The sequence below is a fragment of the Mauremys reevesii genome, linkage group 1 (assembly GCF_016161935.1).
Source record: "Mauremys reevesii isolate NIE-2019 linkage group 1, ASM1616193v1, whole genome shotgun sequence".
NCBI lineage: Eukaryota > Metazoa > Chordata > Testudines > Geoemydidae > Mauremys > Mauremys reevesii.
In genome coordinates, this window is record NC_052623.1 from 123616647 (window position 1) to 123905004 (window position 288358).

Genomic DNA, 288358 nt, shown 5'->3' on the forward strand with positions numbered 1-288358 from the left:
GGGAGAACCCTTTAGCCTTTAATTAGTGTCTTAATTTAAATTAAGAATCAGTGTAATCATTTTGTCTTGTTTCCAGTGCTTTTATTTCAGTCATCTTTACATGGATTTTAAGATTAATTCCCTTTCAGCTATTGTAATAGCTCTCTGGTTGCAGAACATAAACTAACTAAAAGTTAACCATATCTACAAAAGCAAATAGTATAAAAAGAAGACAGAAATTTCACAAACCCCCAGTCCATTCAGAAAAATTTAGTTCATGTGGGGATAAAAGTGCTAGCGATAATTAGGGCTACTAGAAAATTTTCTGTTGGAAAAAGATCACCTGGTTTTCTGACTGTTTCAGGGCTGCTACCCCCCAGAGTGCCCCTTCATGGGCTGGGGAGACTCTGCAGAAGATCTGCCTCAGTTTCCCCTTCTCAGCCTGCTTGGGCAGCTGCAGTGACTTGCTGTTGTAACTCAGTGCAGTGATTTGACTCTCCGGCTAAGTCGTTAAATAAAAGTCCACCCCCTTCTGGAGTATCCAAGTCCAAAAATAAATTCAAAATAAAGGCTCTGACCCAGTTCCTCTTGAGCCCAACAGACTCTAGAGAGCATAGGCATGAGAATGACTGTGTAGCTGTAGCGCACTCACTTGGGAGGGAGGGTCCCAGGATCCAGCCCCCCTGCCAAGTGAGTGCACTACAGGCTACTCTGATCAAGTTGGTAAGAGCAAATGGGACAAATGCTCACTTTTGCCAAAAAAAGTTGGGATGGCCAGGACAGGGCTTAAAAAAGGGACTGCGCCTGCCAAAACAGGCTATATGGTTCCCCTACGTAGAGCACGCTCAGGAGAGGTGGCAGAGCCCTGTTGAAATCCTTTCCCCCACCAAGTAGAGGGGGAACTTGAATTGGGGGATCTCCCACATCCAAATGCCCTCAACAAAGCCCTCAAATTGATGGGGAATGTAATCCGAATTGGGCCAGGGTCACAGATCAACTGTATCACCTCTGAACTTGTGAAAAGGACCAGAGCAGTGGTTCTCGAAGCCAGTCTGCCGCTTGTTCAGGGAAAACCCCTGCCCTTCCCACAGCCCCCATTGGCCTGGAGCGGTGAACCGCGGCCAGTGGGAGCTGCCATCGGCCGAACCTGCGGATGCGGCAGGTAAACAAACCAGCCTGGCCTGCCAGGGGCTTTCCCTGAACAAGCAGTGGACTGGCTTTGAGAACCATTGGACCAGAGGACTACCAATAGCCACGGTCTTGGTTTTAGATCTGCATCAAAAATAGAGGCATTATGATCTTGGTGCATAGTTAAATACAAGTTAAATACACAGCTGAACCAAGTAATAATACTGGGGTATAATTTTGCTTCCATTTCAAGATTTTATACACCAGGTTTTGCCTCATAGTAAATATTTGCCAGAAATATAACATCTGAAATTGAGGCAGTAAGATGATAGAGTCCTTTGTTAATATTACTATACTTATATCTAGCTATTGAAAATCAATGTACAGGTCACTAGTATCTGTTTATACAGTGCCTAGCACAACAGGGCTCCAGTCTCGGTTGGTGCTACTACAACACAGTAACAATGACAGGGAGAGAAGCGGAAGGGCCACACGAGCTGCATTTACATGGATCCAGTGGCCCCAACACCCTGCATACCTGCCGTGGGGCATCTGGAGCTGTGCTGCAATCGCAGCCACAAGGGCCATACAGAGCCAGCTCCTGCCCTGGGCACAGATATTGTTGGGTCAGGGAGTGGATTTCATGGCCCCAGCCTCTCCAAACTCCACCCACTTGGTGTCTGACTATTCTGGCTTTATGTGGGTGGAGTGGATTTCACCCTGACATCCTGTTTTACAATTGAAGAAACCGTCTTGCATCCGACGAAGTGGGTGTTCACCCACGAAAGTTCATGCTGCAAAACGTCTGTTAGTCTATAAGGTGCCACAGGATTCTTTGCTGCTTTTACAGATACAGACTAACACGGCTACCCCTCTGATAATTGAAGAAATGTTTCTCCCAGACAGCAATATTTTCACACTGATATTGCTTTAAAAAGGCGAGCCATTACTTCCTTTGCCATTAACAAAAGAGATTGTAGCTCCACCTAGGAGAGTTCTTTGGACTGGCACATGCTGCATAGTGCATGTTAATTGTCTGCAAGATCAGTTGGACAAATGAATCCTTCCAACAGGATTCTATGGGGTGCACTTGGTGATCTAAGCATGTGTAGAAATCTATTGCCTGATTCCTAAGGTAAGCATATAGAATGTAGACGCATTACAACACTTTCGGCCAGTAAGAATCTATTAAAAAGAAGAGAGATTTCCTCTATTTTAGACCTAACACATTCTTTTTGGAGGTGAGGAAAAACTGATAACACCCTGCTTGAATCACAAGTCCTTCCGCAAGTCAATCTCATGTTTAATGAAAAGCTAGAATATGTGAGTGTTGTGGATACATTTAGCACATTCAATACCTACTTCATAATGAGGATAGAAATATTCTCATTCCAAAATGTAGTTTGGCTGTATGATTGTGTGTCACATTTTATCAGGGCAACATAAATAAAGGCTGATACTAACACTTTATTTATGTTGCTTTTACTTCTTCCCTTTGTTCAGGTTTCACATTTTGATAGGACCAATTCTGTCTGTGTTTGTGGGAAGAGACCAACATGGAAACCCTTTTAAAAATACCCAGAGAGGCTTAGAAACCAGTGTCTGGCAAATATTGGGGCTTAAGTTTGAGGGACTCCATGGGAGCCAATATGGCTGGGGATTTCCTGTCAACACACAGAGAATGAGCTGTGCAAGTTTTGAGCTTACACAACTAATAGTAAACAACAGGATGTTCTGAAAACTCAAGCTGCAAAGACAATACGTGACAACTATATCCTGTGTTAGTTTATGTGTGGAGATGGCACACGCTAGGTGATTATGGATGCAAACCCAAAACAGCCTCCCAAGGTAAAGATGGCCACTAATGACTTGGGCTTCAAGTCATTGGACTAGAAGTGAAAGAGGCTGTCATCTATAACAAAGGGCTCTCCCTGTATTCTTTAGCAAACTGGACCACTGAGAACGAAAATGATGCTTAAAATTGTTGATTGGCTCTAGTTTTCAAGATATGCTATTGGGTCAGTATATACGACCCTTGACTTGGGAATAGCGGAGGATAAGTGAGTTATAAAAGGGAAGGGATCTCAATTTAAACCAGAAATGACTAAAATATATCTTTGACTGGATCTATGAATAAATCTATGACTGGGTTTGGACAGTACTTGCTTTTTAGGCAAAACAATGAATGATGCAATCTGAAGCTGGTATTGCGTCATACATGATATGAATTACATCATGTTATTCCTAGAAGTCATGGATGATGCAATCATAATGAAGCTTACATCACTCTGCTGAACAAATTGCCCTATATCAGCTCTAGAAATCATACAGTGTCGTGCTCTCTTATTTGTCAGTGTTTGATTTTGCAAAGGGACATGTTTCTGTTTAGCCAAAGTGAGCAGAGATGCCTCGTACTTGTGTGAACAGTGCAGATAACTTCTGCTATGTTTGTGGTGAAGTGACTTTTGCATCACAAAAGTGCAGTATAACCACTATGGTTAAGAAAGCCTATCACCTTTATTTTGGCTGCAAAATTGGAGATCAGGACAAGAGGTGGGGCCCCACACATGTGCTGCAACACTTGTGCAACAAATCTTTGCCAGTGGTTGAACAGGAAAAGGAAATCTATGCCTTTTGCAGTGCCAATGATTTGGAGAGAGCCAACAGATCATACCAGCAATTGTTACTTCTGCATGGTGCCTCCAGTTGGGAAAGGTGTGTCAAAGAAGAAAAAGTGGACTGTGCATTATCCAAACATTCCATCAGCTATACGCCCAGTACCCCACGGAGAAGGACTGCCGGTTCCTGATGCGCCAGAATCATTCTCACTTGAGTCAGACGAGGAAGAGGAAGAGGATGAAACTTCTGGTCCTGAACCATCAATGTCACAGGACCCACGTTTTCTCCCATCCTCCTCCTCTGAACCACACCTCATAACACAAGGTGAACTAAATGACCTTGTCAGGGATTTGGAACTACCCAAGAGTAAGGCAGAGCTGTTGGGCTCCAGACTACAGCAGTGGAATCTCCTGGCAGGTGATGTTAGGGTTTCCACGTTCCGTGACCGTCAAAAGGATCTTGCCCCATTCTTCTTCATGGAAGATGATCTTGTAGCCTGCAACAACATCAATGATGTGATGGCAGCCCTCAACATCGTTCACGATCCAGATGAGTGGAGACTTTTCATTGATTCATCGAAGACGAGTCTTAAAGCTGTTTTACTGCATAATGGCAATGTTTTGCCATCAATTCCAGTTGGTCATGCAGTCCATATGAAGGAAAACTATGACAACATGAAACAACTTTTGAGGTGCATAAACTATGACCAACATCAGTGGCAGCTTTGTGGCGATTTGAAGGTTGTTGCTCTCTTGCTTGGTCTGCAGAGTGGATACACAAAGTACTGCTGTTTTCTCTGCGAATGGGATAGTCGTGCAAGAGATTCCCACTACATCAAGAAAGATTGGCCACTCCGACAGTCATTGGAGCCTGGGAGGAAAAGTGTTCAGCATCCACCACTTGTTGAATCAAGGAAGATTTTGTTACCACCCTTACACATCAAGCTGGGTCTGATGAATAACTTTGTCAAGGCCATTGACAAAACACAAGCAGCTTTCAAGTGCCTCCGTGGAAAATTTCCAAGGTTAAGTGAAGCTAAGATAAAGGAAGGTGTCTTTGTTGGTCCTCAGATTCGTGAACTTCTTCGAGATGATGCATTTGACCATGCACTGCGTGGCAAGGAAAAGATGGCATGGAAAGCCTTCCAGTTAGTGGCAATACATTTTCTCAGAAACAACAAGGCAGACAACTACAGGTTGTTGGTGGAAAACCTCCTCAAGGCATACAAAAGCCTTGGTTGCAACATGTCACTAAAGATACATTTTTTGCACTCTCATCTAGATTTTTTTCCACCGAACTGCGGAGCAGTGAGAAACAAGCACGGTGAGCGATTTCACCAGGACATTGCAACAATAGAGAAACGCTATCAGGGCAAATGGAGCCCATCAATGCTTGCAGACTATTGCTGGACAGTGACAAGAGATGCTCCATTTAATGAATACAAGAGACAAGCCAAGAAGTGCCGAGTAGACACTGAATAGGACTAAACTATGTACATAATAGTTTTTTGCCTTTTGTTTCATACTAAATTTTAGTTAGATAACCCTTTTGCTGATTTTTAAAGTGTTACATAAACAGGACAGGTGAAATATTATCATGTAAAGCAACCATAAACACAGGAAAGGACCTAGGTTTACAATTTATGATTAAAACTCTACTATCTACACAATATACATAGACATAAAAAGTAAAAACTTAAATATCTTAGAAACAGTAGCCAATCAGTTGTTTTAATTGTCATATTTGAATTCAGCACATCAAAATACATAATAAATATCACATTTTATCTCTGAAGCAGACGACGTCTCAAAAATTGTAAACCAGTGTTATCCAAACTGCTGGGATGTAGTGTTATCATTATGTTTTTTCCCCTCCATCATTGCTGAACCAACTATAATCATGTCTATAATTGCTCCTGAAATCCAAACCTTTTGGACAAGGTAGGTAGGTCTATTGCTTGCAATACTTGCCAGAATGAAAGAGAAGCAACTGAAAAAGAAACAACCTGCATTTTCTTATAAAATTAGATGAAAAAAATAAAGAGAGTGAACTGGAAAATTCAAGTGTATTTTCTTCTTTATATTATATTTAAAGCTCTTATTTCAATATATAGCACTTAAACATTTTTTAAATATTTTTTGTACCTTTGATTGCCCGCTTCATCTCTGGAAACAATTAGAGTAATTTCACTATACATCTGTGCAAATAGAAAATATATAAATGTACTCAAGGCCCATGTCATAAGAAGGTGGTTTCAAGAGTTTCACTTTTACAGCAATTAGTTGGGGTCCCTTTAAGTTGTTCCTGGAAGTCATTTGAATTCTTCCCTGTTAAGCCTTTGAAATCCTGATGCAAAGAAGATATGGAGCCAAGCACACACATGTTGTCCTGTGCTTCATTTTGTAAACGATGTGGTGACAGTTGTAAAACTCTCCCAAACCGACTGAACAGGGGAGTTGATGTGATCCAGTTCAATAAACTGAAGCCTGACTGGTCGACTGTTGTGTTCCATGGGAATGTTTCTTCTACAGACATTGACTCCATCTCTGAAGTGTTGTGAGTAATTTCGTGAAATCCCAGGGATTGTTCTTGATTGTTTGCCACTGAGGAGTGTTTATTTCCCCCACATAACAGAGATCCAGGAGGAGAAGCAGTAACACTCAATCCTGTTGTGTGTTCTGCCTTTGTATTTAATGGGAAAGCTGGGTCATTTCCATACTGAGATGATTGCGAAGAGGGGGTTTGGTTGCAGGCCTTAAAACAATCACTATCATTTGACTGAGGATTCTGTGGGGAATGTTCTGCACATGGGGGTTTCTGGGGAATGGTTTCCTTTTTGATATTCAACCTGTTCAGAATCTGGTTGCGAGTCTCTGGAGGCAATCTATTCAACTGGCGTCCAAGCTGAAGTTGAGTTGGGAAGATGGTTCCCTGAAGGGTTCTGTACAGAAATCTGAAGGAGGAAAAATGTACATATGAAAAGAAATCAAAGAAAGAGGATCTGCTTGAGATTTTATCAAGAGAAAAATGTCCACAGAACAGAATATAACAATTACTTTAACAGAAAGAGTTTATACAGGCAAGTACCACAGTTAATTCATTTTCCTTAGATTTGACATTTAAAATAAAAAGATTGCCCAAAGAGCTCTGAGTACCCTGACAATAATGTGACCTACAATAACTACCCACCAGCGATAATACCAATACACAAGTAATTGGACTCTGCTAGCCAGAAGCCTTAAATAATCATATGAAGCTAATAATATACTTCAGCTGACTGACAATAAAAAAGAAAAAAAAATTAGAAACGCCCCTCACCCAAATCATATTCAGGCACATCCCTTCACCTTTCCTCTCATTCCACCCCAAAGTAGACAGCCACTAACATATACACACACAAGGGGAAGATACTATACCTGGGCAGTAGTGCAACAACTGGTGATATAATACAAATCAAGTAAAACACAGGCTCTCCCATCAATTTTTCCATAGTCCAGTAGGGATTGGATGGAGGATAACATATTGGGCAAGAAACATTATAAACCAGAGCCACAATGAAAAATAAAAGGATACTGAAGATACAAGATGACCAGTGGAACAAAGTCTAGAAGAAACAGCAACAAAAACTGATTTTTAATTTTCTGGTACAAAATCCATGCACAGAATGTATTTACATCAGTGTAATTTCATAAATCCTCATTCTACAAACAGGATTACAAAGCTGCTCACTGCTCACAGTTTCAAACCATTTTCATGTTTGGTTGAAATGCTTGATAAAAATAGACAGTGCTGAGGGAGTAAAACACACTTTTCTTGATTTTAAATAGTGACACTGAGGAAATAGGTGAAATATACCCAAAGGCTCCTATATAATTTCCCTGTGCATGACTTACCCAAGTTTTGGTTTCAATAGCCAAATGTAATATAATGGTGAAAAGAGCTATCGTGGTGATGAGAGTTCCCCAGGAGAATAGATCCACCTCTGAGTCATAGTAAGTCTGAAAAGAAGGAAAGGGGCTTTAATCTGTATTTTCAGGTCTGCTCCTCACACTGCATGGAATAGGATGTCTGAATGGATAACTTACGAAAAAAGGGATGTAGAAACAAACTAGACTTTGATAGAGCGCATCAATCATGTTCATCCAAAACATGTGTGGTTGGTACTCCTGCGACACAAAAACATACAGTAAGAGTCTAACGAAGAAGCCATTTGTTAGTACTAGACAAAAATCTGAATTGAAATGTATTTCTTCCAGTGCTTGTGCAGACAACCTCATCACTCTTCTCCTTTCCGAGGCCAACAAACCCCACCCTCCTGATGGAGTGATTAGTTGGGATTTCCATGACCTGAATTTCTGCCTCTAAAGCATCCTCTTCTGTGAGTTTTTCCACAAGAGGGTATAATTTAGAACTAAGCTCCTGATCCAGCACTGACTTGTATACATGCCTAACTTTATGCATTATAATTAGTCCTATTGACTTCAGTGGAGTTACATACTTGTGGTATTCAAACTTCAACACATACTTACATCTTTGCAGGACTGGGGTTTAAGGGCCAGATTTTTAAATGTATTTTGGTGCCTGATTTCAGTGGGGAGTTAAGCACCTAAACACATTTAAAAATCTGGCCACAAGTCTTGTACATATAAAACGAAAAACTATATATTCAAGAAAGATTAAACGTGGAAGTATGCAGCTTACTTTGAAAGGAAAATCCACAACAATATTTAATTAATATTTACACAACAATATAATCAGTCCTTAAGAAACAGTACTGAATTTTACTAACCCATTAGTATAAATAATTTAACCATTTTTTACATTCACATGAATTATCATACAGAACAACTGGGTATAGAGGAAATTTTGTAAACATCAGATTGGTAAAATGCTCATTTATTTTACTAATGTTCTTATGCAGGTTACACATTTCCCATGATAATTTTTTAAAATTAATTCATTAAGCTCCTTTTTCCTCTAGTTCATGGTTTCCTAAGCCTAGAAATGAGACTATCATAAAACTCTTGTGTTCTTTGGTCTAATGAAACAACATGTAGACTGCGCCAATTAAAATCTTTTCCAAAGAGAAGAGTGAGGATATTACTGGCTACTGTGACAAAGTTCCTCCTCTACCTTGGTGGGTCCTGCGCTTATTTGGCAGATTTGCTCACTTCAGTGATCTTCCCCACAGTCTGGGTCAACTTCTCCTGTGTCTGATCAGGAGTTGGGAGGTTTGGGGGGAACCCAGGCCCGCCCTCTACTCCAGGTTCCAGCCCAGGGCCCTGTGGATTGCAGCTGTCTATAGTGCCTCCTATGACAGCTACAACTCCCTGGGCTACTTCTCCATGACCTCCTCCAAACACCTTCTTTATCCTCACCACAGGACCTTCCTCCTGGTGTCTGATAACGCTTGTACTCCTTAGTCCTCCAGCAGCACACCCTCTCAGCTCCTTGCACCTCTTGCTCCCAGCTCCTCTCACACACTTCCTCTCCTCTGGCTCCCCCCTCCCTGACTGGAGTGAGATCCTTTTTAAACCCAGGTGCTCTGATTAGCCTGCCTTGATTGGCTGCAGGTGATCTAATCAGCCTGTCTGCCTTAATTGGTTCTAGCAGGTTCCTGATTACTCTACTGCAGCCCCTGCTCTGGTCACTCAGTGAACAGAAAACTACTCATCCAGTGACCAGTATATTTGCCCTCTACCAGACTCCGGTACCTCACTGGCCTGGGTCTGTCACACTACCTACAAGCAGGAATGGTTTAGCAAAATTTTCTTTATAAGTCTTTTTAGACAGGTATTCAATGAAATTGCTTAATAGCATTCAAAGAACCTCAGAATGGACAATGGACTCAACTTTGAGAAGAAAGATTTCTCTTGTCAATCTGCTGACTGTTTTGCCAAACCAATCATCCTTTAGACTGGTTTGTCAATGAAGAAAACCAAACAAAACCTCCAAATCAGCTTAAACTAAATCAGTGACTAGCTATTTTTGTCATCTTTTAGTAGGGAAGTAAATAGGGGCATTGATTTTGTGGAACTTTAATTGCAATGTTCTGGAGCAGCATGCCAAAGGACGGAAATATAAAACCCAGAAACAACAGCTGATGAAAAAGAAGATAAAGACAAACACACTGTAAATGAGCAGTTCTGCAGTTCCCCACCTCTTCTTTCAAGTATAGCATCTAGAAATTACTACTAGAAATGTAATGCACCAAGCACTGGGTGCACTGTTGGTTGAGAGTCAATGGCTCCCTTCAGAGGCCAAGGTGCCAGTTGTCTTTGAGGAAGCTGTTGTAAGGCTTCTGATCAGGAAGATATCTCTTGACAATGAGATGTCTGCTAACCTGAGAAGCCACCCTCATGATAAATCTGCAGTTGCAATCAGCAAAAGTGGTCTAGCTTGATGGCCTTCTGCCCCTTTCCTTGCAGTTTACACAGAAATGGGCTGCAGCCAATGTGTTTTCCATAAAGGGTTTCTGACTCTCAGGGGCGGCTCCAGGCCCCAGCACGCCAAGCGCGTGCTTGGGGTGGCATGCCGCGGGGGGCGCTTTGCCGGTTGCCGGGAGGGCGGCAGCCAGGGTGCCTTCAGTCCCGCGGCTCCGGTGGACCTCCTGGTGGAGCCGCGGAACCGGCAACCGGCAGAGCGCCCCCCGCGGCACGCCGCTGTGCATGGGGCAGCGAAATGTCTAGAGCTGCCCCTGCTGACTCTGCAACTCACTTCACCACTCGGGCCACCAGAGCCCAGATTTGTTAACCCTCTGGGCCCACTTCCTGGTTCATCCTCCTCCGCCCCTTGTGGAAGGGCTGGGGATTGAGCAAGTTCTTATTTTTGGTGGGTAAACAGCATTATGTTATGGTAGGAACAGTCCATTTTACTCTGCTACACAATATATAAAATGACTTATTTTGTGTTTTTGTTTGAAATTTGTAACAGCACCTAGATCCTCAAAGGGTAGGTGCTCAGTATAAGTTGGAGGAAAAAACAAACCCACTAACAAACATAAATCCATATATTTTAAGATACTGTTTACAAAAAGGCTTTTTTCTGGCATATTTAGTTGCTGGCATTTAGATATTTTGTTAGGATTATTATAGGGTATGTCTACACTGCAATGAAACACCAAATCTCAAAGCTTGGGTCAGCTGACTAGGGCTTGTGGGGCTCTGGCTGAAGGCTACAAAATTGCAGTGTAGATGTTTGGGCTTGGACTGGGAGCCAGGCTTTGAGACCCTCCCTCCTCGTGGCCAGCTGTTGGGCTTTTATCCCAGTGCAGACTTACACCTAGAAATGCTAACAAGCAGGAAAAACAGTTTCTCAGACTCCCATTCTTTAGCTTTATTCGGTACCATTGTGTCCTTTGCCACCAAGATTGGTTTTCATTTAAACTCATGACCATCAGAAACAATCTTCTGAAAGGCAAAGTTTTTACCTCCATTTTCTGGCCACTTTTGTAGAGGTGAGGTACACCAATTAGCACTTCAGCTGGTATATCCTTATCCAGCACACCAGTGACCAGTTGTGGAAGAGAAGAGAATAATACATTAAAGAAGATCAAGTACCACTGATCAATCATTGAAGAGCCAGAGAACCCGCAATAGAACTGGTACCAGAAGAGAAGGGCCACAAACATCTGCAATCAAAACAGCAGTACAGGAAGCATGATCAGTCAGGAATTTAAAACAAGTAGAAAAAAACAAAATGTAAATCTCAGTACATCATCTCTCCGTGGCTCTGTGAAATCATGTTGACTTTGATTCTGCAAAGACTTGCACATGTGCTTAACCTTAAAGTCACGAGCAGTCCCCACTGAGGACATCTGATCTTCTGTTATTTATTATTCCCATTCCCTCTACTCATGCTTAAAGTTAAGCATGTGTATAAGTCTTAACAGGATTGTGGTCTTGGATATGACTGGGGCTTTGCCTCACATGACATTATTTTCAATCCAATGATAACTCTCGAATACAAAATGCAGCTAAACATAAATGAATAATGACACCATTTTTTGTGGTGTTCCACATATATTTCATGAATGTAGATCTCATTGTGTTGTTTATTACTGTCATAAGAAGGATCCTGTTTCTATTTCAATATCCTGTGTTGGTTTGAGAATTTTCTGGAGACTTAGCTAGCTCACAAAGGCAAAGCAGATAGCACGAGAATCACTGGGCTTTTCAGCTCTTTTCAAGACTGTAATGAGAAGAGCACAGCCAGGAGGATAGAACTATACATTGCAGTGAAGTTGTGTTTGATTTGACCACCACAATATCTTTGATTTTCAATGTCATCAGATTAACAGCAGGTGGAGATTTATCATTCTACAGTCCTCACTTTAAAATGAAAAGGTAAATCATTCACACTGAGGGAGTGAGATGACCCAGGTCTTGGGAATGCTGCCCCCAGCTTGGTTGGGGTCACCCAGGGATGGACAAAACACACAACCCACTTTTGCTACCATGTATGTGGGCTAGACAACCAGATCAGCAAGGCCGAAGTGTCCGTAGAACAGCTGGGGTTCATTTAAACTACCGAGCCCAGCTGTTAGTGATGTATCTACCTATAAATGGAGGTAAAGTGTGTCTGGAGATGAAGACATGCTTGTTTCAGCTTTGAGGGGAGACTGGATGCCACAACTTGCATCCTGGAAAAGGGAGGTGTAAACTGCTGGGCAGGTTTACAGCCAGGGAAGGAAATAAAGCTCCAAGCCTCAGTCCTTCTACGTCCCTCTTCTCCAGACTCGTTGATTATCCACCAAAGAATTACAAAAATTAAAAGCAAATCAACTGAAAATACTTGGCTGTCATTCCTGAAAGGTTTTCTCTGCTTTAACTAGCTAGGAGGGGAGAGGCTGTGCCCTCTCCCTTAGCTCCCATTTGACCCAGCTTTCTCTTCCTTTTATATGCCGCCTGAAGCAGCCATATGACCAGCTGGGACCTACCCTGCAGCACCTTTTAAAATCCTGCAGCGTGGTTTCTTCAGCAATCCGGGGCTTAAACTATGAGCTAGATAAATTCTACTGCAGAATGGAAATTGACACAATACAAGCAAATGTAAAAACCCGAGGAGATAGCGATCTAGCAGAGTGTATGCAGCACAGTTATCCTGATTCCCTGTGGACAAGGGAACAACTAACAAGATAAAATAGAAGGAATATAATCGAATGATTATAATATTAATTCCTAGAAGGAATATATTGATATGCTTATAAATAATTCTATATCGTTAGTTTGAATGTTGATTAGGATAGCTAATCTGCTATATTAGTATAAGAAAAAAAAGATTCAAAAAGGAAACAGGCCTGTTAGTTTAACATCTGTAGGTAACAAAGTCATGGAAAAAAAAAAAAAAGAGAGTGAAATGTGGAAAGATTAAAAGAGAGAGTGGTTATGGGAGCTGATGGATGATGGAAGGTAGATCGTGGATTCCCAAGCCAAACCCTTCCTGAACCTCTTCTGAAATTTTTTGATTTAGACAAGAGAAATCACGGTGGATTTAATATATCTGGATTTCAGTAAGGCGTTTGTATGAAATTTTATGAATTATTGAAATGAAAATAATTGAAAAAAAAAAAAGAAAAATGAAGAATTGAGAGGGTGTGGGAGAGGCTAGAAAAGGGGGCTTCAGAGGTAGTGAAGGGGAAGGTTGAAGGGGGAGTTGGAGGGTGGAGACAGGGGAGAGGTGGTTTTTGGTTTGTTTTTTTTTTTATTTATTTATTTATTTTTATAAGACCAGGAGAAAGTTTGGAAAGTTTGCGGATGACACCAAGTTGGGAGGGATTGCCAGAGTGGAAAGGATCGGAAGGGGGATGGGGAATGTAGGAGATTTGGGAAACTGTGTAAAGTGACTAGAAGTAGAAGATGAGAGGTGTAGAGAAGTGTATTAAATTTAGTTATGGATTTAGGTTAAGAATTTAGGGAAATATGGAAGTAGCGCAGTTGTAGGACAGGAGGGAGGAGGAGGGGGGGGAGAAGGACCTAGAGTGATGATAGGATGATGAGTATGCAATGTGATGATGTGGTTAAAAAAAAAAAAATGTATCTGGATGCATTAGATTAGAGGTATCTAGTAGGGTGGAGGAGGAGGTAGTAGTATCGTTATATAGAGACCTGTGAGACCTCATTTGGATTGGAGTTTTGTTTGGTGTTTTTTAAGAATTGAAGATGAAGGGGAATTCGAACACAAAGAAGGAGAAGAAACTAGAATGATCCGATGAGAGGAAGGAAGGGAATGAAAGGAGAGATGAGGAGAAGGAGTTTTTTGTTTTTTTTAAGAGGAGAAAAAGAGGAAGAGGAGGAGATATTTAATATATTAATATAATAAAGGAAGGATAGGAGAGAAGAAGAGGGAAGCTCAGTGCTAATGTGGACACGGGGACAACGGGATATAAATGTCAAATTGTCAATTCAGGCTTGAAATGCTTGAGGTTTCATAAGGATCAGGGAGTGCAATACTGGATACTGGAGGAGAACCTAACAGACCGGGAAACAAACCTCCACGAACTTTTAAGATTAGATAAGATTGATAAGGAGATGGGAGAGATGGTATGATAGGATAAGTGGCTTAGTCAAATTCAATCAAGGCCACACTGGTAAATAGTACAATGGGATAATATGATTATGATATATTTTTTTTTTAGAGGGTATGGCTGGCAGTGCATGCCATGGGGGTCGCTCAGCGCATATATGGGGGGGGTCGGATTTTTCCTCCAGGGAAAGATTGGCACTGGGCCTGTTTTTTTTTTCTCCCTCCCTTCGGGGGGGGGGGGGGCGCTTGCTAAAGGAGTGGGTGGATCGGCTTATGTGGCCTGCATCTAGCAGGAGGTCAGACTAGATGATCATAATGGTCCCTTCTGATCTTGAATTCTATGATTCTATGAATTCATCAAGAGTGGTCTGCCTGTGAATGAGTCCGGTACTTGCATCTTAGAGGAAGTTAGAATTCTCCTTCCCTGAGGGAAGCCACTATATGTCTGACTCATTCAGGTCTATACATTCTATTTCCCACTGTGGTTTCAGGGTTGGTAGCAACTAGGATTGCTCTTACGGGCTCTGAAGGCAGCAGAAGCAGAGCAACCACAAAGAGAGATTCTTAAGTTTCATTCAAGCCTGGGGGCAACAGCTTCAGAAAATGCCTGTAGTTGGATGTCTTACTAAATACAGCATGAAAAAATAACACTTGTAATTGGGGGCGGGTGGGGAAAGGGGTGTATTGGAATGTAAGATTTTACAAGTATTGAACAAAAATGCAAGAGTATAAACTTGAATCCTTGCATGCTGATCACTGGGATGTACTTACATATATTTCTTGAGAGTGTTTTGATTTAAAAATAAAATTGCTCTGAGTACACTTCTCTAAAAGTATAATATTCCACTTTCATTGATGAGGTTCAGTATTATCATGGTGATGGGCACAACAGAAATATATAGATAGGAAGGTGCAGATGCTCAGCACATCTCAGGATCAAGCCTAGAACCATGAGTCTGTGTACACCAGCATTTACCAATGGTAGCAGCACTAGCATAGGCCAACTATTCAAATTTGGCTTGCTTTTTAAGGCTTAGTGAGATCTTTGGAACTTCAGAATTTGGAAGTGTTTACTTTGATTATTTTTGAAAGCATGCAAGTATGACATTCTTGATCAGAACATGCTTAGAATATTTTTATCGTGCCCATGTTAACGCAAAGATAGTTCAACCAATGATTATTTTTATTATTTACCTAGCACACATGGTGTTCCTATCCTGGTCAGCAATTTGAGCAAAAATACAGTCCTGTCCCATGACTATTAAAAGTTACCTTTGGACTGAGACAGGGATCGGCAACCTTTGGCACATGGCTCGCCAGGGTAAGCCTCCTGGTGGGCCGGGCTGGTTTGTTTACCTGCCACGTCCGCAGGTTGGGCCGATCGTGGCTCCCACTGGCCGCGGTCTGCCGCTCCAGGCCAATGGGGGCTGCAGGAAGTGGTGCGGGCTGAGGGATGTGCTGGCCGCCACTTCCCACAGAGCCCATCGGCCTGGAGCAGCGAACCGTGGCCAGTGGGAGTCGCGATCGGCCGAACCTGCGGCTGCGGCAGGTAAACAAACTGGCCCAGCCCGCCATGGGGCTTACCCTGGCGAGCCATGTTCCAAAGGTTGCTGATCCCTGGACTGAGACCTGACATGGCATCTTTAGACCAAACGAAAATTATGAGCAGGGATTATACAAAAGTTGGAAATCAACCTTAACTAGATCGGGTGCTACTTGCCCTCTCAGTTACACACATGAGGCTATATTCTCACTCCCATTATGCTCTGGAGCATCAGGAATGCTGTGTCCGGCCTGGCCCTACCCCATCCCACTCCTTCATGATCCCTACTCTCAACAGAGTGTGCAGGCGATGCAAATCCACAGTATCTTCATGCCAGTCAATGATTCTTCTGTGCTAAAGGAATCCTCAGCTGCATCTTCGAATATTGTGGGAGTGATACAAAGGGACTCAGCCAGGGCTGAGGAGGTGGGTTTCTAATAGCCCCGTATCTAGTAATGGAGTTATTCATGACTGGCACTGGTCATAGTGTAACTGGGAGGAGATACAGGCCCATACTTGGATATGTATGGCAGTGTGCTCCTTTCACTGTGTATTTATTTGGCTGAAGGAAGTCAGGGAAAACAAAAACACTTCCAATATGCTTGGCTGATAAATATAGATGGCCCAAATTAGCTCAGATCACTGGGGACAAATTACAGTTTGCACAAGGATTAGGAAGAGAAAACCCATCCACTACTACTTCTGACCAGCACAGGGTGGACTTGGCATTAAAGGCTCCTATACCTAGCCAGCTAGATTTTTGCAAAAGGTACTGCTCTATAAAGAAACTTTTGTTAAGCAGCACTTCTTACTCATGTTACCTAATTTGCACATTCTGCAGCACACAGTCGCTGTCACAGAGTGGGGCCTGCTATTCCTGTGAATGGCAGCTAGTTGTCTTTCAACTCTGCAAGCTTCTTTGGAGCTTATTTATAAACCATTTGAAGGCTGACCTCATGCTCATTTCACACAAAATAAACCCTAGAAACATGCGGAGCCACAAAACTGTCAAGTCAAACACTTACTGCATTTTTGTAGAAGAAATACAGCACCATATTGGCAAGCCGGGAATAACACCAGTGCCCATGAACAAGCAAGAGCTTTTCCAAATGCCGAAATCTTGGGACTGCAAAGTCACTCGCCATCACTGCCTTCAATGAAAGAAGAGTTGAAATCATTATTGTAAAGTGTCACCTAAGACACACAGATAGTGCTTTGAGTATCCTGCAAACATCCACAAACGTAAAGCAAGAGTAACTCCATTAAAGTCCAATGGAGTTGGATTAGTTCCACCTTGGTGTAAGTGAAAGAAGAGTCTGGCCCATTGTTTCCTCAATGCTTTCACAAATCGTTATAATTTTATAGTGCCCAAAAGCAAACCACGTGCTTCAGAAAATACACAAAATGACAGTGTCCTTGCTCCTAGAAGATTATGATCTACACTACTACAGATGGTGACACAAGTGACAAACCGTAGGAAGGAAGTGGAGTGAGGAAGGACCAAGAGTTATAGTTGTGTGATTGCACAGATGCTCATAGATGATGGCTGTGAGCTTTTCTCTTTTTAAGAAATACAAAGAAGATAGTATTATTTTGTGCAGAAGAAGGGAATTTTCAGGAGGGATTCAAATGACTGAGATATATAATAATATGCTACATTACAATTAGTGGAGTTAAAAAGGCAAAACACCCAAATAATTTATTTTAATTAATGATAATGATCTTGACTTGCAAAGATTTGCCCAACCCACATTCCCCTGAGATCTCAGTATTCTGAGGAAATTTATTTTAACTATATTCAAGTTCCCTAAATTGTGAGAAATCATTACAGAAGAGGTTCCCCTGAAATTTTAGAACCTGCCAAATCACATCTATGGTATGAATCACCACCATTTCTTTCTATATCATAGCTACTTTTGACTGGCTAAATTTCAAGGTAAAGTATACTTAAGATTTAAGACCTCACCAGATCTCTCCAGGTCATTGAGTTGGCCACAGATTCCACCTACAGTTGTAGTGCTTTTTAAATTTACATTTTGTTTATTGTCTTATTCATTCACAAGGATGCCTACATCTGTTTCCTTCTCCCCTTCCCATTTTCTAATTCTATTATGGAATGATGAGGTAAAATTGTTTCCTTTTCTTTATTTTATGTTTCCACCAAATTATTCCAAATCACATTCTAAGAGTTTTTAAAGGTCTATTTTTTATATGAGGGAGGAACGGAAAGATAGTTTTATCCAATTACACTTGCATATTTATCTTATCTCAAAATATCAATTTGGATTTGACATTTTCATTCTCCTCCATCCCCCAGGTTTTGCATAGGAAAGCGTGGTTCATGCTCCATGCTGCTCCTTCCATAGGATTTGAAAGAAAAATGAATCAGCCAATTTGCTGTCTGAGAGATCCAGATGCTTGACTCCTTTGAAGTACCTGCATGTATACAATTTTGACAGCTGCTTATTGTACAAAGGCATGCATGATTTCCTACGGAACCCTGGGATCAAAGGCAGGGAATCCATAAGCCTTCCCACTATGTGTGAACATTCATTAAAAAATAAACATAAAAAGAGAAATAATCCAGGTAGTTTAATGGAATAACAAGCGAAATGACAAGCTTTCAGAGCAGAATGCACCGAAATGGCTAGGGACACTGAAAGACCAGATGTCTCCGGGCTGGTCTACACTAAGGGGGAAAATCGATATAAGATACGCAACTTCAGCTACGTGAATAACGTAGCTGAAGTCGAAGTATCTTATATCGATCACTTACCCGTCCTCACGGCGCGGGATCGATGTCCGGGGCTCTCCATGTCGACTCCGCCACCGCCGTTCGCGGTGGTGGAGTTCCGGAATCGATAGGAGCACGTTCGGGGATCGATATATCGCGTCTAGATGAGACGCGATATATCGATCCCTGAAAAATCGATCGCTACCCGCCGATACGGCGGGTAGTGAAGACGTAGCCTCCGAATTACAAGATCAACTGAAATGAGGAATTGGAAGGAGGAAAAAGAAGAGACAGAGAGAGGGAGAGACGTGGAGTATTATATCTGGGAACTAAAATGATGTTCATGAGAAATCAGGAGTTTGAGTTCATGCAGAGATGCCAGGAGCCGATTCAAAGTGCAATGAAGTCAATGGAAAGACTCCCACTGACTTCAGTAGGCCTTGGAATGGGCCCTGTTACAACAGCCTGCTCAGGATTCCACACTTGTTAGGCTCTATTCAACCCAAATGTTCTCCCATGCTTGTAAAGCCTGGGGAAGCTGTGTGAGGCTCCCAGGCTCAGCATCTGCTGAGTTTACTCCTTACTCTGATCCTGATTACAGCAGAAAGCCCTGTTAAAAAAAAACCTATTTCAATCTTAGCCCAAGCTTTCATCTTTTACTGCCCAACTGCCCTGCCATATATAGCAATCAGGCTGTCTGGAGTGATGGCCAGAGACACAGGCATACGGAGTGAATCCCCCAAAAATCTAAGCAGGGGCAGCTTCTTCCCAGCTGATTGACAGACAAACAGGGAAAAGGTTTTACATGGACTGCATGATAATGGGGTCCCCTCCCCACCCAAACTAGCAATCCCTTAACTCTCGCTGCAGCTACTCACATTACAAGGGCTGTAGAGTAAAACTCATATCTGACCTGCATGTCCCTGCAGGGAGAGGAGAGCAGGCCTCTTAGGCATATTGTCTCAATAGGCTGGTCTGGAGCACAAGTGGGATATGCAGCCTTCTGAGGCTTATACACTTCAGTGCCACCTATCTTAGCTGCATTCGGTAAATAGATTTGTCCAGCCACACCACAGGATAATTTTATAGGACCAGTGCAGGAGATAAGAAGAATAAAAGCCAGAGGAGGAAAATGAAGGAGGGGGAAGTCAATTTAATCTTTATTTATTATAGAAATAGGACATTGCTGAGGGCTTTTTAAAATTAATAACTGATTTCTTTAAGAAGTAAATGTGCCGAAAGACCTCCTGGAATTTGAGTTTTATGAGGTGAATGTAAAATGTTTAGGCTCACCACAGATTGGATAAGAAACATATGCTCGAACTCAAGCATAAGTGATTTTTACAAATCCCAACTGGTACACCTCAGGGCAGCTTGCAACTTGCTCGTTTACTTTTGCTGTCTGTCAAGAGGTAACTTGCTCTCACTGACTGGGAGGCAAGATGCAAGCAGACATACGGAAAACGTTTGGTCCAACTTTTTGCTGGGGAAACTTTTCAATAAAAAACCCACATTACCTGCATGCCCTCTGGACCAGAGATCCCCACACCCACGTCTGCTACCTGGATCATGCTGACGTCATTAGCTCCATCACCTAGTAACAACAGGATACAACATTGTTTGATATTAATAAAGCAGTGATGATTAATGGCAGAAAAACAAAGGAAAAAATAGGTGACTGTAAAGCATCAGGGACCTGTTTGAAACACCTGTACTTCATGGAACTACAGTTTCAAAGCCTTGGAAGGGACCACCACGCCCTTAACGTCTATCTATCTAGGTTTTTGCTATACCATGCCAAGGAAACATAAACTGAGTACTTCTGTATGAGTGGGTCTCTTTAATGGGACCTGGAATATAGAGATCATGTCTGTGTTGCATGGATACTAAGAAGTCCATGTGCAACAGGGGAACAAACTCCTGAAAACATTCCTGCTGCAAACTAACTGACTGGAAGTATGAAGGGACCCTACAATTGGGCATGAGGCTGGGCACAATGGGATAAACTCTATGACATTAGACTCAGAGTGGGGACAGGAGGGTTCTGTGAGGAATAAGGAGAGCTTTCTCAATTTAAAGTGGGGGAACCTTGTGGGTGCTGCAAGATTCTCAACTGGACGACTGACAAAGAGTCCCCACTATCAACCACATGTTGGAAAATGGTTGTGAAGAACTATGTTAGCTGACATGATGCTGATCACAACTTTACAATCACCGTAGCCCTGGACAACTGGTGTTCAGACCCATCACCTACTCATGATCAAAAATTGAGGGCCTTGGGTTTAATCATGAGTAGCTGAAATGATGCTGAACACAGATTTGTCCTGATCTATATTGCAAAGTGAAGGTCAAAGGTGTCAGCTCACTCAATTCTTTACAAAACGTTGCTCTATTCAAGCACCATTGTGGAGTAGATCAGCTCCATTTGGCCGGCTTCTGCAGGAAGTAATCCCAGATGCCACCTTAGAAACTCTATTTTTGTTTGGAATAAATGTTCGTAAGCTCACAGAAACATTTTCAAACTAAAATTGAAGGTTTTAGGCTTCTAAAGTGTCCAGAAGAGAAGGGAAATTCAGAAGGGGTGTGTGCATGTAAATACAGGCTCATTTAAATGGAGATACTTGCCTATTGCCAAGGTCATTGCTTTGAGTTTATCTCTGACTAGTTTTACTACCATGCTTTTTTGCAGTGGGGTAGAGCGAGAACACAGAACTGAGTGACATCTCCTGGCTAGTGAAAGAAATTTGTCTTCTAGTGTTTTATCCAGTGCATAAGCCAGAGTCTTTCCATCAATCACTAAGCCCAAGCTGGAATGCACTGAAGATGAAGGTGGAGAGAGAGGGCAAAACCCAACTGTCGTGTTTCCAGCAGTCTTGTCTATTTTCTTGTTTGAAAACTTAGACTCTATATATTGCAGACAGTGGTCCAGCAAAGCAGCACTTGTCTCCTGAAATACAATACAAAAATAAATATGTTTAAGTGAAAGTTGCTGCTGTGGGATCATGTAATCAACTTACTGTGCTCGTTATAAATTTAGAAATGGGGAACATTAGAGTCTGCACTATTGATTCCACTTTCACAATTTTTATTTCTATTATTCTTTCCTTCTTCTTTACCCTATCTAAAAACACTTAATTTTTGTTGCAGAAGATACTGCCAGCAATGGATAAATAAAGGGCTTAAAAGCGATTCTGTTTACTTTTTAACCCGCAGTGGTGGCTTTTAAACTGATTTCTTTCAGCTTGTCCTCAGAATAGCAGAATTGACATGTGATATAATGAGAATCCAGTGCTGAGCTAACTATGGTGATGAGCATCACAGAATGCCTATTAATCAAATCATTGATCAGGTATTTGTAAATGCCAATTAAAGGTTACTTAACTAATTTTAAAATCGATATCCTAACCAAACTTAATTAACAGAATGTATTACTAACATATGAACATTTAAGATAAAATGCTACCAGTCTTGTAGCAAAATATTTTTCAAGTTATCAGAAGTAAAGAAGTGAAATAATAGGAAATCAATTTACCAGCTAACTTGCTACACTAAGAATGGACCATAGTTATCTTTTCCTTCCTTTAGAAAGGAATTGTAGTTGGATAGTGCTAGTCTACCTCCAGTTCTGGATTTGAAAACTGATTTAATCACCACATTCAATTACTTTGGTGCTATCAACCTGGTCCCTTCTGTTTGACCATATCAGCAAACCCCTTGCTATTGTGTATTTAAGACAAGCTGAGCAATGCCTGACTGCAGCTCGGGTTATCAGTCCATCATGAAATTCAAACATTTTCCTTACCATCAAATGAAAAAAATCAATGTAGGAGAGTCTGACTTATCTAATATTACTGTCCATTGGTTTTTAAATTATTATTTTGTATTTTTAGAGGCTGCCAATAAGAAATAAGTGAATACTATGTCCCAGCATGTACCTTACTATGGTATGCCCCAGTGGCTCTCAACTAGGGGTCTGGGCCCCCTGTCGGGGGCACGAGCAGGTTCCAGGGGGCCTGCCAAGCAGGGTGGCATTAGACTTGCTAGAGCCCAGGGCAGAAAGCCAAAGCCCCACCATATGGGAGTATAAATAATTAATAAATAAATATCCACATACAAATCCTATCCCCAAAATATAGATTGCACAGGAAGAAGAAAGATAAAAAAGAAGAAGAAAGCAATCAACCTTTTAACTGCAGCTGCCAAAATCAAAGCAAAACTAGTTCACATTTGGACCTCAACCTAACATTTAACCATCTGATAAGGATCTGTTTACCAGTGACTCAGCATTCAAGGTGATGATTTCCTCATCATGATCTAGTAGCTTGCATGCATAAGCTATATTAATGGCTGTTTCTTGCTTGTCTCCAGTGAGAATCCAAATTTGCAGCCCAGCTTTGCGTAAGTTTGCAATGGTTTCTGGGACACCATCTTGTAACCGGTCTTCAATACCAGTTGCACCTGAACACATGAACAAAGCAAATAAATCAGTGTTCAATAAATACTTGGTTACTCAAACTGTTATGTCATGAGTTCATCTTAAAATCTGGTTTTGGAAACACCACCAGTCACCTTCATTGGCAGATAACTCCTCTAATCTAACAAATGTAAATGAAATTCTGATCACCATGATCAATAATGATGACAGGTTTTTTGCAGGCAGCAGAGGGACTGTGAGGAGAGGGGAAGGATGAGGTTGGGGAAAATAACAAATCAGTCAACAGACAACATCATCTAGAGTTAAAAACCTAAAAATCAGTCTGCTGACATCACCTGTACCAACAGCATTCAAATGTATGGGGAACCTCTGTAGTACTCTCGCTGGGCCTCTGCCTGCTCTGTTGCCTCCATTACATCTTCTGGCTGTTGCTAGGGAAGATACTGTTGCTCCCAGGGGCTAGCTGCACCCCAGAAGGTCTTGTTCTGCTTCCCTCAGGCTACATGGCTAGCAGGGTCACAGAGTCTTGTACCCTTTAAGGGGATCTCCAAGAGGGGATTTCATCAATTACTGGCTGGATGCATGGTAACAGAGCAGGAGGCCTAGACTGGGCCTCTCCCTGCTCCACTGCTGGTTCTGGCTGCCACAGTATGACACTGGGTCCCAAATGAGATGTGGCAGAGGATAAATCATAGAATCACAGAAATACGGGGCTGGAAGGGACTTCCAGAGGTCATCTAGGCCAGCCCCCTACACTGAGGCAGGACCAGAATATGCCTATTATTTCTAGTCTACCTTCAGTGGACAAAGAGAACAATTGATCACCTTCCTCTTTATAACAGCCCTTAACAACCGCCTTTGTCTTCTTTTTTCAAGAGAAAACATATAGTTTTCTTATCTTTTCATCATTTTGTTGCTCTCCTGTGGATTCTCTCCAATTTGGCCACATCTTTCCTAAAGTGTGGATCTTAGAACAGGAGACAGTACTTCATCTGAGGCCTCACTAGTGCTGAGTAGAGGGCAATAATTACACCCCGAGACTTATGACATTCCTGTTAATACACCCCAGAATGATATTAGCCTTTTTTACAACTGCATCATATAGCTGACTCATATTCATTTTGTGATCCACTATAACCCCTAGATTCTTGCCAGCAGTACTAGTAGCCAGCCAGTTATTCCCCATTTTGTAGTTGTGCATTTTATTTTCCTTCCTAAGTATAATATTTTGCAATTGTCCTTATTGAATTTCATCTTGTTGCTTTCAGACCAATTCTCCAATATGTCAAGGTTGTTTTGAATTCTAATTCTGTCCTCCAAAGTGCTAGCAACCCCATCCAGTGTGGTGTCATCTGCAAATTTTATAAGCATACTCTCCACTCCATTATCCAAGTCATTAATGAAAATATTGAATAGCACTGGCCCCAGGACAGATCCCTGAGGGACTGACTAGATGTGTCCCCCCAGTTTGATAATAAACCATTGATAACTACTCTTTGAGTATGATCTTTCAACTAGTTTTGCATCCACTTTACAGTAATTTAATCTAGACCACGTTTCCCTAGTTGTTATGAGAATGTCATGTTGGATTATGCTAAAATCCTTACTAAAATGAAGGTATATCATGACTACTCTTTCCCCCTATCCACTACGCCAGTAGGTTGGTCAAAAAAAGGAAATTAGATTGGTTTGGCATGATTTGTTCTTGACAAATCTCTGCTGGTTATTCCTTAAAACCCTATTATCCTCCAGGTGCTTACAAATTGTTTAATAATGTGGTCGAATATCTTTCCAGGAATTGAAGTTAGGTTGAGTAGTCTATAGTTATCTAGGTTCTCTTTGTTCCCCTTTTAAAACATAGATATTATGTTTGTTCTTCTCCAAACATCTAGGACCTCACTCCTCCTCCATGAATTTGCAAAGATTATTGCTAATGGTTCCAGAATTTCTTTAGCTAGTTCCTTAATTACCCTAGGATGAATTTCATTAGGCCCTGCTGTTTTGAATATGTCTAACTTATCTAAATATTCTTAAACCTGTTCTTTCTCTATTTTGTGTTCCTTCCCCCTTGTTGTTAATATGAATTGTGATAACCATATGGTCACAATTTACCATTTTAGTGAAGATTGAAGCAAAATAGGCATTACATACCTTCTTGATATCATCTATTATTACCTCTCTTTCCCTGCTATGTAGTGCTCCTATACTTTCCTTCATCTTTCTCTTGCTTTTATTGCATTTATAGAGCTTCCTCTTATTGCCTTTTATGTCCCTTGCTAGGCGTATCTCATTTTGTGCTTTAGCATTTCTGATTTTGTCCTTACATGCTTGTGTTATAACTAGTAAATCTGACTGGGCTGCATTGTGAAGTGTTGGTTTATAACAGACTGGCAACATTCCTTCCACTTTAAAACGCCAACTGAGAGAGACAAGGCTTTTTGTAACAAAAGTAGTTTGGAACTAAGTTAAGTGTCATCACAGATACATCATGGTTTCACCACATTCCAGAAAGACTCTACTGTGAGGCAATAAAAGTCTTGACTAGTGGAGGATATAGAGATGAAAGGTGTGCAAATTAACTCAAACAGCAAGGAAAGCAAAGTAAACTTCTCCCAGCTATTTATATGTTCAAAGACATAACAATAGTAACACACTACCAGCCACAGGTGTCTGTCCTATAGTCTGGTCACATAGGTTAAAACTCAGAAAAGAAGCACTGAGTTCAGCTGTGGCTTAATGCTATTGACCAAAACATGGGCGATAGGAAGGCACAGAACCTGGCCATGGCCCGAGCCAATGTCTTGGACCTAGTCCAATGCCTGTTAAAATCAGTGAGGGTCTTTCCATTGACTTTTATGTGGTACCATTTTATACCAATATAATTCTGTTGACGTCATCAGAGTTTAACTGATTTACACCAGTGTAAGCTAGAAGAAAATCAGGCTGATTGTGCCTCAGTTAGGTACAATGTCTCTGGGAGATGAGGGGGAGTTTTACTTCTGCAGCACCTGTTCATAGGGTACAGCACATCTGCTGGTTTCCTGGCTGGTGCTGAGGTCCTGTTGCCTCTCTGAGTACTCTAGGGAGACTAGTTCCAAGAGAGGTGCTAGCCTGGAGCAGTCCATGCGGTTACAAGGAATGCTATTGCCTATGCACAGCTGCAAGGGGAGAGATGTATCTCTCCCAACCTCACTGGTGCAATCCTGCAGTGCTCGCCATAGTGCACCAGTATGTGATTAGACTCAAAGTCTCTTCTACCACAGTTTGAGGTTGTCAGAGGATAACTGGCAGAACAGATTGTTTATTTCTGGCTGGAGTCTATTTGTACTTATCCAGCTGTGGTAAACTATGTTTTTATTTATTATTAAGATGTGCCTGTACAGGCAGAGTCAATAGAAGCATCCCAGTCACATTTGCTTGAAATGATTAAAAACATCAGCACTGTTCCAGTTATCTTTGCCAGAGAAAGAAACTAATTGTCTGAAGAAATAATAGATATTTATAATTTATTGAGCTTTTGACATTTTAGTTAAGTAAATAAATAGAAATACTTAGCACTTGTACAGTCCTTTACATCTACAAATTTTAATGACATCAAGAGATCCCTAGGAAGTAACTGTTGTTATCCTCTTTCTTCAGAGCACGCAGGGCCTGATCGTCCAAACACACAAGTACTTAACTTTATGTAGATGGTGTCAGGAATCAGGGCCTGCAGCAGAGCTAATCTCCAGGCAGACTCAAAACTACAGCTGGCTTGCAGCAGGTTGCCTGATTGGCCACATCACCTGATTGACTGGGGGGACCAGCAGGCTGCTCTTAAGCCAGCAGCAACAGCAGCTCGCTGGATGCTCAATGCTCATGCCCACTACTGTGCCTGTTCCCAGCCAAAGGGGGCTGCGGGAAGTGGTGGCCTGGCCCGCACCACTTCCCGCAGCTCCCATTGGCCCGAAACAGTGAACTGCAGCCACTGGGAGCTGCAAGTGGCCGTACCTGCGGACGCACAGGTAAACAAAGTGTCTCGCGGCCCGCCGGGGCTTACCCTGAACAAGCCATGAACTAAGTTTGGGAACCCCTGGTTAAGTTGGTATTACATCAGGGATAAAATTGTTACCTAAGCAAGGCAAACAGGATGTGTCTTATATTAATTATTATCTCATTCTTTTGCGATGATGCAAGAGACACTCGTGAGGAAGTCTAGTAATAACCAATTTCTGTATGCATAGAAATCATTGAAAAGATAGAGCAGAGTTTTAAAATCGAACTTTGAAAATGTTTAACACATTTTAATTTCATGTCCAGCTCTCATGTAGTTACCGAGTAGATGCAGATTTGTCTCTATACGAAGTGCAGATTGAAACAGCAGCTCTTCGCGGTTTTCAATAGAAGATTCTGCTTCTAAATGACTTTTTAACCAACTAGCATATTCCTCTTTGCTTAGAACCTATTTAAAAGGAGAAGGTAAGAGTACATCCAAAAAGATGCATAAGCATTCATGCATTACTGAGTAAAATGAAAAAAAAATTCCTAATAAATGTTCTTGCTAATGGACCGCAACAAAAAGATTTGTCAATACTCTCCTTAAAAGCAAACTAAGAGCTTGCATATACTTACTCTTTTGGCAATACACAAGGTCCGCAGCCCATCTACAGCATACAGATTAAGGTAATTCTGAGTTTTGCTTTGGATTTTTTTTTGATGATTGCCTCTAGGGTCATCTAGTTAAAAATAAAGGAGAAAACTAATGAATGAAAAATAATAGCAATTAAATGGCCTTAGAGAATATAATTGTTTCTTCAGCACTTACTGTACAAAAGCTTAAGAAGCGATACTTTTAAAGAGCTCCTGATGTCTCATGGGAAACTTTGAAAAGCTTTCTATTTAGAAACAATTCTCTTTACATACTATCTATTTTTTTAATTCCCTGTTTAAAAGTCATCAAGAACAACTGTATAACAATAAGATCTTTCCTTATTAAGCATTCATCTGCTCCTCAAGTATTTTCTGACATCACGATAATCTCCACAGCAACCATGTATGTCATGAACAGAGGTATGATTTCAAATTAGCAATAAACAGAAGCAGATGGTCTATGTATCAAAAATCTTATTATTAACCAAATATTTTTAAATACATGTGGGTAGAAAAGATAATTATATTTAGAAATAATACTAAGTTCTCAAAATGAGGTTGTCAAGAGTTGGAAAGGGATGATATTTTCATCCTCCAGGATCAAGACAGACTCAAGTACAATGTATGATTGCAGCAATAACCAATAATAAGAATTAATTGTAATAGTGATAAAGTGAACATAGAAACAGACAAGAGAAAGCATTTTAGGTTGAAACAATGGAGGGAGTACACGTGAGAATGCTTGAGGCAGCAATTTTTCTATAAACCAAAATAGTTTCTGAAAGTCTACAAGTTTTCTAGGTTTATAAGTCTTGTGACTTCAGAGGGATAGCCCTATGCAGTGTTCCTCAGGCAATATTGGTGCTATTGGTACTTCTTGCTTTACATGGTTCACAGTTGTGATTGAAACTGGAGATAAGGGGTTGGGAATGCACAGTTTGGTGGATATAGCATTAGCAGTTCTTGGTAAGTTTGCTCTCACCCAGCAAGGATATTAGCAGCGGGTCTGGAGAATAGATAACTTTCTAATATCAGATCAAATGAGGATAGTGATGATTGATATATTTATCCAGGGTATGGACATGTGATGTCTGTCTTATCTATCTTGGAGTTTTATACTGGCACTCAACACCCTAGTATCTGAGCACCTGACAGATAAAATCAACAGCAGCAGCAAAGTCCCTAGTGAACTTCATGGAGTCTCTGGCCCTTTTTCCTTTTCATGGTAAATAACTCTGCTTTTCTTTTTGATCTTATTAATTTCCTTTTTTATTTTTATTTTCTGGTAGTTGATTTTTTTGGGGGTAGACAAGGGTATTATTTTCTTTCAGCGTTTCCTTGTTTCAGGGCAGCAGGTCCCTGACCTGAGTTTCCTAAGCAATGGCAGTGCATATTACTAACAATGGCTTAGCAGACTTACAGTAGAAATGTTTTTTTGTCATTGTTTGCCCAACCTTGCTTAAATCTGGTTTGGCTTCACAACTTCAAGTTTCACGTTTCTTTTAGGAAACAGTTTTGAGGGAATACATATGAATACCAACAACGGAGAAAGTAACTTATCAAAAGATATGTGCTGATACTCAAGTAACTTAAGACAGGTTTCTTTGCCGGCATTCTTGGATTTGGTGTGTATGCAACTCTTCTACAACAACTGGAAAGATAATTCTTTCAAGGATGTCCAGCCTTTAAATCTGGTGTCACTCTTCTGGTAGTGTTCCAATTCTCTTATCTGAAAAATCTGTGATAATAATCTTCAACAATTATATAATCTACGTTGTTGCACATAAACAGATGGTCTTGTTGGCATTTCAGTAGCATCCTTGTTTGTTTTGTTTCTTAATATGACTCATACACTGAACCTTTCAAGTGTTACTGACATCATTAATGATACTGTTCAATTTGCTGACATATACATGGCTAAAAAAGAACATCTTGGGCTTTGTTTACATTTTCCCATGTCCATGAACCCACACAATATTGTGTATTACCACAATGTACGTTCATGTTAGCTGTTTTATATATATCTATTTTCTCACCTTTAAAGATTGTGCCATCCAAAAGCACATGTCTGTAGTTCCATTAATCTATAATGTTGGGAGTACAACTTTTCTACTGTCTGGCCATTAATTCAGTATTACTGGCTTCAGAACCTTTATTTGTTCATTTTCAGTTCCATCTTCAATTTCTGTCATTTTCTGGAGTACCATCTGTAGCTGCATGCCCATTCATTCACTAGTGTTGTGGATATTTTCTTGACAGAGTACCTGCAATAGATTTTACCTTTGCCTGGAAGATGAGCAATTTCAGTATTGTATTTATGCAATTGGAGAGCCATTCCTGGGTGGTTTTGCCAGAGACAGAGATTTCTTCAGGAATTATTCAAACAGTTCACAAGCTGATTCAGCTGTAACACAGGGCTGGAGCACACATTTACTTAACTTGCAGCCAACTACAATTACATAGTTTCTTTTATACATGTACATGATTATTCTCTCTAGTGTATGAGACTTGCAAAGATATGGCCTTCTGGGAGCAGTCCTGAAACAAGTCCATTTTTATATGAATCTAGTTTTAGAGAGTCAGCATTTTTTTAAAGGAACAAAACATGGAAGCACCGAACCTATTTCATTGTGATAAGGTATTTCGTATTCTAGAAAGCAATATTGTTTGCTTGCTTATTCCAGAGGAAGTATCTCACTGTAGAAGCCATCACAGTGATGCAGTGACTTTGGATAAGTTTGGTGCAATCATGGACAGGTGGTTAAAACACATGAAGAACTGTTTCTGTCACTATAAGCTTAAGTGGCATTAACTGGATCTGGTTTAATACCACCAGCATTAAGAACAGGTTGGAAAATAGAAAATGATTTTCTATGGATGGAGACATATACCTTTTTCATGTGATCTCTCATGTACAGCATGGAGGATTGCATCACATTCCTTATTTTATTGAACAAATAATAGGGAATCAACAATGATGGCTGCAGTTCCTTTTAATCCTTCATATGCCTCATCAGTCTTGCACTGAAATTCACCTTCTGGTCAGATGTAAGTAAGTAAATGAGTAAATAAAAAGGCAGAGAAAAGGAATCTGCTAAAGATATGTGCTGATAATCAAGTACCCTAAGACATGTTTCTTTGCCAGCATTCTTGGATTTGGTCTATATGCAATTGTTTTACAACAACTGGCAATTATAATTCCTTCAAGGATGTCCAGCACATGTAGCCAAAGGAATCAGCCAAAATCTATTTTGAAAGTTGATAGTTGTGATGTCTTTGCAGTTGTTCAGTACTTTGACCTTGCATTCACCCACTCAAACAGTGCACACTCGTAAATGTGTATGTGATGTCTTCAACAACTGGCACAGGATGACATAGTTCTTTAATTATTCAGAACCAAAGAGAGAGTCAAGTTTGCTTGTTTGGGCTTTTTCCATGACCACAAGTGAGTTAATCAAACTTGTCATTGCTTTAGTAATGAGACCTGTATGTAATCTAATTCCTGCTCAAGTTGATTACTCAGTTTAAAAAGTAACTTTCCTCTTTATGGACTGTAGAGGTCCATGTCTGGCAAGGTGAAAGGAATATTCTCCTGGGAATAATCCAAGTGCTTTGAAAAATTCTGCATATTGTGTGAGAACACCAGCTTTCATAGTTAAAACAAATAGCTCCAATGTAATCAATTCAGAAATGTTACAAGTTTTCAAGCTCATTGGTGGTTTCTGATTATTTACAAGATAACACTCAAGCTATAGCATGGCATTTTTGCATCTGCTTTCTGGCTTGCATGTACATCATACTTTAAAATGTCCTCCTGCGTAGCCAGATAGTTTGTTCCAATAATGGAACCTGACATTTGGCTATTGTAGTGGTCCCTTGGTCTCAGGCTTGGAGGGAGGCCACTCTGTCTTGCTGCATCAGGCACCAAACAACAGTAAATTAGCCATCAATGGCTCTGGCCCTCTGGGTGGGACAGAGAAGTAAGCAGTCTCTAGTCCCAGCTTCCTGGCTAGGGCAGACAACAATCATAGTCTAAGGCTCTGACCCACTGGGAGGGCCAGAGCAATAAGCATGGTCACAGGCCTTTGGGCCTAGGGACTATTGAAGATCAGGTCCCTGCAGGATGGATCCTCGAGTACAATTCCATGAATGAAGCTGAACAACCAAGATAGCGTTTGTACCCATGGATAGATTAACTGATACTTAAGGTCACTCAGAGCAGTTTACTAAAGACAACCTACTTATGGCAGCTGATCATAGTGCTGGGAAGGAAGGTAAGAGCAATTACTACACTTTGCTATATTTATGAATCCAAACGTTATAAAACATCATGACTCAATTCTCGATAAGAGTCTTTATAAAAAAAAATATCCAAAATTCTAAAACGAGGGTCAGTTTAGACATCTCCAAGTGCTGTGGTTCAGAGTTGTTCTATTTCCGTGTGCCCATTGGTAAAATTTAATTTACCCCTTCCAAACAGGAATTTTCAAAGCTCTCCCCTTATCCTTTTCTGACCAATACCAGAATATTTGTTTTACATTAACAGCAGATTTTTTTTGCAACTGCCTATGTCTGAAAAAAAAAGCACTGTTTTTCTCCTAACTTTAATCTCATGGTGAGTTCTATTAAACTTTCCCAGCACTACAAATTCTTTATTAACATTTTGGAGCCCATGTAAGGGGTGGGGTGATCTCTGGTAAGCATATTAGCAGGTAGCAAGGTTCCTTTATTGTTTTTAATATGTTTTCTCTATAATGCTTTTTACCTTAAGAACAAAGTAGGCTTTCTTAGAAAGAGCTGTGTGGTAACTTATAACCGTGGGCAGTCACACTGCTAACACTCTCTGAAGAGGACGCAAGCACATGGGCTTGGCCAGCCTGTCCAAGCACATGTGACAGTTGTTCTGAACTGTGACACTAAATTAACATTTCCTGTAGCTCTTTAATGAAAATCACACAGTATGATCCTTTCACTGGTATTTACTGCAGCTGCCGTCAGTAATGTGAAAGTAACCATAAAGTCATCACACTAGTGAGATACAGGAAATCTCTAATACATTAGATTTCTGTCCAGTCACACTGGGTTAACATTTGAATGTTGTACATAATTAAATGTTGAACACAGTAAATCAGACATCACACATATTGAAAAACCTAGGTCTCAAATAAGTGCATAAGAGCCGACCAGGTCATCTTTAAATCCAATTGGTTATAATAAGGAGGCATTACAATTGCTTCTGGTTCACAGCATGTTCACATATTTGAGACTTTGTAACTGAAAAAACACCTTCCAAAAGATAAGCTGCCAGTTCACAGTTAGAAGTCTATTCATCACTAATCATCTGCATCTTTAAAACTAAGACCACTCTTAGTAATTACCCAAACAACATTTCTCTTAATACAAAAACATCTGAGTAAGCAAGCAATGTTGGGAAAATGTACTCAATGAAAGGTAAATTGATTTGGCAAGGTCTTGAAGAATGTTCACTTAAAATAAAGTTTGCCATTGGGGAAGCTCATACTGAAATCAATATTACTCACAATTCTTTAGGCAAAGTACCAACAATCCATTATAAGAAATTACTGGTTATTGAGTTTATAAAAGAAGCAGAGAGATCTTGCTATAATATATTTCTGCAGACCCGTAAACGATATAGACATGGCTTTGTGCTAGAGAACTGCAATCAGACATGCTGAGATTGAAGTTCTCTAGCACTGTCTAAAAGAGTTAATTGGAAAAAAAGTAAGCGAGAACTATACCTGAAGAACAGGGCAGAAGAAGATCCATAATAACCGAATCCGCTCCTTTAGTGTAAACATTTATTTCATCTGTAAGGGGATGCCTAACTACCACTGACATTCTTTTTCTGATGGAATCGAAGCCTAGTGTGTGCAAGAGTTCAAAGGTTAACCTTCCCAGATGAGGTAGCTCTACTGATACCTGGTCAGAAAGTCTTCCAACCAGAGCACAGTTATATGCCCGAGCTGCGTAGACAAGCGCAGCTTCATCTGGACTCTCTGCCTCATAACGGAGTTCTCCTTCTTCAGGTCTACTCCCTATAGCCCTTCTGTCCTGCTGTGAGCTATAGCCATTGTTATTCATCTGCGGAGACTGCGCCAACTTCTCTTCCAGTTTTAATAAAGTGCTCTCAGAGGATACAGATGAAAGAATACTAGAACCGAGTCTGGGCATTGATGTACTGGTAGTCAGGCTTGATGAACTGGTGCTGTTAGATCCAGAGGTCAGACGGCTGGGAGTGAATCTTCGAATGAAGTCTTCTATGGTCTTTACTGGCGACTTCAGTTCAAATCTAACTCTAACCTTGAGAAATAAAAACCAACCACCAAAAAAAAGGATATATAAGAAATCGGACATTGTCATTTGATAACTCAAAGTAAGAAGCAAATCTCAGTTAGTGGCAAAAAGCTAAGACAATCAGAGATGGACAAGTAAGTGAACAAGAATCCCTAGGCTGACACTGTACCAGAAATGTTACTGGAACCAGTATGTATACGCTTCAGAATTTACACTATTGTTGATCCTTCCTTGTGGAACCAGTGTTAGAATTGCACCCTAAAAATAATATTAATATAACTAAAACCTTTTAATTCTACGGGTATGTCTAAGTGTGTAAATTCAGCTTGAGGAGACATACCCCTGCTAGTTCTGATCAAGCTAGCACATTAAAAATCGAAGTTACTCCTGGGGGAATTCTGTGCCACTGCATGTGTGCATAATTAATGAGCCACACATATTTTTATTTTTTTGCTCAGAAAAAAGCTTCTGCTAGAAAGTTGCTGCAGTTCTGCCTTTTGCCCATCAGAGGGCACTGTGGTGATAGACTAGAGCAGCAGCTCCCAGCCAGCTAGGGAAGAGAAAGAGACTGCAGTGCCTTCTCCACAGCACCTGTCGGATCAGGTCATGAGATGGGGACAATGGGGAGGCAGACAGCGTGGGGCTGCTGGGGGTCAGACAAGTGATCATAAGGGCTAGTGGGGGAGGACAGTCTGGGGTAGGGGTTGAATGGGAGTGGAGGTGCAGGGCCACAGGGTGGGGAGAGAGGTGCAAGGCCACATGGGGATGGGGAGGGGGTGCAGAGCTACAGTGGGATGGGGGATGGCTGAGTGGGGATGGAGGGACACTTGGGGACAGGGGCAGTTGTGCCTGAGTGAATGGGAGAGGCTAGAGGTCAGCCAGGGTCTGCATGGGTCAAACTACCTAACAATCACTCCCTGCCCCCCCCAAAAAAGCTGTTCCATATTTTTCCCACCCATACACAGCAGTGCTCCAAATCAGACCCACGCTCCTTCCCACGAATTACTTCCCTCTCCCTCATCTCCTCCATTACCCCTGACTCCCCGAAGTCTTTGCACTGCTTCTGAGGGGTGTGGGAAATACGGTTCTGTATCATAGTTTAAATGAATTAGTACTCAGGGTTCTGTATTAATATGCCTAGTAAGGAATCTATTTGTCAAAAAATACATCCTGAATCTTTTTTGTTGTCTGTATTGTTACAGACATACTTATTGACAGGTATTTTGAAATAAATGACCAAAAATAATTGACACTAGTGTGATTATATTGTGTTATTTTGACAAATAAAATATGCAGAATTTGAAACTATTGTGTGCAGTATTTTAAATATTTTGTTGGAGAATTTTTCATTTTTTGGTGCAGAATTCCCCCAGGAATAAGAAGTGTAGCCATGTTGGTGTGAGCAGCAGGAGGGGCTACCCACGCCGACTATGATCCCATCTGAGACTGTAGGTATGTAGTTGGGGCAGCTAGCTCCTCCTGCCACTTGTGATGCTGTGGCTACACCACTATTTTTAATGCACTAGCTTGATCAGAGCTAACCAGGCATGTCTTCTCCTACTGGAATTTACACATTCCAGCTCTAGCATAGACATACCACTTGTGTGCATTCAGTAAAGTTGGTCGAAAAAATGTTTCTGGAACACTTCTGTGGGAAAATGCAGTTTTGATGAAACCTAAGTGTTTCATGGGAATGTGTCCATTTCAACAGAATTTTAGACCAGACGAAGTTGAAACAAATCATTTCAACTTTCTCTTTCATTTTGATAATGTTGAAACATTTTGTTTTGATAAGATAAAATATTGTATTCTGATATTATCATTTTAATTCATTTTGTTCAGACTTGTATATTATACTAAAATATTAATTTACAATTATATTATATTCATTATATATAATGTTATATATTATAATGTTTTAACATCAAAGGAAAATGCTTCAATGGTTCCAAATTGAAATTCTTTGGAATTTTCATTTTGTGGGAAAAATTGACATTTCTGCTAAGAGAGAAAACAAATTTAGAAATGTTAGTATTTCCTGTGGAATGGAAAACTCCAGCTTCTGACCAGCTCTAATATTAAGTCTAATTATATTTGTGTGATATGCATTAGATGGTGAGTGTTTTGTTCCACTTCTCATTAATAAATTATACTACTTTCTAAGTACATAAGTCTGCCAAATCATCAGCTGTCATAATCTTGCCCAATTTATATTATTAATTTTCTTTTACATAATTTGCAACATTTAAGAGGAGATTTTGTCAGCACAACCTCTTTATAATATTTTTAAAAAATAACATACCCTTCTACAAATGTAGTTGATATAAACAAAATATTTATAAAGAACTGCCTAGGTACCCTTTATTCCAAGGGACTCTGACAAATTAACCTAAAACATGCCCAGAGATGTGAATTATGTTTATTTAAGAAGTTTCAGTATGTGAACTCAGTAAGGAAAACAGTTTTAGAACAGCTTCAAAAATTGCAGTACATACAAATAATCTGTTGGGGTTAAGAGAAACAGTTGAAATACACCTTTTAACTAATGCTTGACCTCACCACTAATTTTAAACTTGTATATGTTGTTTTCCTCATTGATGTATGAATTGGTGCCAAGAATTGTATCATAAACATCTCTGATTCCTTCAAGGAAAGGACAGTTTTATGTCTCCTATTTACACATCTCAGAGATAATCAAATACAACATAATGGAGACTCATGTTCCATTTTGCTGTCTCTCTAACCTACCTTTTGCCGTGGCTGATCTGGAGAGGTAACAACAACTGTATTGCAAATAGTCAATGCTATGAAAAAGTCAAAGATGTCAGAAAGTTCAGGTGTGAGCTTGGATAATGGCTGTTCATGGCTTCTCATAACCTCAAGACTCCTTGCACATTCGTTTACTTTTTCTAACAAATTAGGATCTGGAGTGATGTCTTTTTCCTAGAAATACAACAGGAACAGTGTTAATACTTTGCAGCTTCGTATATTTTAAAGTCTCAGACTGAACTGGTTCTGCCTGATGCCTCAGCACCTCTCTGGTGGCCCCCACATATTTCTGGAGAATTTCAATTTTCCATTAAATGACACTTCCCCTGTCCTCTTTCCCTCAACCAAACATGCAGAAATTTGTACAATTTTAGGCCTTATGATTGCAGGAGTGTCTTCCTCTCCCTGGTAGACCACTTAAAATGGCTCAAAAATGACGTGGACTGCCTCCATTAATTTCAAGTCATTGTTAATACTGAAGCCTAATGATGACAATTACATTGTAAATGAGCTATTGTTAATCCTTTAATTGCTGATCATTGTAACAGAAACATTCTGCTATTTTGGCATTGTGGAATGGAAATCGAGTAATGTCCTGACACATCGTCCTCTCTTCAATCTTACCTGAGAGAATTATTTTAGGCTGCCACAATATATAGACTTATATCATGAAAAACAAGACAACAAAACTAAGAGCTAGTTCTGACATCAAAACAGTAGGCTTACCCATTTTGCACCACTAAGAAATTGTTTACCTCCACTATATTTTAACCACTTTGAACTTGAGAGAAGCTCATATGCCACTGAAATCAAAATGTGGCATGTTTTCCACTATGATTAAAGAGCTATTACATTCCTTTCAGGGCAGAGATAACAATTTCCTAGGAAGGCATAATGCTGGTTACAGAAAAGATACAAAGTGTGCTTCATAAAGATATGAGCCCTAAAGCATTGTCTTTATTGGGAATATACTCCAGTTTCATCAGCTGTTGCACAACTAGTGAGATAGCTGCACCAGTACAAACCCTATGTGCCAAAACAACAAGCTGCAAGCTGTGCGAGTACAGCTTACCATTGACTACACCTGGGGTAAGCTCCATCAGTGCAAATTGCAGCTTTCCTTTTCTACACTTGGGGTTTGTACTACCGCAGCTTCTTTGCTGACTAGACAGCAACAGCTGGAATTAGGGGAGACTCTCAAAGTATACAGGACCTAATTCTTCACTCCATTCAAGCAATTTAACTTTGGCAAAATTCCATTGGCTTCCATGTAAAAACACTGTAACAGAGTAAAACAATCTGGCCATGCAATATTAACTAGATAGCAATTTGCAGGAGGAAAAACATACACATGACACTTAAAAACATATGTAGAAATTAGTCATGGAAAAATTCTGAGACCATTGTTCCACTTAACTTTTCTGCATATGCAGGAAGTTTTTGTTTGTTTGCTTTTGAATGTAACTTGCTCTATTTAATGATAATCTCGAAAAACTTGAAACTATGGAATGACTTACATTTGCAATTACAGGGTGAATTTGAATATATTAATAGCACAGTTCCCAATCCAGTACTTACTATTCATGCATTTGTAAATCACTGCTTCCCAAAAGCTAAAATAGCAGACATAGACCAATTAGAACCCTTGTTTTTAATCCTTAATCTAACATCAATTGCTGTAAACAAAGGGATGAAACACATTGTTCTTGAAAATCAAGGAATACCCAAAACAAAGGTTTGAGTTTATCTTTCTGAACTTGCAGCCTAAAGGGATGATTCTTTATATAAGATATCTACATACTTGGTTGTTTTAACAAAAAAAAGTGATGAAAAGGAAAAAGCCAAGAAGATGAAAGCTATGAAAAGTACAGATTTCTTCATCTTTTCCCTTTAAAGCAATTGATACAAAAGATACAAACAAAGCACATTTGTTACTCACAACTGACCATTGGGCTACTGAATGCAGTGTGCTTGGAGAGAATGCTTGCTCTTTTTGCTTCAGCCCTGCTGCCGGTGCGTCGGTGGGATTTCATACTCAGGCTTCTGTGGACAACCTTAATGCTCTGATGACTGCTGACACTGTTCCGCTGGGATAATGTTCCTCCTTTAGCTGCTGTTTCTTCCTCCTCGGAATCAGCTTCCTGGTACATGGCTAAACGTCTGGCTATTTACAAAAATACACAACGTGTAAGATTACATGTTTTGTAGGGAAGAAGACAGAAAGAGAAGTGGTGGCTAAAACTTTCTCTATGTGATCTAGTTTTAATATTATATTGCACTTTACTGTAAGAATGAATGATGCTATTATTACAATGAACAGCAATATCTTTTGACTAATGCAGATAAAAGAATTAGCAATTTAATTCCGTACACTGCCTGCCTCATTTTCAGCTCAGTGTGACAAGGCTATTAGGTTCTGCAGTCGCTCACAAATCAATTGATGCCCATTATGAAATCTCCCTCCATAACATTTTTCTTGCTAAAACTATCCAGAAAATTTGCTTTTCAGTTATGATCGGTGAAGGAAAAACCTAAACTTTACTGTCCTCCAGCAAAGATTGGGAAATTTTGCCTCATGTATTTCTGCCCACAAAAATTTCAGAATGAATCTATCTATGGTACTTATAGGGCCCTCATTATCTTAATATTGGAGCACTTCACAATCTTTCCATTTTATAAAGGGGAACTGAGGCACAAAAAGGCTAAGTAACTTGCTCGAGTTCACACAGAAAGTCTGTAGCAGAGCAGGGCCAAGAAGCTAGGTTCCCAAGTTCTAGGCTAATCATTGGACCATCCTCTCTGAATGAAATCCTAAGCAAAACAAACATGACAATGCTAGGTAAAAGTACAGTAAATAATCAACTGCAACGCCTCATCAACAATTATTTTTAAAACCTCACTCTATGTGTAGAGTCATACCGTAGCTTATTAGCACTGTAGGATTGAAAACTGCTATGAATCGGGGTATTGCAATGGCTTGATTCTATTAGTGATGTACTGCAGAGCACAAATATTCAGTGTACAGTATTAAGTTTGCTTCAGAGTTTTCCCAGCAAGTTTTCCCATTTTTTAAATCAAATCTTTCATCGACTGTGTAACTACAAAAGTTTATGATAACAAGCTACAGTGGCAGTTTAATCCGCATAAGGAAGATATCACTGAACAAAAAAATGTGCAAGGCAGTCTTGATGTAGCACACATCTATTTCTAGCAGATTTCATTATTTCTAGGGCTGTCAAGCGATTACAAATTAATTGTGATAAATCACGAGATAAAGAAATAATCACAATTAACCACAGTTATAATCACACTGTTAAACAATAACAGAATACCATTTACATAAATATTTTTGGATGTTTTCTACATTTTCAAATATATTGATTTCAATTACAACAGAATACAAAGTGCACAGTGCTCACTTTACATTATTATTTTTGATTAAAAATATTTGCACTGTAATAAAGATAAACAAAACAAATGGTATTTTTTTCAATTCACCTCATACAAGTACTGTAGTGTAATCTCTTTATTATGAAAGTGCAACTTATAAATGTAGGTTTTTTTTATATAACTGCACTAAAAAAATAAAACAATGTAAAACTTTAGAGGCTACATGCTCACTCAGTCCTACTTCTTGTTCAGCCAATCACTCAGACAAATAAGTTTGTTTACATTTATGGGAGATAATGCTGCCCGCTTGTTATTTAGAGTCACCTGAAAGTGAGAACAGTCTTTTTCATGACATTGTTGTAGCCAGCAACACAAGATATTTATGTGCCAGATGCGCTAAAGATTCATATGTCCCTTCATGCTTCAACCACCATTTCAGGGGACATGCGTCCATGCTGATGACAGGTTGTGCTCAATAATGATCCAAAGCAGTGCGGACTGACATATGTTCATTTTCGTTATCTGAGTCAGATGCCACCAGCAGAAGGTTGATTTTCTTTTTTGGTGGTTGAGGTTCTGTAGTTTTTGCATCAGAGTATTGCTCTTTTAAGACTTCTGACAGAATGTATCACACCTGCTCCATTTCAGATTTTGGAAGGTACTTCAGATTCTTAAACCTTGGGTCGAGTGCTGTAGCTATCTTTAGAAATCTCACATTGGTACCTTCTTTGCGTTTTGTCAAATCTGCAGTGAAAGTGTTCTTAAATTGAACAACATGTGCTGTTTCAGTGCACATTATAATGCTAGATGAAAATGTACTTGTTGTTCTTCACCAATATTTGGTTAAAAGTATGAGAATTTTTCGGGGCAAATGCGTCTAATTAAACATTGTCTCCATTCTCTCTTACACATACAGCAGAACCTCAAGGATATGAACACAAGAGTTATGGACTTACCAGTCAACCGGACACCATGAAACCACACACACAGAGCAAATACTTTACTGCCTCAGGGATTTTAGCTCTGGGACTCAGGGCTTCAGCTGGGGGTGGGGGGCTTTAGGGCTGCAGCCACTGAGTGAGTGGGGTCAGAGTTCTGGGCAGGGGGTAGGGGTCAGGGCTTCTGACCTTCAGAAGCACCAAGGCTCAGGGCTTCAGCCCCATGTGGGGTGCTGAGGCTCGGGCTTTAGCTATGAGGGGAGCACCTGTTTTAGCTCCAGCGCTCCTCCCATAGGCAATGCCCCAGCATGCTCCCCCCCAAGCTGAAACCGGGAATGGAGCTGTGGGAAGCCCAAGCCCTGGTGCTCCCCGCGGTACAGAAGCCAGGAATGGAGCCTCGGGGCTGAAGCTCTGAGCTGCAGTGTTCCCCTTAGATTTAAAGCCCAGAGCCCTGGTGCTCCGGAGGGTCAGAAGCACTGACTCCGTGTTGGAGTCCTGACATCCCTCCCCCACATGGCTGCAGCCCCAACCCCCCTCAGTGGCTGAAGTCCGTAACATCTTGTACAGAGTTAAGGACATTTCAGAGTTACAGACAACCTCCATTCCTGAGGTGTTCGAAACTCTGAGTTTCTGCTGTACACACCAATGTACTCTGGGAATCATATGCTCATTTTCATTAGCATGTTTTCATCTCAAAGCAGTATTAACAATTCACTTTGCTAACCATCAAAGATACACTTTTACAGCTGATCCTGCAAGCTTCAGAGCAGCACCCTCAATTCCCAGCAGAGTCAATGGCAGTTGTGGGCACTCAGCATCTCACAGGAACAGGCCCCAGTGGCCTAAGATCGCAGACTCAAGTTTGCCACAAGCAATAATCTTTCTTACAGTTGATAATGTGCACTTGAATGGCATGCCCAGGGAATGTCATACTGCTCTGTATTATGCACCTGTGCCAGGGAAAAGGACCAGACAAAATGACTACTTTTATCTTTATAAAATGTTCCACACAGCTGGTCAAGCTCTTCTCCAATTATACTGGTTAATAACAGGTCATGGCAGTTTTGGTTGAATGCCTGACTTGCAGAGTCTTTCCAAATAAATATGAGATCTTATAATCACATTCAGGAAAAGTTTCTGTTTTGAAAACATCTTTCAAAATGCAGGTCTCCAAGCACAAACCCTGAGCTAATTATTATTTTATTCTACAGATGCACAAATCAGAAGCTAAGTGAAAATGAATTACATGGAAAATGTACCAAAGTCGCCTTTGCATTCCTTATCTGTATAATTATTCATTGCTTTTGTCTCTTCTATTTTAAAAAAATCTTTTGTTTACTGAAGAAGCATAGAGTAAGTGTTTTCCTAGAATGACGTTCAACAAGCTTATCAATATTATATGTATACTGTAGTCATCTCTAGTCTGCACATAAGCAAATGAAAATATTCTGTTCCCAAGAGAGATTTTCTTTAGAACTCAATCCTTTTGTCATTCTTGCCATTTTAAACCTAAGCTTTACCCCTAAGCTGAAGTAGATATAAGATCACAGTCTGAAGTATAGACACCCGATTCTCATCTCATGAGAATTTGTGTTCAGCATCATATCAGCTAATCTCTGGTGGTCTTCCAGATTTACACCAGTGTACATGAGACGAGGCTCAGGCCCACAGAGTGGAATAGGATTTTGGTTGTTTCTGAAACAGTCTTATATCTTTTTTGGTAAGTATTGAGAGGTGTTAGAAACTAGCATATGTGGTTTAATCTATGCACTATGGTTCATAACTCTTCAACTGTGCAAAACATATTTCTTTAGGCACACTATGTTCTCTCCACCAATCCCTCCTTCTAGCCTCAAATTCAGAACCTTTTCTATGAACTTTACATCATGAAAGACATTGTTTTGGGATGGTTTCCAGTGTCAACAGCCAGGGGCGGCTCTAGACCCCAGCCGCAGCGGCGGCAGCGGGCGCGGGCGGCGGCCGGGGCGGTATTTGGTTTTGCTGAGTCTCGCAGTCGGGCGCGTGCGGGTCCAGGTCCCCCGGAACGAGCGACGCGCCGCCTGCCGGCATGACCGCGCGCGGTCCGCGCTTCCGCCCGCCCCGTTGAGCGCCCGCGCGAGCGGCCGGGGCAGGTCCGCTGGTCCCCCCGTGTGGCGCAGGCGCGCGGCGAGGCTCAAACGGAGCCGCGGGAAGAGGGGACCCGCCGCGGGACCGGGGAAGGGCGGCGCAGCGCTCCGCGCTGCTTGGGGCAGCGTGATTTGTAGAGCCGCCCCTGTCAACAGCTTTTACTCACTGAATACTGATGTCCTTTTCCCATGTAGAGGATTCTTTATTTGGAGTAAATACATACATACCTTTCAGAACCACAATAATGTAACTGGGAATATCAAATTACACAAACACATAGCTCATGTTATATAATCTTTCATATTAAACAGAGTAATAAATACAAAAAACCCAATGATTTTTCTATGAAGTAAGAAGCTCACTTCCGTTACATTTGTCCTATTGAAATGCAACAATAAAGTGTTTAATATAACTACACTATACTAATAATCAACTAGGGTATTTGGTGAGATTTTTTTTTAAAGATTTATTTTTACTTAGCCTTTTGCTTCACTTATTAATACAAAATGACCCTCATATCATCCTGCGACCTCTACTGGAGTAACACTGTAGCTTTCCTATTAGGATAAAGGAGTCACCCTGGCACGTTGGTAGCTAGACACCTGCAAGAGGTAGTCATGACACACCAGGGGAAGCTCCATGAGCAATATCTTCCAGGTAAACTGCAATTAGTATTCCCCCTCCTATACAAGCGATTTTTCAGCTGCTCTATTCTATGTCAGGAATACAGCATTATGAACATTGCCCTGCCACCACTAGCTGAAACATGGGAAAGATCAAAATTTAACTTATTTAAATTAGTAAAAATAAAGTGGTGACAGTGAATCCTAATGTTACAATGCATAAAATGTGTAATTGTTTATAATTATAAGGATGTAATAATTAATAAAGACAGTTTCAAGCAGTTACAGCTAGGGATAACAAGATGGTGGTTTTGGAATAATTCGGCTTATAAGAAACAGGCAGGCTAAGTTGAAATAAAGGTTACTCCAAAACCTGAAGGGAAGGTTCAATGGAGCATGGCACAGGTTTTCAATCAGGTCCAGCTTTGATTGAGAGATGAGTTCAGCGACTGTGATTGGTTCAGAAGAACAGACCAATCAGAGAAGGCTTAAAGATGATTGGTGGAGGGTATGTTAATAAGGATTGAGGAAATAACCAATCAGAATAGGCCAAAACCTATTGGCAGAGAGCTGACAAACTTGAGTCACTTAAGAGAAGAGCAAGTGGAGAAGCAGGAGAGGAAGAAGGAAGATCAGAAGAGAGCTGAAATCACTGAAAAGGGAGGAGCCATGGCAGCAATAGCTAAGAAGTAGCTGTGACAGAACTGAAGAACCTCTTGACAGAGCAGAGGGGAAGAAGATGGCAGAGAAATAAGCATGAGGACCATAGTATAAGGAATCAATAGGACATATAAGTGTGTCTGCCTGAGATAATAAAGTTGGATGTCCATGTATGTGTGTATTTATTACTAAGTATGCAGTTTTAATGTTTAAGTAAGAACTTGCTGTCAGCATCCTAAATGTGACTGATCACCGCATGTAGAATATGACCACTTAAAAACTATTTCCAACTGCATAGTACTGCAGTATTGGGTACTTTGATATGTATACCTGAGCGAATGGGATTAGTGTTTTGTTTCTTGATATATGTTTTTAAGGTTTACAGTGTCAGGGAATATTTGCATATTGAATAAAGATTATTTTGTTTTTTGAAGTATTACTGCCTCTGTGTCAATCCTTCCATCGGAAGGTTGTCCTCCTAAGGGTCAACAGAGTTAGTCTATCCTGGGGAAGTTTTCCAAGGGTCAGAGGGAAACCCTTAGTAAAACGCTGACAATTCCTCTCAGGTGGGCCACCCCCTTTCACCTACCAAAACAGACAAATTGACAAGTGAGTTACTGATATAGGCAGACCATTGTGAGGGTGCCTAGAGTCTGATTTTGGGGGAAGCATCTGAGACCCCCTTCTCCCCACACAGATCAGTGCATGACACTCTCAGAATAGCCCCCTCCCACCCTGTTGCCACTTCTGAGGTAGAAAAGTGCCAAGGTTCCCCCCCTTCCTTCCCCTCCAGTTCCTTAAGGCAGACTCACCAAACCTTTTCTTCCCTTAATGCCTGAGAACTATTTTAATTCTTATGAGAATTTCGCAGGGCATAAGCTAAGAGAAAACTTCCTCTGTGTATTGAAGGCCTCAGATTACATCCATGCTGAATGACTTTGTGCTTGTGTATTAGACGGGTTAAAAACACACAGTAAAAATACACCGTTAAAACACACAATTCTAGCTTTACTGACCTCCCTTCCTTCCTCAGGGACAAATTAAACTATTCTTCTTCTCACAAAGCAAAAGAAAATGAAATAGGAAAAAACAAATCAGCTACATCAGTGTGTTCAAAACACCCCACCCTGTTAGCTGGTGTTGATCCTGTAGGGAAAGGGTTAAGTGGGCCCTGATACTGATGACTTGTTACCCTGTATAAACATAAGGGAGGTGAGCAGTCATGAGGGACCAACAACCAACTGTGGGGAAAAGAATTGAGTTGATCTTTATCATCTTTTTAAAATTTTCCTATTAATAAAGTCAAATCCCCAGGATGGATGCAGGGCCGGCTCCAGGCACCAGCATCCCAAGCTGGTGTTTGGGGTGGCAATCTGCAAAGGGCGGCAGTCCCTGTTGTTTTGCCCCCAAGCAGCACGCCGAATTGCTGCCCCGGGCGGCGGGGGCAGTCTATGCGCCCTTAGGGTGGCAGGCGCGTTTCCGCGGTGAGGGCAATTCGGCAGCAGCTTCTATGTTTAGCTGTCCGGGGCGCGCCTGCCGCCCTAACAGCATACGGACTGCCCCCGCCCAGGGCGGCAATTCGGCGCGCTGCTTGGGGCGGCGAAAACTGTAGAGCCGGCCCTGGATGGATGCAAGGTAAGTTTGGACTGGGCAAATTATGTCTGTAGGTCAGATAGGGAAAGACATCTGTGTTGGGATATGTAAGGGTTAAGTAAAGACCTGGGTAACCGCTAGCACGGTATTAGGGAGGAAGGCACAGGCAGGCACTGTCTCTTTGCTTGATAAAGTGCTATCCTTCTCCCTTGGTCATGGCCCCCTCCTCCCTTCCCTGTGAACTGCTCATTAATGGAACCTGTGGCTGCAATTACTGCAAATTAATGTATCTTCAAGGTAAAAATGTCTGTAAAATATGCTTAATGCTGTAAACAGTAAATACGGGCAGGGATAATTATATTAAGTGTATGGGTATTCATATTACTAAATAAGGGTTTTGGGGGCGTGGTAGTAAATGTGGGTATTTCCATACGAACTTGGATAAAAGAGTGTGATGTAATTAATTCAGTGCTTACTCGACAATTAGGTTGAGGGGAACAAGTACCGCAATAAAGAAGCCCATTTACTCCATCTGCCTCTGGCTCAGCCTGCTCTTCTTTTCATTTTCTAACAATCTGCTCACAAGAAAACAGTTATGGCACAAAATTGACATAAACCTGAGAAAGTGATCTTGCTGTATGACATGCACCACCCCAGCCGAATCTTCACCAAGAACAGACAGACAACATGCCAAGAGGGATCTCATTTTCCCAAGACAGTGACTAAGAAATCTGGCTAATCCAAATGGAAAATGATAGGGGTTTCACCATTCCCTTCCCTCTGAGCTTCCCTTTCACTGTTCCACTCTCTGGATTCACCCCCCCAAAAAAAAAATTGGAGGGAGGGGAAAATGCAAAGAATGAAAAATTATGGTTTTCTGCTGTGTGTGACTGAGCTCTTGGGAATTAAACTTGGGTTTGGACAGTCAATCATTCCATACACAGTGAAAAACTAAAATTAGAAGGATTGGTGACCACATCCCTGGACAAGTCTACTATAAAGTTAGATTTTGGAAAAACATCTGGGGCAGATGCCAGGCTGATCATCATCTGGCTGTAGCCAAATCATATCATGTGTGTCACAGACACAATCAGGTCATTAACTGCTGCAGGGATCTGTATGGCCAGTTTTGAGACGTTAGGTGCCAACTAATTGTGTCATTAATTCCATGGATGTTGGAAGAAGAGCATTCTGGAATCATGGTTTTTATTATAAAATGGGGATTATCTTTTCTTTGGTTGTCTATACAGTTATTTTTAGACTGCTAGTGTGAAGCCTACTAGCCTGAGTCTGTTGACTTGAGCTGGAAGGTTCACTCCAAAATGCTGCGTAGACATACCCACTGAGACTCTGGCTGGATGACGCTGTGAGCCCTATGTTGGCCTATCTCATGCACCTGCTCTCCCCGCCTCCCCCAACTCAGCCCATCACAGATCCAGATAGCAGAAGGTGGAAATGGCACTACATTTATCTATTCTTCACACCTCAAATCTAAAAGAGGTGCCTCAGATAAGACATCTTCATTCCAATTAATTCATCTGACAACAGAAACCAGAGCCAAAGCTCATTGACACCTTGTGCAGACCATCACCTCATTAAGGAGGCATCAGAGCTCTCCCAGCTCCCAGGCAACAAGAAAGACCTCTAATCCCGATTCAACCACAAAGACCCATGGACTCCACCAAATTCCCAAGCAAGTTAAAGGACAGAGGCACTCCACTCTACATCACTGAAAATATCACATGTTTGGGATGGCTTTCAAACAGCCTGGATCTGTTCCCCCTTTGTTGGTGATTTAACCAACAAAGAAGTTACCTGCATTCCCAGAGATCAGTATATTTAATTCTCAAGAAGTACTGGAAATCCTGAAGGAGTCTTGACCCAAGCTCTGTGAATCCAACCTATGCCTTCACAGTTCAGGCAACTGCATCTGTTTGGTCAGCCCTCAGTAGTTCGGCCCGGGTACTCACTCTCAAGCTTCCAGCTTCCCAGCTATTGCCTTTCTTGGGTGTCTCTCTCCCTTCTGACCAGGGTATTTCCAGGCTGCGGAGTTCCCTGTCTTCACTGTGTTATTCCCAGCAGAGACAGGATGCCCAAGCTCCCCTGTGTGCTTTCTCTTCAGGGAGGGTTAACAGTGTGACTGCCCAGAGCTGCCATACAGCTCCTGCTATGCAAGCCTATTTTATTCCTAAGGTAAAAAAGCATTACTGAGAAAACATTAAAAACAATAAAAGAACTTACACTAACATGGGCTCTGGCAGGAATAGTCCTTCAGTACCCCAGCCAAAGGGTTTCCTTGTGGTTTCAAGTTCATCACTGAACTTGAATTATTATGCAAATTAGATACAATTAACTTAGGTTTAAACAGAGATTGGGAATGGTTGGGTCATTACACTAACTGAATCTATTTCCCCATGTTAAGTTCTCCTCACACCTTCTACGGGTCATATCACTTCAAAGATTTTTTTTCTCCTGCTGATGATAACTCATCTCAGTTGATTGGACTCTTACAGTTGGCATGGCTACTTCCACCTTTTCATGTTCTCAGTATGTATAAATATCTTCTGTCTGTGTGTTCCATTCTATGCATCCGAAGAAGTGAGCTGTAGCTCACGAAAGCTTATGCTGAAATACATTTGTTAGTCTCTAAGGTGCCACAAGTACTCCTGTCCTTTTTAAGTTCATCACAGTTTCAGCTCAGAACAAGATCCTAACCTTATAGGGCCTCAAGAAGCCAAGTCCATCCACCTTTCCCTAAGGACTGGGGCCCTCCATTAACCAAGGACCCGTCCATTTGCTGGATCAGGAAGAAGGACCTGAGCCCGTTTAAAACCAGGTGATTTAACCAAAAATCCTTTCTTTGTCTGGAGAATTCCATTTGAATTAGTATATGGATACCTCTCCAGGGGATGGCTTCAGATAACTGGAGGATGTTTACATTAGCATCCCCCTCACCCTAGAGGAGTTATGTACACAATTGCCTATTTAATAAAATAGATTCCAAATGGTATCAAACCTAACTCAGTAAGGTTTAACTTAATTCAATAAAGTTCATCTTAATTCCACAAGGTTGGACCACAATGTTGCAGGATATTGTCAGTTTGTCACATCTTTCATGGTTCGTGAAAGGATGTCATGAGCAACTGGTGTCACTCCTGACTGAAATAGCCAATGCCTTATTCAGGGAAGAAATTTTTCCTTCCTCATTTGAACACACAATAGCTTGACCAACACTGAAGAAACCCACTTCAGATATCAGTACTATCTAACTACTGGCCAGAATCCAATCTCCTGTTCCTGACCAAGTACACAGAGAAGCTAGCTAAAGGCCAACTATACGCTTATCTTATTGAAGCTAGTATCCTAAATCCAGCGCAATCTGGATTCAGCCCCGGATGTGGGATGCAAACAGCTTTAGTGGCACTGATGCATTATCTCCTGCTGTCAATGGATAGAGTGTAGACTTCCATTCTCATCCTCCTGAACCTCTCTGGAGCTTCTGATATTGTCAACCATTAGATACTTCTGTCCCGCCTTAGAGAAGTCGAAGGGGACCAGGGAAATGTGATATAATGGTTTAAGTCCTTCCTTGTGGAAAGTTCCCAAAGAGCAGTGATGGAAAATTACACCTCACCACTAGACCTCTCAATTGTGGAGTCCCACAAGAATCAATTCTCTCTCCTGTCGTATTCAACATGCAGCACCGGTGAACTGATCAAATGACAGGGACGTTAGTACTAGCAACATGCAGATGACACACAACTTTGCCATCTACAACCAGATCATGACCATCAAGATGCTGGGACAAAATCAGCTCATGGATAAAGCACAACTTGCTGAAGCTGAATCCAAGCAAGCCAGAGGTGATGCTGATGGGTTGAGAAAAGCAATCTGAAGAGCTCACAGCCATGGTTCAGTCTTCTTTGATTCAAGATACACACTTGCAATTGATCAATTTAGTCTGTAGTTTAGAAGTGGATTTCCCTCTAACCCTAAGCTCTCACATACCAGCGTCCCTGAATAATACTTTCTACCATCACCAGTTGGCTAGGAGATTCCATCCCGTCCTGGAAGATGATGACCCGGGCTTGGTTATACACAACTTTGTGATCTCCCATCTGGACTACCGCAATGAAATATATCTGGACACATCAGCCCTTAGGACACTCCAAATCAGACAGAATGCTGCAGCAGTTCTCAGCAACACAGGCTACTTGAGAACATCACACCTATCCTCTTCTCCCTATACTGACTTGATATTCTGTGGGAAGCCAAGGTCAAGGGTTTAGTACTTATCTTCAAGGTTCTCCATAGTCTTTGCCCAGGATATAAAAAAAAAATCTCCCAAAGCTTTGGGATGAAGATTGTGATTGACAGTTCTGCTTCTCAGGCACAATAGAACTTTCTACCATAAGGGTTAAACTTGTCTGTTCTGGAGACAAGACTTTCTCAGGGGCTGGTTGAAACTGTGGAATGAACTCCCCACAGGAAATAAGGATCATCACAAACCTCATCATCTTCCAATTCAAATGCAAGGTACATTTCAACCTTGCCTTCCCTAACATAAACACAGGGTAGTGTATACATTAAACCAAAAACAAAATTCTACCAAAACAAAATTCTGCACTGTACATGCAATTTTCACAGTGGGAAGAGGATGAACGAAAGTACACAAAGAACATATGACAATCGTTACTTATGCTGCTTAATGCACTGCTGGAAAGTGCTAAGATACTGTGGTGATGAGGGCAGTATAAGAATCTAGACAGAACAGAAACCCCCCCCAGAACCTTTGGATGAATTTTCAGGGTGTGAACAAAGTTTGTAAACATATCACAGGTCATGAAACAAAGCTGGGAATACCAGGCCCAATCTGCCAGATGAGTTACCAGATACCACCAGATTACATTCCTATATAATAAACTCAAACCAAAATGCTCAGAATACAATTTCTACTCCAAGTACATTCGCTCCCACAAGGCACCACAACAGAACATGAATTGTGCATTTCAGCATCCAAATCATGACATTGATGTAACAGTTTTAAATCAGATCTTGCCATGAGTTTTACATTTATTTCATCACCTCACAGACTATTCAGTTTGGTTCCTAGTGTCAAATTACTATGACTGAAAGAAATACTATGATTAACAGAAAACGGTATGGATCTTTAAAAACAATAGCTAAGATTATGCAGGGAGGCCAATGGGTTTTGTTTGGTTTTCTGGGTCCTTAGTACTCAATCAGTTTTAAACTTGCATATGTGGCAAAACTGGATCTTGTTATAAGTGGCTGATTTTAGAGTTCTATAAACCTCATTTTAATCCACAACCAGAACTGACTGGGTCAGCTGGACAGCATCAGTTATTAAACGCATCCCAAACACAACCTGGTGGGATTGCTGGCTTCTGGTATGTATAATGGAAGGGCTTCCTCAAATCCTTTGTATTTAAACACAGGAGCATAAAGTGTTATAGATGTTTTTAATGACAGGAAAAACAATTGAAGGAGGGATCTTATGTGACCTGAACTAGTGGGTAGTCAGCAGGTGGGAAGACAAAATATCAGTGGAGTAACTTCACAGAAAGAATGGGCCTGGGAATCAGCCTGGAGAACAGACACTAAAAATCTTGAGTGAGAACACATTTACTGTGTCATTGATCCTGAAAGTGGAGAATAAAAACAATGAAAATTATGACCATTTATACACAGAAAGGCAAAGAATTAGGTCAAGATCACTTTATAGAGAGAAGAGATTCAAATACTATGATTAAAGGGAATTGCCAAATTAAAAATCACATTTCAATCAGAAAATTTTGCACCAACTAGAATTACAAGTGAGCATAAAGATGCCTATAAATGAGAGACGGTAAAGAAAAAACACTACTGTATTTTGTTTGCTTTGTGTTTTTGATAATTTTGTATATTGTCAGTTTTGCTGTTTTGTTTTTATTATTTTCTAACATTTATCCTGTAATCCCAAATCACTTAAAAAAAGTATGGGTAGACTTGAAAATGATAATACCTGGTAAGATAAAACATTTGACACTTAATTTCTTCTTTACTTACCCATCAAGACCCAAGTGTAGGCTTTTGTATGTGCGCTGCATCACCTGATGCAATCTAACCCATAAAATACTGCCCTTCCTGCACTGCTTTAGTTAACCATAATGTCATTAACTCTTGGAAGGAACACAATATGCCCTGAAATCTGAGGGTGGCAGGTAAACAAGAAGAATGAAGAGAAGCAGTATGGTCTACTATTTAGTGCACAGAACTGGGAGTCAGGAAATGTGCTGTAGATTCTAATTCTACTTCTGTCTCTGACTCACTGTGAACCCTTGGGGAAGTTTCAACTTCTCTTTTTCTCAGTTTTACCATCTGTAACACAGGGTTAATAATAATATCCTACTACCTCTGGTAGGTGCACTGATTTCTTCTTAGGAAAAGTGGTGCAAGTGCAATATATGATTGCTATTTAAAAATATTTTATTTTAAAAGTCAATTCACTCTGTAATTTAAGCCTCCACAATACTCTGTTACTAACTTGGGATCTCATACAATTGTAAATGTCTTTTTTAAGTTTACAGTTCACCTTTAATAAGTCTCTCTTATTCCATTTCTGATGTGTTAGCTGAACTCGCCAAATGAACTTCAAGGAAAGAATAATGTACTGCAGGTTAAAAAGCTTAATTACGGCATTTAGAAAGCCAATAAAATATCTATCAAGTAAGCAAAGAAATTTGAGAATGTAACATCTTTCAAGTCCCAAAGGATACAGCTAAAATGTTATGGGGAAAATAGTTTAATACAAATTACACAAAATCACAAAATCGGAAGTCAATTAATAATTTTAAGAGGTTGACAAGATGACACATGAGTGACAACTAAAGGGAACCTCATTCCCTTGGAGTAATGAATTACATTTTAATGCTTCAAAAGTCAGCGACTTGAGGATGTTCTGTTCAGGTACAATATTTGTTTGGCAGCAAAAGAATGTTAATTCAGAGATACCCATCACACTGGGGCACTGAAGTGAACAGGATAAAGCTTAAATAGATGAAATATTATTACAACAGACTGTGCTATTGTGTTAATATGAAAGCCACACTAGTAACCTTGTTCACCTTTCGTTCTTGACACTGATTGAGTATCTTGGAGTGAAGTTACACATTAACGGACAGATCTAGCAATGTAGTCCTATTGATATCAATGGTACTATTCATGTGTTTAAAGTTAAGCACATTCCTAAATGCTTTGCAGGATCAGAGCGTAAACCTAAAGAGAATAGCAACCTTGACAACATACTCAAGATCCCATATATCAGAGAGTCTGGGATCTGTAAAAAACAAACAGAAATCTAGAATAGATTATATAGAGACAGACAGATGCATGAGCTGTGGTAAAAATTCTTACTTCGCAAGAAACTTTGCACTCAAAGAAAAGGGTATTATTCACCGAAAAGCTCATGCTGCAAAACGTCTGTTAGTCTATAAGATCCCATAGAATTTCTGATAAGATTATAATTCCGAAATGAACAGACATCAAGTTATAGCTAATTTTACAACCATCATTGTGGTGTCTGATGCACATATCATAAATCCTACACAATTTGTTGTTGGTTTTAAGATCATAGTCACTTTTTTGTGTGATTGAAATCAAACTGAAGTAAAACCCTTGGACAGCAAACAAGGCTCACCATTAGCATCGTGGGAATACTCTATTCCAGAAACAGTGCATCTTCGGAAAACCATCTTATTTTCAGTAAGAGTACCAGTCTTGTCTGAGAATATATACTGCATCTGCCCTAAGTCTTCTGTGATGTTTAAAGCTCGACACTGTAGCTGAGAGTCTGTCTCTTCATCATATAAATCCTTGTCTTGATGAATGAAGAACACTTGGCATGCTTTAACTATTTCAATGGATACATACAAAGAAATCGGAATCAGAACCTAAAATACATGAAAAACACACTAATTAGGAGAAAATAGAGGCATTGATATAATCTAATCAACTTTATGGCAGACTAAAATCACAAAGAGTGTATGTACTATACTGTACCTTAAAGAGTTTAATAGGCTTAGATTCAATATTGTAAAGTAATTAGGATGTTTGTAAGGAGTTTACTTGGACAGATTAGAAAAGCCTATGGTGCAATTGTACAGCTGAAATCCATAATTATGTCTGGAAATGTGATTATCAAGGCTTGGAGAGAAGCAAACGTTTTCGGGGTAATAAGATGAGCTTGAAAGAAGCTAGGAAAGGAAAAGAAGGGAGGGGGAGAGGAACATACAGTACAGTCAGAATCCTGCAAATACAAAAGAATATCTTGCATCAAAAAAGGGATGAATAGCTCCCAAATTTTATCTGTCTAAATAACAGGCTCTACTAAATTAGCTTTTCAGGAACAGGAGAGGTAAAATGAATGATTGGTGGAAGGTTCTGCAGAGAAAGCAATGTTGTCAGTTGCAATTTCTGAGCAGCAGTTCAGCTGAATGAAGAACATATTTTGTAATTGCTGAACAAAGTGTTAAGCTAAGACTGTTTTCCTGAAAAAAAAAATTCAGCAGTTTCTTGGGGATTCTCAAAAATCCACGAAAGACATCATTTCTAGTTAAATGTTCCTCGCACATGTTTTTCAGTGCAGAAATTTCTGGTTATATACAAAATTTAGCTTGGTCAATTAGACTAGTGGGGTGAATCGTGGTACATATACAAGTACCAAGAATGGCTATTTAAACAAAACCTATAGTCAAGGGTGAATACTTACGTAAATCTGTTCTGAGTTTTCTTTAATAGAAGAAAACCTCTTAATACATTAAAATCATAATCTAGAAAAGGCAAAGGCCACTATTTAATCCATCCCTCTTCAGTGCAAGATCGTTCCCTTCATTAGTATGCTATTTTCTAGTGCTCTGTCAGTTCTAGTTTTACGTGTCCCAAAGACATAGACATTCACACTTGTTACCTGAAAAACTATTATCATTGTCAAAAATAAATATACTGCAGCTAGAACTGGGGATAAATAGTTGCCATCAAGCCCGGGAACATCAAAAACTGGTTTCTTCTCACCATATTGCCACACCCATAGGCCATGACCTGCAGAAAAGTTGAAATAGAGGGAAACTTAAATTAACATCAAGAAATTAAAAAAAAACCCACAGCATTAGTTTATTTTATATGTGTTTGTCTTTTAAAGTGACCAGCAAAGGGAAAAAAAAAGGGGAGGGGGAGCTTGTGCCTTTTCCTACTTTGTTATGATTTATGAGATAGGCCCGAAATGTTTTTTTTAATATGCATTTTTACATTGGAAACTCAAGTCTTGTTTGCCCTGGAAGACACCATGATGACTGGAGAACTAGTGAAAAGGTGGTCATCACAAAAGTCAAAGGAATAGAAGCTGAGCAACTAAGACGGGAAGAGATTTTAGTCAGACTATTTCAATCTCTTTGTTTATTGTCTTTCTTTGTTAATTCCTATTTAATGCAAGGAAAGTATTAATGTTTTGGAGCAGTGATATCTTTACCAAAGATACGGCAATCCCACTTTTTTAATTAGGGTGCGAGAAAAATCAAACATATACTCTGAGACATATAATAGGTTCTTCCATCCCAGCCAGTAAAGACCTGAGTTGATATTTCTGATATTTATATTAAAATCAAGCAGAAAAAACCCAATACCTTAATACCCCCCACCTCCCAACCCGAAACCTAACAATCTTTCAGGCCCTATTCTTTATATGTCATAAAGCAACAAAAAAGGAGTAAAGCCCATTAAAAAAAAATCCTTTGTAAGGCACCTCTATCAAGTTCTAAACTGCCCCTTGTCCCACACTGCAATAACAATAAATAAAAATGACATTGTCTCACTAATTATTTTGCAGCAGTTCAAAGCTTTACATTATTTATGCTCTGTGTCAATAGCTATTTTTAATAATCTAGAGTAAAAATACTAAAAATTCTGCACTTGCAATGGATTATATCAAGTTTCTTTTTATTAAATGTTTTGATTTTCAAAAGACCTAGTGATTTTAGATGCCACAAATTTATGAATTCCCAACTTATGGACATGTCTTAAAAGGGCTTGGTTTTCAGAGGGTGGGTACTCAGCACTCTGAAAAAACAGAGCCCTTCTCAAGGTGATTCAAGATGGGCAACCCAAAATTGAGGACCCCCAGATCTCTAGTCACTTTTTCAAATCTTGGCCTCTCATTTTAGTTCATATTTGATAGACAATGTTTATAAGAAAGTTATGGGGATACACAACTCATTTTTAACAATTGTCAAAAAACAAAAACAAAAACCACTATTACTAGGGTTCTACTCTAAATAAAATTGGAAATTGTTAGGATGAAATGCTGGTTTTGGATATGCGAGTTGCCCATTGAACTCAGTGGGAACAAAAAGCATAATAATAGTTTTGCCCTCAACTTTCATATTTAAAGAGGATTATCAACAGCTGGAAAAAGGACACAATTAAGGGTATTAAAATAACACAGAAGTTTCAGTAACATACATTTAAGGTTGCCAAGAAAAAATCCAGAACTTATGTACTACACACAACCAAAACAAAACCCAAACATTACAAAATATGGAATTCAAAACAAATAGCTTAAGAAATGTGTTGCATACAAACCTTCACACCAAATTCTCAGTCTCTCTCTCTCTCTCTCTCTCACACACACACACACACTGTAACCAGAACCCAAACAAACTTACTCCTGCCCCTCTATTTTTGTTAAAATTTTCGGTGCCAGTAACAATTCCATTGAAGTCAATGGTAGTCTTTTCTTTGACTTGTCCTTTGAATTTGGCCTTTAAAAATATTTTTTAATATTATACGTTTGGATACTGTGATAGACTCAGGCCAGTTGGGTACAGCAGAATAGCTAAAGGCAGATATACTGGCCACTGGATTAACAGTTTTCTGTTCCCTGACTGACCAGAGCAGGGGCTGCTCCAGGCTAATGAGAACACCTGACTCTAATTAACCTGTAAAGAGTCAGGTGAGGCCATTCAGTTAATGTGACCACCTGACTCTAATTAAGGCCCTGCTGTTACTATAAAAAGGGCTCACTCCAGTCAGGCAGAGGAGCCAGGGAGCCAGAGGAGAGGAAGTGTGGCTGAAGGGCTGGTTACTGAAGACACCCTAAAACACCGTTAAAGGAGCCCTAAGGTAAGGGTGAAGAAGGGAGAAGCAGGAGATCTGTGGGGAAGTGGCCCAGGGAAATGTAGCAACTCTGGCAGTGAAAGGTTGGCTGCCAACAACTGCTACCATTAGGGTCCCTGGGCTGGAACCCGGAGTAGAGGGCGGGCCCGGGTTCCCCCCAACCCACCACTACAGGAACAGCTCCTGGAAGGGGAAGTCAGGTCCCTGTCAGGACAGGAGGCTGAACAGAGACTGTGGGAGTTCTCTCACCTACCTCCTTGCAGCCTATGATGAAAAGGGCTCAGTAGACTGTAACCCTGGCCCTAGAGAGAGAAGGGCTATGTGGAGGGTCACAGTGAGCCACTGAGGCTAAGCATAAACCGCCTAGAAGCGCAGGACCCACAGGAGCAAGGTCAGAGCTCTGCCACAATACTTAAGTATGGTAAGTTAATATTGTATATTATGAGTCCCTGTTTTCATCTAATAGAGCTAGATGAATGGTATTGTGCTAGTTATGTTTACTCTTTGTTCATATATTACCTTGTCAACTAAGTATGTGCCAAATTCTGCCACCCTTAGTCATGATCAATTGATTTCAAAGATACTACTTTTGAAGTAGGGCACTACTCATTGCTACTGAAGGTGGCAGAGCCTGACCCAATATTTGTCTGATTTGGTCTAGTAATGGTATGCAGTTGATGGTTATTAAAAGGTTACTATTTGGATGAGCTTATGTACAAAGCTGAAGTTTCCTACAAAAAACCCCAAACTTTACATAGAAAAGGAAGTAGCTACATGAATCAAGAGACAGAAGATATACATTTTTGAATTTTTAAAGCAAAACATGTGACTCTTAGGATAGAGTTTGGTCGACTTAACTTTTATTTGTAAAGAGGACTTACCAATGGCTGAAAATAGACACATGGCTATAAGTATGAGGACACACCAAAGGACATCAATATTCATCTGTCTTTCAAGCTTACTGCGCTTGTAACGTGGTCCACTGTTATTTAACAAAGCTTTGGTCTCGTGCCCTGCAGAAGCAATTACATTAAACAATATAGATATTTGTTGGCAGTCTAAGGAAACTATCAAGTGAACATGTAAAGAAAAAGAGAAAAGCTGTCTTTTACCTGCATAGATTACTATCCCTGCAACCTCTTCTGTGTTCCTAACAGTACATCCACGCAACAAAAGGTTTTCTTTATATAGTCCATCCCTTTTTCCACTTGTATGTACACTGCAAAAGATTTAATAACAGAACTCGACACAGAGAATCCAAACTTCCAGTTACTGAATCACATCCCCACTGAGTAAAACAAATCTGCGGATTATCCCCAAAGCTTCAATAGTCAGCTACCCATACACTGGCCTGAGGACAAAGGACTCTGGGATTCACAAGCGGTCTTGACACCACAGATATTCCATGGAGGATATATTTGGGTCCAATGAAAGAGAAGTGAAGGGGAAGGATGTATGTGCATGAGTGAGAGCAAGATGACTGCACTACATATTTCTTACTGACTGCTCTTTAAAGAAGAAATGGCATGTACTTTATAAGTATGGCGGTTCTAGTTGTGGCTGTACTGAGTTGAGTTTTGCACTTAGAGTAGTATAAAGATTATTTTTGAAGAATTCTACAAAATATTTTTATAAGTATCCCGTGTGTCTCTGTTTTTTTCTATTTTCTAACCAGTGAATTTTTCTTTTCCCCTTTCCAATTCTCAATCTCTTGAATTCCCTGGGCCTTTTTGGCCCAATTCTGTCTCTGGGAACTCTGTGATCCCTTTTGTCTTGCTCTTCTCCATTCTCTCCACAGCCTACTCACTCTTTGGCCCCCTCACTCTGATCTCCTTACTGCCTGCTAAACAGGATCAAATTAAAAATTCTTGGGGTTCTAGGCACAGAATATCCTGAAGCCCCACCCAGTTATAAAATACTTAAACTTTCCTGAGATGATTAAAAACATGTCATTTAAAGAATTAACAGCATACAGGAACAACAAAGCACCAGAGCCAGACATTAAGAATTATATGTTTAGCTAAAAATTAAAAATTCACAGCTAACAGGTTCCCACTGCTGGCTTGATACTGTATGTGAATTTAGACATTAAATATCCTAGCTATTCCATGCAAGCACTGACAGAGAAAAAAGATGATGAGTTCACTACAGGGGAGCAGAGGTGGGTGAGGTAATTGGTTATTGCACCAACTTCTGCAGGTGAAAGAGACAAGCTTTTAAACAACATAGAGCTCTTCTTCAGTTGAACAGCTGAGAATCAATCATCTCTGGCTCGTGTCAGCATTTAGATTGTGGAAAATAGTTTTCTATCAATATGGGTATCCGAGCAATTGTTAACACCACTGACTCCAATTACATTTAGGGAATGTGCAGCACACGGCACATAGTCTTTTGGTAGATTTTCCGTGACAGATGGGCCCGCAGACTATTGGAACGATCAGTCACCTCACTAGCATTATCATACAATTGGCCGTTAGACACATCCAAACCTAGGTTATTTCTCATAGACAGCCCAGCCTCAGCCGGTTTGCCCGTGTGGTTCTCAAGTGGCTGAAACCCAATTATTTGGCCCTCTGAACGAGAAATCAGGAAATGAATGTGAGCTGGTCTACAAGTGCAACATCAGGTGATGAATCAACAATTACAGAGAAATACTTGGCTTGCTGCAATTCTCTTACTATGGTGTTTTTAATTTTCTTTCCCATCAATTCAATGAATTTGTCACCTACAGTTGAGGACAGGTAGGATGGCTTTCCCCTTCTGTCCAAATTTAGCAAAGTGGTCAGCCAGACATGGATCAAATTGTAATATTAGCTCCAAAATCCCCAAATCTCTTCCATAGCTTTTGGATCCTAATACTTCATCCTGACCTTGGAAGACAAGCCCACAAGTACTTAAACTTTGTAACTGTTACCATACACTGAAGAATGTCTCTTCAGTATGGCTGTTCTGAATTAAGTTGGTGTGCCATAGCAGAGTCAACCCTACCAGACTGTGATTTTTTTTAAAAGTTTTAACCAAGTTAGCACCCAGGTTCAGTGTTCTGTACCCCGCTCATGTTCTGTACCCCTCTCAAGTTGCTTCAGATGTTTCCAATTCCCAAATCCTTTTGTAAAAGCATACAATGCACTCAAGAAAAGCTTAATTGCAAAGCAGGAAACATTTCCAGTAGATGGAGAGTAAATAATCCATTATCATGCAACAACTTCACCACCGAAGAGACAAAATTAAAAAAGTTCTTCAGTGAACACTCTTTTCTTCTCTGGAATGACCTGCACAGAAATCAGGAAGTTTTCTACCTCTGCATTTCTATGCACAGCTGAACCTTCAGCAATCCCAAACAGTCTGTTGTTTTCATTGAATTTTCTCCACAGTGTGGGATATGTGGAAATCTGGATGTTCTTTTTATCCAGGTAAATATAAGAAGTCTAAGATATTTCAAATTAACCACTAAGTGGTAATAATATCAGCCTCTATAAACAACTGCCTGACCACCGAAGCCAAACAGACAAAAAAGTGGGGCACCAGGATATATGAAAAACTCTTAGTAAACAAAATAACATCTATCCTAGCCGAGTACTTACTGTTTGTTATTGATGTACTGACAAAAACTGCAATTATGTCAGAGAAACAGGGGAAAATGCCTGGGAGAATGGATTGCCACAAGGGAAATATTAAGAATAAAAAATTAACTTCTTACATCAGTAGCACTAGAACATTGCTAAGGGGGAGAAGGGGGGAAGAAAAGTCAAATAACTTTTATAGACCTGCTGTGTATGAATGAAATTCCACATAACAGACTCCAGTATCTTAATGCTGCAGAGCAGATGGCGGAGGAAAATTGGAAATATTTTAACTACTGTGCATTCATATAAACAGCACTGAAAGTAGAATTCTTAATTTTTCAAAACAAATTGGAATGCAGAGCTAATAAATAAAGAGAAAAGTTGAAAAACTGAATGCACTAGAATAAAGATATCTAACTGCTGTTGCTGCAGCATCCAATTTTATTTTTATGTTTATTTTTCTATATGTTATTTTATATAGTAGATTTTGCCACCCTTAAGTATGGTACAGTTTAACACCATGTATGGCAAATCCTGAGCATTAAAAAAAAAAACCAAAAACACCATGAAGCAGGCCCCCCAAAATCATGAAACTGGCTAAAACATCAAGATTTTTTTCATTAAAAAAATTGGGTTCTTTTTATTTGTCTTTGGTTTATGAGCCTTTAAGATGCACTTGGGTCATGTGTTCATGCTTTTCTTCACAACCTTGAGTGCTAGAAACTTACGCTTTTTAAAAACAAATGCTGAGATTCTAACCTTATCACATGCCTTTAGGAGCTGCCGCTTTAAAAACCACACCAAATATCATGAGACTAGCAGTAAAATCACCAGAATTGGCAACACTTAATCTGTGAAAACACTGAGACTACTCTCAGAGTAAGGGGCTGCCCATTTGAGTGGCCCTCAGTGTGTGCATAAAGCATTACACAGAAAAAAACAACACAATCCCTGCCTCAAAGAGTTTGCAATCTGATTTAGATGACCAGGTGAGAGAAAGAGCCATGGTATTGCCAAGTGTTTTAGCAGTGGGAAGGTGCGGATTTAAGATATGTTATAGATACAGCAGTGATTATATCTGGCAAGAAACCAGAACTGAGGAGAGAAGGAAAAGGAACTGATAGGATTACCCCGAGTTTGCAACTTTGAAGCACAAATGGTTTCTGCCACTCTAGCAGAGAATTCCCCTCAGCAGTTCTAAGATAGCAGACCACATTTTCATTTTATTGATTTCTGAGTTACCAACATTCTGCTTTTGTCCTCTCTCATCACTGTCCCATCCCTTGATCATGGACTTCTTAAGTTTGTGCTCAGCACAATAAGCAGCAATCATTCACTGCCAGCTTGGAAGTCTGAGTATTTGGGATATATAAAAGATTTATACAATCCAGAGAGAATAGTAGTCACAATGGAACTGCAGTAATCCTACTATTCTGAGTACTATGCCTTCTCTTCTTTTTAAGACCAAATCCTCGTGCAGCTTGACTTGTGAATTACTAGGATATTAGCTTAAGTTTCCAGTAAAGTCTCCAAATTGTAGTTAACTTTCCTGTTCATAAGTGGACTTGATTTTCACAAATCTACTGGAGAAGTAATAGCTCTGGTTTATGATTTTATATCCCACACATGTTCTTTATAGATGACTGTTAATGACAGCGGACTGTGATATATATACTGTTCTCTATAAAATTGTGTATACAGTTATAAGTAGGGCCCTACCAAATTCAAGGTCCAGTTTGGTCAATTCCATGGTCATAGGATTTTAAAAGTTGTAAATGTCATGATTTCAGCTACTTAAATCTGAAATTTCACGGTGTTGTCATTGCAGGGGTCCTGACCCAAAAAGAAGTTGTGTGTGGAGGGGTGGTGTATCGCAAGGTCACTGTGTGTATGTTGGGGGGTTTCGGTACTACTACCCTTACTTCTGTGCTGTTGCTGGAGGTGTAGCTGCCTTCAGAGGTGGACAGCTGGAGAGTGGCGGCTTCTGGCCTGGAGCCCAGCTCTGAAAGCAGAGCTGCTGCCACCAGCAGCGCAGAAGTAAGGGTAGCATGATATGGTATTGTCACTCTTACTTCTGCACTGCTGCTAGTGGGGCGCTGCCTTCAGAGCTGGGCACCCGGTCAACAGCCACCACTCTCCAGCCGCCCAGCTCTGAAGGCAGTGCAGAAATAAGGGTGGCAACACTGCAACTCCCCTAAAATAACCTTGAGACCCCCCCTGCAATTCCCTTTTGGGTCAGGACCCCCAATTTGAGAAATATTGGTTTCCCCCATGAAATCTGTATAGTATAGGGCAGCGGTGGGTAACCTGCGGCCCATCATGATAATCCACTGGCGGGCCATGAGACTGTTTGTTTACATTGACCGTCCGCAGGCCTGGCTGCCCGCAGCTCCCAGTGGCCACAGTTCACATTAGTAGGAGCATTGCCAGCAGATCGAAGGAGGTGATTATTCCCCACTATTTGGCACTGGTGAGGCCACATCTGGAGTATTGTATTCAGTTTTGGGCCCCCCAATACAGAAAGGATGTGAACAATTTGGAGAGAGTCCAGTGGAGGGCAACAAAAATCATGAGGGGGCTGGGGCACAAGACGTAGGAGGAGAGGCTGAGGGAACTGGGCTTATTTAGTCTGCAGAAGAGAAAAGTGAGAGGGGATTTGATAGCAGCCTTCAACTACCTGAAGGGGGATTCCAAAGGGGATGGAGCTAGGCTGTTCTCAGTGGTGTCAGATGACACAACAAGGAGCAATGGTCTCAAGTTGCAGTGGGGAAGGTCTAGGTTGGATATTAGGAAACACTATTTCACTACGAGGGTGGTAAAGCACTGGAATGGGTTACCTAGGGAGGTGGTGGAATCTCCATCCTTAAAGGTTTTTAAGGTCCGGCTTGACAAAGTCCTGGCTGGGATGATTTAGTTGGGGTTGGTCCTGTTTTGAGCAGGGTGTTGGACTAGATGACCTCCTGAGGTCTCTTCCAACCCTAATCTTCTAGGATTCCATGAATTTGGTACGGCCCTAGTTATAACATGCTACCGGCACAGGAAAGTAATACAAGGGAATCTCAAGCTTACTTGTCTTGTTATTAAAATATTTCAGTTGCACTCAGCAGCTCTCGCCCACCTCATGCTCAAAGTGTTCTTATTCATTTAGCTCAAATAAAATATTGAATTCTGACAGAACACAATCTGTGCCTACTCCACAATAGTGCAGCATTTCAAACTGCTCTGTGGATGCTCAAGACCCAAATCTATTTTCTTTCATTCACTGATTGGGCCTTCCCTCAAAAGCGTAAGGAGGAAAAGTTGAAGAATCCTATGGCAACTTTTCCCCATCACTAAACAAATAGCATTTGCTACTAATTTTCATTTGTACATAACAGAGTAAATCACAGTCATCCACTGGGGTTCTACATACCTGTAGAAACTGACATGGAGGAAACTAAGCTATGGGAGAGAGGAGCTGGGGGAAATAAAACCAATTTATTTTCCTCCACTTTTCCCCGCCCCATCCTACAAATGATTCACTAACTAGGTATATAGAAAAATGATGAGCTATTTGGACATGGAAATTTAAGGAAAGAAAATTATAAACTAGGGGATGTGCAGAGAAAAATTTCAAAACCAGCACTCTGTAAATTAGACAGGTCTGATAACTAGCTGTCCCAGGCTATACACAAATGCTGTGGGTCCACTGGGGAGATTACTGAGCTCCCATTTCTGTCTCTGCGGGGTTGAACCTTTAACCTGGCACTGGTTCAGCACTGAGTTTTCCCCTCCTGGGACTCACTCCACTGTGATTTTCGAGGGAATGAAGGAGTAGTTTTTTTTTTAATGGTGACTTTTTGAAACTGCTCAGAAATTTGGAATGTTAGAGCTAGACTGCAGGAAAATGGATTAGTGACCAGAATGTAGGTGAGATGGTCAAAGGTGCCTGATAAATACAATATGTCTCATGGCTCTGCAATTTCTCACATGGACATCATCCCAAAATATGTGGCATATAAACACCCACTGAACATGCACATATCTATTATGAGAAATGGCTACAATAGCTGCATTTAATTATTGTTTCAATACATAATTGAGAAGGTATTTGCACAGAAAAAGTCTTGTTTAACAGAGTAACTTGAAAATGAGCCTGTCTCCAACTAACTTCTGCCTTTTCCTGTTTGTTTGTCTTGTTTCTTATTTGCTAGAGTTGGATCAATAGGGTGATGTATCAATAATGTATCAATTCAAAAAAAAAAAAAGGTAGAAAATGCTTCCTCTCACCTTCCAAGCCCACGCTTTTCAGATATCCTGAAAAATATATTGTGGGGTTGTCATTATTTTCTTAATAGTTGAAGAGATATTAACAAATATTCAGCAATCCTGTAAAATATCTGCATGCCTGTGATTCCTGCTGCTAACGCCAGATGAAGCGTTCAATGTGAAATTAAAATCTCCCTGAATTTGTCTGTTTTTAAAATATGAAGTTCCTCCACAAATGTGCAGTGTTTATTGTTGCTTTTTTTTTTTACAAAACTGTTTGTATTGATAAAGATTTCTAAACTGAGCAGGGACGGATTTGTGTTATCTGGATATCTGAATACTTCAAGCAGCTTTTACTAGTGTATTTCTAATTTTGAACTGGAATTGATTACATGGTAGAAGTCAAATGGATAAAGTCACTTAGCCCTAGTCTACACTTGGGGGGGGGGGATCGATCTAAGTTACGCAACTTCAGTTACATTAATAACGTAGCTGAAGTCAATGTACTTAGATTGACTTACCGTGGTGTCTTCACCGTGGTGAGTCAACTGCTGCTGCTCCTCCGTCGACTCTGCTTGTGCCTCTCGTGGCGCTGGAGTACAAGAGTCGATGGAAGAGCGCTTGGGGGTTGATTTATCACGTCTAGACTAGATGCAATAAATCAATCCCCGCTGGATCAATCACTGCCCGCCAATCCGGCAGGTAGTGAAGACATACCCTTTGTGTGTTTTCTGGATCTTTGACTCGCCGAGCCTAACCCTTGCGGTCAGGAGGATTAGCACAAGTCAGTTTGACTTATTTACCAGAGAGAGTGTCTGGATACTGTGTGCTCCTTCTAATTCATCCAAAAGAAAAAAATATATAGGAAAATCATGGCATCTCTTACTTTTCCATTGGCTTGAAACTTGAGCTTTCCCTAGCAATTACTCACCAGGGCATATATGGGTCTGCTTGCCTCAGAGGCCTTTTAAGCAGATTCCCAGATGTTGTATGTAGTGGAACACTACTAAGCACCTCCTCCACCAGAGACCATGCTGACTTTGGGAGTGGCGGCTGTGGCCTTCTCTTTGAAAATAACAGAGAGGAGAGTGGGCCTCTGGAGGGGAGTAGCAGACTACTAGTTTATTCCATGCAAGGTGATAAAACAACAGATAAAGGGGATGGGGATTTGCTCAGAGGAAGATGTGTGGCAGGGCCTGTTGGGGAAGGGTGATTGCAGCAGGCCACAGAGAAAGAGAGACATTGAAACTTTATTCTGAAATGGCCTAATTTTTGCATGTCCCTCTATCACTAGCTTTAAATTTATTTATTTGATGATTTGCACTATGGTTTTGGATACATTTGTATGTTGAGTTAACACCACTCTCTTATACATACACAAGATTACCAACTCTCACTATAATTGGTGTTTCTTAAAGCCCCAGGCTTCTGGAGTCATGTGATTATGTGAGGTTTTCAGCTTTTATTTTAAATTTAAAAATAACTCTAGTTCAGATAGCTCCAGAGCAAAGCTGTAAAACCAGAAAGTACATAATGCCCCCATGTATTTTTAAAACAAAATCTCAGTATTTTTAGGCAAATTTCATAATTTCTGGGACCTGAGTCATGGTTTTTGAATGCTTGCAGTTAGCAATACTGTATATGGTTTGGCTATGCTTATGCTGGGTTTTGATTTTTTTAAATTTTATTCTTCTCCCAACACTAGAAGCAGGACAAGAACTATTTAAAGGGTGGGGGGAATGAGGAAATGAGTTTGGGATCCACAGAAGAGCAGAAATTGTGGCCATTATTAAATCAATTGTTGAGTGGAATAGACCATTTGCATGCCCCCTCAACATGCATTGGGTATGTTCAGTGCAGTTTATGACTGTGAGTAAAAAGGCCAGCTTCAGTAATGCTTCATATTTGCAACATTGAGAAAGCTGGGGGCTAGGTCTGCCTCAATGTATTTTATTGTACTTTTTATGGCTCATTGTGCCGACTAGTATGCTGATCTGCATACAGTGTACTAACCACCAGTATTGGTAATACTTTGGCATTCTGCTAGGGAACAGGCCAGCTTACTTGTTTCTGAATGTGCTGCTGCATGCAGAATTGTTAGTGTTTTAAAAGATGAGTGATGACTTTCTGGCATGCAGCTTACTAGACTGGAGTCTTGGTATCTAGAAGCCTCAGCAGTGCTTGCACTGGGATGCAAGGTTGCCTTGCTCTTTGGTCTTAATGGTGACTTTTCACTCCTCTTGGACTGTCTCTCAGGGGAATGGGGTCTTTAAGTTAAGTCTGAGTGCCTGAAGTTGCACCATGGTCCTGGCTTACCAGAGCTGGAGATGAGAAAGTCACTGGAGTGCTCTGAGTGGCTGAGCCTGAGGTACAGGGAGTGAATCGGACCCTAGGGGTCCCAGAGAGCACTCTATGGGGAGCAGTTTCAGTCTGTCTTCTTTCAGCTTCCTAGATCTGCTCTTGAAGCTGGAGCAAGCCTTATATTGCCATAGGATGTGGAATGCCCACTTGGTCTACACTGGGGGCGGGGAGCAATCTAAGTTACACAACTTCAGCTACATGAATAACGTGGATAATGTAGCTGAAGTCGACATACTTAGATCTACTTACCGTGGTGTCTTCACTGTTGTAAGTCGACAGCTGATGCTCCCCCGTCGACTCTGCTTCTGCTTCTCGCTCCGGTGGAGTACCGGAGTCGACGGGAGAGCGCTCGGCGATCGATTTATCGTGTCTATACTAGACGCAATAAATCGACCGCCGCTGGATCAATCGCTGCCCATCGATCCAGTGGGTAACGTAGATAAGCCCTTGGGGAAAAGACCTGTGGCAGGTCTGGCAGGGCTTTAATCCTTGGGGTTTGGGCATAACCTGCTAGGAAAGGCTGCAAATAAACAGGGGCCAAAGGCAAGAAGACCCTCACCACGAAGGAAAACTAGAGAGGAACCCACGCCTCAAAACTGTACTATATAAAAATACTCAAACTGAAAAACAAACAATAAGTAAGTAATACCAGCTCTCATCTTTACATGAAATGTATGTCTTGTGCGACTAGTACAGGGCCGCATTCTCAGCTGCTCTAAACTGACGTAGCTGCAAAGGAGCTGTGCTGATTTGCACAAGCTGAAAATCTATTCCATGGCATTGATAATGTTTATAATGTTTCAAATAATATATGAAGGAGTGTCCATCCTGAACTCATACTCTTTGAAGCTAATGTGGATAAACAGTTTATGATATCTAAGGGGGGGGGAAGTGACAAAAATAACAATTTGTGAGACGGAAGGTAATATCAATTAAAAGACTTATTTTTCAATTTTTGCACTATTCATCTAGTTTATTAACTGTGCTCATCACTGCTAATAAGTGACACAGGAATACATCACTGTCCACTGAACAGAATTATTTTCTTTTTTATTGTTTTTAACTGAAGTTTAGACAAAGATTTAGGTAAAGAAGCCTCTCATATTGTACCTGACTACAGACTGAAGAATGCAAAGTTATTCCAGGACAATATTTCCTAAGCCAACACCATCAAAACTAAGACAACTTTATTCATTTGCTTGTAAGACAGGAAGAAAACATCAATGTGAGTGGAGAAATATCATTTCTGCTTCTGAGTTTCCTCCATGAGAACCATTTAAAAAGAAAAATCAGCCAGAGACAACTTAACAAAAATAATGTGCAACTGATTCCTCCCCACCCCCTTTCCAGGTGGGCTTCTTTTGCTCCTTTTCGCGCGGGGGCGGGGGGAGTCTTTTATCTATTACTTCCCTGCTTCAGGCATTTATAGCCATGGCGTTAGCTGACCAATACTGACAAAGTCATCTTCAGGAATGGAAGTGAGAGACTTCTAACTCAATCTGAATGGAGAGACAGGAGTTTTGAACGACTGCCCCAAGAGATGGAGTATTCAATGAACAGATGCACCTTACAAAAGAGAACAATTTTAGCAGTTACTCTTGATAAGCAAGATAAAGCATTCCAAAGTTAAGAAATGCCAGAATTAAAGTTGCCTGTGCAACCTTAATTCAGCTCTCTTGTGTGTATGCATTGTGATACAGTCTTGAATTACATGATCACATACTATTTTTTCCTGTAGACCTGGTACCTCTGTAAGTGCACAAAATGGTCCTGCTCTGGGGATGAATCAGGGCTGTGTAGTGAAGGAGGCTGTTGTCTGTAGGATTCCTGACTCATTTGTTTCAGAAGTTGGAAGCGGTGTAGGGAATGAGGCAGGGGACCAGAAGACGAGAGCCTGGAAGTCAACTGTGTCTTATAGAGAAGGGGCTGCACACTGAAGGTAATTATATGAAATACTCACATGTAACCTCGAAATCTACTTAAGTCATTGTTTGGCTTCTCACATTCAATGACACTGGTGAACTTCAAGGGGTCAAATTCAGAGTCCTGGAATCATAAAAGCGTTAAATATTTAATTTTTTCATTAAGCGTTTAATTTACAAGCATAATTGTTTGGGGTTTTTTTAAACAAAATCCATAATATATTATGGGTGGGCTTTTTAAAAGCACCTCAATCAAAATGACTTAGCAGCACAAGTGTGACAGAAAGTCAATGAGACCTGTGCTTCAAAATTCCTTGGGTGCTTTTGAAAGTCTCCCCTTAAAAGGATGATTTACCACTCCCCAAAGTAAAAGAACGCAAGTCTCAAAGGCATGAAAAAACAAAAAGTCAGACTGAGGAGCACATGTATGTTGGGTTGGAGAGGAAAGACCAAATTTGTCTGAGTAGGCTGGAAATATTCAAAGTATCATTACTAGGTTTCAAATACTTCAAATTTAAACAAAGCAACTACAAGTCTGGAAAGCTATAAGTCAATATATTGTGAATTAGAAAAAAGTTAATTTGAACTTTCTGAAATATAAGCAATATTTCTTAATTGCTTTATACTAGCTCAGATATATTAATCCAATAGAGTAATTAGACACCTACAAAAGGATCCTTTATTTCTCCTAATTAGCACTCAAAACTCTACTTGATACTCTGGCTAATGAGGCTGAAGTTGCTCATTGGACATTTACCAATAGCTAACAGGCTAGGGTGTTGGAGACAGAATGTTCTATCATAGAGCAATTATTTCATTTCATTAATGAAATGAGATGCTTCCTGTGGATGAGGTATTAAACACAGGGTGGACTGAGTTAAATCAAAGTGTTTTAAATACCCTATCTCGATAATTTAAATCAGCACGCAGCTTGATTTAAATAATTTATTTTAATCTTGTTTTGCATTTGTAGCTTTTATTTTCCTAAAGAAAAGTTCATTCTCATTGGTTGCCAACCATTATAACATGTTGATTTACAACCAAATACAGTATTTACATGGGCTTGAAAGGATTAGATTTTTAACGGTATATATCAGTAAATGTAAATTTCACCATTCCAATGAAAATCTATTTCTACCGATAACAATCACGATTTACAGATAGGAAAAATAAGAAAAATGTTGCTTGAGAACTTATTAGAGTTTGATTTAGGGAGATTTACTTTGTGATATAGTCACATATGATAGTGATAATTTGTGTTTTAATGGTTATACAGCTTTAACTTTTTGAATCTCAACATCTGTCATTAAATAATCGTCCAACTCCCCCACCCATAATTTATCAGTTAAGTAAAACTATCTTAAATATATCATACACAAGGGAAAAAAAGTTTAACAAAACATGTTTTGCATTTAAAACTAACTGATTTCTTAAACAAAGGAAATTATCTATTAGGCTATAATTGACTATAAATAGTGAATGAATGGACTGTTTCTGGTCACCAAGGGCTAGATTTTTCAAAAACACGTAGGTGTCTACAGATGCAGATTAAGTACCTGGTGAGATTTTCAAAATGCCCGCCTATGACTTTGTTACATTTGTGAGAAGCAAGAGAAGAAGCAAGGCTGAGAAGATGGGGTGGAGGACTATAGTGCATCTCAGAGGCCACAGAATCAGGTGACAGAGTCACATTTGTATACAGAATTCAACTTCCAACCAAGAAAAACAAATAAGTAACATGAACAATGGGTAACTGTGAGCTGCCAGGAAGAGCGCTAGTCCACATATCCTTGTAAAGCAAGCATCAAAGAACCTAAGACACAATAGGTAATTTGAGCACATATTGGGAGCCAGATAGCCAAAATATACAGGCTGAGGAGAATTGTTAGTGTTATCTCAAACAGATTGGGCTTTTGAATTTTTTAAGTGTAGTTCATTATGAAAAGTGACTGTAAAAGAGCATTATTGGGTTCCATAGTTATTGTGAATCAATGACTTGTACATCAAATTGGTCAGTTTATGAGTAAAAGTGCCAGCCTCTCACATTCACCTGGAATCCAACAGTTAAATCTGGGTTCTTGCCTTCTCTGTGATATCAGTAGAATCATCGTAATATTCGTCCAGAAGAAAGTAATGCAATGTGATATTGTGGAAAAATGTCTTAACTCCACGTTGTAAAATACCCCCCGAATGTTGTGAAAACACAATTGAAGAGTTTGTCCTGTTGGACAAATTTAGGTTCCAATCCAGCTATGCACTCGAGCATTTACTTAGTTTTACATCACTTCGGAGGAGCTACTCAGGTGCTTAATTACTTAAAATCACTATGTATTACATTTAAATATTTTTTTAAAAAAACATTGTTTTCTGAAGTCATTGGAAGTATTCAGATCTCAAGATTCCAGGCCAACATAAGATGAGAATACTGCATAAATTACTCATTCAACCCTTTGGCCATGTGTTCCACTACTACTCCCTTTAACCACCTTCCCAGTGGCGTAGACAACTTTTCAGACAGAACTGAGGGTTCACCAGTGAGAATACTCTTAAAAGTCTTCAAACCGTGAAGTCTGAGGTCTGCTTCCAAACACCTCAGTTGTCCCCTATCTCAGAGTAGTCTCATTCCTACTTCCAGTATTCAAGGGTTCACACCACAAACACACTACCTTGGCAACTAGCACTATCTGGGAACTTCCCATTATATGCCTTAGCCACCAATTAGCAGAGTGCACGAGTTGGGACTAGGTGACGTCCCTCCAAGTCAGACTAAGGCACATTATAGAGAGCAGGCTGGAAATCTTGCACTGCCCATATAATACCCGGTGCGTGGATAAATAGAAAAACCGGTCCACCCGACTGTCAATCCAGCATCATTCACCATAAAAAAATATGTACAGGAGAAAACTGAGTTAATCTCTCTCACATACACCAACCCAGCAACATATGAAAATCACTCAAGATATTTCAGTAAGACACATTATTGTCCTAGCTGCGTATTACATGAAGAGTTAGTGTCACACCATTTTAAAGTCTAGGGGTACATCTAATACAGTGATAAAAGACCCATGGTACAGCTGCAACTGGTCTGGGTCAGCTGACTTGGGCTTGTGGGGCTTGGGTAGTGGGGCTATAAAATTGCAGTGAAGATGTTCAGATTCTGGGGGGTGGGTCTCAGAGCCTGAGCCCAAACATCGACACTGCAATTTTATAGCCCTGCAGCCTAAGCTCTGTGCCCGAGTCAGTTGACCTGGGCTCTGAGACTTAGCGCCGCAGGTTTTTTATCTTAGTGTAGACATACCTTCTGTGTAAACGGAAGGACAAACAATATTTAGGCTGGGTAGGGAAAGATTTTACCTTTCATTATACTACACAATGATGTCACTTTTGAGCACGCTTTAGTTTATTAAGCATACATTTTCATTCAATGCTCTTAAAAAAAAGGCTTAATTCCTTTGATAAACGTCTCTCAGGAAATCCTAGAGACACTTAACACCAAAGGCCAAGCTAATCAAATGAAATCTCTCCGTGGCTGCTGAACTCAGCAAACAGAGGATGGTTCCAAAGCTGTGTAGCTACATTAACTTTTACAGAAATTGCAAGTTTATGGACTGTATTTCCTTCCTCCCAGGAACACCTGCCAACAAAGCCAACAGCTTTAAAAAAAAATCCATTTTACATTAAGAACAAAGTCTATCTAAACAAAGATCCTGTCAAGATCTGAAAGAAGTAATATTAGCAGACTTCCACATCAGCACCACAAAGCATATTTGTTTTGTCCTGCCTGGTGTATAATTTTCCTATATGACTCCTTTTTGGAGCTAAAATTCTACCTTTCACTGCGGCTTGTATACTTGAGTTCTCTTACAATTTCCTTAAAAATATGCTACTATAACCTTTAACCAGCTAGCATCCGGGATAGGGGAAAATCCAATTACAGTAATAGTCTGAGGTAAGCAATTCTGATTTACTGCTAAAGCTCTTTAGCTCATAAATAAATCAGATGGCTTCTTCCTTTCCTTGTGAAATGAAAGTGTAGATACACTGTATTGTATTACAGATGCTGACAGTTTTGACATGAAATTGCCTTTTTGTAAATGAATGAGCAAATACATTAAATACTGCCTGCATGAGGTTGCTTTGGATGCATATAAAGAAGTTACTAAGTTAACACAAGGTTTCATGCTGATCAAAGTTTTGCTCCTTTTTATGCTGGTCCTAATACATCAGCAAGTGAGAGGCAACTGTGTCTATGTTCTTGTATAAGAACAGCAATCTGAAGGTGTTGCTAGGAGAATGAGGCCACATGAAGACTGCAGTCTACTATCAAAGACTGTAATTCCTAGGCTGTACAAATAAGTATTTTGACTGTATAAGGTTAAATTTATATAGTCACATGCAAAAAATCCCCATCAGCCACCCCCTAGTATTTTTCCTCTCACAATGGATTTTATTTTCCACCCTTAAAAAACTATTTAATCACAAAAAGGGAGAAGTTGTTTAGCAAGGTATTTATGTGTTCAGATTCATTGAAGCCTGAATACATTGCAAGTCTAAGGTCCCTACAGCAGCGTATATCAGTCTTCATGGTAGTACTCAGCAGTGGTGTTACGTTAGCACCTACATACCCTCAGCTGAGACCAGAGTCCCATTGTGTTAGATGCTGTAATCCACCCTGCTCTGAAGAGCTTACAACCTAAAAAGACTTGGGAGAAAGGAAATATTATTATCCCCATTTTACAGATGGGGAACTAAGACATAGAAGGATCAAATGACTTACCTAGGATCTTGCAGAAAGTCCGAGGCAAAGCCAGAAATTGAACTCAGTTCTCCTAAGACCCAGTTCAGTGCCTTAACCACAGGATCATCCTTCAGTACACTATCAACCCTCCGGAGGCTACATCTACACTTTGACTGAGGCGTGTGATTTGCAGCTTATCTGCACATACTCGAGGTAGCTCAGGAATAAACAGCAGCATGGCTGTGGCAGCATGGGCAGGGGCAACATTGACCAAGGGCAAGTATGGGTATACAAGCTGGGAATCACACCCCGCACTCAAAGTGCAGACATAGCATGATACTGCTGGCAACCCTCTAAATTGTCATATCTTAGGAAGCAAAGCCCATTGCCTTGCCAAATGAGACAGTTTTATGTTAAATAATGATGTATATTTATTATTAAAATGTTCTCATTCAGTGGTCTAGTCTGCTCTACTCTACCACATAAAAAAATCAAGTTTGATTTCTGGTCCTAGTCCAGACCCTCCCCAGAATGGCATGAGCTGGCAGGATACTGGAGGAATGTACTCAACCCCTTGTACATGGGGATGGGGGAAAATACACAACTGTGACTTTTCTGGCCACTAGCCAGAGCATCTGGTGTTAATTGGTGTTAATTCAGTCCTCTCCTTGAAGGATAATAGCTGTGATGGAGGCTTTAAGATTTTTTTTCGGGGGGGGGGGGGGGAAGATATGCAAGTAGTCAAAACTCTAATTCAAAAGTTCACAAAAATAACAAACATATTCAGTGTTGATATATTTGCCCACGTTATTATTGCCTTATACAGTAAGCTACTTCATATACTGTCTAAAATTAATCTAGCATTTTATTAATGTGCAGTCTGAATTACATAATGATGTTATTTATCCAAAACATGCAGAATGCACTCTTAGCATTTGTTTATATATTAAAGTAGTGATCATTTTAAAATGTCTAAACAACATTAGCATTAGCAACAGAATTTATCTATGCTGCTAGTTCACAAGGGAAAAAAAAAGCAGTTTGATCTATGGTATTTGAGGGTGGGGGGACCAAACAGTACATCAGAATTTAACAGCTTTGTTTTCCTCATTGACTACTACTATAACTAGATTCTTTTTCAGCAATGTTTGTTTAAAGGGAACAAGGATGTATAGTTTCACAAGCCAAAAACACTTGGGGCCAGATCTAATGGAAAATATTATGAGTGATCTGAGCAATATTCAATATGCAGGAAAATTTGATGTTCCTGAGAAGTACTCCACCATTCCTAAGTAGCAATTTGGTGAAAAGATCTTAGCCAGACATGGGACAATCCACTAACCAAAAGCTGACACATGTAGAACGTTTATGAGCATTTTTTTTCATATACTCCTATGCATCGGTGAGGTCTTGAGCAGAACATTAAATATTACACAGCTGCCAGAGAGATGTGAACAAGACAGATGGCTGAGTACAAACTTATTGTTTTGTATGGCAAGCGAGAGGATAAGCAATGTTCAAATAACCAAGTCCAGAGTAGTGAGATAGTGAAGAGCTTCTGAAGTGCTTTGGTGTAGTGAGTACTCTATTTATTTAGCATGTGCATAGTCATCTAGCCAAGTGATGGCATCTTCAGTAGTGTGATACAGTTCTTCTAGGCCACTGCTGAACCTAGTCAGCAGGCATTCCTGGACAATGTGCGTCATTGTCTGTGTTGTGCTACAGCTAAACAAAGAGCTGTCACGACGGCCCCAGCGATACTGGTTGGTTGCACAGAGACCTTGCCCAGTCCGGAAGCTGTTCAACAGGGACCATTGGTGATGGGGCAGGTCAAAACCAGGCAGGCAAATTGTGGGGTCAGTGACCAGGGACTGGTTGGGGATTATAACATATATCTATTCCTCTCACCAGAATGTTTCCGCCCTAACATCCTGGTGTGGCGGATGAGACCTTAATGGGCGATGTGGTGGCAAATGTGCAGCTAGTGGTTTTAAAAGGTCATTGAGTAGCGGCAGGCTTGAGTTGGCACATACTTTCTCCAGTAACTTGCCAGTGGCAACCTCTCATCTGATATGAGGAGGAGCAATATTGCTCTGAACTGGGAGTCCTGGGAGTGGAGTCACACGCAGGGTGCTGGAGATGATACGCACGGCGGCATGTAACTGTTTATCTGCTAGTTTTGTGTGTGATGATCGGCTCCATACTGGTGCGCAGTACTCCACCACCGAATATGAGGTGGTAAGAGCTGACATTCGCAGAGTTGGAGCACAAGCACCCCATGAAGAACCTGTCAGTTTGCTTAGAAGATTGTTGCTCATCTTAACTTTAGCTGCTGTCTTCTTCAGGTGGGCATGGTAACTCAGTGGGTGGTCTAAGGTCACACCTAGATAGACCAGTTCTACTTCATGCTTCATCTTCTGACCATTCAGATCAGTTCTCGGGTTGCATTGGCGTGATGAAGATGGAACAAACTGGAGACTGTTTTTATGACACTTGGCCGGAGGCGCCAAGTCTTACAGTAGTCAGCTAACTTGTCATGTCCCGGTTTAAGATGGCATCAAGCTTGTGGAACGTCTGGGCCTGGATACCGCAACAGATGTTGCCTGTGTAAATGAACTTTCATGACTCCGTTGTTGGCAGGTCATTGATGTAAAGGTTGAACAGGGTTGCCAAAAGCACAGAGCCCTGGGGTAGCCCATTGCTCTGCCATCTCCAAGCACTCATCTTCTCCCCCATATGGACTCTGAACTGCCTATCATGGAGGAATAGTTTGACGCCTCTAACCCAAGGTAGCAGAACCTGTGATACCTTCACAAGCAGCTCAGTGTGCCATACTGTATCGTACGCCACTGTTAGATCAATGAAAACAGCGCCTGTTTTCAAGTTTGTCTGGAAGCCATTTTCAACAAATGTGGTCAGCGTGAGTACTTGGTCATATGTGCTATGGCCTCGGCCAAAGCTGGCTTGGTTAGGGCTCAAAATTCTCTCCACGTCAGGTAATATGCGCTATAGGACCAGGTGCTCCAGTGCCTTGAAGCACACCAACAATAAAGATATGGGACGATAGCTTGATGCTTGATTTGGATCCTTTCCAGGCTTTAGGAGGCCAATGACTTTTGCGGTGAGCCATATCTTCGGTAGCCTCCTTTCACTGATGACCCTGGTGAAGAATTTAACAAGTCAAAGCCGAGCACGGTGGCCAAGGTTTTTTAGGAATTCTGGAGCTATGTTGAAGCAGCAAAGAATCCTGTGGCACCTTATAGACTAACAGAAGTTTTGCAGCATGAGCTTTCGTGGGTGAATACCCACTTCTTCGGATGCAAGCAGTGGAAATTTCCAGGGACAGGTGTGTATATATAAGCAAGCAAGAAGCAAGCTAGAGATAATGAGGTTAGATCAATCAGGGAGGATGGGGCCCTGTTCCAGCAGCTGAGGTGTGAAAGCCAAGGGAGGAGAAACTGGTTCTGTAATTGGCAAGCCATTCACAGTCTTTGTTTAGTCCTAAACTGATGGTGTTAAATTTGCAGATGAATTGGAGCTCAGCAGTTTCTCTTTGAAGTCTGGTCCTAAAGTTTTTTTGTTGTAAGATGGCCACCTTAACATCTGCTATTGTGTGGCCAGGGAGGTTGAAGTGTTCTCCTACAGGTTTTTGTATATTGCCATTCCTAATGTCTGATTTGTGTCCATTTATCCTTTTCCTTAGAGACTGTCCAGTTTGGCCGATGTACATAGCAGAGGGGCATTGCTGGCATATGATGGCATATATTACATTGGTGGACGTGCAGGTGAATGAACCGGTGATGGTGTGGCTGATCTGGTTAGGTCCTGTGATGGTGTTGCTGGTGTAGATATGTGGGCAGAGTTGGCATCGAGGTTTGTTGCATGGGTTGGTTCCTGAGCTAGAGTTACTACGGTGTGGTGTGCAGTTGTTGGTGAGAATATGCTTCAGGTTGGCAGGTTGTCTGTGGGCGAGGACTGGATCCATGGGAAGGAGACTCTGGAAAATTTCCACCATGATTTCAACAGCTTCCACCCCTCCATCAACCTCAGCCTGGACCTATCTACACGGGAGGTCCACTTCCTAGACACCACGGTGCAAATAAGTGGTGGTCACATTAACACCACCCTATACCGAAAACCTACCAACCGCTATGCCTACCTTCATGCCTCCAGCTTCCATCCCGGGCACACCACAAGATCCATTGTCTACAGCCAAGCACTGAGGTACAACCGTATCTGCTCTAACCCCGCAGACAGAGACCAACACCTAGAAAATCTCCACCAAGCATTCTCAAGACTACAGTACCCACACGAGGAAATAAGGAAACAGATCAACAGAGCCAGATGTGTACCCAGAAACCTCCTTCTGCAAGACAAACCCAAGAAAGAAACCAACAGGACTCCACTGGCCATCACATACAGTCCCCAGCTCAAACCCCTCCAACGCATCATCAGGGATCTACAACCCATCCTGGACAATGATCCCACACTTTCACAGGCCTTGGGTGGCAGGCCAGTCCTCGCCCACAGACAACCTGCCAACCTGAAGCATATTCTCACCAACAACTGCACACCACACCGTAGTAACTCTAGCTCAGGAACCAACCCATGCAACAAACCTCGATGCCAACTCTGCCCACATATCTACACCAGCAACACCATCACAGGACCTAACCAGATCAGCCACACCATCACCGGTTCATTCACCTGCACGTCCACCAATGTAATATATGCCATCATATGCCAGCAATGCCCCTCTGCTATGTACATCAGCCAAACTGGACAGTCTCTAAGGAAAAGGATAAATGGACACAAATCAGACATTAGGAATGGCAATATACAAAAACCTGTAGGAGAACACTTCAACCTCCCTGGCCACACAATAGCAGATGTTAAGGTGGCCATCTTACAACAAAAAAACTTTAGGACCAGACTTCAAAGAGAAACTGCTGAGCTCCAATTCATCTGCAAATTTAACACCATCAGTTTAGGACTAAACAAAGACTGTGAATGGCTTGCCAATTACAGAACCAGTTTCTCCTCCCTTGGCTTTCACACCTCAGCTGCTGGAACAGGGCCCCATCCTCCCTGATTGATCTAACCTCGTTATCTCTGGCTTGCTTCTTGCTTGCTTATATATACACACCTGTCCCTGGAAATTTCCACTGCTTGCATCCGAAGAAGTGGGTATTCACCCACGAAAGCTCATGCTGCAAAACTTCTGTTAGTCTATAAGGTGCCACAGGATTCTTTGCTGCTTCTACAGAACCAGACTAACACGGCTACCCCTCTGATACTTGGAGCTATGTTGTCATAGCCCATAGCTGTTCCACACTTGATGCTACCCGGTGTCTGTTCCAGCTCTGTTACAGTGAATAGTTCTAGGCAGCTTCTGATCTGATATACACGTTTAAACACACACCATTTGTTCCTCACTTGTCTTCACACCTAAAGGAGACTAACACTGTAAGGCGGTGGTTATGAGGAAAAAGAGCATTTCATGGTTGAAGTCGCTTCCCAAATATGGATCCAGAACTTGACTGAAGGTTAAGAATGTGGAGACCATAGCTACCAAAGGCCAGACAGTGGAATGGATTAACTGGTTTATACTTAACAAGAACCAACCCAAACATTAGCCCAACCTTTGAATAAAAACAGAGACCAAAGCTTTAGTGTTTGATAAAGTTGTGTGTGCAACATGGACTGTTACCTTATGAACTTTTACTAGTTTCATCCTCACAACCCCTCCAAGAGGATACACTGATATTCTTCCATACCTTGTCCATGTCCTCATAACTCCCCAGTAGTCCATGCTCTCCTCACCTTTGCTTGATACTGTTGCTTAACACCTCTCCCAGTCTTTCTGCTGGCTGTCAAAATTGCTAAATTAAAATCTCACATGCTTTGTGCTATGCAGTACAGAGTGCACAGAATTTTAATTTGACAGCACTAAGGCCTAAGAAAGCTTCCAAAAATAAAGGGGCCTGCTGCTGCCACCACAGCCTCCTAGGGTGTGTCTTCACAGCCTGTGGCAGCAAGCCTCCCAGCCTGGGTCGAGAGACTTGGGCTTGTGGGGCTCACACTAGCGGCTCTAAATGTAACTGCTGACTGTGCTTGGAATTTGCAGCTTGGACTGGAGCTCAGGCTCTGTAGCCTTGTGTCTTAAACAGATAGTTAAGGGTTAAAGTCTCTTTTACCTGTAAAGGGTTAACAAGCTCAGTAACCTGAGGAACACCTGACCAGAGGACCAATAAAGGGACAGGATAATTTCAAATCTCTGTGGAGGGAAGGCTTTGTCTGTGTTTCTTGTTTGCTCTGTGTTCTCTCTTTGGATCTAAGAGAGGCCAGACATGTCTCCAAGTTCTCCTGGAGTATTTCCTACTATCCAGTATAGTGAGTATTAGAAAGGCGAATTAGTCTTATAATTTGATTTCTACATTTGCAATTGTGTGTTTGCTGAAGGAAATTCTTTATTTCTGTTGCTGTTACTGATTATTCTGAGGAGGAGGGAGGGGGAAGTCTCTCCAGTTTTTATAAGTTAGACCCTGTATTTTTGCATCCTGGTAATACAGAGAGAGTGTACTTTTTTTTTCTTTCTTTAATAAACTCTTTTCTTTTTAGAACTTGATTAATTTCTTCCCTTGTTTGAATTTTCAGGGGAAGGGGAGGGGGAAAAGTGAATCCCTCTTTGGTTGATTCAAGGAGTTTGAATCAGGTATCTCTCCTAAGCACTAGGAGAGGGGAGGAGGGAAATGATTTGTTTCCCTTTGTGTTGAGATTCAGGTTTGAATCTGTGTTCCCCAGGGAAAGTTTTGGGGGAACAGGGAGTGTGTCAGACACTTAAAACTGACTGGTGGCAGCAAGAACCAGATCTAAACTAGAATTTTAGTTTAGAGGAGTCCATGCAGGTCCCCATCTTATGAACGCTAAAGTTCAAAGTGGGGAATAAACCTATGACACCTTGGGAGATGGGTGGGCTTCAGGGCTCAAGCTCCACCCTGAGCCATAGCTTCAAAGCAATGTCTACACAGCTGTTTTTAGAGTGCTAACTCGAGTATGCTGACTGGGACAGGGAAGCTCCTGCAAGCTGTGTAGACATATGCCTAATAGTCAGGGGTGAGGGCTGCTCAGACTACTCATGAGTAGAACTGTTGCTGGGAAAAGAAAAGAAAAGAAAAGCAGGGAAAGTGCATTGTTAAGCCTCCTCCTCATCTCTTAAACCAAGCTGCTGGCAAGAGGGGAGCCCTTGGGCATACTCTCTCCCCTCCCACAAAGATCTGCCAAAAGGAAAGGGAAGGAGAGACGAAAGGGAGGAAGAAGGGTCTCTGCCCTCCCATGAAAAGGATCAGTCAGAGGGTAGGGGTGCAACTCTTCCATGTATTTATGTTTCTCTGATCTTACATGAGTTCTCTTGGAAATTGTAAGATAGGCTCTTTCATTGGTGCTGGCACACAGCTCTCTTGCTCTCTCTTTGCTGCACAATTTTAAAATGGAACTCCAGAGCCCCAACAGCACAAAGCAGTGACAGGTGATGGAAATGTCATTTATAAATAGTAAATTCTGAGATTAATGGGATACCAGATGTGAATAGTGAAGCTAGATGTACCTATTGCATTTCCATCTCAGAAATGCAATTTAGATAAAAGAGTTTATCTCACGACATTACACAGAAGAAGTGTTTATATAGGCTGATTCTAATCTTATTTTGCAAATGGGTGAAATCTGTAACCTGCAGGGAGCCTCTGCTTCTGTGAGATTCCAGTTCTCGCTGTTGGAGAAAACAGAACAGTTCTAATATGGATAATGAAAATGGAGCATTAGATTTGACTATTACAGGATACCATTAGTGATGACACCGCTGTTACATTTGTGTCAGTCTTTCCATTATAGTCTCTAATTTCTAGGTTATATAACTAAGTGATAACAATGCTCTCCAAACCAGAAACTGGCATAAAGTCTTAGCCTGGAATCATATTTTTTTTATCATCATCCATTATCACAGACTTGCTGAACTAGTGTTCCTGATGCTATCACAATATTAAGAAGACCCCATCCTCACATAATACCAGAGCCAAGTACCTCTATGATAGCTCTGCTGAGGGAGGAGCAGGGGAGATGGGAGGATTAACAATAAATCTATGATTAATAACTCTGTAGTTGACATACACCGTATAGGAGAGAGTTGGGGAACTTGAGAACCACTCTGGGTAAGTTAACATTTCTGCGATGCTGTTGTCCGGACCTAGCTAAGTGTCTGTTTTACTAATTAACATGAGTTCCTTGTTGGGTAAATGTTGACAAGCCCACGAGCCATGCTTTAGAAACATAACCTCTCTGCTGCCTCCCCTACCTTTTTGGAGGAGAAATGGAGCCTGTGAAGCCCAGTTGTGGTTCCATGAAATACAGGTGGTCCCATGCTGCTGAGCTTACCTCTGTGGAGTGGGAGGAGCCCTTGCCATTGCCCCTCCATGTGAGGGTGTGGCTATGGAATGGGGGTGGGGCACTAGGGACAGTGCCATGGGGAGCTGTGTGTCATGCTGCTCCTAGGGCTCCAGAGTGCCTTAGGCCACGCCTACGCTAGTACCGTACCGATGCAGCTGTGCCACTGTAAGATTGCTCATGTAGCCACTCTATGCTGACGGGACAGAGCTCTGCTCTTGACATAATTAAACCACCTCCAATGAGCAGAAGTAGATATCTTGGTGGGAGACCGTTTCCCGCCGACATAGCACTGGGCATACCAACGCTTCTGTCGATGTAACTTATGACACTTGGGAGGGGTCTTTTCATACCCCTGAGTGACATAAGTTACACCAATAAAAGTGCTAGTGTAGACGTAGCCTTACTCTGGTCCTGAATTCAAAAATGCTCAGGGTTTGATAAGAAAATACCATATTTGGTAACAGATATTATAAAATGATTTCCCCTTCCCAACAGGCACAGCAATTAGTATCTACGACTAAGGAATAACCAACCACGACATTTGGTTTTGTTAAATAAAGCCATATTTAAATGATGCAAAACGGCCATGAAACATTGGAGTTGACAGCTCGAACCAGTAACAACCAGGAAAATTTAAAGAAAAGGCCAAAAAACCTGCTCTAAACTTGCTTTAAATTTAAAAATTTACTCCTTTTGTAGCAGAAAATTAATTTAACATTTTTCCCCAGATCTGAAATGTTTAATTTTTCCATCTGAAAAACTGTAATGTAGAGGTGCCAAACTGACCTCCTGGAGAATGAAGTCTCCTATTTCTCCACAGAGCAGATATATACATGTGCAGTAGCATTACACATCCACCCCCCTCTCCCCCTCTCCCCCTCTCCCTAGCTTTACCCCTGCACCTTGACCCTGGGCTGAAGGAACCACCTTTAGGAACACAAGGGTATTTCAATCTCCATGAGTAGGATTTTCAACCCTGGATACTTTAAGTTAGGCCCCATAACCCATATTTGAGCACAAAAGTAAAGGTGGCCTATGTCAACTGGAGATGCCAAGTGCTCAGCGCCTTTGAAAAAAAACCACACCATTTATTTAGGTGCCTCAGGTTAGATGCCCAAGTTTGAAAATTTTGACCTATACCTACTCAAATCCTTAGCCTCTGGAATGAGACTGCCAATAAATCTTGACAGTAAGAATAGCGATGTGGACACTTACACACTGGAAACTAGAATGAGATAATCAACTCATTTCACATCGACCACACAGGAACTGAACTATTCTTTAATCATTTGCATAACTTCTCCCTGCCACTGCAAAAGTAATCACGAAACACAAAGCAAATGTAGTGAAGGAGTGAAAAAGTGCTAAACTATTATATTAACAAAAAATTCTAAATGTAAACAGATTTATAATCCTTCCACTTGCTAAGGACCCACTTTAAATTTTATACTCAATAAGATGTTCTATTTGTTGCTGTTTTACTTTGTCTTGCTAGTTGCTATATCATCTTGTTAGAAATATATTTTTATAATTAGAGACATCAACAATTTTCTCAGAAGGTGTCTCTGAACACAGCATTACCTGAAAGGATATGGTACAGCAGTATGAATGGTGTGCTTTTCACCCTGTTTCAACTTTTAAAAAATACTTTTGTGTTGCTTTGGAAGGTTTTACTTCTACTGACATGGTGAAAATTAAAAGCCTGCCTTTGAACTGTGGTTTTGAATGGGCTTGACGTGTTAGCATTTTGCGTTGCATAACAAAAAGCCTATATAATACAGTGTGACATGTCAAGTTTGGGAATTCTGAAAGAGACTTGTTTCACTGAAAGCTTAAACTAAAAACTGACTTTTTTTTTAGCTGAACTACATTGCAGTACAGAAGATACAAAATGAGGAAGTTGGTTTCTCTTTTTTGCTTGTTGTGGTTTTTTTTAAAACTCTCTTTTCCCAATGGTGAATCTAATTTTGGCAATGTGTGTGGGATAGAGCATTAGTCTGCTATTTTAACATTCACATATCTGGAATTTTAAAGTAACTTTACTTAGCTCCATGAACTTTTTTTTTAAAAAAAGGAGTGCAGGGGGAATTACACCAGAAAGTTGCTAGAAATGTTGTGCGGCCTGCTCATGTCCATCCAAAGTACGTACACCTCTAAATAAGACCAAGCATTATGATTAGTCAATCTCCATCTAATTATTCATTATAATTTAGTATTTTTACTAGTCCTTTCAGATAGGTACACACAGAGCTGGCCCTCTATGGATGGCCCTCTATGGATGGATGGAGTGGGCAGGAAAAGGAAATGGAAGCAAGGATCCTTCTTTTACCCTCCTTGTCCCTTCATGGGGTTCAGCCACAATCTCTCAGGGCTAGTCAATATTATAAAGGCTATCCCCTTTGTGGAAACACGGCTTATACCAGCAAAAGGAGTTCTTTTGCCACTACAGTTAAACTTTCTCCCCAAATAACAAGCTATACTGACAAAAGCACTCCTTGTGCTGGTATAGGCTGTGGCTATATTGGGAGTTTTGCTGGCAAAGTTATGTTGGTTAGGGGTGTGATTTTTCCCCCCACATCCTGACACAGCTACGCTCGCAAAACTTTGTAGTGTAGACTTGACCTCAAACATACAGCTAGTGCACTGGTTTAACTTTAGGAGTTACTTTAAACTGGTTTAGTTAAACCAATGCAGAAGGCTATGTGTGGATGCTCTTATTTAGGTTTAGACCATGTTTATTTCCAGTTTAGCTTAAGTTGATTAGGACTTGCAAATTGATTTTTTTACTGACAAGTTAAATTGAAACAGGAAAGTTTGAATCTGAAGTGTCCAAAATAAACCAAAATAAACATGCCTCCACACAGGAATTTTCACTGTTTTAGCAGAACCACTTCATCTAAATCTATTTAATCAAACCAGTACACAACTGTGTGTAGACAAGGCCCAGCTCTTCAGAAAGAAAGAGGGCAGGGGTTAAGACATGATCCTCCACTGTCCAGGTATGAAGAGGAATACAGTCCAGCTTTTCAAAGGGTGGTGCTGCTGCTGCTCCAATATGCACTCCCCCCAGAGCCTTGTCCTGGGGCTCCTGCTGAATTGATGTTCTCCACCTATGTCCCACAACATGGCCAGTGGTTTTATGAACCATAATCTGGTGAACAACATCTAAAAGAGCCTTTGTGGATTTTGTTAGGAACACACTAAATACAAATATTTGGGTTGTTTCATTCTGCAGTGCATTAAGACTGTAAATGTTTTTCATAAGTCTAGATTAATACTAGCAAAATATTCTAAATCATCCTTATGAAACCTGAAAGGAAGGATTGATTCCTGTAATGAAGGCTGCATCTGCTTAGCGGCTCTCAGAAGAGTGGTTGGACAAAATATTTTAAACACATGTACAACATTCCATAAGCAATTATAGAGGGTGTGGTGGTAAAACAGCCTGCACAGTAATACAGAAAACACATTGATTTTTCTTGCACAATGTGTCTCCTATTAGGTACAGCACACTCAAATGTTTGCTGTGACATAAAGAACAAATAGGGTGGGTTAGAGTTTAGAAGGAACTTGGTATATCACCAAGATACACTAAGCTTTTCCGAAAAGAGTGCTGGTTGTTCACTGCTAGAACATTAGGTCACTCAAAACTTGGGTATAGCAAAGTATTCTCAGCTTAACTTTCCAATGTGTCTCCATTCATACTTTGAGCTGATCCATCCCCCAGTATGAAACAAATCCCCTATATTTTTCTGATCTAAAGGCAAATTATATGTACTGCTTTAAGGCAGCTTTTGCTTAAAAGTCCGTCCCTGTTCCTACCCGTCCGTCTGTTGGCGTTGTGTTGGCGTTGGCGGCGGTCCCCCCCCCCCCTCGTCCGGCGTCCTCTCCGTCCTCTCGGGGCTCTCGGCCCGGCTGGCCCCGCTCCAGGCTCTCTCGGCTCTCTCCCGCGAGAGCTGACGGTCTGTCGGTCCGGTCCCGTCAGTCAGCCACCAGAGCAGACCTGCCTGCTTTACTGGTCTGCCAGTCTGCCAGTTGGAGCATGCCCACTTGGAACTTCCTGTGGCTTCCTAGCTAGCTAAGTTAACCCCTGCTGCTGCTGTGCAGGTCTTGGGGCTGCCCTGCCACACACACCCCCCCAAGACAGCCGCCGGGGCGGCCCCGACCTGGGACTGCCTCCCCTTCCTCCTCCCGGCCCACATACCACCGCATGATTTATTTGTTGTCTCCCTTCATACTATATCCAGGGGCGCGCGATCAGATCAGAAGGAAAAAAAGGGGTTAATAATAGTACCCCGTAGTGCCTCAAACGCCCACTTTACTGCCAGGGCCTCGTTCTATGGTGAACCCTCAGTCCCCAGTCCTGCCCCAGGCCTCCGTCGTCCCCCTTCTAAGTCTAAAGGTTTTCAAAGGGTTTTTTGGACTCCGGTTTTGAAAGTTAATTGTTCTTTACCCGAGGCGCGCTTTTTAGCAGAAGCGCGTTCACTTTTTACCGCCCAACTTGGTTCCAGTGTCCGTGCCGCGGTTCGCGAGTGTGCGGGGTGGTGTGGCAAACCGCCCAAACCGCCCGACCCGCCGGCCAGCCCCGGACACTGACCTGCTTTGTGCTGTGTGTGTGGCGTGGTGCGTCCTCAACGCTACCACCTTATCTATCCCTACCCCGACCCCGACGGTAAGTCTCTGGTCCCTCCCTCTCCTCCTGGCCCAGGTGAGTGACGCGAGGGTGCGGTGAGGCGGCCAGGCCCAAATGCGCCAGAAAGGCCAGCAGGATGTGTAGATGTTGTTCCCAAAGTGTTTACTGTAGATGGATGTCACGCTCGCGTGCGCGGCTGGGCGTGTTCGCGGGCGTTCAGCAGCACCTTCATGAGTCGCTGGAAGGTCGCCGCTGCCCGTGCAATCAAGCGCACATCTCGTACTGTGGTAGTCCGAAGCGGCGTTGGAAATGTCTCTTTTTTCGTGGGGCGTGTTCAGCGGGGATCCAATATCCCTTCGTCAGTCCAGGGTGGAGATGAAGATGAACTTTTTGCCTAGCAGCCGCTCTAGCAGCGTCACCCGGGCATGGGGATAGGCATCAAACCGTGAAATTGCATTTACCTTACGAGTCGATGCAAAACACCTCTGTTCTGTCTGGGGACCAATACAATACTATGGGACTCCTCCATTCACTCCTCACCTCTTCCACCACTAGGCTAACAAACAGTTCCTCTCCTCCTTCCTCCACTGTCTCCACATCTGGGGGGCGCGCGGTGTGTGTCGCACTTTTGTGTCCTGGAATGGTAGCGATGTGGTGGTTTAACCAGACGTGGTAGTTCTGTCCCTCCCCGCCCTGCCAGCCATACGCAGGCGCCCTCCCCGCCTGCCCACTGGCCTGGGCGACAAGGAGGGCATCTCGGATCCGACCGCAGGATGGATGGAGAAAGAGGAAAGCCCCGCCCCTGCCCCGCTAGCCTGGCCCCTTCTGACTTGGCCCGCTTGGACTTCTGAGAGCTCCTACTCTTACCTTTCCCCCAGAGGACCCTTCCTGGCCTGGTGGACGCTCTCTCTGCTGAGCTGGATATACGGGTTGCCCTCTGCTGCCTCGCTCTCGGCAGGTGGCCATACCAGCATCAAGGATACCCGTAAGGGCTTCCCCGTATGCCTCCGTGAAGGGGGGAGGTTTCCCGTGGACTTCCAGGTTACCTTCCCTGCTCACCCTAGAGGAGTCCCGTGGGAGAGGTCAGGAGAGGGTGTATGGCCTCAAACTTCCTGGTGCCGCATACAAGAAGTCGCTGCCGAGAGTCGATCGAAAGTAGTCTAGGGGTCGGGAGGGCGTCTTCGTCCGGCTCTAAGTGCCAAGACTAAGCCATAATGGCTGCGCCAGCCATCTGCCTGGGGATGGTAGTCGGATCCCGGTATACCTACGCATGTGCCAGATTTACAACATGTTACTATCAGCACGTTAGGTGCGGGTCCGCCTTGGACCGCTCGCTCGATAGGGATAGTGGCATAATCAATCAATACCCTGATGTACTTATGACCCGCCCACCTGGTGGACGGCTCCGTGGGGATCCGGGCTAGCCGCGTCAAAGTATAGGGGACCCCACCATGGGGTACCCATGGAGTTTGCCAGGCCGCCTCGGGCATTCTGGGCAGGAGGCGCCCAGTCAAAGGGCGGGCGTGCATGGGGCGGGCCAAAAAGGGCCTCTCCACCTCCAGGCCTTCAGGAGGCTCTTCCTCGGGGGCAGTAGGTCTGAGCATCCCCCGCAGTGTGGAACGGGGATGGGTCCGAAGAACCTGGCCCTGGACTCTTTTTGCTTGGGGTCTTCTTCACCTGGGGGAGTAAGGCACCACCCGGAGTGGTCGTCCCGACCCATCTCGGATCGGGCCTCTGGCGGCAATAGCTGGCTGAGTTCCCCTTTTCTAGCTGTTGTTGCTACCCCACCGAAAGGAGTCCCATCTGGAGGAAGCCCCATCCCCCCGGGGCTGGGTGTCCTCTTCTCGTCCTCTGCTGTTGGCCCTGCCCCTTCTCCCTCCCTTCTCTCCCCTCTCCCTCTCCCGATTGTCCCTAGGGGTCCCTCCCGCATTCCCGGCCCAGTCCCGCCGCCGCTCCGCCTGCTCTGCCTCCTCCTCCAGGCCCTCCCCCTCCTGAGGAGCCCTCCGTCAGCCCCTGGCGCCAGCCCAGCGGCCAGCTGGCAGAACCCCACGCCACCCAGCCCGCGTGCTGTTTCGCCTCCCTGCTGCCAGACCAGGACAGCCCAGTTCACATCCACATGCATGCCACACCTGCTGGGGGCTGGATGGCACACCTGGGAGCTGATTGCACCTCCCTCCAGCCGGTCCTGGGCGCTCGGGCCGCCTGGCACCACCCAGGCAGGCCATCCATCCCATGCACCCTTCACGGCAGACCAATTTTCCCAGCCCGGGGCCCAAGCCCGGCCCACCAACCCGCCCATGACACCCCTTGCACGGGCACTCACTCCCTCCAGGCCCCCCCACCCCCTTTCAGCGGTCCGGTCTCCGTCCCCCCAGCCGGTGGGGTTGTGGCGGCCCTGCCAGGCTGTGGCGGGCGGCTCTCCCGAAGTCTGCCTCCGCCGCGCTACCTGCCCCCCGGGCCCCGGTCATCAGCTTAGTCGGGGGGGGAAGCGGGGGCTGTCTCCCCGTCCCCAGGCCCCTCCGGGCTGGGTGGAGTGTCGTGGGGCTCCCTGGCCCCGCTCTCCCCCCCGGCCTTTCACACCCCCCTTGCCGCCTGGTGGGCGAGTCCCCAGGGTCCAAGGCGTGGCGGGGGGGTCCTGGGTGTCGCTTGGCTCGCTTGCACCTGGGGCCTGGGCCCTTCGGGTAAGCCTGATCTGGTCTAGTCCACCCCTCGTCCGCTCCTCGTTCCAGTCACCGCAGCGGGTGTCGCTCCACCCATCCCTCCAGCCCCGGGGGCCCGGGGCCTCTGGGCGTGTATCGTCGCTTCGGCCACCTGGTCGCTAGTCTCCTCTCCGCTGGCAGCCCCAGCCCTAAGATGTGGCCTTAACTTCGGGTAGTGCCGGCCATCCCGGGAGCCTAAGTTCTCACTCGAACGCCGCATCTCGTTGTCTCGTCTGTTGCTGTCAGTTCCCGGGTTGCTCTCTGCCGCTGTTCCTGTTGCTGTTCGTGCCGTGCCTGCTGTCCTTGCTTGCTCTGCTGGAGCAGCTGCGCGGCTGCTGCTGCTGCTGTGTGCTGCTGGTCTGCTGCCTGCTGCTGCTGCTTCTCTGCTGCTGCTGTGCCTGTTCTTGCTGCTGTTGTGCCAGCTGCATCTGCTGCGCTTGCTGCTGCTGCTGTTGTGCCAATCCTGGTGGGCTGCCGTGGCCAGCCCCGCCAGGCAGGTTCAGGGCCGGGGGCTGGCCCACCCAGCTGCTTCTCTTGCCAGCAGCGCCGCCCCTGGGGGGGTGCCACCCCTGGTGGCCCGGCCCCAGCTGCCCCAGGCCCTGGGCGGTCAGGGTCGGGTGCCGGCTGTGCGGTGGCCCGCCCCTCTCTCGGCCGCAGGCGAGCGAGCCTGCCGCGGCGCGCCGCCCCGCGCCCCCTTGGCGCGCAGCCGCAGCCTAGCGGCCCGCGCGCCCCCGGCGCGGGCGGGGAGGGGCGGGCCTAGCGGCGGCGAGTCCGCGCCGGGCGGGGGTGGGCGCGCCCGGGGGCGGCGGTAGCGGGCAGCGCCCCGCGCGCGGCCGTGGGCGGGGGGCGCGGCCTAGCGGCGCGCCTTCGGCCCCGGAGCGGCGGGGCAGCGCGCGAGGCGGGCGCGGCGCCAGCGCGGCGCGCGGGGCGGCGGCGCGCGCGCTGGCGGCGGCGGGGCGCGCCGGGCGGGGCGGGGCGGGGCGGCCGCGTCGGGGCGGCCGGGCGGGGCGCGTGCCCAGGCGGCGGCGCGGTAGGCGCCTGGCGGGCGCGCCAGCGCGCGGCCGGGGGCGCGGGCAGCCGCGTTCGGCGGCGGGGGGGTCCAGCGCTTTGCGCGGGGTTCGGCGCCCCCGGCGGGCGGCGTGGGCTGGCGGCCGGCGGCCTAGAGGCCCCGGCGCGGCGCGCCTAGAGGGAGGGGGGGAGGGGGGAGCGGGGGGGGGGGGGGGGGGACGGGCTCTCTCCCTCCTCCCCTCTCCCTCTTCCCCTGATTGTGGCTTGCCGCCGCGCCACGATCCGCCCGGCCGCAACCCGCCCGCCGCACTGTAGGCAAGCACTCTGCTGCCAGTTCACCTAAAGTCCTCTAAAGTCCCCTACCCGGACGGACGCTGGCGTTGTGGGCGGTGGCCCCAGGCTCCTCCGGTCCCCCTCCTCCCCGTCCTCGGTCTGGCCTGCCTCCCCTGGCCCCGTCCGGTCCAGGCTCCTGGCTCTCCTCCGCTCGGAGCGCGCGCTGTCCCCTTCCCCCCTCCCCAGCCCCAGCAGCCCAGAGAGAGACAGGCTTTTATACTGCTGGTCTGCCAGTGCCAGCCAGCAGAACTTCCTGGGCGTGGCTTCCTCTGCTAGTAGAGAAGGGTTAACCCCTGCTGTACCAGTGCGGGGCTGCCCTGCCCCGTCACAATATGAAAGGAAATTTCTGATTATTTTAAGGTTTTTGAATATACCAATCTCCATAGTATCTAGGTCCAGAGACTACAGTACCTAAATATTAAGGGGGAGAATTTCAAAGGCACAAATGCCTTTGAAAAATCTCTGCCTATATTTTCCTTCCCAGAAGAACCATTTAAAAAAACCCAGCGCTGAGTATCATGACAAGTTAAAAGAAAAATTAAAAATTCTGAAATATTCCATTTCACGAGCTGCTTTATTAATTTTAAATAGAATTGTTCTTCAAAGATTTGTTTACATAAGATCAGACATACAGGGATACTGAAATAAAAGCTACTGGTTAGGTGCAAATCATTAAAAATAATTAAAAAAGAAATTGCCTCATAAATTTATGGCAAAATGAGGAAAAAAGATTAGTAAACTCAATTACTGTACAGTAGCACTTCAAATATTGATTGGTTTCAGGAGAATCAGATCTTTAAACTGCAATTACACAAACGAATCTCTCACCTACTTGCTTAACTGATCGTTTATTTGCTAGCCTACCTGATGAAAATGTATACCAAAGAATCACACATTCAAATTAGATTTTTCAAAAGCCAGAGAAATGGCAATACAGCCCATGAAATTAAAATTGTGTACAGCGTCAAGGATTGATTTCACAGTTTGAGTATCAATGGGACATATGATCATATACAGAAAGTATAGGTTTTATGTCAGAAGTATCACATTTATTAACATACAAACAATACTAAGTAACAATAACGTTCCCAACATACTAATTATTATTCAGATAAATCAAGGCAGAATTGAAATAATTTGTATTTCTAGCTACTCCATCACAAAAATTAGGTTCTTGGGATTCACCAGCTCAGAAGACCAATAGCAGTCACAAATGCTGCAGAAACAATTCTAGGAACTTCATGAGCCTTCTTCACATTTGTTTAGAGTGTGATAAGGCCTGCAAAGTGATGCATCCTCAGTCTCAGGACTGCCACTGTAATTGCTTGCTGTGATTCAAAGTAGTGCTGACAAGGGACCCATCCAATCTCTGGTGGACAGATGTTGTTCCGGTAAGAAAACGGTATTTTCTGAGCACAGGACAGCAGCCAGGAATTCTGACTATCTCTAGTTTTGGGAAAGTCACTTTCTGGGCCCTGCATACGCCCGTATGGAATGAGTAGAGGACATAAAAAGGGTACAGACTGCCCTGGAAGATCACAACTCTTTGCAGGGGAGTTCTCAGACCAATATAGAGCAGGCATAACAGCTCTGCACAGGCTCCTCAGTCTGACCCTGACAAATGAGAATGTGCTGGGGTCTAGAAGAGGCATGAGCGTCAAGCACTGCACTCTGGCTAGTCTGTATTGGTGACATGGCTCTTTATGGCATACAACTTAGAGTAGACCTGGCATGCTGTAAATTGCATGGGTGGGGACAAAGTAGGGACTCTGAACTGGGACAGAATTAGAGAGTCATAAAAGTGGGTTTCCCATCTCATGCGGCATGCCACCTCCTCTCTTCCTCATGCCCAGCACAGGAAAGGGTACTAAAGAACTTGGCCCTCTCTCTCAGCTTCCCTGTCTGTAAAATGAAAGCCACAGTGACTTCTTGACCTACTTCACACATTTAAGAAAAAAATCATTTTGCATAATAACATAAATGCTAAGTATTGATATTAAATCTTTCTCCATGCTTGCTATGGGAATGTTAGCTCAAATCCTGTGATGTGCTGCTGATATTTTAACAATGGGTTCCCACATCTTGCCCTTTATAGTGTGTGTGCTATAAAGAGGAGGGAGGAAGGACTGCACAATCTATTCATTTGTTTCCCATTTATACAAGAGTGCTGTGGAATGAGCCAGTGCCACATGGCAACAGACATATTAAGACTAATTTTACTGTACATACTGATAATGTAGCAGCATTCAGCTCCAATGAATTAATGGTGTGGGGTGGAGTTCTTATAGGGAATTTGGGGACAGGCTCCCATGGGATTTTACAATGATACTTAACATTTGGTGAAAAAAACTATGCTCTTCAGAAACATATTTCTGAGCCCCAAGAATAAACCATCTATGATGGGGTTGATTTAGCTGGGTCCAGAGAAGGGGTGAACTTCATTTTAGGAACAGAAAACCCACCCCTATGTTCCCTGTCATTTGGTTGTCTAAAAAGTGACACAGAGGAAGTGCCTCTGACATATCACTGCTCAACATTCACCAGGGCAAGTTTTTCAAAGGTTGTAAAGACTCTTCTCATATTAGTGAGACACATATAGTGACATCACATGCCAGGGGTTTTGGCCAGTACTTTAATAAGGACTGCTAGCATATTGCTGAGGGAATTACAGGATGCTGCAGTTGCACTAGACTTTGAAATTGCAGGTGCGCATGCTGCTGACAACTTAATTGACATTGAAACCAGGACTTGGGTATTTAGTGCTTTCTGAGTTATTCTAGGAGGGGGCTTTTGTTGAAATAAATGGAAGTTTTGTCATTGACTTCAATCTATATTTGGTACTTACATGGGCCCCATTACTGCAGTATTGGAGTGCCTCACAATCACAGCACCCCTGTGAGTTAGGGAAGTGCTATTATCACTATGTTACATATGATTAATACTCAAGTACAGTCACTAGATTAAGTAAAACTCAAGCTAGTTTTCCAATCATTTCATACAAAGCACCTCCTAGTCCAGACCTCCTGGGTTTGTTTGTTTATTTGCATGCACAATGCTGTTGTGGAGAGATGAATGCCAACAAGAGAGCAGTGAGGCAACTTTTGTAGCTCGTGCTCTCACTGGCTGAAAATACACCATTAAAATACATGCATGCTGTACCATTAAAGTTAGAGGGACATACTGGGACATGGATTTTTAGGTAGAATTTCCAACTGAAATTGATTTGGCCCACAGACATGAAAAATAGTTATTTTCTATGTTGAAAACCAGCTACAGAAAGAACAGTTGAAAATGTGACACAAAAACTAAAATACAATACAAGTCATTAAAAAAAAGTAACATTTGCCTGCCCTACACAATTACCAAATATCTCCATTTTCAAATACAGGGGAAAATGTAGCAATAACTGCATAATGGTATCTGAGGTAACTGTTGACATATCCTAGCAGTTTAATTCTAATTGCAGGGGAGCACCAGTCCTGCTAGAAGAAGAAAGGTTAATTGATTGGTGTGGTTCTGGATTGGTGAATCACTTATTGAGTTTAAACAAACCATTATCTTAAATAAAAATGAAAGATGTTGACTTACCAACTCTAAGAATCTCCTCACTACCTGTCTTTGTTTTAAATTGGTCTCCCCATCCAGGTTAGCAGTTTCTATATGACACAGCCCATCAGGGTCACTTGAAGAGAGCAGCAATATGTCAGCAGGTATGATTTCATTACAACGAAGCTGAACAAAGTCGCCAACTTCTACTTCTTTCCAATATCTGTTCATATATTTCTTTTCATTCCTGACAAAGAGACATGTACAGGAAATACATCAACACACTGACCAGGTAGGGATGTCTCAGTCTAGTCTGTTTGGATTTTAGGCTGGACCACAGAGTCTTCGCGAAAAATCACCAAGGTATTCTCAAATTCTCCCTTTTTAGAAAAATCACATGGCCACAAAAAGGGTGATGAAGAGGTCATGTGGCTAGATAATTATTAAGGGCTAGATCACAGGCTAGGCTGTGTGGTTTGGTGGTGGCATAAAACAGAACAAGACACCTTCCTTTCAGCCTCTAAATGGACTACCTACCTCGTGGGCATGAGTACATTGGGGTAAATAGGTTCTGTACACCCATTACTCCTACCCTTGACAGATAGGTTGGCCGTGGCTCCTCCCCCATCCCAGTACACCAATCAGTTCAGCTTAACTAGTGCAGGGGAAGGGGTTAGTTATCTGCTATTGATGAAGGCCAGTAATAGATTTGTACCCCACCTCCAGGGGCGAGGGTAGGACAGAAAGGAATTGGCCAGGCCTCTCTGAGGCACAACTCCTTCTTTGCACTGTTCCTGAGGCACCACAACTAAGTGCCACCCTGTATCAGCCCAGTCTAGCCTTCAAAAGAAGCAATGAAAATATTTGCACACATTGTAATGCAAATATATAAAAAGTCACTAACATCTTTGGGAATTACTCTTTAAAGAAATCCAGCATACAAGTGTTTTTCCTCTCCCCACTGACCACTAACAACTACTATGACTTATAAGGATGAACTTTTTGTGGTGCTGCATGTGAAACTTAGACCCAAGAGCCAAAAATACACAACCCAAATGAATTCCAGCAAAAAGCCCACTAAGCTAGCGTCACCACGAAAAACACAGCCACAAGTAGAGTGTGGGCAGAGGGCATTCTTGTTTCCTTAAAGTGAGCTTTTATAGTGACACTAACCATAGTGACATCTGTTGTATACAGTAGTTAATAGTCTCTCTGCCCAGCCATTGTAAACCTTCTATTTTGCAGCTGAATTTCCTTGTCACTTCAAAGATTTATCTAGTTGAAACATTAACATATATGTTGTTAATCTAAATCTGCTCATTAAACTCTCTATTTCTTTAAATGAGTTAATTGGTAACTTATTTTTGTTAGGAGCAGGGGGAAAAAAGAACAGGTGCCTGTTGAACTAACTCTAGTTAAAATAAAATGCTTTTAAAAAAGCATTAGTGTAAATTCTTCCCTTTGGTATTTTAAAAGAAATTTATTTTTAAAACAGCCAAGACATTAACTTTGCAAAACACCTACTGCAAATGGGAAATAGCTACTTTTGACACTTTCCTAAACTACCAGTACATAACACTTAATCAAATGACACAGCACAGTATTCTAGATGGTTGCCGTTGTTGTTACATTGCAATTGGCACTGCTGTTGTTCTTCCTTGACACCACCTATGCCAACAGAACAGGATTCTGAAATGGAAAAAAGTTTGCCATTTTATGTATTTTACATGTATTCCTTAAAAATGTTTTGTATATGAAGATCCTGAATAGATTTTTAACCAGGTCAAAACACAGAAGACCTGGTAACTTTTAGAATTACTGTTAAAGATTATGACCCAGATTTTTTAAAGGTATCTAAGTATTGCTGCATTCAGGGATTGCAACATCTAACTGGTTCAGGAGCCTAAAACTCATTTTCAAAAGGGATTTAAGCATTAGGTGCCATCCCTTTTTAAAATGAAAGTTGGGCTCCAAAACCCTAAGCACAGTGACACCTAAATACTTTTTAAAATCTGGACCTATGTATCTAATTCATCGTTGTTTTGACTCCACTGGTGTCAGAGTTACACAGCATCTATGTATTTATTTAGCATACACATCAAACAATAAAATGTCAGGTAATGGGGCAGGGGTGTATCTTTCTTAGCTGTCCCTTCCCTGTGCCCAGTTTATAAGAGAAGGAATGAAAATTATGGTTGTATCCTCTCTTTCAATAAAGATCACTACAGATTAATAAGAGCTCTAAGTGTAAAACATGATAGCCTAACAACGGCAGATAATTTTCACATTGGCTGTAGATACATTCCTTATTCCCTCCACGATCAGTCTGAAACTAGCATTTAACTTTTCCTACTAATGAGTATGAATTGCTTTGAAACCAAGAGTGCAGTAATGTAGTACAAATCACTGGATCACAGATCTGAAAGGTTTGTTAGCTATGCAGGCAGTAACTCAGAACACTTTCACATGTGACTGCTACTCTTGATCTTTTTTAATTTAACTATGGAAGTGAATGAAGTTCAAATGCATTTGTAATCAGTGGTGCTATATAAGTGTTACAAGACTAAAAATGAGACAACAGTCCTGCAGGCTATAGTGCCTAACAACTTTTAATTAATTTTTATTGTTTAAAAAGCATTGCATTTCAAGCATTTCCTAATCTCCCACACACTTGGCAACTATCACACCTGTATACTATCTGCCACAGGAAGGGAGATCTTGGACTAATGCCAAAATGCCAAATGCCTTGTTAAGGATGGATGTACTGTAAGAGTGTTTGCACACATGCCAGGGACACAGAGTAGCTTCCCCTTAATTAGGAACAGAGGAACTGCCATATCGGGTCCATGTAATCTAGTTCCTGCCTCTGACACCTTGTATTGAGCTGTGATACTCTGAGTACCTTTCCCAGACCTCAAGAGCACTGTGTAGCTCAAAAGCTTGTCTTTTTCACTAACAGAAGTTGGTTCAATAAAAGATATTATCTCATCCACCTTGTCTCTCTAACATATATTGTCTACTCATAGCTCCAGTCTTTCTGAGAGCCCCAGTTCAATCCCTCTTTCATATGAAAATCTTTCTGTGCCTCTGAGAACACAGTATTCCAGGTGAGGGTGTACCATAGATTTCTACAATGTGGCATTATAATATGTTGGCATTGTCTTCCATTCATTTTTATGCATTCCACCTTTAAAACAAACAAAAAAAATAATTACTGCTGCACTTTGAAATTCTATTTTTACTGAGCTGCTCACAATGATGCTCAGGCCTTTTTCTTGAGCAGTTACAGTTAATTTAGAGCATAGTAAGGTGGAAGTGTAGTTGTTATTCTCTTATGTGTATTTGCCAACCATGTTTTTTTTGTGTGTGCGCCATTGTACTGCTCATTTGTGAAATGGATAGGTGAAGGGTCTCCATGTCTTCTCTAGTGAATAATCTAAATTGTGCATCATCTGCAAATTGTGTCACCTCTCTTTTCACTATTTCTCAGCTCATTAATGAATACATTAAATTAATTGTGCTAAAATAGATCTTGGGCCACCCTACTGCGACCTCCCATGTAATCCTCTGCCACACTGAAATCTGTCCGCACATTCCTAATGTGTTCTTTTCTCATAGCCAGTTTCTAATCCATGACAATACTTATGCCTGTCACCCCTGACTTTAACAGCCTCTTGTGAGGAACTTTATTTAAGTTTTCACAAAGCCTTTGACAAATGTCAGATGGCTCTTGTTTAGCCACTATTTTTGACAGGCTCCAATAATTCTAGGGAGATATAATTTTCTTTTAGCTTATAAAACTGGAGGTGTAGATAAATGCCTCAGAATCTAGGTATTATGATGTACTACTGCCAGGCTATGGTACAGAACAAATGCCGTTACTGATGCATTATGGTCCTCACTCTCCAGCTCCAGACAGCAACTGACTGACTCTAGCACTGCAGCTTCTTTTATATGGCCCTGCTGGGCCCTGATTGGCTGCTCCCTGAAGCCTCTCTGATTGGCTGCTTCCTCCCACAGCCACTCTAGGCAGCTGGGACAATTTCTCTACTGTTCCTTTCTGAGATGGGGTATAGTAGGACCCTGAGGCCTGCAGCTGGGGCCTCTGGGTCTAGCCCACCCCGTCACAAACACTAAGCATCTCCCTACGTACACTTTATGTGGTCTTCAAAGTCTTGTGCAGGCCCTTAACACTCAAATTAATTTCACACCACCCCCATTCCAAGATTACCTGCTGGCTAGCTTTTGAAGCAACAATGGCCTTCATTTCAAAGGAGGTCAGATGCTTTAGGAGGTAGAAAACCAATCCCTAAAGGACAAGATAAAGGGGAGAAACAAAAACAAAACAAAAACCCACCAAGACACCACTTGGATCAGTGCTGCATACCAACCAATTCCTTCACCTATTCCCTCTCAGGATGACATCAAATGGTGTGGGACAGGACTAAAAATATTAGGTCAAGCTCTGCCATAAAAATCCTTAAAATCCACTTAAATTAATTTGGCTACAAACGCAAAATTGGTGACAACATTCAAGATAGTCTTTTTTTTTTTTAATTGTTGTGGTAGAAGTTGTATTGTTACCTAAACAGTAAAAGAGAAGGTGCCAGATATATAAGGTAAGACAATACCACAGAAGACAAGCAACAAAGCTATCCCTGAGCCTAATGTGTTTATTACTTAAGATTGAACAAGCTAAATAGCTACAGACACATGCTGAAAACCATTTAGGTAAGATTACAGTGCTGTGGCAGAATTAAGGAAAAACATGTAGTAGAAACTAGAACCAAAGCAGGTTACCAATGTCCAGAATATTTCTCTGTTCCACCATAAACCATAACATCTGTTTCTAGGGTAAGATTCGCAAACAGAATCTGAATCTGATACTAATTAGATAGAACAGATGAAGAAAATATACTTCTCTTGAGGAACTTCTAATAAAAAGGGCAGGACCCCTCCACGACAGAAGTTACTAAATGGATTCCTTGTCTTTAATATTATATTGAGAGTCTTAACATTTTTTCCCTTGTTCATCGTCCTCTAAGAATTTACTATCAATTAGCAACTGAATAGGTACATAAAATATGTTAAACTTCTCAAAAGAACAAGGAGTGTGTATGAATAATAAGACATAAATGTGCCTTTTAATGAATTTCAGAGCTTCTATCTTTCTTGTTACAAATCAATCTAATTTCACTTGCTCTGAGAAACCTAACCCCCGGGAACCTCAGCAGCTCAGGTTTTAGAATCTGAAACAAATGCTGATTTTTTTTTGATTTTTTTTTGGCATAGTGCTATCTTCTGTACTGACAGCAATCTTACAATTGTTCACTGTAATGAAACATTTGATACCCGGAATAAATGATTTTTCAGCCAAGAAACTTAGTATTGAGATAACAAGATTAAATTTAAAAGCAGAACACTTAATGAGATCTGACATAAACAGAAAAAAGAAACACTAGCTGCCAACAACTGACTTTCCGCTCAGAGTATTTTTTTAAGTTACAGGAAGCATTATAGTTGGATAATAAAATCCCCTCAACGTATATTTAGCGTTTATTGTTTTAAGCGATAGAATTTTTTACAGGTTTCAGAGTAGCAGCTGTGTTAGTCTGTATCCGCAAAAAGAACAGGAGTACTTGTGGCACCTTAAAGACTAACAAATTTATTTTAGCATGAGCTTTCGTGAGCTGTAGCTCATGCTAAAATAAATTTGTTAGTCTTTAAGGTGCCACAAGTACTCCAGAATTTTTTACACTTCTCAATTTATTGCTGCAAATAGAAATAAATGAATATCCTCCTCCCAACAAGCAGACAGATTGTGAAGAAAGACTGCCTACTGTATAGTTTCATTGTGGCTAGGTGTCATGTTGGTGCTCAATAGATACTATATAGTAATGTGGGGAAAGTGTAAAAATTGATTGGGGAAATTCGATCTGGCCATGGAAATCCATGCATTAGTCAACTTCAGGCTCGACTACTGCAATGTACAGTACCTGGTGCTGAAAGTCAATGCCACACAAAGTTTCAGATGGTATGATACATTGCAGCCCCTCTCCTAAGTAAGGCAGGGCAATGAAAACATTTCACACCATTGCTCTACACACGCAGTTCAGGCTCTCTGTCCACTTCTACCTTTTCTGGTGTAGGGCCTTGATCCTGATCTTCAGGACTCTGAATGGTCTTTGTCCAGGATGTCTTTGGTCTTGTCTACATGGAGTAGCAATGCTTACCAGAGGGGTATGTTTTCTAAAGCACACCAATGTGTTACTCACTAACTGGTCTGTGTAGAACCTGCTGGCATGAACTAAAAATTCCATAGTGAACATTAAGGCAGTGCTGTTTCAAACAATGTTAGATTAACACGCAGTAGGGAACTTTTAGTTGTGCCAGCAGGATCTACCCAGGCCATTTAGCATGCAACACACTGGTGCACTTTAGAAATCACTCCCCTCTAGTGTGCACTGCTGCTCTGCATAGACAAACCCTTAAGAATCACCTCTTAGCAACAGTGACATACCATGACAGCTGTGCTCTTCAGGTAGTAATGATACCCAGGATGAAACTCACAGTTGCAGGGGACTGAGCCTCCTCAGCAACAGGCTCACACCCATTGAACTCCCTCATGCTGAATCATAGAGAGACCATACACCTTATTATTAAATGCCTATATTATGGTAGCACCCAAAGGACCCAATTGGGATTGAGAACCCATTGCGCTGGGGACTGTACAAACACAGAGGAGAGACAATCCCAGCCCTAAGCAAAGCCATGATTCTTCTAGGACACATTAGACCTAAATTATGTAGCAGGCACCCCAGAATTTTAAAGCCCTCCTCCCTTAAGCTCTCTCCCATTTAATGTTCTCTCCTAGTTTAGTCAGTGCAATATAGTTTAGGATGTTTATTTGAATTTAAATCTCAAATTAAATTGCTTTTGGCTGCCCCATCATTGCATAACTTCCTTGCACAGTACCTTTACTGTTTATTTTGATCCTATCCAATCACACCTACACTAATCTAACCAAGTGGGCATTTTTAGTCAAACACTTAGAGAGTTCTTCATACTGGTTCAGAAATCCAGAACGTATTGGGTTGTTTTCACTTCATATCCTAAACCATAAGCGTAGCATTGCTGTGCCAAGTAGGTGGTTGAAACCACCTTTACAGTTTGGGACATGGACACCTAAATGGGACAAAACATAGATAGCAGTTTGTAAAGAAATGGTAATTCACGAGAAGAAAGGCACTGCCTAATGCAATATATTATTTTTATTTTTAAAACATTCCAAATCTTCCAGTTAAAAAAATAATCACGGAAAGAATTCTATCAGTAAAAGTATTTCCTTGCCAATTACACACACAGACCTGCTGTAGATGTTGCTATCCTATTTGCAAGAATATTTCTTCACATATCCTCCTGCACATAACTGTGCCATGCAAAGATATCCCCTTTAGACACTGCTTTGAAACCTAAACATTATCTAACCATTCGACTGTGTAAGCAGAAAATAAACCAGAAACTATTCTGGCTCAATAACTCCAGTTCTACGTTAATGAGCATTATTAAATCATACAGAATTTCATAGTTTATCTTTACTTAGAACGAGACAAAGTGAATGAAGTTTCAGGATTTCCCGTCCTTCCTGTTCTTTTTGTTATGTTCCTGTAAGATTAAAATGACAAGAGTCCCTGCTCCCTTCCATTCTTTCATTCATCAAAGAGAAAGTGGAAATAGTGTAAACCAAATTTTAGTTCAGGATCTGCAAAAAATTGCCCCTCCAAAGGCCAGATGCATCTCAGGCATCTGAGCTTGTGATGTTCTAAGTTTGGTTCAAGTGAGATGGAGCTTTGCATGCTGCTATCTGTAAGTCCTCTCAGGTTGGATCTCTATATTAGAGTTCCAGGGGATAGCCGTGCTAGTCTGTATCCACAAAAACAACAGAGTCTGGTGGCACCTTAAAGACTAACAGATTTATTTGGGCATATGCTTTCATGAGTAAAAAACCCACTTCTTCAGATGCATCTTTTTTTTACCCACAAAAGCTTATGCCCAAATAAATCTATTAGTCTTTAAGGTGCCACTGGACTCCTTGTTGTTTATAGGCCTGTGCCACACTTTGCTGTATCCAACATCACACAACAATAAATGCCTAGAAGGGATCACCAGTAAAAGAAAGGCAGAAAAGCACCATGACGACAGTCTTTTAGAAAGTACCTTACATGCGACAGTGATGCTGACTACAAGACGTCCTGCACTACACTTTAATGAGTCTTCCCTTGACCTGAAAGTATTTCTGGTGTTCTTCTCAAACTGAAATATGAATCTGTATAATTCTTGGGTTAGAGATTGCGAAGAACCTATGCCTGAAGCATCTCTCTCTGACACATTTCTTAATTCTTAACAACTTTTTTTTATTTAAACTCTACCACTAAAGAATTCCACTCCTCCTCCTATGAGATTTCATCAGATGGGAATGTGCAGAAAGAACAAAGCCTCACACTCTCTCTGTCACATCATAGCCATTGTCTACAATGGGAAAATATCACTCCGGATCAGAGCCAAGGTCCTTCTACCTCATTATCCAAGCTCAAAGGCCAGCACCAGTTGCTTCAGAGGTAGGTACAAAATCTTTGCTGTAGACGTTTATTGGATAACCAGCCCCCAGGAAGTTTCTTCCTAACCTTAGACACATAAAGGTTGCCTTACGCCCTGAAAAATGAGGCTGTTTATAGTCCTTGCAAAAGCCTGTTTTTTGTTTTGTTTTGACTATTCCTAAATCTCCCTCTGTTGTTATTTTGCCATGTAACTCCATCAGTGCTAGGGACAGTGAGGGCACATCTACACTTAAAACACTGCACCTGTGTTTTAATGAAGATGCTCTAAACTGACGGAAGAGAGCTCTCCCATTGGCGTAGTTAATCCACCTCCCCAAAAGGTGGAAGTTAAGTTGATGAGAGAAGCTCTCACACCAACTTGGTGCTGTCTACAAGGGGAAGTTTGGTCAGTATGACTACGTCGCTCAGGGGTGTGGATTTTTCACACCCCTGAGTGATGCAGTATTCTGACATTGGTCTGTAGTGTAGACCAGACTTCTAGCATAGATGCCACCAGCATTCTTACCACCATTCTGTCTAAACTAGGTCTCAAGTAATTGATGGTTGGTCTATGCTACTGCTTTTACTGTTGCTAGTGCCATTGCCAGGCCAAAGTCAAGAGAATTACCTAACATTTTCTATTTAGATCCAGTAAGATTTCCATGAGAAGACTGCAAGTTTAAATCCCGGGGGAGACCCTGATTTGAAACATGTGTTTCTATTTCCAGCATTTTCACATCCACAAGACTAGAAGGAGCAGTAAATAGGACTGGAACTTGCAAAAATCCTGTTCTTCATTGTAGTTGGCAGCACACTAGGCCTTAATTTGTACTCCAGTGTGGTGGATCTGAGAAGTATAGTTAAAGGCCTGGTCTACATCTAAGTCGAACCATATACATCACTGAGTGTATGAAAAATTTCAGACACTGTGTGACATAGTTAGGTCAACCTAACTCCCACTGTAAATGAAGCTAGATCAATGGAAGAATTCTCTTGTCAACCTAGCTACTGCCTCTTGAGGGGATGGATTTATTACAGTGATGGAAAAAACAATCTGTCGCTCTAATAAGTGTCTACAGTACAGCACTACAGCAGTGTAGCTGCACTGCTACAGCTGTTACCCTTGTAGAAATACCCTAAGCTGTATATTTAAAGCAGTAGTGATTTATCGTAGATTATGTGTAGTCCAACTTCTCTATATTTAGCTGCTATCCCAGGTTATGTTGTCTTTCCTTATCTTTCTGGATCACTGCTTGCCCCAACAAGACAAGAATAAGTAATGTGAGGAAAAGGAAACAGCCTCAAGCTATATTTCAAGTACTAAGAGATGCCGAAAGAACCATATTGGTCTCACAACAAAAGCATGTTGTAGAAGTCACCTAAGTTCTTTGACTATTTATAAAAGAGTCTCCAATACTTTAGTATAAAACAATAATGAGGTGGTTCCCAAGGAGGGTTTTTTTTGTTAAGGTTGGCAAAATAAAACTTTAATTCAGAGAGTATACAAAGAAGGAATGCCAATGAACCACCTCCTCCCACACCAAATATATATACAGCAGGGAACAGAGGTCAGTCCAAACTCTATGCACATAACTGCATATAATGCTATGATTCTTGAAGAGTTGGATTATGAAACCAAATCTCCATTTTTATGTGTGCCAGTTTTAAATCCAAAATGAATGGTGGCTTGCAAAGCTATGCCAGAAATAAAGGTCCTAATTGAAAAAAACTAAGAGCTACAAAATTTAATAATTCTATTATTAAAATTAAGTGAGTATTAGTAAGTATTACCAATGCCAGTATGCAACTTAAAACTAGAGCCCATATTTTTTTTTACACATTTCGAGTCTGCTGCTGAAGTAAAGTCAGTCTTTCTATCTATCTCAATAATGTGTCAGACTTGCTGGAGCCAGTCATTGAGGATAGGTGGATCTCATAGACTCATAGACTTTAAGGTCAGAAGGGACCATTATGATCATCTAGTCTGACCTCCTGCACAATGCAGGCCATACAGTCTCACCCATCCACTTCTATAACAAACCCCTAACCTATGTCTGAGTTATTGAAGTCCTCAAATTGTGGTTTGAAGACCTCAAGCTGCAGAGAATCCTCCAGCAAGTGACCCGTGCCCCATGCTGCAGAGGAAGGCGAAAAACCTCCAGGGCCTCTGCCAATCTACCCTGGAGGAAAATTCCTTCCTGACCCCAAATATGGTGATCAGTTAAACCCTGAGCATGTGGGCAAGACTCACCAGCCAGCACCCAGGAAAGAATTCTCTGTAGTAACTCAGATCCCATCCCATCTAACATCCCATCACAGACCACTGGGCATACTTACCTGCTGATAATTTGGCAACTGAGCTTTGATCAATTGCCAAAATTAGGCTATCCCATCATACCATCCCCTCCATAAACTTATCAAGTTTAGTCTTAAAGCCAGATATGTCTTTTGCCCCCACTACTCCCCTTGGAAGGCTGTTCCAGAACTTCACTCCTCTGATGGTTAGAAACCTTCATCTAATTTCAAGTCTAAACTTCCTAGTGTCCAGTTTATATCCATTTGTTCTTGTGTCCACATTGTTACTAAGCTTAAATAATTCCTCTCCTTCCCTAATATTAATCCCTCTGATACATTTATAAAGAGCCATCAGCCCCCTCAGCCTTCTTTTGGTTAGGCTACACAAGCCAAGCCCTTTGAGTCTCCTTTCATAAGACAGGTTTTCCATTCCTCGGATCATCCTACCAGCCCGTCTCTGAACCTGTTCCAGTTTGAATTCATCCTTCTTAATCATGGGAGACCAGAACTGCACACAGTATTCCAGATGAGGTCTCACCAGTGCCTTGTATAACGGTACTAACACCTCCTTATCTTTGCTGGAAATACCTCGCCTGATGCATCCTAAAACTGAATTAGCTTTTTTAACGGCGATATCACATTGGCGGCTCATAGTCATCCTGTGATCAACCAATACTCCGAGGTCCTTCTCCTCCTCTGTTACTTCCAACTGATGCGTCCCCAATTTATAACTAAAATTCTTGTTATTAATCCCTAAATGCATGACCTTGCACTTTTCACTATTAAATTTCATCCTATTACTATTACTCCAGTTTACAAGGTCATCCAGATCTTCCTGTATGATATCCCGGTCCTTCTCTGTGTTAGCAATACCTCCCAGCTTTGTATCATCTGCAACCTTTATTAGCACATTCCCGCTTTTTGTGCCAAGGTCAGTAATAAAAAGGTTAAATAAGATTGGCCCCAAAACTGATCCCTGAGGAACTCCACTAGTAACCTTCTTCCAGCCTGACAGTTCACCTTTCAGTACGACCCGTTGTAGTCTCCCCTTTAATCAATTCCTTATCCACCTTTCAATTTTCATATTGATCTCCATCTTTTCCAATTTAACTAATAATTCCCCATGTGGAACCATGTCAAATGCCTTACTGAAATCGAGGTAATTAGATCCACTGCGTTTCCTTTGTCTAGAAAATCTGTTACCTTCTCAAAGAAGGAGATCAGGTTGGTTTGGCACAATCTACCTTCTGTAAAACCATGTTGTATTTTGTCCCAATTACCATTGACCTCAATGTCCTTATCTACTTTCTCCTTCAAAATTTTTTCCAAGACCTCACATACTACAGATGTCAAACTAACAGGCCTATAGTTACTCGGATTACTTTTTTTCCCTTTCTTAAAAATAGGAACTATGTTAGCAATTCTCCAGTCGTACGGTACAACCCCTGAGTTTACTGATTCATTAAAAATTCTTGCTAATGGGCTTGCAATTTCATGTGCCAGTTCCTTTAATATTCTTGAATGAAGATTATCTGGGCCCTCCGATTTTGTCCCATTAAGCTGTTCGAGTTTGGCTTCTACCTCGGATGTGGTAATATCTACCTCCATATCCTCATTCCCATTTGTCATCCTACCATTATCCCTAAGCTCCTCATTAGCCTTATTAAAGACTGAGGCAAAGTATTTATTTAGATATTGGGCCATGCCTAGATTATTCTTAACCTCCATTCCATCCTCAGTGTTTAGCAGTCCCACTTCTTCTTTCTTTGTTTTCTTCTTATTTATATGGCTATAGAACCTTTTACTATTGATTTTAATTCCCTTTGCAAGGTCCAAATCTACATGGCTTTTAGCCTCTCTCACTTCATCCCTACATGTTCTGACCTCAATAAGGTAGCTTTCCTTGCTAATCCCGCCCATCTTCTACTCCTTGTAGGCTTTCTGCTTTTTCTTAATCACCTCTCTGAGATGCTTGCTCATTCAGCTTGGTCTACAACTCCTGCCTATGATTTTTTTCCCCTTTCTTGGGATGCAGGCTTCTGAAAGTTTCTGCAGCTTTGACTTGAAGTAATTCCAGGCCTCCTCCGCCTTTAGATCCACGAGTTCTTCAGTCCAATCCACATCCCTAACTAATTTCCTTAATTCTTTAAAGTTAGCTCTTTTGAAATAAAAAACCCTAGTCCCAGATCTGTTTTTGTTTATCCTTCCATCTAGTTTGAACTGAATTAGCTCATGATCACTTGAACCAAGGTTGTCCCCTACAACCATTTCTTCTATGAGGTCCTCACTACTCACCAAAACCAAATCTAAAATGGCATCCCTTCTTGTTGGTTCTTCAACTACTTGGTGAAGAAATCCATCAGATATCACATCCAGAAAAATCTGAGCCCTATTATTGTTACGAGCACTTGTCCTCCAGTCTATATCTGGGAAGTTAAAGTCTCCCATGATCACACAATTCCCATTAGTGTTTACTTCATTAAAAACATTAAAGAGGTCTCTATCCATATCCAAATCAGATTCCGGCGGTCTGTAGCACACCCCAAGCACTATCTCAGGGAAGGCTCTAGTAGCTTTCTTCCCCAATGTGATTTTTGCCCAGACAGACTCTGTCTTATCCATTCCATCACTTCTTATTTCTTTACAGTTAACCTCATCATTGACATACAATGCTACTTCACCACCTTTGCCTTTATTTCTGTCTTTCCTAAACAGCACATAGCCTTCAATACCTGTACTCCAGTCATGACTACTATTCCACCATGTTTCTGTTATCCCTATAATAGCCGGTTTCACTTCCTGCACCAGTAGCTCTAGTTCCTCCATTTTGTTACCTAGGCTCCTTGCATTAGTGTACAGACATCTTAATTTTTGCCGTTTGGCTTCACTGACATTCTTTACCCAGTTAGGCACAGACATTCTACCACCAGTATCACCTATTAGACTGGTATCTACACTCTTTATGTCCATTCTTCTGCTCATGGCTGTATCCTCTCTTACTTTGTTTTCTTCCCTCTCAATGTTGAATTCCGGTGTGGAGATTACCTGGACATCTCCCAACCATCCCCACCCCAATTCCTAGTTTAAAGCTCTCTTAATCAGTTGTGCCAGCCTCCATCCTAGAAGCCTATTTCCCTCCTTACTCAGGTGAAGTCCATCCTGAGAGAACAGTCTTCTGTCCATAAATGCTTCCCAGTGGCTGTACATACCAAAGCCCTCCTTATAGCACCACTGCCTGAGCCAACTGTTGATCGCCATAATCTTGTTACACCTTTGTTGCCCTTCTCTAGGAACAGGCAAAATCCCACTGAAGATCATCTGAGCCTCGATTTCCTTAAGCGTCTTCCCCAGTCTGGCATAGTCTCCCTTGATACGTTCCAGCGAGAATCTAGCCGTATCATTTGTTCCCACATGAAGGACAATCAACGGATTCTTTCCTGCTCCCGTTAGGATCCTTTTCAGCCTCAGGTCCACATCCCGTATCTTAGCACCCGGCAGACAGCACACCCTTCTGTTCTCCGTATCAGCTCTAGTTACAGGCCTGTCTATTCTTCTCAGTAAGGAGTCCCCAATCACATAGACCTGCCTTTTCCTGGTGACAGTGTGATTCTCCGGTCTATCCCCTGCTCCCACTGGCTGCAAGTCCTCTCGATTCCTATTCAACCCTGCAATCCTCCGCAACCCATCCCGTATCCTCCTGGGGCTCATATTTGGTGTTGTCTCCATTGACTCTTCTCCTCTTCCTGTAGGACTAGCTGCTCTTCTCTTTTTCCTTGCCCTCTCACCTTCAGCGACCACTTGCTGTGCCCCTTCTTCATTTTCCAATTCCGCAAAGCTGTTCCTGAGCTCTATTTCTCCTTCACTGGCCCATCTTTTCCTCTGCCTGGTTCTCTTAGTCACATGCTTCCACCGTCCACTTTCCTCACCCAGCAGTCTCCCCTCAGAATTCTTTGGTCCTGCTTCCATCTGCAAGTCTGAGCTTGTCCCTTCAGCCTCCTCATGTTTTTGCTCCATCATCTGCTCGAACCCCCTTCTAAACTCCATCAGAGTTTCCACTTGCATCTCCAGTCCTCAGATCTTTTCTTCCATCAGCTCTATCAGGCGGCACTTCATGCAGACAAAACTCTTTTCAGATACCCCCTCCAAGATCATGTACATGCCGCAGCTTCCACATCCATTCATCTTCATTGTGTCTTTCACTGCTGCCTCCGTATCGGTCATAGCCTTCCCACCTAAAACCTGTTAGTCCAAGAAACACAAACCAAAACAAACCCCCTAACAGGCACCAGAACACTGGCAGACCACCACCCGCTCCCTTCACTAGCATGTAGGCTCCTCTGCCTAGGTCTCTACGTCTCCCCCGCAACCTCCCCCTGTAAACTCCCACTGAAACTCCGCTGTTTACAGCTCTGTTTGCTGGCTGCTGTGCTGCTGTGTCAGCTTCTCTATGCTTGAACAATCTTTTCTTCCCCTCGTACAAAGAGAGCTCAGGTTCCTTGTTCTGTCCCAATCCATATGACTGTCAAAGATCATAAATAGGATAAAGTCAGCGGAAATACTCTATATATTTCTTAATATGCTGACATACCGGTATTCTTTTCAAAATAACTTACATTTAGAGATCTCCAAAGGGATGCAAATCAATGTTGCCATTTGCCCTCAACTACCATCAATAAAGGAGACATGAATGAAGAATGAAATATTGTCAATATACATATTTGTACACTCTTACCATTAGTTTACTAGACAATACACTGTTTTAGACCAAAAGATATCCTTCCATATCTAATAATGATCCATAATCTTTCTTATCAGTCAGACAGTCATGACCTGCATCTTTAGAAAAGCATCCTGGTTGCCATACATACAAGAATCTTATTCGTATGACTTCCTGAATCTGGATTAGGTAGGTCATTCTACAACATCCTCTGCATTTGTTCAAAGGGGTTGTATATTCTTAAAAATAGAGCTGGTCAAATAACAGTCATGAATAATGTATTTTTTCAATATTTTCTCTCCCATGAAATGAATATATTTGTGAATACTTTTTTCCTCATTATTCAGCCAGGTCTATACATGGTCTGGTCAAATAATTAGTTAGGTAAATTATTTGCAAATTTTCCTCTCACAAATCTCAAAAACATTCAGCAATTACTTCTGGTTATTATTCACTAAGCTCCATTCACAGATCTGAAAACCAAGGCCCTGATTCAGCAAGTTGACTAAGTATGCACCCAACTTCAAGCCAGTGAATAGTCACATCGGCTAAACAAGTGGTTCTCAAACTTTTGTACTGGTGACTCATTTCACATAGCAAGCCTGAGTGTGACCCCCCCCCCAATAAATTAAAACACTTTTTAATATATTTAATGGCATTAAAAATGCTGGAGGCAAAGCAGGGTTTGGGGTGGAGGCTGACAGCTTGCGATCCCCCCCCCCCATGTAATAACCTCATAACCCCCTGAGGGGTCCCAACCCCCCAGTTTGAGAACCCCGGCCTAAACCCAAAAAGAAAACTTAATTTGAGTTAACTTTCATATGTTCTTTGAGAGAAAACCTGACAGAACATCAGAATGCAGTATCATAGAAAAAATAATTTTCACCTTAGCCAAAAGAAGAATGAGAACTTTAGACAATTATGTTTTTGAAACACACAGAAACTGAAGTTGAGAGCAGGTGATACACAGGAATTATTCACTGGAAGGTTTCAAAATCATTAGAAGGTGAACAAACAACCTAAAAGGTTCTGAGATCTGAAACACCTCAGCAGATTGCAGACAACCCAGAAAAGCCAACATTCAGCAGCATTGTGCTTTCACAGAGACCAAAAAGTTACACTTTGCTTTAGGATTTTAACATAAATTTAATAAGGCCAGAAAATTCAGTGTTAAACTGACACTTCGACCTCCTCTCTCAACACAGCATTCAGAACAAAATCTCTCTAATCTGTAGACGGCAACACTGGACACTGCACAATAATTGTTTTTCTAAAAAAATTGTAAATGTACGAGAGAAAAGGAAACATTTTTTTAAAAAGATGGTTATTCACCTTTATAACTGTTGTTCTTCGAGATGTGTTGCTCATATCCATTCCAATTAGGTGTGCGCGCGCTGCGTGCACGTTCGTCGGAAGATTTTTACCCTAGCAACACTCGGTAGGTTGGCTGGGCGCCCCCTGGAGTGGCGCCGCCATGGCGTTGGATATATACCCCTGCCGACCCAACCTCCCCTCAGTTCCTTCTTGCCGGTTACTCCGACAGTGGGGAAGGAGGGCGGGTTTGGAATGGACATGAGCAACACATCTCGAAGAACAACAGTTACAAATGTGAGTAACTGTCTTTTCTTCTTCGAGTGCTTGCTCATATCGATTCCAATTAGGTGATTCCCAAGCCTTACCTAGGCGGTGGGGTCGGAGTGAGATGTTGCAGAATGCAAAACTGCTGAGCCAAAGGCTGCATCATCTCTGAACTGTTGAACAAGAGCATAAGGTGATGCAAAGGTGTGGACCGAAGACCAGGTAGCTGCGCGACATATCTCCTGGATAGGTACACGAGCCAGGAAGGCGGCAGATGAAGCCTGAGCCCTGGTAGAATGTGCGATGATGTGGCTTGGAGAAATATGAGCCAAATCATAGCAAGTGCAGATGCACGCCGTCACCCAAGATGAGATCCTCTGAGAGGAAACAGGTAGGCCTTTCATTCGGTCTGCTATCGCGACAAAGAGTTGGGGTGTTTTCCGAAAGGATTTTGTCCGCTTGATATAAAAAGCGAGCGCTCTACGGACGTCCAGGGAGTGCAATTGCTGCTCCCGTCATGTTGAGTGTGGCTTCGGGAAGAAGACCGGGAGAAAGATGTCCTGGTTAACATGAAAGGCTGAAACCACCTTAGAGAGGAATGCCGGGTGTGGTCGCAACTGCACCTTGTCCTTGTGGAACACAGTGTACGGCGGGTCTACCGTAAGAGCCCTAAGCTCGGAGACTCGTCTGGCCGATGTAATGGCTACAAGGAAAGCTGTCTTCCAAGACAGGCAGAGTAGCGAGCAGGTTGCTAACAGCTCAAATGGGGGAGACATAAGTCTGGTTAAGACCAGGTTGAGGTCCCAGGTCGGGGCTGGGCGGCGTACTTGGGGGTACAAGCGCTCCAAGCCCTTGAGGAACCTCAAAACAATAGGGTGTGAAAACACGGAGCGGCCACCTTCCCCTGGGTGGAAGGTAGAGATGGCTGCCAAGTGTATCCTCAGTGATGATACTGCTAGGCCCTGCTGTTTGAGAGACCAGAGGTAGTCCAAAATAGAGGAGATCGAGACCTCAGTGGGAGTAAGACTATGCGTTTCGCACCAGCAGGAGAAACACTTCCACTTGGCCAGATACGTTGACCGGGTGGAAGTTTTTCTGCTACCCAGGAAAACTTGATGTACGGATGCAGAGCAACACAACTCTGACTGGTTTAGCCACGCAGCAGCCACGCCGTGAGGTGAAGGACCTGCAGGTCCGGGGGGCGAAGTCTGCTGTGGTCCTGAATTATGAGGTCTGGGTGGAGTGGCAGGATATTTGGGTTGGCTATCGACAGGTCGAGCAACGTGGTGAACCAGTGCTGCCTGGGCCATGCTGGAGCGATCATGATGAGGCGCGCTCTGTCCCTGCGGAGTTTTAGCAGGACCCTGTGAACCAGCGGGAACGGTGGGAAGGCATAAAGGAGCTGGCCCTTCCATGGCATCAGGAAAGCGTCTGAAATCGATCCCGGGGAGAGACTTTGGAAGGAGCAGAACATCTGGCATTTCCTGTTCGCGAGGAAAGCGAACAGGTCTAAGTGGGGAAATCCCCAGTTCTGGGAAACAGAATGAATAACGTCTGGGCGGATCGACCATTCGTGAGACAGGAAGGACCTGCTGAGTTGATCTGCCAGAGTGTGCCGAACCCCTGGGAGAAAGGACGCTACCAGGTCTGTCGAGTGGGCTATGCAAAAGTCCCAGAGTTGGATGGCCTCCTGACAAAGGGGGGAGGATCGTATCCCTCCGTTTGTTTATGTAGTACATGGCCATTGTGTTGTCTGTAAACACTGACACACAACGGCCCTGTAACTGATGCTGGAATGCCTGGCATGCCAGGCGGACTGCTCTCAGTTCTCGGACATTTATGTGTAATGTCAGCTCCTGAAGTGACCAGAGGCCTTGAGTACGAATGTGTCCGAGGTGAGCACCCCAGCCGAGAGATGATGCGTCCGTCGTCAGGGACATTGAGGGCTGGGGCGGATGGAACGGCAGCCTTGCACACACCAAGGAGGGAGTTAGCCACCAGTCTAGGGAGCCTAGGGTGCTCGGGGGAATGGTGACTATCGTGTCTATTGGGTCCCTGCCCGGGCGGTATACAGAGTTGAGCCAAACTTGCAGAGGGCGGAGGCGGAGCCTGGCATATTTGGTTACGAACTTGCAGGCAGCCATATGACCCAGGAGACCGAGACAAGTGCGAGCCGAGATCATCGGGAAATTCTGTAGACCTTGGATGATTGTTGCCATCGCCTGAAAGCGTGGCTGTGGTAAACAGGCTCTGGCTAGATTGGAGTCCAGGATAGCTCCTATGAAGTCTAACCTCTGCGTGGGAACCAGAGTGGATTTTTCTACATTGATCATCAGGCCTAGGCAGGTGAATAGGTCCTTGATGATGCCCACATGCTGAGTGACTTGTGTCTCGGAGGCCCCTCGGATGAGCCAATCGTCCAGATACGGAAAAACGTGTATCCGACGTCGGCGGAGGTAGGCGGCAACTATGGCCATACACTTTGTAAATACCCTTGGGGCTGTAGAAAGGCCAAACGGCAGGACCGTAAACTGGAAGTGCTGATGGTTGGCTACGAAGCAAAGGAATCTCCTGTGCGGAGGAAAAATGGCGATGTGAAAATACGCGTCCTTCATATCGAGGGTGGCATACCAGTCTCCAGGATCCAAGGACGGGATAATGGTCCCCAGGGATACCATGCGGAACTTCAACTTTATCATAAACTGATTGAGTCCTCGCAGGTCTAGGATAGGTCTGAGACCTCCCTTCGACTTGGGGATTAGGAAATAACGGGAGTAAAACCCCTTAACCCTTTTGTCCATTGGTACCTCCTCTCTAGCTCCTGTGGCGAGGAGCGTCCGCACCTCTTGTAAGAGGAATTGCTCGTGAGAGGGGTCCCTGAAGAGGGATGGGGTTGGAGGGTGGGAGGGCAGGGTTGAAATAAATTGGAGGTGGTACCAATACTCCACCGTGCGTAGGACCCAGTGATCCGAAGTTAACTGGGACCACGCCGGGAGGAAGTAGGAGAGACGGTTGGAGAAGGGAGGAGAGGGATCCTGGCCTGTAACTGGTACGTCGCTCTCGGGCGCACCTTCAAAAGTTCGCCTTTGGTCCCAGTGGTGGTTTCGAGGGACCTTGATTTTGGCCCGCTTGGGATCCTGAAGGTCGCCTGCGACCACCTCGGCCGCGCCGCCTGCCAAAGTCCTGTCTTTGTCTAGGCGCAGGGAATGGGCGGTGAGGCTGGGGATGGAAAGGCCGACGTTGGGTCACCGGCGTACGCATGCCCAGAGAACGCATTATGACCCTGTTGTCCTTCAGGCTTTGCAGCCTGGGGTCAGTCTTTTCCGAAAATAGGCCTTTACCATCAAATGGCAAGTCCTGGATGGTATACTGCAGCTCCGGTGGGAGGCTTGAAGCCTGAAGCCATGAGATGCGCCTCATGGCAACACCCGAGGCCAGAGTCCTGGCTGCTGAGTCGGTTGCGTCCAACGAAGCCTGGAGGGAAGTTCTGGCCACCTTTTCCCCTTCTTCCAAGAGGGCTGCGAACTCTTGGCGGGAGTCTTGAGGGAGAAGCTCTGTAAACTTACCCACCCCCGCCCAGGTATTATAATTATAGCGGCTAAGCAGGACTTGTTGATTTGCCACCCGGAGCTGTAGGGCACCTACAGAGTAAACTTTGCGGCTGAGTAAGTCCATCCGCCTAGCCTCCTTCGATTTCGGGGCTGGCGCCTGCTGGCCATGGCATTCCCTCTCATTAACAGACTAGACGACCAGTGAGCAGGGAGGAGGATGGATATACAAGTACTCATACCCTTTAGAGGGCACCATATATTTACGCTCGACTCCCCTGGCCGCAGGAGGGATAGAGGCTGGAGACTGCCATATAGTGTCCGCATTGGCCTGGATAAATGGTAAGGCCACTCTAGTGGCGGCATCCGCCGACAGTATGTCCACTACCGGGTCCTCTACCTCCAGGACCTCCTCCACCTGGAGTTTCATATTGAGCGCTACCCTCCTGAGGAGGTCCTGATGGGCTCTCAGGTCTATTGGAGAAGGGCCCGAGGAAGATGTTCCTGCCACCGCCTCATCTGGAGAAGAGGAAGAGGAGATGCCGGGGACGAGTGGGTCCTGTCTGGCCTCTTGCTCTTGGGCAAGCTCCTGCTCCAGTGGAACCTGGGAGTCCGGTGGGTGAACTGGGGCTTCCTCCGTAGCAGTCGGAGGGGGATGGCTAACCATCACCTCTGGCACTCTGTGCTCTGATGGGACAGAGCGGGACGGCATTACTGGTACGCCTTGGGCCTGGTGGTAAGCCCAAGGTGTCCAGAATGACCACTGATGGGGGCCTTGGTCCTGAGCCTGGGTCTCTTGGAAGACTCTGGTGGGTATGTCAGAGTCATGGTCCTGCGCATAAGAGCTGTCCGCGTGGGAGGACCCTGATGCGTGTCTGGACGGCCATGGAGGAGCTGAGAAGCCCTGAACAGAGTCTCTGTCTCTAGCGGACCTTGCTCTACTCGGCATTGGGGACCGGTACCGGGAGGCAGACCGGTACCGGGAACAAGATCGGGACCTGCGACCAGAGCGGTGCCGGGAGGTCGACCGAGATCTCGAGGCTCGACGTCGGGAGCGGCTACGGGACTCACGGTGCCTGGAGCGGTGCCGGGAGCTGGAGCGGTCCCGAGAGTGGCGGGCCAGCGAACGGGATACTGAACACCGCCGCGAGTGCGACCGGTACTGGTGAGGGGAAAAGTGCCGGGACTGTGAGTGGCGTCGGGAGTGGGAGCGCCGACGGGACCGAGAATGTCTGTGGGACCGTGATCGGGAACGGTGCCGCTCTGGTGTGCCAACAGAGGATGGTCGTATCAAGGCAGGCTTGCCGATAGACTGAATTACCCGCACCGGTGGTGCCGGGGGCGAGGCAGCGTCGACTCTGTCATGGCAATCAGATCCCGCGCCGTTGAGAATGTCTCCGGTGTGGATGGAATAGTAAGCTCAACCACGGCTCGCGCCAGGGAGCTGACAGGCACCGGACTCGACGGCCCTTGTGGGACCGGAATCGACAGTGCCGACATCGTCGGTGCCGTGGAAGGTGTCGGTGCCGGACGATCCGACTTAGACGAGCTCTCGGGCTGCGGTGCAGGTGGCACAGAAGCAGCAGGAGTCTTAGGCTTTCTCGACCTCGGGGAGAGGGAGCGGTGTCTAGTCGACTTCGGTGCCGGCGACGGCCGGTGCCGAGAGGTCTTGGCAGTACCGGGGCGGTCCGGTACCAAGGAGGCGCTTCTGCCCGCAGATTGTCCAGTGCTCGGTGCCGAAGATGGAGGGGTAAGAGCCGCCTCCATGAGGAGCTGTTTTAGCCGAGAGTCCCGCTCCTTTTTTGTTCTAGGCTTAAAGGCCTTGCAAATGCGACACTTATCTGTCAGATGAGATTCCCTGAGGCACTTAAGACAGGAGTCGTGTGGATCTCCTGTCGGCATCGGCTTGCGACAGGCCGAGCACGGTTTGAAACCCGGTGAACTGGGCATGGGCCCCGGCACCGGGTGTGGGGAACGGGCTAATCCCCGAACCCCTCTTAACTATAACACTAACTATGAACGATGTTAAGTACACTATAACTATAAACTTTGAACTATATACACAAAAAAATAACTAGAGAACTATGAGTAGCTAGGGAGGTGGAGGTCAGTAAAACTGCACTCCACTGTTCCAACGACCAACACGGGCGGTAAGAAGGAACTGAGGGGCGGGTGGGTCGGCTGGGGTATATATCCGGCGCCATGGCGGCGCCACTCCAGGGGGTGCCCAGCCGACCCACCAAGTGTTGCTAGGGTAAAAATCTTCCGACGAACGTGCACGCGGCGCGCGCACACCTAATTGGAATCGATATGAGCAAGCACTCGAAGAAGAATTGTAATTCACGCCTCATCATCAGATTAAGTTTAACAAGATCAAAGCCAAACTCCTAACCCTCCCTCCCAAACCTTTTCTACCTCCTGTGTTCTTTAGCAATGTCAACACTCCAACCCTTCTCCCTATTACTAAAACCCATAATCTAGTAGATATTTTTTACTCCCTCTCATTTGATCCAGGCCATATCCAGTACAATATATCTAGCATTCGTGCTTTTCTGTCTAGCCCTACAGCTAAACTCTCAGTTAGGCCCACGTTTCTGGTCTCAGCTAGTGCAACATCATACACCCACACTGACCTCTTACAACACATAGAAATGCTGCTGATGAAATCATTTTCATTACTCCTCAGTGTTGACTGTCACCCCCGCCCCTGCAGTTGAAGCCAGAGGTTCCCTTTCTGCTACACCAAATTAGCTCTTCAACTGCATTTTAGAAAAAGCAAGGCTGTTATTGTGTTGTGACCACTGCTTATCACTTGGTCAATTGTTATCTTGTGCTCTGTTTGAGTGTTGTTGTATTTGCCAGTTGTCTCTCATCATACGCTTAGACTGTAAGATCTTTGGGCAAGGGCCATCTTTTTCCCTCTGTATTAGTACATCACCTACCATAACTGGGTCCTGATCCCTGACTGGAGTTCAGGTCGAAAACCTGACACCTGACAACCCTAAATACAAGTAAATTAATGAAAAAATAAATACTTTACTAATGTTATTTTTCCATGTGAACATTTGCTGTAGTCTCCTCGAGGATTTTATTCCATCAGTAGCCGAGGAGGTGGACTGTGTAGTTAAGAAGCATAGGGGAGAAGAGAAGCACTTCTCTAGACTGTCTAATCAGATGCAATCTACACCATGAAAACATTTGAAACTCTCCGACCTCCTGTGCTAATCCAGCTACTATGCATGAGCACCAGGTCAGCATGCTAAAATTCCATATACATTACTGCATGACTTCAAACAAAATATTTAAATATTTTTCTAAACAATCAAAAATTAATAACACAAACAAATATGCCAGCCCACCTTTTGGATCTGAATTTCTTTTTTTTTTTGTATAAAAGACAGGGATGTTTTTGTTTTACAGAAAGCCGGCCTAAATCTTTTTTTGTTTTAAGATTGTAAAAAAAGCTGCTACTTGGCCAAGACCTTGTTTGAGAACTTTCTGTCCAAAGCAATTTTTTCTTTTGAACGACAGAGTAAGGAGAAAGTTAACAGTGGAAACAATGACATAACCTTAGTCACATAGGCGGGAATGGTGCTGCCATTGACATCTCAAAATACATTGCCTGACCACAAAGCACTACCATTTTTGTTACTTGACAACTCCTCCAAAATAAACAGAAAACCGCTTTCTGGATCCTCCACAAAAGCAACCCCGAGCCACAGATTGCTGTGCTCCCTCAAGAGTAGATTGGGAACCGGATTGTGAGTGTTGCAATTTGGTCACTGCTTCCCTCTATCTCCAGGGCTGAATGAAAGGGCAGAGGCAGTAATCTGTGTCAGCCCTATACATGGTGCAGATGACATCCCCTGGCCTGCTTGGTCAGTGCAGCTGAACCAAGTCTTCACCCACAATGCGTGGGAGGGGACATAGTGGCCACACAGAGGCTTCTCTTCTCCCTCTGGTTCATAGTTGAGCCCAGTGTGTTATTAAAATGAAAGGCCCAGTTTCTTAAATGCGGTGTTTATATATACAGCACTTGCCTATTGTGACGATTCAGTGCAGCTGCATCTGAGCTCTCTCCTCCAGTTATGCAGTAGGGCTCAAGAAAAGAGCTACAAAACAGAGACCACACTATGAAATCCCTTAATGTTTGATTGAAGCTTAGAAGTCCCCAGAAACCCCAGCATAGGCTGAACTACAGCAGCAGTGACCCTTTGCAGCTAACTGGCTCTCCTATACTAAATCCCTGCTCACATCAGAGGCTGAATTGCTCTGACTTAGAACTTTTGGTCTCCCATTGAAGTTAATAGAGGACTTCATAGAATCATAGAAAGGGACCTCAGGAGGTCATCTAGTACAATCCCCTGCTCAAAGCAGGAACAACCCCAACTAAATCATCCCAGCCAGGGCTTTGTCAAGCCAGGCCTTAAAAACCTCTAAGGATAGAGAGTCCACCACCTCCCTAGGTAACCCATTCCAGTGCTTCACCACCCTCCTAGTGAAATCATTTTTCCTAATATCCAATCTAGACCTCCCCCACTGCAACTTGAGACCATTACTCCTTGTTCTGTCATCTGGTACCACTGACAACAGCCTAGCTTAGCGGTGGGGCAACTACATGGCCCATGAGGGCAGCCCGCTGGTGAGCCGTCAGGCGGTTTGTTTACAATTGTAAAGCTGCCCGCAGCTCCTAGTGGCCGCGGTTCACCATTCCCAGCCAATGGGAGCTGCAGAAAGCAGCAGCCAGCACGTCCCTGTGGCCTGCGCCGCTTCCTGCAGCGCCCATTGGCCTGGAATGGTGAACTGTGGCCACTGGGAGCTGCGGGCAACCATGCAAATGTAAACAAACTGTTTGGCGGCCCACCAGCAGATTACCCTGATGGGCTGCGTGTGGCCCACGGGCTGCAGGTTGCCCACCATTGGCCTAGCTCCATCCTCTTTGGAACCCCCCTTCAGGTAGTTGAAGGCTCCCCCCTCATTCTTCTCTTCTGCAGACTAAATAAGCCCAGTTCCCTCAGCCTCTCCTCATAAGTCATGTCACCCAGCCCCCTAATCATTTTTGTTGTCCTCCACTGAACTCTCTACAATTTGTTCACATCCTTTCTGTAGTGGTGGGCCCAAAACTGGACACCTTACTCCAGATGTGGCCTCACCAGTGCCGAATAGAGGGGAATAATCACTTCCCTCAATCTGCTGGCAATGCTCCTATTAATGCAGCCCAATATGCCGTTAGCCTTCTTGGCAACAAGGGCACACTGTTGACTCATATCCAGCTTCTCATCTACTGTAATCTCCAGGTCCTTTTCTGCAGAACTGCTGCTTAGGCAGTCGGTCCCCAGCCTGTAGTGGTGCATGAGATTCTTCTAAGTGCAGGACTCTGCACTTGTCCTTGTTGAACCTCATCAGATTTCTTTTGGCTCAATCCTCCAATTTGTCTAGGTCACTCTGGACCCTATCCCGACCCTCCAGTGTATCTACCTCTCCCTGCATCTTAGTGTAATCCACGAACTTGCTGAGGGTGCAATCCATCCCATCATTCAGATCATTAATGAAGATGTTGAACAAAACTGGCCCCAGGACCAACCCCTGGGGCACTCCACTTGATACCGGTTGCCAACTAGACATCGAGCTGTTGAGCCTGACGACCTGAGTTATGTAGCTGAAGTAGCGTAACTTAGGTTGACTTACCCCGGTAGTGAAGACAAGCCCTTAGAGAAGTGGATCCCAGAGATAGAGCAAAATATGGATCCCCCTCACCATCACTGTTAATAGAATTGTGCCCATTTAACCAAGCGCAGAATCTGACACAGGTTATATACAAAACACATACTGGATTTCAGTGAAGAAGTTACTGTGTGAAAATGATCAAAAACGAAATATTAGGCTTATATTTTTAATGTGACGTAACAGAGATGGAGGAATATAAAGAGTAAGAGAGTTACTTCATCTTAATCATCAGGGCAGCAGGGTTTCCCTGTTTCTCAACTCCTCCCCAAAAACCCAACCAACAGTGAGGTAAGTTTTTCCATTGAAGACTTTTTTCCTGTACGTAGAACCATAAGCTTCTGTCCTCTACCTGGCCAACATTAGACATGCCACAACATGTAATCATATTTTGCAGGGAATAGGATCACCAGAAAAACACCTGAATAAAATACTGCAACCTGGCTTGCAGAAAAAGCACAGAATAAGATTTAGGTGCAGAAGATTAGGACTTAATATTTGACTTGAATATAGATCAACCCTTCAAAATGTTTATTTTAATAGATTCTTTAGTAGAAACCGAGGATTAAAGTTGCATTAGAATCAAAGGGAATTTTATTATTGATTTCATTGAGGTCAGGATTTCACCCCTGGAATGTAGGCCTTATAATTAGCTGCTGCTTTTTTTTTTTTTAATTTAGAAAACAGCCATTTGGTTTAAGACATTGCCACTTTTGCATATCCCTATGACATTCAGAGTTATGATTAATAATAAATCATCATCATAATATTAATAGTAATATGTAGCACTCATAGTGCTTTCCATCTGTAGATCTCAAAACACTTTAAAGAGGAAATAATTATCAATAACTCCATTTTACAAATGGTGAAACAGAGGCAGAGAATGATGAAGTAACTTGTGCGAGGTCACCACCTGGCCAGTGACGGAGCCAGAAACAAAACCCAGATCTCCTGAGTTGTAGTTCAGTGCCCTACCCACTAGGTCACACTATAAACAAAATACTTGCAATTTGATAGTCTCTTTATCCTGTTCTCTGCCAAATTATTTTGACTTCAGTGCAACAGGTATATTTATTCCTAAGAATTAACTCTGTCTCTTCTGATGATTTTTTGCTCCATTGTGTATTTCTTTGAAAACGGTATATGATCAGCTTCAGTCAAAATGGATGATAAGGCACAGAGATTACAGAATGCCTACTCAGTAGTCATGTGCTACCATGAATTCCTGATTTCTGTGATAGTATATGGAATACCATTAAATGTATATTCGCTGATAACAGAAAGCCTTCTGGGTGAATGTGGCAATCTGTGTTGCCGCATGCAGCACTTTAAGTGAGATGCAACTTTTAAAGCACTGTAACATTATTTAGTTTGATTACTTTAATGGAAGAGAGGAGGCTATGATCAATCGAGGAATGCATTTATTTTAGCCCTTGATCCCTTATTCATAAATATACAGCTTTCCAGCCTTCAATTTTTCACAGTGTCAGTCTGGAACAAAGTAGTTTTACCAGAGCATGAAAAATGCATGCACTCAGGGTGAGAAGTTTTTCCCAGGCAAGTGAGCTGAGGGGGGCTGAGTTGTTGCTGTCGCCATCTTTTATGGGACACCAGAAGGAAAGGAAGAGATTAGTCCAAGTGCTGCTGCTCTTTCAACATGATGAGATAAGGAAGGCAGGGAGCTGAGCTGCCCCGGGAGTTCTCATTTCTCTCTGAGGATGGGAAAAGGGAGGGAGGGAACAGAGCGACTTGAACCTCTATATTTCATAGCCAGGGAAAGATGATTGTAATATGAATGTATATATTTAGAGCCACACACACACCCCTACCTTCCCCAATACTCCCTGCACTGCAACATATAGAACTCAGCTAACCCCAGTAGTTGTTTTCAGTGTTAAAGATAATGGGCTAATTGTAGCAACAATGCACAGGGACACAAATCTACTGACTTTGCTGCTGTGTTACACTAAGAAGGAATTTGACCCAACAATTGTAACACTGACATTTTGTATACACGGTTTGAACAGTACTGCAATATAAATGTATAAAATTCTACTGTACATGCGCTTATCCTTTACATTTAAAAATAAAAGGTTTCAAAATGTTCCTTTTCCCCCCGATACTCGTTTACTAAAAGTCACTTTTAAACAATCATCACTTGAGCAGTAGATAAAAGAGGCTGGCATAGCGTGAAAGAACTGACCTCACAAAATAGCTTGCTACTGTGAGCAAAAAGCCAGTAAAACACATACTGCATACAGAAGGCCAGATGCTCTTAAGAGGCACAGCACAGAAAGCACAGCACAGGAGGATGGTGGGCCCACAAGGGTTGCTTTATGCCTCCTTTGTATCACTTGGATTCTGGGCTTCTGCAGGAGCTGAAACACCTGTTGGCATAAGCCTCTCTAGGGGCTGCTACAACCAGGGCCGGCTCTAGACCCCAGCGTGCCAAGCGTGCGCTTGGGGCGGCATGCCGCCGGGAGGGCGGCAGGTGGCTCCGGTGGACCTCCCGCAGGCATGCCTGTGGAGGGTCTGGTTGTCCGGCGGCTCCGGTGGACCTGCCGCATGCGGAGGGTCCGCTGGTCCCGCGGCTCGGGTGGACCTCCTGCAGGCATGCCTGCGGATGCTCCACCAGAGCTGCGGGAGCAGCGGACCCTCCGCAGGCACGTCTGCAGGAGGTCCACCAGAGCCGCGGGACTGGCGACCGCGAGAGCGCCTCCCACGGCATGCCGCTCTACTTGGGGCGGGGCAATTGCTAGAGCCGCCCCTGGCTACAACAAGGCTGCTCATGAGCTGCACAGTCTCTGCAGACCTGAGAAATACAGGCTGCTCATGGTAACTCCCAGCCCTGCCCCTTTCACTGGGGTTTGCAAAGGAAGTGTAGATCCATTTTCTCCCCCAATCTCTTGCTCTTTAATTACGATCCCTTATACACTATTGGACCTAGGGATACGTTTGGCCTCTTTAACTGCACTCAATTTATATTATTCTAATAACAGTCATTAAAAAAAAAGAGATTGTACTTTACAAGTCACTAGGTGTGAGGCTTCCTGGATGTACCCAGGATTGTGTGGCACCTCACTACCACCTGCCCTGAGCACAAGGAAGTCTTGTGTGTGCCTGCTGGTGGTCAGCTCCCTAATTCCACCAGTCACAGGCAGCACCTGCACTTCCCCCCTAGGCCTGTGCAGGTCCAGCTGTGTCTCTACAGGTTAATAATAGGCACACTCTAACATCGCCTCCCCCTCCCCCCCGAGCATCTCTGGAATGTCAGCCCCCGTTCCATTGGACACTCACGCTATTTAGATTCACTGCTGTGCCTCCCTAGAAATATGAGTCCCATCCTGTGTCTTCATTCATAAACAAGACACGCCCTACCGTTGTTCCTTCATGTAGATTTTCTTTCTTACAGATTTTGCAAACTTTCAACTGGCACCTCGGCTCAGTATGGAAATAGGCCTCCATGGTGAGGCAGACAATACACAGATGACCAGACAATACACAGATGACCAGACTGGGAAATAAGTGTCTGTTACCACCTGTTTGAAAGGAACCTGCCCAAGGCATGTCATCTCCTGGTGACCTGCCTTAACTCCAAGACCTTTAGAACCTAATTTTCAGTATTGATACATAACTTCTTAAATATTGTCCATACATACATTCCATGATGCTTAGGATGACCAGTGGGCTACTAGCTCTCAATAAAGACCTTACTTGCTGCACTATTATGCATATATCTGACTGAGGGGATCCGTCACCCTATGCACCTTTGCTCTCTGCCAGCTGGCATCAAGAGGTCCCAGGGTCACACTGGGTCATCCTCAAGTTACCACCACTATTCCTGAATAGTAATCCCATATCAAGCACATATCACATATCAAATCTAAAGATTTGAACTTCTGACTCTAACATCCCCAGACAGAGCCAGTGCTGTTTCATTGATTGTAATTTAATGACTGTAAAATAATAAATTGAGGTACAATCATACAACAACTTTTTAACAATGCAAATTTTATAATCTCTTTAATTAGAAGGCTGCAGCACACAAAACTATGCTGCTTTGAATTTCAGCACACTGATGCCTCAATCCTGCAGTCTATTCCAAAGCAATGCCCTTACGGATGGCATTAAATAAGGACTGCGTACGGACCATAGGCTTGGCCCTATTAAACTTCGCATTGATGATATATTACAAAAATTTAGGTTAATGTAACATTCAGATTACAAGTTTATATATTCAAAAGAAGTGAGAATGTTACAAGACAGGCTGCACTCAAGAATATTAACTTGGCTATATTGCACACCCTGTATGTTTTATTGCATGTATTCAGTAACTAATGTATATTATAGTCAGCTACAATTTTAAGAGAGAAGGCATGAAAGGAAGTTGTCACAACCTGGCCTAGTATTCTTCAGTACTGACACCAGTCTGTTGAGAGGGGACTCGGCAATTGGGTCCCATATGCTTCTGAGCTCCCTGAGGTCTGGGCTAAGTCTAGGCTTGCCAACTTTCTAATCCCTGAACACCCTCCCCAGCCCCTTCCCCCGAGACACTGCCCCTGCCCTGCCTCTTCCTCTGAGGCACTGGCCCCTAACCCATCTGCCCCCTCTCCATTACTCGATCTCCACCCCTGCCCCTCACTCCCCCATCCCCTGGGACTCACCTGCTGCCTCCAGAGCCAGGCTGGGAGGAGCCAATGTGGAGCCTACCCACCTGCCGAATCAGGGCACAGCAGGACATGGCAGGGGTCAGCCCCCGGAGCGAGGGGCCAGGGTGGGGAAATTGGGGCATAGCAGGGTGTGGGGGGGTCCGTTCCTGGAGCGAGAGGAAATTGGGGCACACTGTGGGGGGGGGGGTCTGTCCCTGGAGCGAGGAGCTGGGGAGGGGAAATCGGGGCACAGTTGGGTGAGGGGGCTGGTCTCTGGAGCGAGGGGCCAGGGTGGGGAAATCAGGGCACAGCAGGTCGGGGGGGGGGGGCAGACAGGTTACCCCCACACACACACACTGGATTGTGCTGGTACCTACTTTGGAGCCCGGTCCAGGAGTGAGCCAGTTCTCTCCATTAAGGTGGGAGCTGGGAAGAGCAGGAGCTGCTAAGCAGAGTCGCTCCTCCAGGCTCCAGCAGCAGCTGTTGCTCTTCCCAACCCCCGATGGCAGAAGCCAGTTATTGAAGGTAACTGGACTTTTTGCATCCGGTCAGCACAACTGCCAGTCTCCTTTTCGACCACACGTTCTGGTCAAAAACCGGACACTTGGCAATCCTAGCTGAGTCTGGTAATTGTTTCTAGCTCAGGGTGTATAGAGCACACTTTCAGGCTTAGACCTCTTACCTGACCTGAGCCTTTCCATGAGACATGGGACTCCAGCTGTCCTAGACTCTGAAACCAATGTCTCAGAACTTCTGAGCCACCAATCACTTCTACACAATCCCCACAGAGCTCCACCTAGACTGTGGGCTCTGTGAGTTTCAAGTTTAGCTGCTTGAGGGACAACACTGCATGGAAGCAAGGAACATAGGAATTTCTTGACCACAGTCACTGTACTCTTAAAAAGCTCTAGAGAGGTACAGATCTGTGCAAAATAACAAAACTTCTGTGACACACTCTCCCCTTGTCTGATCTTCTACTTGTGAGTCTGACATTTCAGGCTAGGCAGAATTTATCCTGTCTCTCCAGCCAGGCCTTTCTACATGAGGCAATGGTGTGCCCTGCCTAGCACAGTCACACAAAGTCTGTGACAAAGCTGGAAATGGAACCAAGACTCCTAGTCCTATGTTTTAACCCCATGCTGACTCCGAATCCTATACTGTGAATGGCAGAGTAGCATGTATACAGTAATTTTTTTATTTTAAAAATTATATAACAGTTTTAAAGTAGGTCAAATTCTGGGTATCTCTTAGTCCTTGATCCTGCAAGCTGCTGAGTATGGTGGCCTGATGCAGCAAAGCACTTAAGCATGTGAATTGAACTCATTGAACTCAATAAGGCAACAAGTGCTTAAAGTTAAGTGATATTGGATTGGGCCAGAGTGCTCGGTACATCTCCAATCAAAACCCTTAGGAAAATTGTAACATTTTATCCTGTTAAGAAACCCTGTTGGTATTTTATTTCCTGTTTTACCCATCAAGGTTGATTAACAAGATGTATGTGTAAATAAAAAAACTCTCTCCTTTCTTAGACATATTTGGGAGCCTCCTTACGAGTTCTCTTCCACCAATCTCCACTCCGCCCTGTTGCAGGTGGGAACAACTGAAGAGCACTATTTGGATTAATTTATAGGTAAAGGGTTAGAATGAAACAACTAGAGAGTCCTTTAGTTTTTGGCTTGAAAACTGACCAGTATGTTTATATCAGGGCAAGTTTTGTTCAGTATGGTGTCAATACCATTATCATTCAAAATACAATGGAAGTCAACTACGGAAGAGAATTCTTCATCTTCTAAAAGAGCAACACTAGAAACTAGCATCCAAGGATGCATTTGCCCGATCATAAAACATAGAAATACAAGTTATCTTTTTTTAAAAAAAACTAATCCTTAATTTTTCTGAGTAAAGAAGGGCAAAATGCACCAATGTGAACAAAATAAGATTTGTAAGTCGGGATAAATACCTAAAGAAAACTGGATGGAACAAGGGGCAAATCCATACCAGTTATTAAAAAATATTTTGTTTGGGACTGACCCCAACACTAGGAAACATTCTCCACAGTTATATGAATGAGCCTCTCTGTACGTACTAGCTCCAGCAGCCTGAAGGGCTTGCATTATTAATATTGTTTAACTTACAGTGTGATATATGACTGAAGAACAATTTCGAGTCAGGTTTCTTCCGATGTCAGTGATCTTGAACAAGAACACATGAACTCGTAAATCTCATTACAGTAGGCATCAGATAAATTAAGCTGAAAATCCCTCTCTCAGGGTGCAAAGTACTGAATTCTTTTCCAGGTCCTGACAGTAACAATTAATTTTTAAGTTTTAGATGTAAATCTTTTCAGGGACTGGTAATAAAAGTGGCCTCGAACTCTTTGGGTGCTGTGATGATCTGTTATATGTCTAGATTTGATGGAACAGTAGCACTTATGATGTAGGTATTGGGATACAGAATATGCCTCCTCAGTGATCTTTTGAATACTCCTCAAGGATCTGAATTTTCCTATTTCAAAAAATAGAGACATTTTAATAGCATGACTGTCATTGGTTTTCTACATAAATTGGGCGCACAGATTTACAGAGAGAAGAACTTATTGATTGAGTTGAAATTTAATGATATTTCAATACTTCCTCACAGCAATCCCTACATCAGGATGGAATCTGAAAGCAATTGTTCCTGATCTAGTTATATTAGCAAGAATCTATTTTATACAATTTCAGCAATTAAAAAAAAAGTGTTGCTACATAGTTAACCAGTGTATTTGCGTTGGCCTATGAAACTAGTAGTAATAATAATGCCTACAAATGCCCAGCAATAATGCCTACAATTTGGGATGACTACTTGTCTTCTCTCCTTAGAACAGTGATACTCAGACCTCAGTGGTTTAGGAGCCAAATTAGCAATCAACATTACCCAAAAGAGCCATTATAGTGTGAATTCATTGTTTCATTTACTGTGGCACTATATATTCACATTTAAACCATATGATGGGGAAATATTTAGTTTTTATTATATATTTAAATATAATTCTCACAGAAAAATGACTGACCAAGGATTACTATTTTCAGGGCCGGCTCTAGGTTTTTTGCTGCACCAAGCAAAAACATTTTTGGCTGCCCCCGCCCAGCCCTGGGCTCTCACCCCCCCACCAGTGCCCTCCTCCACCTGCACCCCCTGCCACCCCAGTGCTGGGATCTCCTTCCCCTGCACCAGTGCTGACTCTGCCTGCTCCCCCCTCACCTCCAGCCGGTTCGGCGCTGGCAGGGTCAGGGTAAGGAGTGGGGCTCTCAGGCCGCGCCTCATCCCAGGGTTCCTCCAGCCAGGGCTCCCACCTCCAGGACTGGCCAGGACCCGGTAGGGCAGAGCCAGGGGACCGCCCCATCAGGGGGCTGGGGAGCCAGGTCAGGGTAGCCCCAGAGGGAGCAGAACCCTGGAGAGCGGGACATGGGCCCCGCATGGCAGCACCCCACCCTCTATGGCCCCGCTGCTGCTGCTGCTTCTGGCCACCCTGCCGCAGTCCCTGGGTGGCTCGAGCCGCTTCGCTCGGCCCCGGCTGCGGCGCTGGGGAAGGCTGCCCTGTGGCACCTGCAGGCGGCTCTGTGTGCCTTGCTAGGCGGCCCCCAGCCCTAGTGTCCCCCGCTCCAAGCCTGCCCAGCCTAGCCACAAGGTGCGGGCGCTGCTCCCCCACGGCGCGAACCACAGTGGCCCCAGGGCGCCGCCTGCGCACAACACGCTGCTGCTGCCAGGGCTGGCTCTAGACTTTTGCCGCCCAAAGGGGACCAAAATAAAAAAAAAGGATGGCTGGAATGCAGCCCTTGAAAATGTGCTGCCCCAAGCACGTGCTTGGTTTGCTGGTGCCTAGAGCTGGCCCTGATTATTTTATCAACTACAATTGGTTAATAACATAGTAAGAACATCCTGATTGGTTAATAATTAAATCACACCATGTTTTAATACAGTATTACAGGGGTCAGCAACCTTTCAGAAGTTGTGTGCCGAGTCTTCATTTATTCACTCTAATTTAAGGTTTTGCGTGCCGGTAATACATTTTAATGTTTTTAGAAGATCTCTTTCTATAAGTCTATAATATATAATTAAACTATTGTTGTATATAAAGTAAATAAGGTTTTTAAAATGTTTAAGAAGCTTCATTTAAAATTAAATTAAAATGCAGAGTCCCCCAGACCGGTGGCCAGGACCCGGGCAGTGTGAGTGCCACTGAAAATCAGCTCGCGTGCCGCCTTCGGCACACGTGCCATAGGTTGCCTACCCCTGCAGTATCATGTACTGCAGGAGACACATTAAAGAGCCACTTGCAGCTCATAAGCCTCAGTCTGAGTATCACTGCCTTAGAATGTAACTCGATGGCTCTTTATTTTTTTTTCTTTTTATATGCAGCCACTCATTTCCTTCCCTAGTCCAAAATCATCCACATGCTTTTTAAATATTTAATAAGAACTGATGGCTTAGTGGCAAACTTGGAATTAATTAGAAGCCTGGGGAGCATGACTATTTTAAATATGTTAATGTCCTTCATTCAACTTTACGCATAAAATAGACTACTTAACAAGATCACTGCATGTTTGTTTTAGTATAGAGACATAGTGGCCTTTAAATAATACTGCTGGTTTTATTTTTATTTGGAATATTTTGTCATCAGTTTTAAAGCAAAATACCCCCATTGAAATTAATGGAGAAGACTGCCTAACAATTTATGGAACAGTGTGGTCCAATATTATGATTTATTGTTTGTACTGCAGTAGTGACCAGGGACTCTAGTCAGGACTGGGGCACAGTATAAACACAGTCATTAAGACCCTGAGTTTATCCAGCAAATATAAAGAGAATGGAACATATTTTTAGTTTTGATCGACAGGGTATATAAATCATATCATCAGCATGTAATGAGACAACATGAGTTTCATTATCTATCACGATTCCTTGGATTTTAGGATAATGGCATAATATGCGAGCCAAAAGTTTAAGTGCCAAGATGAATAAGAATGATGAAAAGAGGCAGACTTTTCTGGTGCCACATTTTAAATTAAAACTGTCAGAGTTCCCATTGATCAAAATTGCGGATTTTTGTCTCGCATGCCTGGCAGTAATACAGTGATAAAAACTGCCTATCAAGTCTATTTTTGACAAGACCCTAAACTTGATTACAGTTTTTGAAATGTTAGTAGATGACAGAAACAGAGGATATATTATTTTTGGATTTCAGTAAAGCTATCGATACAGTGCTTCATGAAAGTTTAATTGAAATGTTAATTTAAACTGGCTTGTGTATAAAGAGCACTTTTGCATGAATTATAAACTAGTTGGAGGACTGTCACCCTAGCTTAATAATAAATGTCCATCTATCAAGTTGGGAGAGGTGCACAATGGAGTGCTGTATTAAATACAGTCTTATTCAACATCCTGACTAATGACCTGGAACACAGGGGTATGTAGCATGCTGATTAAAAAACAGATGAATTAAACTGGGCAACATTGTAAACACTGCTGAGGAAGATTTGGGTCATTGAGAAGTGTCCTCTGGAATTGCTACTATAAGTCGAAGTCCAACTGCAGTGTCTCCTGCTCCAGCTATTGTCTCTAAGAACTGTGATCTCTTGGCAATTGAGCTTTCTCCTAATATGTTGCAATACGTTCAGAATGATCTGTGAGGAGGGTAAGTAAGTTTAATGAGTAATTCCATTTTGGGAGCCTGCAGCAGCCAATGTATTCTGGGGTGTGTGGTTCATTTCTGAAGCTACAATGTTCTCTAGAAAAAGGAGCAAATTCTTCCATACAGGGTGGGTACAGAAAGGTGGTTTTCAAATAAGCTAGTTCAATCTTTAAATAATTCATCATCTCCTCATACCCAAGATAAATAAATACTGCTTCCAGATAAGTTTTCGGTTTGTATATCTCAAAACAATTTTGATTTCTTTTTTAATTAAGATTCCTGGAGTGATCCTTGACATATCCCCACCCTGTGGAGATACTGAAATATTTAGTTTTTAATCCTCACTAAGTGCACTAGTATTCATTTTCCCAGCTGAAAACTAGGGCTTTTGCTACACAGCACACCTTTTAAGTATAGTCAAAGCACACATGCATGCGCGCACACGCACACACACTTTCAAAATGGGAGCCTAAAGTTAGGTTCCATGGCTAACATTTTCAAAATTGACTACGGATTAAGGGTGCATCAGTGTTTTGGTGCCCAGCTTTGGTGATACTTTAAAAAGGCCTGATTTTTCAAAAGTGATAAACAGCCCGCCCTCTGAAGTCAGTCACCTTTACTATGTAATAAGTTGGGCACCCAAAATCATCAGTCACTTTTGAAAATGAAGACCCTGATCCTGGAATTAACCCCACACTGTTCATGTCACTCAGCAGGGGTTCAAGAATCAGAGAGTTTGTTGATGGATTGGAGCCTAATCCTCATTTAGATGCCAACATACCGTAAATAGCCTGATTTTCTCACTTCTGAAAATCATAACACTTATTCAGACACCTAATAAAAATTTAGGAGCTTAACTTTAGGCACTTATTTCTGAAACTCTCAGCCATTACATGTACACATGAAGGGTTAAGGACAATCCAAGATATGGAAAGTTAAGGCTGCCACTTCACATTAATTTTTTTCCCTCACATTGGTTTTGGAGACTGGAAAGAGCAAAAGGCCTGGTATCAATCAACCTTAAAACCAACAAAACCCAGGAAACAGAAACTTAAGTCAGGTTATGTTATCAACAACATTTAAAACAAGAGTTTTGTATTCAGTATAATTTACTCTGGACTAAGTACAAAGCTATATTTGTGTATTCTTTGTGCTGTAGTATATACGCTGCACTGATTCTGAACAATCAGCTCGAGGAAACACTACTACAAAAATAAATGCATTTTTTTTTAATTCTAAAGGGGGAAAAAAACAAACAAGGAATTTAAGTATACACCCAAAAGTTTTTTCCAGGATCATTTGTTATTAGATCAGTAACTATACTTCGCTGACCACATCAAAGCACCTTCATTTATCTATGATCAATCTGTAATAATCTTGTAAGAAAATATCACTTTTTCCCCTTTAACTTAAAAGAGCAAACAGGAAAAAATTATCCAGACTTCAAGCTAGTGCCCTATATCAAGTTACAAATCTTTCTAATCTTGACTAGTCCCCTAAGAGTGGATTTTAAAAACAATGAAGTTCACTTTCTGATTCAAAACCACTTGTAATTACAAGTGTTTGTACTTTCCCTTCTGGAACGATCTAGTGCTTCATCCAAAGCCTCTTGAAGTCAATGGCAGGTTTTGCATCGACTTCTCTGAGATTTTGGAGCAGGCTCCTAGTAAAACTGAGATTTCTGGCACACAAAAGGTCTTAAATAACCTCCAGATTTATAAATAAGATGGGAGTGAGGAAGGAGAGCAGGACTGATTCTTACACAATGCTTTGTACCATCAACCACACCATGAACTCCCCCTGAAGTTAACTGGAGTTTTGCAGAAAAATCAGTGGCAGTGCTGACAAACCAGCTGAGAAAAATAATTTGTTTATGGAATGAAGTTAAACAAAGAGAAAAATTCATCTGGGTCTAAAATAAGCTGAATATATATGAACTCTATCCAATACCCGGCCTCATCCAAATCACTCACTTCTGATTTTATTTTATGTACAGTGTGAAACTATGGGACTGATCTTGTGCCCATTAAATTTAATGCCATTGATTTCAAATTGGAGCAAGCCCTATATTTGTTATAATATTTATAACTCAGGTTGTCAAAAACAAATTAACATTTAAATAAATATATTTGCCTTGTCAGCTAACAGGTCATCTAAAAATGCATAGGAAAGAAATCTAAGCAGAGATTGAACTGGCAATACCAATCTATAACAAGGATAATACTGGGTTTCTATGTCATGTGCCAATCTATTTAGTTTAACAGAGAAAGTTGATAGGTGACTTTATCACAGTCTGAAAGTACATACATTGGGGAGTAGATACCTGCCAGTAGTGGGCTCTTTCATTTAGCAGACAAAGGCATAACTATCACAAGATCCAGGGGCTAGAAGCTGAAGCCGGACAAATTCAGACTAGAAGGCACAAAAGGTTAACAGTGAGGGAATTAGCCATTGGAACAATTTATCAATGGGTGCAGGGGATTCTCCATCACTTCAATCTTTAAATCAAGACTGCATATCTTTCTAAATGAGATGCTCTAGCTGAACCAGAAGCAATAGACTTGATGCAGGAACCACTTCATGAAGTTCTATGGTCTGTGTTATGCAGAACTTCAGACTAGATTTTCATAATGGTCCCTTCTTGCTTAAAAATCCCTGTATTTATTTTAGTTTTAGTAATGCTGTTATTCTAAAAATTGTAAGTCCTACTTTTAGAGAATCATAGAGTTTAAGGCCAGAAGGGACCACCAGGTAATCTAGTTTGATCTCCTGTTTATCACAGACTACCACCACCTGCACACTAAACACAACAACTAAAATTAGACCAAAGTATTGCAGCCTACAGGAGACTAGATTATTATGTGCCACATGCAGAAAACATGAGGGACCAAGGTGCACCAGTGCTCAGTGCCCCCTCAAAGACAGGGAAATGATTAAGTGAGATATACCCAGATAATCCTGGCAAGTGATCCACACCCACATGCTGCACAGGAAGGGGAAACCCCCTCTCCCTCCAAGGTCACTGCCAATCTGACCTGGAAGAAATGTCATAGTTTCAATAGAATTTCCTGTCCAATCCCACATATAGTATCAGTTAGAACCTGAGCATTTTTAAAGTTCACTACCCAGCAACACATTCCCTAGACCACAGTAATTGTAATTATTTAAACCACCATTAATAGTAGGCTAAAAGTACAAGCCACGGGATGAAAGCTTATCTCCTCCGGTATAGCCGATCGGGGTGTAATTTAATACTATAAGATTGTTCTGCCTTTAAAGCATCCTTTTGTAATTTTAACTTTGCTTTTATTACATTATTAAAAAACTTGTACAAAATATAAAAATCTTTCCATTTATCACCACAGAAATTTAGGTGTGCAACAGAATATAGGCAATTAAAATAACATTCCCTGGGGTCCATACCAGACACAGTCCTCTTCAGCTACCATAACATACATAACATTTCCTTATTTACTTTTCCCATACCAGTCATGATTTTATAGACCTCTATCATATCCCCCTTAGTCCTCTCTTTTTCCAAGCTGCAAAGTCCCAGTCTTTTTAATCTCTCCTCATATGGAAGCTGTTCTATATCCCTAATCATTTTGTTGCCCTTTTCTGTATCTTTTCCAATTCAAAATATTTCTTTTTTTAAATGGGGTGACCAGATCTGATACAATATTCAAGATGTGGGCATACCATGGATTTATACAGTGGCATTATATTTTCTGTCTTATTATTTATCCCTTTCCTTATGGTTCCTAACATTCAGTTAGTTTTTTTGACTGCTGCCTCACATTGAGTGGGTGTTTTCAGAGAACTATCCACAATGACTCCAAGATCTATTTCTTGAGTGATAACAGCTAATTCAGATGTCATCATTTTGTATGTATAGTTGGGATTATGTTTGCCAATGTGCATTACTTTGCATTAATCAACACTGAATTTCCTCCGCAATTTTTTTGCCTAGTCACCCATTTTTGTGGGGTTGTTGGTGCCACTAGGCCTGAGTAAACCAAAGTTGTGACTTTGGGCCTGAAGTGAACCAAAGTTCTTACATGCTGTGAACTTTAACCAGCCTAAGATGCTAACAGACTGCAAGCAAAATGTGTAACTGTCAGCAATTTCAGCTTGCAAATGTAGGAGTTTGAAACAGCAGAAGCGGCGGGGAGGAGGGGGAGAGGGGGAAGGAAAATCTGTATGCGTTTGTTCTGTCAAGGCCAGAGATAAGCTTGTGGATGAGACCTTTTCTAACACGCTGAAATGTAATGCCTAATGTAGCTGCTGCTGGGAAGGGAGGGGTGAGGGGGAAAACCGAACAAAAGGCTTACACAAACAAGGGGGGTATAAATGTTGGGACCCCGCCTGTGAGCGGGCGTGCAGGATTTGAGAATGCTTTTCTCCCTGGCACCTTTCTTTGGGCTCAAATAAACCTGGTTTTGCTTCTCCACCCTGGTGTGATAATTAGTGCGACGCACACCGGGCAACGAACCTGCTGTTGCTCCGCCTCGGGCTCTTTGAGCCGGCAACAGTTTTGGCGTCCCTGGGTGGGCTCGAGGCAAAATTGTGCCTTGCCCGGACTCCTCCAATGGCCAGTGGACAAAGGTCACAGCCAATGCCCAGCGCGCACCGGTGCCTTTACCGGGGGCCTTGGCAGAGACGCGTCAGGCTGACCTTGGAGGACACAACGGTGCAACGCACTCAGATAGTGGAGAAGCAGCTGCGGGCGATGGTGAGGAACCGGTCCTGTGGATAAGGTAGGAACAGTCCAGTGGTGTGGACTTTTGCCTGAGGCTGGGGACGCCCAGCCGTTGTAATTCCCACTAGACGAGAGAGTGTCCTATAGTGGGTCAAGGGCAAGCCCATGGTATGGGGCAAGGACAGGGTAAGGTTAGTAGGGCAAGGTGTACGCCCCTAGAATGCATTCTAGCAAACTGAAAGGTATTTGGTTTGGATCCAATGACTAAAAGTAAACTGAAAAGATTTTATACAGTAGACTGGCCTCAGTATCAGTTAGAGAGCCAGGAAAGGTGGCCACCAGAAGGATCACTTAATTACAACATGATCCTTCAATTATTTCTGTTTTGTCAGCGAATGGGTAGCTTCTGAAGCTGTTTGTATGTAGAGCTCTTGTAAAAATCCCTCATCATATGCCCCAGAGCTGCACTGGGAGGAGAACTGTCCGTGGGAATGTCTGTCTCTGCTGGGCTCATGCCATTTGAATTTATTGACTGTGCAGCAAGATAAGATGCATCGTGGCAATAGGAAACAATGGCCTTGGTGTGTGTGTGTGTGTGTATACCTGTGTGAGTGTTCGTTGCTGGAAGACGCCCAGATTACTCTGTGAAGCGATTGCTAATGATCAGGAGTAGTCTAACGCAAGCCCAGTAACTAGTGGATCTTTAGGAGATCCGACCCATGGTGGGCTGACTCAGCCTGGAATCGTCCGGCGAGGAAGCTGCCTGGGTCTAGGAATGTGTGAACCCATCTTCCCTCCCCCCCCTTCCTTTCCGTGTGGGCTACTGACAGTCTGATCATCTCATTGGATGCAATTAGAGTATACGGCGCTGTGTCTCTCAGAGACTAGCCGACACTCTTTGCTGAAAGGGGATGTAGGAGAGTCAGTCATCCTTGTTAGTCTCCCCTGTGTGACTGTTCTGTAGGGAGAGATTCTTAGTTTATGAGCCGCTAGCGCGGACAGGGTACCCTCTCTGTGTGTGTAAGTGGAAAATGGGTAAGGGACAGTTTAAAAATTCTACCTCACCCCCTAAGGGTACCCCAGCATAGTACATGTACGTACATTATGGTCCTAAAACCTGCAGGTATTTAGAGAATTGGAATCTTCACATGTGTGAAAATCCATCTAAACAGTGCCCATTAGAAGGTATCTTCAATCTAGATAAGATCATATATCTCAGAGGAGCTTTTAATCACAAAGAAAAGCCTCTGACACAGTGTGAGCAATTTGTCTAGGAACGGGTTAATTTGAAACTCGGCTAACCCCAGAGATAAAGAGAGAGCTGCTCTGCGTACAAGGTCAAGAGCCAGCACACAGACTATGCTAAGTAAAACTGCTTTCAGCCCCAGCTGGTTGTGGAAAATAAACAGAGGCAAACCAAGGGCAGTATAAATTACAGAACTGAGATTGCATTTGCAAAGCTTAATTCTCCAGTGAGATCCAACAGTGTGCTTCTGCAACCCTGTAGCTGGTATGGCTCGGTGACACTGGAAAAGCCATAGGGCAGCTGACCTGAACTGGAATCTCTGAAAGAGATGCCGCAGGAGATTCCAGGGTGTAAAAGAACAGCCATCCCAAGAGTGGAAGCATGTTGGAAATTCTGGACAAGCTGTATACAGGATAATCTCCCGTCCACCTATTTCCCTTCTCTGAACATTATACACAGACATGCCAGTCTGGATATGTGTAAGTATTAAAGTGGCTTAAGGCTTGGGGCATTCATATTTTCCCTGAGTGATGTGGGAGTGTTTCCAATACTCTCCATTGTTGTTTTATTATTTTTAATGAAGCTTTAAAATTTGGATATATGGTGTGATTTCTCTATCTACCCCCCCCCAGTCCCGCAATGTCAGTTTGATCACCTGACATAAGGGATAATTGGTAACAGAAATTTGTCACAGTTTGGTGAGCAATAGAGAATTGGGAAGCCCTGCAGAATTTACACCATCTATCTGTTTTACCCTTGTTATTTTATGTTTGCTGTGTTTGGTATTGTTTGGTATTATATGATAAGGATTGTATGATTAAAGGTGAGCCCTAATAGAATAAGGAAACACTATCTAGTTTTAGCTCTGTTCTGTTTAACCGGTTACTGTTGGTTCTTCTGCTCTGTTTATTTGGGCGTTAGGTGTGTGGGCGGAACTGAACTTCTCGTTCGTAATTCCTCAGGGTGGAAGCCATGTGTGCGATGAAGCTCTGAGGTTGTATTGAGATAATTCTGTCCCGCCCCCCCGTGACGGACAATGTAACAGAAGTGGAAAAATCTGGCTTAGACTGTAATTTTCTCTGCTCTCTGTGTAATTTTCTTTTCTGTTTAAGTGTCAGCAGACAAATGGGTGGGTCTCTGGGTAGACCCCCAAAGGAGTTTGGATTGTGTGTTAAGTAAATGGCCTTTACCCAATGGCCATGTATTTTTGCCAGGTGGCAAGCCTTACTAGGGAGGACTTGAGTAGTTTTGGGAGTAAAATGTTTTAGGGAAAAGACCAGAAGGGTGGGGGCTAGTTGTGAAGCCCACCCTCCTAGCTAAACTGGTAATGGAATAAGTTTGTGTTCAGGATAGGAACGGTTCAGCGAGAAAAGCAGGATCGGGCCCAGGCAGGCAGGCAACAGAGAGATGGGAAAACAGGTTGGAAACTTTTGAGGGTGTAGTGAAAAGAAGGAGTAAGTGAGTATAAGCATGGGAATTTCAAATACTCAGGAGGATATTTGAAATGGTGATTTGAATTGGTAAGTGGCTGCTGAAGGAAAAAGCAAGTGATTTAAGGGAAGGGCAAGTGATTTTTAAGGGAAAGTGAAAAGTTAACTCTTTAGTTGCTGGAGGGAACAGCAGTTGAACTTTGTAAAAATGCTAAAGAGAAAAGTTTTTGGTGTCTTTGAAATGTTTGTAAATAAATTCAGGCAAAGAAAATATGGAGTAATTCTCCTGAATTAACAAGAGTATTTGTATATTTTAAGTAATGATTGACTGCCCAGAAGGGGTAGACTTCTGTTTTGTCTTTCAGATAATCAAAGAAAATTAATACCAGCTGAACAGCATTCAACATATCATGCATTTACTGACAGAGTAACAATTATGTTTTGTGTTCTATGTTCTGTCTTGTGGTGTTTGTCTCAAGTGGCCAGAATTGTTGTGTTTAATATTTTTATGGTATGGTCTAATTTAAAATCAAGTGGCAGTGTTAAATTGAAATGCAGATACTTGTTTTGTTCAATTTAGAATACAAAGTGTTTGGATATATCAGAAAAATGTGATATACTAAAGTCTAATACATTTTCTTAAGTAAGAGAAAGAAACTTTATTAGCCAAATCTTTTAATTTAGAATGGTTATTAAAATTTGCATACTAACAGTCTTTGAAAGCAAGGACATGGAAAGTTAACCCACTCCCCATATTGGACATGGGATCCTTCTGGCTACCTCAGACTTCTAGCCAGAGGGCTGGGGATGGTGGAAAGCTATTGGACTAGAGGTTGTATTGAGTGAACTCATCAAAGTGGGTGTGCTTGTCCTGGCCTGTTGTTCTAAAGCTCTGTAATAAGGTTATTTTAGTGAAAGGGTATATGTGGCATATGTTAAATAAGACTAATGTACTGTGTATGTGTTTATTGTTAACAAAAGGTGTATAAGTAAGAGTTTCCTTTATAGGTTAAAGAAAGATTTGTGCTGAGACAAACTTAAAGTGGCCAGATGCCCTTCCTTTGGCACTAATAAGTATAAGAACCATTACTTGGCTAAAAACCAGAAAAAGGGGGGACTTAAATTTGCCCATGCAACTATAAAATTTGTAAAATCTGCAAAGACACTAATGCAATGTGTTAGGTTTTTTTTCTCACAGGTAAAGAAGAAACAACCCGAAGATCCTAGCAGCCCTACCACTCCTAGGAACCAGAAGACTGGGTCTACATAAAGATCCATCAACGAAAGACTGCCTTGGCTCCACGCTGGAAAGGCCCTTTCCAAGTCCTCCTGTCTACCAACACTGCTGTGAAGTGCCAAAGACTGACTGCTTGGACCCAGGATTCTCACTGCAAAAAGACCCCTCCACATCAGAAGAATTTTCCTATTGATGATTAGCCTATTCTTTCTTCTAGTTCTACTGTGCTTCTGGACAGCTTCTGGACAACCTCTCCCTTGTGCACTGACAGACCAACTGTGCCTTTAGACTTTTCTAGAAAAAGCACAGCTATTACAGGGTGATATGTGCTGGAAACCTCTCCCCTGTAGGATGCTAAACCACAATTGTTTTGGGAAAGAAGAAGAAACACTCACTCCACTGACATTGCCAAAGTCCAGGAATTCCTGACTAAAAGGACATTGAGAACTGACCCTGGTGAAGAAACAAAGAATTGTACACTGGCAGGAAGAAATTTATGGGACCCATGATTGGGAATGTGGTATTAATTGACTTTTGGGGTTTAATCTACAGGCTGTGCCCTGTGTTTTGGATAAATCCTTCAGTATGTAATGACATTGCCCTTATCCAGTTTTCAAATCACTTCTACATACCCAGATTGCTCACAAGGGGCTGCCATTAGATTAGCACAACAGAGGGCCTGGGTTATTTCCTCTGGAAAGAAAAAGAATTGAGCAGATCCCTGTGGGCTAGGGCCAATATCTAAAAGCCAAGAACATGATAAGAAATTGGGCCAACTAGAAAAGGCTACTAGCCTTATTCTTGAAACTCAGCTATCTTAAGTACAGGCTGGAGTTGGTGAGTTACATGTCATTTCAGCCCTTAGTTCTATGACCCAGAAGTTACTGACAGAGATGGTATTGCATATCACTGAGGCTGGGAAGGTATTGCAGTGGGATCTAGACCAGACTTGGCCCACTGCCCTTACAGATGCATCAGGAGTACCATCTGATCTGTGGTCATGAAGACATACTTGGACACTTTCTGGATGGAAGTGGGGACATTCACAGTGCTCCTTCCAAGCATATGGACCGGTTAGGGTGGGTGTGGTTCCCACATACCGAATCCTGCTGGATCCATGGGGAGCATGCATATAGGACTCAATTATTCACCGAGACATCTGGGAAAATTAAACTACTTGGTATACCTACCTGATTTATAGTCAGTGTCCCAATCCCTTAGTTGTTAAATGAACATTCCACTCTTTTGTCCATGCATTCATTCCTGGGTTAGGGGTGACTAAGCTCAAAAGAGCAGTTGTACATATATCTGTAAAGCTTCATTGTTTTTTTGTTTTTAAAGTTTGAGAAAACTCGCCAAAAGTTTGTTGAGTATTCTCAAAGGGGGGAATTGTTGGTGCCACTAGGCCTGAGTAAACCAAAGTTGTGACTTTGGGCCTGAAGTGAACCAAAGTTCTTACATGCTGTGAACTTTAACCAGCCTAAGATGCTAACAGACTGCAAGCAAAATGTGTAACTGTCAGCAATTTCAGTTTGCAAATGTAGGAGTTTGAAACAGCAGAAGCGGCGGGGAGGAGGGGGAGAGGGGGAAGGAAAATCTGTATGCGTTTGTTCTGTCAAGGCCAGAGATAAGCTTGTGGATGAGACCTTTTCTAACATGCTGAAATGTAATGCCTAATGTAGCTGCTGCTGGGAAGGGAGGGGTGAGGGGGAAAACCGAACAAAAGGCTTACACAAACAAGGGGGGTATAAATGTTGGGACCCCGCCTGTGAGCGGGCGTGCAGGATTTGAGAATGCTTTTCTCCCTGGCACCTTTCTTTGGGCTCAAATAAACCTGGTTTTGCTTCTCCACCCTGGTGTGATAATTAGTGTGACGCACACCGGGCAACGAACCCTGCTGTTGCTCCGCCTCGGGCTCTTTGAGCCGGCAACAGGGTCACTTTGTAACTCTTCCCAGTCTGCTTTGGATTTAACTATCCTGAATAATTTTGTATCATCTGCAAATTTTGCAACCTCCGTTTACTTCTTTTTACAGATCATTTATGAATATTTTGAACAGTATTGGTCTCAATACAGATCCCTGGAGGACACCATTTACCTCTCTCTATTTTGAAAACTGACCATTTATTCCTACCCTTTGTTTCCTACCTTTTAACCAGTTACTGATCCATGAGAGGACCCTCAGTCAGCAACCGTCACTCTACGGCTGTCCAGCTCTGAAGGCAGCAATGCAGACGTAAGGGTGGCATGGTATGGTAAGAACATAAGAATGGCCATAATGGGTCAGACCAAAGGTCTATCCAGGCCAGTATCCTGTCTACTGACAGTGGCCAATGACAGGTGCCCCAGAGGGAGTGAACCTAACAGGTAATGATCATGTGATCTCTCTCCTGCCCTCCATCTCCACCCTCTGACAAAACAGAGGCTAGGACAGTGTTTCTCAAACTGGGGTCGCCGCTTGTGTAGGGAAAGCCCCTGGTGGGCCGGGCCAGTTTGTTTACCTGCCCCGTCCGCAGGTCCAGCCGATCGTGGCTCCCACTGGCCGCAGTTTGCTGCTCTAGGCCAATGGGAGCTGCTGGAAGTGGCACAGGCCAAGGGACTTACTGGCCTGTGTTATGGCTATGGACGCAGATTCCTGGCCTAGCATCCAAGAAGTCTTGAACTCTTCCTAATGATTAAAAAGGAACAGTAGGAGTTTCTGCCCTGAAATGTTTTCTACCTTAAAATGGTCCTTTTTTGAGAAATTATCAATTTTTTGAACTGCTTCTCCCATTACTGACATATAAAGTAATAACTAAAAAGCCATCAAGCTTGAAACAACATCTTGTCCTCACTAGCTGCTAAGAACCACCATTCTTGAAAATGTGCTGGGGAAAAATAATGCTTGTGGAAATATAAGTTTGTTTGGCAAGAGAAGGTGCTTATAAGTCTGTGCGTATGTGTGCGTTTGACAGGTGTTGGTAATGTAGCTTATTTTAACTCCACCTAAATTGTTGCAGAAAAAAACCCCTAAAAAACAAAAATACAAATGCTTGCCAAATGTAAAGGACAACATTGGTAGGAGAAAAAATATTTACTTGCAGGCATCTAAAATTATTACAGAGAATGGAAAGCATTTAAGAAAACCCAACTTAAAATTACTTAAGTGTTCCTTTAATATCCATAAATGAAAGAAAACAGAGTCAATTCTATAAATCCATAAAGGCTGCCACTGTTCTTTTTGCTCAGAAGTTTAAATTAAGTTAGCGTCACCTCAGATTGCAACCTTATTGCTTCATCACCTTGGCTTTGTGCCCATAGAGAGAGTGCACACATCCATACAAATATTAAGTATTTGAATTACCCTAAAACACATAGTTATACCAGAGGCTAAGGTGGACACAGCCTAAGTGAAATTAGACTACATTCCAAAGGATAGGTTGCAGCTTTCTGTGTTACACTCCATATGCTCTGAGAGGTCGGTGTTCAGTTTGGGGCAACATTGTGATTGTACTATGCATCATTTTCTTCATGATCTCTCTGAGTTCTGTGAAGAAAGCACCTACCACTGCATTTGTACTGATTCATTCTCCATACCTGGTACAAAGTTGTCTACTGCGATGCTTTTTGGAATACAGACCCTGTATTGCATGCCAAACATCTTGGACATTTACAGATTGAGTAAATTCCCCCTCCTGTCTACAATCATCACGCTCCGTGTACAGTGTGCCACCTGCTTCACCAGAGCTAGCCGTCAATTCACCTGCCTTTGACAAGACAGCTACACCATCACCTTGCCACCGGAGAGAAGAAAATGGTCTTATGGCTAAACCCTGGATTCTGTTCCTGACTTTTCCCACAGATTTCCTGAATAACTTTAGCCCCTTGATCCTTCTGTGCCTTAATTTCCTCATCCACATCATTTTTTTAAAACACAAATATGTTTCAAGACTAAATTAGTGATGTTTGCAAAAAGTGTAATGTGCTCTTTGGATATAAGGCAGAAATCCATAAAGGTGTTAAGTTTCATATGCTCTTTAAAGCCCTAACCAGCTCCCATTTCACCCTCCTCCAGACTTCCCTCACTCCAGACATTGAAAAATTTATAGCCATATTACCCTTTACTACTGACAGTGTTTGGAAGACATCTTAAAAATTCAATTCCTTTGTGGTTAGGAATATACTTTGCTGTGTAAAGCACTAGGGGCAAGGTTTAAGATATCTTCAGACATAGATGAAATGTCAAAATGAGTGGGGATTGAGATGATGAGAAGGTCTGAGATTAGTTTTCTGTAGCACTACATAGAATAAGATAAGGTTCATAGTCATCTGGGTTTCTGCGGACTAATATGTTGAGTACTTTTCATCCTTGATAAACATGTACCTACCTTTCATGAAGGGTAAAGAGGGCAATAATTAGATTAATGTTGTTTGGGGCATTTTAATGTTGCCTTTTCATCATATTTACTGAAATTTTGAACATTCTGCCTTTCAGCTATTATGGTTCTTGAAATCATATTGTTCTAGTAAGAGTTCTTCCCTTTGAACTTACAACTGTAACTACATTTTTTCCCCCCAAGGAACACTTATTCAACATTCATATTTACAAATGTTACATAGTTGGCTATAAGTAGCACATAAACATTTGTTTTAATTAATATATTGGATAATGACCGTACCATAGTGTACAATTATAGGTATTATGGTAAAGAAGTGTTTTACTAGCAAAGAGTATATTATTTTCAAAATCCAGAAATTAAATCTGGTCTGATTGAAGTCAATGGGAGTTTTGCCATGGACTTCCATGAGGCCAGGATTTCACTACAGAACTTAATACTGTACACATCAAGCATCTAAGCTATCAAACTTCGTACCTTATGATTTCTCTCCTGTATGATTCTGAAAGCTGGTGTGAGCGGCTTCATTGCTGTACAAAACATTTAGTAAGTGTGTTCTCTTCAGTTTGTTTAAATTCTTCATAGAAGTGGATTTAGAGGACAGACATGCAGAACAATTTATGCAACATTCAGCTTCACTTGTTTACACTGGCATCTTTTGAACTTTTAAAACTTAAAATAGTGCTTTTTGCTGCTTTATGACAAATGTGAATCAAGTGGTACTTTTATTAGCACTGATATGGTAAGTCACATCAGTTTCTTATGTCACAGATGACTACATTTTAACATTAGTTTCATTAGGGTAAAACTGGAATAACCCCTAGGAAGTCAGTCAGATTTAGCTATATTACTCCTGTCGACATTTGTGGGTTTCTATGACTAGCTCTTTACAAATTGAAGATGTTCTAGAGCCATTACTGAAGTTCTAAAAATTGATACTCAAGAAATCAGTTCATCAGTTGCAGTTTTAAAAAATGTATTTCTTTAAGATTTTGCCTATCATTTGACCATTAGGGCTATGTAGTATGAATAAGAGTATAATATTTATATAGGCCTTTTGGAATTTGGACTGTGTCGCATAGCACAGAGCTCTTACTAAATAAATAAAATATGGTAGAAGTATATGTTATATCCTTGGGGGCAGCCAGTTTAGGAAGAAATCACTTGAGGCCAGACAGCAGACAGCTAACAAAACTACCATTTTATTTACAGACACAGAGCTCACCCAACCAGCCGAAGCTGGCTGGGCTATCCCCTAATAATCTAACTCAGTTGCCATAGGAACAAAAACCATGACAACCAAATACACAACATATTCCCCCCCCCCAATAAGAACATCCCCTAAATAAAACACACTCTAGACTAGAGAAGGAGGGTAGACTGTCTCCATTCTCGGCTAAACCCTGGAGATTATTTTGCCCCATAACCGTGGTTCGCCCTAGCTAAAGATCCAGCTGATGTGGAGGCCTTCTGTCTCTAGGTGGATTACGGTGAATTTCTGGTGTTGTTGCACCCGAAAGTACCATGGGCTCAGGGTCCGCAGCATGAACAGGTGAGGAGGTGGTATCAGCTCGTGCTGGGCAAAGGGGTATCTCAGCCGCCGGCAGTAATGGAGGAGAACAGTCAGGAACAGGTGATTCGTGATTCGGTGTCTCACCAGAAGAGGTGAAGTCAAACCACTCAACTGCAGATGTGTCCTGAGGACTGGCATGACCTGGCAACAGCTGATCTACATGTCGCCGCCAGGTAAGATTCTCTGCAGTCCGGATTGTGTAGGAAACAGGTCCTGTTTGAGTGATGATTGTGGCAGGGACCCATTTAGCTCTGGAAGTATAATTCTGAGCCAAAACTGGCTGTCCCAGGCTAAAGGTTCGGTCTTTTGCTCTGGGTGCCCGTCTGATGACTTGATATTGCTGCTGATGTTGCACAATTTGTTGGGGTTCAGAGGTTTCAGCAGATCAAAGCAAGTGCGCAGCTGTCGTCCCATCATTAGAAAGGCCGGGGATGCCTGGGTCGTAGCAGGAGGTGTGTTTCTATAGGAAAGTAAGAAAGTATCCAGACGCTTTTGAATGGAGTGTTGTTCCCTTGCTGATTTCAAAGCGTGTTTCATTGTCTGCACAAATCTTTCAGCTAATCCGTTGGTGGATGGATGATATGGTGCTGATGTGATGTGGTGTATCCTATTTGCCTTCATAAAATTTTGAAACTCCTGAGAGACGAACTGCGGTCCGTTGTCGCTCACAAGTTGTTCTGGCAGACCAAAACGACTAAAGAGTCCTCGTAGTTTTTGGATAGTACTCTCTGCAGTAGTGGACTGCATTATAGAGACTTCTGGCCATTTAGAATGGGCATCTAATGCCACCAAGAACATGCTTCCTTCAAGGGGGCCAGCGAAATCAGTGTGAATACGTTGCCACGGGTTTTCAGGCCAGTCCCATGGGTGTAGGGGTGCCCACTGGGGTGCATTCCTCACACCCTGACATGACATACAAGCTTTTGCCTTCTCTTCAATAGCACTGTCCAATCCAGGCCACCAAAAATAGCTTCGTGCAATTTCCTTCATGCGCACTATTCCACAGTGACCGGAATGTAGTTGTTCTAACATCTGTGATCTCAGTGGTGGTGGAATAATGACACGTCTCCCCCACAACAAACAACCAGATTGGACCGATTACTCCGTCTTCCTGGACATGTAGGTAACAAGGTCAGGTGAGACCAGAGAGGTTTGTCGAGATTTTCCATGCATCACCAGGTCCATAACTTGGGACAATACTGGGTCAACGCGAGTTGCCTTCTTTATCTGAGTAGCAGTGATGGGTGTATTCTCTACCTGTTCAAAGTAGAAGATTTCCTTTTGGGCACTATCTTGATGTTTGACCGGCAAAGGCAACCTTGAGAGGCCATCTGCATTGCCGTGCAGAGTGGATTTCCGATATTTGATTTCATATGTGTGTGCTGAAAGTAACAATGCCCAACGTTGCATACGACTAGCAGCTAATGGGGGAATGCTTGTGTAGGGTCCAAAAATTGACGTCAGAGGTCGATGGTCTGTGAGAAGAGTAAACTTTCGCCCAAACAGGTACTGATGAAACTTCCGAATTCCAAAAACAATTCCTAATGCCTCACGTTCAATTTGGGCGTAGTTAGTTTCTGCTTTGCTTAGAGTGTGTGAAGCAAAAGCAATAGGTCTCTCTTCTCCCGAAGGCATAATGTGTGACACAACTGCTCCCACTCCATAAGGGGAGGCATCGCAGGCCAATTGTAGGGGTAAGGATGGATCAAAGTGTGTTAGAACTTCAGAATTTAGCAATGCATCCTTAGCTTTGTTAAATGCAACATCACAGGCTTCAGTCCACTTCCAGGCCTTGTTCTGCCCAAGGAGCTCATGAAGTGGTTTTAGCAGTGTGGCTAACTGTGAGATGAACTTTCCATAATAGTTCAGTAGTCCTAGAAACGAGCGCAGCTGGCTTACATTTCGATGTGGGGGAGCCTCCACAATAGCTTTAACTTTTGCAGGGGCCTTATGAAGACCTGCAGAATCAATGATGTGTCCCAAATATTCAACAGAGGGCTTGAAGAATTCACACTTGTCTTTGCGAACTCGTAGGCCATACTCTTCCAGTCTTTGTAGGGTAGCCTCTAAATTCTTTAAGTGATCCTCTTCATTTCTTCCAGTGACCAGGATATCATCCAGATAGCACTGAACTCCTGACAAGCCACACAAAATCTGGTCCATAGCCCTCTGGAACAGGGCGGGAGCAGACGTTATTCCAAAGGGTAGGCGACAGTATCGATAAAGCCCCTTATGTGTCACAATAGTCAACAGCTCTTGGGACTTTTCATCGACGTGCATCTGTAAATATGCTTGACTCAGATCAATCTTACTGAACTTTTGTCCCCCAGCCAGGCCTGCGAAGAGGTCATCGATGCGGGGAAGTGGGTATTGCTCTGCACACAACACTGGGTTGACAGTGACTTTAAAATCACCGCAAATCCGGAGAGAGTCATCTTTCTTCACTATTGGAATGATAGGAGTGGCCCATGAGCTATGGGTAACTGGTATTAGGACTCCATTGGTGACCAGGCACTCCAGCTCTGCTTCAACTTTTGGCCTGATGGCATATGGCACAGTTCGGGCTTTCAGATATTTTGGTGGACTGTCAGGTTTAATGTTCAATGTCACAATGATTCCCTTCATACTTCCCAAATCATCTCCAAAAACAGCAGCATGTTTCCTTAGTATAGGGGTTAGACTGGTTTCTTCTTCAGTCATCCGGTGCACTTCTGCCCAGTTCAGTTGAATCTTCCCAAGCCAAGACCTACCCATTAAGGCTGGGTAGTTACCTCTCACCACAAACAGTGTCAATTTAGCAGCCTGTCCATTGAGCTCCACCTTAACATCAATAGTGCCCAACATGGGCACAGCTTCTCCCGTATATGTCTTCAGAACAGTTTTTGTTGCCTTAAGTGGAAGATGCTGTAGCTTTTCTTTATACACAGTCTCAGAGACCAGCAAGACGGCTGCACCGGTGTCCAGTTCCATGCGTATAGGTTTGCCATCCAACAACGGGGTTACCCAGTATTCATGTGAGTCCACTGCCAAAGACAAAACATGCAGTGGCACTTCCTCTTGCGATGAGGTGTCACCTTGATCATCCTGGGTCTGCTCTAGGGTATGCAGGGTTCCTCTTTTTGTCGGCCAGACCACAGGCCTCTTTTTCTTTTGTTTACAGGCACACTCAATGTGTCCCTTTTTGCCACAGTGTCGACACACCAGGTCCTTACACCAGCATTCTGATGCCTGGTGACCTGGCTTACCACAGCGGTAACATTCTTGACTCTGCACAGTTTTGTGGGTCGGTTCTTGTGAAACTTTTTGCACCCTAGGGGATGCACCGATGTATTGCGCCTCCCTTGTAGCCAGTTCCATGGAGACAGCAATATCAACAGCCTTCTGTAATGTAAGCTTAGCCTCTGTCAGTAGGCGCTTCCGTATAGCTTCACTGTAGAGGCCACACACTAACCTGTCACGCAGGGCATCATTTAACATCTCTTTAAATTCACAGTGTTCTGCTAGCTTTTTTAAAATTACTACAAATTGTACAAGTGTTTCATCTTCCTTTTGGTCTCTTTTGTGGAACCTATATCTTTCAGCAATTACCAGTGGTTTTGGGGAAAAATGGGACCCCAGGATTTCCACAATGTCACTGTAAGATTTAGTCTCAGGCTTAACAGGGTGTAGTAAGCTGCGTAGCAGGGAGTAGGTTTTAGCCCCTACAACACTTAAGAATATTGGCACCTTCTTCCCTTCTGTAATGTCATTTGCAATAACAAAAAGCTCAAAACGCTCAGTATACACATGCCACTGCTCTATATTCTCATCAAAAGTTTCCAGTGGCCTGGTCAGAGTAGCCATGATTTTTAGTTTCACTTTCACAGTCAGTGCAAACAAGCAGTTTTTGTTTGTTTGTTTGTTCTTTACCTTGACTTCTACTTCCTTCTGCTACTGGAGCAGCACCGGAATCTCACCCTCGTCGCCACTTGTTATATCCTTGGGGGCAGCCAGTTTAGGAAGAAATCACTTGAGACCAGACAGCAGACAGCTAACAAAACTACCATTTTATTTACAGACACAGAGCTCACCCAACCGACCGAAGCTGGCTGGGCTATCCCCTAATAATCTAACTCAGTTGCCATAGGAACAAAAACCATGACAACCAAATACACAACAGTATACAGTATAATGTATACTATAGGGAAGTTATAGTATAAGGGATTTTTTAAAATCCTATCCCATATGCATTTAAACTGAATTAAAAGTTTATGTTGTATATTATTCTGTGGAACTAATGGCTGCAGGATATTATTGGAATAAATCGCTTAACTAAGATTAGATCACAAAGGAATTAGATATTTATATGAGAAGACATTGCCTACAGATGTTAAACAACATCTATGTGTGAGGCAAGTAAATGGGAATTACAGGAAGTACAATGTCCTCATATTACAGGGCATAGAGGGATCATCAGTAGGATCAGAAAAAGTTTTGACACAATTAAGTTTTCCCCCCTATGGTAAAAGGCTAACAACACAGCACAATTTTCCTCAGTCAGAATTCTTTTTGTAAGGATGTGGCACTATCTTCAAAGGCATTTTTTAAAGTTGAATTTGGAGAGCAATAAAGATGTCCCAGAAGCTGTCAGACAGGACAGCCCAAGGAGCAGTTGTTATGACTAAAAGACTGGGCTTGCTGCAAGAAACAGTAACTGCCAGTTAAACAGTAACATCCAGTAGATAAAACACAAAGTTCAAACAACTGGGCCCAAGACTGTCAGATAGAGAAGGGAAAGTTTCTAAGTTAGGAGCAATGGAACAGAGAGACAGTTTAGTTATCTCAGAACTGAGTAAGGATATAAAAATCCTTAAAGATAAACTAAACGCTACTGAAAATAAACTTAAGGACAAAAACATTAGAAATCGGGTTTTGAATTCTAAACATTCTTTCAAGATTGAGAATACTTTGAAAATCTCTGGCAAGCACTGAGACACAAACGTTGAGGGTCCCTGAGTCCTTTTGTGCTTAGACACAAATACTGCAGTCCCTTTTTTGCCAGAACTCCCATTGACTTCAACAGCATTTTTATCTGAGGATGTTCTGACTGGTCCCCTTATAAGAACTGAAATGATCAAAATGATTATCGCAGTTTTGAAATCTTCCTTTTTGATTTATGAATGCAGCAAGGGCTTGAAGCTTAATTATCCTCCCCTCCAAAATACCCATAACAAACAACCATAACCTCCACCCCCGAACATACACACACAGTTATATATATAAACCCTACCTACATTGGTGGTTTTCTTTCTAGTACAGGTATTCGGTGGCATTAAATATGGTCTAAGGCGGATCGGTCAGGGAACTATGTTTTGATATTTCTTATTAGGTTGCAGGATGCTTGAGGTGGACAAATGTACATCTTCCCTACTCCAACTGCCAAGCCACTTCACTGATATATTATTATAATATCTTATGATTATATTTTATGGGTATTAGAGCTTTAAAGATTAAATCTACTCTTCAGTAACTGCAGTATTATTCAAATTGCTTGTACTGTATGCGTTGTTCATTCCATATTAATAGCTGTTATGGACCATTAGCTGGGCCACTGGTCCCAGTGCTAAGGAGAACAGTGAGAAGTCATCCCTACTGTATCCCCAGGAGTCATAGCTAGCTCAGCTCTTGCACAGACTTTGCATTAAAATTGCAGTGTGAAAAGCACACCTGAGGATCAGACAGAAATAAATGCTCCCACTTACAATGATTATTTATCACAGAAGCAACATAGAAAGTAAGAACGGGAAAATGAGTGAAGGAAGAGATATCCAAGACAAAAAATAAATAAATTAGAATTTAAGAAGGGAAAAAAGGAAGAACAAAAGGTAAAGGGAGACAGAGACAGTAAATAAAATCTGAAATATCACCAGGGGCTGAATGTCAACAGTGCACTACCATTAATATAACATTTAGAAAGTTTAATATAAAAGATATACATTACCATAAGTGGACATAGTGCTATAGACTAGCTACATAAGAACGGCCATACTGGGTCAGATCAATGGTCCATCTAGCCCAGTATCCTGTTTTCTGACAGTGGCTAATACCAGGTGCTTCAGAGGGAATGAACAGAAGAGGTAATCAATCAAGTGATCATCTCCTGTTGCCCATTCTCAGCATTGGGCAAATAGAGGCTAGGGACACTTCACAGTATGGTTTTGCATCCCTGCCCATTCCAGCTAATAGCCATTGATGAACCATTAATGAACCTCTCTAATTTTTTTTTAGCCCTGTTATAGTTTTGGCTTTTACAACATTCTCTGGCAAAGAGTTCCACGGGCTCACTGTGTGTTATATGAAGAAATACTTCCTTTTGCTTGTTTTAAGCCTGCTGCCTAGTAATTTCATTTCATGACCCCCTAGTTCTTGTGTTATGAGAGAGTACAGAACATTTCCTTATTTACTTTCTCCATACCAGTCATGATTTTATAGACTTCAATCATATCCCCCCTTAGTCCTCTCTTTTCCAAGCTGAAAAATCCCAGTCTTTTTAATCTCTCCTCATATGGAAGCCGTTCCATACCCCTAATCATTTTTGTTGCTCTTTTTTGTACCTTTTTTTTTTGAGATGGGGCGACCAGATCTGCATATGGTATTCAAGACGTGAGCATACCATGGATTTATACAGTAGCATTATATTTTCTGTCTTGTTATTTATCCCTTTCCTAATGGTTCCTAACATTCAGTTCACTTTTTTGACTGCTGCTGCACATTGAGAGGATGTTTTCAGAGAACTATCCACAATGACTCCAAGATCTCTTTCTTGAGTGGTAACAGCTAATTTAGACCCATCATTGTATTACTTTGCATTTATCAACATTCAATTTCATTTGCCATTTTGTTGCCCAGGCACCAATCTTTGTGAAGTCCCTTTGTAACTCTTCACAGTCTGCTTTGGACTTAACTATCTTGGGTAGTTTTGTATCATCTGCAAATTTTGCCACCTCACTGGTTACCCCTTTTTCCAGATCATTTATGAATATGTTGAATAGGTCCCAATACAGACCCCTGGGGGACACCACTATTTAACTCTCTCCATTCTGAAAACTGATAATTTATTCCTATCCTTTGTTTCCTATCTTTTAATCAGTTCCTGATTCAGGAGAGGACCTTGCCTCTTATCCCATGACAACTTACTTAGCTTAAGAGCCTTTGGTGAGGTACCTTGTCAAAGGCCTTCTGAAAATCTAAGTACACTATAGCCACAGGATCTCGCTTGCTGACCCTGTGAAAAAAGAAATCTTGTAGATTGGTGAGGCATGATATCCCTTTACAAAAACCATGTTGACTCTTCCCCAAGAAATCATGTTCATCTAGGTGTCTGATAATTCTGTTCTTTACTACAGTTTCAACCAATTTGCCTGGTACTGAAGTTAGGCTTACTGGCCTGTAATTGCTGGGATCACCTTGGAGCATTTTTTAAAAATTGGTGTCACATCCTCCAGTCATCTGGTACAGAAGCTGATTTAAATGATAGTGAATACCATCTGGTCCTGGTGACTTATTACTGTTTAATTTATCAATTTGTTCTAAAACCTCATCTAATGACACCTCAGCCTGGGACAGTTCATCAGATTTGTCACCTAAAAAGAATGGCTCAGGTTTGGGAATCTCCCTCACATACTCAGTAAAGAATTCGTTTAGTTTCTCCACAATGGCCTTATTGTCCTTGAGTGCTCCTTTAGCATCTTGATCATCCCCACCGCTTCTGATGTATTTACATTTTTTTTTTGCTGTTACTTTTTAAGTCCTTGGCTAGCTGTTCTTCAAATTCTTTTTTGGCCTTCCTAATTACATTTTTACACTTCACTTGCCAGACTTTATGCGCCTTTCTATTTTCCTCAGTGGGATTTAACTTCAACTTTTTAAAGGATGCCTTTTTGCCTATAACTACTTCTTTTACTTTGTAGTTTAGCCACAGTGGCACTTTTTTGGTCTTATTATGTGTTTTTTTAATTTGGGTTATACATTTAAATTGAGCCTCCTTTATAATGTCTTTAAAAAGTTTCCATGCAGGTTGCAGGGATTTCACTTTTGGAACTGTACCTTTTAATTTCTGTTTAACTAACTTCCTCATTTTTCTGTAGTCCCCCTTTCTGAAATTAAATGCTACTGTGCTGGGCTGCTTTGGTGTTCCCCCTCTCCCCTCCAAGCACATACAGGGATGTTAAGTTTTATTACGTTATGGTCACTATTACCAAGCTGTTCAGCTATATTCACCTCTTGGACCAGATCCTGTGCTCCACTTAGGACTAAATCAAGAATTGCCTCTCCTCTGGTGCTTTCCAGGACTAGCTGCTCCACGAAGCAGTCATTTAAGGTGTGAAAAAACTTTATCTCCGCATCCCGTCCTGAGGTGACATGTACCCAGTCAATATGGGGATAGTTGAAATCTCCCATTATTAGGGTTTTTATTTTTACAGCCTCTCTAATCTCCCTGAGCATTTCACAGTCACTATCACCATCCTGGTCAGATGGTTGGTAGTAAATTCCCACTGCTATATTCTTATTATTCAAACACGGAATTACTACCCATAGAGATTCTATGGTACAGTTTCGTTCATTTAAGATTTTTACTTCATTTGACTCTATGCTTCCTTTCACATATAGTGCCACTTCCCCACCAGCATGACCTATTCTGCCCTTCCAGTATATTCTGTACCCTGGTATTACTATGTCCCATTGATTTTCTTCATTCTAACAAGTTTCTGTGATGCCTATTGTATCAATATTCTCATTTAATACGACTCAAGTTCACCCATCTTATTTAGACTTCTAGCATTTGTATATAAGCACTTAAAAAACTGTCACTTTTTTGCTGTCTGCCACAATGTGATGTAATTGAATGAGACTCTTTCATTTGACTGTTTCTCATCAGATCCTACCCATATTTTATCATCTTCCATCCACTCCTCCTTACTAGGGTATAGAGACTCTCCAATAACAGATCCTCCCCTAAGTGATGTCTCTGTCCAAACCACGTGTTTCTCCACACCTGTCAGCTTTCACCCAGCCCTTAGTTTAAAAACTGTTCTACAACCTTTTTAATTTTACATGCCAGCAATCCGGTTCCATTTTGGTTTAGGTGGAGCCCATCCTTCCTACATAATACATAATGCAAAGAGAAGGACAGCAATTCAAACATAGAAGTTAAGAGATTTAGGGTCAAATCCTGATTCCACAGAAGTCAATGGGAGTTTTACCACTGATTTCAGTGGGGCCAGGATTTCATCCTACATCATGTAATTCAAACCCTGTTATGTAGCATCATTATTTGCTGTACATAACATCGACACCTAGAGAGCGAGAAAACTTTACAAGTCTGTATGTGACACTTTAAAGCTACTTTGAAATGTAAGCTTATTTTCTGTTTTGTAAAACAGCCATAAGCATGTTGAACACATACACGCTTCTGTATTTTTAGTAAATTATATATATTAAACTTTTTTAGTTGACCTAGTACTTAACCACATAAAGATGAAGTGTAGTGATTAACATAGAATCAAACACACGCTACAGTAACTCATGTTTTAAAAACAAACACAAAAAAACCCCCAAAAATAAAACAAGCAAACTGATAGCTATGACTTGAAGGTAAAAGCAAACAGCAAAAGCAGAAAGAATGCCACTTTATAGACTGACAATTCCACAAAAAGGTCATCGGTTATTCAAGGGAAAAATTATTTATTAACAACACCTAATCTCTTACACTGTTTCTTAGCTTTGATATAAATTATGTAAATAGAATGTGCAAGTGTGAATAATATGTTAATGGATAACACTGAAAGCAGAATGCAATTTGAGATAAGGCATTTGAGACTAAATTAACCCCTTCATCTAACAGAACACATTTAATCTATGCTTTTTAAAATCCAGTTGTTAAACAGGCCATTTAGAAAAACAGCAGGACAGACAATGCACCCAGGATCCAGAAGTCTGATTGGATATTGATTGAAATGATGCATACATTGGAATGATTAAAATCCAGTTGCTGTCTGTCTTTCTGTGAGAGAAAAAAAACCAAACTAATTACTTCAGGCAACAGTCTGTCAGGTCAATGACACATTAATGGATCAACCTTTGTGTATGTGGAAGACACGTAACTGTATATGCAAATAAACCATCTATTCAGGGAAGAGTTATTTTCTACAATAATGAATAAAATGTGAACATAGAGTAGGTACTGGGGTTCAGAGAAGAGAGGCCACAATGCTCTCAGGTGTGCAAATATCATTCAGATGCTAAAAATAAAGGATTCCTTTTTTCCTGATGTGATGTATATGCTCAAGCTTTTATTTCACAGATCTGCAGGACTATAACAAAGAAGAAGGCAGAAGGAAAAAGCTGACAAAGTAGGCAGCCAAGACACTGGAATCCTGAAAGGAAGAGGCAAGATCCTGATGAAACACAGCAAACATCTGAGCCCTAACAATAAGGAGTAAATTTGTGACAGTGAGAGTAATTAACCATTGGTAGAGCCCTGCGCAGATACAAAATTTGTATCTGCATCCAATTTGCGATCCACAAACATGGACTATGGATATAAAGCAGATACCCATAGATTTGCAGGGCTCAAGATATAATATTTGGATCCGCATCCATCCAGGATCCACAAACATGCTCCATGGATATATCCACGGATATAAAGCAGATATCTGCAGATTTTCAGGGTTCTAACCTTTGGAACAATTTACCAAGGCTAATGGTGGATTCTCCATCACTGACAATTTTAAAATCAAGATTGGGTGTTTTGCTAAAAGATCTGCCGTAGGAACTATTTGGGGGAAGTTCTCTGGCCTGTGTTAATCATGAAGTCAGACTATTAGTGGTCCCAAATGCAGTGCCCGCGGGTGCCATGGCACTCGCCGGGCATCTATGTGCACCCACGTACTGGCCGGCGGACAAGCATCCGCCAAAATGCCGCCGAAAAGCAGCGTCACTAAGGCCTGGTCTACACTACGTGTTTAAACCGGTTTTAGGAGCATAAAACCGATTTAACGCTGCACCCGTCCACACCAAGAGGCCCTTTATATCGATATAAAGGGCTCTTTAAACCGGTTTCTGTACTCCTCCCTAACGAGAGGAGTAGCGCTAGTATCGGAATTGCCATATCGGATTAGGGTTAGTGTGGCCGCAAATCGACGGTATTGGCCTCCGGAAGCTATCCCACAGTGCACCACTGACCGCTCTGGACCGCAATCTGAACTCGGATGCAGTGGTCAGGTAGATAGGAAAAGCCCCGCGAACTTTTGAATATTTCCTGTTTGCCCAGCGTGGAGCTCCGATCAGCACGGGTGGCGATGCAGTCCGAAATCAAAATAAAAAAAGAGCTCCAGCATGGACCATGCGGATGTGATCGCAGTAAGGGCAGGCAAATCCGTTCTATCAGCGCTCCGTTATAGAAGACGAAATTCAGAATCATTTTAAAAAATTCTCCAGACAGATGCCATAGCAGGGACTCAGCGCACTGCAGCGTGACAAGCGTAACGGAAAGCCAAAGAATCAAATGGACGCTCATGGACTGGAGGACTCAAGCTATCCCACAGTTCCTGCAGTCTCCGAAAAGCATTTGCATTCTTGGCTGAGCTCCAAGTGCCTCTAGGGTCAAACAAACAGTGTCCATGGTGGTTCAGGGCATAGCTCGGCAATGTACACACCCCCCCACCCATCCCAGAAGTAAAAGGGAAAAAATCCTCTTGTGACTTTAACATGTCACCCTATCTTTACTGAATGCTGCAGATAGACGCAATGCTGCAGCAGTCAACACCAACATCCTTGCTCCCACCTCCCCCGCTATGGGTGGCTGATGGTGCAATATGACTGGTATCCGTCCTCATCATCATGAGCTTTTTGGCACGTGGTGCAGTGCAAAAGGACTGGTAACCATGCCAACTAGCATCTGTCAGGTCCCCCAATGTCATGTGCACCTAATTTTTCATGGTAGATGGTGCAGTATGGTTGATAACCGTCTTCATCATAGCAACAGGGGGCTGAGCTTCATCAGCCCCCACCCTTCATGTGTAAAGAAAAGATTCAATTGCCCCTGGACTAGCAGCAGGATGCTGGGCTCCTCTCCTCCACACTCCTTAATGTCCTGTCTGGACTATCATAGCAGCTGGAGGCTGCCTTCCACTCATTTATCACTAACAAGTCACTGTGTCTTATTCCTGCATTCTTTATTACTTCATCACACAAGTTGGGGGACAATGCTACGGTAGCCCAGGAAGGCTGGGGAAGAACGGAATCAACAGGTGGGGTTGTTGCAGGAGCACCCCCTGTGAATAGCATACAGCTCATCATTCCTGCAGGATCTGACACAGAGCAGCTGTGCTCTCTGGTTCTATGATACAGTGGTTCTCTAGTACACTTGCCCATATTCTAGGCAGGACTGATTATGTTTTTTTGATACCATAAAGGAGGGATTGACTCAGGGAGTCATTCCCAATTTTGGCTTTTGCGCCCCTGGCTAAGAGCAGCCAGGGGCACTTATGACAGCAACAGATGGCGCAGTGCAAAAGGACTGGTAACCATGATCATCTTTTTACCAATTTATGGATTGGTAGATAGTACAGTATGGTTGGTAACCATCTCTGCTGTCATGCAAAAGCAAAAGCATGCTGCTGTGTAGCGCTGCTGAATCGCCTCTGTCAGCGGCATCTAGCACACATACGGTGACAGTCACAAAAGGCAAAACAGGCTCCATGATTGCCATGCTATGGCATCTGCCAGGGCAATCCAGGGAAAAAAGCCACGAAATGCTTGTCTGCCATTGCTTTCCCGGAGGAAGGAGTGACTGACGACATTTACCCAGAACCACCTGCGACAATGATTTTTGCCCCATCAGGCACTGGGATCTCAACCCGGAAATAAGGCTGCGGGAACTGTGGGATAGCTAGGGAATAGCTACCCACAGTGCAACGCTCCAGAAATCGACGCTAGCCTCGGACCGCGGACGCACACCACCGAATTAATGTGCTTAGTGTGGCCGCGCACACTCGATTTTATAAAATCTGTTTTACAAAATCGGTTTATGCAAATTCGGAATAGTCCCGTAGTGTAGACGTACCCCAAGAGGTATCGCTGCCGAAATGCCACTGATTTTCGGCGGTGACACCTCTTGAAGTTGCCGCTTCTCGGTGGCTCGTCATCTGGCGCCTGCCACCTGGAAAAGGTTGGGGACCACTGGACTAGATGATCACAATGGTGTCTAAATCAGTGGTTTTCAAACTTTTTCTGGGGACCCAGTTGAAGAAAATTCTTAATGTCCACAACCCAACGGAGCTGGGGATGAGGTGTTTGGGGTGTGGGAGGGGCACAGGGCTGGGGCAGGGGGTTGGGGTGCAGAAGGGGGCCAGGGCTCTGGGCTGGGGGGTGCAGGCTCTGCAGTGGGACCAGAGATGAGGAGTTTGAGGTGCAGGAAGGGGTTCCAGGTTTGGGGTGGGGCTCAGGGCTGGGGTAGGGGACTGGGGCACAGGATTGGGGCATGGACTTACCTCCGGCGGCTCCTGGTCAGTGGTGCAGCCGGGGTGCAGAGGCAGTCTTCCCACCTGTCCTGGCACCACAGACTGCACTGCGCCCCAGAAGTGGCCAGGAACAGGTCCGGCTCCTAGGCGGAGGCACGCAAGTGGCTTTGTGAAACTCTTGTCCGCAGGCACTCCCTCCAACTCCCATTGGCCGGTTTCCAGCCAATGGGAATGTGGAGCCGGTGCTCAGGGCAGGGGCATTGCACGGAGCCTCGTAGCACCCCTGCCTAGAAGCTGGACCCACTGCTGGCTGCTTCCAGGGTGCAGTGCAGTGTCTGAAAAGACAGGCACTAGCCTGCCTTAGCTGGACAGCACTGCCAACGGGATTTTAATGTCCTAGTCAGTGGTTCTGAGCACAGCAAGGTGACCCAGTGCCTGACATGCTGTGACCCAGTACTGGGTTGCGACCCACAGTTTGAAAAACACTGCTCTAGATGATCACAATGAAATCTATGAAAACATGTAAGTGACGACCTGCTGTAATCACTGTACTATAACTGCAAGATTATCTGTTAGCTGACTTGATTTCATATAATTTACTTTTGATCTGAATTGATTTCTCTTACTTTTTCTAATCTTCTAGTTAAACTCCTTTTGCATTAAGGAGACCTGCAGCTAAGCACCAAAATCCACCCATAGGAGCCTAAATAGGTGGCCTGATTTTCAACGATGCTGAGCTCACTTAAATCCCATTGACTTCAATTTAGGAACCTAACTTTAGTCATCCTACTTTGAAAACACTGGCTTAAGTGTTTTGGGGAAACTCGAGACAGCCCATCCTGAGGAGAGGCAAACACCCCCCCCCCCACAGCGAATATAGGCATGCCTGAGCCACTCAGGTTCTCAGCCAGAGAACAGAAGAAGGGGGCCAGTAGCACAGATATGGTCATCCTACAGAATGACTAAAGCCTAAGACATCAGACAAATGACAAGTCTAAGGGACCAAGGTGGCAGTTTTACAGTAGTTAGAAAAAGGGGAGGAGGAGGGGGAAATAAAAGCACCAATTATTTTGCAATGTTGTTTACATGTTAAGTGTTAAAAAAGCAGCATGGACACATCACAGCCAAAAAGCACAACCGTCTAGACTGCTAGCGTTTAAACTCTTCCTGAAAGTGGGCAATTACTTCTAGGCAACCAGAACATAAAACAAAACAAATGATCTCTGTACTCTCCAACAGAGTGAGTTTATGCAATGACTCTCCCTGTTGCAAAAGCTGGCTGTTGTTCCTGAGAGATCTGCCCATTTGTAGCACCACATTACAGGGAGAAAACATGACCAGGCAGTGAAAGTATTTTAATAAAATACTCAAGAGGAACATAACTCTTTCCCATCTCTAGATACTATTAAGTAATCCCCTGCTATGCATGATTGTTCTTAAGGATTATTCTTAAGGGTGCAGGGTGCACTAGGTAAAGATCTGCATCTGCTTTCCTTTAGACACGGGAAAAAGCAACAACCAGTGAGAGCAGAGGGCATATGGTAGTCTGGCAAGGTCAAGTGGATTAAACAGACATCTAGCAATGATCCACAAGACCGGGTTTATTTTCAGTTGGGTGGCTGGTTGGTTTCTGTGGGCACCATGATGTATTTCTGTGATCCCTGAAACAGTAAGACAAATGCTTTTGAAAAGTTATGTCTTCTGTGCATTTTAGAGCTCTCGGTTTGAAAAAAACAGAATCACGTTATTTATTGAAAGACACAGTTGGAGGGATACTCTTCCCCCCCCAACTCTGGCCCCTGTTTCAACACTACCATCCCTCCCCCACAACCCCAGGGAGGAGATGGGTGGGGACACAATTTAGAGTACAACAGGATGATTCTGAGCTGCTCCACACCTGTAGGTAGCCCTGAGGACTGCTGTCAATTGAAGGAGTCTAATTTATGCTAGACCAGGGGTCGGCAACCTTTCAGAAGTGGTGTGCTGAGTCTTCATTTATTCACTGTAATTTAAGGTTTTGCGTGCCAGTAATACATTTTAACGTTTTTAGACGGTCTCTTTCTATAAGTCTATAATATATAACTAAACTATTGTTGTATGCAAAGTAAATAAGGTTTTTAAAATGTTTTAAGAAGTTTCATTTAAAATTAAATTAAAATGCAGAGCCCCCCAGACCAGTGGCCAGTGTGAGTGCCACTGAAAATCAGCTCGCGTGCCATAGGTTGCCTACCCCTGTGCTAGACACTGATCCTCAGAAAAACCCAGATTCAGGAGAGAGCAAAGGTGGCTGACAGGCACCTCATCCCTATCTCCACTCCCCAGGGGTTGTACCTTGTGGAAACGCAGCAAAGGAACTCTGCCAATGTGTTTTAAAATGTCCATGTCACCTTCCTCAAACTGGATTTTGGGTTTGTTTTATTCCTTTCAGGCACATATGCAAAGATTTAATTAAAAATGCTTCTGCATTACACTTTTTCTAACTCCCTATTATGAACATTAGATTACATCTGTCCACGATCCAAATGCAAAAACAGCCTTAACCATAAAAGGACTTGTGATAACTGTACTCTTAGGAATGGGATTCGTAACTCTAGTGCCAATTTCAGTGTGAAAAATTGGCTTCATAAGCAATTCAGACAGGTTTTTCAGGTTTTTTTGTTTTTTGTTTTGGTTTTAAACCACCTTAACTTGTCTGTGTGAAAGCTGGAAAACTTTCCCAACCCTCAAGGATGATAGGGGATGAGAAGAAAGATCCTTTGAAGGACAATAAAGATATCACAATCAACTTCTATTGCTGGAGATAGGTGGTAAAAGAGGGAGGCTTTCTTTACTATTTGGTGTGTGTTTGTGGTCACAAAAAGCTGAGATTAGAGTCTTAACTATGCCAGTAATAATGTATCAATGAGAAGCTTCCTGAACAGTGGTCTACAGAGCTCTTTCTGGTAGTCTGCAAAGAGCATGGTCGCATGGTGTTGTGTCTCCTTGCTAGATCACATTAAGTATTTTCTGCGTATTACTTTTCCAAATAAACAACTGCTGTGGAATGTTATTTGATCAACACTGGGAGGGAGTGTGCTATACACAATTATGGATGGGCACACAACACTCTTTCTCAAGATGTGGCTATACTGTGAATCTGAGACCCTCTTCCCAATCTTATTGCTGGCATACGGTGCAAATCTGGACCATAGTTCTGAGAGGTTTTAGTTCTGATGGTCCTGCCTCCCAGGGGAGGACTGATACATGGCTCCTGTTTGTTGGGATGTTAGAGCTATCCATGTGCCTGAGGGTGATCTGTGAAGCAAAACTAGATTTTTGGACACAGTAAGTCCTCCGGTGCATAATGCCCAAGGAGTGAGACAACAGGGCAAATGATGCAGTCTTCATGAAGGGAGTGGCCAGCAGAAGCCTTTGCGATCAAGACTAAGTGTACAGTTCCCTGTGAAAACTCAAGAACTCTGAAGCTTGGTTGCCACCAAACATGGAAATAAGTGTCCCACTGCACTTCTTATTAAAAGAACCCAGGCAGACATGCCAGCTTGGATTTCTGATCTTACATTTCAGGCCTGGTCTAGCCTTAGGCCTACTTTCCTGAGTCTCTGTGCATTAGTCATGATGCGCTGTCGACAGACCAACACAGGAACAGTCAAGCTTGTTGCCAGGCCTATTCTGCCTGAGTGTTTATTTTACTCACCACTTTTTAACTACACCACCACTTGTAGACTTCACCTGGAGCTTGTTTTTAAAAACAAAAGTTTGATGGCCTAGCTCTCGCTCCCACATCCTGGCCGTGGGGGGCGGGGGGGGGAAGACAGGCTGAAGGCATTACTCCAACATCAGCAGCAGAACTTGCTGACACTGGGGATTTGCCCCAGTTACAATCACTGCTGGCTAGCCACCAGCACAGCTGCACCACTGCAAACTTCCAGGGTGGAAAGGCAAGATAGTTCTAAGTCATGGGGAGCACTACAGAAGGTAACTCCTCCAGCCTGCAGCAATGGTAAATTACAGGAGTGCATGGCCTGGCTTATAGCAGCTTTGCCTGTTTACAATCGGAGTTACAATGGGCAGCAATGCGAGATAGCTGAAATCCATTGTTTGGCCAGGTCTCTGCCTGTCAGTTCCCTTGGGTCTCTGAATCTCTGCCTGGAGACCAGAAATACGACCCAATACCTTCTAAAGTATGCCTAGATCATTTCTATAGGGCTCTCCTATGCATCCTAAAGGGGCTAAAATATTCATTTTTTGAAAATGGGAAAACTGAGGTAGTTGAGGAAATTTGCCCAAAGTCACACAGCAAGACAATGGAAGATCTGGGAACAGAACCCAGCTCTCCTGATGCTTGGCTTGGTTTCCTCCCGACCACATGACTGCCACAAAACACTTGTGTGTGGCAAGTCGACATAGTGAGTAAGTGGTGCCATCATGCTTCCCAATTAGTTATTCACAGTCAGTCTGGACAGAACATAGAAAACAGACAAAAAGAGAGTAACATGAAGAGGAATGTTCCCCTTGCCAGCTGAAAACGGATACTGACCCCAATCACACAATCCTACTCCATTATTCTCCACAGTCAATTTCTAGTGTAAAGAGCTCCCTGCAGAGGGAACAGACTAATCCTAAGTAGTTTCCTTTCGAATCAGATGCAGGAATGCTTTATTTCTGGAAAGGATGCAGAAAAGCGATTCCAGCCACCACATGGATGTCTTAGGATCTCAAGGGACGTAACTTGCTTAACCTCAGATTGTGTGTGGGGGTTACCTTGTGTTTGGAAATGCCATGAAGCAAGTTCCTCATGCTCTCTTTTCTCTTTCCCTTGGGTTTTACTGAGGGAGGATAATCTTAATTTTCTAAGGCAATAAGCACCTGCAGCTCCCATTACAATCAGTAGGAGCTGAACAGTAGGAGTGCAACACCACTGGGAAAAACAATCAGGTCAGAAGTTTTGATTTGATAAATCTACGTTTCCATGTCCACAAAAGAAACAGTATGGCCTTCTGATCTGTAAACAGAGATGCTTACACACTGCAGCAATACTTTTTCTGGACCTTAAAGTATGAGAGGAATAGTATGTCCCTCGGCCTGCACCACTTCCAGCAGCTCCCATTGGCCTGGAGCAGTGAACCGCGGCCAGTGGGAGCCGTGATCGGCCGGACCTGCAGATACGGCAGTTAAACAAACCGGCCCGGCCCGCCAGGGGCTTTCCCTGAACAAGTGGCGTCCCAAATTTGATGAATGCCAATGTTATTCATATTAATTTTCTATTTATACAGCATGTGAATGCATATCGTGCTTTGCAAGAATATACTGAAAACAAGACCTCTGCCTAGAAGAGCTTTTAAGACATGCACTCCCAGCCCACACTTGGTGTTGCCAAATATTTTAAAACAGCAGCAATGTGTGTATCTTGGAATCAGTCTGAGAAAATGTTTCAGTGTGCAATCTGCATTTTTTTCTAGTGCTACAGGGCTTTGACTGATGTCTGAATTTACATGGCAATAATGACCCTATAAGGAGGGGTCATCAGAGTTCCCATTGTTAGGGGGAGGTCGGAGGAGAAAGGCATAGCCCCTACCACAACTTTTTTCGCATCCTGCTTGCTGGTGTAATATCAATCCTTCCTATCATATTCTGTGATGTACAGATACAGGAAAGGTCTATTTGTATACTTATTACTGAAAGCCTCTGACTGAGGTTACTACTTTTGTCAATATCCTGTTGGGGCCTTATCCTGATTAGCTGACACTGACAGCAGCAGGCCCTGCCTATCATTACATTTCAATTTTGCAATTTATGCTCAAATAAGGAATTGATACTGTAGCCATGAGTAAAGCAACACAGTGACCATAGATGAACGAGTCTAGGTAATGTAAGAACCGACTTCCATCTTCATCTGAACAGAAATGTTAAAAAAAGTAGAAAGCAAGGGCCAGTCTGTTCTGCCTGGGCATTATTTACCAAAAAAGAAATGGTTTTCCCTACAACTCCTGGGGGAAAAAATCCCTGCCTCTGGCTCTTGAATATTTTGGGAGCTAGTTGTCTGCTGCTGTCTCCCCCAGAGGTGGCTCCATTTCAGCAGTATGGTACATAGATGCAGTAGTCTGTGAAGCACTTTAGGATCTTTTTGGGAGTACAGACATTAACATACATTTAAATTACTTAGGCCCAATGCATATGCTAAAATAGGGAGGGTGTTGAGGGCACACAACTATCCACACAGTTAGGAGTAGATCACGCAGCTGAAAACTTCCCCTTCCCAGCACAGCCACTTTTCTTCTCCAGAAGTGTGAAGTCCTGGCCTTCAAGGGAAAGAGCCCACTTGGGCTTTGCTCCTGGATGCAACTCTAACTAAGCAGCATTCAACTTCCATCCCGATTCAGAAATTTTTATTTGAATAGCTGGACCTACAGTTCTATGCTTTCAAGTTTACTACACCACTGGGAATAGATTGATTCAAAATCAGAAGGGTACCCAAGCTATTCCCCACTTAACCAATAAAACTGCAACTCTAAAGTAATGTAGTCCACAAAATACTAGGACTCTAGTTTAAACACAACATAAATGCTAAGCATAACAAACTAGAACAAAGTACAACACATTAAACACTTATCTGTGAATCTCAACGAGCTTCAATATCAATTTGAAAGCGACAGTGAAAGTACACTTTCTAATGGTCACTTTTAACCATTTAGTTGCAGTTCAAAAAGAAAAGTTTTGGTGGGGAAAGCCAACCCAGAATTACTATTAAGGCTTTTGAATGGCTTCTACAACATGTAGTTTTTTAGTTTTTAACTTTGGGGTCTAGATTACCTGTTTCTACTTTATTCCTATTTACTAGCAGACAGATTTTGGAACTTCTCAGAATAAGGTACAGAAAAGTAACAAATACTTTCCTCATGGATTGTATTTTCTAAATGGACAACCTACCTAATTCTCAATTACTGAGGGACAATCTCCACTCATTTTTATATTTTGCTTTCCACAATCAAATCTCTGTACAACTTTTCATGTGTTATGTACCCGAGTATTCAGATTCTAATATCTAAACCACGGATCGGCAACCTTCAGCCCACGGCCCGCCAGGGTTTGTTTACCTGCTGCGTCCAAAGATTCGGCCAATTGCGGCTCCCACTGGCCATGGTTCACCGTCCCAAGCCAATGGGGGCTGCGGGAAGTGGTGCGGGCCGAGGGATGTGCTGGCCATGGCTTCTTGCAGCCCCCATTGGCCTGGGACGGTGAACTGCGGCCAGTGGGAGCCACAATCGGCCGAACCTGCGGACGCAGCAGGTAAACAAATCAGCCCGGCCCACCAGGGGGCTTATCCTGGCGTGCCCCATGCCAAAGGTTGCCGATCCCTGATCTAAATTGTATTGTTAAATCTATTCACCTAAATTTGGGATATTGCTGATTATGTACTCTATATATCATATGACTTTATCCACAAATACAAAGTTTGTGTTTAATCTAAGCACTATACCCAGCTGTACAGACAAACGTTTCTCAATCTATGTATTATATAATTTTTTTTAACATTAGCTTTAATAAAAATTTCAAATCTGTTCCACATGAGTTGGGGTGTCAGACTTTGGTCCTAAATAAGTGTTACTTGTTTGCATGTGCTTTGCCTTGGTTTAGTTATTACAGTTTTAGCTAACTGAAATAAAACCATATTACTGTCTTTCCCACACAAACATAACTATAGGAGGGGGAAAGAATAGGCTAAGATTTCTTGATGTGATATGGGACTGGGAAATGAAAGACAGAATTTGATGAAGACTAAAAATAAAGCGTACTGCAAGTATTTCTGACTTAGTCTGTTCTGACTTGTAATGAGAGAGTTGCTGCTGTCTGCTGGAATGCCTGTCTCAGTCAGGACCCCCTCACCCAGGAAGAGACAACATAAACTTCTTAACAAGTGTTTCACATTCCTGCCTCACTTTACTGTCCGTACTGTAATAGCAGCAGAAGGATCAGCAAAACCAACTCTCTTGGAAACTGGTGCATAAGACCACCCTCCCGCTCCCCCACCCTCGGCTTCCCAAAAAATCTCAGCCTCAGTTACAATTGGGTAAATAACCAATGATGCTTTAAAAAGGAACTGCTATAAAACTCTAAAGGCTAGACCCTCAGTTGGTGTAAATCAGTGTAGCTCTGATCACATGTAAAAGTTCATTTCAAAGAGGAAAGAAACAAATGGACGAAAACTCCTCTCTCAGCAACAGGAGGTAGCAAATTCACAGTGCATGATGACGCTTGAGATGATAAATGATGGGCTTTTGAAAAGCAAATATTGACTGATACCCCCACCTCACATTCTTTAGAAAAGCAAACACAGCAGAACCCCATTAATTCACACTTCACTGGCCCACACCCCCCATAATTCAAACAGAGAAACCTGAGGCCTCTACCCTCCACTCAGCAATGGTTTAATAGCACATTGCTTGAGTGTGGTTTCATGTTACTAAAACTAAATCCCTGTTAGCAAGTATACTGCAGTAGAATTGACCGCCTACACGATGAAGTATTCTTACAAATACTTACAAATCAAATAATACTTGTCCAGTAAATGAATGAAGTTCATTTTGTGATGCTGCACAAGCCTTTTTTTTTTTTACACTTTGCTTACTCACTAACTCTCACAAGTCCGTAATTCACTGTGGGATTCCCAGTCATCCGAATGAATTAGAATTTTTCTGTTTGCAAACACAGCTTATCTCAAAAGCTTTGGGAATGTCAAACCTTCTGGATAAGAGGACAGCAAACTGGGTTGGTGGGATAAATGCCGAAGACGTGGATAACAGAGTGTTTTCATTAAGCTGAGTTTAGTGTTGTAAATGGAAAAACTTCAGAGCATGTCACCTGCTCACTCTCCAACTCTCATTATAATACCGTAGCACCTAAGAGCCCTAATTATGGGCTGGGAGGGACTCCATTGTGCTAGGCGCTGTACAAACATGCTCAAAAATACAATCCCTCTAGACCCTCTCCCATATTTCATAGCAGCAAGCACATGAGGAGAGAGACAAATCCCTGTTTGGTGATATCAACCCCTCAGCATGCCTCTGCCCTTCTTATGCGCCCCCATCTCAGTTTTTCCATTGAAACCAGTTGCCATAATGCTCCCCCCATGTCTCTGACAGTCTCCCACCCTCCACCCCATGCACACAGCATGCTCCCTCACCTGCAGTAGACCAGGCACTCCATGTGGTTAATCTCATTGTCAGAGCGGTAGCGGCTGTAATCCTCCCACAGGTCCTTGATGGCAGTGACAGCCAGGATGAAGAGCACAGGGGCCAAGGCCAGCTCAGGCTGGAAGGCATTCACCACCGGCACGAAGTTGAGCAGCGCGATGAAGACAAAGTAGACATTGGCCAGGCGGTGAAACTGTTCAAAGAGGTTCTTGGGCAGGAAGGACAGAGCCGTGTACTTGGTGGTCTTGAGGCGATTATTGGCCAGGGGGCTCCTTTGGGCCTTCTCCGCCTCAGGCCCAGGTAGCAGCAGGTTAGAGCGCACAGTCCGTGTCTTGCTCTCCTTCTTCTTCCTCTTTTTTCGCCTCCTGTTCTTCCTCTCCTTCTCCTCTTCCGTCAGCACCTGGGGCGCATCCCTGCCCTCTTCAGCATCCTGTGCCATCTCTCCTGTCCTCCTTCCCAAACACACAGGACAGACGTGAGCACTTCTGCAATGGGGGCACTTGGCAGAGCCTGGGAGAGAAAGGACTGGCTGCCCCTCCCTGCTCTGCACTAAGTTATCATCCTCAAAGCCTACTCACTCCTCACTTTCCTTTCCCAGAAGGGGAGGAGGCTTCCTTCAACTCTCTCACTGTTTTGTTTGGCCTCTGGCTCGCTTCCTCCTTCTCCTCCTCCTTCTCCTGTGTTTGGGAGGAGAGAGCTTTTTTTCCCTTCTGATTCTCTCACCCTCCTTGGCTCAGTCTCGTCTCCTCCTTGCTAAGGCTAACTAGTGCTCCAGGAGCAAGGGAGGGTGGACTGAATGACTGTCCCGTTGTCTGTCTCTCCAGGAGAGGAGACATACAAAGTAACCCTTGTCCTGTACGTCATTTCAGCCACACTACTCGTTTCCGCTACAAAAAAACAGGAGGCTTGCAGAGACGGCAGCAGCAGCACGTTAGTAGTGGAAACACGAGAGGATCACACACACAAGACCAGGGTTGGAGGAAGAGACAAGCGTTTTTTAAGAGCAAGAAAAGGGGGAGGGAGACAGAAAAGCAGCCACACCGGGAACTTTAAAAGCAGGAGAACTTTTGACTCCACAAAGTTAGTAAGTTTGTGATCCAGTTCCTGGTGTGTGTGTTAAATGCGTGGTCTTTGGCATTGCTGGAAGCTGCTCCTTCATTCCATCCTCTCAGTCTTTATTTACACAATCAACCAAGGGCAGGCACTTCCCTCCCTCCCCCCACTCTGGATGTAAACCCACAGGTTACACTTATGTGCTGCCTTTGACTTTCCATTGCACATAAGGAATGGGAGGGTTTGGTTTGCTTGTCCCCCCCACCCCCCTCATTTGATAGTTGCAGTTCTGTACTGCTTTTCATCCAAGGGGATCTCAAGAGCGCTATATAAATCGGCACTTAACCACTCAACTTAGCCTTTATACATTGATTCATTTCAAAATATTCCTGTTTGATAGAGCACTCTTTGAACATAGTATGTCATTGTTTATTTTTACACACACGCACACACACACACACACACTTAACATGGGCAAAACATATTTTCCCCTAACTTTGTTCTCAAAAACAGTGTAATCATTTTTTCTCCCAAAATAATTGAACCTAAGGCAGACACCTGACGTGGAAAAGTTCAGCTTCAATGGTTAAAATTCAGCAGCCTTTTGAGCAACTGAAAATATGGTCGTATAGTGGACCAGGTTGGCAACCTCAACTAGAATGACCACCAGCAGCACCTATAATACATTATTTAATTTCACAAGGATTTTTCAGGTCCTCCCCTGAGGAGGGAGAGTGGGAAGGGCACTTTACACTGATCTGGTCTCCACTTTTTAAACTGGGAAATATTAAAAACTCAAACTTCAGGCAAAGACAACCAGAGCGAACAAGGCACTTGAAACCGAAGAAAAATTAATTTAAGTTGATGTATTTAGCTCAAAGACATGAGCTCAAGGGCATTTAGCTCAAGGGCAACACAACTATGAAAATCTCTAAAGAGAAATAATATTAGAGGAGTAAAGACTATTGATACCTGTCAGATCTGTGTTCTTGGGGAACCAGGACACAGTACCCAGCCTGTCTGACTCATGAAGGGATCGCCCCCCCCCTGCCTCCAGCCTCTGCTTGAACCAAAACCGATCAGAGAAAAGACTTGCTGAGAGCAGTGAAGGGTGGTGGGAGACACACCTAGACCCCTCCTGACAAGGGTGATAGGATTAAGGCAACTCCCCTAGCCTCATTTGCACCAAAGATGGGACAGGGAGGCATCTCCATTAGCACACAGAATGGAGAGCAGAGATTCCAAGGCAAGAACCGCACTGAACTCTGGGACCAGAAAAGCAGGGAAGCAGCGCTGGTGCAACCAGCGAACTAGGAGGCCGCCTAGGGCGCCTAGTGGTTGAGGGTGCCTAAAAGCCCACTCAGGTGAGGAGGTGGAGTGGAGGTGAGCTGGGGCAGGGGGGAGCGGGGATTGCATTGTGAGCTGCCTAATTGCATTGTGAGCTCCCTGGAAGGAACACCACCCATAGCCAGGAGTGATCAGCTTCTATTGTCTAGCCTAAAGAAAACTCGAGTCATCAGTTTACCCATAAACAAATCTAGTGTTCTCCCTTGAACCATTGTTGTTTCCCTACAAAAATCCCTACCCACGCTCAAGTGAGTGTCCTGATGCATGGATCCAACTCTGCATCAGTTCCACTGGGATTTCATCTTCTCCTGACTGATCGTGCTGGGGGCTTTGCCTGTCTCCCGCACTCAGGACCCTGAGCTACCACCATCACCTGGGAACCCCGACCAGTTCAAGCTTCATGGATTGATGAGATCTCTAGCTCTCTCTCTGTTTTCTTTTCTACCTCAGGCAGGTATAGTTTTCTATATATGACTTTTGTAACCTTTAATAATGTAACTGTTATATTGTCCTTGTGTGGTTATCACTATTATTCAAATAAGTTTTATGGGTAAGCTAGTTGCTTCCCCCTCTCTCTCTGAACTTTACTCTTTTGTGGTTTTAGCTGCCTCATTTACTCTGCAGCAACACTTCTCTTACCTAAGCTAAAGATCCCTGTAGTGCACAAAAATCCTGTGGGGTTTGCTCATCAAGTGGGTTACTACCAGAACAATTGTGACATAAAAGTGCGGATAGGGACGTACTGAACCTGTGACATACGAGGGTGGCAGCTTGGAAGTGCTGCTCAACCCAGACTACTGAGTCCAGGGGCATATAAAGGTGGCAGCCTGGAAGTGCTGTTTGACCCAGCCTGCTTTGACTTACTCTATTCTGGTGCGGTACCTGTGGCATATAAGAATGGCAGCATGAAGTGCTGCTTGGCCCAGCCTATTGAGCTCAGGGACATATAAGGGTGGCAGCTTGAGAGTGTTGATTGACCCGATCCACTCAGACTTGCTCTGTTAGTGTGTGTGTGTGTGTGTACATGTGTTTTTTCATCTGATTCTGGGGCTGGAGGAACCCAGGTCCTGCAGGATAGCGCCATTGGGAGGGGACTTGCAGAAGGGAGGAGTAGAGCTCCATATGAAAAAACACAAGTGACAAAAGCAGTACATTGATAGAATTACAGAACCCTGCCCCCCAGAAGAGTAACCCTAATAAATGAGAGTACCCCAAACTAACAGGCAAATCTGGTAACACTATTCACAGCAGATGCTCAATGAACACAAGACTTTGCAGCTATCAAGTATAGCACCCCACATATAAAGGATCTCAAAAACACAAAGCTGCTCAGACTTCTCTTCCTACTCTTTGCACATATGACTGCCTGCCTGCCTGTCTTTTCACTTTCAGATTGAACTGAAAGAAGTCAGAAATGTACAGATGGGGAAACTGAGGTGTAAAGAAGCTAAAAGGCAGGGGTGAAAGTAATTTACAGGACTTACTGGTACTGCCGGAGTCCTGAGGGGGGCGTGGCCCCACCCGGAAGAGGTGTGGCCTCATCCAGAAGGGGCGGGGCCTCTCAAGATTTAAAGGCCCTGGGGAACCAGCTGTGGCTGGGAGCCCCAGGGCCTTTAAATCAACCAGGGGTTCCCAGTTGCAGAGGTGGCTGGGAGCCCCCCAGGGCTCAGGGGCAAATTAAAGGGCCCGGGGCTCTGGCCGCCAGGGGGAACCCGGAGCTTTGCGGGGCTGGGGCAGGAATTTAAAGAGCCCAGAGCTCCTGCCACTGAGGGAAGCCCGGAGCCCTTTAAATCCTGGCCTCAGCCTGGCCGCTGGAGCTGCGGTCGGGATTTAAAGGGTTCTGGGCTGCCCACAGCGGCGGGGAGCTCTGAGCCCTTTCAGTCCCTGCTGTGGAAGTCTATGCAGTCCAGCACGGCGTACTGGCTCTTGCCGGTATGCTGTACCTGACTGCACCGGCTTACTTTCATCTCTGCTAAAAGGTGTCCCCAAGATTGCACAATAAGATCACTGCAGACCCAGGAATAAAGTCCACTTTATATGGATTGCCATACCTATGCCTTAAACCACAATAATATCTTTCCTCTCATCCCCTCTGTATCTTCATTTCCTCCATTTGGGAAGTGGTAATAATCACCCAAATATCTTAGACAGCTGTTTTTTGGATGATGCATATGAAACATGTCCAAGATATAAAGCACTATACGAGTGCTAATTAATGCATGTCTTCTCAGAACAAAGCTCAATAGTGGTATAGCACGCCTTGCACAGTTAAAGTATGAACTCTAGCTTCGTGTGAGTGTGGAGATGGGCACATCTATGCTAACCCACATAAAAGTAGATGTTCAGATTAGTAAACTTGCTGTAAATCTGAATTTCTAAGAATGGCTTTTGCACAACATTTTGATGGTAACATGGTCTTTAAAAATGAGGTTATGAAATACGCCAGCTAAACGGTGCCTTTCCTGTGTTGCCAACTCTTGTTGTTTTACCATGAGTCTAGCAATATTTGGTGTTTTCCAGGAAGCCCCAGCTCCTGGGATCCTGTGATTAGGAGAGAATCTCAGCTTTCGTTTCTTTGTTAACATTATATTTCTAACCTACATGGTTGCAGAAAAAAGCTTGGAAATGTGACCCCCTACAGGTTCAAAAACCAGAAGACACATAGAAAAATTCCAAAAGTTGTTATTTTTAAAGATCTCATGATTTTTAAGCCAGTCTCATGATTTTTGGGCACTTGGGATTAGCAATATACTTGTATTTGGCATGAATTTGAGAGTCCCAGTATTGGATATGAAAAAAAAAATTGTGCTTCTTTTGAGTGTAACACAGGTGCTGATTTTTGGGTAGGGGGAAAACAGTGGTACTTTTCCAAACTCCAGCACATGAGATATCAAAATGAGAATCAGCTTCCAAGATGTTGGGCAGATGTTCTTAGTACTTCTTGGACTTGGCGCACCACCCATAGGGTTCAAAGAGCTGATGGGCTCTGTTTGGCTCCTCAAGCCTGTCTCCCCCTCATTGAGGCTTAGATATCAGCCTGATTTTCAGCTCTCCCTGGGCAGGATTTCGGTGCTCCTTTGGCTTGTTGATTCAATGGGTCAGATTAAGGGGGAAGCATAAGTGGCTGCAGTTACCAAAGCATCACTCACTTGTGGTGCCATAACATGATGTCAAAGTAGACGGTGCAGATCCTCATGATATGATCACCCTTCTCCTCTCTTATATGCTTTGATCAGTGAAATAGTTAACCATGTTGACATGAAATCATCATCCTTAGGCTTCTGAGTTAACACTTCACTGAGAAGAATGAGCTTTTGTTTCAGACTCTGTGGACATCACCACTTCATTGATACTATTTACACATTTTTCTTCACAACTATAAAGGCTAGAGATTTAGGGCCAGATTTTCAAAAGGACTCAGCACTCACAACTGGGGCCAGATTTTCAAAAGAGCTCAGTGCATTACCTACTGAGTTCCTGCTGGGTGCAAAGCATTTCTGAAAAACCTGGGATGAATGAAATCCCGGACCCATAGAAGTCAATGGCAAAACTCCTATAAACTTCAAAATGGTCAGGATTTCAGCCCGGTGCCTAAATGAGAGTGGTGCTTTTCTGAAAATCTGGCTCCAATTGTGGTTGCTGAGAATTTGCAAATCCAGCCTTGAGCTCTTTTGAAAAACTGGGCCTCACCTTTTTATTTTTTTTAATACGAGCTGACATCCTGAAGCACGTGGAAATCGCAAAAATAAGACGTACTGACTTGCTGAGTGGCTGCTAGCCAGGTCAGTCTGAGCCTTGGTGCCATGCATCAGTCTTTCCTCCAGGCTTTGCATTGTGTGTGTTTGGTGAAGAGTGACAAAAAGTAAGTTCTGTACTAGGTATGGAATAGAACCAAGAACTGCCTTTTCATCACAAAGTTGAACACAAGCCGAGAAAAATCGAAAGCTGACACCATCTGTAACCCACGCCTCTAGGGAAAACAAGGGTATGGCAGTTAAGGATGGGGAGCCTGATTGTGAGAGGAGTTGAGCACCCTCTTCTCCCAAAGACATTGGTTACACTTTTCAGGAGCAGAATTGCTAACCTCAAGCATTCAAATATCATGAGCAAGGCCTCCCCCGCCCCAAGACTGAGACTGGCTAAAACATCATGAGAGGCTGTTTTTTTAAATTGGTGTCTTTTTATTGCCTTTCTGGTTTTGAGCCTTTAGGGTTCTTGTTATGAACTTTTCTCCACAAACACGAGGGTTAGAAACTTACTTCTATTTAAAATAAAGAAATCAAAAAGCAAAAAAAGAAAGCTAAAAGTCTCATGACACTAAGAGCTGGAGCTTGTTAAAAAAAAAAAACCACCAATATCATGAGACTCAATCTGAGCACTGTAAAGTGGTTACAGATTTTGTATGACTTAATTTGAGACTGTTTCAGTGTCTTTTGTCAAGCACCCACAAAATCAGTGGCCAGTTATGAACAGCTTGTCCTTAAATAAATGAAGAGGGTGATCAGCATCCCACAGGATCGGGTTTTTAAAACTCTCATTGAGAACTCACTGATTTTTACCCCTCTGTGTTGCTGCTGTGTTGCCACTCAACTCCTGCTCTCACACGGGCGAGAGTTTAACTTGGCTGTTTCATTTGAAGATTTTTCAACTGTTAACAATACATCCTCTCACTCAGTCATATGGGATATCCCCAAGTGTCAAAAATCATGGATATTTATTTAAATAATCATGCTGGTATAAACAAGAGTTCTGTCTTATTTTAAAGTGTCATTGGTGACTCAACAGCTTAAGCTTGCATTGCAATATTGCCAGCCACAAGAGTTAAAAAACCATGAATGACCCCCCCACCCAAAAAAAACCCCACCATGTGATTGGCCTAAAATCATGCAAAGGTTTAAAAAGAATAAATACTGGGGCCATGTGATTATGCTACAGGCACTACAGCAAGCCAGCTATAACGCTGCAGCTGTAGCGCTGAAGTGCAGACCTTTGTTACTGCAATGGAAAGAGTTTTTCCCATCACTGTTAGTAACCCACTCTCAGAGCAGCAGTAGCTAAGTTGATGGAAGAATTCTTCCATTGGCCTAGCTGCCTCTATACCAGGGCGGTTGTGTTGGCATAGCTTTCACATGCTTGGGTGCCATAGCTACGTTGACCGAACTTTTAAATGTAGACCAGGGCTTTTGCTCTTTCATTTGTCTTTGTATCCCCTGACCACCTTGTGCATGTGTGTGAGTGATATGACAACTACAAGTTGAAAATATATAAAAAGTACGCACACAAAAATGCAGCCCCCCCTTCCCCCCCCCGGCTCCCCTGTGTACTGCTCCCTCACTCCCTTCCCTGCTATTGCCCAGAGGGCTTTGCATTTCCCTGGGCCCCTTTTCCCTGACTGCCCTGACTCTCCCCTCTCCCACTGTCCAGAGTCCTCCTTGAACCCTCCCCACACACACTCACACAGCCCAGACCCTCCCTTGTTGTGGGAGCAGGTTCACATTCTGATTTCTTAAGGGCTAGCACACAGCATGGCTGAACAAAGAAGGGGTTTATAAACATAAGTTACCCACATATGCTGAGTGACTGACTGACTGACTTAGATGGCCAGTTTCATGGAGTCATCACACCACAAGTTAGTTCTTAAGGAGGGACACACCAGTATTCAATTTTGTCATTGATCTTAAATAAGATTTCATCTGAAGCAATTTCTATGTCAACATACCCGTCTTTTGGAAGTCGGACACAAGATCTTTCTCACCTTTTCAGTGCTGCCAGATCTTGCGATATTTGAAGTATTACTTAAAGCCTCAGCTCCTGGAATCATGTGAACACATAAGAATCCCTGTGTTCATTAAAAAGAAGTGTAAGTGCTTAGTCCTCATTGCTGGGAAGAAATGCTTGAAACTGACCTGCATGTAACTGAAAGGTAAAAATCCCCAAGGCAAATAAAAGATTTCTAGGATATTGCCAATCATGTGTCAAATTACCCCAGACTCCCACACCCTCAGCCCCACCTTTGCCTACATTTTAAACTATTGATACTCTTCATCTTATGGGAATGCCCTAAGGCCTTAAATCAGATTCTAGGTTCCATGGAGTCAGTCATGGGACAAACAGTTAGAGACAGGCACTGCTCATTGTGTAGAATCTGTCTGTCTGTTTGCAGCTCAGGATCTTTCCATTTGGCTCTCATTAAGGCTGAGAACTACCTGCTTTCACTTTTTAGCCAGACGTACATTTTTAAGGCTAGATCATGCCTACAATTTTTCTGTGTGGAGCTTTAAATAAGCGGATAACCCACTAAAATGTCCCACATTTAATCAAAGGAGAGGGATTAGAGCTGGCCAGGAATCTGAGGCACAGATAAATGCCAGAATAGTGAATAGGCTGCTGGTTACAGAAGTGAGAACCCAGATTCAAGTCCCTACTCCAGATCAGAGAACCCGGGTCTCCCACACCTCAGCTGCCTGTCCTAGCCAAAGAGCTAATGAGTATTCAGGGCTGGGTCTCCCTCTTTTTCTGAACATTTCAAAGGTCTTGTTTTTGTTCTGATGTGGAATGTAAACAAATGTCAAAACCTCAATATTTTTCACAAAATGGAATTCTGGTTTTCTAGCCAGCCCAAGAGAAGAAAGAGCCAGCACAGCCTCATTCCCTTTCCACGCTGCAGAACTAATGTTCTGAGATGGAGGCCTGAGGGGAGGAGGAAGAAAGAAGTGAAAGCCGTGTTCGCTGTTCATCCTTTGCCTCCTCCAAAGCAGTGGGGAATTTTTCCATTCCTTAGTTTCAAACTCCCACTGAAGAGAAATTCTGACCTGGACACAAGCTGGATGCCATGTTTAAAAGAGAGGCCAGTTAAGTTCTGTATTAAATAAGAGAGAGAAAGGAGGGGTTATATTAGAACAGGGATTCTCAAACTGGGGGTCGTGAGGTTATTATCTCAGCCTCCACCCCCAACCCTACTTCACCTCCAGCATTTATAATAGTGTTTAATATAAAAAAATGTGTTTTTAATTTGTAAGGGGGGGGAGTTGCATTCAGATGCTTGCTGTGTGAAAAGAGTCATCAAGACAAAAGTTTGAGAACCCCTATATTAGAACTTTTTAATGTGTTGGTGAGGCTATACCTTGGGCACTTTACACAAATCAGGCCCCCACACTTTTTAATGGGGAGATGTGTATAAATAAAATAAAAATGAAACTTCAGGGTATTAGGAATGAGGACCCGCAGTTGAGCCTGGGAATGGCAGGCCGACAGTTCCTTAGTCCTGACTCTGGTGCCTGGTTCCTGACTCTGTCCCCTGACTCTGGCTCTACCCCTGGGCTCTGGATTATAGCTCTGACCCTCAGCTCTGGTTCCTGGTCCTGATTCACTTTGACTCCAACCATTAAGCCAGACTGCCCATGCTTTAATCTCGACACAGGGAAAGGCAACCAAACTGATACAGGAACTTGAAAATGAAGACAGAATAATTCAAGTAGATGTGTTTAGTCTAAAGACATGAGTCTCAAGGGGAACAACACTATGTAAGTACTTAAAGAGAACTAATATCAGAGGTGTGATGACTTTTCACATTGGACACACAGAAGATCACATTAAGACTTTGAAGCTATGAAGAATGGTAACCTTCATCTAATGGTCGCAGGCAACTTTGCAAAAAGATAAGTACTATATTTATTAGACAAATGTACCAAAATTAACTGAGTTTCCTAAAGCCACATAGTGAGCTGGTGACTGAGTCAGGAATAGAGGCCCTCTAACATCTAGTCCTCTGCTCTAATCATTAGATCAGTGGTCCCCAACCTTTTTCGTTTAGCGGGCGCCAGACGACGAGCCACCGAGGACCATGGCCAGCGGACGAGCATCTGCCAAAATCCCGCCGAGAAGCAACAACGTCAATAGGCATCGCCGCTAAAATGCCGCCGACAAGCATCATCATCCAGAGGCGTCACCGCCGAAATGACGCTGATCTTCGGCGGCCTTTCGGCGCCAACACCTCTGGATGACGCTGTTTCTCGGTAGCATTTTGGCGGATGCTCGTCTGCTGGACAGTACACGGGCGCACATAGATGCCCCGGCGGGAACCCTGGTGCCCGCGGGCACCGTGTTGGGGACCACTGCATTCAATAATGCTGACTCAAAACTATGGCATGCTTTCAAAGCATCTTTTATCTCAGACAGCTTTACCAGGGAACTAACTTACCCATTACTTTAGTCCAGCAGCTGTTTAATAGCTCACAGGGACACTACAGAACAATTTAGAACAGGAAATGAAGGCTAAGATCACATGCAATTAAACTTCAAAAAGAGGCAGAATCTAGATATTCAAGCTGGAATTTGGTAGGACACAGGGATTAACATCCCTATTTCAACATTGCCAACTATCATAATTTTATCATTTGTCTCATAATACTTGGTGTTTTTCTTAAAGCCTCTGCTTCTGGAGTCATATGATTACTTGAGAACCTCAGCCTTTTAAGGAAATAAGTATCTCACCCTCACGATTGCAAAGAGAAGCTTCAGAACACAAACCCTAAAGGCTCAGACAGCAGAAAGCAAATAAGAAGATGCAAAGTCTATTATTTTTAAAAAATCTTGTGATTTTTAAGCCAATTGTGTGATTTTGGGAGGCCTGACTCAATTTTCAAACAGGTAGGGCTTGAAATACTGCTACTCTTACAAAGCATGCCATGGGATTTTAAATGGCCACAAGGGGTTAGGACTGTAGCTTTATGCCTCAAATCCCAAGCTGGGGCATCAGTGCCTCAGAAATCGGAGTGACTGCTCTCAAGATCCCTTTTTGCTGTACATCTTCCATTCCCAACAAAGTACTGACTTTTGCTGATTAAAATGTCCTTTGCAAATAATTTATCCGAGGAGTGTAGCCCTTTCTTTGTTTGAGAGTTAGGGAAGAACTGTTTGTTTCTTTTAATTGTTTGCTCATTATCCAAAAATTGTGTGACAAAAAATTTGTGCAAACAAATTTTAGCCTGTGCATTGTTTGCTAACTAGTCACTGTGATCTAGATTTTGACTTGGGTTGTGTGACCACATAAGAGCACAGAGGGAAGTAAGAACAACACCCCTGGTATCCCTGAGTTCATGGGGCTGGTTAGGCAATAGTAGGTAGCTGCTGTACGCTTAATGCTTCGTCCCCTCCTGGAGCAGCTAGTGCAACACAGTTTGCACAGGGGGTGTCTTAATTTGTAGCTGGTATAGGCCAGCAGCAATGAGTTCACACAAATGTGGAATAGTAAATTAAGAGTAACAGAAGAAAAAAAATTATCTTTGATACTAGATATTTTTTTTAAATAATACAGGAAAAATGTGATAGCAAGAACCATTAGGACGGGCTTCCTGCCTGCGGAGAAGTGGCTTGTAATGTTTGAACCCTATCTAAAATCATCGGTGCTTGGACTCAACCCAATTGTCAGTCAGTTGCTAGTCCTTTTAAAACAGCTGAGTATAGATAGCCACAAGACCCCATACAATATAGTAACAGTATATTCTGTGTAAGAGAACTTACTATCTGTTTTTACCTTATATGCCGTATATGAAATCAATGGTAAAATTCTCATGAATATAAGTGGGAGCAGAATCATTTATTAATGTTTTAAATGCCTCTTTAAAGATAAAAAGTGCTATTATTATTATTATTTCCTGGTAAGTAGCGAGCAATAGAACAGGGATCGGCAACCTTTGCCCACCAGCGGTTTTCCCTGACGGGCCACGTGCCAATGTCCTTGGATGTACAACGTCACGGAACCACAGATTACTTAGGTTGAAATAGTATGTTTACCAACATGTTAGATAATAGAAACCATTTACTCATGCGGAATATGGAGTATTCTAATGTTTAGTTAATTAGCTTTTGCTGGCTTTGAAAGAATAGAAAATAAAATATCGACATTCTTCTATTCCACACAGGCTTTTCTACCACACTCATTACCGTAGTATCTGAGTGCCTTCTAGTAATTCACTATGTTAGCTACATTAATAATGATAACTTTAAAAACAATACCACACTCAGAAATTCAAAACCCATTATTCTGTATTTGAATAGGCAAGTGCAACATTAGGTCTGAGAGGCCTGTACCTTCAATTAAAATACGTTAATATGTGGGAAACTGGGGAGAATGCCAGTGGAAGGGTGATGTTTTGAATGCAGTCAGAAGAAACCCGAAGGGCAGCCAGTGTAATAAATGTAAAAGGCAGAGAAGAACTGTGATAGTAACACCGTGTTTTCATAAAATAGAAAACTTTCATATAGGTAGCAAAGCAAAAGCCCTAGTCCTGTAGGCCCTGAGTATTCCACCAGCAGAAGATGCTGTAATTATAAGAATTAACACAGTTCTGTTTTGATTTAAGAATAATTCTATGTGTAATTCTCACATAAACACATCCTATTCTCCAGTCATACCTGACTTTATGAACCACTACAGAAAAAAATATATATATATATATTATATAAACCAAGTGGAGAGGCCTGCAAAATAATAAGGAGGAAAGAGTGAGCTCATATTTTTAAAAAGTGTGTGGTCTGAGTAAAAGTCCAGCCATAAGCACTGGGGACTACAATTTATTTTTAGCATTCTTATTTTCTTTGGAATAGACAGCCATACCACTGTAAACTAGGATTTGATTAGATTTTAAGCAGAGACTGCCTGCATTAACATATCAACCTCCCACTCCCCGCTAATCTGGCACTCTCTGCCGCTTGACCCTGATGCCTTCTCTCGCCGATCTTCCCCAGATCTTGTCCTCACTGTGGAATTCAATGTGAATGTAATGTTTCTCACCCTAACCCTCATCAGCCCTACCCAGGCCTTACCCATTTTTCCTTTCTATGCTTGATTCCAACTACCTTACCTCATCTGTCATTCCCGTGCCTTTCAATCCCCCTTTTTAATCTTTCCTATTCTATTTCTGATTTTACTACCATACCTTGGTTATGTTTGGACACATTTGCCAAAGCCTTATGCTGTCCCACCAAAAATTGATTTCTGATTGCAGCACCCTGATACCATGATAATACATCCTGATGCAGTGTTACCAACAGCAAGCATTTAAAAATAATGAATCAGCCTCCCAAATCATGAGATTTTACAAATAATAAATGTTGGGATCATTTCCTGTGCCTTCTGGTGCTGGAAACTTTAGGGTTCGCATGTTCTAGCTTTTCTCTGGCACCATCAGGGCAGGAACTTACTTTTTATTCTATAAGAAAAGCTGGGATTCTCAGGTAATAACAAGAAGATTCCAATAGCTGGGGCTTTAAGAAAAAGCACAGAAATATCATGACACTGACAATAAAGGAAAAAATCATATGTTGGCAACACTTTGATGTGCTCTCTTAATCCTGCTTTGATGAACCATGCTCTCCCCTCTTCTGTTAATACCTTCAGTGCCTTGTCCTCTGTCTTTAACCAGTTAGTCTCGTTTAGCACTCACTGTTTCTCAAGGTTCAGTTTAGGGAGGCTGGGGAGTGACGTATGTACACAAACTCCACCAATTGATATAGTTAATAATGTTGGCATTGTAAGTAGTCCTCATTAAGCTTCAATGCTCGCTCCATTAAAATGAATGGAGAGAATTCACAAATCTCTTGAGGAAATGCTCCTATATCCCCTCTAGAGCCTGAAGAAGGCCCCAAATGCAGCAAAACCACTGTGGTTCTGCTATGCACACAGACTGGGCAGTGAAGAGGCTGGACAGGAGTTTGCATTCTCCTATGCATTGTAGCACCAACCACTACACTGCTCACAAAAATGTTGAGGGCATAAGGATTAGGCCAAGGAATGTTTGAGGTCCACCCCATGCATCTGAGAACTGTACAGTTCCAGCAGCCACAGACTAAGATTCACATTTTCAGACTCACAGTAAATCAAACTGTGGCCTGGAGCAGTGGTTACAGACCAGTTGTACAGGTGCCTGATGCCAGGTTGTGGGAGGTTTCTCTGACAACCAAAAGAGCTAAAATATATATATTTAAATAACAAAAGTTTAAATTTGACTGACAAAATTGAAGGGGTCGTCACAGAAATGCTGTTATCCACTCCTCTGGTTTCCTTTTGTGTAAATGTTCTCAAGTGCACTGAGGTTAGCGCCTCGATCTTGAGTCTAGTTTCCAAAAATGCTGGTAATCCTTGCCTTCAGTTCCATACCTTTACATTACCTTCTCAACCTAACTAGCTTACTCTTCCCCCAACATGAAGCAAAGAATTTGTTTCCTCTTTCTTTCAACCTTAGATCACCTCATTTCATAACAGCATAGTGTACAACAGAGCAAAACATGGTAGTGCAGTAGGCAGCAGATAGATAAACACAAATCAGAGGATTCAGAAAATACACCTTTTTTTGTGTTTTATAAGACCCCGCAGTTACTGGATCCCTTCACAGATGGAATTTTTCCTGTACCTCATTTATCACCAGAAGAAAAAGCTGCTGTTTTGCTTCATTTCCAAATCATCAACAAACTGATAGCACACCAGGGAACTGTAATAATCCAGCTATTCCAGATGCTCCCGTCCTCTTTCCACCGTATCTCCTCCATTCCTGGTCTTATACGTTATGTAATGAGTACATTGGGCAATGTTTGAGAAATTCCTTTCCCCCCAGAATTAAATGTTAAGAAAGAGTAAAAATGCTTCTGGTTTGGATTTTAAATGAATGTTTATCACAAAAGAGCCACCAGAACAGACAGATTTAACAGCGACAATTGGTATATAATAAGGAATGCAAAAGTTTGTATGATGCTCCTCCTTCACTCCACTCAGTTTCATGCTGGGGTGTTGCCTGGATTTGGTTAGCGGGAAAAGGAGGCGCGAGGGAGGGAGTGCTGCTCAGACTGTAGCACAGGGGTAGGCAACCTATCGCACATGTGCCGAAGGCAGCACGCGAGCTGATTTTCAGTGGCACTCTCACTGCCCTGGTCCTGGCCACTGTTCCGGGGCCTCTGCATTTTAATTTAATTTTAAATGAAGCTTCTTAAACATTTTTACAAACCTTATTTACTTTGCATACAACAATAGTTTAGTTATATATTATAGACTTATAGAAAGAGACCTTCTAAAAATGTTAAAATGTATTACCGGCACACAAAATGAAGACTCGGCACACCACTTCTGAAAGGTTGCCGACCCCTGCTGTAGCATGAAAAATGTGGAGGAAAATAGTTTCTTCAACTCTTAGTCAACAAAAAAAATCTCCATGTGTCAATAGAATTTTTAAGCACATATTGTAAATGCCCAAACTCATTCCTTTTTCGATTTGAACAGTGAGCAACATCAAAGGCATTTATAAAGACACATTATTTTGGTGTTCCTCGAGGGCTTTTTTTTGGTTTGTAAGCACAGCATGGCTATCATGTGAGGGTCCAACAGAATGGCTGTCCTTGTGCAGAGCAATATGTAGAGTCAGAGAGCGAGAAAGGAACAACTGAAGGAAGAGATTAGAAGGACAAAAAAGTCAGATCAGGGGAGTGGGTGGGGCATAGATTAAAGAAAGATTTTGAAAGAATTACACACACGAAAAGGATGAAGGGTTAATCTGTGGAGAAATAGACCTGGAAAAGGGTGAGGGAATGATGCATTATAGTAGAGACAAAAATGTAGGAAGAAAAATAATGTGGGATTGTAGTAAATGACTGGTTTTTTAGTTGTATAGAAAGGTTACTTTATTCAATGTTTTGAATTCCAGATTTAATGGGTTACTTCCAGTCCCAAAACAATTAAAAACCTCTGCAAATGTTCCCATCCCTTGCCTGCAGAGGGTGTAATGGCCTGGGCTGATGGATTGTATGCTCTGTGCTGTATGGATTGTAGTGAGTCTGAGAGGTGGTGGGTACAGATAGAGCTACAGCCAGAGGAAACAGCCCCTTTATAGAAGAGGAAAGCCCACGTAAGATGCCCTGGTTCCATAGGCCAGCAGGGGGCTGAAGGAGATTTGTGGGAGGAGTTTCACACAGAGATTTGGGGGAGTTCTGTAGTCTGTCATTCACAGGAGCCAAAGCTGGATGGAGCTGGGCAGGAAATGGGTCTCCCCCCTCCCCCCCAAAAAAACGAACAAATCATTTCTGCTAATTTTCCTTTCTAGAATAAAAAGCACTGTCTACCCTCCATTCCCCCCCACCACACACACACTTTATTGAAAACATGGCTACTATCTAACAGCTTTCAGAGTAGCAGCTGTGTTAGTCTTTATCTGCAAAAAGAACAGGAGTACTTGTGGCACCTTAGAGACTAACAAATTTATTTGAGCATAAGCTTTTGTGGGCTACAGCCCACTTCATCAGATGCATGTGGTGGAATATACAGTAGGAAGATGTGTATATATATATATATATACACACAGAGAACATGAAACAATGGGTGTTACCATAGACACTGATCACTCTCGTTAGAATGTGTATGGTAACACCCATTGTTTCATGTTCTGTGTGTATATATCTATCTATCTTCCTACTGTATTTTCCACTGCATGCATCCAATGAAGTGGGCTGTAGCCAACGAAAGCTTATGCTCAGATAAATTTGTTAGTCTCTAAGGTGCCACAAATACTCCTGTTCTTTTTACATCTAACAGCCACCTCCTTATCCTAATCCCAACCTCACATCTCTCTTACCCATGGCAATTCTACCTCATTACCCACCATTAACAAGCAATGGGGAAAATGGGGTGTAGACGGCAGGGTAAGTAACCTATTGACTGTACTAGAGATAATGCTTGGTCCTGACACACTGACTGAACGGGAAGATAGAAACAGCCTGTAATAACCAATCCCGCCATCTAGTGGTGAAATGGGAGCATAACATGACACTAGCTAATCAAACACTGGACCACTCCAGTCATTTAAACAAAATCTTATTGACATATAATGTACAGAATAAATATTGTTTATAATCCTCCTCCAGTGAATTGCTGTATTGCACTGAAGTTTTTTGCAAGGGAGTTATAGCCACCTAGTAATAACCAGGTGTCCCTGAAGCACTAACAGAGACATCCTGTGCATTCCATTTTCTGAAAGGCTTCACTTCACCATACATTTATTCTAAGGGAAGCCAAGTCCATTGCAATTAACATGTGTTTTTTTACTATATTTCCAAATAGTTAATTTTGTGACCCATTTTGGACCCTTCCCTAAACTCTTGGTTGAAACCCTGAGTATCTGAAGAATACACAGCCCTGGCCTAAAAAATCAGAGTGCGAAGGGGATGCAGTCACAATGAGAGAGTCTCCAAGAGTCTTAAGAAACTGAGCTGGAGGCCTACACGCAGCTCCCCAACACCAAGCTTTAGATTCTAAACTGCTCAGCTGCTTTTTCATCTCAACACCTGAGGTTAGAGAGGGAAGCAGGGGCTCCCGTTACAGGGCCCAGGGATGGCTCTATGCACCAGCAAAGCAAGCAGCCTGCTTGGGGCAGTCCATTTGCAGGGGCAGCCTGGGAGCTGAGAACCAACAGGGGGCTCTGGGAGCTGTAGTTCCTTGGTTAGCTCCCTGCCTATAGAGCCAGCCCTGGAGCAGGGAAAGAACTACATTTCCCAGCATTCCCTTAGCCACTACCAACGGGAAAGGAAGGAGGGGGACCTCATGCGGCAGCGTGCTGTGAGTGGAGAGTGGTAGGGAGCCCATATTTTAACATTCAGAAAACAGGACACTCCAGGGGGAGGGAAGCCCCCACCCCAGCCCCATCCACTCCCTCCGACTGCCCCCCACAGAAACCCCAACCCATCCAACCCCCCCCCCACTCCCTGTCCCCTGATTGCCCCCTCCCGGGACCCCTGCCCCTAACTGCCCCCCAGGACCCCACCCCCTATCTAAGCACCGCTGATCCTTGTCCCCTGATTGCCCCCTCCTGAGACTCCCCCCACAACTTCCCCACAGGACCCCACCCCCTACCTGTTCCCTGACAAACCGCTGGGACTCCCATGCCTATCCAACTGCTGCCTGTCCCCTGACTGCCCCTTCTGAACCTCCGCCCCATCCAACCCCCCCTTCTCCCTGCCCCTGACTGCCCCCCCAAACCTCTGCCCCATCCAAACCCCCCTGCTCCCTGTCCCTTGACTGCCCCCCTGGAACTCCCTACCCCTTCTCCAACCCCCCAGCTCCCTTACTGTGCCAGTCAGACCAGCGTGTCTGGCTCCGCGCAGCTCCAGACACGCTGATGCATACATGCTGCCGTGCTCCCCCGCGGAGCCCGCAGCCCCCCCCACCACACCCACCCAGCACCTGCCTTCCAGATTTGAACACCTCAAAATTCAGGAGTGCTCAAGCTCAGTTTGGGCAGCTGTTACTTCATTTCTCCCAAATCAAATATACTGATCCACTGTAACTTGCTGTAGAAAAAGTAGGATAAAATTGAGCAAGAAATGCTTCCCAGTGGTTATTAGGACTGGAATTGCTATTTTCAACATCTATTGCCTTTTTGTTTGTTTGTTTGTTTAAAAGGAAGACAGTGATATTGCATTGGCAAATTCCCCATAGAAAGAAAGAGTGGAACAAAAGAATAATAAAGGCTCCTTTATTATTAAAATTAATAATAATTAATAAAATTTCTTGATACTTTAAATGACTGCTTCATGGAGCAGCTGGTATGGGAACCCACAAGGGGAGAGGCAACTCTAGATTTAATCCTGAGTGGAGCGCAGGAGCTGATCCAAGAGGTAACTATAGCAGGACCGCTTGGAAATAGTGACCATAATACAATAGCATTCAACATCCCTGTGGTGGGAAGAACACCTCAACAGCCCAACACTGTGGCATTTAATTTCAAAAGGGGGAACTATACAAAAATGAGGGGGTTAGTTAAACAAAAGTTAAAAGGTACAGTGACTAAAGTGAAATCCCTGCAAGTTGCATGGGCCCTTTTTAAAGACACCATAATAGAGGCCCAACTTCAATGTATACCCCAAATTAAGAAACACAGTAAAAGAACTAAAAAAGAGCCACCGTGGCTTAACAACCATGTAAAAGAAGCAGTGAGAGATAAAAGACTTCCTTTAAAAAGTGGAAGTCAAATCCTAGTGAGGCAAATAGAAAGGAGCACAAACACTTCCAGCTTAAGTGCAAGAGTGTAATAAGAAAAGCCAAAGAGGAGTCTGAAGAACGGCTAGCCAAAAACTCCAAAGGTAATAACAAAATGTTTTTTAAGTACGTCAGAAGCAGGAAGCCTGCTAAACAACCAGTGGGGCCCCTTGACGATTGAAATACAAAAGGAGCGCTTAAAGATGATAAAGTCATTCCGGAGAAACTAAATGGATTCTTTGCTTCAGTCTTCATGGCTGAGGATGTTAGGGAGATTCCCAAACCTGAGCTGGCTTTTGTAGGTGACAAATCTGAGGAACTGTCACAGACTGAAGTGTCACTAGAGGAGGTTTTGGAATTAATTGATAAACTCAACATTAACAAGTCACCGGGACCAGATAGCATTCACCCAAGAATTCTGAAAGAACTCAAATGTGAAGTTGTGGAACTATTAACTAAGGTTTGTAACCTGTCCTTTAAATCGGCTTCGGTACCAATGACTGGAAGTTAGCTAAAGTAACGCTAATATTTAAAAAGGGCTCTAGAGGTGATCCCGGCAATTACAGACCAGTAAGTCTAACGTCGGTACCGGGCAAATTAGTCGAAACAATAGTTAAGAATAAAATTGTCAGACACATAGAAAAACATAAAGTGTTGAGCAATAGTCAACATGGTTTCTGTAAAGGGAAATCGTGTCTTACTAATCTATTAGAGTTCTTTGAAGGGGTCAACAAACATGTGGACAAGGGGGATCCGGTGGACATAGTGTACTTAGATTTCCAGAAAGCCTTTGACAAGGTGCCTCACCAAAGGCTCTTACGTAAATTAAGCTGTCATGGGGTCATGGGATAAAAGGGAAGATCCTTTCATGGATTGAGAACTGGTTAAAAGACAGGGAACAAAGGGTAGGAATTAATGGTAAATTCTCAGAATGGAGAGGGGTAACTAGTGGTGTTCCCCAAGGGTCAGTCCTAGGACCAATCCTATTCAATTTATTCATAAATGATCTGGAGAAAGGGGTAAACAGTGAGGTGGCAAAGTTTGCAGATGATACTAAACTACTCAAGATAGTTAAGACCAAAGCAGATTGTGAAGAACTTCAAAAAGATCTCACAAAACTAAGTGATTGGGCAACAAAATGGCAAATGAAATTTAATGTGGATAAATGTAAAGTAATGCACATTGCAAAAAATAACCCCAACTATACATTCAATATGATGGGGGCAAATTTAGCTACAACGAGTTAGGAAAAAGATCTTGGAGTCATCGTGGATAGTTCTCTGAAGATGTCCACGCAGTGTGCAGAGGCGGTCAAAAAAGCAAACAGGATGTTAGGAATCATTAAAAAGGGGATAGAGAATAAGACTGAGAATATATTATTGCCCTTATATAAATCCATGGTACACCCACATCTCAAATACTGTGTACAGATGTGGTCTCCTCACCTCAAAAATACTGTGTACAGATGTTGTCTCTAGTAGCACTAGAAAAGGTTCAGAAAAGGGCAACTAAAATGATTAGGGGTTTGGAGGGGGTCCCATACGAGGAACGATTAAAGAGGCTAGGACTCTTCAGCTTGGAAAAGAGAAGACTAAGGGGGGATATGATAGAGGTATATAAAATCATGAGTGATGTTGAGAAAGTGGATAAGGAAAAGTTATTTACTTATTCCAATAATACAAGAACTAGGGGTCACCAAATGAAATTAATAGGCAGCAGGTTTAAAACAAATAAAAGGACGTTCTTCTTCACGCAGCACACAGTCAACTTGTGGAACTCCTTACCTGAGGATGTTGTGAAGGCTAGGACTATAACAATGTTTAAAAGGGAACTGGATAATTTCATGGTGGCTAAGTCCATAAATGGCTATTAGCCAGGATGGGTAAGAATGGTATACCTAGCCTCTGTTCGTCAGAGGATGGAGATGGATGGCAGGAGAGGTTAGGTTCATTGCCTGTTAGGTTCATTGCCTGTTAGGTTCACTCCCTGTGGGGCACCTGGCATTGGCCACTGTCGGTAGACAGATACTGGGCTAGATGGACCTTTGGTCTGACCCGGTACGGCCGTTCTTATTTCTTATGTTCTTATGTTCTCCTCAACTTTTCCTCATTTATGGAGGACAGTCTTATAATATGCATCCAGATATCCTCCAATCACACAAGTTGAAAATTGTTCCACTTTACTGCACCTCTGTAACCATATGGGAACCAATCCTGTCTGTGTTTTGTGCACATCCAAAATTCCTGCTGAATGACCTGCCCTGGGAGCGAGTTACCAGTGACCCAGGGCTGCGGCGGAAGGAGGGTGCAGGTGGGGGGGGGGAGAGCCCAAAGCTGGGGCGGCAGGAGGTGTGTGTGTGGGACACTGGTGGGGGGGGAAAGGGGGAAGCCCAGCTCTGGGGCGGTAGAGTGTGTGTGTGTGGGGAGAGCCCAGGGCTGGGGCAGCAGGGGGGCACGGGCGCGGGGAGGAGCCCAGGGCTGGGACGGGGGCAGCCAAAATTTTTTTTGCTTGGGGCGGCAAAAACCTAGAGCCGGCTCTGACAGGGCCTGCTATTCATGCCCTCATTCTTCAGACACAAGCCGATTTTTGTCTTCTTCCCAAACCCAGCCTCTGTGGCTACACCCTTGCAGCCCTAATTGCAGCAGCAAGAATTTTTTCCCCATGAACCCCCAGTCTTGCATCTCTCCAACCAGCTGCAGGGAACTCAGTTCATCTCTCCCTCTACTCCTCCCTAAGGCCTGGTCTACACTAGGACTTTAAATCGAATTTAGCAGCGTTAATTCAAACTAACCGCTCAACTGTCCACACCAGGAAGCCATTTAATTCGAACTAGAGAGCTCTTTAGTTCGAATTTGGTACTCCACCCCGACAAGTGGAGTAACGCTAAATTCGACATGGCTAGCTCGAATTAGGCTAGGTGTGGATGGAAATCGAACTTAGTAGCTCCGGGAGCTATCCCACAGTGCACCACTCTGTTGACGCTCTGGACAGCAGTCCAAGCTTCGATGCTCTGACCAGCCACACAGGAAACGACCCGGGAAAATTTGAATTCCTTTTCCTTTCTGGACAGTTAGAATCTCATTTTGTGGTTGGACATCGGGGCGAGCTCAGCAGCACCGGCAGCAATGCAGAGCTCTCCAGCAGAGGAGTTCATGTAATCTCTGAATAGAAAGAGGGACCCGGCATAGACTGACCAGGAACTCTTCGATCTGATCGGTGTGGGGGGCGAGGAGTCTGTGCTTTCGGAGCTGCGCTCCAACAAACGGAATGCAAAGACCTATGAGAAGGTCTCCAAAGCCATGATCCAGACAGAGGATACAGCCGTCATGCAACGCATCGCCGCGTGAAAATCAAGGACCCCAGACAAGCCTACCAAAAAATCAAAGCGGCCAACGGATGCTACGGAGCCTGCCACCACTGCCCCACCAGTGACCATGGACTCTGATGATGGGACAGTGTCGACGGACAGTTCCTCGACGATGTTCACGGACGGGGAAGATGAGGAAGGGTTTGTGGAGGACGAGGCAGGCGACAGCGCTTACAACGCTGGTGTCCCCGACAGCCAGGATCTCTTCATCACTGTCACGGAGATCCCCTACCAACCCTCCTCGGCCATGAACCCGGATCCTGAATCAGGGGTAGGAGCAGTCGGTAAGTGCTTTAACCATGTTAACTTTTATTCTTAATATAACAGGAATCTGAAGTGTGTGAAAAGGAGGTCTCTGTATATATGGTGATAGAACAGAAATCCTCCTGGGAGATCTCCACGAAGCTCTCCTGCCGTTAATCGATAAGCATCAGCAGGAGGTTCCTGGGGAGAGCTGCCTTATTGGGTGCTCCGTGATAGCACACTTTTCCGCGCAAGGCTTTCATGCGGTATTCAGGGAGCACTGCCTCCCAGAGCACGGCTGCATAGGTCCGTGGTTCGTGCTAGATTTCACGCAGCATGCGCTCTCTCTCCTTCAGTGCCCGTCCTCACGGTTATCTCGCTCGGAGACTCCTGCATCTAAGTAGGGGAAGAACTGTTACGTTACGCCTGGTCCAAAGTATATTTAATAAATAAACGGACAGACGGCATAGCACAGACTCAGCACGCAGCTGCGTGACGAGCGTAACGGAAAGCCAAAGAATCAAATGGACGCTCATGGAGGGAGGGGGGAACGAGGACGCAAGGTATCCCACAGTTCCTGCTGTCTCCGAAAAGCATTTGCATTCTTGGCTGATCTCCAAATGCTTCTAGGGTCAAACACAGTGTCGCGGTGGGTCGGGGCATAGCTCGGCAATTTACGCACCCCGACCCCAGAAGTTAAAGGAAAACAATCCTCTGTTGACTCTTTTACATGTCACCGTATCTGTACTGAATGCTGCAGATAGATGCGCTGCTGCAGCACTCAACAACAACATCCTTCCTCCCACCCCGCCATGGGTGGCTGATGGTACAATAGGACTGCTACCCGTCCTCATCATCAGCCTATTGGCACATGGGGCAGTGCAAAAGGACTGGTAACCATACCAACTTGCTTGGGACAGGTCGATCAAGGTCGCCTGGTCCTAATTTTTCATGGTAGATGGTACAGTATGGCTGGTAACCGTCCTCATCATTGCAACAGGGGGCTGAGCTCCATCAGCCCCCACCCTTCATTGTAAAGAAAAGATTCAATTGCCCCTGGACTAGCAGAGGGATGATTGGCTTCCTCCTCCACACCCCTTAATGTCATCTCTGGACTATCATTGCAGCTGGAGGCTTCCTTCCACTCATTTCTCACAACGACTACCTGTGTCTTATTCATGCATTCTATATTACTTCATCACACAAGTGGGGGGACAATGGTATTGGAACCCAGGAAGGCTGGGGGAAGAATGGAATGAACAGCTGGGGTTGTTTCAGGAGCACACCCTGTGAATAGCATTCAGCTCAAAATTTATGCATGATTGGACAGAGAGCAGCTGTGCTCTCTGGTTCTATGATACAGTGGTTCTCTAGTACAGTTGCCCATATTCTAGGCAGGACTGATTCTATTTTTAGATACCCAAAAAGGAGGGATTGACTCGGGGAGTCATTCCCAATTTTTGCTTTTGCGCCCCTGGCTGATCGGCCAGGGGCACTTATGACAGCACCAAAATGGCGCAGTGCAAAAGGACAGGTAACCATGACCATCTTATTACCGTCTTCTTACCAGTTCATGGTATGGTAGACGGTACAGTATGCCTGGTAACCATCGCTGCTGTCATGCAAAAGCAAAAGCATGCTGCTGTGTAGCGCTGCTGGTCCGCCTCTGTCAGCGGCATCTAGTACACATACGGTGACATACACAAAAGGCAAAATAGGGTCCATTGTTGCCACGCTATGGCTTGTGCCAGGGCATTTCATGGAAAACGTGCTCGAAATGATTGTCTGCCGTTGCTTTCCCGGAGGAAGGAATGACTGGTGACATTTACCCAGAATGCACCGCGCAAACGATTTGTGCAACAGCTGGCACAGGGGTCTCAACAAAAAATTCACAGAGACAGCCTAGACTCAGTTAATTGTTCGCAAAAAAGTATCTTTGCAAGGAATTCACTAACTGTTTCCCATCTCACAGCTTCCACTGTCTCCAGACCTTCCACAGCATCCCCCTCGCAGAGGCTGGTGAAGATTAGGCGGCGAAAGAAAAAGACAAGGGACATGATTTTCGATGAATGTGTGGGCTGCTACCTAGCCGAGGTGGACCAGCAGAGGCAGTGGAGGGAGAAAGTCTCTCTGTACCAGCGCTCACACAGCGAATGGGAGGAGAGGTGGCGTGAGGAACACAAGCAGGTGACTCAAGCAATGCTTGTACTACTGAGGGAGCAAACGGACACGCTCCGGTGACTTGTGTATGTTCTGCAGGACCGCTGCAGGACAGAGCCCCCGGCAGTATCTCTGCAACCACCCTCCCCCGCCACAAAGTCACATACCCCCCTCACCCTAAATAACCAGGAGGATGCCCACCCTGGGCCGTGAATACTGTCACTGCACCCCAGCAGAGTGCTCAAGTAACCAAAAGCTCTCATACCCTACGTTTGCATAAGTCCTTCCCTTCCGGACTCAAACAAGTCCCAATCCCAGTCCCATCCCCTAACTGTCTACTTAATTAATAAAAATGCTTTGCTGTTAATTACTGTTTCCGTTACGTTTTTTCAAAGAAGACTGTGTTCGAATGGGGGGCGTGGGGAAGGGTGTGGTTAATTGCATAGGACAGTCACCTTTCCCAGGGTACAGACACGGGGGCAGGATCAGCAGCGGGTCACACACATGGTGCAGTCAGTAGGCAATCTGGTCGGTTTTTGGAGGTGGTTTCCAGGATCTGTGTGGGCGGGGGAGATGTGACTTTGCAGCGGGGGAGGGCGGTTACAGATCTTATACAGCGGTCCTTGTCCTGGACCGCTGAGTCACGCAGCTGAGGAATCTGTATCCGTCCTCCTCCGCCACAAGGTCACATATCCGCCCGCACACAGAATTCCATAAAGAGGGATGGCAGGCTCCGTTGAAACAAGCAGTCCGGCAATGCGGACTGCTGTAGGAGCAGGAGCCTGTCATTCCTTGAGTTTAGAGGCGGTCTTTACATCAGCGCACACCCTACCCACCACAGTCTGCGTTCCAGTTTCAACCCTTTAACGAAAAGTCATGAATAAAGAAACCTCTCCTCAGTAACAGTGTGACATGTATTTTATTTTTACACGTGTCTTGGAAGTGGGGGAAACGGGGAGAACGGGGTATTTAACCGAAGAGGAGAGTCAACAGTAACTGGGTAAAGAAACAGGGGCAGGTTCAGCTTCTCTGTAAAGAAACTGAACAGTCACAGGTCACGCTGCTCGCTGGTATTTAAAGAGTTCCTTGTCGCTGTCCCAGGCGCCTGTATAGGGCTTCATGAGCAAGTGCATTAGCGGGCAGGCTGGGTCACCGAGGATCACTATAGGCAAATGCACATCCACAACAGTTATTTCGTGGTACGGGAAGAAACTACCTTCCAGCAGGCGTCTGAGCAGCCCACAGTTCCTGAGAACACACGCATCAGGAACCTTGCCCGGCCATCCGACGTTCATGTTGGTAAACGTCCCCTATGGTCCCCCAGTGCTTGCAGAACCATTGAAAAGTAGCCCAATTTCTCAGCAGCTGAATGTGGAAGAGGTGGACGATAAAGTGCGAGGAGGAGAAAACAGCGAGGATCGCAGCGGGCTCCATGCTTGCAGTGCTGTGGCGTCCACGCTGTCACTGACCAGAAAAGTGCACGAACAGATTGCCCGCAGGCGCTTTCAGGGAGGGAGGGAGTGAGGGCGTGATTGACGGTTCAATGACGACAGTTACCCAAAACCACCCTCGACACATTTTTTCCCCCAGCAGGCATTGGGGGCTCTACCCAGCATTCCAATGGGCAGTGGGGACTGCGGGAACTGTGGGATAGCTTCCCACAGTGCACCGCTTCCAAAGTCGACGCTGGCCCCATTAATGTGGACTCAGAAATTCGAATTAGTGTATTTAGTATGGATACACAAATTCGACTTCATAAGGTCGAATCCACAAATTCAAACTAAGTTGATTTGAAATAGTCTTGTAGTGTAGACAAGGCCTAAGATGCAGGAGCACCCTGAAGCCCTCAAACTTCTCCCAACCTCCCACCCACTCTCTCTCTCTACTTCCCCCTTCCCTTTACCTGCCCCCACCTGAAAAGCAGTTTATCTCGCCATCCAAATTAGTTAAGTCAGTTAATGAGGGCCCATGCAACCTTCCTAAAATCAACTGCAGAGAGGGCACCCTATGGCTAAAATCAGGGGCTGCCATCTCTTTACCTCTTTTTGTGGAACTTTTGCTGCAGCTGCTCCTGCTCCTCTTCCTAGTGCTCTCCCTTCTGAGTGCCCCACCTCCCCCTGAACAAGATGCTTTGCTCCCCCTGTGAAGAGGACAAGCTCCAGCCCTCTGTTCTTTCACTGTCCCCTGCTGTTAAAGCAGCAGTCGCAGCTGCCACTCTGCTCCTCAGAGGCTACTTTGCCCCTCCCTTCCTGAAGAGAAAGCTATCAAGAACTCATTTTCAATTTGTAAACAATTAGACACATTTTCTTCTTAACACAATTGCCTCAATTAACACCCCTTTTCTAATAGATGTGGGGCCAAAAGGGCTAAGTAGTTGCAAATACCTGCAAAGTCATTAGAGTTATATCAGTCAAAATCGGCCTATGTAATTTACTTTCTGCTCTGAGCAATTGGATGTATGTGCTGGAGGCACACACAATGGGTGTATAGATTGAGACAGGATCAAAATGTGTCTAAATGTGTTTTTTCAAAGGCTATGTAATTAAAATGCTTACATTTGTATTGCGCCTAGCATGCATATATGGACAACTCAATTAGCATATCTACCACAGATTCTTTACTGTCACCTTGCAGATACTGTAGCATTGTTTATTTTAGTACAAGAGAGACTGGCCATGTATCTGTGTTAAATTACATTCACATTCTCTGGAGTCACTTGCAAGAAATAAATCACTACAAATTAACTTTTCCCTGATTTTTCATACCCACAGATCTAAGGAGCAGTAATTAACCACAGATATTTTAAGTTCTGCTCTAGTTTGCCATCTAAGGAATATTATTGAGTACTTACAGTATTTGGGGCTGATTTAGAAACTTATGTTAAGCAGAGGAGTGACAGGACAGCTTCCATTCTACTTCTTTACTATCTTATTTGGGAGATCCCCATCTCAGGATGAGATACCGATTTTCTGAGGTTTCCTTTCAAGATGAATTGTCAAGTCGCATGTGCAAAGAGACAGAATTTGGCATTCTCTTCTTTTAATGTAGAGTCTTTCCTTTCCTGCGAGTCTCTTCATTTGACAGATACAGCTCTACCATGATATAACGCTGTCCTCGAGAGCCAAAAAATCTTACCGCATTATAGGTGAAACCGCGTTATATCAAACTTGCTTTGATCCGCCGGAGTGCGCAGCCCTGCCCCCTCCGGAGCACTGCTTTACTGTGTTATATCCAAATTCGTGTTATATCAGGTCGCGTTATATTGGGGTAGAGGTGTAATTTAAAAAAAATGTATTTAAGTCAGTGCTCATGTAGAATTATAGATTCGCAGTTTAGGTCCAGAATAATTGGGATCCAATAGTTTTGGTTTGCTGGTTGCAGCTTTGGTTTCCTCTAAAGGGTAATCACAGGGTATACTACGCAGCAAGAACTTAGTTGCATTGCCATCAAAAAAGAGTGGTGCCAATACAAGCAATCTCCACTGCGTGAACAAGATGAAAACTTCCAACCATTTTTGAGGGAAGAAATAAAAAAGTGAGTGAAATCAGTGAAAACAGGGAGAGCCTGCAGTTCTGACAATGTATCACCAAAGCTACTACAACGTCTTAGGAAGAAAAGCCAGCACTGGTTGTCCATCTCATGTCCCGTGTTGAACAGGAGAACATGATACCCAAGCTATGGTGAAAATATAAGGTGATCGTTTTTACCAAAGCCAGGTAAAGACCACTCTTCTGCAGCAAGCTATTGCCCAATATCATTCCTCAATTGCAGCTTCAAACTCCTGGAGCAGATCGTCCTTGGGATAATTATTCCCATGGCAGAACAACTTTTGAGTGATGATCAGCCAGGTTTCTGACTAAATCAAAGTATCTGTATCCAAGTACTCATTATGTACAAAATGGATTTTTGACCTTACAACAGCTTTTGATACCATTTGGCACAATGGTTTGTTCTACAATGTATCAAGAGTTCTTCCTAGATGGGTGGTCCTGGCAACTGAGCTTATACTCCAAGATAAAGGTTTTAAGGTGGCTCTGGGCCACAAAACCAGCACCTGGAGATTCCAGAAGAATGGATTACTACAAGGCCCGGTACTGGCACTAACTTTATTTAATGTATTCACCAGTGACCTACCTACTAAACACCATCTCCAGGCAGATCATTTAAGCTGACAATATCTGCTTGGCCTCCAGAAATCATGACTTCCAAAAAATTGAAGAAAACCTGAATAGAAATATGGCTAACATAAAAATATAAGAGCTGCCATACAGGGTCAGGGGCCATCTTGCCCAGCACTCTGTCTCCAACAGTGTCCCAAATCAGAGTTTTAGAGGGAGTGTACAGTACAGGGCAGTTATGGAATGATCTATCCCTGTCTTCCACTCCTGGCTTCTGGTAGTCAGAGATTTAGGTTCACCCCGAGCGTGGGGTTGTGTCCCTGACCATCTTGGCTAATAGCCATTGACAGACCTGTCCTCCATGAACTTATCCATTTCTTTTTTGAGCTAGGGTGACCATATGTCCCAATTTTATAGTGACAGTCCCGTTATTTGGAGCTTTTTCTTATATAGGTGCCAATTACCTCCCACCCCCATCCCGATTTTTCACACTTACTAGCTGGTCACCCTATTTTTGAGCCCAGTTACACTTTTGGCCTTCACAACATCCCATGTCAATGAGTTCCCCTGGTTAGTTATGGATTGTGTGAAAAAGTACTTCCTATTTTTTCTATTAAATCTTCTATTAATTTCATCAGGTAACTCCTGCTTTTTGTATTGTGTGAAAGGCTAACACTTCCCTATTCCCTTTTCCACACCATTCATGATTTTATAGATTTCTATTATATCCCACCTCCCTTAGTCATCTCTTTTCTAAGATGAACAGCCCAAATCTTTGTAGTCTCTCTTCATACAGCATCCATTCTATATCCATGATCATCTTTGATGCTTTTCTCTGACCCTTTTCCAGTTCTACTATATCCTTTTTGAGATGGGACAATCAGAACTGAACACAATATTCCAGGTGCACACGCACCATTAATTTATATAGTGGTATTAGTCAATGTTCTGTCTTTTTTTATCTCAGGCCTAATAGTTCCTTTGACCACTGCTGTGCATTGAGCAGAAGTTTTCAGAAAACTATCCATGGTGATTCCAAGATCTCTTTATTAAGTGGCAACAGCTAATTTAGAACCAATCATTGTATACTTATAGTTGGGATTATTTTTTCCAACTTGCATTACTTTGCACTTATCAACAGTGAATTTCATCAGCCATTTTGTTGCCCACTCACCCACTTTTGTGAGCTTCCTCTGTAACTCCTAGCGGTCTGCTTTGAACTTAACTATCTTGCATAGTTTTGTATCATCTGCAGAATTTGCCACCTTACCATTTGCGCCCTATTCCAGATAATTTATGAATGTGTTAAACAGGTCCCAGTACAGATCCTTGGGGGACCCTGCCGCTCATGTCTCTTCATTGTGAAAACTGATTATTGTTCCTGCTCTCTGTTTCCTGTCTTTTAATCAATTACTGATCCATGAGAGGAACTTCCCTCTTATTCCATGGCTATTTAGTGGCCCCACTGCCTGTTTGGCAGATTTCCTGCTTCTGATGTAACTTAAAAAAAATATTGTTAGTTTTAGCATCTTTAGCAAGTTGTTTCTCCAGTTCTTTTTTGGCCTGCCTTATATATACTCCTTCCTATTTTCCTCATTGGGATTTAACTTCCAAATTTTAAAGGATTCCTTTTGTGCCTCTAATGGTCTCCATTACTCTGCTGTTTAACCATGGTGGCATTCGTTTGGTCTTCCTACTCTCTTTTTTATTTGGGTATACATTTAGTCTGAGCCTATATTATGGTGTTTTTAAACAGTCTCCATGCTGCTTGCAGACCTTTTATCCTTGTTACTGCTCTTTTTAATTTGTGTCCAAATAGTGTCCTCATTCTTGTGTAGTTCCCCCTTTTAAAGTAAATGTTACTGTGGTGGTTTTTTGTTTTTGTTTGTATTTCTCCCCGGAACAAGGATACTAAATTTAATTACATTATAGTCACTATTACCAACTGGTTCAGATGTAGTGGCCACTTGGACCAGATCCTGTGCTCCACCTAGGACTAAATCAAGAACTGCCTCACCCCTTGTGGATTCCAGGACTAGCTGTTCCAAGAAGTCTTCTAAAATTTTTATCTCTGCAACATGCCCTGAGGTGACATTAAACCAGTCAACATGGGGATCATTGAAATTACCCATTACTATTAAGTTTTCTGGTTCTGTAGCCTCTTTAACCTCCCTTAGCATTTCACAGTCACTATCACCATTCTGGTCAGGTGGTCAGTAGTATATCATACTAACTAGGTGACTATTGCAAGGAACAGACACTGAAACCAAGTACACCAAAGATCATGTCAACATGTTTCCAGTTATGCCATCCACAGAGCTAGGTTGAGCTTAACATCTTTTTGAATGGCCGTGGCTGGCACACGATACAAAGCCAGTGTATTTAGGGGTTACCCTAGATCACATACTCACATACAAATGCCATCTCACTAAAGTAGCTGAAAAGATCAAGAGCCAAAACACTTCTGAACAAACTGGTAGGGAGCCAATATGCAAACACTGCACAGTTCAGGGCTTTTTCTCTGCTACTCAGGTGGAGAATACTGTGTCCCACTTTGGTTAAACTCTGCACCATTAGACTAGTAGACAAACAGCCTAATCATACCATGAAAATTATCTCGGGCGCACCAAAGCCAACAAAACTTGCATGGTCACCAGGCCTTGCCAGTATTCCTCTGTCTAACATCTGGCATCAGAATACAGCCAACAAACTGATCAGCCAGGTACAGCAAATGATACACAATGTTCAGCAATCCTATCTGGACAGTGCTGTTCACTCTCCATCCAGCTAATAACATCATCAGCTCACTGTGGTGGGCAGACTGGGAGAGAGCCTCTGCCATGACCAGGAACTCCCACACTATCACGGTGAACGGTGACCTAGCTCTGGGCTCTCACACCACCTCTGGAGCCAACTTAATAGGTTCAAGTGCGGCATGGTTCACTGTGGCAAGACCGACCTTACCAGGGGCATCCAGGGCAGCCCACTATGCATCTGTGGTGCTGTGGAGGATGCGGCACACAGGGGCGGCTCTAGAAATTGGGCTGCCCCAAGCAGCGCGGAGCGCTGCGCCGCCCTTCCCCGGTCCCGCGGCGGGTCCCCTCTTCCCGCGGCTCCGGTTGAGCTCCTGCCGGCATGCCTGCGGCAGGTCCACCGGAGCCCGGGATGAGCGGACCTGCCGCAGTCATGCCTGCGGGAGCTCAACCGGAGCCGTGGGAAGACGGGACCCGCCGCAGTCATGCCTGCGGCAGGTCCGCTCATCCCGGGCTCCGGTGGACCTGCCGCAGGCATACCGGCGGGAGCTCCACCGGAGCCAAATGCCGCCCCCCCGGGAAACGGCTGCCCCAAGCGCCTGCTTGGCGCGCTGGTGTCTAGAGCCGCCCCTGGCGGCACATATACTGGATGGTTGCTCTTCTCATGTTGGGCTCCCATGAGGTCTTCCCAAGCTGAACACTGTTGACTCAGAGGCCACTGACTGGCTCAAGACTATTAAGCTGTTTTATTTTGTGTTTTTAAACCTTCCCCACATACAGTCACTGTATATATATATACACACACACACATACACACAAATATGTATATACACACACACTATTAAAAAATGAAGTCCCCATTCAACAAACAGAACACATACCACTTAAAGGGCCGTGCCACTGCAAGCTTCCCTGCCCTTGTGTTCACCTATGACCTGAAAGGAGAAGTTCTAAGGGTGAGGAAGATAAAGAGGTAACAAACTACAATGGTTTCCTTGCAATAAAAAGCATTATGGCCATGAATTTTTTGCCAGCTCATCTGATAAGACACTAAATATTGCTTAACAAAAAGAGATTATTTGCTTTTTTTATAGAGAGATTATCCATTAACTATTGAGGAAAAATGTTAATTAATTTAAGTACTATAATTCCAAATTTGCATACATTTATGGAAAACCTGTTCTTGCTGTAACTGCATATATCCATCTAGAATACAAAATCCCAGTTAACAACACTTATAAGTTCTGTTTGTGTAATGTTGGAGATAAGATTTTTCTGAGGCAGTGTAACATGGATAGCTTCATTCTGAACAGATTCTCATTTCAGATTCAGTTTGAAAACTTACTATAAAAATATACTGTTGACCTCAAATAATATTAGATGGTCTCGAGGAACACAAAATAATACATGCCATTATTAAAGACACTACCCCATTGTTTCCCGATTTCAAAGGCCATGTAAACTAAGGCAGACTAAATGTATCCCTGCTAAACAACCAGTGTGGTCACTGGACGATTGAGGTGCTAAAGGAGCACTCAAGGACAATAAGGCCATTGCGGAGAAACTAAATGAATTCTTTGCATTGGACTTCACTGCTGAGGATGTGAGGGAGATTCCCAAACCTGAGCCATTCTTTTTACGAGACAGATCTGAGGAACTGTCCCAGATTGAGTTATCATTAGAGGAGGTTTGGGACCAAATTAATAAATTAAATAGCAGTAAGTGACCAGGACCAGATGGTATTCAACCAAGAATTCTGAAGGAACTCAAACGTGAAACTGCAGAACTAATAACTGTAGTCTGTAACCTATCATTTAAATCAGCTTCTGTACCAGATGACTGGAGGATAGCTAATGTAACGCCTGTTTTTAAAAAGGGCTCCAGAGGTGATCCCGACAATTATAGGCCTGTAAGCCTGACTTCAGTACTGGGCAAACTAGTTGAAACTATAATAAAGAACAATATTGTCAAACATATAGATGAACATAATTTGTTGAGGAAGAGTCAACATGGTTTTAGTAAAGGGAAATCATGCCTCACCAATCTACTACGATTCTTTGGGGGGGTCAACAAACATGTGGACCAAGAAGATCCAGTGGATATAGTGTATTTAGATTTTCAGAAAGCCTTTGACAAGGTCTCTTAGCAAAGGCTCTTATGCAAAGTAAGCTGCCACAGGGTAAGAGGGAAGATCCTCTCCTGGATTGATAACTGGTTAAAAGATAGGAAACAAAGGGTGGGTATAAATGGTCAGTTTTCAGAATGGAGAAAGGTAAATATTGGTGTCCCCCAGGAGTCTGTTCTGGGACCAGTCCTATTTAAGATATTCATAAATGATCTTGAAAAAAGGGGTAAACAGTGAGGTGGCAAAATTTGCAGATGATATCACATTACTAAAGATAGTTAAGACCCAGGCAGACTGCAAAGAGCTACAAAAGGATCTCTCAAAACTAGGTGACTGGGCAACAAAATGGCAGATGAAACTAAATGTTGATAAATGCAAAGTAGTGCACATTGGAAAGCATAATCCCAACTATACATATAAAATGATGGAGTCTAAATTAGCTGTTACCACTCAAGAAAGAGATCTTGGAGTCATTGTGGATAGTTCTCTGAAAACATCCACTCAATGTGCAGCGGCAGTCAAAAAAGTGAACAGAATGCTGGGAATATTTAAGAGTTAGATAATAAGATAGAAAATATCATATCACCCCTATATAAATCCATAGTACACCCACATTTTGAATACTGCATGCAGATGTGGTCGCCCCATCTCAAAAAAGATATATTGGAATTGGAAAAGGTTCAGAAAAGGGCAACAAAAATGATTAGGGGTATGGAACGGCTTCCGTATGAGGAGAGATTAATAAGACTGGGACTTTGGAAAAGAGATGGCTAAGGAGATATGATTGAAGTCTATAAAATCATGACTGATGTAGAGAAAGTAGATAAGGAAGTGCTGTTTACTACTTCTCATACACAAGAGATAGGGTCACCAAATGAAATTAGTAGGCAGCAGGTTTAGAACAAATAAAAAGAAGTATTTCTTCTCAAAACACACAGTCAACCTGTGGAACTCATTGTCAGGGGATGTTGTGAAGGCCAAGACTATAACAGGGTTCAAAAAAGAACTAGATAAATTCATGGAGGATAGGTCCATCAATGGCTATTAGTCAGGATGAGCAGGAATAGTGTCCCTAGCCTCTGTTTGCCAGAAGCTGTGAGTGGGCGAGAGGGGATGGATCACTTGATTACCTGTTCTGTTCTTTCTGTCTGGGGCACCTGGCACTGGCCACTGTCGGAAGACAGGATACTGGGCTAGATGGACCTTTGGTCTGACCCAGGAGGGCCATTCTTATGTTCCAACCAGTAGGATTGCGGTTTGTGCACAAACTGAGGAGAAGGAGGATAAGCAGGGAAAGGGAGAAGAAAGTCATAATTAAAGATGGTCAACGGCTAAGATTTTTTGTTTTATAAAATTCAAGCCAGGTTTGGTTGAGACTCAGGACCCATTTGACCAGAAACCATAAAGCTCAAGAAGATGGAGTAGGGTTTGAATAAATGATTCACTTTTAGTTCATTCCTTGTTACAATCCTACTACACAGATGTACTATTCACTGGGTGGTGGCAGCAGATGAAGAGGGATAAAAGAACAGAGAAAAAGAAGGGTTGAGGTCACCTTTGTTATTAATTCCCTCAGAAGCAGAATAGTTCAGTGGCTCAGGCAGTGGACTGGGAGTCTGGAGACCTGCATTCTATTCCTGGCTCTGTCACAGACCTCCTGTGAAATTTTAGGTAAGACACTTCCGATCTCAGTGACTAATTCCTCATTTGTAAAATGTTGATACTGACACCAGAAAAGAAGCACTGTGTAAAAGCTAAGTATTATTTAAAAGTGTGGATTGATTTGAGTTCTAGAAACTGATGGGGGAAGGAGTGTCATGGCTCTCCTCGCTTCCCCCGAATTGGGGGGGGGGGGAAATCAAATTTTGTAGCAACATGTTTCTAATATCAATGTTTGCCCTTAAAAAGCCCTAGTTCTGGTATTTATGTGGGACATTTAGTGCATGGGGATTATTTTCTCTTTTGTCTCAGTGTTTTCAATACATGGGAGTTGCAGTAGCTTCACTGAAACACTCTTGTTTTTGTCAGACTCCTCTACCAAAGTCAATGGATGCTGACACAAACTATTTCAGTATTTAAAATCTATATAGTTTGCCAGCTTGGCAATGGGCTGTGATTTAGCATGCTAAGTAGGCTGGAGCTCACTGATATTTAACAGCCTCAGCACAGTAGCTATTTCCCTTTAACTACAGAATCACCATGGCTACATTAAACACCAGATGCTTCTTGTTATATTTCAGTTCCAGTTCACTTTAGTTAATGCTCTGACTAGCACATCTGGACTGTAACTCTTTTTTCCTTGTAACCTTTTTTCAGCACAGTACTAAGGCCCAGATCTTCAAAGATATTTAGGCTCCTAACTTCCACTGAGATCAATGGACGTTAGGACCCTAAGTACTTTTGAGGATCTGGGCCCAACTCCTTATCCAGCCAAATGGAAAACAAAATGCCCAGCCAGACAGGCAAGTCTCTTTGACTAACATTGACTTTAATAGAAACACCCAGAACATTCTAAGTCCTTTCCAAACTGAAAAGAAGGCCCAGTTTCTGCCCCAAGGAGCTCACAGTATGTGTAGAGCAGGGGAAGAAGTTGCTTACCATGCTTACCATGCTTAACATGCTCAGACTCATATCACATTTAGTGATACTTATTTAACCTCTACAACAAGTAATCACAGTATGGTAATGAGCTGCAGGAATTCAGGAATGAAGGGGAAAGTTCTCATGTCTGCTGTGGTTACTTAGTGCTCTTGGCCAATGCAAATAGGCTGTAAAGCTCATTTAAATGGCTGCATGGGAATTCTTTCAGCAAAAGGCAGCCCTGAATGGCACAGAGCTGGGATTATAACTCTGTGCCATCCTCTTCATTGCTCCTGGGCTAGGCAGCATGGCTGGGAAGAAAAGGAGTATGGTTGGAGTGTTTCTATGCTCTGACTATTCCTGATGACTGCAATGGCTCATTGGGGCCATAGACAGCCTGGCATAAATTAGAGCTCTCTTAAGGCTGCTGTAACTTACACCAGGAAACAAACTCACTTCTGCCTAGCCTCAAGATTTGGTAAGGAAAGTTGCCTTTAAAACTACTGTTGGTGCCACTAGGCCTGAGTAAACCAAAGTTGTGACTTTGGGCCTATGTGACCCAAAGTACCTTTATGTAAAGTGCTTTTGTTAGCCTTACTAAACTTTTGTAACCTTTTGTGTTATGTGCTAATTACTGCAGTGGTAAGGTTGCTTGATACTAGATGTAGCCAATATTAAATAAGATAGGCGGAAAGCAGGTGCTGTAATTAAAGTTATATGCATGAGAACACAGTGGGAAAGTACAGATAACTGATCACAGAAAAGTTGCTAACGAGCTAAGGTGGTTTTTTGCCAAGTATGACTTAACTGCTTCATGTGATTGCTATTGCAAAGTGTATTTGCTGCATGGGAATGAAAGGTGGGGGGAGAGGAGGAGTGTGGGGGTAATGGGAATGCGTAGCTGAAGTTCTGTATAAAGAGAGGAAAACTGCTTGTATCGGTGTGCAGGATTTGAGAATGCTTTTCTCCCTGGCACCTATTTGGGCTTAAATAAACCTGGTTTTGCTTCTCCACCCTGGTGTGATAATTAGTGAACCCTACTGTTGCTCCGCTTGGGCTCTTTGAGCCGGCAACAGTTTTGGCGTCCCTGGGTGGGCTCGAGGCAAAATTGTGCCTTGCCCGGACTCCTCCAATGGCCGGTGGACGATGGTCACAGCCGACGCCTAGCGCATTTGCCGGGGGGCCTCCGGAGACGCCGCGTCAGGCTGACCTTGGAGGACACAACGGTGCAACGCGCTCAGATAGTGGAGAAGCAGCTGCGGCGCGGTGGGGAACCGGTCTCGTGAATAAGATAGGAACAGTCCAGTGCTGTTAACCTTTTGTTTGCCTGTTAAGACCTGGGACGCCCAGTGTCTTCCCATAGGTATGGGGCAGGAACAGAGTACAGGCAGGGTATGGTGTACACCCTTAGAATTCATTCTGATGAATTGGAGTGGTTGAATCAGATCCCTTGGCTAAGTGTAAACTGAAAAGGTTCTGTACAGTAGACTGGCCTCAGTATCAGCTCGAGAGCCAGGAAAGGTGGCCACCGGAAGGATCACTTAATTACAACACGATCCTTCAATTACTCCTGTTTTGTCAGTGAACAGGTAGCTTCTGAAGCTGTTTGTATGTAGAGCTCTTGTAAAAATCCCTCATCATATGCCCCAGAGCTGCACTGGGAGGAGAACTGTCCGTGGGAATGTCTGTCTCTGCTGGGCTCATGCCATTTGAATTTATTGACTGTGCAGCAAGATAAAATGCATCGTGGTAATAGGAAATAATGGTCTTGGTGTATGTGTGTGTGTGTGTGTATACCAGTGTGAGTGTCTCTCCTGTGTAAGTGCCCTGTAGGAAAGATCCATAGTTTATGTGCTGCTAGCAGGGACAGGGCACCCTCTGTGTGTGTGTAAGTGGAAAATGGGGGAGGGACAGTCTAAACATTTTTACCTCACCCCCTAAGGGTACCCCAGTATGTTACATGTACGTACATTATGGTCCTGAAACCTGCAGGTATTTAGAGAATTGGAATCTTTACACGTGTGAAAATCTATCTAAACAATGCCCATTAGAAGGTATCTTCAATCTAAATAAGATCATATATCTCAGAGGAGCTTTTAATCACAAAGAAAAGCCTCTGACACAGTGTGAGCAATTTGTCTAGGAATGGGTTAATTTGAAACTCGGCTAACCCCAGAGATAAGGAGAAAGCTGCTCTGTGTACAAGTTCAAAAATCAGTACATACTTTGTTAATTACAGTAAAAAAAAAAAAAAAAAAGGATCGGGCCCAGGCGGCCAGGCAACAGACAGAGAGCTTGGAGAACAGGTTGGAAACTTTTAGGGTGTAGTGAAAAAAACAAAGACAAAAACAGAGTAAGTAAGTATACGCATGTGGGTTCAAATACTCAGAAGAATATTTGGAATGGTGATCTGAGTTGGTAAGTGGTTGTTGAAAGGACAAGCAAGTGATTTAAGGCACAGTGAAAAGTTAACTCTATAGTTGCTGGAGGGAACAGCAGTTGAATTTTGTAAATGTACTAAAGTAAAAAGTTCTTGGTGTCTTTGAAATGTTTGTAAATAAATTCAGGCAAAGAAATTATTAGATTGCAATCATTTGGCTATGAACAATTTTGTTAAATTAGCTGAAGAATGTATCCACTGCTATGTAATTAAAATTGTATTAGGCTCTAAGAGCACTGTGAGTGATGATGTTTTCTTTCAGTGTTTACAAGCAGGAGTTACAAGTGAGCCAGCAAGCATCTGTATTAATGCAAATTATCTAACTAATAAGATAGGAGCCACTAAAACAGGGGCTGCCTATAAAACACATACAAGACAATATGGGGTAATTCTCCTAAATTAACAAGAGTATTTGTATATTTTAAGTAATGATTGACTGCCCAGAAGGGGTAGACTTTTGTTTCTGTCTTTCAGATAATCAAAGAGAAAACTAATGCCAGCTGAACAGCATTCAACATATCATGCATTTACTGACAGAGTAACAATTATGTTTTGTGTTCTATGTATGTTCTGTCTTGTGGTGTTTGTCTCAAGTGGCCAGAATTGTTGTGATTAATATTTTTTATGGGATGGTCTAATTTAAAATCAAGTGGCAGTGTTAAATTGAAATGCAGATACTTGTTTTGTTTTATTTAAAATACAAAGTGTTTGAATATATCAGAAAAATGTGATATACTAAAGTCTAATACATTTTCTTAAGTAAGAGAAAGAAACTTTATTAGCCAAATCTTTTAATTTAAAGTGGTTATTAAAATTTGCATACTAACAGTTTTTGAAAGCAAGGACATGGAAAGTTAACCCACTCCCCATATTGTACATGGGATCCTTCTGGCTACCTCAGACTTCTAGCCAGAGGGCTAGGGATGGTGGAAAGCTATTGGACTAGAGGTTGTATTGAGTGAACTCATCAAAGTGGGTGTGCTTGTCCTGGCCTGTTGTTCTAAAGCTCTGTAATAAGGTTATTTTAGTGAAAGGGTATATGTGGCATACATTAAATAAGACTAATGTACTGTGTATGTGTTTATTGTTAACAAAAGGTGTATAAGTAAAAGTTTCCTTTGTAGGTTAAAAAAAAGAAGCCAAAAAGGGGAAAAAAAATGAGTTAACTGAGAAAGTAAATAGTTAACATACTCAGTTTCAAAATAAGACACTGACTCCGTTCAAGGACACAGCCAAGTTTTAGCTGTGAGCAAACAACCAAGAAAAGGGGGGGACTTGAATATACCCAAGCAGATGTAAAATCTGCAAAGACACTAATGCAATGTGTTAGGTTTTTTTTCTCACAGGTAAAGAAGAAACAACCCAAAGATCCTAGCAGCCCTACCACTCCTAGATCTTTATGTAGACTGGGTCTACATAAAGATCCATCAACAAAAGACTGCCTTGGCTCCACGCTGGAAAGGCCCTTTCCAAGTCCTGCTGTCTACCAACACTGCTGTGAAGTGCCAAAGACTGACTGCTTGGACCCAGGATTCTCACTGCAAAAAGACCCCTCCACATCAGAAGAATTTTCCTATTGATGATTAGCCTATTCTTTCTTCTAGTTCTACTGTGCTTCTGGACAGCAGGGAAAAAGCTCCCTTGTCCACTGACAGACCAACTGTGCCTTTAGACTTTTCTAGAAAAAGCACAGCTATTACAGGGTGATATGTGCTGGAAACCTCTCCCCTGTAGGATGCTAAACCACAATTGTTTTGGGAAAGAAGAAGAAACACTCACTCCACTGACATTGCCAAAGTCCAGGAATTCCTGACCAGAAAGGACATTGAGAACTGACCCTGGTGAAGAAACAAAGAATTACACACTGGCAGGAAGAAACTTGTGGGACCCATGTTTGGGAATGTGGTATTAATTGGATTTTGGGGTTTATTCTACAGGCTGCGCCCTGTGTTTTGGATAAATCCTTCAGTATGTATTGCCCTCCCTAATTGGATTTTAAATGACATTGCCTTTATTCAGTTTTCAGATCACTTTTACATACCCAGATTGCTCACAAGGGGCTGCCATTAGATTAGCACAACAAAGAGCCTGGGTTATTTCCTCTGGAAAAAGAGGAAATTGGACAGATCCCTGTGGGCTGGGGCTAACAGTGTAACAGCCATTTGGAATATTCTTACAAGCTGGGAACATGATAAGAAATTGGGCCAACTAGAAAAGGCCACTAGCCTTATTTTTAAAGCTCAGCTAACCCAAGTATAGGCTGAAGTTGGTGAGTTACATGTCATTTCCACCCTTAGTTCTATAACCCAGAAGTTACTGACAGAGATGGTATTGAATATCACTGAGGCTGGGAAGGTATTGCAGTGGGATCTAGTATGTTTAGAAATTCAGGATTTCCTGAATGACCAGCTGATGGCCATTCAGAGTGATCTTGAGCACCAGATTTGACCCACTGCCCTTACAGACACATCAGGAGTACCATCTGATCTGTGGTCATGGAGACATACTTGGACACTTTCTGAATGGAAGTGTGGACATTCACAGTGCTCCTTCCAAGCATATGGACCGGTTAGGGTGGGTGTGGCTTCCACATACCGAATCCTGCTGGATCCATGGGGAGGATGCATATGGGACTGAATTATTCACCGAGACATCTGGGAAATTAAACCACTTGGTATACCTACCTGATTTATAGTCAGTGCCCCAATCCCTTAGTTGTTAAATGAACATTCCACTCTTTTGTCCATGCATTCATTCCTGGGTTGGGGGTAACTAAGCTCAAAAGAGCAGTTGTACATATATCTGTAAAGCTTCATTGTTTTTTGTTTTTAAATTTTGAGAAAACCGCCAAAAGTTTGTTGAGTATTCTCAAAGGGGATTGTTGTGCCACTAGGCCTGAGTAAACCAAAGTTGTGACTTTGGGCCTATGTGACCCAAAGTACCTTTATGTAAAGTGCTTTTGTTAGCCTTACTAAACTTTTGTAACCTTTTGTGTTATGTGCTAATTACTGCAGTGGTAAGGTTGCTTGATACTAGATGTAGCCAATATTAAATAAGATAGGCGGAAAGCAGGTGCTGTAATTAAAGTTATATGCATGAGAACGTAGCCCCCACAGTGGGAAAGTACATATAACTGATCACATAAAAGTTGCTAACGAGATAAGGTGGATTTTTGCCAAGTATGACTTAACTCCTTCATGTGATTGCTATTGCAAAGAGTATTTGCTGCATGGGAATGAAAGGTGGGGAGAGGAGGAGTGTGCGGGCAATGGTAATGCGTAGCTGAAGTTCTGTATAAAGAGAGGAAAACTGCTTGTATCGGTGTGCAGGATTTGAGAATGCTTTTCTCCCTGGCACCTATTTGGGCTTAAATAAACCTGGTTTTGCTTCTCCACCCTGGTGTGATAATTAGTTACTGTTGCTCCTCTTTGAGCCGGCAACACTACCTTTGTCCACTTCTGCCCAGGTCCTGTGTTGACTGGCTGGATCTGAATGGGCGGATGCCATTAGTTTTAATTGTGATTTATTTACCAGGTAAAAGTCATTCATCTCAAAAAGATGCATTGTCTGTTGTGGAGCTTACATAAAATATTTCATACCTATTAATAAAATGTCTTTCAGGGCAAGTTTGTGAGATGTAGTTTCTCTGGAACTATTTAATTTCTGTTAATATACACTGTGAGCTTGCATCTAATTCAATTTATAAAAACATCAAGTGCTGTTTAAGATGAACTCATGGATTGTTAGATGGATGCATAACCCAGATGCCTGTATAATTCCCTTCAATGTCATTAATTGGACTGACTGAATTATTATTTACATGAGGCTTTTGAATAATCTTCCGAGATGGCAGTATACTGAGTACTCATAGGGTTTTTGTTGTTGTTTTCAGCACAATAGCATATAGGAACCTCTTAATACATTGTCTTAAGCCCTGGACCTTCATTAATATTAAATATCACAGTCTTTAAAAAAGAGAAAGAGGGGAAGGATGACATTGTTACTCCCTTAGATATCAATACAGTTTGATGAGTGTCAGAGTCAACATTGCTGAAACCAGGATAATTCAGGTTCCACTACATCACAAGTGTAACATCAAACAGCAGCAGCAGTATTGGAGTTTGGCTCACTCACAGTCTGTTTTTAATTAAATCTGTGTAACTGACCCTCCTCAGTAATCATCCCAGTTGCATGAAAAAAAATAAGTGAACCAAAACCAATCAAACACAAACCCTTAGTGCAGTAAGCCAGTTTGATTTCTAGGACAAGGTAAAATTTGTACATTCCCCCACAGTAGACCTGCAAATTCTTTTATTGGGGTATGCTAATATCAGTTCTGAAAGCTTTGCTATGCTTCTGTTTTTCATTCCTCCAGGGGCAAAGCCACTTCTGCACTCCTAGCTTGAATGGATCAAATTCAATTGGGCTAATGTCAGGTCTAACTGTTATTAATGTACCTGAACTGGGAAAGTTATTTATTTGAAAAATGGGCCCAAATTTCAATAAAGTCAGTCCCCTGGACAATAAACAAGTCTGATAAATGGAAACAAAAATGTATAGGCTGCACTTACGTTAGCTCTAAACTATTTATTTATTAATAAAGGCACACCACTACCGTTCACACATTAGATTATGGAATAGGTTCTCTTCTCATTTAGAGTGCTTGAACTCAGGTCCCCAGATATTGTAGTGAGGAGCATAATATAAAAATCAAGATTATTATTGGTATTAAGTAGCACATATACGGTCCCATGAGCTAGATGCTGTATACACACTTAGTAACGGACAGTCCTGCCTGAAAGAGTTTAAAGTTGTGTGCCGTGATCCTGCACTGAGCTCCCTACAGGCTCAGGTGTCTGCCATCTGTCTCCAGGCCTGCTTACAAGTGGGGCCCAGGTGATTTAAAAGGGCCCGGGGGTGGGGGGGGCTGGTTGCTGCTGCAGCTGGCAGCACAGTGGAGCTAAGGCAGGCTTCCTGTCTGCCCTCTCTCTGTGCTGCTCCTGGAAGTGGCCAGAATGGCTCTTTGGCCCAGGGAGGCAAGGGGACTCTGCATGATACCCCCATCACCAGTGCTGACTCTGCAGTTCCCATTGGCTGGGAACTGCAGCCAATGGGAGATGCAGGGGTGGTACCTGTGGGCAACAGCAGGCAGAGACCCTGTGTGCTGTGCCCACCCCCCTTAGGAGCTGCTGCCTGAGGAGTGTGTTGGTTGCTTTTGGGAGCCACTCAAGGTAAGTGCTGAGCCCCTGACCCCCTCCTGCACTTTAAGCCTAGAGCCTGCACCCAAACTCCCTCCCAGAGCCTCCACCTAGCGCCTCCACCCCTTGTCCCACCCTGGTGAAAGTGAGTGAGGGTGGGGGAGAGGAGTGACAGAGGGAGGGGGGAATGGAGTGAGCATGGGGTGTGGACTTGGAGAAGAGACTGGACAGGTGCATGGCCTCAGGGAAGGGGGCAGGGCAAGGTTATTTGAGTTTGTGCAATTAGACAGTTCCCAACCTTACTGGGCGGGCATGTGGATACTCTTCCAGCACAGCCAGGGCATGGGCAGCAGCGCAGCTGGCAGCTCACTGGGCACCAGCCAGTGCAGGCGAAGCACTGCCCAAATGTTAGGCAGACCGAGTCTGTGTGGAAGCAGCTTGTGTGTTTGTGGGGGCCCATTGACTGTTCTGCCCTGGGGCCTGGAATTGTTGGCAGTGGGCCTGCCTGTCTCTCAGTGCAGGAGGAAGCAGTAGTTATCTTAAATAAAAAAAATGGAAGAAGGTAGCAGGTGGCAAAGCAAACAAGCAGTGTATAAGGAGACCTACTGATGGGGAGAAGACAGGGGACTTGTAATACAAGTATTGGCGCTCAGGCTCCAGCCCAATCCCAGAAGTCTACACAGCAATGAAACAGCCCAAGACTGCTGGCACAGGCCAGCTGTGGGTGTCTAGTTGCTGAGTATCACAGCTAAAAACAAGGTGGGATACAGAAAAATTACTAAAGACAAACACCCTATCACCTGTGGGTGAATACTTTTCTTAGAGTGATCACTCTATATCTGACCTCTCTGTCCTCACTGTCAAAGGACAATTGAACAACACCTTCAAAAGACAAGGGTGGGAGACTAAATTAATAACTTTGTTAGAAACCTCTGTGTAAGCCTAAAAGCTTAGTGCCTTCGCATACAGAAGTTGGTCCAATAAAAGATATCACCTCATCCACCTACTGTCTTTAATATCCTGGTACCAATGTGGCTAGAAAAACATTGCATACAATGATTGCCATGTCAATTTCTTCCTCAACTACCAGTCCTGCAAATTCAGCATTATATCATCTTGGAATGAATCTAGGCTCTTTCCTTCTGATACTTCAATCACCAGCAATAAAGTTTCTGAGGATTATATTAGATCAGTGTTACCTGGTAAGCCCTACTGCCTCCAATAGATTTGCATAGGTATAGTTGCTTGGCAGTCAACAATTCCACTGATGGTGCAGAGGAGTAAGAACAAATCCAGTTTCCCTTCCTCTGACACCTGGTGTTTCTGCCCAGCTAACAGGAATAAAAAGTGGTGATTTGGCTTAGCAGTTCTGAATCAATACAGACAGGAACAGATCTTCTGAGTAAGAAGCTGCCCCTTTTATACTGTTCCTTTTCAGTGTAGGAGTAGATTTAAAGTCCTACAATACTTTTTATACAGGATGTTAAGCATGGTAGAATGCCTCAACTATAAACACTATTACTCTTTGAGTTTTAACTGATGCAGTATTTTAGTGTAATTTTTCATGTGTGACTTGGATCCAATACCTTTATATATAAACTTGGCGTCAAGCTGCTAATTGCCAAACCCATTGCATTTGGGGGTGTGATGCCAGAAAAGGAAACTTTAACTTCTGTTTAGGTGTTTTGAGATTTCACTCAGGTGGAAAAACCCTGGAAGTAGTTTGCTTCACTTTCCCTGACTACCTCAGCAGCTGACTGGTGCGCTCCCAGGCTTTCAAAGTAGACCACAGACAACAGCCCCCAGGTCCTTGGAAATAAAATCTAAGCAATTCATCTGATTATCAGCCATTCTATACCTTTTGTACATGCGCCCTACCAACTTCAAAAATCTTCTTTTACAAACCCTTAAAGACTAATCACATTTGATGGCCTTTTTGGGTAAGAGACATGCAAACCTTTAATTCTGGATTTCATGGAAACACTGTGATCTACTTGGTTATAGCAGCGGTCTGCGAAGCAGAGAAGTACTGAGTTCAAATTTGTGACTTAAAACGGTGACTCATTTTGTGACCTCTAGTCAGTTCCTTGCTTTCCTTATGTCTAGTTATCTACAATAGCTACAAAATTGAGTAAAACACAGGAACTTAATGAAAAACAGATGCTGCTTTTGAGCTGTGCATCTTGAAAAACAAAATAGAGAATACATACACCATTATTGTTTCAGATAATATGTAGTTAGTGATGAATTCAATAATTCTTAGACCTCAGCTCATGTGGAAATTCAAAACATAATTCTGGGTTTGACTTCTCTCACATATTGTGGTAGAACTCAGGTACAATCCTATTAAAAACTGGAGACACCGGTACAAAGGTGTTATGAGATCAGAATCAGACCCACTTTTTTTTTAAATGGCAGAAAACAGCTTTTCTTTACTCATTATAGGACATATGTAATGTTTGTATGTGCAGAGCAAGAGGTATGCTCAGGGCCGGTGCAACCATTTAGGTGACCTAGGCGGTCGCCTGGGACACTGGCATTTGTGGGGTGCCATTTTCTTTGGCAGTGACCACGGCGGCCGGATCTTCGGCCGCCCCAGTCACCGCCGGCATTTAGGAGAAGGGAGCTGGGGCAGGGGTGCGCGTGGAGGGCTGCCTGCAGCAAGTAAGAGGGGGGGGGGCGGCACGCAGGGGAACTCCCTGCCCCAGCTCACTCCTGCCCCATCTCCTCCCTAAGCTGATTGGTGCTGCAAGCCTGGTAGGCGGGAGAAGTGAAGCAGCCACGGCGTGCTTGGGGAGGAGGCGGGGCAGGGGTGAGCTGCTTCACTTCTCCTGCCTCCCAGGCTTGTGGCGCCAATGAGTTTAGGTGCTGCAAGCCTGGGAGGCGAGAGAAGTGAAGCGGCCATGGCATGCTCGGGGTGCTCGTGCTCGTAGCAGGGGTGAGCTGGAGGGGGGTGCCTGAGGGTGGGAGGTGGGGAGCTGCTGCAAAGGGGGTGCCTGAGGGTCAGGGGTGAGGAGCTGCTACAAAGGGGGGCGGTGCCTCAGGATGGAGGGGGGGAGCTGCTGTGAGGGGATGCCTCAGGGCGGGGGTGTGTGGGGTAGAGGGCGCAAGATGGAAGTTTTGCCTAGGGCGTGAAACATCCTTGCACCGGCCCTGCGTATGCTGTTTAATATACATAGCAGCACCACCACCACCTTTTGTTACGAGAAGTCTATGCACAACCCTCCATGATAAACTTTCAAATGCATTTCATAGCCAAAGTGCACCTGAGCCTGATGTTATGGGGACTTTAGCTTCCAGTGACACTCCTGAAGCTACTGCTGCTGGTTAGAGATGGATCCAAAGATCTGGAGGAGGATCTAAATCCCCTCCCTGCACTCGATAAGATATCCAGCATATCCCCTGAACTTTGGGGAAGTTCATTCTGGGTTTAAACACTGTAAATTGGGGTTATCCCTACTTCTATCAGCTTTTGCTGCCATCATCACCATCAAAAACTAAACTAGTTGATTACTAGTGACTAAATAGTGTTAATTATGGCCTTTTTGATCTACACCTTCATACAGGAGCTCACTCTCCCAGATTCCCCACACCACATACAAGTGCCTGGCTCTGCCACCTTTAATCCCCCACCTGCAATACCATCCAACTTCAGTAGGCTGTGGCAGAAATTGAATACCTAACTGTCCTGCCCTACTCTTTGCTTGGGCAAGTTGAGTTTTACCTTTACCCTCTGGCTTCTTGGTTCACCTAAGGAGATTCCACAGCCTCCAAGATGGGTGAGGCGTCTTCTTTTAGTTTTGTTTTTAAAACTATGGCCTAATGATGTCATGTGACTCCTATCTCAGACAACCGTATTTTGATTCATAATCCCTCTCCTTCTAACCTCTTATTTTCTCCTTTCTATTTTTGATATTGCTAGCATGCTATTATCCAGGCCTAGCTCTCACCCATGGAAAATTGGGAACTTTTCTCTTGCTGTAGAATGGCAACTATCACCTTAGGGTCTTTGATTTGCCCCAGAATCTGCTTCAGTGGCTGGTGGCACATACAGTGTCTCTTTGGAAATGTTCCATTAATCACTGAAGAGGGTTTTGGGTGTATCTTGGCACTGATGCACATTTCTTTTGAAGTCTCCAGGCTTGTCTTCACTGCCAAATAGGTGTGTGTTTTACCTTTGAGTAACAGGCATGAGTTATTCTAAGGTACAAACACAGTTAAGATGAGGCACTGTAGTTTTAGCTGGAGCTAAACTCACTGAGGTCAATGTCAGGAACTCATCTGGCTCCAGGCACAGTTGCCTAGCTGGGCCCAATCAGCCTTCACTAAATGACCATACTCCTTGATTGGACAGAAGGGCCAACAGATCTCTTAATAGGTTCCATGCCTGTAACTACACCAGAGGTGCTTTCTGGTTAGTTCTAGTTCCTGTCTATCTCTGCTTCCTGGCTCTGACCATTGGCTTATCTTCTAGCTATGACTGCTTGGCAATTCTGTTCTTGACTCCTAGCTATGACCAAGGGCTTGCTTCCGAGCATGCCTCTGGTTCTACCTTCTGCTCTGGCTGCTGCCTACACCTTGATGTATGATAGCCAATCCCTGGAGGAGGCATGAGACTGTTTACCTCATGGGAAAAGTAAAGTACCTGTTCTTCACTGAGTGAAAGTGGATAAAGGAGCAATTTAATATCATACTTAAGGGGGGGAATTACTGAACCATACTAACTGGCATGTGGGGAAAGGGCTGGAATCATTAAAATCCTGATCTGCAGATTTTAGTTAAATACCAGTCCAAGTTCTATTCATTGTGGTTTTATTTATTTAAAAGACACTCTAAGTTAATATGTAATTAGTTTCTTTTGTTTGGGCTAGATTTGGGATGGAAGGATTGTGGCTGGGTAGATAGTAAAAATAGTTCCCGTTACTTCTTCCAGACAAAGATAAATATCTCTAATTAGTTTAGTTTTTAACAGTTTGGAAAAATGTCCACCTGCTGAGCAGGTATGTATACATGAATTTGCCATTAATTTACACACCTTGTGCTGGCATTTCTCCTTTATATTCTGATTTTAAAATCAAAGAACAACATACAGTTATCTTTAAAGTATGAACACAACTCAAGTTTCCAGTCTCGCTGTTACCAACTGCAGCTATTAAGTCTTGATTTGTGAAAGTTAGCATCACCCGATCACCTAATTCATTTGTACAGCTAAGCCTATTTAGAGTTCACTTTTTTTATGGTATCAGTGTTTTAGATGAGGCTTAAGTAAGGCACTGTCATGTTTCGATGATAAACCCTTTTTGCAGGGGTTGATACTTTATTTCATCCCAATGTAATTTCAAACATGAGTTTGGATGCAATATATTTTTCAACACAATTATTTGAATATGCTATCATCTGTTATAGTTGCAAAGCAGCAACACAACTCATTTTAAGTCTGGCAGGTGAAATAAATTTCCAGTAAATTTTTTGGTTATACAGATAGAATTTTTCAAAGAGGACTTGGGGATTTAGTGACAACTGCCATTGACATGAATGGACATTTTGTGGCCAAATATCTTTTGTCTGCTTTGAAAATCTTAACTAGATTGTTGGATTTCTGCATGGTCTGGAGATGGCTATGAGAACAGACCAAAGCCAGTGTAAGGCAACCCCTCTCAAATCTGTAAGAGACCACAGCACCTCTTGATCAATGATAGCAAAGGCAGCTAAGAGATCCAATAAGGGTAGCTGAGATTCACACTCAGCCAGGAGCAGGTCATAATTCAGCGCCATCTGTAACTCAGACAGGACCAGGTCTGAAGCCAGCAAGACAAGTTTATTTTAGACATCTAAATGCTCTGAGTCATCTCAGCACAGTCTTGGCCATAATCTTAACCAAACATGGAAAATGGCCATGAAGACTGTAGTTGACAAGATTGCTCAGGCAACCATCACTTGATATTGACAAAGGTTGTATACACACTTTAAGGTATCTTAAATGACCTGCCCCACAAAGGGCCCATTATTTTCCACTGGCCTTCACCAACCAGGAAGGACGTCGGTTCAAAATAGGTAATGGAATTAAGTTCTTTCAGCACATCCAAAACTTCAGGTAGCACTGCCAGCCTGAACTCAACATTTTCTGTTCTGCTATCTGAGCTGTGTATTGCTTAGTCCAAAACTGAGCATGCGTCCACTCTCTCTCCCTCCAAACCACCAAGAAATTCTCTTTTAAGGTGGTACCTGAATGAGGTCTCCCACCCTAAAGCTATATTTGCTATAGTGTGTCCCTTGGTATGGGAGTCCTGGGATAAATGACAGTGGGCTGCTGTACAGCATGTACTGCAAAAGCCTTGTATTCTTCACTTTTTTTCAGAGTTCTGCCCATTGTGGAAATACCAGTAAACAAGGTACAGTATTGCCCTGCTACAATAATGACAAGCATTAGTTATATCTGCTTTAACAGCTGATCCTGTAGGTGAGGGAGGTGGTTGGGGGAGAGCAAATGCTACAGTTCATCCTCGTCCTGGTGGGTCAGGGAGAGAATGTGCAAGCAAGAGACCCAGAGCATGGGGGCAAGAGGAAAGACAGCAGTTGGGGGCAAACATAATTCAATTCAATGACACTTTATCAGCATGACAAATTACCCAAGCATTGCCAATGTACGAAAAAGAGACTGACCGCTTGGCTGGCTGTCAGAGGCAGGTCTGACTTGCCCAGAAGTGGAATGCATCCTGTGTTTGGGCTCTAGTCCTTTGTCATTACTGTCAACTCCTGATCAGGTAGCTACATAGCATGATTCCTTCTCTGCTGTCTCTCCTTTTGCCCAGGGCTGGGTGCAGCTGTTTCTCCTCTCTTTTTTATTAGATTTTTAAAAAATGATTCCTGATCATTTGAAGTCTTTCACACTCCCTTGCATTTCTGACATTGAAGTGGAAAGTGTCTCTTTCTTACCTCTAGTTTGTGACGGTGGATGCTATATGGGTGAGAGTCTGCCTTAGTTTTGCCCATTTCCTTATTGTGAGATAACCTGCTAGTACGATAGCTCTGTGCAAGGATCTAGAGTAGTCACTGTAGTTTTAATTTGCTCTTCCCAGTGACTCAGATCGTGGGAGGGGTTTTAGGTACTGATCTAGTATTTTGAGATTTTGGGTGGGGTTGTTTGCTCCCATTGGCTGGGAGATTGGAGTTGCTGAGAGTGGTGGGGCAGGAATGATGATATAGAGACAGGATCACATTTTCATATAGCTTTTTTTTTTTCTTTTTTTTTGTCCTCCTAAATTCTGCATCGTGAAAGGAGCTGCTTTGGTTGAGATAGCACTGAAGTCTATTGTTCATTTTACTGTAGATTAACAGAAGAAGATTTACCCAGTTCTACTCTGCAGCCATTTTTTGCTGAAGTTCCCATGCAAGTAGAGTATTTGTTTACAGAACTGCAGCTATGGGGTTTCTATTGGGGTTTTATCCTAATCAGCTCAGTTGTTAAAGTTGAGCCCCAGATATAGCTCCACTATTGTAGAATGGGTTGGATTATACTGCCAAAAAGTCTTTATTGGCGTTTTGTAGCTATCTAATGGTTTCTTTATGGTACAGAAGGTCCACAGAGATTTACTTTGTAATATTTTTATAGCCAGTATGTGACGCCATGATACATTTATTATGAGGCCTGGTATGTAAATAGGGTGCATTCAATTTCCATGTCTCTGTAGTGGAATCTTCCTCTGCTCTGGTTGATCTGAAGAACCGCTCTGTGTAGCTTGAAAGCTTGTCTCTCTCACCCCAACAGAAGTCGGTCCACCTCACCTACCTTGTCTTGCTAATATCCTGGGACCAACTTAGCTACAACAACACTGCATAATGATTGGTTTGGGACTTTTTCTGAACTAGTGTGTCTTTAGGTTTTTCTTCCAGGTTGACCTGTAGGGTCTATGTACTGCAGCACGCTTCTCAAAGGGATACATTTCTTTGGAGACCATTCTGTGTAGGTAATGATCTGACATTGAACATTTGGTGAGTGACAGGCAGGCACAGAATCCTGGGACAGGGTTGACACAGAGCACTATACACATATACATAGAGGTATGGTCATGCACATGTAAAGACCTTCATACTTCTATGCTATAAATGGAGAACATTGTGCTTTTGGGGTATTGTGGAAGAAGGAGCGTCTCGTCCTCCTCCTCCCCTTTCTTTCCCCTCCCCCACAACTTCTTTGAGGGATTGCTCTTATGCTAGCTGGTTGTTTTGATGATCAGTCAGTAATAGTCTATGTACTGTAAGCGTGTATTGTTTCAAACATCTCAATGTAACCAGAAATTTAAAAGGGAATTATTTTTTAAGCTATACACTAGGTCTGTAAACTTTGAAATGAGTTACTAAGGTATAATTTTGGCTTAGTGGAGCCCAGATCAGCTATCCCTCTCTGACAAGATTACCTAAAAATACACAGGGCTCCGAGGAAAAGTGAAACCTCCAAACCAAGTGAATTCTCTTGATAACACTAAAAAAAAAATAGCCCATATAGTAGAGTATTCCTCTGCACTTCCATAGGTTGGTTTGTGGGTCACTCATTTGTCCATTTAGTTCAATCATTTTCAATTTGTTTGCTCCACTCCTGCATACCTACTGTTACTCCTCCAAAATTACATACAATTCAGTAAAGCTAATTCTCTTCTGAAACCATTTGCTTCACAGCATAGCTGTAGGAACCTATTCACTTAATAGGGCTATAGGATTCTACCAACAGGTGGGTTTATTTCTTACAAACTGGTAACATACCCCCTACATGTAAGCCTCACTAGATGTTTAGTGGTTCCTAAGACTGTAAGCCATTAAATATTGACATTTGCACCTCATTATTTGATAACATTTCACCTCAAGCTGATTCCTTTAAATAGCACTTTCCCTAAGCCAAAATGTCATCACTTTGATCTACATATTGGAGATGTATGCTCTATGTGGAGGAGGGGATGGAGAGAGAGCTATTACAGTGAAACTGACAGTCTCTGCTATTGCATGTTTACTTACCTACCCATTGAAAAATGTTGTCAAAGAACTGAAATAATTTGAGAAGCACAATCTTTTATAAAGATGAGCCCTAAGCAGCCCCATTAAATGATTCCATGGGTTTATAATGTTATCTGTTCTCCATATTTCCAATATTATTCATAAAAAATAACTGACCCTGGTCCAGAGATCCATTTATTTTTGTGCCTTATTGGAATGTGACAGTTGAATATTTAAATACCATTATCTGAGAATGGGCAAGAACAAAGCAAATTTGGGGTAAGAGCTAATTTTTAACATCTATTTGATGTGCACTTTCCTACTTTGTAGAATAAAGTCATTTAGTTACCTTCCCCATTCTGTCCTTGTTCAAACAAAGGCTTCAAGGGGAGTCTTGCCGGAGGAAGGGCTTCTGAGTTTTAACTGATCATAAAGCTATTCCTTGTGTCAGATTGAAAAAACATGCAGTTATGCATGCAGCAATTAAATATCTATTTCATTGTGTGAGAAACACTCCAACATTTTAGATCTAGTTTTCTCTTTATCCCTCTCCTATTATAGTAATTTAACCTTATCACCGCCTTAGGATCTGTGATGTACTCTCTCTACAAAGGAAAGGAATATGCGTATGCTCATTGAATATGTCTTCTATAGTACCCTGTCACAGAATAAGTGGGGAATGCCTTTATCCAAACTGTGGTCCTTGCTTTGCCAGTAGAGACAGCGTGGATATGTGTATCTATGAAATCTGATTTTACGGCTGTCAGAGTACGTGCAATTTTTTTGTGCTAGTCTGCTTATTTTTCTTGAATAAAATGGTTGCACAGCCTGGGGAAGCATTCTTGAGGTACAGAAAGAGAACCCACATTTGCATTCATGTCGTCATTACACCCACATTGCATGTCATATAAAAGAACAAAGATACAATATATAAAGGAGGAAGTCTAAACAGTGAGCCAACGAAGTACAGAGTCCAAATTGTGTCTGCCAATAGCAATCTAGGCTGATTCAATATGAAAAATCTCAAAAGAAATATATAATTCAATTAGGAAACAACGTCACATGATTTAAGCAGCATGATTATCTTTAAAATATGCCTTCTATTTTGAAAGTATTACTCCTTCCCCTGGCATTCTCCCTTTTGGGCTATGACTTGGGTGTTGCCTGTAACCCTCTACTGTCCATGTACAAAACCCTCTCACTTGAATTCAGTGGTGCTTCTGTCAGTGCTAACTGGCCTGGCTAGGGGTATGGGTTAGACTGAGCCTAGGCCCTACTTTCCTTTGCGCTGATCCCTACCACAAGGGCAGGTTAAGACACAGGCTAAACCACTCGAGTGCTAATAGTCCTCCAGTCCAGTGCCTTCCCACAATACACCCTTGTGTGTACCAGAAGGACAGAAGTTCTTCCACAATTCACTGGGAAATGAGCACAGAGCACCTCAGCTTACTGTAGCACAAGAACCATGGGATATGTCCACAGAAGGCTAATGATACTCCCCTCCAGTGAATGCTGTACCAGTAAGCACATCGTAACTCAAGTGTGATTTTAAGTGTGAGGAGCCACATTACAAAACTAATCCAGGTGCTGAGCTCTTGAGTTAACTCTGCAGAGAAAAAAAATGCCCTAAGAGAAACAGACAACTAGAGTTCCTTGCCAGCCGATTTCACTACACTTTTAAAAAAAATATCTCATAAATGTACAGCAACTTCATCTCCACTCCTTTTTCCAGTTGTAGGCTACATAATGTTTTGAGAGAAGGTCTTTGGAGTAAGGGATTTTTCATTTGTTCCACACCATCCAACACTCTACTGACCAGGATATAAAGGTTTAGCTTTTTTTATAAGTGTGGAAGTTGCAAATATTGTAATAAAAGAAGAAAGAGCTTCTAGGATAAATGATGATCAATTTCCAGTTCTCTATTAACATTGTACTCCATCCTCCCCAAATGACCAATGAATCCTTATCTCTTTCCATTCCTGAAGATGCAAAGATCTTAAACAGTTTCCTCATCTCAGAGTCAAAAGACAAAGCAGATATTCATAGTCTATAAGGCCAGAAGGGTCCACTGTGATCATCTGGACTGACCTCCTCCATAACACAGGTCATAGGACATCCCTGAATTAATTCCTGCTTGAACTAGAGCATAGATTTTTAGAAAAAACATCCAATCTTGATTTTAAAATTGCTAGTGGTGTAGATGTCATAAGGCATTGTTCTGCGAGTCTACTGGAGGTGTAAACAAATTGGAGTTTTATTATCCCTTTGTGGCATGTTCCCCTTCTTGAGGTTTGCTATCTCTACAAACTCTCTGAGAAAAGATTGTGGCTGTTTTCTGTCAGGAGTAGGGGGACTATCTCTGTGAGCTGTAAATCCAAGCCTTTATTTAGCCTTAATTTTCAATATAATCTATTTTTGGGGAGGCCTTTTATGTGAATCCATTGTTGCTCTAAGCTTTGCTGTGTCTAGTCTATAACCAGTTGCCCAGTAATAGAACTTAGCATTGCCAGTCTCCCATCTTGACAGGCTCCCATTAATACCTCCATTTCTAGATAAACTTGTCTTGTTTTGCTAGAATTTTGTTAGGACTGGAGGCCAGGACTGCTTGGAATAAATAACTGGGAGATGCACTGGCCTTTCCACCTGTTCAGGATACTATTAATTTACTCTGAAAATTGCCAGAGATTTACTCTATAATATTTGAGGCCGTAGGGATACCTTGATATTGATCATACCTAAAAGCATAACTGAATTCAACATGTGGTTTTAATTATTCCCTCTCCTCTGCAGGCTAAAGCTTCAGACTTCCTATGAGACTATAGCTATAATACCCAGTTAATATCCAGTTAAATTCTGAGTACCTTAGCATAAGAAAGGTATAGACATATCGAAGAGGGATCAGAGAAGAGTATCAAACATGTTTAGTAAGTAACTGTATCCTGGAAGGACTTTGATGCCAGTTCTCAGCACTGGCAGCATGGTGCTACTGTGCTTGCCTGGTTCTGACCAAGCAAGCTATCAGAAAGGAGATGAGTTATAGTGATAGTTTCCAAGGCCATTAGGGACCATCAGATCATCTAGTCCGATTGCCTGTATAACACAGGCCCTACATTCTACCCAGTTACCCCTGTACCAAACCCATATCATAGCATCATAGTCATCTTGGGAGTTTTATCCTCATGGCCATAACTTGGACGGGCCTAAAGGAAGAGGAGACGAGTGTGGATTTCCCTTGTGACAGATAGAGCCAGGTTTTGGGTTTGAAGGTGGTGTTGTCGATGGAACATGGAAAAGAGCTGGTTGGGAATTCCCCCCACAAACACAGCCCAGTTTGGAACTGGGGTATATGTTCCGTAGTATGTGGCTTCTTTCCATGCCTGTGAACACAGATTGTTTGGATTTGATGATGGAGGCATCATAGTTTGAGGGCAGAGGATCCTGCTCCTCATGTGTAGAGTTGGAAATGGAAGTGGAGGACTTGAGTATCTTTCTCTGTGTGCCAAAGAAGTGGCTGTATCCCTCCTTCTCTGTAGCTCTCAGTCTTAAGCAAACACAGCATTAATATAACATTCTGAGGAAAGGGTATTTGAATACACATCCACCAACCCTCTATTTGCTGATCTCAGAGGCCATTCATTATATTAAGGAGTCTTGTGGTGAGTGCACAGTTAAGGTTGTGACTCACAACTGCTGAAAATATTCTAGTTTTGACACTTTGTAGCTTCCTCAAAGATCTTCCTTTTTCACCTCAAAATTTCTCTTGTCTGCTTTTGTGCTAGATAACTATTTTTGGTAATTTAGAGTTCAGTTACCCAAGCCTTCTTTTTCTTTTTCTTCTTTTTTTCTTTTTTTTCCAAAAGATATGAGAATTTGAAGGGAAAAAAAAGTTGACCCTAAAAAAATCTCTTAACTTTAATTTGTCTGTCTCAATCGAACTAGTGTCTTTGATGCCTGAGTGGTTAATTTGGCCATTATTTGTTACAAATATTTGTATCTTTGAGAACTCTACCTGATGATCTGCTGGAACGTAGATAATCTGCAGGCACCTGGGTGTATTGCTGGAGTTTCTGAAGCTCTATCAGACAAACTGCTCAGGTTCAAATAGGTTACACACTACTGGCATAGCTGGCAGAGTCTGTCAGTGTCACTGGCCATTGTCATCCATCTTGGATTCAAGGAGGTTTACATACCTTGGCTTGATAGATCTGCCCTATAGAGTTTAATGGGGATGAAAGCAGCAAAAGAAAGTACTCCAAAAGTTACTAAATGTGATGGGGAAGTATATCCTTTCTACAGAATTTAAGCCAATTTATAGAATTTAATAGAGCATTATATCCAACTATAGAATCCCATAGGTTGGCTTACAATTTTTATAGAAAGTCATCCACCTCTCTCTAATTCTACAGGCCCTTTTCCATGAAGGTTTAGAGGGCACTGCCACAGCCTGTAGACTTTGTAAGCACCTCAGATGAATCATTCAGGTTTAAAAGGCTAAGACTCCTCCCACGCAGTCTATGATAAATATAATCTGTCAACTGAACCCTTCAAAGGCAAGAAGGCTGCAAATTCTGCTGCTGAAGCATTTGCCTGGGACCTTGTTCTCTTCTGTTTTACTGAACTCCACTTAAATTATATTTTGCTATATTAATACACTATGAGAAGAAAACCATGTATAGCTAGAGCTCAACTATCTGTGGCAGGAGTGTTCTCCCCCATAACTCCCACACCATTTCTTCTTGAAGAGGGAATAATCCACATACAAATCTCCTGCACATACAGAAAGGTGAGTGGGGAGCCACCTGCACAGCTCTGTCACAGGACCCACAGAAAGCCCTCCAGTGAGCCCAAGATCTGAACACTGGGCAGGGACTAGGGATGGTGGAGGAGGGAAAAGCTGGAGATGTAGTTGAACAACCATAATGTTTTGTTCAGAGTTACGAACATTCCAGAGTTACAAACAACCTCCATTCCCGAGGTTCTACTGTACATTCTACCCTTTTACACTACAGACTATGGAAGATAGATGCTTATATTTTATTCTTATTCTATTACTTTCCTCCATTTCCCTCTCATCCTTCAAGCAGTCAAGCCGGTGTACAGCATTAGCCACGTTTTTTTTTTTTAATTTTATGTAGAGCCACTCACAAGCTTCAAAGTCCTTTCCAGAAGGCTGCACACATGGAGGGAGCACTTCATTTACAAGTAAAATACAGGGGTTGGAACATGACAGCCATGTAATGATTCCAGCAACACTACTTGACAGCTTTGGGAGAGGGACTGAAGAAGAACACCTTATCTATTTGAAGCAACAGGGATTTTAAACTACTGTAGGCAATTACCTTCTTCACCTCAACACCAGGTTTAACATCCTGACTCTTACAAAAAGCACTCCTACATGACTATAGTTAATTATACTTACACCAGCTTTAACGATCACACACTTAACCCTTTAGTATTTATCCATCTGTCATATTGCTTTCCTGTTTTACATTACATAACAAAATAATTCACTGAACTTTGAAATAATAAAGCTGTATTCCAGATACCATTGTTATTAACTGCGTGCTGGCGGTGTTGTGCTCAGACAGCCTATATACATCTATGTATCCTGCAACACACATCTGTATGGGTGTAATGTTTCATGACATTTTAATGGTCAGTTGCTTTCATCCCAGCAGTACCCATCTCCTCTCCACAATCTCTGAGATAGGGAAGTGCTATTTATCCCCATTTTACAGATGAGGAACTGAGGCTGAGGACATACCAGAATCCATGACAGAGCAGGGAAACCTGGGTCTCCCATATCCCAGGCTTGTGCCCTCCAATCCATCTGTCCTTTCTGCTCATACAGCAGAAAAAAAAGTATTTGATCCCCTTTTAAGATTATTTTTGGTGGTTTTTAAATCCTAGACATCTGCCCCACACTGATTGAAAAGCCAAATTTTAAAAATTGTAAGCAGTTAGATAGGTTTTTTTCATGAGGAATTGTTCCTACATTGTTGGACAGATGTAGAGAAGGAAAGTAGGAAGAAATCCTTCCCACCCTGCGATGCGGAGTGACTGAAATATCCTTTCGCTCCCTTTATATACCCCTACTCTCCAGAGTGCAACTGGAGAAAAGCAAGCCACTTCATTCATTCAAAATGTGTCCATTCCTTCATGCTCCTTCCCACCTACATGCAGCAGAATGGGTCTGCGATGGGAAATAGCTGAAGTCAGACAAGGATTTGCCCCTTATTCCTTAAAACTGGACAGGAATTTTGGTAATACTTAAAACCTATGGGATAAAATTCATTCTTGGTGTAATTCCATTAACTGCAACAGTGTTAAACGAGGGACAAATTTGACCTAGAGAATTAAAGTCTGAAAAGAGCTAGTGAATGCAAGTAATTGCTGCTTTTTGTAAGTTGTGCTACGTCCCCATTAATTGTGATTTGACTTTGTACTTCTCTGACTCTATATTCCCATCTGTAAAATGGGGGGTAATGATACTCATCTACTTTGTGTAATTAGAGCTACATGGAGGCTGGAAATTCTGTTTCAAAAAGGATTTGGGGATTTTGAAATTTGGCTTCATTTTGAATAGGAATGAAAACTGAATTTTGAAATTTCCTATGAAGGAAAATTAAGCGAGGAAACAATAGTTTAAGGTCTATTGGAACATTTCATATTGACAAAATTGACACATTTTGTTTCACTTCTGACTTTTTTAAAATTGTGTTGTAATATTTTTTAATTAAGAAAAGCCAATTCAAAACAAATAAAAATATAATATAAAATATAAATATATAATATAATTGAAAAGTTTAGCTCCAAAAATGTCATATTTCCCCCTGTTTTTCTTCTGGAAAGAAATCCTGGTGAAAATGAACTGATTTTGTGATGTATTTTAGTTTTATTGGAATAACACATTCTTACAGAATATGGTTCACTGAAGTTTCTCCAACTAGCTCTGCTGCTACTGGTACATGAGCCGGGAGGAGGTGGGCGGGGGGAGCTCAGTCCAAAACCCACTACTAGACTTTCAGGACTCCAGGCTGAGTTTGCAGGGCTGGCAGGCAATAAATGTAATTTGTGAACTGAGCAAATTTGACTTGGAAGATACTGAGACACAGCCTGAAATCTCTTACAGAACTGATCTTACAGAATCAATTTCCAGAGTTTAACCATACTTCATCTCTATCAAAGATGGCACAACACTGAGAAATACTACACAATAACGATGGAGTATTACCACTAGGAGTTTACTCCTTGTGTGCCTGGGTAGAGTGTACACTCCCTGACTACAGTGATTACTGTGATGCCTACTACAAAATGACAAACTTCTGTGGAATGCAACAACATGAAATGTGCATTTTATAGACCATGTAGCTGACATCTTGAAATCTACATTGCACATCACATCTCAGAAAGGATTACGTTTATAGTGGAATGAGAGTCCAAATGGGTAGCAAAATACTATCACATAAAGGTAAAATACCCTTGGAAGGAGCATGCCAATTTGGCATTATAGTCCATGAGCACCTTCCCAAGTTACCACATGGACTAGGTGAAAGAACTGTGGTGGCTAACTCACAGTGCCCTTGCTCTTTGGAGCTTGTGTCTTCTCTTTATATTAGTCATTGCATACTGCTTTTCAATTAGATTTGTCTGGTATTGGGCATTTATGCTGAAAATGTTTGTGCGAACATATAGCGCAGTAGAATTATGGCACAATGAGGCCTCTAAAACGTGGACTGTGGCTATAATAGGTACAAAAACATACTGCGTATAAGGTTAATGCTAAGGTTAATTTGTATTCTGGGTAGATTTGTTATATTTAAAGTAGTATACAGTATCAGAAACCATTCATTCTGTATTAAGACACACTCCATAAACTCACTGCAGAAAAAAGAAGGAAAAAAAATCAGCATACACACGTGCAGGGCTGCCCTGGGGGGCAAGTGGGGCAATTTGCCCCAGGCCCCACAGGGGCCCCCAAGAGAATATAGTATTCTATAGTATTGCCCCTTTTTTTTACGGAAGGGGCCCCTGAAATTGCTTTGCCCCAGGCCCCCTGAATCCTCTGGGCAGCCCTGCACAAGTATATGTGTATAGTACTTAGGAATGGGGGTGGATATCAACTACTCCTTTTAATTAACAAGTGAGTAGTTAATGATAAAAATCATCTGTGCTAAGGCTAATTCTGGATACTTCAGTGTAACATCAGCTGCAGGAATAAGGCCAGGAGAACATCAGATTCATTAGTGCCTCTAAAATTCAGTATCTGTGGTAGACTTCCTAGCTCTATATGAATCATTAACCTGAACCTTCCACTGATAAAAAATTAAAATGTATAGCACAATCCCCATTTTTTTTAAAAGCTATTTACAGCACAAGCCTCTCTTGTCTCCAGGGTTTTATTCGTTTTTATCAAATGTTGGAAGGCCCATGCAGACCCAGTCAGATTACACGGCAAGGAGGCAACATTCCCGCACCTTTTTTCTAAATGAGATGGTGCCTCAAGCTAAAGAATCCCGGTAAGTGAATTAGCATAATACTGTAGTTCAGAACCTCCATGCCTTGAATTTCTTGCAAAACATAAAATTGCTGTGCTTGTAAATTTTGGCAGGCCGGATATTCACAGGAACAAAAATCAGAACTCAAAGAAACAGCAATTAAAAATCAGATCCTCCACATCAAGATTTCTGTTCTCAAACAATACAATCACACTTAAGTACCAACCGCAGCTTTCAAACAGTGGGGCCAGATTTTGTAACCTTCACCCTAAACTGTAAGCTGAGACCAATCCCACTGAAATCAATGAGCCTTCTCCAAAAGTAGGATACTACTCAGTGTGAGTAAGGGTAGCAGAATCTGTATAATTAACACAATTATACTGTATAATCAGTAGATTATCATTTTCCATGAGATTGCATTTACATTGTGGGAACATCATAATTTGATAAAATCTGTGCAAATGAATATAACAGCCATTTGAACCTCTTAGGTAGGCAAGAGGTGATTCTGATATGGGGAAATGTGATCCAAAATAACATAAAAAGCCAAGGCCCAGCTTATGAACTCATTAATACTGGGGAGCAGTAATTTACCTGGATAATTCCATTGATTTCAGTAGGGCTATTTGTTTAAGTAACTGTTCACTGATGTGACCACATAGTTCACAATCTGGCCCCAACTTAGAAGGAGAACAGGTTAGAGTGACTTAATCTACATACAAAAGTTGTATCATTTTAACTATACCAATAGTCCCTTATTGTGGACACAGTTATACTGGTATAGCTATTCCTCTGTAGGGAAGAATAAGCTATACTGCTATAAGCACTCCTATACTAGTGTAGGAATTACTAGTATTGATAGGAATATAACTGCATCCATGCTAGAGGTTGCACTGTTTTAACTATTTTGATTTTTTTTTAAAAATCACACGCCTAAATGAACTAGTTATATTAGTACACATTCCGTGTTGACACGGCTATATGAGGATATCCATCTAACTGCGAAAGTTAAAGAAGATACAGATAGGGCTAACCTGACCTCCATCCTGAGCCTACATATTAGGAGCCTTTTACTAGGGTGAGGAGATCCTTCAGCCATAAAGCACTTAAGAGTCTTCAAACTCTGCTAGACTAGTCTATCCTACAGCACTTCTACTTTTCTTCTGATACCAGTTATAAAAATGGAAGCATTCCCTCGTCCAACATGGTTCAGAAGATTTTATAGCACCCCTATGATCTCGGAGAAAGACCTGCCATCTGCTTTATCCCTGGTCATCAAGCTGCAAAATAAATTATGAATATCTGCTCCCATCACATTCAACAGTACTTTTCCTGTCAGAGAAGATTAGATTGAGCTCTTTTCTGGTGTAGAGGTTATCTGGTCTCATATTAAGGTGTTAGCTGGTTTATTCTAAGGTACCTATCTCCCCAATATTAGGCTCTCTCTCATATTACTTAAAGATAATGTCTTCACTGCCAAACAGGTTTCAGAGGGGTAGCTGTGATAGTCTGTATCAGCAAAAACAACGAGAAGTCCCTGTGGCACCTTATGCCCAAATACATTTGTTAGTCTCTAAGCTTTTGTGGACTAAAACCCACTTCAGCAGATGCATGGAGTGAAAAATACAGTAAGCAGAATAGATATTATAGCACATGAAAAGATGGGCGTTGCCTTATGGCTCGTTAGCACTGACTTCCCCACTTGGTAAGGCAACTCCCATCTTTTCATGTGCTATAATATCTATTCTGCTTACTGTATTTTTCACTCTATGCATCTGAAGTGGGTTATGCCCAAATAAATTTAGACTTTAAGGTCAGAAGGGACCATTATGATCATCTAGCTTGACCACCTGCACAACGCAGGTCACAGAATCTCACCCACCCACTCCTGTAACAAACCCCTAACCTAGTCTCTAAGGTGCCACGAGGACTCCTCATTGTTTTCACTGCCAAAGAGAGTCTGTTTTTACATGGTGAGATCTCTCTCTAAAAATCCAAGTGGAGACCAGGCACTGTAGTGTTTACCTTGATGTAGCTAGTTGAGGTCTACTCTATGGAGATGGGCTGTATAGCATTACCTCATCTCCATCAGGATTTTACAGAGAAATAGCCAATTCAAGTTAGGTATCTTACTGTAGAAACACACCTTTTTGGGCAGCGAAGATGTAGCCATAGTTCCAGTTATTTCATCCCCTGAGCACACCGTAGCCGCAGTTGTTGTTAGTCACTCATCTATAAAGTCTCTGGGTGTTTATTTCTAGTCACTTTTTCCTTTGTGGAAAAATGATCCATGTACCCTTCCTACTGTTTGTCACCACCCACTTATTGAGTCACATCTGAATGTAGATTTTAAGCCCTTTGGGGCATGCAATGGGTCTTCTCCATGCCTTCTGTGAATCAGCCAACACACTTTTGGGTAGTAAAAAAATGTTTTTGGCTATTATTAATTCATAAATTCATTCTGTTCCATTGTAACATAGTGGAGAGCAAGATATTGTTATAGAAGAGATGTTAATGGCCTGCCATTTGAGGTCCTGGAAGCAAAGATCATAGAGTTTATTAAAGTAAATGGACTTCATTAAGCATGCAGCTGAAGCTCCTTTGTGTATTTAAAAAATAGTTGCAAAGGAGAGGGCTGGCACCTGGTGCTACCTGGCAAGACCATGTGTCATGGCGGGGAGTGTGGAGCTAATGAGGTTTTTCTACATTTCACACTCACGAGGAAAGGGCAGGAAAAACTGTTGTGGGCAGTCAGCCGAAAAGTCCACATTTTTCCTTGGGTTAGCATGGGTCCCTGGAGAGAAACAGAGGCAGAAGGTTGTATTTTGGGACAGGGCAGAGATGGCTGGGCTGAGGCTTTTGCAGAAAAAACTGCCTGCATGCAGTTTTATTCCCATCACTGGTCAGGGAAACAGGATGGGTGAAAAGAAATCAATTACATAAAGAAAATCACCTGACTGTCACAGATTTCTCATCTGAACAGAAGTCACACTGCAAGGCTCTGAATTTCAGCTATTGCTCAGCTAAAGGAGGAACAGTATAAATACAATACCAAGCTCAATATATCTCAAAGGACTTCACCATCATTCATCCTCATAACAGCATTTGCCTACCAAAGGTGTTATCACCATTTTACAGATAGGGAACTGAGACACAGAGGCTAAATGACATGCCCAAAATCACACAGGAAATCTGTGGCAGAGCACGGAATTGAATTCATGTCTCCCAAGTCCTAATTTAGTATCCTAACCAGTGGATAATGCTCTCATATGGGATTTTTATAGTTTAAGATAGACTAAAGCATGCCAATTAATTCAGGCTATATTTTACATCAGGGTATGCAAACTTTGCTACAGTAATGCCACCCTAAGATTCTTTGGATAGGAAAGTCCATAGCTCTGTGGGACCAGTGGGCACTAATTAGCATGGACCCTGCTTTCTTGGGACCAGTTAAAGTTTGCAAATGCAATAACTTCACCATCCCCAAACTGGCTAGTACATGTAAAGTTAGGTCAAGAATTTCTTCCAGGTTTATTGGAGGATTATTTAATGAAGGAAGTACACCTATGAGGATTAGTTAGTCCAGCCACAAGATTTTATATTTGGCCAATTAGTTTGGATTTCAAATATCCACATCCAACTTTTTTTCATACTTTACCTGCTGTGCTGCAAGGATACCTACAGCTCCTGTTTCACAGAGTCATAGATTTGAAGGCCTGAAGGGACAATTATCATTATCTGCTCTGACCTTTTGCATAACACTGGCTGCAGAACCTCATCCTGTGACTTCTGCATCAAGCCCAGACCTTCTGGTTGAGCTCTAGCATATCGTTTAAAAAGATCTTCAGTTCTGATTTAAAGATTTTTCAAGTGCTGGAGAATCCACCACAACCCTTGGTAAGTTATTCCAATGGTTAATTACTCTCATTGTGTAAAATGTGCCTTATTTTCCATCTGAATTAGCCTGGCTTCAGCTTTAACCACTATGTCTTTTCCTGTTAGATTAAAGAGCTGTCTGCTATAAGAAATCTCTTTCCCATGGAGGTACTTGTACATTGTAAGTAACCTCTTAACCTTCTTGGTAGATTGAGCTGCTTAAGTCTCTTACTGTAAGGCATATTTTCCAGACCTCTGATCACTTTGGAGCTCTTTTCTGAGTCCATTTCAATATTCCATTATCTTTCCAGTGTGGATATCAGAACCAGATATAGTATTCCCATGATGATCTGATTAATGCCATATACAGAGGTAAAACAATCTCTATACTCGTATTTGATATTTTCTTGCTTATGCATCCAAAGATCATGTTCACCTTCTATATTAGCTACAGCAGCGCACTGGAAGGAAATGTTCATTTGGTTATCCACCATCACCAACTAAGGCCAGGTCTGCACTATTGCTAAAGTCAATGTAAGTTACATCACTCAGGGGTGTAAAAAATAAATTCTCCCTGAGTGACGTAATTTACATCAATTTGACGTGGTGTCTACACTGCACTATGACAGTTGGAGATGCTCTCGTTGAGGTGGATTAATTACATCGAAGAGTGCGCTCCTGTTGACATCGTGTGTCTTCACCAGATGTGCTAAACTGACGCGGCTGCATTGATTGCAGTGGTGTGATTCAGTGGGGTAGTAAAGACAAGCCCTAAGTCATTTTCAGCCTCCCTGCATCCCTGGACACTGTCTCCCATCTTATAAGTGTGGCCCACTTTCTTTGTTCCTAAGTGTATGACCTTGCATTTTCCTGTAATAAAATCCATGTTGTTTGAAGGATTGGTATGTATAATTGACATGTCTCAATTATTTACCACTCCACCAATTTGTCATCTGTAAGTTTTGTTAGCAATGCTTTTTATTTTTTTCCAGATCATTAATAAACATATGAATAACATTGGAATAAGAACAGATCACTGAGGGACCTCACTAGATATACCCTCATAGGATGATGAATCCCCTTTTATAATTTTGAGATCTATTGGTATACCAGTTCTAATGCATTTATTAACATCTACATTAATTTTGTATGTGCTAATTTTTAATCAGAATGTTCTGCAAATGCCTTATAAAACTGAGTATTATGTCACTATATTAATCTACCAAATTTGTAATCTCATAAAACAAAAACCAGCTTTGTTTGATAAGACATACTATTTTGCATATGACCATGTTGATTGGTTTTAATTATGCTCCCATCCTTCAATTTTGTACTGATTGTTTCCCATATCAGCCTTTCCATGATTTTTCCTGGGATCAATGTCAGGCTCAATGGCCTATGGTAAATTAAATGACCCAGGTAACTCTCTTAAAATATTAACATACTAGGTGTTTTTCAGTCCCCTTGGCCTTCCCCAGCATTCTAAAATTCATTAAAAATTAATATTAATGGTTCCGGTAACTTGCACTTGAGTATTAAAATTGGCTGGGGAGTTATCTGATCCTGCCTATTTCAAAATATTTAACTGTAATAGTTGGTGTTTGCCTTCCTCTTGGAATAGAAACTATTTTCTTATCACTGTAAGATATGAATACATCACCTTGGTTATTTCCAAATATTGAACATAAATACTTATTGAATACTTCAGTCTTTACTACATCATGACTGACAATTTTACCATCCTTATTTAGTATCACACCCTATCACAGGGCTCGGCAACCTTTCAGGAGTGGTGTGCCGAGTCTTCATTTATTTACTCTAATTTAAGGTTTCGCGTGCCGGTAATACATTTTAATATTTTTAGACGGTCTCTTTCTAGAAGTCTATAATATATAACTAAACTATTGTTGTATATAACATAAATAAGGTTTTTAAAATGTTTAAGAAGCTTCATTTAAAATTCAATTAAAATGCAGAGCCCCCTGGACCAGTGGCCAGGACCTGGGCAGTGTGAGTGCCACTGAAAATCATCACGCGTGCCATAGGTTGCCTACCCCTGCCCTATCATATTGTTTAGGATTTTGTTTGTTTCCTGATATACTTAAATGATTCCTTCTCATTGCCCTTAACCATATTGGCCATAGGGGTTTTTTCCTCTGATACTTGTAGCTTCACTTTATCAATTGTCGGCATTTCTTAACTACCTATTTGTTCTCATTGCTATCAACATCCCCATTTTCACATGTTATACATTGGATTTTTTTTTTTAAATTCCCACTCCATCCTGATCAGAATATTTTTTTTTTAACTGAAGAAGTCGTCTTAAATGGCTTCAGTATTGTTTTGGGGACATTTAATATATTAAGTTCCAATTATCATTTTTTTCCTGGGAGAGATTATAATTAATATATAGCTATAAGCAATACCGACTCTGGAACAACTCAGTCGGGGTTTAAGTTTCTGCCATATGTTTTAATCTTTTCTAAGGCCTGGTCTACACAAAAAAATGTCAGTGTAACTATGTCACTCAGGGGTGTGGAAAATCAGAGCTAGGTACCACCTCTCAGGGAGGTAGATTACCTACCCTGATAGGAGAATCCCTCCACTTAGCATACATGCTGTTTAAACTGAAGTGCTACAGTGGTGCAGCTGCAGCATTGCAGCTGTGCCACTGTAGCGTTTCAAGTGTAGACAGGCTCTAAACATCTGTCTGGAGTGAACCTTCACTGCTATCTGTTATTGCCTTAACACACACAGCATGAAGCACCTCTGGTCTAAACCTGTTGTTCACCTTTTTTTTATTTATAATTGGAGATGTACCAATCTCCTAGAACTGGAAGGGACCTTGAAAGGTCATCGAGTCCAGCCCCCTGCCTTCACTAGCAGGACCAATTTTTGCCCCTACTGGCCATTTCCCTGTTCAATCATTCCTTTTGGACAAAGTGAACACATATGAATTATGCAGTGGTTAGAAAAGTCATAGAAGGAAGTATTCTCTGAGCTTGAACCCCAAGAGTACTAAGACTAATACCCAAGTTGCTCTTATTGCTTCTATAATTTAAGAGTATGCTAGTTGTCACTTTAATCAATGTGATTACTGAGTCCATGGTCACAGGCCCCAATTTTCAGTCAGGGTAGGGCTCTCCTTATTGTGGAGTGTATTATAACCTACTAATTGTGCTGTTGTCCTATGGACACTGCTGTTGGTCCAAAATAGTTTGCCATTTTCCTCTTTCCATCTGTCTTGAGTAGTGCGTTTAAGAAATCCAAGTTACATTGCCAGTTGTCTTTTTTGACTTCATCCATTTCTAACAAGGACAGTTGATGTTTCTTTAAAAAAGTCACTTTCGAAGAGAGTTGAAAGAATCTACAAGGGAACTGGGGGGAAAACTCTGCTTTATTAAAGAAGTTTAATTCAACTACATGAGCAGAAGAGTGGAAATGTTTTCTGAAGTGGAAATAACTGTCTGGCTCACTGTTTACAGAATTCCACCAACCCAGCTTGATACTGTAACACCAAATATAATAAATGCAACACAGAAGAATTACATTATCATCTCATGAGTTGGTCAGTGACTTGGCCACTTACTCTCTACTGTACCAATTTCCACAAGCTGATGAACTTGTCATGTACACTCCTCTATCAATGAAATTGCTCTGATCCCTTATAAAAAGGAGGGGAGAACCCCTGAACAAGGAAATGAAGTTGTCAGTGATATTTTTGTTGCGCTATATAAATATGGGAACCGGCTGCTTATTCTCAACTTTTAATTCCATTTTGCTTACATTCTAAATAATTGATTGGGGAGCAGCTTGCATTTTATAAGCAGAAAGAAAAGTTGAGAGTTGGAAAAAGCCAGGTTCACAGAATGTGGAGTGGAGCAGTTTTTTAAAAAAAAGTTTACATTCAGCATAACTTCTTGTGCTAAAGTAACAACACCCCTGGGATGGGTTGTCGGCAGAACAGTGAAGCCTGGCACGTGGATTGCTAGCTGCAGCCCTCTGCACATGCGCTTTTCCTAGGGCTAGCTATGTTAGACTGCCAATGGAATGAACAGGGAGGAAAGCAGGAGACTGTTCAAAAAATCATCTGCAACAGTATGGGGTGTGCCTGCAATGGTGGGTGGGAGTAGAATTGGTGTCAAGGCCACATTTAAAAAGATTTCTAGATGCCTAAAGATATAGTTAGGCACCTAGTGGGATTTTTAATAGGAATCAGTGGGAGTTAGACACCCATATAGATCTTTAGGTGTCTAAATACCTTTAAAAATCTGGCCTATATAGCTTTTATTTAACCCAGAGCTGTGCCCTTAACCACCCTGCCCTTAGCATCTCCCTAATGAAAGCTTACTCACCAGTTAGTGGAATATCCTCCTCCTCAGACAATCAGGACTCATTGTGCATATCTATTAACATGAACTACTGCAACTAAGCCTCCACCCAGGAATCTTACAGTCTGCGGGGATGCGTTCCTCCCCTAGCTGAGCTACTGGCAGTCCTGCTAACACTATTCTCAGGAAAAGATGATGCTGGCAAACTTTCCACTTCTTTTTTTTTTTTGTCCCTTTCAGGGAGATGTAAGAGGAAATTATGTTGTCACATTGAATGATTAACCACCAATTGTGCAGTGCAGTGCAGTGCACTGAACAATTAAGAAAGGGATCCAAGAATTTTGAAGGCACTTTCTTTTACCCTCACACTGCCAGGAATACAGCCACCAGTTGCTGCAACTCTGCACTGCTCACTAATTGTCTTCCCTGTTAAAAACAAATTGAGCAGGAGTGGCTTGTGTTTTTAAGGGGTGGGGTTAATTTAGCAATTAAATAGCACCATCTCCTGGCTAAAGAACTCATGTAAGAGTTCCCCTTCTCTATCAGCTGAGTTATGAAACAAAGGCCTATTATATCGATTTTACAATGACTCGGATGCAGTGGTCAGGTAAACAGGAAAACGAATATTTTGCCCCCAGCGGAGCTCATCAGAGCTCATGTGGCGGGTGGCGAAAAAAAAAAAAAAAAAAAAAAAAGAGACCATGCGGCGGACCATGCGGCTGTAAGGGCAGGCAAATCCCTATCCCGCGCTATCAGCAAGAAGAAGAAAGAGAGAAGAATTTAAAATTTTAATCAGACACCAGATATAGCAGGGAGGACTCAGCAGCGCACAGCGTGACAAGCGTAACGGAAAGCCAAAAAATCAAATGGATGCTCATGGAGGACTGAAGCTATCTATCCCAGTTCCTGCAGCCTCGAAAATTATTTGCATTCTTGCTGAGCTCCAAAAATCTAGGGTCAAAAAACACAGTGTCCGGGTCAGGGCATAGCTTGGCAATCTACTCACGTAAATCCTTCCTGACTCTTTTTTGTCACCCTATCTTTACTGAATGCTGCAGATAGACACGATGCTGCAGATCATTTCAGGCTCTGACACACACAGCAGCAGCTGTGCTCTCTGGTTCTATGAGTGGTGGTTCTCTAGTACACTTGCCTATATTAGGCAGCACTGATTCTATTTTTAGGCCATCATCATCCTCAGTTCCAATTTATGGAAGGTTTGGATGGTGCAATATGGCTAGTAACCATCTCTGCTGTCCAAGCATGCTCCATGATTGCCATCTGCCAGCATCAATCAGGGGAAAAAAAGAAAAAAATGAAATGCTGCTGTGCTTGCTGCTCCCAACGAAAGTGTGACTGACATTTACCCAGAACCACCACCGCGACAATGATTTTTGCCCCATCAGGCACTGGGATCTCAACCCGGAATTTAATAGTATGTAGTACGCGCTCCACCCGATTTTATAAAATCTGTTTTACAAAGCCATCCTGCAACAAATGCCCTGCCCATTGCAGTCCCTTTGTCTCATAGAAACCCGAAGAGTAGGTTTGTGTGACTCTCCTCAAGTAGTGAAGGTAGGCATAGCCCCTACAGCAGGAATTAAGCTCCTTCTTTAATCTGCGACAATGGTTTCTCTCTGGGACCCATTTCCTCCCTTGCCAGAAATAACTTCTCTCCTTCACTTCTGGTGTGCGCCAGACTGGTCATTTCTGCAATCTTAACAAGTCAGACTTTCCCTCTAAATCAGAAACTTTTTACGGTAAAACCTTCTGCTGCTAACACATTAAAACGTTTGCTAAATCCTTGACTACTTTTAAATCACCAGCACTGGGTTGTGGACATTTTCTGCTGAGACTTCTTATTTTACTAATAATATCTTTGCTGTCTTATATGGATCCTGCTAAAAGAGCCCTGACTGATATATAGTTTTTTAATGCTTATGGTCTGCTTCTCTCTCTTACCGAACAGTTTCCTGAACTTCACCTGCGGAACTTCATCCCCAAACGAATCATGCTGTCATATCATTTAGGCAGATGGAGGGAAAGTTTAACATGCTGCCCAGTTGCAATGTAACCACTTGGTTAGAATAAACAATGCACACTTAAAAATATTCCAGAAACAGCTTTAATGAATGCAACTTTATAAAGAAAAAAGAGGAACTACTAATGTGAGGGGGGTCAAAGGATAAGGCAGCTTCTTTTGCTCAGTTCTGCCACTGACTACTGTGTGACCTTGGGCATATTACCTCTAATTTCCCCTCCACTTGTCTTTTCTATTTAGTTGTAAGTCCTTCAGGGCAAGAACTGGCTCCTGCTATGTATGTGGACAGTGCTTAACACAGGCCCCCATCGCATTTGGGCTCTTCTGTAATACAAATACTATTATTAATAATAACAGTGATGTCACCATTAAAACTTGCAGGCAGACTCTTTCATAGAGGGCAGGAAAGCCTGTTTAAGGTGAAAGCTGTCTGACGTATACAGTTCAGTAATACTAACACTAGACAGTATCTCAGGAAAGCTTACACATCTCTCAAAACCTTCATGTGCAGCAGAATGTGGCTAGCTCATGTGTAAACATCTTGCCAAGCGCATCATAAACCTTCATCGCTTTCGTTTGCTTCCCAATTTAGGGCTAGAGCGGAAGGGTGGTCTAGTGGTTAGTAGACGATTCCGACCGAATTTCCTGCTCTGCCACAGACTTCCTGTATAACTCTAGGCTAATCACTCAGCCTTACTCCTTGTGCCTCAGCACCCCATCTGTGAAATGGGGGAATAGCACTCTGAGGTATCATGATAACAACCTAATTGTTTGTGAGATGCTCAGATACTATGGTAATGGGAGCCACATAAATACCTAACGTAGATAGACAGGCTTCTCCTAACAGTTTCATCCAAAATTCATGGAAACAATCTAGATTTCTTCAGCTGTGTTTCAATCTGAAGGGAGTAGCTCGCCTCTTTAAACCTTTGTTCAGTTTCTTCATATATATCCTGTCAAGACTTGTTCACTATTAGCAGTGCTATCACAGTCACACCTGTAGGTCCCTATGCGCTGGTGATATATATAGTAACAGATAGCCTGGACTCTTCATGGATGGGGCTAAATCTAGCCTAAAGAAACAAGGCAGACAAAAGGGGAAGAAATGAAGTATAGAATCATAGCATCATAGAAGATTAGGGTTGGAAGAGACCTCAGGAGGTCATCTAGTCCAAGCCCCTGCTGAAAGCAGGACCAACACCAACTAAATCATCCCAGGCAAGGCTTTGTCAAGCCGAGCCTTAAAAATCAAGAAGGATGGAGAGTCCACCACCTCCCTAGGTAACCCATTCCAGTGCTTCACCACCCTACTAGTGAAAAAGTTTTTCCTAATATCCAACCTAGACCTCCCCCCGTGCAATTTGAGACCATTGCTCCTTGTTCTGTCATTATCATTATCTCTGTTTTATAAATGGGGAGCAGAGGCACGGAAAGATTAAGACTGCCCCAAACTCACACAGGACGCCTGCAACACAGTTGGGAACTGAATCAGGATTATTCTTGTGTATAGTAACAAATTTCCCAGACCAACACCTGCTTTTTATCTCTAATATCTTTCCTAAACAAAATCAAAATGAAGGCTTCCTATCAAATGCTGAGTAATGGGCTGCATTTAGCGCCAACATGTCATGAGATGACTGTGCCCAATGGTAGGCATCCAGCCAAAGATCTGTCACTGGAGAACAACCACACACATCACGAGTTGTTACTCATTCTTATTTGAGGGAAACTATTTGATAGAATACAACTGCTTGGGAAAATGGCTCTATTTGTGTGTGTATATATGCACAGAATATTTGTCACATTCCTAAAAACCAGTCGCACTCCTTCCAGGAGTATTTCCATTGAAAATACAAGAAAGCTGTGAAAGTAGCCTTTGCACCCATATAGTTTGTCACCACACCTCAACTTGTATGAATATTGGTAATGAGTAGAGTGAAAATGAAGGCTCAGTAAGGGTTTGTTTTTGTTTTTGAGCTACCAATAGTTTCCTCTTGACAGTAATTCCAGCAAAGACTCCATGGTTATGCAAACATTCCCAACAGCTAGAGTGGGGAAGGCTCGCTTTATATCTTTTACTTCACAGCTATCATCTAGCCACCAGCTTTACTCATAATGAGATATGTTCCCCCCTAAGGGCCTAGCAATAGGGCAGGGGCAGAGGAGAGGTGGTTGTGCCTCTCCATTTCCATTGCTGCTGAAAGTCTGAGTGAAGGCTAGGGCAGCCCTCATGATTGCCTTAGCTTGAGCATCTTGCTGCTTTTGGCTCCGTGGAGCTTGCAGCAGTGGGCAATTGGAAAGACACAGCTCTATCCCAACTATGCTTCCTCCCACCAGAAATAAATCTACTTGCTGTCTTTGCACCTGCCCAACAATGCTCCTGGCATCGGTGGCTGCTATGTAGGTGGTGCAGACTTGGCAGAGACAGTTCTGCACCTGGCAAGTGACCTTGCTGTCTTAGGATTTTATACTGTAGCTGTGGTATCTGAATGCCTACTCCTCCAGAGCTAGTCATCAGGTAGGAGTACAGCCCCTTTATCTGACTGTAGCTCACCCAAAGTGGCCACAGCATAGGGTTGAATTCTCCCCAGTATCCTTGCACTTACCTAGTTGAGTTGGAAACTTCCAACACACATCTAGGGGCAGTTTTAATTCAGTGGACATGGTACAGTACTGTGTGCCAAGCGGGTGCTATCCCTGCTCTCACCACACTCTGTGCTCTCAGATAAATCACTTAATATTCCCATCTGCACACTGGAGATAATTTGCAAAGCACTTAGTAATTTATGGATAAAGTGTGCTGTATGTGCTGAATAGTATTTCAGTTCTACAGTTGAGTCTTTCAGACTGTAATAGACTCTTCTTTCCTTTCACTCCTAAAAAAAAATACTTGCTATAAAAAGGTCTCACTCTGAGAACAATTGTATTTGGTGAATTTGATTAACATTTCTAATGTGAGTCAACAGAGTAAGCTTTTTTAAAAATTCAAACAGCATTAGGTTGTCTTCCTTCAGTCAGTATTCTTCACAATGTGTCTGAAATAGCTGGGAATTGGAAGGGAAGTTTCATTTTCCTCCTGGATAAAGCGTATTTTGTCTTTTGCAGCCCCTTTAAATGTTTCTGCAGATGAATACTGCCCATTTTGAAGTATGAAACACCATCAACAGGGTGTCTGTGGTAGAAGTGGAAATAGCACCAAGTTACAGGAGCGTTAAATCAAGATTAGAGGATTTTCTAATATGCTGTTGCAGAAATTGTTGTTGCAGAAAGAAAGTAAAGAAAGCACATTTGCATCAGCCCTGGCATGCAAGACGATTATAAGAAATGAAATAAAGCAGAGATCCTCTAAAATGGACACACATTTATGCTGAGTAGTAAGAAGTCAGAACTATGAAATTCATGCACCTCCTAAATGTATAGTACCTCCAATAATGCCCAATACAAATTTCTTTTCCTTTTTGTAGTTTATGGGCTGTGATGGAGATAATAGACCTTGCCAAATATAATGTTTCAGGAGTGTAGAATTACATGTTCTATGACTTGAAAGGCCAAGAAGGCTAAAAATATTAGCATTTATTTCCTGCAGCACCTGAAGTAGGACAAGCTACTGCATTCATGCGGCCGGAACAGGAAGTGGGAATTTTACCAACCTCTAAGCCAAGTATAGATTTTGGAAAAAAACAAAAAAAAAATTTTCAAACTCTTCCTGGTTTGCTGCCTTTTTTTTTCCTTTTCTATTCTGGTTGCTGCCTTTCCATCATTTCTTAAGCACAGCCAGTAAAGCAGCAATATTTAAAAGAAATAAGAAAAAAATAATAAAAGAGATATGTAAGAAGAGAAAAGAGACTTTAGAGACTGAAGAAAAAAGAAAAAAAAGGATTCTCTGAAATTCACTACGTTTATCTGGTATATTTTTTATGTTGGTATATTTTTTTTTTCTCTTTTTTTACAGAGCAGAGAGGAAGAGATTTGGCTGAGACAGAGAGAGGAGAAGAGAATGAGAGAGACAGACAGAGATTGATCATATGACAGAGATGTTGCACAGAAGCACACATGGGATGGGGGTGGGATGAGGTGGGATGAGGATGGTATCAAACAAGAAACACACACAAGAAAGAAGAAAGCAGCAGCAGACAGAGACAGAGCAGGCAAACACAGACAGAGCAAAGAGAGAGCAAAGATATATTGAAAAATATTGAAGAATTGAGATAAGAAATTGATGAGAGTGATTTTGAATAAATACAACACTGAACAAAGAAAAAGAGAAAAAAAAGAGCAAAAAAAAGCCAAGCTAAATAACGGAATAACAATAACAAAACACACATAATAATACTAATACATATACAAGCAGCAACAGTACAACATGTTCATATTGCACAAGCAAGCCAAGCCAGGATCATATGGAGTTGAGATCCTGAGTGAGTGAGAGGACTTGAAGTGCCTACATAATAAATACTCATCTTGGGTGCAGTTCTGGTGGTTCAGTTGATTTTTCTTTGTTCATTTTGATCTTGTGTGTTCATGTCACTTTGTGTTTCAGTGCAGTTAGTTTTTTAGTTTGTTTGTCAGTTTTGCCTTCAAATAAAAAAATTAAAATAAGTTTATTGAGGGTGCATGCATTGGCATGTGTGTGACATGGTTTTTTGTTATGTGTTGTTATTTGTATGTGCAGACAATATGTAACAAATGCACAGTGCACACACACAACACACACACACACATGCAATTACACAACAAACACAACTAAAAAACTTAAAAAACTTTGCTGCTTGAAATAACTAAAAATGAAAAACAACACACACACAACACACAACACACATGAGACAGATACAAAAAAAAAGGCAATGCAGCAGCAATGCAGGGGGTCTGGATTCTAGATGTGAGAAAAGAAGAAGTTGGCATTGGCAGCAGTCTCTCCAAAAAGAAAAAAAAGATGCTGGATATGGACTGGATGAACCCCCCTCCCACCCCTCCCTCCTCAGAGGTCAGGTTGTGCACACAGTTAGGATGAACTGGGGGGAGAGCTGCTTTGCTGCTTTGTTTTTTGCTGAAAAGCTAGCTGCTAAAATTTTTTTATACATCTCTTCTCTTACGCTGTTTTGTTTTAAGAAGTGGATGGCTGCTGTCCATAAAGCAGAATTAAAGATGTCTTATGGAAAGGACAGAGCAGAAACCCAAATCCCAGATGTTCACACCAGACAAAACATCCAAGCCACAGCTCCTCTTTCCACAAGTTCCCCAAAGTGAAGTGCCATCTGTACTGTTTTTTGTTGCTATTGCCTTAGTGGGCCAGATCACAAGACTTGCCCTTATTCAGTTAATGTGATTTGGGCTTGGAGTATAGACACAGTCTAACCATGTTATAACCCATTTTTCTGAACTGTGCTACAGTCCTGATAGAGTCCAAGGCAGCAAAATGAATTGAGAACAGAGTTAGAACAGGATTGGGTCCCTTTGACCTAATACAACTAAGCTGTGTTTTCACCGTGATGGGGGCCTACCATATTTAACCATGCCCCTCAACTCAGTAGTTATAGTGCAGACCTTTACCTGAAGTGGACGCAAAATTCTGCGTACAACCATGTCGGGGCAGAGAATGAATATTCTCTTCAAAACAGAATTACCATTCTCCACCCAGGGCTCCTGGGAGCCCCAGCTCTGAGCAAGTGCATCTGGCTAGCTGTCCTAGACCCAGGCACCATGGAACACCAGGCTGCTGGGAAATCCTGACTGGGAGCTTGGGACCTGGAACTCCTAGCAAGCTCCTTGCTCCCTTTCAGCCCATTAGGCAGGGTACCAAGCAATGCCTGAATTACAGGGGGTTTTGGAGAAGTCAAGCCCCCTTAGTATTTTTAGGGGCTACCTCTTTTATGTCTTATGGCCCCCTTATTTCTCACTAGTATTTAAATGAAAGCAAGCCACTTGACATTCAGGGACCTCCTACTTTTTCCCCATAATATGAACGCCGCTGCTGAGGAGCTGGGAACCTAAAAACCTGAGCTGCTGAGGAGTTGGGATCTAGGGGTCCCAGGTGCTCAGTTCCCTCCCCACAGTTCCCATGTAGGCAAAGTGGCAGGAAACAGGCAGTTTCTGACCAAAAGCTACCTGGCAGGCAGAGTTCCATTAGAATCCTTCCTGGTTTCCAGCAGAATTTTTGTAAGAAATTGACAGAGTACTGCAGAATGTTTCCATATTGAAAAATGGGCAAATTCCAGTAAAATTCCAAATAAGTTCATTGAAATTTTCCTCACCAGTGCTAATTAAACCAAACAGTGATAAGACCAAGATCCATGGCAGAGGACTCACCACTTTTTTTTTTTTTAATCAGATTCTTTCCTCTCTTTGGAAAGATAACTGTGCTATCAGGAGAGATGAAAATGGTGCCAATACCTAAGATACAATCTGAGTGAAAGAGGACTTGTGACTCTTGCTTGTTTCTGTCAACTTATGTGGTTCAACTATCATACAGTACGTTTGAGGTAAAAATGAATATTTTTGTCCATTTTTACTTTGCAGTTATGTCATGTTAATACCCAGGGCATAGATCATCAGTAGGACCCTACCAAATTCATGGCCATAAAAAAAAATCACCAACTGTGAAATCTGGTCTTATGTGTGCTTTTAGCCTATACTATACAGATTTCATGGGGGAGACCAGCGATTCTCAAATTGGGGGGTCCTGACCCAAAAGGGAATTGCGGGGTGTGTGTTTGGGGGTTACAACATTTTAGGGGGGTTGTGGTATTGTCACCCTTACTTCTGCGCTGTCTTCAAAGCTGAGCGGCCGGAGAGTGGCGGCTGTTGGCCAGGAACTCAGCTCTGAAGGCAGCGCCCCGCCAGCAGCAGTGCAGAAGGGTGGCAACACCATACCATGCCACCCTTACTTCTGTGCTGCTGCCTTCAGAGCTGGGCAGCTGGAGAGTGGCGGCTGCTGACTAAGGGCCCAGCTCTGTAGGCAGCAGTGCAGAAGTAAGGGTGGCAATATCATACCATGCCATCTTTCCTTCTGTGCTGCCGTGGTGGCGGTTCTGGGCTCCCGGCCAGCAGCCGCCGCTCTCCAGCTGCCCAGCTCTGAAGGCAGAGCCGCCACCACAGCAGCACAGAAGTAAGTATGGCATGGCATGGCATAAGTAAGGGTAGCAGTATTGCAGCCCCTCCTGCAATAACCTTGTGACCCCCCCAACTCCTTTCTGGGTTAAGACCTCTACAATTAAAACACTGAAATTTCAGATTTAAATAGCTGAAATAATGAAATTTATGATTTTTAAAATCTTATGACTCTGAAATTGACCAAAATGTACAGTGAATTTGTTTCTTGTGCAACAAGACTAAAATGTACTGTTAACAGAATAGGATAATGAAAAATAACCTGCAATAAGATCTGAGTAATTATTTGCACTGACTTATCATGTCAGCTTATGTAGGGCTAGATTCAAAGCCCATTAGAGCCAAAAGGAGTCTTTCCATTGACTGGTACAGAGAAGCAGGACAATCACTCCCTCTCCGTCCTGCTCCCTTTGTGGGTGATGTTAATATTGTCAACCCCAAGTGTTAAAAAATGACTGGTTTACAAACCAGGACATTTTTTTTGAAAATAATAAGTGTAGTTTTTTTTTTCTGGTTTCTGAGCCTGTGGGATATATTTGCTCCCAAATCACTTCAGCTTGGGTTGAAGCATTTTGGTACAGTTTGAAAGAATTTTCTTTTTCTGCCGAGAAAACCAAAATACTTTTGTTTAGGTCAATTTTTGAAACAATTTTTTTTTCAATTTTTCAGTTTGGATAAAAAAACCCAGTTCACACAGATCTAGATATAAATGCCCAACCCAGAATGAAAATGCTTTCCCAATCTCAAATATAATATTTTACACAGTTATTGCAAGAACAAGTCGTTATTTTGTTCATAAACACACATTTTTACATATTTATTTATAAAGTGGGCATAAATCCATCTCACAGAGGTTTCAGCATATACTGCAGCTGCCATTTTTGAAAGATTAGAATATGTGCAGTAATCTATTGCCTCCTGTTATAAACTGTTCTCATTTTCCATTTTAATTTTCTGTTACCTAATCCTATTTCTACTGATCAGAACTGAAATAAATAAATAAATAAGGAGAAATATTTAAATACAGCAGAAGCTTGCTAATTTGAACCAATGATTGGAGGCTCCTTGAAAATTATTGCATTTTTTAAATTAACAAATGACTGAACAAAATAAAAAGAAGCAGAGTGAATCACAAGATGTATTTTGTGCATTTATGTGGTTAACTGTAGATTGTTATGTATAGCAATACTTCATAGTATATTAGTCAATGTACTATGATACAGTTTGTAGAAATGATGCTATTAATAGAAGACTGCAGTATCTTTCATTAAATCTTCAGTGAGAGGCTGCCAATTTTTATTACTGATTGTAAAGTGTATAGTTCAGGAAAGTGCATATTAGTTAAGACCTACTATACACACACACACACACACACACACACACACACACACACACACACACACACACACACACACACACACACACACACACAAAATCTACCACTAACCCATTTTAAAATTTTGACAATTTTTCCATTCTTGCTGCCATACCAGAGAGATAAATATGAGTCGTTTTGAAAAGGATCTTGCCACAGTTGTTTGCATTGGTCACAGCAATCAGTAGTAAGTAGTAAATAACTCCCACTTGCCTGCTTCTGTCATTGAGCCACAAAAGCATTCTGAATATGTGTTGGCTAACATTATAAATGAAGGAAGAGTATGACTAAAATTAGCTGGCTCACAGAACTAAATTTTCTTTGGCCCGGTTAAACCCTACAGCAAAGGCCAGATCCTCAGCTGCAGATGAGGAAGGCTCAAGGCAGCTGCATGAGGTGGGCACAAAAGTATCTTGTACTCAACCCTCTTCTGGCGGAAAGGAGGTCATCTGAGTGCCAGTTCCAGGCATAAATTAGAACACAGCCTTAGGGCTGCTCTACTTTATACCAGCTGCCAATGGCCCCAAGAGACCATTCCGGTTGCTGAGGTTCTCCCAAGCACAGGGACAACCACCTCATCCATACCTCCTTATCGCTTGTCCGCATTCTCTATGCTGGCAGATGAATGGCCCTAAACTAACCAAAGAGCCCCTAGATTTCAAAGAGACACAAAGCAGACCTAATACACTGGAAGACTGTGCTCTAAAATAAGCCAAACAAAAGAAAGATTGATTGATCGCTAGCTTTTGTCTCAGGTAGCCCCTATGACATGCCAGGTGCTGTACAAACACATAAAAACATATAGTGGCTAACACAAAGAGTTTATAATCTTACAACAGGATAAAAGAGGCCACTGTAAACAGAGGGTCAAATTATCTGTGAGGTACGGGACCATAGTTTCTAATAAGTTCTATTTTAGTGATTAAGATGTTAGCTTTGTATCTCACTATACATAAAGCATCTAGTGAGTTGGATTATGGGTTCATCTATTACCGGTGACCCAATGATTTGTTGTTTTTAATTAAATCCTCTAACAGCTATTACCACTTTGCTTTAATCTGGTAGATTGTAGTACTTCCGAAATGATGAATCTGACTTCATAAGGCAACATGATTTTTTTTGCATTAAAATTAAATTAGTTGGAGAATTCAAATAAATTACTAGTGGAAAGAAAAATGTACAAAGATGTCAACCTAAAGAATCTATTCCTGGGCACATGGCAGAGACAGACATATTAATAGCTGGGACATATAAACCTTTTATGGAGGTGCCATTTCAAACAATGAAATGCAACATTATAAAACATTGTTGTGGGAAATGGAACTGAATATATTTTCCATTATTCAAATCTCTCTGCTGTGAATGGCTAATGAACCAATCAGCACACAGGGATCTGCGTATGGCACAGCAATTGAGGAACAACCATAAAATATCTATTCAAATCTGACTCCACTAATCAGTCAGCGTTTAGGGGAACTGCAGAAGTGAGACATAAGCGTACAGCTCTGGCGAACAGGCAGGCGTGTTGGGTGGACAGAGGGATCGCTCTGCTCACTCTCTCCCTAATAGTGTGGGAGGCAAGAAAAAGTTGCAGCTACTTTTTTCACACTCCCACACCCATGCAGGTTCTAGCGATGCAGGTAGCCCACACGGAAGAGTAAAGAGGCTCCCTGTGCTTGCAGCAGGGATTATGAGCGCACCTCAGTCATTGGGTCTTTTTTTCCTAATTGTTCTGGCCAAGCAAAGAGAGGCCCTGTGCTCAGCTTGATGGCTTTGTCTGTTTGCAATGTGATAATTTAGGATGCCAATTCCAAAAGTTCTGGGAATGTTCTAGGCATCAGTGGGCAAAGCCCTATTGATTTGGAGGGAAAACTGGAAAGGAGAAAGGGGGGACATACAGAGCCCCTTGCATCTGCTTACCACACACACCTGCTTTAACCATCTCTGGTAATTGTCTATAGATCAAAGAACAGGTTGATGGCAGCCATTAACACCTCTCCAGGATAACATCGCCTCCCATCTCAGCTCTGCCCTTTGTCTCAGCAGTGTTTAACAGGCTGACCCCCTGCATGACTCCTCCTCCCAGACAAAATGAAAAGAGATAATAGCTGGAAGAGCCAGAGGGAGCGAAGAGAGAAGGAAGTTTCAGTTTAACTTGCTGCATGGGGAAGACTGTGTAGCCAGGAGTCTAACAACAGACATAAGAGGGCCTTAGAGGTAGGGTTTTTAGAGGGGGTAAAGGTGAAGGTGGGAGAAGTAGCAGTGACTGGACAGATAGGGCAGGGGCGGAGGAAGCAGGGATCCTAAAGGAAGGAGGGGAAAGGTGCTAACTCCCTGGGTGCTCCATGGCTGGAGTACCCACAGAAAAAGGTGGGTGCTCATCACCCACCAGCCACAGCTGCTTGGGGGCCGCTGGTGGTGAGCTGATCAGGGACCGCCGCCGATGAGCTGATTGGCAGCTTGGGGAGGGGTTTGGGGGAGGGCAGAGAGCAGCAAGTGGCGGGCAAACAGGGGCCTCAGGGAGGGTGTGGAGGGGTGGTGGGAAAGGATGGAGTGAGGCAGGGCCTCGGGGTAGAGCACCCCCGGAATACTAAAAGTCGGCGTGTGTGTGTGCAGCGGGGGAGTGTGGATGGGGAGCAGGGACTGTTTATAATGAACCCTGGAAGGGGAAAGGCAAGTGTGTGTGTAAGTAAGAACGATTCCCGACCGAGAGATGGGGGCTAGTTTCTGATAAGGGAGAGATGTGAACTTCTGGGGCCCAGTGGGAAGGGAATAGGGGTAGTTTAATGAATAACTGAAGGGTAAAAGACAAAACAAATGGCTGCAAGTAGAGGAATCTCTGGTGACACCCCCAGCTGCTTCCTGCACATACCACAGGCAGTGGCTTCATACACTACTCTCTCTCATTGGTCGTACAGCTCAGCCTGCAGCAGCAACACAGTGTGCGACCGTGTAGTTTATTGAATTCAACATCTGAGTTGTCCTCTGTGGCTATATTTGTTCATCACATTTATTTTTCACTATGATCCTGCAACACTGGAAAGATAACAAAAATGCTTTTACCCCACAATGTAGGATTTTTGGTCCATCCGTGTGATAAAAAGCACTAGCAGCTCTTTTAAGAAGAAAAGGAATCATGAATGAAAGCGGTGGATGTGATATATCTTGACTTTAGTAAAACTTTTGATACAGTCTCCCACAGTATTCTTGAAAGCAAGTTAAAGAAGTATGGACTGGATGAATGGACTATAAGGTGGCTAGAAAGCTGGCTAGATTGTTGGGTTCAACGGGTAGTAATCAATGGCTCGATGTCTAGTTGGCAGCCGGTATCAAGCGGAGTGCCCCAGGGGTTGGTTCTTGGGCCGGTTTTGTTCAACATCTTCATTAATGATCTCGATGATGGGATGAATTGCACCATCAGCAGAGGACACTAAGCTGGGGGGAGAGATAGATACGCTGAAGGGTAGAGATAGGGTCCAGAGTGACCTAGACAAATTGGGGGATTGGGCCAAAAGAAATCTGATGATGTTCAACAAGGACAAGTGCAGAGTCCTGCACTTAGGACGAAAGAATCCCATGCACTGCTACAGCCTAGGGACCGACTGGCTAAGCAGCAGTTCTGCAGAAAAGGACCTGGGAATTACAGTGGATGAAAAGCTGGATATGAGTCAGCAGTGTGCCCTTGTTGCCAAGAAGGTGAATGGCATAATGGGCTGCATTAGTAGGAGCATTGCCAGCAGATCGAGGGAAGTGATTATTCCCCTCTATTTGCACTGGTGAGGCCACATCTGGAGTATTGCGTCCAGTTTTGGGCCCCACACTACAGAAAGGATGTGGACAAATCGGAGAGAGTCCAGCGGAGGGCAATGAAAATGATCAGGGCACTGGGGCACATGAATTATGAGGAGAGGCTGAGGGAATTGGGCTTATTTAGTCTGCAGAAGAGAAGAGTGAGGGGGGATTTGATATCAGCCTTCAGCTACCTGAAGGGGGGTTCCAAAGAGGATGGAGCTAGGCTGTTCTTAGTGGTGGCAGGAGCAATGGTCTCAAGTTGAAGTGGAGGAGGTCTAGGTTGGATATTAGGAAACACTATTTCACTAGGAGGGTGGTGAAGCACTGGAATGGGTTACCAAGGGAGGTGGTGGAGTCTCTATCCTTAGTTTTTTAAGGCCTGGCTTGACAAAGCCCTGGCTGGGATGATTTAGTTGGTGTTGTTCCTGCTTTGAGCAGGGGTTTGGACTAGATGACCTCCTGAGGTCTCTTCCAACCCTAATCTTCTATGATTCTATGTATGCCTCTAGCTGTTACTATGAGTATTGCAGTGTTGCTTTGCACTGTTAATACTCTATATTCCATCTGCAGATGGGTGAAAAAACTCTGCGTATGGGCCTCACCTATTTAACAGGTGAGCTGTGATGCCTAGTTAATGGTTGTTAATCACAGTGATATCCTTTGAAGAAAGGTGAAATGTGTATGCAGAAAGGTCCACTGATGACTAATATGAAACTCCTAATAAGCTTTTCTTCTCTTTTGTCCCCAGGGCACAATTTCAACCCAAGTCTACAAAGATGAAAAGCAGATTTCCCAGTCTCACAGAACTGCTAATTGCAACAGCATTTTTAAAAACTAGTGATGACAGAAAACACTGTGAGTTGCTGAGCGTGATCTCTTTCTGAAGACAGTGTAGTCCCTAAACCTCAGTCCTCAGGCTAAATGCAAAAGATTGTTAGATATACTCAAACCTTTTAGTATTTTGCTATACACATATCCCCAATCTTCACTTTCTGAAAAGGTTAATGGGATCTCTGCAAGATCAAATGTTTATATGACAGTGGATTAACCTTTACAGTTAAATCAGTTTCTTGCAAATGTAAGCAGGGATACCTTATTATCCAATAGGGTCAGCAGTTCAAGTCTTCATTAACTAAGTGCTAAATTACAGTAATAATCATATAATTTTATACCATACAGGAGCTCTTTTATTGCTTACCACAGCAAGCAAACATTTTCAATGACATATTAAAGTTTTAAAAAGCAACTTAGAAACAATAAACAGTATATAAACACACTATACAGTTTTGTTTTGATATCATCCTACCCTGCTTTTGAGAGAAGTACAAGACCCTAGATAGACAGAGCTTGTCAGTTTCTTTAAAGACTTTGGTTGTGGAGTCTCTTGATCCAAATTTGGATTAGCTGGTGCTTTAAAGTAACATTATATCATCAATTGCCACCATGCTGCCCACTAAATTCTTTTCTACAGTTCTCCTGATAATAGGAGACCTGGTTCCTGTGTGCAATACAGTTGCTTTATGCTGCACTTAGGGTTGCTGGGCATCCACTGACCAGGCTGTTTAAAAAAAAACAGGTTGGCAGTGCAGTGTGGCTGAGGCAGGCTTCCTGCCTGTCCTAGCTCCACATGGCTCCCGGAAGCGGGCCAGAGAAGCTCCGTGCACTACCCCCGTCCTGAGCGCCAGCTCTACAGCTCCCATTGGCCGGGAACCATGGCCAGTGGGAGCTGTGGGGCCAGCACGTGCGGGTGCAGGCAGTGTACACCATACAGAGCTGCACCTTTGCCTGGGGCCAGGAAATGCCAGCTGCTTTTGGGAGCAACGTGGCCTCAGGGCAGGCAGGGAGCCTGACTTAGCCCTACTGCGCCACTGACCAGGAACCGCCTGAGGTAAGGGCCACCCGGCTGGAGTCTGCCCCACCCACCCGCACCCCAAAGCCAACCCCCTGCTCCAGGTCAGAATCCCCTCCCACACATAAATTCCCTCCCAGATCCTGCACCCCAACTCCCTGTACCAGCCCTGAGCCCCCTCCTTCATCCCAAACCTCTCATCCCCACCCCCACCACAGAGCCCACACCCCCAGCTGGAGCCCTCAGCCCCTCCTGCACTCCAACCCCCAGCCCAGAGCCCCCTCCCACACCCTGAGCCCCTCATTTCTGGCCCCACCCTGGGGCCTGCACGCCCAGCTGGAGTCTTCACCCCCCCACACCCCAACCCCTTGCCCCAGCCCCGTGAAAGTGAGTAAGAGGAAGCAATGGAAGGATTGGTGCTGGAGTGAGTGGGGGAGGGGCCTCAGATAAGGGGCAGGTCAGGGGTAGGGCAGGGATGTTCAGTTTTGTGCAGTTAGAAAGTTGGCAACCGTAGCTGCACTGCTGCCAAAATATGACCCTAAATCTTGTTCAGCCAACCACAGGAGCATCACCCAATAGAGGGGGATCCTCCGATGGCAAAAAGACAGCAGATTAGCTCTTTCATGGCCTTCTGCTGCTGACGTATCAGACAGCCAGAACAGATAGTGACCAAGCCTCCCTGACACCTCACTGAACTCCAATTGGTATATTGGCCCATTGTAGCTGTTGACATTTAACAACCTGCAGAGCCTACTGTGCGCTGAACAAGGCTGAAGGCTGCTCTTAATTGTGACAGGATCATGGAATGCAAAGATCACTCTCTTGGGGGCTGTTCCTTGTGCACTTCAACTGTAGGAATGTATCTAGCCCACAGTGTGTAATTAAAGCCTTTAGCCAACTCCATTCTTCCTGTGCATCAAAAGTCCCTGTATCATTTTTCACTGAGGGCAGAGTTGTTTTGGACTGAGTTAACCCAATTACTTTTCTCTATATTATAAAAATGACATTTCTCTATGTGCCAGTGGAGAGGAGGAATACCAGGCAGTTCAGATAAGAATGAATAAAGGGATGGACTGTAGAAGGTCTTCATTGTACTTGACACCTTTACTGCTGACAATTGAGAAGCCTGTCTCAATTGCTAGCTGTGACAGAGACAGTTGTATTATCTCTGGAGAACAGATATTACAGAAGATGTGGATGGAACCAGAAACAAGGAATTTGTTTCTCTGGCTTTATTTTGAAAAGGAATTTTGAATACTGTGAAATTAAAATTCACCAATAATGAAATGGATTCCACACAACTTAGTAGCTAATGGCCAAATAATATCCTTCAGAGTAAAAACAAAACAACCCTCATCCCCAAAACAAGATAAACATAACTAGCCACTATCTATTGAAAGATATGCCAAAAATTAGCAGTGTTAGCTAAGACATCTCACACCATTATATAACCGGAAAATCATTTGGTTCTACCCACCAATATATTAGGTTAACAAGGGAGGAAGTGGGGAGATGAGAATTACTCAAATTAGAAAAACTGTGTTATGTTAGAGAAAGAATCAAAATGACTGATAATGCCTCTCAAGAAAGTGTTCATCCAGGTCAGAAATACCATGTGCATAGACTCTTTCAAAAGTCATTTGGTTAAAATCAAGCAGAGCCACGTTAAACATATACGAAAAGGGAGGGGGAAATCTACAACTTTTTCAGACCTCAACAAATTTCTTGCCCGGTTCAATGGATGGATGAAGTTTTGTGTAATTTCTGATGGTGCCCAATCTGGTTTACCTAACTAAATTTGCTCATTCCTAAATGTTAGGCCATATCCTCAGCGGATGTAAATTGGCACAGCTCCTTTGACTTCAGTGGAGTGTCAGAGAATTTCACCCTCATTTAATATAAGGTCTTGTGAGAGTGGGACTAAATACCCCACTGAAGAACACTAAAAGTTCTTTAGGTTAAACATTTGGGGCACCCAGTAGACAACTGGGAAGAAGGAAAATGTTTGTTAAAGGGCTGATTGCGTATGTAGATTTGTGGCAGTGCAATGTGTACCTGCTTTTCTCTTTTTGCTTTTTAAATAACATGTATCAGTGTGACACAGAGGCCTACTGGTGGTTCACCACTCTGTGGCAACTGCTCTTATCAGGCCTGACATACTACACCTAACACACGGTTGCCATAATCAGTATTTTAAAAGGTGTGATGTAAAGTATCATATACAAACTGGTCACACACTGATCCCAAATATCACTGCTGAGTGGATATGCAGGTAGGGTTGCCAACCCTCCTGTTTCACCGGGAGTGTCCCAGAATCAGGCTCTATCTCCCAGAGGCTACAGAAACAAAACCGGGAGATTTTGGCTGCTAAAAGTCCATCAGTGCAGTGGGGCTAAGGCAGGCTCCCTTCCTGCCCTGGCCCTGCACCGCTCCTGGAAGCAGCCAGCACCACATCCCTGAAGCCCCTGGGAGTTAGGGGGTCTCCACTCACTGCCCTCACGCCGAGCGCTGACTCCACAGCTCCCATTGGCTGGGAACTGCGGCCAATAAGAACCATGGGGGCAGTGCCTGCAGGCAGGGGCAGCACATGGAAACCTCTTCTCCCTGCAGCCCCTGGGGGGGAGGAGGGGGTCTCCAAGCACTGCCCTCACCCTGAGCACTGACTCTGCAGTTCCCATTGGCTGGGAACTGCAGCTAATGAGAGCCATGGGGGAAGTACCTGCAGGCAGGGGCAGTGCACGGGGACCCTTTTCCCCCCAGGGGCTGCAGGGACATGCCAGCTGCTTCCGGGAGCAGTGCGGGGCCAGGGCATGCAGAGAGTCTTCTTTAGCCCCACTGCACTGTCAACCCAGAGGTAAGCGCCACCTGACCAGAGCCCACACCCCTCACTCACTCCCACACACCAACCCCCTGCTTCAGCCCTGAGCCCCCTCCTGGAGCCAGCACCCCAAACCCCTGCCACAGCCTGGAGCCCCTCCTGCACCCAAACTCCCTCACAGAGCCCACACCCCTCCCACATGCCAATCCCCAGCCCTAAGCCCCCTCACAGAGCTTGCACTCTGCACCCTCTCCTGAACCCCAACCCTTGGCCCCAGCCCAGAGCCTGCACCCCAATCCCCTGCCCCAGCTTGGTGAAAGCAATTGAGGGTGGAGGAGAGCGAGCGATGGAGGGAGGGGTGGATGGAGTGTGCAGGGCAGAACCTCACGGAAGGGGCTGGGCAGGAGCAGAGCAAGGGTGTTTGAGTTTGTGTGATTAAACAGTTAGCAACCCTATATGCAGAGTGTGTACAAAGAGTTATAAATATGTGCTAGGATTATGTTCTTAAAATGTGTTTGGCAAGCAGTATCTAAGGCCAGTGTGCCCTAGACAAAAGAACCCGTGTTTGCTTGTCTGGCCATCAGGGAGAGACAATGGAAATAAATTTACATACAAGGTAAACAAAGCTATCAAGCTAACGAGCAGGGAAGAAGACAGCATAGTACCCCAGCAAAAGAGAGAAACGTACTTTTCTAGGAATACTTATCTGGGCTTATTTTTCAAATAATTAGTTTCAAAGGTTTAATAGACCATAAACAGAAGGGGAGGAAATCCCATACTTATCCTTCACCTGACAAGTCAAAGCAGCCCAGAGCTTTTAGCTCTGTGTACTGGGTCCTGGAAAAAAGTCTATTGAGCCATGCTGGAAGAAATACTATGATGAGAAAACGTCTTTGAAAAAAAAATTAGTTTATTGAGTTTTAGTCTTAGAAGTGTATTTTTACTTTTGTTTGTTTGTAACCATTTCTGTCCTTATTCCTTATACTTGGTAACACTTAAACCTTAATAAACTTGTTTTACTTTTACCATAAAACCAACTCAGTGCTTTGATTGAAGTAGGTTTGTCAACCCCAGTTAATTTAATAAGTTGCTTTGTACTGCCTCTTTAAAAGAGCAGCAAAATTGATAAGGTTTTGCTACAGTAACAGGGACTGCACAATGCAGAGAAAGATGTCTCTGAAACTCAGGAATTGGGGATCACTGATTGTCACCTGCTAGGCATGGTTTGGACAGGTAGAATCCTGAAGAGTTTGCTGGCAAGGAAAACAAGCTGATATGCCGGAGGGCTGACACACATCTTAGCAGCAGCAAAGCTCTCCCTTGCTGAGGCTCAGAGGGGTGATGAAGTGGCTCAGAGTTCTGGGAACCCCCGCAGAATGTCACAGTCAGCTCTATCCGATTAACTTATTTCTTACAGATTTCAGAGTCACTCTGTATACATGAAGGGAGTTTGTCTTAATAATCAACAACTTTCCATTTCTTTTAATATTCCCTCAATCTGATCCAGCAGCTCACCCCTTCTCAAAACAACATCAGCACAAAGACAACCAAGAGTATACAACAGCAGCAGGGCAAGAAGGAAAAAGCAACATATGTACTTAAAGTAGTATGTCATCTTCAGTTCTGCATCTTAAATAACTACTTGAAGCTTCACCTTGGCATCATACTAATTGACCACATAAATCTGGGACTCCTCATGGAGGATGGTACTTCTCAGTAGGGGTGAGGATGGCAGAATCAGGTCCTAAGTGAACTAGAGTTGTGTTTCATTAGATTTATTCAGGATTCCCTGTTTACAAAAGTACTGTGGCTTAGAATTTCCATAGGCTGCAAGCATTAGCTACCAGTAATATTATTGCACACTTCAGCAGACATGACATTCCACTGCAGAAGGCAGTGGCATGCTGTAAGCAGTCCATTTCAAGGTCTAAGTTCATATCCACACTCTTTCCTGACAACATAGGGCCTGACCATGTCTTCCAATTATAACCCAAGAAGGGCTTTGCCCAATCCCTCCAGGAGACCTGGGTTCAAACACTATGAATCCCTCAAGATTCACTTGGATTTCAGAGGATATCTTAGAAATGCAGGCCCTCTGTATTGGCTCCTGCACACCTGCAGCCCTGTCCCATCTCTCAGACAAGGAATTTTCAGTCAGCCATTGAACCGGGACCACCACCAGACTTTTAATGGGGATGTTCCCCCAAGCACAAGAGGCTCCATCAGAAAGCTTCTTAAGCATCTTTCATGGACTTGGTGAGAGGATGATGTATATCTGCCCAAGGTCCTGACCTCTAGCTTGCATCTCCCACTCTGTCCTTTGTGTTACCTGTCCTTCCTGCTCACTCTAGTGGGGTCCAGAGCAAGACTGGGGGAAAATTGCCAGACAGCATCTGATCTTCTCAACTGTCCAGAAGGGGTGAGATCTGATTGCCTCCCTCCTATTCTGTAGTCCTTTTAGTTCTTCTCTGTGACGGAAAAGGTGCCACTATCCTGCTAGAAGTAAGGGAGGATTCATAATTAACAGAGTGAGAATTCCTTCAGGTTGTTTTCTACTTTTTTCATTCCTGAGATCATAATCTTAGTTTTTGGAGGGACTTAACTAAAAAAAAAATCTCTCTCTAATATTGACTTCAAAAGGGCTCCTCTCTTAGGATTATATTAAAAATGTTTAAAAATATTTTTATACTCCTTTTGTATGAAATTTTAAATTTATTGTTCCCTTTGCAAGATTTGCTGTGAAAAGTAGCCCTTTTCATTATTTTTTCCTGAAAGTTCAGGATTTCCACAATGTGAACTCTAAACAGTTATCTTGTCAACAATCTCTTATTTACTTGGGAAAAGCACCTTGTATTTTTAGAACCTGTGCTGGGTTTTGGAGTTAGGTTTTTTAACATCTGCTTTGAGATCATTTTCTGAAACTGTTGAATACTTTATTGCTTATTCTTAAATGATATTTTCTCTTTTTTAATGGACTCAGGGCTGTTATTAAGATTTCACTTCCTTCTTGGATTGGTATTTGCTTTTATTACTATTTTAAAGAAGGTTCCTTGGGAGAAGGGAAAATTTAAAATTATATTCTGTTGTGCTGGATAATAGATTTTAAAATTATTTTAAAAGAAATATTATCAGTTCACGTCCGGGTCCTTATTACTTCCTAGCCCGGCTCCCCCCAGAGAAATGTCTCCTAAGGGAGACGTGCTAAAAAAACAAAATGGAAAGATAAATATTTCTTATGTATGTTCATCCTATGGAATTACAAGACAAGATTCTTTCATTTTCCCTGCCCTTTGCTGTGTCCTGTTGCAACCACAGCATTGGATACTGTTTAAACTGCTGAAAAGCAATCACCTTCATATCCAACTTCCTTAAAAACTTCTAAAGATACATTAGAAACTGTTTTCCTTGCCATACCGGGCCTGCAGTCTGATTCTGTTGCACCTACATTCGATTAATAATTTATTTGTAACATTCTCATTACTGGAAAAAAATAAAGCCTGTCAATGATTCTTCAAAGAAAAAAAATAGTGTACATGTTTTAAATTAGTGACAGAAAGATAATTCAAATACTTCAGTAGAGCTGGTTGAAACATTTGTAACTAAATTAAATTTAACTGGAATATGAAGTTTTCATCAGGGGGTGGAGGGAAATAGAGCCTTTTTCTGATTCTGTATTCTGGTGGTTCGGGCTCTAGGCTTGGATGTGGGAGATGCTGGTTCAAATCTCTGATTCAGAGCGATCTGGGATGAAAAACTCTGGTCTAAAAAAGAAAAATAAGCAGGAAGTCAAACCTGGGTCTCCCACATCTCAACCTCCTCCTCCCCCAATGGACCCTGAGAAGTTCTGGCTTTTACCTGTAAATGAACATTTCAAAACAATTATGTTTTCATAAAAATGTATGCCAGGGTTTCTTCTGTTCCAATTTTGAACGAAAACAAATTTTGAAAACTTGCCACAAAACAGAATTGTTGTCCTCTGCTCAGCATAATATTTTAGCCACTGTTCTCATTAAAAATGAAGATAAATTCAGTCAGGTATAAGTTAGACCCAGTAGGCTAAATTCTGGGGCTCAGCCAACTGTTACTGTCAGACTCCCTTAAAGCTACTTACAGCCACAGTAATGAGACCCAAAGGTGGGATTTTAAAAGTTCAGAGGGAATTAGGCACCCAGCCCCATTAATGGGGTTTGAGTACCTAACTCTCTGGGGCTGCTTTGACAATCTTAGCCTAAATTTGTACAGTTTACATGTTGAGGTGTTAGAAGAAGGCTTATGCTAAAGAAGGATGGGAGCTGTAAAAACAAAATGAACAGGATTTCTGGTTCATATAAACAGATGTACTTCCCTGGCTACTAATGCATTGGTACTTTTTCCTGCTGAATAATGTATAACTACTGAAATAAAATATAACACCTTTTTGGAATAGACTGATGCCATAACTTTAACTCAAGAGCTTAAAAAATAGAACGGTAACATGACTGATGACAAAGTCATAGCTGATTAATTGTTTTCTAGATAGGAACAGCTTTCTCTCCTGTTGGCTGCATTTGTACTTGTTCATATAGTTGATAGATTGTGCTAAGATAGCAACATTTCTGACATTATTAACATCATTCTAAGTGTTTATTATTAAAGAATCCAAGCCTGGATGGATGGTAGCTGGTTGAGTTGGGGATCTTCTGTAGGTAGAATAAACAGTACCAGGGACCTGGCTGGGAGAGCAAAAAGGAACAGTGTCATTTGACTGTAGCTAAGCATGATAAGGAATGACCACAGACAGGTCAGTTTCTACACAGCTGGGATGTCCTTTGTCATGATGGACAACATGTTGACATTAGTATATTACCAAAGAGAACAACTGCCTCCCTAGTTATATACAGCAAGTAGCTGGTCTCCCATTTGATTTGGGGTATGACAATACTGCAATCATGGGATGCAATTGCAGCTTGAGTAGACATACCTGAGCTAGCTTTAATCTAGCTAGCTTGACTCCAGGAACCATAAAACTGTGGCAGTGTCCACTTCCGTGGAGGCTGTAGAAGCCTGGCTGGAACTCTGGGTAATTATTTGTGCTGCTGTGGCTTCACTACTCTAGGACTTAGGTTGACCAGATGTCCCGATTTTATAGAGACAGTCCTGATTTTTGGGTCTTTTTCTTATATAGGCACCTATTACCCCCCAGCCCCATCCCGATTTTTCACATTTGCTGTCTGGTCACCTTACCAGGACCCAAGCTAGCTGCATCTACTAGAGCTGTTATCTCACTCCTTGATTGAAGTATAGATGCACTCTTGGATTGAGGAGAACCTGTCATTCTTACATGCATGGCGCATAAAGGGTAAATCAATACCAATGACTTTAGTGGGATTACTCGCGAGTTATTCATGTGCATGATGCTCTTGAGTTGAGAGGACTTTTGATTGACAAATCCATTCTAATTTCTTTCCTTTAAATATTAATTTGTTGATGTAGTATCTAGGTATTCATATTACTCATAAAATATTAATAAAATTAGTTATAAACAGCCTCATCTCAAAACATTTCTTTTCTCTCGCTACGGTTTCTTTTGCAAGCTCTCAGGAAACGTCTTACTCCCATTATATGTAAGAGAGGCTAGTGATGAACATCCCTCATTATTACGGGTGTATGTTGATAGCAGAGCACTTTGAAGATGAAAGATCTTGGCTTTTTATCAAAATAATTAATTGTAATCTGTCTACTTCAAAGTCCTTTATAAAAAGACCATTTTTAGTAATAAAGGAATTAAACTGTCTGCGAACAATACTAGATCATCTTTATCTTCATTGCTGCACACAGCAGTGCATAATTTTTTTTTTGCTTTTCATGCTGTTTTTCTGAATTTTTACCAAGATCTCTACATATTTCACTTTTGTTAGTAGCTAATTCACCTTACTTATTGCATCTTTGCAAGCTCCCAGCCAGTGTTCCAAGTGCTTAATATTCTGGGTCATCTTTTGTAAAACCCTTTTTGACTTTGACTTTGATGATTTCTTGATTTATTACTGTACAATCTGCTGACTGAGCAAGAGCCCAGTATAGGTAGAAATGAATTTATGCAGGAAATCTTTTTTGCATTAGTAAAGAAAGTGATGTCTTCTGTTTTTTTTGTTTTGTTTTGTTTTGTTTTCCCCCAGAAAACTGCCTTTATCTGGAGGTGTTTTTAGTTTCTTAGAATGAGGTCCAGGTTCAGAATGAGTTTCATTTTGGTGTCAGCCTGTAAAAGACCCATTTCTACTACCACCACCCCACCATCAGGGAAGGAAGAAAAAGTTGAACTTAAAGTGAAAGCATTAGCACTGAGAAAGCAGACCTTCAACCATTCTTTTTGCATGTAACAGTGAATATTGGCAATCCAACACAGAGGCCAACTAGAGATGGATACCTAAATAATCCACCTGTGGATTTTGGCTGTTGCCTTTTCTGCCTTTCTCCCATGCTACCACCGCCATCTGTACTCTGTTCCCCATCTGGTCCCTGTTGCTGAGCAATACTGTGGTTCTTGACCAGGCCCTGAAGCACATACATTTTTCATAGCCCCGGCTGGGGGTAAATCTTTGGGCTGGTGAGTCCACAGTTCAAAATGGGAGAAAGATTGGGGCAAATAAGGGAAAGACCTTGGAAAGGTATTTAAAAGCCCTGGGGGAAAAAAGACCTGAAAATAGAGAACTGCCAGGAAAAGAAAAAGATGCATTTGGGCATGACCATGGAAGGAGTGATGGGATTTTTTTAATTCTTGATAAGGTTTGTAAAAGTAGTGCTGTAGTTGAGTTGAATGCTCCGATGGCCATTGAATACATTTTAGGTGAAGAGTCCACAGAATGGCAGTATTAGTTAATAATCTGAATTTGAATAGAAATCTAAGGTCTGGAGGACTTTCCCTTTCTAATAGGCAGTGTGAAGTGCATTTCAGATAATCACAATGTTATGCAACAAGGGATGTAATAAAGTGCTATAACCTATTTGAAGTAAGATTGGTATGTAGTGATGCAATAGTTAACTCCACCTATATGTACCTATCAACAGCACTTTCAGAGCCAGATTATAACTTGCACATGGTGGATATCTTACTTCACTAATACTGTATAAATCAGAATTCACTATTGTAGATCCACATGGCTAGGTGTGGTATGCATCAGAAATGATAATATGGCCCTTAGTATTATCTTTTCTTCTGGAAAGTGGGCTAGTTTACTCTATCTAATTTCTGAAGTGTGGGGGAGCAGGAAAGTGGAACCCATATATATTGGGAATCGTGGACAGTGAGTAAGAGAAGCAGACACTCCAATGTGCCTACCTTCTCAGTGCTAATCTTGATCTAAATGCAATAGGGTGCCTTTGGTTGTTCCTTCACAACTCTATGTGGAGCTCTTACTTTAATCCTTTTTTAAAAACCACCGTAACTCCCTTCATGAAATGGGCAACATATATCTTACCTCTAGAGACACGGCAAGGGGAATAAAGGACACAAAGAAAAAGCAAGGGGGAAAATGAAATGTAACACGGGAGAGACCAATGCGGGCTGAACAGACAATGGGAGAAGTGAATAGAAAAAGAGAACCAAGAATGAGAAGAAAGAAAAGGCAAGACAGAAAAATAATAAGAGAAATGAGAAAAAATATGGAGGCATGTGGTTAGAATGAATCACATTCTAAGGAAGGAGTGATAAAAATAGGAGAACTAAAACCAAGATGTGTTAGGGTAATGATTTTTTTTAAACTTCCCAAGTGATCTTATTTCTTGATATTTTACTTCCTTGGCAAATGCCCTACACAGTCAAATCCTATTTGCTCCCCAATTAACCATAACGCTCAATTATGTGAATGTCATAAATGTTCTCAAAAGTAGCTGCAATATAAAAATGCCTCCCCAGTTAACAAAAACCTCTGGTTATCTGAAGGTTGCGGGTGTTCAGAGTTCTGTGGGTTGATTCAACCTTATTCTTAAAATCCCGAGACTGCCCCAGATACTTCACCATTGCTTCTCTGAATCCAGAAGCAGTGAACATTGAAATGTGTCACCTTCTTCCCAGCAGCCCTCTTTGCCATTCACTGTGGTATCAGAGTGTATTCCATCATAAAACTAAACTCAGCGAACAAGAGTCTTGAGAGAACTCTTCTGATTCTAGGGTGCCCACCAAACTGATGTGTCCCATCAACCTTTTCACCAAGTCCATTTAACTGACAAGAAAGCAGCCCCCTCTACACAGCCTTAAGCACTACAGCACAGCATTTGAAGGCTAAAAACTCAGTATAAATGCATGTACCTGATAAGAATCAGTCTCTACTTTTAATTTTCTTAGTTAGGCCCTAAAGATCCTGTTAATTTCTTGGCCCTTATTTTAGGCCTTTCTTTAGCTGCTGGAAGCTAAACTACCTCCATCAAACAGAGGTCAATTTTACATTTACACTCCCTACCCCCACTAACAAAGATTAGTTACTTGCTGTACAATAGCTGTAGTTCTTCAAGATGTTGTAGTGAATAGGTCCCACTGTAGGTGCTCATGTGCTTAACACAGAATTTTGTTTTGAATAGCAATATCCATCAGGGTTGTGTATATGCCCTGAGACTTCTCCTGCGCCCATATGAGGGCATAAAGGAAAAAGTGGCTGTAACCCTTCTCCAGGTTCCTTACAAATGAAAGCCTGTGATAGATGAGGAATCTGGAAGCAGGGATGGAGTTGGCCTAATCCTGGAGGTCCCTTTCAGTTCTATGTTCCTACAACTGCACGGACTGATGACAAGCCAAAATTGCCTCAAGCTTCAGCTTAAATGGAACCAAATGAAAGGCTAGTCTACTTTAAATGCAGAAGGTAGCAAAGGATCTTTGAACTGAGACCCAGACAAATCATGTTGGCTTGCCCATATCAAGAATCTCTTCTGTTTAGAAGAATTTGTTTTCCTGCTCTGTATAAGGTTTTTTTAGACCTGTAAATAGCGATCCCTGCCTGTGGTATGCAGCCAACCAACTGCCATGCTGTCTAATAAAGTGACTTTGGGTCTGGACGGAGTATCTAGCTATGGTGTTGTGAGATCAGGTCCAGGCAGTCTGGTAGCTGGATCAGAGCCTGGATGTAATAGGCCCATCAGCCAAAACTGCATTGCCCAGTGGGGAGCCATGTGAATAATCTTAGCATTGTCTCTTTTGATGTTGGAAATCCTCCTGACAATCAGGAAAATCTGGGGGAAGGGATACAGGAGGCTTTGGGACCACTGCAGAAGAAAGATATATGGCAATGATTCTGGACTCATGTTCCTTCTAGCAGTTGTTGTTGTTGCAGATGGTGACTAAGTCTATCACCAGCGTCCTCCAGAGATGGAATGGACCTCCACAGCAACCACTCATAAGTAATGAGGGGTACTAACAAATTCACAGTCCATTTTGGTCAATTTCATTGTCATAGTGTTATCTGGGGTTTTCAGAACCCCCAATAGGGGCAAGTTAACAATTTCACTCCAGGTGGTGTAAGGAATAAATCAACAGGGACACAGCAATTCCACCTGATAAGACTCATGCATGTAAGTGTGCTCTATCTAAAACTGCAGTTTATTCGATTTAAGCACACACAAACATGAGCACTAGGTTTAGAACATCCCAGATATTACCTAACATCTGGATTGGTATTGAGTAATTAACAGCAGGCTTGCAGTGGCCAGTTGCTCGCCCACCGGGGAGAAAGGGCGTCAGGAAAAACGTCTCTCAAGATGGCTTCAGAGGACTGCTCCAAAGTACACTCTATTAGCTAATCTTGTATAACTAACTTCTATAAAATACATAGGTCATAATGACCCCTATTGTATCATCACTTTTCTAATGTTCAATAAACTTTGAATATCAGAGGCATCTAGATTCAAGGTTTCCTAACCACCCGGGTTTTCGGTCTCAGTTGTTTACTGTTGTCCCCTCCTCCCATTCTGATTAGCAGAAACTGTAGCTAGTTTTGACCTTGCTTCTGAAGCCTGCCTCCAAATTAACCCTTAACTATATGGTGTTCTGCTTCATTAATTCATGGTGGCTGAATGCACATAATATGGTTGCAATTAGTTTGATCACATTCTGGGGTATATATGTGACGTGTAGCCCATAAGGCTTCATGGGAATATGCTTAAGGATGTATCTATAATATAACTGGAATATGTTTTATGCTACATATGCCATGTGACATATCTCTGTAAAGATTATGCTCTACTGAATCTATTAATCCTAGCTGTATGCATGTATCATTTTTGTATTCGAAGTTATGAATATTGGCTGGGCACTGGCTTGATTTTTAAGTAGCCTTTGTAAAGCATTTGGTCAGCTTCTTGAGAAAGGAATGTGCAAATTAAATGCCCAATCAAGAAGCACTTAAGGGACAATGGATCTTGGGAGGCTCCAATCCACATAAGGAGTCTACATGAGGACATTCAAGGGAGCAGGTAAGCAATGGCTGCTGCCTGTAAAAACTGAGTCATGCATAGACATGTGACTTGCCCATGTGACTCCAAAACTCCATCTTGAAGCTGGACTTTGCATAGGGGAGAGACAGGGGTCTCCACCCAGAAGAGAAAGTCTACTTAAACCGCCGGGAAACCCCTCCATTTTGTCTTCAGCTGGCTAAAGAGATAGCCTCTCCCTCCCCAAGGATACCTGAAAAAAAATGGAAAAAAGGACAGTAACTACAGGGGGTGTGAGTGATTGCTGGAACCAGACTAGAAGGAGACTAGTCTGCAAAAGGAAGCTTACTGGAACTGGTGAGGTTTTATCTGTATTCAGTTTTCTTAAATATAGACTTCTGTGTTCTATTTTATTTTGCTTGGTAATTCACTTTGTTTTGTCTGCTATTACTTGGAACCATTTAAATCCTACTTTCTGTATTTAATAAAATCACATTTTACTTATTAATTAAACCAGAGTATGTATTAATACCTCAGGGGAGGGGGGAGGGGGGACAGCTGTGAATCTCTCTCTATCAGTGTTATAGAGGGCAAACAATTTATGAGTATACCCTATATAAGCTTTATACAGGGTATAATGGATTTATTTGGGGTTGGAACCCCACTGGGGGTTGAGCATCTGAGTGTTATAGACAGGAACACTTCTGTAAGCTGCATTCAGTTAAATCTGCAGCTTTGGGGCACGTGGTTCAGACCTGGGTCTGTGTTGGAGCCGACTGGCATGTCTGGCTCAACAAGACAGGGAGCTGGAGTCCCAAGCTGGCAGGGAAAGCAGAGGCAGAAGTAGTCTTGGCACATCAGTTGGCAGTTCCCAAGGGGGTTTCTGTGATCCAACTCGTCACAATATACACCTCTCAAATCCAGGGCCAGCATAGGATTTTTAAAATTGTAAATTTCATGATTTCAGCTATTTAATTCTGAAATTTCACAGTGTTGCAAGCAGTGTCATGTACGTGAATGTCAACACATGGCCTTGCAACTCCAGACACATCCATATTATTGTAGTCAGGTTTGATTCAAGCCCATGCTCTAGTGACTGCATCAAAAGGAGGCACCTATCTTGAAGGAGGCATGCTCTTGCTGACCTAGAGTCAGTCAGGACTCCAATGAACTCTATCATCTATGATGGGATAAGAAGCAGTTTTCACACCTCACTAGTGGGGTGTCTACACAGTCTGTGGCAGCGAGCCTCCCAACCTGGGTCAACAGACTTGGGCTAGTGGGTCTCACACTAGTGCTCTAAAAATAGCTGACAGCACTTTGAAGTTGTGGCTCAGGCTCTGAAACCTAGGGAGGGGGATGGGCTTCAGAGCCTGCTCTTCCCAAAGACAATCCCCAACCCCTGCCACTCTTATGGGGGATCTTCCTCACCAGAGGATCATCCATCATGGCCCGTGTTCCACTAACCTTTTGTCTCAGATAGGCCAGCAGCCCTTCCACTGCTCCCCTGGCTCCAGCTCGCCGGCATGGAGATGCTAACAGCCCCCCCCCACCCTGCTGCTCTCGAGCCTTGAGCCCACTGACCCTGGCTCTCAGGTTTGGGGAGGTCAGCCAAACCCCTTTGCTGCTCTCCTGCCTTCCCTCAGGACCCACCTACAGCTTTCTCCAGGCACCTCCCAGTCTCCTGGTTTCTGGCAGCTCTCACCTCCCAATCTCTCTCTTGAGCTCAATTGGGATCAGCTGACCAATCACAGGAGTTCTGGCCTCTTCCAAGGGACAGTGTCATCCTGTGAAAGGATCATTATCTGGTGGTAGGGGAGAAGGGTCTCTGCTTGAATCAGTGAGAAGGACTATGTTGATGATAGCAAGGAGGAGAATATCTCCTCCTCAAAAGCAATGTCAAGAGGTGACATGGTGTGACACTTTCTCACGGTGTCCAGGACTGAGAGTCACTCTCCTGCATCCAGCAAGAGGGAGAATTGCTTGTGCTTAACTGCATCAGCTCTGACACCTCCAGTCTGTTAGGGCTGGTCTACACTAGAAAATTAAATCAATCCAGCTATATTGCTCATTGGGTGAAAGTCCACAACCCTGAGCAATGTTGTTAAGCTGACCTAAGTCTCTGTGTAGACTGATTCATTCTCCAATGTGCTCCTTTTCTGTTGATTCAGTATGTAAATGGGGTTCCCATTCTGTTGGTTTACAATGCTTAATTTACATTTTGACAGACAGACACCTTACCTCCTGCCTGGAAGAAACCTGTTTTTCCTCTTTGGTTGGTGACAGACTTTAACACGCATTTTGAGTTCATATAGACAACTCCTAAAGTATCATCCCTACATACATCTTGCAGCCATTAGGAGGATCCATAGGGCATGAGCTTGTTAGAGAACTCACAATATAATTTACTGCTAAAATACCATGAAAGTGGTGTGCTAGGTGTAGTGAGTTTGTCAGGCCTGTTAGCAGTTATTGTTACACAGCAGTGAAACCTTTCATGGTTGGCATTGAAGAGTTCTTAAGATCACACCTGGGGCCAGTGCTGGTCACTTCTTCAGTACTTGGCCTGTGCCTGGGGGTGATGTCCAGGGCATATCATGGGCCCTTGCTTGGCTCTATCATGGATAATGGTACTGGGAGAAGTCCTGGATCTCTCATCTGCTCAATTGCTTAGGGGTTTTGTCCTTGGAGGCATGATATCTAGCATCCTCCCTCTGAGACTTCCCTTCAGTTCTATAGCTCTGTTTTAAGTTTGGTCCGGTTACACAAGTCGGTGTCCCCCTTTATGAATGGGCATAGGTGCTGGCTTTACTGCCTGGGGTGCCAGATTCAAGGCATCTGGTACAGGCTGGTCGTGGGGCTGTTGGTGCCAAGGGCTTCACCGATATTAAGGGGACAACAGGGCCAATTCTGCCAGTGTCCTCTTCACCTTCTTTCCACTGTCTGATCCCAGGGTATGATGTGTTCAAGGGAGAACTGGCTGAAGCTGGTTTATCCGGCCTCACTCTTGTAACCTCTGAGCCTGAAGTAGCCTGCATGGACTACATTAGCAGATGTAGCTTGAGCCAAGAATCCTGGACTTGTGTATCCTAGAGGAAGAGGACTTGAACACAAAGGAACTGTCTGGGATGTGGCTCTCCTGTAGGCAGACAAGACATCAGCTGTGTCCATCCTCAATTGCAATCAGTAGATTGCAGGATGATACGACTTGGATTCCACCATGAGGCATAGTGGTTGACTGATTAAATTTTTAAAAAGGGAAAAGAAAAACCAAAGTATCTCCTCAGATGAGTGGGAAGATGAGAATTCTTCACCAATTTGGTTGGAAAAAAGAGCCAATTTAGGGTCTTTGAAGAGACTAGCATATCAGATTCTCGCTGGGTTCTGTCTCACTTACATGGGCAGTATGAAGTAACTGAGGGAGGTTGCTGCCGTTCCACCCTTTATGCCCTCACATGGGAGCATGAGGAGGCATAAGGCACAGAGCACAGGTATGGCCCAGACAGACATGGATATTTGGAAAAACTCCAGTCTCATACACACGAGACCCAAGCACACCTAAAGTGGGATCTGCACTGACGCCTCCGACGAACAACCACAACATAAATACATAATGAAGGCACGAGGCAAGTGATCAAACAGTTCCTTGCTCAGGACTTATTCACAGCTATCATTCACAGAGACATAACTATATATGCTAAAAATATATCAGCCAGTCCATAAATCTTAAGTAAATATTGCCTGTGGCAGACAGAATGCCTGACCTTTCATAACTGGGCCTTTCATGATAGGTTGCCATGGTGACTGCTGTACAAGACAACACAAACTGTCTTCCACTATGAACTTGTGAAAAACAAAGGCTTAAAAATTATGATTAGAAGAAATTTAAAATACTGTACATATAATCAAGGCCCTTAAATTCTATGGTGTTTCTAGGCGAAAAAATAAAATCTATATGGACTTTCGCAATGGGCATTACTTCTATTTAAGGATTTTGTGCTCAGACTTAAAAGCACAGACATTAAAATTTCATCATGTGCTTCCAAGAAAAATGTCCTCTGCTTAGTAAAATAATTAAAAGCCTGCATGGTTACTGCAGTGAATGGCTGTGGAGCAATGAATGAGAGTGTGGTAGGAGAAAACGTGCTTGATTTAATTAGCATTACATCAACCAGGAGGGATTCTTGCAAGAGAATTGCTAACATCTACCATTCTCTAGAGCCACAGAGCTCCCAGATCCATGGGGAAGGCTCAGCCCTGCTTTGCATTTCATACACACTGTGACTGGGTGAGAGCAGAGTAAATCTAAAACATATCCCTCCCCAGAGTGCCCAGATAATTCTAAATAAACAAAAACATCCTGCAATACAGTGTAATATATCAATGAACCCTCTGTCAAGGTTTTTCTGCCAGCTACAGGGCTATTTTAAGCTCAGTCTCATACATGAGGCTCAGCTTGGTTCTGAATCCCAATGATATGAATGCAGCTTATCTCAATTCATTTGCAAGTTGCAGAAAAAGGGAGGATGTAGGGAATTTGCAGAGAAAAAGGTTGGCCATCCTACTGGCCATGCTACCCTGAAAATATACAACACAGACACAAAGTTCTGATGCAGAAGGTTTTCAAACTCTTTAAAAAGTGGTTGTGATTAAATGAATTGTTGGAGGAGCCCAAGTCTAAAGCACAATCAATGCTACCTTGGAAACAGTTATTTTAGAAAACTGATCCAAATTACTACTGCTATGAGAAGCACTAACTTGCTATTAGCATATATCTGCATCTTTTTGTGCAAAATGTAAGTGTTTAATTGGTTGTCCAAGCATACAAAGGCTACCTGTAAATGGGACTCTACCCTGCAAGGTGCTGAGCACCCTGGCCACGTGTAACCGGTTTCGGTCGAGGTTCGTCCTTCGGCGGGGCTGTGGGGTATCCCACCGCCTCGCTCTACTTCGCCGTCCGTCCGGGCTCTGCGGTAGTGTGGAAGAGCACACACTCTGTTAGGGACTCAGGCCCTTAAGCAGGGGCTGAGTCAATAATCAAGTTGTTCTAGCCTCTCCAGGCCAGGAAAAGGACAATGGGGAGCCTGTCACCCAAGGACTGAGTGGCAGGGGGGGACACAGGCCCTCCCTCTCCCCTGTGTCCCAGCCCGGGGCCCTAGCAGTGGCAAAGGCTCGTTGCTGTCAGTGGGGATACTGGCCGCAACACAATGACATAGGTTCAGGCAATGCTGCAGCCAGACTGGGGTCGGCTGCCCCCGGGCTACTTCCCCACTCCCCCTCATAGGATACCTGGGTTGCGCTAGCATCCTCGGCAGTCTCTAACACCATCGGTTCCTCTGGGTACGCAGAGAAGGGCAGGCTCGACTCGTCCTTGGGGTAATTGGCACAGGGCAGGCTCGGCTACTCCTCAGGGTAGCTGGGAAGGGGCAGGCTCGTCCAGTCCTCTGGGTAACGGGCGAGGGGTGGGCTCGGCTGGTCATGTGTGAGCTCAGGCCAGCTGCGGTCTGCTGCTGTCTCCCAAGAAGGAGCTCGGTCACAGATGTCTGGTCTCTCCGGCAGCTGGGGGCCCAACTGAGTTCTGCAGGTGAGCTTTTATACTTCTGGGTCTGCGCCGTGACCTCTGAGGGGCGGGCGCAAGACTCAGTGGCTCCGCCCACATTCGTGTTAGGGCCGGTTCATCCCTCAGCGGGGCTGTGGGGTATCCCACCGCCTCGCTACACAGCGATTCAGCAATTCCCTTAAGCATGTGGTTAATGGTAAGCATATGAGCAGTCCCATTAAAGTCAATGGCAGTACTCATGGCCACAAAGTTAAATACCTGTTCAGTACATTCTTGGATTGGGGTCAAAATGCTCAGCAGCCTGCAGGATTGAGCCTGTGGTAGGGAGGTGCATGCTTCATATCGGGCCACAAGGGGCCTGGAAAAGCTTTTGTTGTATATTTCCATATGTGGTGGCATCTTACCAGTGATTCTTTCATGTGCTGAGTGGTGTTAAATGCTGCATCTTCTTCAATACAGTTTACAGGTTTTAACTTTCCCAAAGGGATGTTGCTAGCTATACTCACTTGTCCCTGCACACACTTTTTGTTCAGGTTTCAATGGCATGATCCATAATTTACTATAGAAATCAGCTGCATAAGTTGAGAATCTTAGCTTCTTCTGTACCTTTTCTACCAAAGGCAGTGTATGACCCTATGTTAATAACTTCTGCCTTCTTTGCCTCAATAAATTATCTTATAACATTAATCACATAGGGCCGTATTGGGCCACTGATTTGTAAACAGAATTCCCTATTAAAATCAACGATGAAATCTGTTTAAGTTAATGCTTAAACTATGGCCTGCAGAAAGCAGCAGCATTCACTTACAACTACCAAAATTCCAGTCTTAAAAAGATGTTTGAATCAGAATTCTTTGAGGATGTCAACAAGCATGTGGACATGGGTGACCAGTGGATATAGTGTACTTGGATTTTCAGAAAGCCTTTGGCAAGGTTCCTCACCAAAGACTCTTAAGCAAAGTAAGCTGTCAGAGAAAAAGAGGGAATGTCCTCCCATGCTTTGGGAAAAGATGGGAAACAAAGGCAAGGAATAAATGATCGACTTTCACAGTGGAGAGAGGTAAATAGCTGGGTGTCCCAAGTATATGTACTGGGACCAGTTCCGTTCAACATATTCAGAAATGATCTGGAAAAAGGGGTAAACATTGAGGTAGTAATGTTTGTAGATGATCCAAAATTACTCAGGATAGTTAAGTTCAAAGCAGATTGCAAAGAGTTGCAAAGGGATCTCAACACAATGGCAGATGAAATTCAATGTTGATAAATGCAAAATAATGCTGTAGCGAAGTGACGACTCACTGGTGCGGAGCCTCCTGCTGGATGTCCTGGGAATTAGCTCTTTTCCGGCTCCGGAGCACCTTCTGATGGCTCATGGCCCTCCCAGAACCTGGTGCCCTTTTCCTCAGGGTTCTGCCCCCGCAGTACCACCACACTCTGGGTCTCTGCTCCCAGGGGATCACCCAACCCTCTAAACCCACCTTGCCTCAGTGGCTACTGCCAGTCATCATCTAGCCCCCGCTCCCTGGGGCAGACTGCAGTCTGTAAAGGCCACTCATCATTGGCAAGGAAGTCAGACCAGCTGCTTCTGCCTAAGCCCGGGCTGCATCTCTGTAACCCTTGTACCAGCTTTGGCCTTTAGCAAGGCCTGCAGTCTGGGGAGTTGCCAGGCTGGAGTTCCCCAGCAACTCTTGCCTTTCCCCAGCCCTGATCTATTCCCAGGACCCTAAGCTCCCAGGCAGCCAGGTCCTTCCCTCTCCAGAGCAAGAGAGACTCCTCTTCAGTTCCTGGCCCCCAGCCCTCTTATAAGGGCCAGCTGGGCCCTGATTGAGCTGGCCACAGCTGTGGTCAGCCACTCCCTCAGCTGCTTTGCACTCTTTTTTCCCAGCTGCAGCCCTCTCTGGGGCTGCTTTTATCCCCTCTTCTGCGGGAGTGGGCCAGCTGCCCCACTGCAAACGCACTTTGGAAAACAATCCCAACTCTACATAGAAAATGTTGGGGTCTAAATTAGCTGTTATCATTCAAGAAAGAGACCTTGGAGTCATTGTGGATGGTTCTCTGAAAATATCTGTTCGGTGTGCAGCAGCAGTCACAAAAGCTAGAAGAATGGAGGGAATCATTAAGTAAGGGATAGACAATAAGACAGAAAATATCATATCGCCCCTATATAAATCCATGGTACACCCACATCTTGAATATTGCGTCAGATCTGGCCACTCCATCTCAAAAAAGATATATTAGAATTGGAAAAGGTTCAGAAAAGGGCAACAAAAAATTATTAGGGATATGGAACAGCTTCCATATGAGGAGAGATTGAAACTCGGGGACTGCTTAGTTTGGAAAAGAAACAACAAAGGCAGCTTTTGATGGAGGTCTATAAAATCATGACTGGCATGGAGAAAGTGAATAAAGAAATGTTATTTACTCCTTCACATAAATACATAAACCGGGGTCATCCAATGAAATTAAGAGATGTCAGGTTTAAAACAAACAAGAGGAAGTACTTCTTCACACAATGCACAGTCAACCTGTGGAACTCCTTGCAGGGGATGTTTGAATGACACAGGTATTACTAGGTTTAAAAAGAATAAGATAAGTTCATGGAGGATAGGTCCATCAATGGCATTTATCCAAGATGGGCAGGGTGCAACCTGATGTCCCTAACCTCTGACTGTCAGAAGCTGGGATTTGATGACAGGGGATGGATCACTTGCTGATTGCCCTGTTCTGTTCATTCCCTCTGACGCACCTGACACTGGCCACTGTCGGAAGACAGGATACTGAGTAGATGGACCATTAGTCTGACTCAGTATGGCCATTCTTATGTTCTTAAACAGTTGGATAAGTCTTTTCATATGAAGTGTGTAACTAAAGGAAATTTGCTCAAAAATATTGCTCAAAAAAATAAAAGGTAAGTTATTTATTACTTGCTTTAAGGATCCTTAAACAATGCAGCTATTTTCCACATTGTACCAGGTTCTGCTTCCATTATCAGTATAAAATACAACCGTAGTGCAGTGACACTGCTGTTACATTTCAAGTACATAAAACAAAGAAGAATATATGCAGAGAAGAATTTTAATGAATTCTTGAAGGGAATCTTTCCCTGTACTTTTTCTAAGTAGTGCAACTTTTAATGGATCCTGCAATTCTTTAAACAACTGAACCTTTAGGGCTTATTTCTAATCTCAGAAACACAGATTTTTTTCCTCAAACTTAAAAATTACTAAATGACACAGGAATTTTCAGATCTGTCTCAGATCACTTGATATCATGTGTTATCATTACATGGCTAACTGCACCTCGGTCTCCTTTCTGGTCTCTCTGTATGCACTCCTCGGGCCTCATATCTTTACCTATGCCACAGTGGAATTCCACAATTCTCCCACTTGTAGACCAGACCCTGGGCTACAGTACGTGCATATCAACCATTCTCACCCAGCAGGTCTGACTGAGTTCTGTCACCTGTGGCTCTTCCCTTTGGAGGTCAGTGACAGTGATGAGACAGCCTTCCTAGAACAAAATTATTATTTAACATTAGGAACAAAATATTGAAAGAGTTTTTTTTTTTTTTTTAAAAAGCCTATTTTATCCAAAGGACTACTATTCCATGATGACCACCTTGGCTGGGCTAACTTCTTCAGACACCCCAGCAAGTGTGTGTGTCTCTCAGTCTGGTTCCCTGAATGACTCCCCTCTCTTGAGACCCTTTTAAAAGAGTGCTATAGCTTTTCTTCCCCTCCCCCAGTTTATTTCTGTGTTCCTGACCTTTGGCCTTTCTGGACAAAACCAGCTTTGCAGGTTGGCTGGGGAGGAGGTAAAATCTCCAAAGCTACCAGGTTGGGCATTGTTCCTTAACAATCCTCAAATGTTTGCTGAGGGGTGGTTTATCTTGAACTATTTTTCTTTCCTTTTGCTTGTTTTTCTTTACAGTCCTCTCTTAAGCTAAACCAATATATCCATAGAGTAAACATCTCAATAACCAGGCCAACCTACACTATTCAGAAATTGTATTTAGCAGCTCCAATTCCATCAAACCATGTCTTCACTGTGCTTGCTCCATGATGGCAGCTAAGCTCTCAGAGAAATTAAAGACTGTATCCTTCATGTGAGGATCTTGGGTTATACTTCAGTCAGCTATATCTAAGTAGAAGACATTACTCTGCATCAACATTAGGAAAAAGGTCAAGTTTAAGTCAGGTTTACCTAGCACGTGTTACCTAAGCCCAATCTAAACTCATTCATTATTTCTAGTCAAGACAAAGACTGAAAGAACCTAACCAGTTAGAACTGATCAAATACAGCAAAATCAAATGTCAAAATCAATATTCACAAATATTTGTTTGAACTCTTCAGAGTGGTTGGATTCCACTATGTTTAATATTTATTTGCAAAAACATTTGCAGAATGGCTGTCCTTAATCTGAATATCTCCTGTTAACAAGAGTATTCATACATGATATGTTCAGTATTCATTATTTGTGATTTGGCTGAAACTATTGATCACTTCTTATTTTTTGTTTTCCTTTATAAGAAGATTCAGCTATCCAACTGTGGGAGTGTAAGCAAGTGTGGCCATCCCTCTGAGTCTGCCTCTGAGGGAGGTCACGTCTCCTCACAGTCTGGTCTGCAAGAGTACTTCTCAAAAACCAAGAAAGGGGGAATTAGTGGTACTCAGTGGGCCCTGGCCTTCAAGCACAGTGGGGCTGCAAACAGTCAGGGCTCCTCTGGCCTGCAGTCAGGCAGAGCTGTAGCAGTTTATTCACACAACACTGAAGCAGGGCAGAAAACATTCAAGGCTCTGGCCTTCAGTCACGCAGAGCTGTAGCACCATCCCAGTCTCTGGGGCTCATGCAGGGGGTGAGAACCAAGCACAGTCTATGGGGCTGAGTCAGGGTTGTCTGAGGAGTGCAGGCCTCCTGGCCTAAGGAAGGGGAGTACTGCCACCCCAGGGTGAGGTGGCGGGCGGGGAGGGTCACAGGCCCACCCAACTCCACCGCATCCGAATCAAGGGCCCTAACAGTGGTGCAGTGATCCACCACAGGTCAGTGGGGATCTGTCTGCAACATGCTGACCTTGTATCAGGCCAGCTCTCAAACAGACTGTTGCCTGGTTTCCCTGGGCTGCTTCCTACTCCCTCCCTTGGGTGTACCTGTGACCAGAGGTCATCCTCAGTCTCCCTGAGATATACCGCCAAGGGCAGTGATAGCAGCTCCTCAGTGTTTGGAGTGGCAGAGCTCTCTGGAAGCTCATGCAGGGTCATGGGGCAACCGTGGTTCTCCTCAGCATCCCTTTCCAGCAGCAGGGAAAACACATCAGTCTCCCTCAGCAGATTCCTCCTAAGTGAGCAGCTAGGCCAACCTTTTATACTTCCTCTTCCTGTCCCACCCCTCTGCTTCCTCCTGGCTCTGCCCACCAGGCGGCTTCCAGCATTCCCTCTGCCTCTGAAGGAGGCCACGCCTTCTCGCTACAGGGAGGAAAATGTTTCAATGTCATTTAAGTCAGTTTTCATTATTTGCAGTGTATGATAAGTGAATGGTTGGAGTGAAGAGTTTGCAAACACACCAGTAGCTGATTTTATTTGAATAAATCATTTAATGAATATTGTGAATTATTAATTAATTAGCTCCAAATCAGCATTGATTTGCCATAGATTCATGAATGCAAAAAAGGGCTAAGTTTAGTGGACAATTTATTCACAAGTAATTTACCACCAAAATTCCCTTTCTCATATTTTTACTTATAACCGCTTTACATTTTGTAGCGAAAAAATGCTGATATATTAAAGAAACAGACAAGATTTAGATTCCATGTATAATACTTTTCTTAGATTTATTACCCTCTCCACACCACTCCCCCAGTAAAATTACTTATCACTTTTGTAGTGCTTTTTATCTGCAAAATGCTTTATAATCAAGAATGAATCCTAAAAACTAGAGCTGGCCAGAGAATGATAATTTATTTCATGAAACTTTCAAGGCTTCTAAATTTGCTTTCATTCATTGGGATGAAAACAAAACCCTTGAAAGTGTTTACAAAATGAAATTGTGTCCAAACATCTATTTTCAGATTGAAAAGTCCATACTGGACTTCAGAAATCATCCTATTCAAAACTTCAAAATGATACATTTCTGCAAAATGTTTCAGTTTCAATGAAAAAAATGTCACCAAAAATGTTGAATTGAAAATGTTCTGGCTAGCTCTACTAAACACATCTGTCTGAGAAAGGACAATAACCTCACTTTACAAATGGGGAAAGTGAGGCAGAGAAGTTTACTTATCCAAGGCTAAAAAGTGAATCCATGCTAGGGACAAGATTAAAATTGATGAGTTCCTGGCTCAGTTGTAAATTTTAATGTAGTAAACACATAAACAGCATTTTGGTTAATACAATGAATTTCTTCAAAGAAAATATTACAGGCAGCTGAGAAAGTATCTATTTTGTCCTTAACTGTATATCCATCATCTTGTTGTCTATTGTTACTATGTTTAATAATTCACAGAAAAGCCTACTAGCACTTAAAGGAGGAGAACAGTTTGTGGGGAGGAACCACTTGGACAATTGAAACCTACACTGTTTGAAGAAGTTTTTGGATGATTTTTATTTATACATAGCTACAAATTAAAACAGAAGTCTAGCAATGCTGCCCCTTCTCCACTCTGAATAGAGATCATGCTAAATTAAGCCATACTAAAAAAAAGTACATCAAAGTAAAACTGGTGCATGGTGAGAGAAGAATCAGGATCACTGGGCTTGACATTAAAAAAAAATCTGTATGCATATAAACGTAGTACTCTTTAGTTTGTGTAATACAAACAAATCTATGGATTTTCAAATATTGTGTAAGTCATAGTTTCAATTGATCTGCACTAATGACACTATTACATTAGTACATCGTCATTAATCAAGTGATAAGGAATTGTCAATCTGGATGACTATTGCCCTTCATTATTCATTCCTAGAACATATCATTTCAGTGTTGTAATTAATGAAAATCTTGGCTCCAGGCAAGAAGATCATAGTTCTTATAAGTATATGTTTTTAACTTTTATCTGTCATTTTCATTTTCAATTTTATTTTGCTTCTGACAATTTTTTAAATATAATTTTGTCATGAGTGCAGTGAAGTAGGTGATTACATGGCTACACTATAACTAACAGAGCAAAAGAGAAACATCATTAAAAAAGAAGCACTTTCTCTTTGATCAGCAACCCATAGAAACCTGCTGACTTCTTTCAGACATTATAGCACTTTTTAATTAACTCACTACTGGCTTTGCTATTATACAGAATTAAACTACTAGAAGTATGTTAAAGTGATATTAAGCATCTCATTTAAACCCACAAAAGACAGAAAAAATCACTTGAGGCAAGATCTTTGTCCTTAGCTCACCCATATCGTGTCAAAGGTATTGTAGCCCAATATGGAAGGAATGCTGTTTGCCTTGCTTACAGAAGTAGTCCAATTGGTTGGGATGTGCCTACTTGTGTGAGTAAGGTGAGCAATATCAGTAATTTGATAAGTTAAGCAAATTATATAGGTTAAGAACAGAGTTTACAATAATTTTGTATTCCTTTCTTTAGTAAATTCAAGGCACAATTTTAGAAAGTAGTTAACAGATTTTGTAGGTTAATTGCTCAAACTTACATCCAGATCTAAATGCACCAATAATTTTAAACCAATGAATCTTTTGAAACAGAAAAACTTGGGGCTCAACTGAATGCTCTGTGATTAAGGAGGTGGTAATAGCTCTACATATGGTTTTGGGGAGACAGATTTTTGAACAATTCTAGTGTCTACACTTTTAAGAAGAGGTTGAAAACGTGGAAAGAGTTCAGAAGAGAACTACTGGAATGATTTGAAGTCTGAAAGCATGGTTTACAGTGAGAGACATAAGAAACTCAATCTAGTTAGTTTTTGCAAGAGAAGAATAAGAGTTGACTTGATTGTAGTCTATAAGAACCTACAGGGGAAGAGATTTCTGATAGCAGAGGGTGATTTAATCAATAAGACAAAGGCATAATGGGCCAGAAGCTAGACATATTCAGACTGAAAATAAGGTACAATGTGTTAAGAATGATGGTAATTAACCACTATGACAGCTTACCTAGGGATGTGGTGGACTTGAAGTCTTTAAATCTAGATTGGATGTATTTCTAAGGGTATGGCTACACTGGCGAGTTGCAGCGCTGGAAAGCCTCTACCAGCGCTGCAATTAGTAAGTGGCCACACCTGCAGGGCACTTCCAGCGCTGCAACTCCCTGGCTGCAGCGCTGGCCGTACACCTCACTCAGCATGGGGAATAAGGATTCCAGCGCTGGTGGTGCAGCGCTGGTCATCAAGTGTGGCCACACACCAGTGCTGTGATTGGCCTCCAGGGAATAAGGTGTATCCCAGAATGCTTTTATAAATTACTCTCTTTGTTTTGTTATGCAGCCTCTCTTTGTTTTGTTGTGAACGAGCTCCGATCGGAGCTCCGTTCTGTACCTGGCTGTAAACAATCAAATGAGAGGCAGGCAGGCAGAGTGAATGAAACAGAACGGAGCCGATCAGAGCTCCGTTTGAACTGCTTATCTATAAAAACAAACACTGATCACAGCAAACAGGAGCTATCTATACCTGGCTGTGAACGATCAAATGAGAGGCAGGGGAAACAGTGTTGGATGCAGGCTGTTAGGGTTCGCAAACATTTTGTGATTTTTCCAATCTCTCTCTTCCCCACTCCCTGTCACGGTACACCACAGGGAGTGAGTGAAACAGGGGGCAGTCCGTGTTGGAGGCAGGCTGTTTGCAATTAGAATTAAGACTAAGGGCTCATGAACATTTTGTGATTTTTCCAATCCAGGAAGCTAACACACAGTGTTGGCTCCAAAAATCCCCTCTCTCTTTCCCCCCGCTCCCTGTCACAGTACACCACCCTCCACCCCCCTCTTTTGAAAAGCACGTTGGTGCACTTGAACGCTGGGATAGCTGCCTATAATGCAGCACTCCCAACAATGCTGCAAATGTGGCCACACACCAGCGCTGGTAGCTGTGAGTGTGGCCACACACCAGCACTGCTCCTACACAGCTGGATGACCAGCGCTGCAAACTACCAGCGCTGCAAACTGTAAGTGTAGCCATACCCTAAGGGCTTGGCTACACTTGCAAGTTGCAGCGCTGGTAGAGGCTTTCCAGCGCTGCAATTAGTAACCGTCCACACCTGCAAGGCACATCCAGCGCTGCAACTCCCTGGCTGCAGCGCTGGCTGTACACCTGGCCAGGTTGGGGTGTAGCGATTGCAGCGCTGGTGATCCAGCGCTGCTCATCAAGTGTGGACACACACCAGTGCTTTTATTGGCCTCCAGGGAATAAGGAGATATCCCAGAAAGCTTTTAACTAAATTACTCTCTTTCTTTTGTTATGCAGCCTCTCTTTGTTTTGTTGTGAACTCCGATCGGAGCTCCGTTGAACTGCTTATCTAAAAAACAAACACTGATCACAGCAAACAGGAGCTATCTGTACCTGGCTGTGAACGATCAAATGAGAGGCAGGGAGTGAATGTTTGCTTGACAGAGAAACAGCGTTGGAGGCAGGCTGTTTGCAATTAAGACCAAGGGTTCGTGAACATTTTGTGATTTTTCAATCCAGGAAACTAACACACAGTGTTGGCTCCAAAAATCCACTCTCTCTCTCTCTCTCTTCCCCGCTCCCTGTCACAGTACACCACCCTCCACCCCCCTCTTTTGAAAAGCACGTTGTTGCCACTTGAATGCTGGGATAGCTGCCCATAATGCAGCACTCCCAACAGCGCGGCAAATGTGGCCACACACCAGTGCTGGTAGCTGTGAGTGTAGCCACACACCAGCGCTGCTCCTACACAGCTGGATGACCAGTGCTACAAACTGTAAGTGTAGCCAAGCCCTAAGAGAGAGGCTCTAAGTCAACCAGAATTTAATGCAGGAACTACTAGGTAAAAGTCTATGGCCTTGTTATATAAGAGAATAAAATAGTATAAAAAAATCTCTGATACTCTGTTGTGACATTATACCCCATATTCTTCATAGTAATGATTATGATTATGGCATAACTATGATGTATTTTATGCAAGATATGTCATGTAAGGTATCATTGACAAGGTTATGATTCACTGAATATGATTATCCTATTTGTATGCACATATCCTTTTGGTATCTGAAGTTAGGAATAGTGTCTATGCATCTAATATGAATGTGTTTACACCTGGGGAATGGCCACTAAGCAGAATGCAATCAGTCTAGATGGCTGGCTGGGAAGAGCCATTAGGGAGAAAAATAGGTCTTAGAAGATGCTAATCTCCTATTGGGGAACCTTTCTGAGGACGTTACAAACAGCATCCAAATCATGGCTGCTGTGTCTCTACAGGGGCATGTGACCAAGTCACCTGGTATTGGACTCCATCTTGGAATACCAGTGTTTTTCCACTGAAAGGCGTGGGAACTAAACCTGGAGACAAAGGGTTCCTGCCATATGTAAAAGCTATTTAAGGCAGGGGTGTGACATCACTGAGGTTCTTCACTGACTCCCTGCCCAAGTAGATTGCTGGAAATACCAGAGGAACAAGGACTGGACTGGGAGGAAAGTGCTGGACCCAGGCTAAAGGGATTTCTAGCCTGTGAAAGGAATGCCAGGGGTTTTAAGTTGCAGACAAGTGCAACTTGCCCTCAAGAATCTCTGCAAACTGCTTAAATCAACAATTAGGGTGAGAATTTGCTACTCATATCCAATCTCTTAGGTATATTAATCTTAGATTGCGGTTTTGTTTATTTGTTAGGTAATCTGCTTTGATCTGTTTGCTATCCCTTATAATCACTTAAAATCTATCTTTTGTAGTTAATACATTTGTTTTGATTTGTCTAAAACCAGTGTATAGAAATCATAACTTGGGTCAGAAAGCTGTTGTATGTTCCTCTCCAAATTGAGGGAGTGGGTGAATTTCATGAGTTTATGCTGTACAGTTCTCTGTGCAGCATAAGATTATATCATTTTGGGTTAATACTCCAGAGACGGATGCATGCCTTTGGAGCTGATCTCAGCATCTGTGTGTAGCTGTAGCTGGGTGTGTTCCTACCTGTATGTGTGCTTGAGGGGACTTGAGGGCCTGCCATAGCAGTACAGTGTAAAAGGAGCCCAGGCTGGTGGGTCAGACAGGCTCAGTGGTAGCCCAGTTCCAGATGGCACCTGGGAGAACCTGTCACACCCCTAACCATAGTCTGGCACATGGGATTTAAATTAGGCATATGAAGTTCTGACTACACCTTCTCCAAGTAGGACAGTTCCTTCAATTACTATTTTTTACTGTAATATGACAACATTAAATTTAAACTCTGCACTCAGCCAACAGGAGTTATAGTGGCCTGAACTTTTAGGGAAAATGCTTTGAGCAATGCTTGTATGGCTCATAAAGAAAAAAACCTTCAAACATTTTACAATTTCTTGTTTAAGGCTCTCTGAAAGATTCAAAACCCCAGTAATTTCTGCAAGCCCTCCTCCTGATTATGAGTTATGCTAATCCAATCAGGGAACAGAAACAATGCGATGTGATTTGTGACCAGTCTCAGCTAACCAAGATAGCAGAATACTCTCAGTGAGTTGATTAGCATCGATCCAAAAAGCTTTAAAAGATGTGCAACAAAATGTATCATGTAAATTCGAATAATGAATACATTACAGCTGCTCCTGGACTTTCTGTGAGCAGGAAAAAGAGAGACATTAATCCAGAACATTATTCACTGCAAATTATTTTTTCAGCTCTATCACAAACCATTGTACAAAGAAGAACCGTCTACTTTGAAACCTTTCCTTTTGAATGTAAATGGGCTTTAAGGAATGGAAACTAATGTTCTTTCTTCTTTCCTAGACTGATAGGTAGCCTAGTTATGGAAGTTGTAGGCTTTCCTACATGGTGTACTAGCAATCTTAATTGATGAAACGTAAGGACATCACATTAAGTGGCATTAAAATAATTCTTCCTCTATGAAACCTTACTGTAGTTCTTGACCTCTGACTACTTGCTGAGGCAGCTGTTGAGCTGAGATATCCCAAACATCCAGATCCCTACTAGAGTGCTCTGAAAACATGTATTTCACATTTGTTCTATTGACATTTGCTGTTGCTTCAGAAAAAGTACAATAATGATTATTATTATAGGTTCTTGACTGCACAATTTGTTTTCCAGTTCAAAATTTAACAGGAAAATTGCTATTTTCAAAATAAGATGCAGGGCACCATGATTATTTCACTCCACTGGTTTCACTCCATTGAAACAATGATGAAACTGTCAAAACATTGCCTTGGAGTCTCTCTTGCTCGTATACATTCTCTGATATATGATACTCTCCCTTTGGCAGTACAACAGAGTTTGGTGCATTAAAGAACAAGGGCAATGTGATGAACTGAACTTCTTTGCATGTCAATAACCATTTGCAACCATGGCACAATGAGGTTCAATATTATTAGCTACTTTGCAGTATATCAAACTGAATGTCTCTCAGTGGCTTTAGCTCCAGAGGGGGGATTAAATTTGGCACAGGGTGTAGGTCAGGGCAGAATTTGTACATACAGTCTTATGACTCTGCACCAAGATGCCAGCTTTCAAATCCAAATACATTTGTACATCCATGTCTTCACATTCTATCACCGCAGGCCCTGTCTGATTGTCTCCTTAGGTATTCCGCTGTTTTGAGTTTGACCAGAAACCACGTGGCTGCAGCAGTCATTTTACCAATTATTGAAACACCCTGATAGTTATAAGGGGGAATACAGAGTGTGAAAATGTCAGCTTTCAAAAAGCAACTACCAAGTGGTGCTAGTTTTTATCAATCATGTCAAGATATAGCTCAACATGACTAAGTTAATATCAGACAATAAATGAACACTGAACCACTGAGTTCTCTATTTTCTTTGTTTGTGGAAATAAAAAGCATCTAATAAAATGGAAAAGTGAATAATTATTATGAATTTAGGAGTCCAATAGAGGTGTGAAGCTCAATGGTGTTGGAACAAATTTTATAGTGGGGGTGCTGGAAGCCATTGAACAAAACTGTAATGTATATGATGGAAACCACTTCAAGCCAGGGAGTGCTGCCACACCCCCAGCACCCCTAGTTCTAGCACCCCTGTGAAGCCCCACGATAGCTGAGATCATTCTAATGCACGTCACTGTGATAGCTAAACTCATCACTTCTCTTTAGCTGTGACGCTGACAATATGTTGGAATATATGAGACTGAAAATAGAGATGGAAATTCATAAAGGAAGCAGAGGACTCGCACGTCGTAGCTCTCTAGAAAGTGCAGAGCGAATCAGAGACAGAGGCAGCAAACAGAACAAGAAAATATATTGCTCAACGGGTGTAAATTAATCCACAGCTGGTGTAAATTGCATCTGGCATCTGGTGCAATTTGGCTGCAGAGAAGCTATGATGGTTTACGCCACCTGACAGTTTGCCCCTCTTGGGTGAAAGAAGAAGAGAGTTGCTATGTCAGGGGCAGAAGTTGAACAACAAGACTGCTCAATTTTTTTTCCAGTTTTGAAGTTTCCATTAAAATTTGCATTGTAATTTCATATTTTGTGGAATAAATCGCAACGTTTTCACCCCATTTCCACCAATTGGTCAAACAAATTGGTAGATCTGAACCTTTTGTGCAGTGTTTATGCAATATTGAGATAGTCAAATTATAAGACAAGGGAAAGATCAAACCGATGATGCTCTTGGAATGATAAGGAATGTAATAATCTCAGTGATAAAAAATAATGCACCACATACGTTGCTGGGTGTCAGATAAGAAAATAGGGCTTACTTTCACCCCCCTTGTCTAAAGGCCAAATCTTTGTATGTCCTAAATAGGCCCAAAGGCCAAAAGCATCTTAAAAACTGTTTGTTCAGATGGGCAACATCATTGAGTATTCCATGCAGAGGGAGTTTGTTCATCCTTATTGCAGAAATAATAGCTTGGTATACACATACAATTCATATAGCATAGCTATGTCAGCCAGCGGTGGGGAAAAAACACACCCAGGGCCGGCCCCAGGTTTTTTGCTGCCCCAAGCAAAAAAATTAAAATAAAATAAAACCTGGTGTCTCCCCTTGAAAAGAGATGTCCCCAAAGGGCCAGAATGCTGCTGCTCCAGAAGTGCCGCCCCAAGCACATGCTTAGAACACTGGTGTCTAGAGCCGGCCCTGAACATACCCCTAGTAATACAGCTATGTCAACAAACCCCCCAGTGTAGAAAGGATTATGCTTTTGTTGACATTGCTAATGTCATTCGGAGAGGTGGTGTTGCTATCCCAGGAGAAAAGATCCTTGTATTGGTATATGCTGCATCAATGCTAGGGGGTATGCCGATATAGCTGCACCTCTATAGCTGTGCCAGCATAGGCTGTGTTTACACTGAAGAACCTCTCTATGCCACATGTGTCTGCAGCTCCTTAAGTTAGGGAGGAAGGCTATCACGGGGTTGGGAGGTTGCATCCAAGGCCAGTAGTACCACCTAATGGCAATACTCCAGACTGTGTCACCCAATGGCTAGAGTCTGTGGCCACCTTGCCTAGCAGCTAGAGTCAGTGGCTGAGGGTAGGGGAACCCAAGCCCACTCTGCTCCAC

The 288358-nt window shown here is 42.8% G+C and overlaps 1 protein-coding gene across 2 annotated transcripts; it reads right to left on the bottom strand.

Annotated features, from left to right (window-relative positions):
• Positions 1-5850: 5850 nt before the first annotated feature.
• ATP10A (ATPase phospholipid transporting 10A (putative)) lies at positions 5851-214476 on the bottom strand. 2 transcript variants are annotated; one of them, XM_039520236.1, is made up of 21 exons: positions 214308-214476; positions 94714-94918; positions 69311-69396; positions 58288-58394; positions 58057-58188; positions 54975-55105; positions 53706-53958; positions 38622-38839; positions 36655-36849; positions 33351-33912; positions 27574-27677; positions 27277-27403; positions 22801-22985; positions 21153-21474; positions 20045-20121; positions 16819-16944; positions 11156-11356; positions 7812-7892; positions 7620-7724; positions 7143-7330; positions 5851-6679 (listed from the first exon to the last, which is right to left on the bottom strand). In XM_039520236.1, exons 2-21 carry the CDS (start codon positions 94900-94902, stop codon positions 5965-5967), a joined length of 4104 nt encoding a protein of 1367 aa, XP_039376170.1. In that variant the 5' UTR covers positions 94903-94918; positions 214308-214476; the 3' UTR covers positions 5851-5964. The 2 variants fall into 2 exon arrangements, with proteins under 2 accessions (XP_039376170.1, XP_039376169.1); XM_039520235.1 differs by lacking the exon at positions 214308-214476 and adding an exon at positions 168698-169530.
• Between the last annotated feature and the right edge of the window lie 73882 nt (positions 214477-288358).

Coding starts and splice junctions, on each gene's coding strand:
- ATP10A (XM_039520235.1), bottom strand. CDS start 169,146: ATGGCACAGGATGCTGAAGAGGGCAGGGATGCGCCCCAGGTGCTGACG. Junction 58,395..69,310: donor AGTAGATTTCGAGGTTACAT/GTGAGTATTTCA, acceptor AATCTTTTGCAG/TGTACATACAAGTGGAAAAA. Junction 20,122..21,152: donor AGCAATGACCTTGGCAATAG/GCAAGTATCTCC, acceptor TGTTGTTACTAG/GTGATGGAGCTAATGACGTC.